The 257,796-nt window shown below is 30.7% G+C and overlaps 1 protein-coding gene across 4 annotated transcripts; it reads right to left on the bottom strand.

Moving 5' to 3' along the window:
• Nucleotides 1-51,505: 51,505 nt before the first annotated feature.
• On the bottom strand, nt 51,506-221,147 carry LOC129959536 (early endosome antigen 1-like). 4 transcript variants are annotated; one of them, XM_056072416.1, is made up of 21 exons: nt 220,782-221,147; nt 173,942-173,999; nt 159,133-159,252; nt 153,293-153,405; nt 151,666-151,772; nt 150,224-150,367; nt 113,697-113,778; nt 112,331-112,396; nt 106,475-106,603; nt 101,237-103,404; nt 94,582-94,819; nt 91,659-91,799; nt 84,365-84,436; nt 79,421-79,533; nt 73,193-73,331; nt 72,727-72,800; nt 72,505-72,662; nt 66,886-67,021; nt 66,631-66,787; nt 53,373-53,518; nt 51,506-51,707 (listed from the first exon to the last, which is right to left on the bottom strand). In XM_056072416.1, exons 2-21 carry the CDS (start codon nt 173,985-173,987, stop codon nt 51,638-51,640), a joined length of 4,419 nt encoding a protein of 1,472 aa, XP_055928391.1. In that variant the 5' UTR covers nt 173,988-173,999; nt 220,782-221,147; the 3' UTR covers nt 51,506-51,637. The 4 variants fall into 4 exon arrangements, 3 of the variants coding, with proteins under 3 accessions (XP_055928391.1, XP_055928390.1, XP_055928392.1); XM_056072415.1 differs by lacking the exon at nt 173,942-173,999; XM_056072417.1 differs by lacking the exons at nt 151,666-151,772; nt 159,133-159,252; nt 173,942-173,999; nt 220,782-221,147.
• Nucleotides 221,148-257,796: the final 36,649 nt, after the last annotated feature.

The following is a 257,796-nucleotide window of genomic DNA, read 5'->3' as shown; positions in this document are numbered from 1 at the left end:
AACTTTATTTAGGTTAAATGAAAAAGTGGATGTTGAAGGAATCCCACTATATAAGAAGAAAGTATTTGTAGAATAAATTATAAGAATGTTACACAAAGAATAAATATTCAATTAAATTTTACTGCATACCATTATCACGCTTACATTCTTTCGAAAATGTCTTTAAAATCACAAACTTTTAGAAGGTGGAGCATGTCTTAACAGTAATATATACAATATTACCAAGAGAGTGATTTCATGAAGTTTGTGACTAAGAGAAGTAGTAAAAACGCACTACATTGAAATAAGCACAGTAATCTCATTAATATAGTCTACTGTAAAGTAAATTGAACTTAATTTGGCAACATTTCAGAGGCAGAATTTGTATTAGTAATAATTTTAAGCCAAGGTTTTTGTTGTTGTTTTTCTCCATAACGTCATTTATGTCATATTATGAAGCAATGTAGAAACCTACAAATATTTAACAATTAAAATATTTTGGCGGACATTGCGAGTAGCCCAACCGACGAAGGTGAATGCTCGGTAAATATCATAATCTAATAGACATTTAGCAGACGATTCCTTTTCAGACATTTTATAACTGCTACTATTTTTATTTCTGTTAAAATATTATTAAAAAGTAAAAGCAAACGATTCTTTCTTTGATAAACATATTTTGTTAATATTATTTCGTAAATTTTTTGTATAATAGCTAATTATCAATTGTAAACCTTCTGGAATCTGGCAATGCTGGTAATATACGCTGTTAGGATGAAAGAATAAACAAGCCGATGGAATTCTAATGCTTGGAGTATTATTTTAGTTTTAAGATGCTCTGCAATCTATAGTTTGAAGCATAAGAAAACGTGTAGTTTTCTAGAAAGCATACAAAAGTGAAAAACATGTGGATTAAAGAAGTAGTCAACATCAATTCTGTTTATAAGATCATATTTGTTTTTTCTTATAAATAATTTTTTTTTCGTATATTTTCATTAGTTAATGTTTAAGATGTTAATTTATTAGCTATCAAAATTTAATTTTTAATTTAAAAAAACACTGCTATTTAATCTTGATTATTTACATTGCTAGAATTTTTCATAAATGTTTAGAAACAGATTTATCGAAATACATTTCGATTATGTAAGGACGGATTTAAATACGTTGCGATCCTCGACAATGTACATAATTCGAATCGTCTTTTGATACAACAACAAATTTAATTTTACATTTCAACACATTTTGAACATGTTAATGATTTCTTTCAGATTCAAAAAATTATTTTATCTTTGCGGATATGCATTTGTTTTTATTTACCTGTTATGATTCCAGACACTCACACTGAAGTTTGAACACAATATTATTGAAGCAGATATTCGGTTCTATAAATATTGAAATAAAGTGAATCTAATGAAGCATTAGGAGTCTGAAGGATAATACTTGATAACGTATTAATATAATTCCAATATTAAGTCATTCATATAATTTGCATTTTTACAAGCTTATTTATTTGACAATCAGGAAAACAAAGCTTTAAAATCGACTTGCTAAAAGCTTCCTTTTAGCCTAGAAGCTTTAGGCAGCTGGCTTGTATAGATGTTGCTTACAATGGTACAACAAGGGTTGGTTGATAATCATTGTTGCATGATTTGGATCATTGTCATGCTGAAAGATGAAGTTTAATCTAATCCTAATTTATCGACACTTTTTTGTAAATTATTCTTTAAAATATCAAGATTTACCAGTGCATCGATAATACCAACAATGGAAACAAATTCTATTTTATTTGGAGCCATACAGCCCCAAACGAGGACAGATCCGCAATCATACGTAACCGTCTTTATTGTGTTCTTAGGATCCAGTTTTTTTCCCGTCTTCTCTCCACATTTTACAATACCCATCACTCCCATTTAGATTAAATTTGCTTTCATCAAAGAAAATAGCACAGTTCCACATTGAAACCAGCTTTGAAATACGTTAATTTGCAAAAGAGACTTCTTTTTACTGTTGACGCAACTAATAAGTGGCTTCCATATTGGAGTCATGAAATTAATGCTGCTCTAAAAGTTTCAGCTGAATGCTTTTTTCCTATAGCTGAGGACATAGATGATGCAAGTTTTTGATCGCTTAACTTTGAAATTTTCTTTATTGAACGTATAATATTCCTCTCTGGACCTATGCTAAACATTTCTTTACGTCCTCTTCCTGGAATATTGGCCACACGTCCAGTTCTACGATACTTCTGAGATATTTTTTGGACACAATCATGGCTTTTTCCGACCAATAAAGCAATTTTTCGAATAGATTTGCCATCTTTCGACCACTTGATGACTAAACAACATAAATATTTATGTTTCCCTCCTAGAATTCATTTCAAGAGTTTTTATGATGAAGAAAATAATCGCATTTGTAAAAAAAAAAAAAAAAAAAAAAATACATTCATATGTTTCGAGTACAACAGTAGAATGCTTTAAAAAAGATTTTCATCAGAAAAAATGGAAATTAACTGACAAATTCTTTAGGTTATATTCAGTTCTGTGACTTCAAATTCTGTGCTTGCCACAAGAAAATTATACAATTAAAATATTCTGAAGACTTCATACTTTTTTTAGCACAATATACTTCGTAATGTATACTTTAACGTTTCTGTAAATATTAAGCTTAAATGATAAATTTTGTATTACATTTTTATACCTTTAAAGAAGAAAGTGATTGGTATATATTCAATTTTGAAACCCAGTGTAAAGGATTTTTTTCCAGTCCTTCTCAATTTGGAGGGAGTTATAAAAGAATAAACATGATTTATCTTTGCTTTAACTTTCTCTAATATTTCTTGTTTCGACAGTGTCATATGCATTAATTCTGTATAATTATATATTGTAAAAGCACGCCGAATGCACAATAATGCATACAAATATATATTGTATACATTAATTCTGCATGCGTTATGCATAATTTTTATAATTATATAATGTAGAAGCATTGCTCACTTTCAAGAAAATTAACTTAAGGAAAGAAAATTTCAAAAAAAAAAAAAACCTTTTCAAATTTCATTATTTCATTTTATAAAGTATTATTTTGTATATGTTTTTATTATCCAATAATAGGCATTTATAAATTACTATAGCAGGTACTGTACTCATTTTTTTCATTACAGGATATTTTTTAAGCATTAAAAAAGATCCAGAAGATTAAGAATTTTGTTAAATTCAAACCAAATTCAAAATATTTAAAAACATGTTCCTCGATAAAATATAACATGATAATATTTTATGATCATGATACGCCAATTTTAGATGAGTTACTGCTGCAATCTGTGTTTCGATATATATACTAAAATATAGAATGAAATATAACCCCCTTTTTTTAAGATTTAGATCGCAGAACAATTAAATTTCAAGAATCTCACAAAAATTAGATTCTAATTCGGACACTATTTTTACGACTAGGAAAAGAAACTGAGAACTGTAACCTTAAACAAAACTAGTTATCGTTGGGCGCCAAAAACTATTCCTGCTAGGGAAAAACAAAACTCTTAAGGAAAGAAGCTTAAATGATTAAAATCTTTTTAATGAAACATTAAAGGACATAACACACAACAAACATCATGCTTAATCTATGACTCCAGAGCACAGACTGAAGCTTTATCGAGCGGCCGCTAGGTGGCAAGCTGGAAAAGTTGTCCGGTTACAGAACATCATTTACAAATATCCTAGAAAATTTTTAACGGGACAAGAATTTGGGACTGTATCTGCACGAATAAGAAGGAAACTTAAAAGGGTAAAAAATGTTACTGATGAAAAGTTAATTTTATGATGTCAATTATGAGTTTTTTAAAAGCTAAATAAAAGCAGAGAACTCGTGCGTGCCCTTCTATTGGATTTGTTTTAACCCCACCACCGTCATTAAACATCTGCCTTCACCTCTGTCCTATAGATCAAAATTTAGTAATACTTTAAATTTTTAATCAGATAGACTAATGTAAAAATTATTACTGCATATAACTAAAATAACTTTAAGAAATTCACAAACAGATCTCTAGAACCGCCGGATTTTGTATGTGTTTGGATAAGAGAGATTCTTTCTAAACTATTTTGATCAGTGATACAGATTGATTGCTACATCCATGATCACTATACAATAGGCGTTTACTGTAAAAAGCATTTTTATGTCATCTTAAAATTAAGAAAAATTAATTATTCACTATTGTCCATTTGATTACATTACTTTTTTCCTTTCGCATTCATTTTATCATATTTCATATGCTATTTTTCTTGATTTTCACAGTTAAAAAACTTAGCTGTTATAGGTGGTACAGAATGGAAACGCGCATATGAAAAGAACAAGTAAATAAAAGTTTGAGGAAAAGTTTTTCTTAGAAATGAAAGACAACTCAAAGAAATAAAAAAAAAAGAATTAAAGATGCATAAATCACATCAATAAAAGAAAAATATTAAAAATCTTATTGTAAATGTGGTGGCAATATGATTTCCAAAAATATCATTGTAAACATCGCTCTATTTTTGTTTGTTCAGCTTCAATTATATTATAATGTAAGAAATAGAGATGTATTTTAAAAATGGTATTTAAATGGCGTTTTAAAAAAGTACTGCTTCCCTTTGAAAGTTTGGTCCAAAATACACATACACCTTAACCAAACTAAATAAAAACGTATCAAATATAACCAAAATACAAAACTGCGTATATAGTATATATATTCAACAAACAAACAAAAAAAGTAACAGAGCTCAGATGGATCCTTCGGATCATTAATGAATCATATCACAACTAAAGCTCAGAAATGGTGTATGTTAAACACAATCTCCTATATAGAAAGGCGTTGATTTTCTTTGAGGCATCTGTAAAGGGTATTAAGTCAATGGGACTTAGTGAATCAATGCTTCGAAAAAAATCAACGTAACCATTTAACTGTTTTATTTTCTTTACTATCTAATAAGATGACACCTCCTATTTTGGTAATATTTTCTTATTTTGATTCAAATGGAAATCGATTGAATACTTGACTTATCTATGTATTCGAAGTCATTTTAATATTGAATTATAATCGTTATGAATGGTTTATTTTTTGCTTACAACTATCAAAATTCGATAAATCGATGCCCGTATGGAATTCGGGCAAAACAGTTAAGCGGTTAAAGATTAATGAAATTAACATCATGATTTAGTTAAAGATGTTTTGAAATTCGATTTTATTGCAGGCTTTTGATTCGTGGGCATCATGAATCTAGGATCATAAGTATATTTGGCCCTGAAACACTTAGCCCAACTCATTTAGTACATTATCTAATGAATTAAAATCATAGATGCAATGGAAACTCCTGTCAATAAATATTGTTCTTTTTTTTAAAAGCAGAATAAAATTTTGAAAAAGTAAATATCAAATCAGCTTTATATCTAAATTCTATTGAAAAATTAACTATAAGAGCTATTTTCGACTATCCTTGTCAAACAACACATCTTTTCATTATATATATATATATATATATATATATATATATATATATATATATATATATATATATATATATATACAAAAGTATTAGAATCAAGTTAATAGGAAAAACAAAATCAAATAAAAATTAAACCAAAAAAATTATTAAAAAATATTAAAAAAGAATCCGGCCTGAAGACTTTTTCAAGGGTCACCCTCAGGCAGGGATTCAAATAAAGGGATTTTTTCTGTGAGGACATACAGACATTAAGTCTAATAATGATTCCTCGTGACCCGAAAATCCCCCGAAATTATGCTCAAGAGATATACCATTTTAACAGAAAGGAAATACAAAATAACAAATTAGAAAAAAACCACAAAGTAAAAATACAATGAAAACAATAACAATAAAAACAAAAACAGCATTAAAATTAAAATTAAAAACAAAAAGGCCAGAACATACCTTCCAACAGTGAATGAAACTTTAAACAATCGATTGTGATTTCCTGTTTTTGAAAGTTAACGGTTAAATTATGTAAACAGAGGTAGGCACCCAGCGCCATCTATTGAGTGATCCAATATGCAAGTAAATTTCTATTTTTATTTAAGCCAAAAGATTAATCCCAAACCATACCTTGTTTAATTAAAAAATTGACATTACAGTAATTTCTAGGAAAATCATTTTTAATTAAATTTTTAAGGAGGATATTTGATGCTTCAATATAAGAATTTTTATTATTGCAAACCCTTTTGATCCTGTTAACTTGTGAGAAAATTAGATTTTTGAAAATTTTAGAGTTTAGATTGGAATGGTAGTTACATAGTTTTGTTATTTTAAAGTTGAAATCATCCCTTTTATCGTATATACCAACTATTGTTTTATCATTAGCAATTTCGATTTTTAAATCCAGAAAGGTAGCCTCAAGTTGATTTATATTTGTATCTTTTAGAAGTTCCTTTTTGGTTTTAGTTTAAATAGATTCTAAAAGATACAAATATAAATCAACTTGAGGCTACCTTTCTGGATTTAAAAATCGAAATTGCTAATGATAAAACAATAGTTGGTATATACGATAAAAGGGATGATTTCAACTTTAAAATAACAAAACTATGTAACTACCATTCCAATCTAAACTCTAAAATTTTCAAAAATCTAATTTTCTCACAAGTTAACAGGATCAAAAGGGTTTGCAATAATAAAAATTCTTATATTGAAGCATCAAATATCCTCCTTAAAAATTTAATTAAAAATGATTTTCCTAGAAATTACTGTAATGTCAATTTTTTAATTAAACAAGGTATGGTTTGGGATTAATCTTTTGGCTTAAATAAAAATAGAAATTTACTTGCATATTGGATCACTCAATAGATGGCGCTGGGTGCCTACCTCTGTTTACATAATTTAACCGTTAACTTTCAAAAACAGGAAATCACAATCGATTGTTTAAAGTTTCATTCACTGTTGGAAGGTATGTTCTGGCCTTTTTGTTTTTAATTTTAATTTTAATGCTGTTTTTGTTTTTATTGTTATTGTTTTCATTGTATTTTTACTTTGTGGTTTTTTTCTAATTTGTTATTTTGTATTTCCTTTCTGTTAAAATGGTATATCTCTTGAGCATAATTTCGGGGGATTTTCGGGTCACGAGGAATCATTATTAGACTTAATGTCTGTATGTCCTCACAGAAAAAATCCCTTTATTTGAATCCCTGCCTGAGGGTGACCCTTGAAAAAGTCTTCAGGCCGGATTCTTTTTTAATATTTTTTAATAATTTTTTTGGTTTAATTTTTATTTGATTTTGTTTTTCCTATTAACTTGATTCTAATACTTTTGTATAAATTCATCTGTGTTTTAGAAGTAGCTGCAATTGCGCTCTCTAAATACTATGAAGTTCCTTTTTGGTTTTAGTTTAAATAGATAATAAATTTTAGTTGCGATTTCGAAACTGTTTTGTTTCGTTTTCATTTTAGTTTCGTTTTCAAACTTTTTCTTACTTTAGATTGGTTACTTATATATATATATATATATATAATGAAATTCGCATCCTGTCGGCTAAATAATATGTAACATTATTTTGGTTGAAGCAAAGTGCAGGTTTGAAGACATAGACGAGACGTTGTATTTTTAATTTCGTTTTATTCTACTATTCCGAGTGGCAGGCATGATTTTTTACTAGAAGCAGAAGTAAAGAAGAAAGAAGACAAAAAAGGCCGAACAAATGATCACTATAATATATAACCTTAAGTAATATAACGAAGCAAAAAGTATCACAAAATGCACTGATATCTAAATTTAGTTTATTCACATATTTTCTGATATAGAAAGTAAAATTAGGTACATGTTTTTGGACGATGATGATAAAAATTATAATGCTAAATAATAACAAGAAATTATATTTATCTAAGAAGGACAAAAATATATATTAAGTAGTATTAAAATGATAAATGATAATAAAAGAAACAGACTCCAAAAATAATGGAAATAAAATTTCTACAAATACAGAAACAAGTATTGAAAGTCATAAAAAATTTAAAATGTCACTTTTTTTGCTTTTAATTTGGAGAACTTGTCGATAAGTTTTTCATAATCTAATTCCTGTACTACCTAATTTTCAATGAATAATAGTGGAAGCTCATTTAAATGCGGCTGACTCATTGTATTTCGTAAATAGTTCTTGACGCGTTTTAAAACCGAAAATGATCTCTCTCCACTAGCGTTGCAAATTGGCATGATGAGGAAGATTCTTAAAATTGTTTTCACATTGGGAAATGTTGCTCATAGGTCATCATCCACATTCAATTTACACATATCAGTTGGGTTTGAAATTTTTTCGTTTTTTTGCATATTTAATAAAATGCTGTACTTCATCTTTGAAATAATGTATTTCAATATCATCACCATATTTTGTAGTTAAGTTCGTTAATGTCAAAGCTTTTTCTTCAAAGTTGCCGTCAAAAAAGATTTGAAAATCATTTAAAACACTGTTATATATAGTGCTCCTTTGAGAAATTTCTGAAATAAGAGTTTCACATATTACATTATGAACATTAATTATGAATGATTGCTTTTCCTCAAAGCAAGCTTCTTCTCCTTTCTTTTCATCAAAGTGGCACTTTCACTTCCTTTTTCTACTTTCTTTCTATTCTGATTAGCTACAATTTCAATTTCTTGGAAGTTTTTCCTAACTTCCAATATGAAATCTGATAAGAAGAGATGAGCCTTTTAGTACATTTGCTTGAATATCTTGCAGATATTTGCTAGCACAACTTATTCTTTGCAAAAGTTTGTTCCAAATTACGGTCAGTAATGCAGTTTCATACTCATCAAATTTCTTTGCAAGTGTTTTAGCCTCTAATTTATACATTGGTTTTTCATTTACATTATTACTTATTTCAATTAAAATATTTTGAATTTGTTTATAATTCCGTTCCAACGCCGCTACTGCATTGACTCTGGCAGACCATCTGGTATCACTTACAGATTTGACGCTTTTCAGATTACTGTCTTGTAGATTTTTTAGCAGAAAATTTCATCGTCTTGTAGACGAAGAAAAAATATAAATATCTTTTGAATGAAACTCATTGTAGCTGTGCAATCTTCTGTTACACAATTTTCTATTCAATTCAAAGTGTGGCTAACATAAGTAGCCTCTTTCAGTCTGGCTTGTAAGCCAGTATATTTCCCTGACATGTTAGATGCATTATCATATGTTTACCCCCTCAGTGTTTTACTTCTATTGAAAAGTTTCTTAAATTTTCTAAAATAATATTTTCTAGATAAGCAGATTCATGACTTTCAATTGGAAGGAATCCAAAAGATCTTTCTTTAATATTTCCTTTTTCGTCGACGAATCTCAAAATAAACGTTAACTGATCAATATGTGTCACATCAAGTGCAGAATCCACGATAATTGAATAGTACAAGGTTTCTTTAACTTCTGTAATTAAATGCTGTTTCACTTCACTTGTTATTAAAGTTAAAAATTCATCACACACAGAATTTGACAAATAATTCACATTTCCTGAACCTGTATTATCGTATCTTTCTAAGTGATACTTTAAAAAATTATAAAATTCAGAAGGATACTGAATGCAGCTCAGAAAATTGCCTTTTCGTTTAGAATCAACATTTTCCCGGTGTCCTCGAAAACATTTGCCAGTTTGTCTTATGATGGAATTATTTTAGAATCGCGAAATAATAAATATTTATAAAATTAGATCTGGAAATGTTTACTGATGACATTTTTAACCTTTCAATTTTTAAGATATAAATATGCATGTAGGTACTCACTTGCTTTTTTGTTGGCATTTCTTTCGTATATTGTAGCCGTCTTTTAACGTTTCCATCTCAAATAACAACATGTTTCATCAAACTTCTTTTGTTTGTAATCCCTGAGTAAAATTTTAATTTAAATACTTTCAGTAATAAATATTTTATATAAATAAATAAAGTTATAAATAATAAAGTAATAAAAGTTTAATTTATTTTCCCAACGAAAACTATTTATTTAAATATTTTCTCCCATCCTTTCCGGAAATCGCAGTTTCACCTTGTTAATTTTTAGTAAAAATGCATATTCAAAATAATTAAATTACTAATATTAGTTTAAATAATACTTATTTTAAATATATTATTAAATTTATTAGTGCTAAAAATAATAATTAAAAATTATTTAATAGACTTATTTATTTATTTAAATATTATTGAGTAACAAATATTTTTCAATAAAACAGTTTTTAAACAAAAACAAAAACAAAATGTTAAAACAAGTTGAAATAACAGAAATATTTCATCTCGTGATGCTGACTAGTAAAGATTAAATTATGAAACAAAATTTTTTTTAAAAAATTACGCAATTTCATAAAGATCCACGGGAAGAACAATATAGAAATATTGAAATTATTACTTTAAAACTTGATTAATCTGTTACATGGTTATCAAAAATCATTCAGCTATCAATTCAAGGAGATTAAAAATAAAATAGAATGTTTAAAATAAACTACCGCTATAATTACCAGAGGAAAACTAATAAAAAGCATTAACGTTTTATTTTGGTGATAAATTTAACACTGAAAAATGTGGAAGTTATAGTTATAAATTTAACAAATGCCAAGCATTTCAAGACTTAAAATGTAAGATAAGCTAATAAAACTTTCTCTTATAAAGTATTAAATGATATAATTGCAAAATACGATATTTTATGCCAATGTAAGTTCTTCATTATCATATTAACAATCTGTTCTGCTCTGGTTATTAAACATATAACAAAAATAGTCGTTTTAAAAGATTCATGGAATTTAACTTATTAAAAAGAGAAAGATTTATTATATATCAAATGTACGATTAATGAAAAAATATATCACCAATTTATACTAAAATCGCAGAAATTGTTTTAATGATTGTGGGGGAAAGAGTAAAATCTTGTTATTTCCAATAGTTAAAATTGTTAGATTATACAAGAAATTATCACGACATATTTATTTGTAGCTGCTTCGATATCCAATTCAAATTGAATTGATATTCATAATTTAAATATTCACCATATTCAAATAGATCAAATGGAGTTTTCTATTTTATCATTAACATTTATTATTGATTTATATTTACAGATCTTTCTTAGAAATAGTAAAAAAATCATGTTTTTATAAGAAAATAATTAATACAACAAATCTGAGTAAAATAATAAGACTACTTGCCTTTTTCAAAGCAGTTTCAGTTTTACTTATTTTTCAATGACTCGCATCGCCTTTGTTCTTATCCTTTTAATTTTTGTTCTTAATCTTTGTTCATAAATCTTTGTTCTTTACTGTCAATGCTTCTGAACATCATTATAAAAGATTTTATTCGTGAAGTGCACACATTTTACTTAGGAGGACGAACACAAAAGAGAGTCAGAACTATATATTTTTATTAACTATATATTTGTATAATTTTATAAATATTATAAAACAATTAATTTAAAATACAAAAACACTTGAAAACGCATCATTACTTGAAATGCTCTTATATTATTCTAGGGATTAAAATAATAATAATTAAAAATATTTTTATAAAAATAATTTTAATATAAAAATATTTTTTATTATTTATAAATTTAAGTACAAACTTACTATTTTCAGTAAGATATGAAAAATTTCTTGTGAAAAATGGGTTGTTTAAACGTTAGATCCTTCCTGTATTTATTTTTCAATATATATTTAGGTTTAAAAAGCCAAAGCATTTTATTAAAAAACAATTAGATCATGAATATGAATTCCCCTATCTTCATTTTTATGCTTGCGTTCTTATGGTTAAGTACTTTTTTAATTCGAAGTTATTTCAAGCTAACATTCCTCTCAAAAAGTGAGTTTTATCCCTTCAGTTGCATGTATTGGTTTTTCTGAACTTCTTCGTATACAATGACGAGTCTGACTAGCGTATGGAATTATTAAATTTTTAATTTTAAATCTGCAATTAAGTGCAAGTATTAATTAATTTAAAATACAAAAACACTTGAAAACGCATCATTACTTGAAATGCTCTTATATTATTCTAGGGATTAAAATAATAATAACTGTCCCAAATATGATCTGTTATCTAATTAGGAAGTTAAGTAAATTCGTATGTCAAGGGATTAATGTGTTATCTTTGACTATGAAATTTAAGAGAAAAGATATCTTATTGTGGACGCATGCTAGAAAATATGCAGTTCCTATTTCTGCTGGCTTCAGATTTTCTCCTTATCTCATTTTTGCTTACGTCCTGAAAATCCGTTATCACACCAATATTTCACTTTTAAGAAACCCTGATTTGATCCATCTACTGTATCAGAGAAGTTGCCAGGAAAAGGGTGTGCTATAAGGTACCGTTGCCAATAAAAATAATGTGACATCTCTGTTAACTTTGCTATTTATTATCCACCTTCATAAAACTGGCGTCTATGGGGAAATGATTCAAGAGGAGAGCTTTGTTTAGTAAGATATATTAATTAATACAGTTAATTAGTACCTCGAAATTTCCCTATTACATCTTACAATTTTTTTTCCTTTTCTTTTCTTTTTTTTTTTTGCTTAATAGATGTTTGTCATGAAAATAGCTGTTGGTAAGCCTCTGATGAAAATTTCAAGAATAATAAAGTTTTGAAAAATGACCCTTCCAAAGTTAAATTAATCGTAAAAACTTCTGACAATATTTCGGAAATCATAATATATTTCTTAAATTTTTTTATTAATTTAAAGAGCACAATTTTTCTACACAACTGAACAAAATAATATTTTAAATTAATCTTTTTTTAACTTTTTAACACAGCTGTGGGATAAGATGTGAATTGTAACATAATAACATTTTTACATGACAGCAAAACTGAGATATTAAAATAACGGAATCCTAAAAGAAACAAGAAATTTTTTCACAAAAAGGCTTTTTTAACTTTTTAATAATTTGTCGGGAAAATGTGTGTTTAATTTATTATGGATTTTCAAAAGTGCATACACTGAATGGTTCAAGGCTTTCAAAAATAAAACGTTAAGCAAAGTGTTCAGGCTGCTTCAAAATTGTTCGGTCATTTGTTACTCTTGTACAAGATATCAAATATAAATTAATATCAATAAAATTCCTTTTTATTGGTTTTAATTCTCGTATGCGAATTATTCAAAGCGAAAAAATTGGGCCAAATTTTGCTCCCCTTTTATATATATATCCACGATTCCGAAGTTTTGGACATCTGTCTATGAACACGAAATGAAAAGGATAACATTTCTTAATACCACATTTGCAGTTTCCATCAAATTTTGAATGAAATCCATTTACAAAAAGGGTTTTTTTTTTTTTTTTTTGTTTATCCGAGTGCAAGTAAAAATGATTACTGATATAGCTCTTAGCGTTAATAATTTAAACTTAGTTTTAGCATCTAAAGTATGGACCAGTATGAACTTTCAAAGCAAATACATCATAATTCTCTGCCAAAACACATGCTGTGTTGTTTGACGTTAGAAAGAATAAAAAGATGAAGATCAGTGTGATGTTGTTCTCATGTACAGTCGTGGGGAGAAAAAGGAACCACCCAGATTTATTTTGCAATAGACCATCCTGTATGAAAACTAAAAGCATCATTTTAAAAGTAGAAATGAATACTAAAATTTGTGCCTAAAATTTTCATAGCAGGTAATTAAAATTGTGCAAACTTTCAATTTTCCTAAGGAAACGTCCTTTTTTGATACCACGAATAGATTTCTCATGGGAAAAAATATCCGAAGTCCAAATTTTATATAATGATTACATCGGGAGATGGTTGGCATTTTCTATTAAGGGATTGTTTCCATATATAAATGTAGATTTCTCTAAACATCTGTAATAATATATTTTGCCATACTTTTAAAACCTCTTCAAAGCTTCAATCTACATGTTAAAATAGTCATTCATGACATAGTGAAAGGTTTTGTAAGAATTGTGCAAATAAATATTCAAGAGAATTGAAAGTTTTATTTAAATTGCCCCTGAGCCTGATTCACCAAAGTTGAAAAGTGTTTTTGTATGAAGAAACAATCTATAATATTAAATAGATTTTTTATTATTCAAAAGAAATGTTAAAATTAATACTTTATCGATTGAGATAGAAAAAAATTAACTGTTTTTCATTCGCTTTGTTCCTACATTTATTTATATTCTGTAAGTGAATATGAGCTTACGAGGAGAAATTCTAGCTTTATTACCACATTTAAAAGTAGCTACTCTGATTAATTTATTATGACAATGGGAAAAAAAGTTTTTACATTTATTTCATATTTTTTTTGGCACTGACAACATTTTAAAATATATTTTTTCTATTACAACAATATAGAAAATGATAATTGTTTCAAATAATGCACGATCAGCAGGTTTTATTTGCCAAATAAAAAGCTGTCGATATTTTGAAATTTGTGAATGCACCCCAAAATGCATTGTTTAAGAGACAATACAGAAAACATGATATAACGGAAAAAAATACTCATCAGAATGAGCTGAAATTTTCCATGTCCCCCATAAAATGGTCTTGCCTTTCGATGCATGCCAAAATTTTAATATATTGAATTTTAAAATTTTTACACTCAAACTTTGTAATTTATTCACATATTAAAAAGTACTTTTTCATGTTAAATATGTATGCAAACTATGTAGAATACCTCATATTTTCTTAACAAAAGGAATTTGTATCAATAACTTGATAAGTTTTTAAGATAAGTAATATAATGAAAGTTCAATTTAATTTTAACATTAGAAAGTCAAAATTTTGTTAGCACATGATTTCAAAACGAATAGACCTAAACTATTGAAATTTGGTTTCTTGGAATAACTTTTGATGTCGTTTGAAAATTTGATGAGAAAAATGGGTGTTGCTACGTATATTGGAGTTTGTTTGTATAGGCGCAATTTTTAATTCAAAAATCTTGAAGAGTACGCTAGCCCTTTTTACGATTGTATGATGAACGATGCCAGACAAAAGTTGAGTGTCTCCCCCTTTTTCCCCCCGCGACTGTATTTCATGAAATTTATAAGTGATAGCCAAATCAGCTTTATTCACTGAGATTGTATGAGTTTTTTTTTTTATCCTTTATTTAAAGGCGATAAATTTATAAAACTGCTGATGGTTTTTCATTATTTCTCATGTGCGAACATCGGGCGGTGAATAGGAATATAGAAGTGGGAATCATATTTCATAATGTATAGTTTATGAGCAGTCTCTCTGTAAACATTATTTAAGAATTGATGAACATCAGCCCATTCAAAATATCGCCTGTTAAAAAAAAAACTAAAGAAAAATAAAGACTAAAAAAATAGTTGTTATTGACATGGAGAACGTTCGAATCTGATTTCTTGTTCTCTTAACAGAAATTGAAATTCCTTCAGAAAAAGAAATCACTGAAATTCAACATGAAGCTAGAGTTCGTTCAAGAAGCCAGAGAGTTTTCATTACTAACATAATCTAATAAATTCGGAAAAGCTTTTAGCGAGATAATTGAAAGATTTCGTAAGAATATTCTAAAAATATATCTTATAAAATTATCATGATTCTTATATCCAAACTTTGTTTACTTAAGTTTGTGTCCTTTTCTTTTAAGGAATTTAAGTGTCAATAATGTAGTGGTATAATATTTTTTCTTGATATTACTAACTGCGGTGTAGTAAAATAATTTTAGTATGCAATAAACATGCTTTAATAAAATTTTTCAAACGAAACTTGTATAAAAAACATTTTAAATAATTTAGTTTCAATGTTAGTTAAAAATATTCAGCAAGTATTGGTGATATTTTATGTTTATATTTTATAGATTACTTACTTACTACTCAACTTAGTTCATTTCATTGTAACATGCAGTTCTATAATCAAGAAATACTATGTTAACGTTGGTCCTTATTTTTCTCTAAAAGCGCTTAAAGAGTGTTGGTAAAATCTTTATTTTTGAAGAAAATTTTGACTACACACTCGGTAATATAGATATTCTGATATAACTGGTGTGAATCTCATATAAGTTCGTTGATGAGCCATCTACTGAAAGGCGAGGGAAATTAGGAGGCTCGAAATTTTCAGTTTTGTATAACTTCTTAACTGTTGAAGTTTATTTAAATTAGGCGAATATTATTTCAATACATGGGCACTTCTGGGCGAAAAGTTTTTTGTATCTGCCACCCCTTTGAAGCATCGTGTCAGTAATTTTACTCCTAGATAAAAAACAAACAAACATTTTAATAATTTTTTGTTTTATTTATTTTAGAAAAGGAATTTATATCGCACTGCTCAACCGGCTGAGACTTGGCTTAAGAACGAAGAGCTGTGGGTTCAAGACACAATTTCTTGGGAGATCCATTCATACATCCAAAGTAAATGGAACTAATATTGCATTTTGGATTGCCGAAAAGATTCTCTTCCCTTTTTCAAAGTACCTAAAGCTCTTAATAGTTCCAGAAATAGTAAAAAAATATACCAACTTCTAAATTCCTACTAGGTAAAGTGGATTTTTAATACAATTAAATTGGTTAATTTCTATACAATTAAACAGCAATGCTTTCTCTTTCTCATCTTCTTTATGGTAGATTGAATTGAGGTTGGAAGGAAAGGAAATGGTCTGCGTCTTCGTTTTGAGTCTTTTTTACATTTTCAGAAGGAATTATAAGTCAGGGCATAATATTTTTTAAAAAGAACTATTTTATTTTGCACCGTCATTTCTGGGAATATATTTTGAAGCAGCTTTTGCTTCATATTTTTAAGATTCTCTATCCGAAAAAAGATTATTTGAAGAAGAATACTGCATTTACATTCCTTGCCCTCATTTGCTTCGAAAAGGGGCTTTCATATAACTAAATTGCGCTCACTTTTTCATAAAACTCATACTAATTTTTAAAAAATAGTATTTTTTGTATAATTAAAGCATTTATGGAGAGAAAAAGAAAAAAAAATATTTTGCTTTAAATTAGTGTTAAAGCATTGTTCTATGAAACGTTATTTCAAAAGTATAATTAAAAGGGACAGTAAGAATTGTAGACAGAATCGGGAATAATTCAGCATCACAGAAAAATATTCTTACAAATATCCTCAAACTTCCGAAATCTGATCCAATCAAATGAAGTGAACAAGATGGGAAAAACTACACAATGTATTGTATAAATTATTATCATATTAATGACTGCTTTACTTGAGTATTATATGCTTTTGTTTAAAGGCAAGTTTTTATTACATTTCACATACTCTTTTTCTGTTTGATATATAACGTTAAAATGAAACGAGGAAATTAGAAAAATGTCATTCTTATGTTTAATTTAAAGAGCTTTAATAATATAAGTCATCTGACAGATAATGTTAGAATCTATTTTAGACTTATAAAGTTTTAAATTTCAATTTACCTTTGCAGTATTATTTTATGTTCCTTGCAAATGCAGAAATGGGTATATGGAGATTAAGAAATTATTTTAAGTAGTAGTATTTTATGAAGTCACAAATATTTAGGCAGTATAAAAATACTTAGATCGATCAAAAGGGAGCAAATTGAAAAAGAATTCAACTTACCACGTGCTTGTGTTAATTCTTAACACGCATTTTTAAAAAAAATTATGTACAAATACATGTTCTTGACGAAAGTAAAAAGTACCATAAAAATACTTTGAATTTCAGTGAAATGAAATGAGATTCCAGCAACTTTTAATCATCTTAATATGCTGATGGCTTGATTCGTCTGTCTTTGTATTTCAACAAATGTAATCATAATTATATTAACTAAAACGTGCACAATAAAGATATTTTAAATACTGTCGTAACACGCATATAAGAATTAACTAAAATTATGATATTTTTTTTAAAAAAAACCCGCCTAAAACATTTCCAAAAATATAAAATTTATATGAAAAGACTGTTTGGAAATAAATAAAGAAAAAAAAAGCTGCGTTTTTCTGAAAAGCTATTCTTTTAAAGTGATGTAAAAATGCTTTTTTGTGCCATAATATGTTCGAAAGTCGTGAGAAAAAAAATAATATTTTTAAATAAAGATGAGCTGAAATTTTAATTTAAATTTCGAAAAATTTTCTTATTACCTCCGAAGAAATAATTCCGTGCTAAATATGGTAGCCCTGTCGAGCATTTTGAATGATATTTTTTATCAAGCACGTCGAACTGTACTGTTACGATTAGTAATTAGCTTATTCAACATTATGAGATCAATTAGGATACGGCCTGAAATATAGGTTTTTCGGAAGTGTAAGAATAATTAATCCTAAATGGCAACCATTTAAGGTGTAAATCATGAAATTTATTAAAAAAATGTAAAATGATTTTAAAACGATGTTATATTTTGAATAAATTCAACTAGACCAAAGTTTTATTTATTAAAAAAAATGTGAGCGAAGAGCTTGCATTATCTGGATTTCCATAAACTTGCTTTCCTTTTATTCATTCCATTACTTTCGTCAATTCACAAAAATGTGCTATTAAAAATTATATCTTAATATGAGATTGCATTCAGGGTTATTTACGTGAAGGTAGCTCTCATAGTAGTGAATAAGATTTAGCTCTAAAGAAAAACAACTTTGGTACATACAGGTTAATTTGAAGCTAAGATTGTGTAATGAATTACGCGGAATTCTTTCTGGAAAAGAATCGAAGCAAGTATTACATTAGCACCAGTGGTTCGATTGAATGAAGCATTTAAGCAGATGTGGATTCGAGACATGTCAGTCGTCGAAATCTGCTGTGGTGGTGGGAGGAGCAGGGCTGATTAAAAAAAAATGGCCTCATTGGAAAATAAATTTGTAACAAATACAAATTCTATTAATTATAGAAAAATCAGAATATTATTAATACTTTTTCTTATACAATAAGTCAGATTCCTATCACCCTACGTTCATTTAGTTACTGAAGAATGTTATACCTTTGTTACTGTAGGCTATGTTATTTAAATATTACAGTAAACTGTTATCATTTGTCAGGTATTATATTACGTTCTTATTATAGTGTTATAGTTTATATGAAAAATAAAAAAAGCGAAGACACTACTGCCGTGAAAGGCAATGCGCGATTAAAAAAAAAGACTCATATAATATCATTATGATTCCTCGACTTTTATATATCATTATGATCAGACTTCATAATATCATTATGATTCCTTGAAATTCGATTTTTCTAGGCTTTGTGTTCTGAACAAAATTACAATTATATTCTGAATCTTAAGTTACGGTGCAATTTAATCTACAAAAGGATCTTGGGTCAGAATAATATTCATTTCATCACAAGCTCCTGTAGGAAGGCTCATGTACACAATAAATGGGATACTTGTGAGGTTATTAAAATAACAAGGTTTTAATGTCTAGAACAAGTTTAGGCTTAAAAATACTTTGTTGAGAGAATCATAAAAATACTCTGTTGAGAGAATCATGAGCTTCCAAGTTTTTTTCTATGAAGGATATAATTGAAAGTGAGTACAAACAATATTTCCGGCTAAACAGCTGGACACAGGCTGCTTTTAAATGAATAAAAACATATGAATCTCTTATTCAAATCTTCTTCTTACAGATGTAAATATTATAGCATGTAAATAGCTTACTTTAGCATAATTTAAATAAGTCAGTTTATTAAAAGAAGGGCCTCATAATGTGTAATGTGCAAAATACTTCAATCTGCTTCTACATTTAAGTCAGATTCCACCTTATTTGCCTGTCAGTTTTATTAATTTTAATACAAGATCAGACAGTGAATGCGCGTATTTTATCGTAAAAGTTGATATTTCTGTTTGGCGATTATCCATTTCTAGCTCAAGATGTATTTGACTTCACGTTTGGGCTGTACCTGCTACAGAATTACCGCTCATGGAATTCGTGACACTTAGTAATTATATCTGTTTGATTGAGTATCATTTGAAAAATTGGTTGATGATAAAAGAGCTTAAGTGTTGCCAATTCGGATCATAATTATATTTATATAATATCAGCTTTTTATTAAAAGCTTACTTTTCAACATCTCTATTAAAATCGCTAACTTTTGCATTCGGATTGGATAATTTAGCTACTTCTGAAATAATTTCTGTCTTAGGCAAATTTACTTCAATTTTTTTATTATCATTATTGTTTCCTTTTGGATTTGATTTCTTTTGTGCACTGTTTTTAATATATTTTTCTTTTCCATATCCCGCGAGATGAATGATTTTCTGACGGCATGTGACTTCTGATAACTGTGATAGTTTTGCAGTATCACTCTATCTTCTTGAATGTTATATAGTTTTGCAATCTGCTGTACTGACCTTTGCAATAATGAATGATACCAGCAGGAGTTAGAAAGGATAAATGACTTCTTTTATTAACGTTGACAAGCGCTAAAACAAATTACATGTACCTTTTCTTTCTTTAGGATGTGATTTTTATTTTAAAGAGCTTTGACGCCTGACCAAATCGTCCGGACTTACTCTAGACACAGACTTTAGACTGACCAGATATCTTACAAATCTTGTTAAAATGTTTTTCTATATTTTTTGTAATAGATTGGTTTTTATTTAAAATTTGAAAGAAAAAAATTCATGATTCTCCTACAAAAGAAAAAGGAGACATTTAGAGGTAGCTAACCAAAGGCTTCGAGGAATCCACATCTCTAGCATTCAGACGCCATTTTATGAGCTGGCATGCAGTTGCTATTTGGTTTCGACACTTACACGTCTTTGTTTGTATTCTTTTATTTTCATAGGTCAAGAGAACTTTAATTATGGACATAAAATGATAGTTTATTATAATAGTTTTCTATAAAAGCAAATGCAATTATTATATAATTATAATAGTTTTCCATAAAAACATTTCCTGCTTACAACTATTCTTGCACAACTAATCATTGCAACTTTTCTTCTCAACGGTTTGCTTGAGAATCATTACAATTATTACAACTCGGGATTGCAATATCGAACCAAAATTTCAATACCGGTATTCGGTATTTTTTAGATCTTAATACCGGGATACCGGTTTTAATACCAGTATTAAAATTTTTAGAAAAAGAAAGAAAACACGGGTGTTTCTTTGTTTAATTTGCCAGTTTTATTAGAGAGTGTAAATATCACAAAAAAATCATTTGTAACCTATAAATTATAACAGTACATAAAGAATCACAATAAAGTAAAGGGACATCTCATTTATTTAAATCACAAAAAAGTGTAAATATCACTAATCAGTCTGTGGTACTATTACAAATTTTTGAAATTTTACCTTAAAAAACATTATGCATCCATTGCACTATCATTAAGCCTGAAAAGTAATTTTATGCAAAAATTACCAGCTGTTGAAAACGCTCTTTCGGCATCTACGCTAGTTAGTGGTACTGTTAGCAATGCGCGATATACTTTTTCCAAAAATTTACCTCTAAATACTTCATCTTGAAATAAATTGATTTCTCATCGGATGGTTTTGGATATAGCTGATTTCTGTATTGTATTTTGGTTCGTTGAAATTTTTTTATTTATCGCTAATTCTAATTTTTGTTCAAGAGAAAATTCCTTTTCACTATCGACATTAGTGCCATCATAATCTTCGATAACTGAACCGAATTTTTCGGAATGTAGGTAGGTTTATGGGTAAAAAAATTTAAGAAAATTTACTATAAACTTAATCGTATTTGAATTGGTTATTTTTTTTTCTTCTTTTTCATTTTCATTTTTAAAATCATTGTAATTATGTAAATATCATAAGACATTTTCTATTTCGGTATGCATTTCGTCTGTGCGATTTCTGAATGTAATATATAATTCTTCAGATAGTGATGTGTGCTGTTCTTTCAGTGACTGCAACATGAAATTTATTATTGCATTAGCTGTTAATAAATTAGAATCTCTCCGACATAATGCCTCAACAGCCAGTTTTATTGGAAGTAGAGCTGATACACTTCTGGATATTAAATCGAATTCGCTATCTGAAAAATTAATTTATAGGTTTAAGTCGATTATTACTTTTTGGATTGGATTTCTCGGTTTCAAAAATCGTTCCATCATTAGGAGTAAACTATTGAAACGTGTTTTAGAATCTAATATTAACATATATTCTGTTTTATTTTCAGTTAATATATATTTTAGTAATATGTCATTTTTTATAGGAGAACGTTTAAATATCTTAACAATTTTTCGAACTTCATAAATTATAGGAAGCAATTTTTGATGGGTTAATATTTCATCCTGATTAGCAATATCTTCTTCAACAATATTATTGTCAATAGCACTCTCACTCTTACTCTCTTCAAAGTTGGAATCCGAAGTTTCTATATCCATAGCATTTGGATTCTTCTGTTCTTTATTTTTTTGGTATAATACATCTATTACTCCTAATTGAATTCCATGAGCATAGCACAATTGCTGATTTGCACCAATCAATTTTCCAACTTTTTTCATAACCCGTTGCTCAATCAGTCGTTGTGGATACAATATCTTCTTTCAGGGTTAATCCATGTTTCTCTAATTTAGATTTAAGCAATTAATTAAGCCATTAATTAGCTAATTAATTTCGCCCATTAGGGAAACATAAACCAAAAACGTATACTATTTTGCTATGCAGGCGATCCCTGAACATATAGTGGAGACAATTTTAAAAATTTCAAGTAAATACCGAAAAAATGGTATTTAAACTTGTGAATACCGGTATTACAAAATTGTACAAATGGCTCAAAATACCGGTATTCGGTATCCCGGTATTGCAATCTCTAATTACAACCTTTTAATTTTTCAATTATTGTTATTGTTGTTTCTTATTACTCTTATCATAGACAAACCCGCTGATGAAGTCAGCGATTTTAAGCCGAGAGAGCTTCTTTAGTTTTCAGTAGCGCCATCTAGGGCCGAGAGTCTTAGCTACTCATGCGTCACATTCGCTTGCACAACCTTTTTTTTACAGGGGGGAGGGGTACATTCACACACCTCACAGATAGAACACAGACGAAGAACAACCATGCCCTAACCGGGTCGGTCAGATCACGGGGAAGACGCTCTACCCTTATGCCAAGACACCGGTTCAATGATCTTTTAGCCAAAATACTTATTATCATCTAAATTAAACTTACACAACAGCTCAAAACCGTTTTTTATTGCTAGTATAGAATAATTTTTAAATTTATAACTATATAATCATTTAATTGTAAGATTTTATAGTACCAAAAAAAAGTGGAAGTGTAATTGCCCTTTTCTGTGTCTACTTTGCCACTGTACTGTGAGAGGCATTAATTTAAAAGAGCTCATAATGTGAAGTTCTGTTTTTTCCCCCTCAATTACAATCCAAAGTATTTTTAATACAACTCCAATGCATCGAACTGCAAAAATCACTCTCACATTTTTAAATTCAACTATATCCCTAAGGTGTTAAAAATTAGAATTATGGCCTTCATCTCTTATTTTCTTATTTTTTTTATTTCGGGGATTAATCGAATTTCGAGCATCTAATTTTAGAAGGAAATTATTTCTTAGTTTGAGTGATAAAATCATTTTCTACTTTATTGTCTGTATGTTCGACTGGTGAAAGTGAGGATTTCTTTTTTGTTACGTGAAAAGAACTTCGATAAGCCTCGCATCTTTATCACTCAGATCTTTAATTGTAAATTATAGCGACTTCCCTTTTCATTTTTAGCTTCTCCAACATCAATTGAAGAGTTCACAGGTAAAGAACTATAATCTTTTCAGAGCCGAAGTTACAATAACAAATATGCTTTCATCGCTTTTATACCCTTACTGTGCCATCATAGATCGCAGGGCGGAAATAAAGCATTTTTTCTGAAACTGACAGTTAAGGGGGGGGGGGTAATAATTTAAAGTCTTGTGTTGTTCCCGGGTCTCAAGGCTATAGAACATCGAAAAATTTCCAAATGGACACTCAAACATTAGTTTTAAATAACTGAAAAATAAACACTAACATGTTAAATGCAATAACCATATTAACTTGTAAGGATTTACAAAAAAATTATTTCATTAAAAAATTACTGTATGTTAAAATTATACATTTTTAAAAAAACTTTTTTCTTTTAAGGGGTCTCAGGGCTTTTAACAATTATCCGTGAAAGCGAAAAACCATACCTTTTCCAACCCATCTAATTCACAAATGAAACAACAGTGAAATTTGAAAATTTAGCAATATAATATCCATCTACAATTACATTATTTCTCATGTTTTCATATAATTTCAAAAAAAAAAAAGTTAAGAAGTCATAAAGGAATGCAAGTCGGATCTTTTTTCAAGATCTTAAAAACCAGTGTTTTACTGCGCGCATGATTCTGAATTTAAAAATTGATCAAAATTTATAAATTTATTGTTAACTTGTAGAAAAATGCTCAGTTTTTACATACTTTTTGTGATTTTTTTTTAATGTTTTTAAAATACAATTATTTGATTTAAAAAAATTGAAATTTTAAAAAAGAAAGAATTAATTAAAATTCCTGTAAAATTTTTTCTGTGAATAATTTGTCAAAAAAATTAATGTGCATGAAATTAATGTGCTTATTTTGTGCATAGAATTTCAGATTAATAGGATAAGCAGTTTTTCAGAAATCTTATTCACAGGCTTCATTTTTTTTTTTGAAAAAAAATGGCGTTAAAGTAAAAAATCGTTTAAAAAAAAGATCGAAAAAAACGAAGCAACGCAAATTGAAAACCTCCAGTAGTATAGGCACTGTCCTTAATTAATTTAAAATGCTCAATTTCTTTTGAAATTTTAAGGTTTTTTTTTTTTTTTTTTTTTTTTTGTCTTTATGTGAATTAAAGAATTCTCTGGCTACATTCCTTTAGACATTCGGGCTTTGGTAAACACAACTTGAATAAAATTAATTGAATGCAGCTGATTCCTAGTCTATGTATCTCGAGATCAAAATATACGGTCTATAGATTTCTAGGATATTTTTCTTCTTACGAAGCAATTCACATGAATTCAATTTTAACTGAGATTTACATTGTACACAATCTAATAGAAAAGAAGTTGACAATATTATAATAAATATTTCATTTATTTTGATTTCCTCATAACACTCAGAACTACAAATATATGTTTCAAAAAGGTGTTAAGAACAAATTAACATCAATCAATCTATAACCTTGAAATTCATAATATCATTCTCAAATGAATGAGAAACATCGTGTGCACTTGGCAACTTTTTAGCAGATGTAATTTTGTTTGACAAAATGTTTTCAAAATCCATTCCACCTCCCGATTTACATTTCTTCAATTTATTATACTGAAATCCTTTTTTGGACTTTCTAGACGATTGTTTTCCTAAAGTAGCATCCATAATTAAAACGATTTCTAAGACAGATGAAATATCATCGAATTGAAAATCGCTAGGTAAATAAACGAATAGATTCAGAAAAGCAAAGTTCGGAGATTAGGTACTCATTAGCAAGTTTATTTTGATATGAAGGAAGTCTCTTCTACTAAAACAATTAAACAAAAGAAGAAAAAATTGTTCAGAAATCACCTGCCAGTTGCTGTCAAAAGTGGGCGTGACAGAGGAAGTTTCTTGTATATTTAAGCGGTATTCTAGAGGTTTTTTTTTTTTTTCGATAACTGTGGAAGTTTTGATAGCATCGTTAAAATTTTTATAACAAAATGTTCAGAAAAGATGGGACTCTAATATTTTTTTTTTTTTTCAAAAACTCGAAAACTTTGGAATTTAAGATCCCTGAGCCCCGTTAATCTACAATAATATTTTTCGAAGTAATTATTCCTTACTACACCCAAATACGTATTGCATTTTATGCATTCTATAGTTCTTGAGTGACATCCTGGTAAACGCCATTTAGAAATACTTTTGTCATTCATAAATCTTGCGCTTTATTCTATCTAGTCGCACTTTCGACGGTTAGTTTATAACAGCTTTGTGCGTCACTGATACATTTTCATTATTTCTGATACACAACAAATTTCCTTTTCTATTCACTGGATTTCTTTCTTTCGTAAAGGCAACTGTTTGGCGATATATCAATAATAAATTTTTTTTTGGATTCTGACATATAGAATCCAGCAGTATAGCATATAGCAAGATTTATGAAATGACGAATACTCGCATTGGTCTTTTTTTTTATTATTTTTTTATTTTCTCGTATGCGAAATAGAGTCATCTCCGAATTTCAGACTTTCCGAAAAACACATTGTTGGCATTATATCTGACTGTGAGCACGATAATTCAAAAACGTTTAAACTTGGTGTATGGAGTTGCGAGCAAATGTGTCGATTTCTGTCAAATTTCGAACGAAATACATTCACGTGAAGTTGTTGGTTCAAATCAGAGGGAACGCGATAACTACAAAACGCAAAGAGCTAGGTAGATATCATTTAATACACAGGTTTTTCATCTCAGCTATGAATACTTGTCGAATTGTAAACGAAATCTTAACTCTCTATCGGTCTGTACTTTTGCATTCATATAAACGCAATGACTTAAATCGATAAAATTTAATACGCTATCTTGTGACTACAAGTGAAATTTTGGTGTTTATCTGCCGGCAACAAGGTGTCCAAAATACGTATTCTTCCAATAAATTCAGTAAAAATGCTAGATTCACACCAAAGATCTCTATTTCGTAACAGTTGTTTCACCACAGCCTTGCAAGATATTCAAGATTTTACCCAAAGTCCACAATTTTATGCGGAGAATATACGTGGTTTTACCCAAGGTTCAAACTTTTATGCGGATGAAGGGGAAAGTTTCGGGGAGACCACTCTTGTCGGTGAATTTGAACAGTAATATGCCAAATATCGGTGACATAAAAATGTTATAGGAATGCAAAAGAGTGCGATGATTTTTCTCTCTTCTTTCCTGCAGCTCACTTCCAATACATGACATTTCGGGAAAAGTTTCATTTTCAAATGCAAATATTTTTATTCTGTACAAACTTGTCCCATTTTACTTCTCTGAATCATTTAATCGGTTCTTGTGCTTTTCCTATTTTCTGTTCCATTACCGTTCATGTTATAGATTCAATTTTTATTGATCATCCGAAGTAATGCAGTTAAAAAACTTTCTAACTATATGTATGTTTGAAAACTTAAAAATGCTTCTAAAATAAATTAGTTACTTAAAATGCATCAAAAGAAAAACAGTGAAAAATTATGGCAAAAAAAAAAAAATGAAAAATCTAAAAATCAATATAAACATTCTATTTGGATTCAGTTTTCCCCTATCATTATGCAATAAGAGCAACCCCCACCCCCCAAAAAAACTCGCCATTTAAAGGAAAAATAGTATAAAATTTAAAGAGGGTCCTTGGGAAATGGGATTATTATAAATACGATTAAGCTGAACTTGGTTTTTTTCTACCCTTCTTTGCTTAATCTATCTCGAGTAACGAAGGAGCGAAACCATCCATCTAAACTCGTTTTTCAGGAGTGATTCAAGTCCGTCTCTTAATCCGTCTCTTAAATTATCAAAATAGACTCTTCAGAAGTGATGTGTTTCTTGCGCCAGCCCCGCATCTCGTCAAATTCCAAGTTTAATTATACACAGATGACATTGTACTAAAAAAAGAGCTTCATGTATAAGACCAATAAAAACATAAGGAGAAATGGTATGGGATTTTTCATTATCTAGTAAATTCAAAATGTGGAAATTCATCAAAAATTTGATGTCACATTTTTTTTTTTTTTTTTTTTTTTTGACGATTGCAGTTTTTTAAATATTTTTTTATATGTGAAAGTAGAAACGGTAAAAATTGTTGATAGATGCAAATGTTATACGGAACGAATATTTATTGTAATATATCTGTAAGAAATAAACATTGGATATAAATTGTTTTCATGATAAGTTTTTGTCTATAATTTTGGTATTCCTATTATACCTGATTGTGTTTCCATTATACCTAAGGACAAATGGATTTTCTACGTTTAACTTAATTTTTTTCTGGGATATTTAAGGAAAAAATATGATTTATTACCTTAGATGAATTTTAAATTTGTATTTGAGAGAGATACGTAATTTGGATCTGCAAAATTATTCAAAATTTGACTAAATGCATATTTGCAATAAACCTAGATTTTTTTTTCAATTAAAGCGAGTTCCTTTGAATTTAATAAACATTGCGTTGTTTCTAGAATTTTCCTATTTAAATAAAAGTCCATCATTTCTGAAATATTTTACAGTGGTATTCTTGTCAGTAATACGAAACTGACAAGATCGAGGTATGTAATTAAACAATTCCAATTTTATGGCAGTTGAAGTTTTTTTCTAGTCAAGTTTGATGAAAGAAAAGTGAATTTTAACAGAAGTAGGATGTGCAAGGCTGTATCCGCAATAAATGAGATGTATTATAGTTAGCAAAACATTCATCATTCTCCCTTAAAAATAGAGAGAAAGGTGAATTTCACTTTGTCATTCGTCGAAACCTTTCATAGATTTTATTTGTTGTTTCTGTGATTGAAACTTCGTAGACTAAATACGAAGACTACGGTCTGCTGTTGTCCCTGAAGATTTCTTAATGCGTATTTTTACACCCATCATAAAATATTTGTAAGAATACGTGAGACATCTTGATATTTTGGTGTATCTATTCTTCAGAGATCAATAACAATTGGCAGTAAAATAATTTCTACTATATATATAGAAATTATCAAAAGCGGATGTAATCTGATTTCAAATATTCATTGACAAATTTGGCAGTCGTCTTTGCATTAATAATTGTTCAAAAGTTAAAGCTTGGGAAGAACCATTCTATAATTTAATAATTTCGTATGTGCATTTATTATAATTTATGACTAAAAAGTAAAAAAAGGCTAAAGCTAAGAATAAAAAATGTGTTGAACGTAGAATTTGTCGCTATAAATCTTATGGAATCGTAAATTTAATTTTTTCAGAAATTTCCTTCCACATTTTACTATTGATATTAAAATATAATTAATCGATTAACTGATAATTCAGTTATGAAAATATTAAGATAGTGTTGGGAAGATGCGTGATTATATAAGTTTTTAAAACATAAGATGTGAGTGGAAAGTCGATTTCTAAATTCCATCTGTACAAACATAAAACAAGTTAACTAAATGCACATACAAATGGATAACCCTTGTCACATTCAGCTGAAAGGTTATTATTAAAATCACTGTATGTACTGCTGAAAGTTTTCCATTGTTTGTAAGAACAGAAGTTGGACCCAAGCAATAAAACCCGATTAATTGAAACAGTAATCTAATTAAGGTATCGCCTAATAACAAATGAGGAACTAAAAGCATTGGTGAACTCCAAGGAACAGCGTTGCAAGGCGTAATTAATGTTTAATGTTATCCGATTTAGTATTATCCAAATCGGACGTTAATGTAACTAAAATAAACTAAGTATTAAATGCTATAAATGATAATTTTTGTATATATCATTGTTTCTAGGTTTCCGTTTTCTTCCTTATATTTTTTTCGAAAACTAATATCATTATAAAAATTATTTTATTAAATTATTATTTTATTAATTATTCTTTTAATAAAATCGCTGATATGAGCCCTCAAATGTCAAAAATACGCTTCCCACAATTTCGACCATTATTGCGTTTTAGCTCTGCTTGGTTGACTGTACTAGCTAAGACTGATATATAATTTACTATACTGGTTCATTTATAGAAACAAACTGATGGCCAAATTGAAATTTTTAGAAAGTGAAAACTCAATTTTGGGACTTTAGCATAAAAGGTTAGCTAATTAAGTGGTTATAATTTTCTGATTTTTGTTTGCTTGTTTATTACATATTTTAATGAATATTTTAACATTTCTATAAGTATTAAACTTAAATGAACATTTTATAATGCAGTTTTAGACGTTTAATGAAGAGCATAAATGTTGTATGCTCAATTTTGAGAGGCAATCTATTGTGTTGGTTAAGAAAATTATTTATTTTATTTTTGGTAAATTATTATACTCTGATAATCTTCTTCATCTATAATTGATAACTATATAGTTTAAAAACTGCCACTTCTGATTTTACAAATTTATTTACGTACCGAATTTTTTAAGTGTTTCGATTTTTTTGGTAGGGGATGATTGGCAAAGACATTTCTTTATTTTTGACAAGGCTAATGTTCGTTTCCAAACACATATACAGTCTATAATGCAGATAAAAATCACTTTTAATTAGTGCATATTAATGATGAGAGTACAATTAATTTAATCTCTTAACATAATAAAACTCTTCACCTACATTACGCAAATATTTCATAATCAAAATATTACGATAATAGCGCGCAGTAACGTATATCCATATATTAAGTAATAAATTCAATTGATTTTTAAGAAAGACTCGAATACCTCACTTACGAATTAAAAGAACAGAGATGACAATGATATTCTACTGAACCATATCCTCCTCAGATCTGAGACAAAAATGAAAGCCTGATATTTTGAAAAAGGTACTGAAATAATTGTTTAGATCATTATGAAGTGGAAAATAAATTTATTCTTTAAAAATATAGGGGCTGGGGAGAGTTGATCACACCAGGAAAGAGACAAAAATCAGAATTTTTTAAGTAAGACTGGTTTAATTAATTCACTGTGAGTTTGAATCGTATAATACATGAATGTCAAAGAAAAAAAAATTAGTATCTTGTGTTATCATTACATTATTTTTTACTTTCATGGAATAACTGAAATCCATTTCTCTATGAACATCCCTTTTGTACAGTGGTCAAGAGACTTAGCATTTCTGCATCTGCTGCGATCCCCAGTAATTTCAGGCAAATTTCTAGCCTCATGTCGTAACTCTATGCTTTCGTCTTCATCACTGGATAAAACGAGAAGGAATTCTTGCACCAAGCTTATTTATTAGGGTGAAGATCAGGAGAGTCGCAGTATCTAGTCTGAATTCAAAATAATCAAGAATGTCTTTCTTTCTTTCACCCTTTTCTATCATATTGTTTCTGTAGGCAAGCCAGGAACTTGATATGCCAAAATCGATCATATGCAGTATAACTTACTCTGTCCATTTGTTAGTGCGATGCTTCATTTTATAGTAGCTAACGCTACGATCGACGCCATTCATTGCCTTACAATGTTTGGGCAATCAATTTCTTAGTAAGTTTGGTCCTTTTTCGACCACCTTGAGCACTTTTGTAATCGGACTTTTTGCATGCTCACTTGACAGTAATAACACATCTTTATCGTTAAACCATTTCAATCGGCATTTTTTTTTGTCCCCTTGTCAATTGGTCTCGTTTCATTACCAAGTCTGACTTCATGTAAATTTAGAAACTTTGTTCTTCATCAGGGTTCCAGTTGCATACAAATTCCCTATTCGGTATATAGTCCAGGCACAATACTGATTTGAAATACTTGTCCATATATATCAATGAGCGTGGTGATAATTAATCGGAGAGCTTTAGCACAAATTTTCCTTCCATTTTGAGGAAACTTGCATCCTCTGGAGATTCTTCTTTAGTCCCCTTACCTTCATAAAATATAAAATCTAGAATCAAATCATACAACGGGCACATAACAAAACTTTTATCCTTACTGGGTTTAATTTTCCTCTTAATACTGCCGCAGGGAAACCTGCCAATGAAAGGGATAATCTGCTAGTCTATTGGCACAATTTTTGGTCTTTTCTGCTTCAAAAAACGTTCACATATTTTTTAACTTTACAAAATTTATCTTGTTCTTTAACTTCCTTTGGCGTATCATTGTCATTCACAACTTTCAAATTGTTGCAAAGTTGAAAAATCGATCTCTATTAATGTTGTCAGCGATGACGGTATTCGTGTGAAATGTTCTCATACCATTTTTATTCTAGCATACTGATAATAGGTCAAAAGATCACTGTATACTATGTAAGTCATAATTCCTCTTGTGATGCATTGAGGCTCTTTCCAGTTTGCGTTACTGATCTAATATTTGTGAAATTTGCCTGTCCTTGAAAAAGTCTTCAAATATTCCAAAAAATATTGTTGATGCGTTTAGTAATTTGATAATCAAAACATCCTATCGCCTGAAAATCAATTGCATGAAGCTTGTTTGTATGCATTTCCCACTGGGATAAAGCAGAAAAATCATATTGTTACGGATTTTCCCACCGCCGGGTGTTCAGTCAGTGCATGACAATTCCATTAATGACGAAGCAGGAGTTGAAACTTTCATAGGTTTTATTTTCACACATATATGGACACGGACATTTCTAAGCTACCACACAAGCACATCACAACACAAAGACGAGAGAGAGTGTGTGTATATGTCGCCGCGTCGGTGTCTCGAATACATCTGGTTAGGGGAACAGAATTTTCCCTTTTCTCCACCGAAGGGAATCAAAACTCTAACACCGGGTTCGTTTAGATGATGGGTGTACGGTGCGAAGAGAACACAATCAGCAGGCCTCAGTAGAAAAACAACGACGTTTATTTACACACGATGAATATAAAGCAGACGAATACACAGACGACAAATATTTACAGCAGAGACGAACACAGGACAGCACACAGTAGCACACTTCAGTAAACAGTAGCCCACAAGTAGTAATCATCTACAGCATACGAAGCGGCTAGACAGAATCGAGCAGGAGAGGGGATCCTCTGAGCTTCGCTCTACGGTCTCTCCAAACGGCTGAACTTCTCGCTTTAGCTGCCGACTCACTACTTCTCACAACTGGCTACGACACAACACGACGCTGCTTCCACAATAGATAACAGAATTCGGCACACAGCAGTTCAGAACTCACTCCACGCAACGCTGGCACGCCTCTGTTGCTTCGCTATCCTCTCGAAGACTCATTACTTGTTTGCGACTCCGACTACAATTCACGTCGACGATTCTCGACGACACCTCATAGCTTGAGAGTGCCGGCCTTTTATAGTTCCCGGGAGACGGGGCTAGAAGCTTCTAGACCAATCAGGCTTATCTCGGTTAATAATGGACGGATCTACAAAATTCTCGAAGTTTCTAGCATTATCCATTTTGCCGCTAAATTCGTTGCGAAGTCGCCAAATGGTAGCCAAGTTTGTCGCCAAGCTTTGGGATTACTGTCAGCATCCAATACAGATGACTGTAAATCAGTCTTTCTTATGATGACACTATTCGTGCTGAAAGCAAAATTACTCGTTTGTAACAATATGCTTGATCTTAATCATCTTCTTCATCATCATTGTTATTGCTTCTATTATCGCGTTATCATTCTGCTACAATGAACTCAGATCAGAATCATCAAGATCCAACAACTCTAAAATTTCCTCTGGAGTCCAATATTTGGCTGAAAAAAATTAATAATTAAATTTTTAAAAATTAAGAGGAAAAATGTGAAAAATATAGAGCAAACACTTTAACTAAATATTTTAATTCAAGAAATGCTTCTCTTAACCGTTCAATCCTAAACTAAAAAACTAAACTAAAACAGAATTAAAAAGGATTTGCATGGTCATCGAATTCCATTGTATCACAAGTGATACAAAACGTTTCACAAGTTATTATACTTTAATATTTCAGAGAAAATTTCTATTTTTACTACAATTAAATAACTTGTGCATAAGCAAAGAAAACGTATAGTTTAAAATTAATTCAATTTTTATAAATCTGTAAGGAAAAAAATAATTCGATAGGGTCAGACATCGTGATTTAATTAAAAAATGCTACTGAAATCGCAATCGTGGAGCCTTCTGTTGACTCGAAAAAGAAAATAAACGAGATATTTCTATTTATACCGCATGTGATACAACCGATTTCATTAGTATTTTAGCCATCCAGACATTTTTAAAATCTATGAAACTTTTGTATCATATGTGATACAAGAGAAACGAAGAGGTTATAATACAGATAAAAAATTTTAGTTTACTCATCACAGGATTAGAAATCAGATATGTGACTTCAGAATAGAAACAATAATCGACAATATTATGCATGTGCAACTTATTAAAATATCTGAGGATCTAATTCCATTAACACGTTAAGAAACTGCTTGCAATCCAAAATCAAAATTTACAATAATACGGAGATACATTTACTTAAGAAGGATTTAAAAAATTTATTCATTCACTGAATAAGAAATTAAAAAAATAATGTTCTCCTTTAAATATTAATATATGGGATTCCGCAGCGAATTAATAAAAGTGAAAGATTTTACACTTATTCTAAGTTGTGACGATTAAGTGGCTTGCACATCATATTCAATGTCAACTTATACAGATTAGGCAATAAAGGCAGCCGAAGACCATTGAAAATGAAGTAAAGCTGCTAGAGAAAGAAACACTAATAGGCAAATACACCATTATCAGGTTCTGAGATGACGTCAGAACTTGATAGTCATCAAGGGGCTTAAGTATAGCAAAGATTTGAGGCCTCATAACATAAAGACGGGTTCAAATGGACGAGTCACTGCATGAGATTCTTCAGTTGAGATATCGGACACTTTTCGGCAAGAAACCTTGACATCGTCGGTGAAAGCACTGGGCTGGGGACATCGTCTTTATTAATCACGTGAGTGGGTTACTTCGACTGGAGGAAGCTGGTCCCTATTCGCACGAATCGATGCCCACCCCAGAAGAGGGTCAATTCAGGATCTGACCGCTATGAGGACTTGGCACGTTGGTTTGCTTTCATTCGGAAGAACCTATTTGATGAATGAATCTATGAATGAAGATTCTCTTCATTCATGGGATCACATTGGGTGTTCGCTTCACAGGGGATGACCAGATCTTCACAAATAAAGGAGGTGGGAGCTGGAGATTGATCAGCGACAACTTGATTCTCCATTGCTTCTCCCGCTCCATCCTTTTTCCTTCTTCGACGAAGTCCTTCAATCAAATCAATCAAAACAGAGCAAATTGTAGAAATGGCTCTCTCCATTTTTTCTTCTTCTAGGTTTGCATTTGAAATTGGATGATTTTGCTATTTCTTTTTTCTTTATGCCAACTTTCCTCTTTTTGATTGGAGTGTTTCAATTTTTACTCGCTTTGGAAAGATATCTGTAACTTTGTAAAGGAAATTTTTTTCCTTCTTGCCTCCTATGGACGCAACATAATAAGCTAACAATTTCTTGGATAGGAGGGATCCGAATGTCCTGCAAGATAGGGATGGTCTCACACCATCCATGAATAAGTCACCTTTCATAAAAAAACGTTCTCATACACGACTGTCGGAAAGGGGTATTCACATGTGCATTCCCTGTCTCAGACTAAACAAAGCAATAATTTTTGCCATTTTAATTTACGCAGAACATGGCCTCAGAAATACTCTCATAGGTGAGGAATGGTTGATAATTTATCAAACAATCTTTTAGAAATGAGAGAATGAGTTCTGTTCCCGATAGTTTTTATATTGGTTCAAAATTAAAGAAAAGTCTAATTAAAACTCTTTTAAAAAAAGATGCGTAAAAATTAATTCTTATTAAATGAGCAGTTGCAGCTTTTTTTTAATTATAAAATTATCAATTATAGATAATCAACACAAAAGGCATATTTTCAACATTTTAAAAAATAATTATTTTATAATATCTGTACCATATGGATAATATACGGAAGTTTATGAACTGAGACATGGAGGTGGGTGTGTGAGCTGCGAGTTGTGACAGAGAGTAATGTGTGGAAATGTATTTACAACGAATTGTCATGGTGAGCAATGTGTGAGCTTTCAATACTGTGGATGATGACATGTCTGGTCTGTGGGGAGAAATTTGGCCTTGCTTGGTGGTCTGTAATCAACAAGAATATTGTTTTTAATGCAAACGGAGTGAAAATTATCTGGTGTCCGAGCGGATAATGTGTATAGAGTAAGAGCTCTGTTGTATCACAGTGAGTAGTGTTTTCTGTGAAAGCTGTTTGTTATCGGAATGGGTAGTATGTGGAGTGAAAATTGAGTTGTCTGAGTCCTATTGTATAATTTGTAAATCATGTTGCAAATGGTGACAACGGGTAATTCGTGGAGAGTTAAAAGAGGAATAGTTTGTGAAATATCAAAGCTGTAAGCGAAATTAATGTGTGGTGAAGAAATTGGCAGCTCTTGTTGGCGTATTGCAACCAAAAGAAATTTTCTTTCGATTGTTTGGTATGTGCGATGAAAAGTGGTGGTGGGAGTGGTGGTGGGAGGATATTAAATGTATGGTATGTGGAGTGAAAAGTGGGGGTCGTGACAGTGAGTAGTGATATAAGAAAATAAGGGTGATTTGACAGGTGGTCGTTTGTAGCGTTTGGAGTGAACTTTAATATTTATTGGCTCTTGGCAATCGTTATTATTTTCGCTTTAGTTTGTGAAAAGTTTGTTAAAGACAGCATGTTTACTATATTCCATCATATTCCTCTATTTTCACGAAACAAACTGTTTTTCAGGATGTATTTTACCAATAGATTTTTTTTTATTTTATTACGCACGTATATTTGCATATCCGAACAATTTCGATCAATTTAGTTTTTCCTATCTAGAGAGATTTTGGCGAGCTAAAAAATAGAATTCCACGAGCTTTCATTCTCGCAATTCAGAATTCTGCACATGGAGGATTGGGTGGTAGTGTGACGAATCAAATGTGGAACTCTTTTCAAAACTGACATTAAGTTACCTCAATATGGCTAAATAAACCAGAATAAAGGATTCAGTTTTTATCTATCTTGATTAATGGTATTAGAATTTAAAGGAATTTGGACTTGACTTGTAGACATTAGCTCACTCAAAGGATTGGGCACCTAAGGACTAATCATCATAAAATAATGTTGGCAACCATGTAATCTTATGTTTTATTTAGTAATAGAAATCAGCAACTCAATTTTTAGTAAAATAAAATAATCTAGAACTTTTTTTTTATGCCAACTATTTTTATAAATTTATAAAATATCATCAGAGTCTTGTTTTCCCTTTTTCAGCGTGCTTCTCATTGTTACATTTTAACTTGATTGTGTCGAAAATTTCGGTTTCTTTATCAGAAACGATATGTTTTATTTCAGCTTAATGGGTGTTTTATATTGTTGCAATGCACAAGATATTTCATAGATATTCATGAAAAAATCCTTATTAGTCCCTTAAATGCTCTCTTTATGCCGTTAATCAAAAATCAATGAAAACATCATCCGGGAAAAAAATGAACCTCTTCCTCCATCTTTCCCTTTTTGTGATGTGATTCATTTATGACTTTCTCACTTAAATCCGACCTTTTTTTTTTAAATCAAAATTTTTACTTTTTTGCGTACCAAGACTGCTTTCTCACGAAACAATAATTATTTATCTCAATTATAAAAAAAAAACTGCATGCATTTACCAGGGTTGACGCTTTGAGTTTAAACCGCTATGTATTGAAAAGTGCTGTCGAGAGGCCATTGGAATTTAAATTTTATCACTTAATAAGCATTCGAAAATTTAACAGGATAGGTAATATATTCTCAATTTTCAGCTCAAGAATTTATGCATAAAGCAGAATGTCATGATTAGGAAAATACTTCGTGAATTTGGTAATTCCGAACTATATTAAATGTCAAGCCCGTCTGAAGCAAAATGAATATGGATTTTATTTTAGGCAATCGAATTTACATTTAACGGTTCAGAAAATCAGAAGCACTAAAGATGATTTTGACGTATATTTCAAAACCCATCGATTATTCTAGTAAAATTTCTGCCTCTCTTCTTTCCATCCTGCTATTACCGTTCAGAACATTATTTTAGCTCATGTTGGGGCTCCCTCAACTGTGGGGCCCGGTGCATAGTATCCGTCGCCTTCCCCAGATGGCCGGCCCTGAATCTTAATATTGTGAATATAATTATTTAACCCATTTGCATCACAGCTCTGCATAAGCTATTAACGTTGCTTATCTGAAATCTTCGGTTGAAATCCGGCTCATCCGAGCATACATTACTGCGCAATGAGAATATCGTTTTTCTCTGTTCTTGATTTTACTTCTAATTTACGAATTTGGATATGGCGAAAGATTTTATACAAATATTCCATAAGTAAGCTTAAATAGTTCGAATTAATATATAGATCTTTTAACCCCCGCAATCCTTTTATACTGCTCGTAAAACTCTCAAATGTTTTCAGGGGCATGAGAATACTATGAGAGCTTACTATTCCATGGCTAGTGGTAATTGAATCATCCTGTATAGATTATTTCGCTTACGGATGCAAATGGGTTACGATCTTTTGATGAAATACTTTTAAATGCGTTTCACCTCTCAAGATATAATGGGATATGCTAGAATGCGTAGTATAGATAGATTGATTATTCCTCCTAGGAAGTATACCATAATTATCTATCTTTTAAGAATATTATTCAATTCTAAAGACATTTTTCTATGAATTGCATAAAATAAAAAAATAAAAAATTATTAGTTGCATCTATTTAAAGATCCTTGCAAACCTGCCTTTTGTTAGTTAATTAAATTTAAAAATTAAATGTCTTAATAGTTTAGATTCAAGATTCAAAACATATCAGGTTATAGCAACTTCTCTTTAGAATTGAAGAGAATATGATGATAGAAAACTAATTATATTAAGTAATATAATTAGTAGAAAATAGAATAGAAATATAATTAATAAGTGCATTAAAAGAAAAGCTAATTATATTAAATAAAAGAAATTCATTTACACCCCTTTTTCATTTTCCGTTTACGATGACTGATTAATTCAGTTGGTCAGTCAATTAATATTCTTATAAATTTTAGAAAGCATTATTTCATCACCATGGGGTGTAGTGAGAAATTGCTGCATAAATTAAGCACTTTTAAGCACCTTAGCAATAATAATAATAATTAAGCACTTTTGTACATGTATGCATACATAAACTGCGTATTTTCTAAGCATAGGATATTTTCTGTTTAATAATAATGCATAGTATTTATATAAAAAAAAATTAATTGATTTTAAATGTGCAATCTTTAAATTTTAATATTTAATTTTGCATTTGCACAAAGTCTTCTATTTCAAAATAAATTATGTCTTTTTGTTTTGATGAAAACAAAAAGGTCATAAAATTATAAAGCTATCAATACCAAAAAATTAAGACAACTTTTATAAAATTAACAATAAAGATATGGGACCTTAAAATAACAAACTACCAGTTTATTTAGATGTCAGAAAATGTCATTGATGTAGAAGCAGAGCATGACAAAGTTTATATTTGGTTTTTATACATGCAAAAACGAAAAATATTCGCTATAGCTGGGATGGAAAGTATAAATCTCCTTCTGCATATTTAGAAATTTTAATTACAGTCTTATATATCTAAGGACTAAGCATTCCGGCATCATAATGACTTATGACGGGTAAAACTGCCATAAAATTGACGATAGAACAGAGCCCTATTTTAAATGTGTTTTTAGATCACTTTTTAATACTAAAGAATAGAAGAGTTCATAAATGGCCAAGCTATAAAAAAATTGTCTTATCTCTTCCTATTTTTAAAATTTAGTACAGAAATTTTTTTTAACGTTTAGTATTCCAAAAATTTAATAAAAACTTTCTTTTTAACTTATATATAAAAATGTGATGATATATTTTGTGAAGAAATGAAAATGTTTTATCAACTTCTAGTTTCCATAAATAACGGAAATATATTCGAGAAGTTAAAAAAAACAACAGTTCTTTAGTTAGAAGTAAAATGAAAATAAAAAATGCTAATTGAATCATTTTTTAAAGTATCTTTTTGAAACCAACGCAAGACGCATTGTTTCAAAATTTGACAAAACTCATCAAATGAAGAGTCATATTCAATGAACTGCTTTAAAAACTTAAATTGAAGCAAAGAAAGCCCCTTTTATTAAGAACGATAAAATAATGTGACTCAACGATTTGAAGCAATGATATTGTTTTGAATTTCATTATAACAAAAGTCATTGTTACAAATTATGTCCAAAAATAATTTTTCAAAAATTACTAAAACTAAAGGAGGGATGCATTCATTCAAACAAAATAGTTATAATTGAAAATGTATTTTTTTAACCTTTAAAATGGTGTAAAAATAATTTTAGAGAAATGATACTTTGATGTTGCGATGTAAACAAGTTAAAAATTTGTTTTTATTTTTTTAATTAAAATTTTCAAATACCTGTTTTTAGTGGATTTCTAACACCCAAGAAGTAACTTTCCAAATTTCATGCACCAGTCATTTATGCTGCACAATGCTCTGTCAATCAGGACAAACCGTTATATGTAAAGAGATATTTCATTGGGGAAAAATTCCATAAGAAATATAAAAAGGAAAAAAAAAAAGGAGAAATCGTTATAAAATAATAGAATCTAAATCCTAAAGAATAAAAATTTTGAAAAACTTTTTATTTCTTTAAAAATTTTAAGTACCGAACTAGCATTTTTTTTTCTTAGTAAAGACTGAAATTTGGCATGAGTGGTGCAACAAATAATAAATTTCAAATGGATGGGTCATTTAAAAAGTGCACTGTGAAAGAAATCACTATCACTGGAAACTTACGCCTTCAAATAAAAATTTCATCACACTCGATTTTGGCGATCGAGTAACATAATCGCAATCACAATTTAGTATAGTCCCTCTAATAAATCATTCAAGGGATTACTCCAAAACAGCATATTAATAAGAATGATGGTTGAGTGTGTAACGTACTACAGAGGCTTCACTGCAAGTGTTTTTACAGTAATTTCTATCAGATTCACATAAAACACATAACACAACACATAAAAAGTTATTTATCAAGCATAACTTAGCAACATCGAAAACACTAAACATTTTGTTAGTGTTTGAGAAACTAAAAAAAATCCGAGCCTGTTTCGAGTTGCAACATATATGGTACAGTACGTTCTTTCTACTGTCCTTTCTGGATAATTAAAAAAAAAGACTCATTAATCGAGCGTTATCTTAATATGTGTTGGAACCCTTCGATCTATTTCATCTTAGATTCCATGTCCGAATTCTTCCGTTTACTTGGTATTCTTTCTTGACACATCTGATAAACAAGCCCTTGCGAATATGCTTTCGAATGATATCAATCACCGTGTGGGGAAACAAAATGCTGTCTTTGCACTTCCTGAGAAAAGTAAGCACTTTTTAAGGACCTTATTTAAAAATGAAGCAGTTTTAAGGTGCTAAAAATGGTTTTCAAATTTAATTACTTTTTAAGCACTTTTCATGATACAACACTAAGAAAATGGCACATAATAACACAATTAACTTTCATGCATAATTACGCAAAAAATTAATTAATTAACACTGTTTAATTACTAGAAAAATGTCGAGTGGACGCGGTTAATAGTAATGCAGACGCAGTTTTTCTTTTTCCTTTTCATTAACGCTGTTTAAAAATTTTGAATTCTGAATGATCTTATTCTTAAATAAGATTTGAGATAATTTTTCGAAGTAAACTGAGAAATTCTTTCTTTCCTTTTCAGAAATATTAACTCAAAGTTGAGAAAAGAGAAACCTTCATAACATGTTTAACCTTTATAATAATTCATTTAAATACATTATTGGTTTGATTTGAAACGCTCTCCGTGGATGCTTTAGTATGACAACTTTTTAACAGTATTAAAACTAAACTTGTTTCATGTTTATGTAGTTGGAATTTTATCTTCTTGGTGTGCTAATTTTGAAATTTTATGTATTTGTGTATTCTCGATGATAACTCTATTTAAATATTTCAAGAACTTAGTTAATCGGTATGGACCATTGTTATGGACCGAAATTAAACTTCATTTTGGTCCATTCCAGTAGCAAATGAATTTGAGAAATCAAGATATCATATGTAACGAGTTATAAATTAAAATCGAAAGAAAAAAAGTTCTATTTTTTCTTTACTGCTATTAAAATAAAAAATTCTACTTTTTTGTACACAAATAAGTGTTTTTAAAAAATATTATAGACATTCATATTATGCAAAACGGCAAAAATAAATATTTTTGTTTTTTTACTTGTCTCAAATATTACTTTTAAATTATATATAGCATTTAATGTTTACTGTGTGTTGTATAACTGAATTGCGAATAAATAAACCGCCGTATTCTGGCAGAATTTTTTTTAAATTTGAAAATATCGTAACAATACAGATGGCCCCGTGATTTAAGATTAATGATTAACCATAAATAAGGAATATGTTCTTGCACATGAAATGGCGTTTCGTCTTCAAGTATCAAACCTGTTCCTTTTCCGTTCATCCCGAAACATCCAATCTTGTAAGGTTGCAATAGGTATTGTTACGAAATTTCCGGGTTCGTTTGGATAGTGGGAGTTATATGGTGTGGAGAACGCTCAATCAGCAGGCGGCAGTAGAAAATAAAACAACGACGTTTATTTACACGAAGACACACAGGACAGCACAAAGACGACAACTATATACAGCACAAAAAACGATTATCTTCAGCCGAGGCGTGCAGCATACAACCAGACTCTACTGCAGACAGTAGCGCACAGCTTAGTTCAGCACTAGCTTCACTCCGTCGCTGCTCCGCTTTTCTCTGGAAGGCCAGTTCTATACCGTCGATTCCGACTACTCTGCCCTAGCAGCTGCGGCCGCTCCTTTTATAGGTCCCAGGAGGCGGGGCTAGAAGCCTCTCAACCAATCAGGAACGTTCGAGGCGTATCTCGGTTCCTACTGGACGGTTCGGGAAAATTCTCGATGTTTCGGATATAATCTATTTTGGCGCCAAACTCGCCAAGTCGCCAAATGGTCGCCAAGTTTGTCGCCAAGCTCTGGAACCTCCGACGCGACACCGGACTCCGTCCAGTACAGATGACTGTAAAACATTCTTTCCGATGGTGGAATCAATTATGCTGGGAAGCAACATTACAGATTCGTAACAGTATGTTAAAGCTTTGACGTAGCCAAAGCCTTTGATAAAATTTGGCACGAAGGGCTCTTATTCAAGTGCATGCGACTTGGAGTTTTGGCGCAATTTGTCAAAATTTTACGCTCGTACCTACTTTCTCGTAATTTTCGGGTATGAGTGAACGATGTAATTTCATCCCCCAGGCCAATCTTGAGCGGTTGTGCGCAAGGGAGTTTACTTTCTCCAACTCTTTTTAACATCTATGTTAATGATCTACCCAGAGCTAGTAATTGTCATTTAGCAATTTTTGCAGACGATACCGCCATTCTCACACAGCATAGGGATCCACATACAATCATAGCAAACTTACAACATTACATGACCGTTTTACAGTGCTCGCTCATCGGCTGGAAAATAAAAGTCAACCCAAATAAATGCGCGTGCCTCCTTTTTTTCCAAAAAAATGGTAATGCCTGACTTAGCCCCAATCCAAATTTTCGGCCAACCCGTCCCCTTCGTAAATGAATATAAATACTTAAGGTTAGTTTTAGACGCAAAATTAAGTTTTAATAGTCATATTAAAGCAGCCCTTTCCAAAGCTACTAAAATGAGTATTAAACTCAACAGCTTAATTGCTCCATGGAGTAAGCTATCGATTAGGCTCAAGCTTCTGCTCTACAAAGCTATTTTAAGACCAATTCTGATGTACGGCTCCCAAATATGGGGGGCGACTTCAGCCACTAACATCAAGAGGTTGCAAGTTTTTCAAAACAGACAACTGAGGAAAATAGTTAACGCACCCTGGTATGTCAGAGGAAAAATAATACACAACGACCTCAAAATTGAACCTGTTTCAGAATTTATTAAAAGAACGTCAATCAAGTTCTTTGAAAAATTACCCCAGATTCGCAACGAGTTATTGAAATTACCAGCGTATGATCCAACATTACCCAGCTCTAGGAAAAGACCTAGAGCTGCAATTGATAATGTATACATAAATTTCCCAGCCGTTAAAAAGCTGAGAACATCCTAACTCTGTTGCCAATCTGGTGGCTTAAAATTCTTAGTGTTTAGGGCTTAGATAGCTACGATGTGCTACACGCGAGAATAATCTTCTGAAATTTTTTATTCAGCCCAATTAAAGTCAGTCCCCATAGAAAAGGGCACGTGCAACGTAAATCCATTAAAATTTTCTCTTTACCCCATCAATAATCTTTACATTATTTTAAATAAATTAATTGTATCACCTTTTAAATATATAAAAATTAATTACCAAATTTCATGACGTTAGAGCTTTACTGCGCTCGTCTAAACCAGTTTCAATTAATTTTAACTTTCCTTAAACTAACAAATTAAAGTATCTATTCCAAATTATGACCTGGAGGTGCTCGTAACCACTTTGTCACATCGCGGAACTCCGAAACATTGCCGTTGCCGTTTACACCCCTTGAGGTCCAAGGTTTTCCTTCCGAGGGCGCTATGTCCCCCTCTGGGTTTGTTTATATTGGGTGAGTTTTGTTGTGTACATTGTGATGTCTAGTTGCGTTACTTTGTCTTTTGTGCGCTTTCCTGTAAATATGTGTCTGAAATAAAATGTGAAAAATCTACTAGTTGCCTCCAGTTGAACTGTTAGCAAAATTATTAGGCAAAGATGATCAACTAAAGAAAGAGATTTTAAAATTGTGCAAAGCGCAAGATCTGACTAACGAAGTGGAACGGCAACAAGAAGACAGGGATCAAATGATAACTTGGAAAATGCGAGTTGAGAAACTTTTGCGAAAAAATGAAAGCGAAGCTATCAATGATAGAAATATTAACAGAAACCCTCATTCAAACTTCTGTGATTACAAATACCTCACTTTGATGGAGACATTCTGAAATTGAATGACTTTGATTCTCAATTTGATACAGCCATACATAAAAATCCAAGTCTTAGCGATGTGGAAAAATTAAATTATTTGAAATCTTATTTAGTTAACGATACTGAAATGGCTGTTCGTGGCTCAACTTTAACAGCAGAAAATGATGATGTTGCGATAAATATTCTAAAAGAAAGATTCGGTAGAACTGAGATAATTATTGATGCTCCCAATTATTAAATTTAAATCCTGTACGAAAAGCAAACGATGTTAAGCCGTTACGCAGATTATACTCTATAATGTGACACGCACATATGCGGTTTAGAAAATAATGGTGTTAGTCCAAACAAAGAATAAACAAGTCTGCAGGGTAGAGTGCTTTGATGAAAGAGAAATGCCGAAACGTTATAGTTATAGAATGTTATAGTTCTTTACAACACCCAATATTGTTAAAATCTATCCCTAGGAAATTATCCTTGGGATTTTCCCGTAAAATGTACTCGAAAAGAGAAAATACTATTTCGGATTTATTAGAATTCTTAAAAATCGAAATCGCGAGCGAAATGAACATTTAATCAAAGAATTTGGCACAGATGCACACCTAGAACAGAATGAGCACATAAATACGGAAAATTCAATAAGAATCAATTTGAGTTATATAACTGAAATAACCAAACAAACGCGAATGCTCCACATGCATGTAATCGATGTGAAAAAATATTTATTTTGTGTAAATCCGACCCCGATTCTTCAACTTGCTCTTTGCCGGTTCAGGAAAGAAAGACACATTTAAGAAGAAACGGGATATGTTTCTTGTGCCTCAGGAAAGCAGAACATGTTTACAAAAATGGCACCTGAAAACGGACATGTGGTAAATGTCGCCGTAGGCATTCAGAACTAACCAGCGACGCGTTAATCCCCTCTGAACCCGCAGGAGGTGAAAAGCCGGAAGTAGAGAGGGAAGAAAACGTAACTTGTTCGAACATAAATATCAATGAGGATGAGGTACTTTTAAAGACTTGTTCGGTTTTATTAAAGTTGAGAGAAAAAGGAAAAATGGTAAATATTCTGCTAGACAACGCTTTTCAGCGATGCTTTTTGAAAAAGGAAATAGCTGACGCTTTAAAATGGCTTATAATGAGAAAAGAAAAACTGTTAGTTTATACATTTGGTTTAAGGGACCCGATAGAAAAAACATATGAAGTTGTAAAGTTGACTCTTTGCAATCTTCGTGACCCTGAAATTGAAGCCTTACTTTGCGATGTTATTTCTAGTTCTTTTAAAGTATCGTCTAATAAACTAGAAAAAATGCTAGTAAGAAAAATATACAACTTTCAAATGCATGCGAGTCTTTCGGAAATGAATTTTCTTTCTTAACTGGAGCGCAATATTTTTGGGAAATTCATTCAGCAAAAGGGAAAATTTAACTAAAACATTATTTGTAATGGATACAATTTTTGGTAAAGTTGTGCAAGGAAGAATCTCACCAGTATACTTAAATAGAATGCTACTCAGCGTTAAATGAAAATTTAAAAATGTTTTGGGAATTGGATTCGATGGAAATGATAGATAGGGAAAATATTTCTGATTGCGACAAGGATTTAATTGCGCGCTTTGGAAACAACTTAAAATTCAAAAATGGGAGATATGAAACTAAGCTATTTTGGGATAAAAATCCTGACGAATTACATAATAACTTTGAGATAGCTAAGCGCAGATTTGAAAATTTATGTATGAGAATGAAAGAAAATAATTGGCTTTTGAATGAATATAAGAATATTATTGCAGATCAATTAAATCTGAATGTTTTTGAGGAATGCTTTCCAAAAATGAAGAAAACGCATATTATATGCCTCATTCCGCAGTAGTAAGAATCGACAAAGAAACGATGAAAGTTTGAATGGGTTTTGACGCTTCTTCGAAAGGTAAAGGTTGTAAATCTTTAAATGATTGTCTTACACCTGGTCCGCCTTTGAATCCTAGAATCCTTGATCTACTATTGAGATTTCGTGAATTTGAGTATGCATTTTGTAGTGATATACAAGGAGCATTTTTAACAATTGGAATAGCTAAGGAGGATAGGGATTATGTGAGTTTTTTCTGGTTCCCAGATGACCAAGATTCGAAGTCTCATAAAATTCTGAGAATGACACGCGTACCATTCAGTGTAACAACTAGTTCATATTAAAAGACAAGAGCAACAAATCTAATTCATGGTCTAATTCTCGAGATAATGAAGATAGAATGCCATCAGATCCTTTTGATGAGGCCCATGAAACTTCTAGAGAAAAATCTGGAAAGGATAGGAATGATCGATATGAAAGACAAGATAAAGAAATGTGGGAAAAGGATAGACCTCTACGGCCAGATAGCCGGGATTGAAAAGCAAGTAGAGAATCCACTAAAGATGACAATCACACTATAGACAGAACTGAAATTAGTTCTCAACCAGAACGTGATAGAAAAGGACTTAATTCTAGAGAAGAAAAGAAAGAAAAGTCTGGTACCCTGGATTGGAGAGAGACTCCATATAATGTAGAATTTAAAAGACGTGAATGGTATCATCACTCACCACCTAAAACTCCAAAGCAGTTTGAAAGTGTCAGGCCCCCCAAAAAAAAAATCTCACACCTCTGAGGCGATCTAATGCTGCTGTTACCTGGTCTTCTACACTAATGCTGCTGTTACCTGGTCTTCTACACCTGACAAAAAGTTGGAATCTGTTAAAGAAGAAGCTTCCAGTAAAAAGACTGAATTGGATTCTAGTGTGAAAAAAGAAAAGATGCAAAAGAAGAAAAGAATTAAACAAAAAAGAGTGAAAGTGCTGCTAAAGATATTGAAAAGACACCTGAAAAATATGAACAGACACTCTTTACTAAATGATTTTGGTTTTCAAATTCTTCAGAGGTTCCTAAAAAGGACAACATTTCTGTAATAGATGATAAAGACAAACAACGTAGTGAAAAGGAAAAACATGAACATTCCACACGAAGTGAACAGAATAGAGAACGCAGGCGGGATGGAAGAGAAAGGGGTGTCAATTCACGATCTAAAGGAGGAAGCTCCTTTGTTAATAATACTGACCAACCTGCTGTTCTAAGTGGAGGCAGTGCACATTATGAAAGTTCTAGAGGTCGTGGTAGTGGCAATAGATCTGGAGCATACGAACGTGTACCTTCTAATGTACAGTCTGGTGCTGCTGTTTCTAGTGGTGTTGGTGCTTATCGTGGTAAAAGAGAATATAGACGATCTAAAATTGAAAGAGGGCCACGATTTGATCGGAAAAAAATAAAAAGGGATAAAAGTTGTTGAAAAAGAGATAACGTTAAAGTTGATAAAAAAGATAAGCATAGAGATGATACATCTTGTTCTGAAATTGATGTAGGTAAGCTGGGTTATTTGAGACAAAAAGGTGGAGTGAAGTATATGTGAAACTTGCCGTTCGAAAAACTTTAGATAATACCACTTTGTCTCGAGAAGAATTAGAAACTTTAATTATTGAAATTGGTGCGCTTGGTTCTCGTCCTTTTACATATGTGTTTTCTGATTTTCAGGAACCTGGGCCTCTTACTCCAGCTCATTTGTTATTGGGAAGAAGAGTTAATAGTTTACCTCCTGCCAGGCTTACTATTGACACTAATAGGAAAATGGTAATTAAAAAGTTTAATTATCGTGAAAAGTTAACAAATCATTTTTGGTAAAAATGGCTTAAAGAATATCTTTTATGTTAAGATCTACTCATTATGTGAAACCAACAGGCAAAGTTAGAGAATTTAAAGGTGATGATAGTGTATTAATTAATGATGATAAACTTTCTAGGCATTTTTGGAAATTAGGAAAAGTAGCAGCCGTATTTTCTGGCAGAGATGGTAAAGTTAGATCTTGTCAAGTTAAAATGAATGCACCTGTTATTTAAAGGCCTGTTCAATTGTTATACAACCTCGAAATTGATGAATGAATAATTTGAGTAGTATTATTAATTTCATTATTTGTTTTAGGAACCTATATTGAGATTTGGAATTTAAATGCAAATGCAAGATATTTATCCTAAGCTTGTAGTTAATTTTATTATGATAAGTTGGTGAGTATGTAAACTATTGTTATTAAATACTGAATTTATGTCTGTCTTATATAAATATTGCATTTACGCCTGATGTATTAAATATAAAATGTTAAAAATATTTAAACATTTGAATATTTAGTTAAACTGAAACTTTCATAACATTGCAACATAAATATTGATTTAAATGATGTGAATTTATAGAAATTTTAATTTATGTTAAAATTAGATACGTGAGAAAATAAGAAATGTTGCAATGTGGAAACCTTTTGAATATTTAATTTGAATGAACCCCTTGGTCATTCGGGGGTTGAGTTTGTTAAAACTTTATTTACACCCCTTGAGGTCCAAGGTTTTACGCCCGAGGGCGCTGTGTTCCCATCTGGGTTTGTTTATATTGGGCTAGTTTTGTTGTGATGTCTAGTTGTGTTGCTTTGTCTTTTGTGCGCTTTCCTGTAAATATGCTAGCTGTGTCTGAAATAAAATGTGAAAAATCCACTAGTTGCTTCCAGTTCCTTTCTGACAGGTAAGAGCTTTCGAATTATTCTATTGGCTAATTGAATTGAACCTGAACTCGAATTGAAGTCTAATCAAGGTTCATGGATTACAAATTATTTAAAATTCATTAATAGACGAATATAATTTGTATATTGCCAATCTATATCTACTAACGCAGGCTGAACAAAAAGTCAGTCATCGGTGACATATAATGTGTCAGAAAATATTCTGTCAAATCTCTTTCGATTATTCATAAAACGACTTTTTCCTCATAAATGTATATAAATTTTTAAAAATTATCACATGGGTCCCTATTTAAACAAAAGTATACCAAAAAGCATAGCCGTATCCTAAACTCAATCCATTTGTATATTTTCTTATAAAGAAAGTTAAATTTAAAAGAAAAGAGAACAAATGAACATTAATGAAACAAATTGTAATGCTAAAGAATGACAAAATATTGCATTTTAGAAGAGACATAAATGTATATATTAAGCAGCATTAAAATGATACTTTTGAGATGGTAATGGAAGAAATAAAAACAAAAACGGAAGAAAAATTTTATAAATATAAAAACAAGTATTGGAACATATTAAATATCACTTCTCTTATTGCCTTTAAATGGAAGAACTTGCCTATAATTTTTTTTATAATAGAATTCCTGTACTACGTCAAAAACTAAGAGTGGCAGTTCATTTAAGTGGCAGTTCATTCTTACTACCGTTCCAGGCGCGTTTTAAAACAGATTACAAATAAGTATAAATTTCCGTCAGATTTTAATCTGGATGGAGACAGAATTTTTTACTGATTTAGAAAAATATTGCGACACTATTCTTATTAATTTAAGAGATTATTAAAAACTGAAATATCCGAATTGTACGACGATGGCACCTTTGAAGAAAATCCAAATCACCCTAATACTAACAACTCTGATTCTGGAGAAAAAGAAAAATCGAAACCTTAACACAAAGAATCAACGATTGATACAAATGATTCTACTCAAAATTTATGCCAGTTATTGGATAAATAAAAATTCTTTTTACGCCTTTAGTTTAAAAGGTATTGTTAATTTATCACTTCTTGAATAATTTTTATATCTTAGAAATTTTTCGAATATCATTATTTTAGAAACTATTTATTGATCTGATTTTTCTTTGGTGCTTATTTTTCTCTACGTATCATTTGATTCTTTTCATTCATTCATTTTCAATTTTTCATTTTCTTATTTTTTCTTCAAGAAATTTCTTTGTGAACATAGTTGCAAACAATCTTTCTTGAAAATTGTCAAATAGTTTTTGAGGCCTTACTAGGCATCCTTGGACAAGACGATCGCTTCCAATGCGAGAACAAAAAACAGCCAGCGATGCTAGTTTGAGAAAAATGGAAAATGGTAAATCATTTTCTGGTAACGTAATTTTATTAGATAATACACGAATTTCCTGGGAATAGCATAAAGAAAAAGAATGATAGTTTCTTAACATATGAAGCAGAGTTATATGCTATTTTTGAAATTTATGAAGACATTATTTGGATTGAAAAATTATCATTCGAACTGAAATGTAAGCAATATAGAAATGATGCTCCAACTTAAAATTCAGCTAGTCTTTCCGTAGAGTAAATGCACTAGGTCTTCAAATACATGTAGGCATATGAATTCACGTCTTCATTTTGAGAAAGATTTGTTATCAGACAATGTACTGAAAATAGAATATGTTCAAAAAGAAATGTTAATTGTAGTTGTAGATTCTTTTTTCAAAAGCTGTCAATGAAGCAAAGTTAAAATGTTCTATGTGAAATATTTCACTAATTTTTTTTAAATTTTTATTTGTTTATGTGTTTTATTAGAGTTATTTCAAAAATATATCACTCACAGGAGGGATGAATCAAACAAATTATCTTTCTGGAACGTGTTTGCGTAGATGAATACCTTTATGATTAAGCTTCCATCCCCGAGCTCTCGAAGATGTAGTATATAATACTCATAATGTTATATGATCTTCTATTATTCCATTTATGTAATAAATCTAAATGGCCCAGATCTTATAGAAAAATATCAATAATTTTTAAGGGAAGATTAACTAAAAAGGCTGCATCTTAAATTTTGGAAAGTTCTCATATTAATATTCTAATTCATGCTTGATCCGTTTTCCGAAATTTCAATGAAAAAATTGAAAACTGTCAACAAGACAAACTTTATTAACAAGCTGACATTTATTTAATATATATTTTTAGTAGACTGACTTTATTCAAGCGAAGTTTCTCGCAAATAGAATTATTATTATTATTTTTAATCTTAAATGGTTAAATAATGTTCATCTCAAAGAATAGTTGTGTTTTAAATTTCGTTTTTGCACAACTTTTAATTAACTAATTTGCGACCATTTTGAGAATTTCCATTTCTTTTATGTTATCGATTGCAATAAATCCATGAACAAACGAATTGTTTAAAAAGTACTTAATAAAAATTACTATAATATAAAATTATTTGAAAAAAGTGTTATGGAATTTGAAATTCAATTGATTTTTTAAAAAAAATCTACAACTGGAAATAAATACAGTCACGGTATGTCTCAAGGCACTTTAATCACAATAAATATATAAAAAAAATTTTAACAAACAAGAGGTCAAGAAAAAAAGCCATAATGCTTTAAATAATTTGCAAATATACATTCAATACAAGAATATGTTTAAATATACTAAACAGAAATCTCTGGCTCCTTCAAAACACTAGCTTTGAAACTGTAACGCACCACCATGGAAGAAGATCTGAAAATATTACAATTTCCAACATTAAAACAAGCACATATCTTTACATTTTAAGTTTAAAAAAAATTAGATTACGTAATAAATCCTTCCATTTTAAGAATATCTTTCGCTTAAAGACCAAGATGTTATAGAGGTCCTAAAAGACTAATAAATTATTGAAAAATAATAAAAGATTACAGAAGGCAAAACCACTTAAGAATTTCCCCAGCATTTAAAATCAATCTAGTTGAGTTAAGCGTAAAGATTACGAAAATAAGAAATGCTGAGTATTTTAGTCAGCTTTACTAAATTTAAACTTTTTGTTTAGATGCAATGCATCACCATATTTTCATTTCTCTGGTTGCTAATTTACTGAAGCCTTATTTTTATTTATTCTTTGTTGTGATGCATTCACTAGAAAAACAAAAAGTACTGTTTGTCCTCGGATTAGAAAACCCTCCGCGCTTTTGCGCATATCAGGATCCGTTTATTTAGTCAAAATAGAGGAGACTAGAAAGATGAAAGGGGGAGATGTTTACATTTAGCAATAGGACGAACTCAGATTATCGTAGAATTGGAAGTGTAATAACCGTTCACCTTTCTGCGCACCACCCTTTACTGAAGAACAGTCGTCGAAAAGTGCTCATTTCGCGATCTTAAAATGAACAGTGCATAATTATTCATGGCTAAATACTATAAGATATTCTAAGTCAATATTAGTAAAACCTCATAAAAGGCAATTCGATATCAATAAAAAAAGATGCCTTTACTGAAATTCTCTTAGCCTACTTTCTTTAAAAATTGAAGAGCATGAATCATTTATGTGCAACAAACCACCTGTCGTCGGCCATCTGGTTTGGCAGGAAAAATGATTGTATTTAATTTGAACTAAATCTGATGAAGAATTTGGTAGCATATTAATGGCTTCATCGTCCTTTTAAACATCAAACTGTGATAAACATTTTAGGTTATATCTGCTTATCTGCCTCAAAGTAATAAATCTGCGGTTTTATTCCCACGCCCCGAGAGTTATGAATAAATCATGAAACGGCAAATTAATAAGCCCATGCTTTACTGTATTTGAAGATGAAGATTCAAAAGTATATACGGAAATAAAAAGTTTTTGCAAAAAGCAATTGGAACAACTAGATAATGGAGTATTAAACACTTTCAAGACATTTTAGAACAGCATTGTTATTTTTATAGCACAGATACATAAATACTTTTAATTCACTTTCATAAAATTTTATATCTAAATATAAACACAGATAATTGTAAAGGATCTGTATTAACCAATACAAAATAAAATTTTATATCTAAATATAAACATACATAATTGAAAAGGATTTCTACTAACCGACACAAAGTAAAAATTAGTTAAGCACTTGCACTGGATAAAGACATGACACGCTCATCGAAATGCTTTTGCCACAAAATCTCCAACGACGTGTTCGCAGGCAATTATCACAGAAGTAAAAATGTCGTTCACGACCCATCGACCGAAACTTTTTGCCAGAGCACAATTTACAGGAACAGTCTTGGGTCGAAAAATTAATTCATTTTGAAAATATAACTCTTTTTCCGATTTCTATAAGATATTGGATACTTTGTGTGACCTCTTTACAATGGACTGTTTTGGCCAGTGCAAATGCAAATATTAAATTAATATTTATCATTTTTATATACCTTGATTTATTATCGAAGTGAAACTTGTACAGCCCAGGCAAAGATAAATGTATAACTCCATCCATTTCACAAGAGCTTTGATGTAACACAGTTTGTTTCGGATTACAGTGGGTTGTATCTTCGTAAATAAGGGAAATAGGAATGGCCTAAAAGAAGAAAGCCAAACTCTTATTAAAAATACAGGACACTTGAAAAAGATATTACAATCGACATCATTGGGACAAATAAAGAAAAAAAAATTATAAAATATACAAAAATTTATATTTTTAATTAACACTACAGTTATAATTTTGCAAAATGGACAAGATTTCGATAAATATTTAAAGATGACAGTACTAAGATAAATTACTTATTCATTTCTATCAGTAGATTAATAATTTACAAATAACCATGTGTTTCGTACTGAATTTTGATCACATAATAATTAACAAGAATTTAAAATGCATTTTGTTGATTTATATGCTTAATTTTCCTACATGAAGTTTAACATGAAGGATTTGAAACCTTGATAATTCATACTATCAAAGTTTTAGTAATTATATAACTTCTAATGTGCACTGTGTATGAAAAGGCCTAAATTTTTAGAATCGTGCAATAAGTTCTTAAATACTTGTATGCAATGAAGCAAATAAATATTTAAGGAATTTTTACCCTTTGCACTCGGAAAAGTAATTCGATGCATAATTATTCAGCTAATACAAAGTATTGCTGCGAAAAATGAATATATATATATATATATATATATATATATATATATATATATATATATATATATATATATATATATAATTGTTTTAAGTTGAATTTTCCCGTTTAATTCATTTGCATCTTCTTACAACTCCGTAGGTATTTTTAACAATCAAAATTAAATAAATAAATAAATCTTTAAAATGATGCACTATCTTGCATGGTGGGTGAGAGTCACCATCCGAGTGCAAAGAGTTAATATATATGGTATCCATTCTAATAGTGTCTACTAATTTCTACTCCTTTACAGATAAGCATATACGTCCAGGTGGTAAAGTGCTCTAAATAATGTAAAGAATTAAATTTTACGTTTTTTGACTCCGTAAATGCATTGCTCAAAAAAGTATGAAATCTAAATTTTTATTCAATTACCTAATCCTATTAGTCATATTTAGTAAAATGTCCATAACACTTTAACAGTCTAAACATAACAAATAAGTTTTACTGTCTTTAGCGACACAAACTGATTGAGTTTTGAAGCTTTGAATTTTATTATTTTAGGCCAATCAATAGATGCCTCAAGGTTATGTAATTTATTAGGTAAGAAATATACTATTATTGTAAATTAAATTAAATTATTCAATAATTAAAACTTATTTTTTATAAAATCCTTCTACATAATGCTTTTTAAGTAGTTAAATGTAAGGGTAATCATTCACTTTAGTAGCTACAAAACATTCAGCACATTTTTATGTTCTTTATATATCAACATTTAAACAATTTTATATTTTTTTGTGAACTTTTTTCATATTTTCAATTAATTTCTTGATATTTGTGGCAATTAATACTTTCAATGTTCCCAAAAATAAAAGTGCATTTAATATCTAAATTAAACATGGTTAACATTTTGAAATTAATACAACTAATTTGATAGTTAAACCAGATGGTCACTGGATAGTTCATAACATGTAAATCATATTAAAAGACAAATATTTTATAAATTACTGTAAGTTCAATTTATACTAACCTTGACATATAAACTTTCAAGGGAGTGATATGCTGATTGCAGTTGCAAAATGAGTAAGGCGTGGTACTGTTTTTTTATTTGCGTAGGGTATGTACTACTTAGAACTGATATGTTATTGGGATGAAATGGGCATCTACCATCGCAATGTTGTTTCATGTTTTCTAATGTGTTCTTAATTGTCACAAGTTTCTTACCAAAAATCGTACTAAAGAGATTTCTCATTCATTAGACCGACCACCAAGATTTTTTCCAGTATCTACTGATTTAATAAAATTTGCAGCCATGTTACCTTGTGTCATTACATGAGACAAAAACAGACATAATAGGAAGCTATACAAATACTAACAATAGCGTATTGGTTATTGCGAAGAGGTATTTTAAACTATTCAAGATAAGCTGTTTTATATTATTTATTGCTCTAAGGTATACCATGTTTCTGCGAACTCTTAGATCCCTTCTCTAATATGTAGCAAACATTTAAATATTAAAAGTAGGAATAAATAATGTTAAAGGAATGCTTGAAAAGTTCTATTAAAAGCTCCTGTAACTAATGAAATATCTTATTTCATATTGTGCTGTAAACATATGCATTGCATTTAAGACAAACAATAAGTAGTTATCGTGACAAATAACCAACGATCGTAATCTATTTATTGCTATAATTAGCAAATTAAAAACTTTACAAAAATGATTTTCTTTAAGAATTGAAATTTCACAAAGAATTCTTATGATTTATTTAATTTCTTAAAAACCTTACATAAAATCCAACATGCATAAATTAATATGCACAAATTCAGCATGAACATATAGAGTGCCCAGCGAAAGGCACCCTGATTTCAAAATTAAAAATCTCGGAAACTAAGATCAATAAAGGAATGAAATGAATGAATGTTCAATTTGAAAGCTGTAAGAATTTAATACAAAAGTTTGGAAATTAATTAAAAAATTGCACACATAATTAAAAATTGTACGCTGCAGAAAGCTTTTTTAAATGAAAACAATCATTAAATCACAATAAAACAACAAATCCTGCAGCAATTTTTAGAATTTAAAATTTGTTTAAAATGTTCTCTGCGCACCCTATTTGGTGGCACAAACGAACAGCGAAATTTCTCATTACTCTCTGAAATGTTTCAATGGAAATGAATGCACATGCCGCACAGATCGACTTTTCAAGCTTGCCCAGTGACATGGGATTGCTCCGATAGACAGAGTCTTTCCATGCACCATACAAAAAGTAGTCACATGGAGTATGATCGGGCGAGTAAGGAAGCCAACCCAGGCTTGCTTACTCCCAGCCTGTCCAAATTACTCCAAGAAGCGAAACACCTGTTCGTTGCGATAATGGCATGAACCATTCTGTGCGAGGTCGCTCCTCCAACGCTTGCTCATGGTGACAAATCGTTGAACACTTGCCCTCACTAGAGATCGTGTCACGCATGTCCAATAATGCCTTTCCAGGGTGCATAGTGAGAAATTGTTGCAAAAATTAAGTACTTTTAAGCACCTTAGCCAAAAAAATTAAGCACCTTTGTATAAGTATGCATACATAAACCGGCGTATTTTCTAAGCATATGATACTTTCTGTTTTATAATAATACGCAGTTTTTATTGAATTTTTTTTAAAATTAATTTTAAATGTGTATTTTTTAAATTTTAATATTTATTTCTGTATGTGCGCAATATTTGTACAACATCTAAATTGTGCAACTAATGTCTTTTTGGTTTCTGACAAAAACAAAAAAGATTATAAATATAAAAAAATTATTTATACCAAGAAATTAAATCTACTTTTATAAGATTAACAATAAAAATCTGTGTTTTTTTCTCAACATTTCTTAAAATTAATAAACTACCAGTTTATTTAGATGGATACATCTGTTCTGAAAATGTCAATATTGATGTAAAAGCATAGCATAACCAAATAGTTTATATTTGATTTTTATATATATAACAACAAATAAGATTCGAAACAGCTGGGATGGAAAGTGTAAATTTCCTCCTGTAATAACTTGATATATTTAGAAATATTAGTTGCAGTTTTATACAGATAAGAACTAAGCATTTGAGAATGGTTACCATAAAAAAACTGACAAAATTGCCATGAAATTGACGATAGTATAATACCATGCCTTACATGAATTTCTTAAATCATTTTTAATATAAAAGAATAACAGTGTCCAGAAATGACCAGACAATAAAAAAAATTATTTTATCACTTCTTATTTCTGAAGTTTAATAAAGATTTTTTCCGAACGTTTTTATATACTGATAATTTAATAAAAACTTGCTTTTTAACTGATATATATATATTAAAAAAAATTCTTACTTCAGCTTTAAAAAATTGCAGAAAAACGTGATTATATATTTTATGAAGAAATGGAAATGCTTTAACAACTTCTAGTTTCCATAAATAATGGAAACGAATTCGTGAAGTTAAAAAAGATTCAGTTCTGTAGTTAGAAGCAAACAGAAAATGAAAAATGTGAGCATTTTTAAAAGTACTTTTTAAAGCCAGCACGAGACAATGTACCGCATTGCTTTAAAGTTTAAAAGAATTCATCAGATGAAGAATTTTATTCAATGAATTGCTTTAAAGTTTTTTTAAGCTTAAATAAATAATAATAAAAAAAGGCATTTCATATGCTTTGCGGCTGTGGTGAAAACACGTTAAAATTCTTTTTTTTTAATTAAACTTCGAATTAAAATTTTGAAAAATCCGCATTTAGTCGGCCTTAGATATCTCAAAATAACAAATTTCATTTTCCTTTCAAAGATTTATGTTGCGCATTGTTGTGTAAATCAGGACGAACCTTTATTTGAAAAGAAAAATTTTATTAGGAACAAAATTTCTATAGAGCCATAAAAAGAAAAAAAAAAGCAATAATCTTTAAAGAATAATAGAATCCCGACCTTGAAAAAAAGTTTTGAATATAAAATTGAACAATGTTATTCAATGAACTGCTACTAACACATGAAATGAAAGCAAAGAAAGCTCTTTTATCTTTTATCACGATTTTAACAGCGGTAAAATAACGAGACTCAATGAATTTAGGAAGCAATGACCTTGTTTTGAATTTCATTATAATAAAAATTATTGTTGTGAATTATGTCCAAAATTAATTTTTCAAAAATTACTAAAATAAATGGAAGGGAAAATTGCATTCATCAAAATAGGTATAGTAGAAAAGCTATTTTTTAATCTTTTAAAATCATGTAAAAATAAATGCTTTGTTGTTACGGGACAAAGCGTTAAAATTCTATTATTATTTTTTTAATTACACTTCTAAAATTTTGCAATAGCCGTTCTCAGTGGGCCTGTAATACCGAAGAATAACTTTTTAAATTTCATTTTCCTAACTTAAATGGTTTATGTTGCGCCTTGTTCTCTCTTTTTCCTTTGTAAAAACTAAAATTTGGCGAGATTGGTCCAACAAAGAATAATTTTCAAATGGATGGGATCATTTAAAAAGCACACCATGAATGAAATCACGATCATTGAAAACTTACGGCTTCAAGTTAAAATGTTATCACAACTAGATCATGCTAAATTGACTAACATAACTACACAATTTCAATATAGTAATAGGGGGAAAAGGAGAGTTCTGGCACAGTTTGACCTCAGTTGACCCCGGCTGAAATGGTGATAACGAAACCCCTTCTCTGCAACTCACCCCCCCCTCCCCTCCCCAACCCCTTCGAAGACAGGTAAGGCTTATCTTTCTTTTAGGACTTTGAAGATTTTTGGAGAGTTTTTTTTTTTTTTTTTTGAAACTTAGAATTTTTTCAGAATAAAATAACTACTAATTAATTTTTGTTACTTCTCGAATTTAAATTCTGCTTTTCAGGAATACCTTTAGATTTCATTCATTGAATGAAAATCTTTGATTAATTCTCATGAAAGCTGTTTTATTGATTATATAAGGCATTATTTTCCTTTATTTTTTATTTATTTTAATGCTGTGATAAAATTTGAATTTAATAGAATTGAATATAAGTATTATTCAATATAATAGAAATTTTAAATAATAAAATTTCATTATTTTTTTTTCTTAATCTGTTTTAAAGAAAATGTTAATATTTTATCCATTTGATATACATAATATATATTTCAAAATATATTAGCTTTAATTAATTTTTCTAATCTGATTCAATTGACTCGTCATGTTGAATATAAATTTTCCAATGACAAAGGTGATGATGAAATATTCCTTCAATAAAATATAGAAGTGATCTTTTAAGAAATTCTTTTAATGGTTAAGCATTTCTTAGATATTGAAATTCAACCCGAAATATTAATTTTCTAATGATTTAGAAACATTCTAAATTGAATTTTTTTAAAGCTTAAAACTGTCCAAATCATTTTATCAAATAAATCTTAAAAGCGATACCTCTCACATTTTAATTTCTTAAATGAAGATTAATGTGCTTATAGATATATAAGTGTACCTTCAATCATAGAAGTATATTCTAGATGTAATGCTTATATTAACCAAAACTCATAGAGACTATCTTTCGAAATGTTATGATAAAAGAGTTGTATTTTATCTCGTGCACATAGTTCTCTGCGTCACTGAATATTTTATCGTAAAAATTTAGTGAATCTTCGACAGTACACACTTTTAACCTAGATAATTCAATTTTATAAGGATTTTTTTTTTCCTGACTTCAAATTCTTACAGCAGTATGAAAAGATTTCTAGAAATAGAGTTAGCGTTTCATATATTTAAATTCCATTTTTTTTTTCCATTTAAGATCGTGAATATTTTTAATGTGTTTTTTTTTTAAATATTATAACTGAATTAATTTTTTTCCACTTCTATGAAAAATTTGCCTAGATAAATCCTCATAAAAGCTATTTTTTTTTTTTTCAAATCAGTTTTATAAGGAATTTTTCTTTCAATTTATCAGCTTTGATTGAATTTTAAGTCCTGATTCAAATTTACTCTTTGCATTGAACATAATTTTTCCAATGAAAAGGCGTTGAGTGAGTATTTCTTCAATGAAATAAAAGACTTATCATGAAAAGAAATATCTTAAATGTGAATAAGTTTTCCTTAGATAATGACAGTAAACTCGAATTCTTAATTTTCTATCGATTTCAGTATGAACACAACACGAAATTAATTTAAACTTCACCGCTGCAAGTGAAGAAAAAATTTAGTTAGAGAAATAGATTTCATTTTAGCGATTTTTCAAGAATTAGTTTTTTAATGAGGATTTATTCTTCTAATTTGTTAGCTTTGACTAATTTTTCTTGCAAGTTTGAAATTCTCTCTATTGCATTAACATAATCTTTCAGTAACAAAACTGATGCCAGCGTAAATCGTCAATAAAATATAAAAGTAATTATATTATAACTTCTTGCGTATGAATAAGTGTTTTCTTGCATAATGAAATTTGTTGAAATTAAAATAAGAATTTCATCCTTTTATTACTTACAAGCATAACAAAACTGTGCACTATTTTTAAAGTTCAAAGCTGTTGGTGAAAAATTCTTTCGACTTAGAGAAACAGACTTCACTCTTTCGTTACAAGATTGCGTTATTATCTTAATCTTTAAAAATTTTAAACATTTCTAGCGGAAATGCTAAAAGTTAAATATATTACTAATCGAGTTTTAATTCCTTAAAATAGATCAATGCGCTAACAGATATATCAATTTATCTTCAGTAATAGCAACCATCAAACCATTTATTTTATATTCAATGCATATTTTGTCCACGCACTTGCACTGGAAGCAGATTACTTACAATTTTTGCAAAAATTAACAATAAAAGGATTGTATTTTAATCCGTGTCCGCGTTTACTGGAGTACTTCTTTGCCGATTATTTTATCTTCAAAAAGTTAATCTTTATGCCAAAGAAGTCAAAATGTCTTATCGAACACTGATCTTGGTGATTACGAAGTCGCTGACCATAGTATTAGATTACAACAACTTAGAATTAGGTTGGAAAGACAAAATTTATAAAATATTACTCGTGGTGAAATATATCAAAATAAACGAATTAGAAATTTAATATATTTTATGTTTAATTTCATTTAGTTTTAGTTTATTAGTTTTCTTACTTAGTTTTATTAGTTTCTAGATATTTGTTTCAGCATTAAAAAAAAATGATTATTTCCGATTTTTTTTCTTTTCTTTCTTTCTTTCTTTCTTTTTCTTTTTTAATTTTTGATATCTAATCCGAGAAATAAAAGTCTATTGCTCGGAGATTTTTTCTTCTTATTTTTAACAGGAATCTGTTTTTCCCAGTAATCTGTAATGTCCCAGTTTTCCTATTCTGTAAAATTTCGTTCTAGAAAAGTAAGATCAATCTGAAAAGAGATTCTTCCTGCTTCAAAGAAAAATCGGAGGAGAAAGAATTTGTTATTAATTTTCGATGCTTAATTCTCTTCCGAAAAATCGATCAGTATCATTTTGATGTATAACGAAATTTACCAACTTTATCTCAGTATATTCTCATCCATACACTTCTAAATCTTTCAATTGCTTTCACAAAATTTCATTAATTTCCGCTAATATTAATGATCATTCACCTAAATATAACCGCACAAACCAAAAATTAGAGATTTTTTTAAGTCTTTGATTATTTAATTTCGTTTTAAGTTGAAATATTCAAATATATCATTCTACTCTTAATGCTTCAGTAATTTTTTTTTCGTTAAGTTCATCTTTCAAAGGTATAGCCTATTTGGAAAGAATGTATGCGTATTTTTCCAAATAATTATGTGTGATTACCAAAAACTTAGTGTTTTCTTTTCCATTCGTCGGTTTTGTAGAAAATATACGAATGCAATTATTTGACACAAACAATATTAACTTTTTCTATAAAACCGATTAAATATTCAGGAATTTCTGAAATTATAGAAATTGTTTCCACATTCATTTTCCATTAAGGTTAAAAGGATGATAAAGCAAGTTTCTTGCATTTATATAAAGTAATAAATGCATAAACACTAACTAATTTTTCATGATGAAAAACGTATAGCAGAGTGAATATATATATATATTTTCTATTACAAACTTTTCAAGATAGATAATTTACATATATATGTATATATTATCTATCGCTAAACATAGTCGTATTTATAAGAAACAACTTTTATTTACTGACCAGGGCATTGAATCCTAGACAATACACATCTAGGATGTATTTGCTAACATATTCAAAATAATATTATTAAAAAGAAATGAATCATTTGTTTAACATCTGCACATTTTTCTGAATAAGGTCTGTTACCAAAAATTTAATTCAATAAATAGAATGGCAAAGTTTCCTTAAAGATTATGTTTGTTTCCTAGTTCATGACTCAATTTGTCTGTTTTTATATTGTAGACATATCAAAAGACATCTTTGATAAGATCTTTCTTTTGAAGGATAGAAATTTCGCCAATAAGGTTGACAAAACCATAGATATGTCGGCGAATTCAATTTCCCAAGGAATATGAGGAGCATTTCGACATTCGAATAAAACTTTTTTGAAAGAAATCACCAAACATAAGTGATTTTTTTTTTTCATATATTGAATGTGCTGGGGTCCTTGTTTCTCTTTCGTTAAGTTGGCATCTATACATTAGTAAGATGTCGGGATTTCAACGCATTATTCATGTGAAAGAATGCATGATAAAAATTATCATGATGACTAGTAATATATGTATATTCCATTTTGATGAAAATAAACGGTGAAACACTAAAGTGAACAAGTAATCACCGGAAAGAGTTGTAACATGCATTTTATTTTTTTTTAATCTTTTCTATCATATTTGATGCAAATTTTAAGCTGTCTGTCTAAGTCTTCATGGCTGAGGGGTTGTAATTGTTAGTTTTTAACATTCAATGATGAGAACTTTTAATGTTCGAAACCAAAAGATACAGATATTTTGAAAAAAGTATGTATGGATATTAAGAAGTTCTTTGACTTATGAATATAACTTATGAATTTTCAGCTTATGAAAAGAATTAATATCCTCATCATATATACGAAAGAGTGAAGTCTGTTTCTCTAAGTCGAAAGAATTTTTCACCAACAGCCTTGAACTTTAAAAATAGTGCACAGTTTTGTTATGCTTGTAAGTAATAAAAGGATGAAATTCTTATTTTAATTTCAACAAATTTCATTATGCAAGAAAACACTTATTCATACGCAAAAAGTTATAATATAATTACTTTTATATTTTATTGACGATTTACGCTGGCACCAGTTTTGTTACTGAAAGATTATGTTAATACAATAGAGAGAATTTCAAACTTGCAAGAAAAATTAGTCAAAGCTAACAAATTAGAAGAATAAATCCTCATAAAAAAACTAATTCTTGAAAAATCGCTAAGATGAAATCTATTTCTCTAACTAAATTTTTTTTTTCACTTGCAGCGGTGAAGTTTAAATTAATTTCGTGTTGTGTTCATACTGAAATCGATAGAAAATTAAGAATTCGAGTTTACTGTCATTATCTAAGGAAAACTTATTCACATTTAAGATATTTCTTTTCATGATAAGTCTTTTATTTCATTGAAGAAATACTCACTCAACGCCTTTTCATTGGAAAAATTATGTTCAATGCAAAGAGTAAATTTGAATCAGGACTTAAAATTCAATCAAAGCTGATAAATTGAAAGAAAAATTCCTTATAAAACTGATTTGAAATAAAAAAAAAAAGCTTTTATGAGGATTTATCTAGGCAAACTTTTCATAGAAGTGGAAAAAAATTAATTCAGTTATAATATTTAAAAAAAAAACACATTAAAAATATTCACGATCTTAAATGGAAAAAAAAAAAAAAATGGAATTTAAATATATGAAACGCTAACTCTATTTCTAGAAATCTTTTCATACTGCTGTAAGAATTCGCAGTCAGGAGAAAAAAATCCTTATGAAATTGAATTATCTAGGTTAAACGTGTGTACTGTCGAAGATTCACTAAATTTTTACGATAAAATATTCAGTGACGCAGAGAACTATGTGCACGAGATAAAATACAACTCTTTTATCATAACATTTCGAAAGATAGTCTCTATGAGTTTTGGTTAATATAAGCATTACATCTAGAATATACTTCTATGATTGAAGGTACACTTATATATCTATAAGCACATTAATCTTCATTTAAGAAATTAAAATGTGAGAGGTATCGCTTTTAAGATTTATTTGATAAAATGATTTGGACAGTTTTAAGCTTTAAAAAAATTCAATTTAGAATGTTTCTAAATCATTAGAAAATTAATATTTCGGGTTGAATTTCAATATCTAAGAAATGCTTAACCATTAAAAGAATTTCTTAAAAGATCACTTCTATATTTTATTGAAGGAATATTTCATCATCACCTTTGTCATTGGAAAATTTATATTCAACATGACGAGTCAATTGAATCAGATTAGAAAAATTAATTAAAGCTAATATATTTTGAAATATATATTATGTATATCAAATGGATAAAATATTAACATTTTCTTTAAAACAGATTAAGAAAAAAAAATAATGAAATTTTATTATTTAAAATTTCTATTATATTGAATAATACTTATATTCAATCCTATTAAATTCAAATTTCATCACAGCATTAAAATAAATAAAAAATAAAGGAAAATAATGCCTTATATAATCAATAAAACAGCTTTCATGAGAATTAATCAAAGATTTTCATTCAATGAATGAAATCTAAAGGTATTCCTGAAAAGCAGAATTTAAATTCGAGAAGTAACAAAAATTAATTAGTAGTTATTTTATTCTGAAAAAATTCTAAGTTTCAAAAAAAAAAAAAAAAAAAAAAAAACACTCCAAAAATCTTCAAAGTCCTAAAAGAAAGATAAGCCTTATCTGTTTTCGAAGGGGTTGGGGAGGGGGGGGGGGTGAGTTGCAGAGAAGGGGTTTCGCTATCACCATTTCAGCCGGGGTCAACTGAGGTCAAACTGTGCCAGAACTCTCCTTTTCCCCCTACTTATAGTACAATAAAATCAGTCTAATAAGTCGTTCAAGGGATTGCTCCAAAACAACTTATTAAAAAGAATGATGATCGAATGTGTAATGTACTAACGAGGCTTCACTGCAAGTGTTTCTATAGCAGCTTCTACCATGTTCGATATATCTCTAGCGCACCAACTTTATCCTGCTGTACTTTTGTTTTTCTTTTGACTGCTCCAATCTATGCATTCTTCTTTAACAACACTTAAAATGTTAAGCATACAATTACTAGACATAACTTAAATAAAGTTCTTCAACATCTAATACAGTACAAAACTTTTTATTTTCGAACATGTTTCAAGCTTCAATAAGTACACACTTCGTAGTGCCTCTTAAGAATAACTATTCCGATATTTCAATAAACAGCAATGCACATTCTTGAAGAAAGTGGAAGCAGTAAAAAAGTCTCATGAAAATTATCTTAATATGTGTTGGCACCACTAAATCTATTTCACCCGACATTCCTTGTCCGAATTCTTCTCTTGTTTTGATACATCTGATAAATAAGCCTTTACGACTGTGCTTTCAAATCACCGTATTCAATGTGAGGGGAAACAAAATGAATAAAATGCCATCTTTGTACTTCTCGAGAAAATTAAACACTTTTTAAGGACAATTAAAACTAAACACTTTTTTCAAAATTAAGCACATATGAGGTGTTTAAAAGTCGTTTTCAAATTTAAGCATTTTTCATGACTCTACGCACCCAGCTCTCGTACACACCGCAATCCAAACATTAACCTTGGGAGAATGTAGTGGTTTTATCTGTAACAAATGAGGGTTTTTGTCCCTCCAATTTTATTTATTCATAAAACCATTTAGGCTAAAATGTGCTTCATCAATAAACCAGATGCAGCAAACATTGAATCCATTATGAGCATCGTGTTCGCAAACTCCTCCTTTTGTTGCACAACTCGAAAGGATATGGGTTGGTGAGCTTCAATTTTGAATGGAAAATTGCGAAGGTTGTTTCGTATTGTTGGAATGCTTTAAACCAGATTTTGCTGCAATTCAAACTTCTGCAATTTCCTACGATGTTCTTGGACAATTCTAGAAATCGTGACAGCATTTCCATGTAAAATTAATGTTTGCCAAATTCTTCCAAGATTCTCCACCAGATTATCAATCAGGCTGCCCCGTCCCTGGGAACTTTTTGAAAAGCTTGTTTATAGTTTATGCGTGCTGTTAATAGGAATTTCACACCTGTCGGCAACTTTTATAACTAATTTCCAAACTTTTATAACTAATTTCCATTCGATCTTAGTTTCCGAAATTTTTAATTTTGAAATCAGGGTGCTCTTTGGTGGACACTCTGTAGGTTACAAGAGCTCTACTGAATGAATAATTTTATAAAAATTTCGAAGCGTGAATAGTATTCGATATTAAAGTAAAAATATAGTTCTTTTTTAAATGCATGAATTGAAAAAAAAATAGCAAAAGGTAGATTCAAAATGTCTGTTGAAAATGCAATCAAATACATGAAATCTCTATTGCTATCACATTTTCATTTCTGAAGAAATCAACATTATGCAAAATTTCAAAAGGGAAAAGAAAGTAATGAAAATCATTAAATATTTACTTCAGAAGGTGGTTCAAGATTCCAAGCAATTGAAGTAGAATTGATTTCATTGAAAATAGGTAAAATAGCTTCTTCGTTAGCTTTAATTAGAAGACTACCACTTATGTCATTCTCAACAACTTCCATGTGACAGGGCAGAGATGGATCATTCAAAGAGCTATAAAATAGCATCCAGATATTCGACTCAATATGTGATAGATTTAATAAGAAAAGTTTTCTTGCTAAAAGTACCAAACAGAAAAAAATATAAATTACCGTTTTATCGGAACTTCTTGAATTTCATGATTGAAATGTAATTCAGGAGCGCTTGTGAAGTGCGTTCTTTGCTTGAGGTTAGTTACTTGCCTAGCAGGAAGAGAAATGATGCTATCGGCAATACTTGGATGCATTTCTAGAAAAATACACAAAATGAGACTATTTTTTAAGTTTCAACTTCAGGGCAAATTGTATTGATGCCACATGCTTCCGGGTATAATTTTTGGAACTTTCTTTAAAGCTAAACTATTGGGTACCAGTTAATATACAGATCGGCGAATCCCGCAAAAAAAAAAAAAAAAAAAAAAAATGTCGGTACATTTTTATTTGCTGGGTGCAGGCGATGAATCACTAAATATTGCCAAATATAGCCCTTTTAATTTCTATAATTTCTAAGTTTTCCTCATTTAACACTAGAACATCCGGTATTTCGATTACCCTTAAACGTCCGCCGGTTTCATTTCGACACCGCGATATAAAATATATAAAATATTTGTAATAACTAAATAAGTGCAGGACTAAGTAAGGATAAGTTCAGTAGGGTTTAGTTTTAAGACTTTTTAATATTATTTTCTGTAATTATCATATAGTATGATCTTTTATATCATAAAAAAACTGTAACAAATGAAATTACTTCTCCAGATTCTTCGCAGTCACATTCATGCTATCTTATGCCTTCATCGGAATCAAAATTAGAACAAGACAGCTCACCACCATCCGATTCATTCCCAGAAAGCTCTCGCAACAAATTAGCAATTTCAGCCCGGCTTAAGACCTTTTCTGCGAGCCATCGTTGCAGGGTGTTTGCTCTGCACAAAGTTCGAAAATGGAACAATTTTTTTTTTCTTTTTTAATGAGCAGATAAACAAAACGAAACACTTAGACACAACAATTGTAGAATAATTGATTCATTTCTGCTGTGAACCCAATAATACTGCATTCAAGGTCAAACAAATGTGCGATTGTACTTTGGGAAGTTTGTTTTAATTAGTGAACTATCGTTTGCTGAACGACAGCTATTTATAATCATTAATTGCCTTGGTTCAAATATAATTGGTTGCCTCAAATATAATTTGAAAATTGCCACCTTTTCCTATAAAAAATAGGACTACTGACTTTGACCTGGAACATTTTCAAAACCATAACTTTAATAAAATAAATATCTACATTCTAGAAGACAATGTTAACGAATTAAGCAAAAGATTAGATCTGGAAAACATTTATATTTGTAATCTTAAAACTTTATTTCCTTATGGTCTCAATAGTAAATTAAATGGGGAAGGTTACGCAGATTTAAACAATAATTGCATTTACTACAAATTTAACATATTTAAAAATTTTCTAAAAGAAGATAACTATTCTAAAAGATTTAAAAGAGGTAAAAAAAAAAAAAAAGGTGGCAATTTTCAAATTATATCTGAGGAATTTCAAAATTACTGTAATCTGGAACAAATAGTGAAAACATTCACAAAATTAGGAAATACATTTTTGGTCTTAGAAATAATAAAATTAAATGGTTATTAAATAATAAATTCGGGGATTTAGAGTTTAAAAATTCGTACACAAAATGTATTATTATAGATCTAATAAAATGTGAGCCTAACATTGGAAAAAACGATTTACTTTTTAATAATAAAAATAATGTCTACAAAGAATTCTGTGTGATTAAATTCTTGGATATTTACTTCGAATATCTAAAATTACCCAGAATTATACATAATAATAATATATATTCTCCTCTATCAGATAAAACAACTGTTTCAATAGCGTTTAGTTATACTTCAACTTTAAAGAAAAAAATTTGCAATTATAATTACTATAGCAAAAATTTAGATAAAATAAATATAACAGATTGTTACTTTAAGAATTTTACATTATTATTTTATTATATTTTACTTAAGAAATTACAAAGAAAACTTTAAAGATTTTATAGATGTAGATAAAAGTCATATTATTACAGGTAATTTAAAAATTATTGAATCCAACTCTTTAAGAGATTTAATGGAAAGAGGAACTAAATTTAGATTAAGAGAAAAAATAAACCATAGTAAAATTTTCGTTTCTATTGGTAAAGATTTGGATATTTTTATTGCTAAATTATCTAGAAAATACCATTGACCCTCGGAAGATTTCGAAGAATGGAAAGTGAGAATTTTAAAGGAAATTAAAATAAAAATGAATGCTGATACTGACAGATCTAAAGAACGTGGGATTTATTTTAGCAAAACATTAAAAAACGAAATAAAAAATTTAAAAGAAAAATTTGCTGTTAAAGTAACAGATAAATCAGCAAATAATTTCTGTTTAATTTGTAAATATTATTATAAAGAACTTTTAATTAATGAATATAACTCTAACGCAACTTATATGTTAAAGAACACCGGGAAAAAGGAATTAGATACAAAAATGCTTGCCTTCTAAAAAAAAAAAAATTATGACTTGCTCTCTAAATTATCCTTATTTATTCCTAACAGTTAAATTTCATAAAAATCCATTAAAATTCAGATTCGTGACTTGTAGAACTGGCAGTTATAATTACTATTCGGGTAAACATGTCTTTAAATACTTAAAAATTATCCTGGACAAAATAAGAGATGAAGACAATTTTATAATTTCTAGTAACAAAGAAGTACTGAATTTTCTTAAAAATAACAACATTAATAAACTTAATACTTATGATTTCGAAAATTTATACAGCAATCTACCTCATGAAAAATTAATAAAGGTCTGTACTTTTATATATGATGAATATTTAAATGAAAATGTTATTCCTAAAAATAACTGGCTAGAGTTATGTAATTTTAATATTACTGAAAATTACGTTTTTAATGGTATTAATTTTTGTAAACAAGTTAGTGGCATTCCAATGAGAACAGCTTTCCCAAGTGCTTTAGCTAATATTTTCCTACATTACTATGAGAAAAAAATAATTAAATATAACTTAATAAACGGGCGGAGGTACATTGATAACCTACTTTTGATAAACTTCGACAATACTAATATTGTCACTAATTGCTATCCAAAAGATTTAATTCTAACATAAACAAATAAAAATCAACTTGAGGCTACCTTTCTGGATTTAAAAATTGAAATTGCTAATGATAAAACAGTAGCTGACATCTACGATAAAAGAGAGGAATTCAAATTTAAAATAACAAAACTTTGTAATTATCATTCCAATCTAAACTCTAAAATTTTCAAAAATCTAATTTTCTCACAAGTTAATAGGATCAAAAGGGTTAGCAATAATAAAAATTCCTATATTGAAGCATCAAATAACCTCATTAAAAATTTAATTAAAAATGAATTTCCTAGAAATTACTGTAATGTCAACTTTTTGATTAAACAAGGTATGGTTTGGGATTAATCCTTTACCTAAAATAAAAATAGAACTTTCCTTGCATATTAGATCACTCAATAGATGGCGTTGGGACCCTACAATTGTTTTTTACCTTAAATACGTTAGCATTGTGGTCTTAAAATGCGGGAATCACAATCGATAGCTTAAAAATTTCTTTGCCTGTTGCTGGTATGAGCTTTCCTTTTTTGTTTTGCATTACTGGTTTGAGTGTTATTATATGGTTTTTTGTTTTTATTGTTATTTTTGTTATTGCATTTTTACTAATTAGTGGATATTTTCTTCTAATTTGTTTTTTGTATTTTCCTTTCTGTTAAAATGGTATATCTCTTGGACCTAATTTCAGGGGATTTTCGGGTCACGAGGAATCACTATTAGACTGTCTTGTCTGCATTCCTTCACAGAAAAAAATTCCTTTTTCTTTAAATCCCTGCCTGAGGGTGACCCTTGAAAAAGTCTTAAGGCCGGATTCTTTTTTTATTTGGTTTAATTTTTATTTGGTTTTATTTGATTTTCCTATTAACTTGATTTTAATACTTTTGTCTCAATTCATCTGTGTTTTCGAAGTAGCTGCATTTGCGCTCTCTAAATACTATGAAGTTTTTCTTGTTCCTTTTTTGGTTTTAGTTTGAATAAGAAATAATTTTTAGTTACGATTTCGAAACTATTTCGTTTAGTTTTCAAAATATTTGTTTCTTCAGATTGGTTACTATATATATATATATATATATATATATATATATATATATATATATATATATATATATTCTTTCAATTTTTTCATATTTGATAGAAGAAAAATCAAACCTGATTAGTTAAGTTAAAGATTATACTTACAAATTCCATGACAGAATTATGTACAATAAAACAAAAGTAAAAGAAGTTATTTCAAGTCGGTGAAGTTCAGGGTAAAACAAGAACAGTTACAAAATTAATTGTTGTGAAAATGCAGAGAAAATTAAAATTTAATTTGTATTAGGAGAGCTAACAGTTGAAAAGTCTTTGCAAAACATTTAAGGTGAGAAAACAATAAATTTTATTTTTTAAAAATTAATATTATGGGAAAAAACGAAATTTCACCATGCAATAAAAAGAGATGAAGATACCAAAATATAAAGAGAAACATGCATCAATTTCAATATTATGATAAATTATTTCAGAATAAAATAAAAGGGGAAAAAATGGGTCTGGTAATAAGTGGAATAACAGAAACATGACTTCTATTGGGATTAGTGCTAATTCACCATGGAGTTCTATACTGCGTATTGATGATTTCTACATAGCTAAAATTCTGTCCTTTTCAATTAATTTTGAACAGCTTAATTATTAGTTAATTCACAATTACTGCAAGACTTTTGAATGGATGAGAATTTCTAATAAATTTTATAAAGAATTTCAAATAATTTTATCACTTTTGTTAAATAATTTTTCAATTATATTTGCTACACCTATGCACGAATTTAGATAACTGCGAATGAGCATTTAAAAATTCATTGAAAACAGTAATTTGAAGGGGGAAAAAAAGCAGATATAGGTATAAAAATACTATTACTACATCTTAAAATCTTCTTTTCTGGTTTTATTTCCAGAAAAAAGATCGGTGGCTTAATCTATAATGTTCGTTTGACAATCAAATCGTGCAGATAATAAGCGTAGAAAGATTAGAACGTTGATGGATTTAAATATTACGTGAATGTAAAAATAAGTAAATAATTAAACTTATAAGGTAAAATATATGGGTGTGTTACAGTTCTACAATCTATATAAACGTGTCATTCGTTATAGTTTCAATCACTTTTTAAAAATTTTTCCTAAAAAAATACCAAATTCATAAATTTTAGTTTATTTTAAAATGGCAATAAATAAATAAATAATAATAATAATCCATACGCGACGAGCAACTTTTGATACAATTCATTTCATGTCACTATCATTAATTAACACAAACCCATGTTAAAAGTGTTCAACATCTAACAGTTTCACAAAAACTTCCATAAATCTATCCAGCAGATAATTTATTTCTTAGAAATAAAAATTATGATAAAACACACAGTTAAAACAACGATACAAATCTATCGGCAAAATCGCTTTGCTTTTAATGTTGTTTTTCTTATTTTTTATAAAAACAACAAAACAAAATGTTATGATCACATTTTCTAAAATAATTCTATCCAAGTAATATGAGCAAACTGCTGCATACCTATTAATACATAAAAAGGAAAATCACATTACTTTTAAATGTGTGAATCTGAAGAACTTACCTGAACTAAAGCTACTACTTCTGTTAAAATTAAATGAAATATCATCAACAGCTTCATCGTCACTGTCATCAAAATACTGCACATTACTATCTCTTCTGACATCTGTCTTTATTTCCATATGCTGCATATAACACTCATTGCAAACACGTATCTGCTTCCTAAAAAATACTTTTAATAAAATTGTTATCAAAAAATATACTTTTAAAGGAAATAAATACATACCTGCTAGATGGAGTCAGCAGCCAGTTATTTGCACAAGAATGGCAAAATATTCTGCCGCAATGACGACAATGGTGCTAAAAGGAATAAGAAAAGAATAAATAACATTGATACTAATAAAAATATTAGAAAAAAAACACACCTTTCAGAGAAATAATATTTCAAGAAAATAATTTAAAAGATAATTAAATTTTGGGGAACTGTTTTGTTTCCAACAAATAGCAAATGAAATAGAAACCCATAAGGTTGAAATAAAACTTGTCTCTGAATGTTCCAACAACCATGATATTTATCCAACTAATTTAACTATTTTTCTGAGATGGTAATAATAATTAGTTCTTTGCACAACTGCCATGAACTTAAAACATCAAAAGATAAATTATTAAAAAAAATCTGAAGTTAGATATTATAATTTATTAATTTTATAATAAATATTATTTTTTTAGAAATTCATGATGAATAAACATACTTTTCGAAGCAAAAAAGAAAACTGGCTTCTACAACCCAAGCACTTTGAAACTTCACGATCATCGATCCAACGATCATTGATCTGAATTTTATGTAAATATCTCAGTCGGTCATTTGTTTTCCAAAGTATATCTTTCTCTCTGAAAAGAAGTATACTAATAATTATCGGAAAAAAATGAAAAACAAGAGGAAACATGTTATAAAATCTCATTTACAGGCCATTTTGTTTTTTTAAATGCATTATATTTTAATACGAATCAATAATTAATTTAGTGAATTCATACAAACAATTTTTTTTAAAAAATAATGTTATAAGAACACATCATGAACAGTTTATAAATAAGACAATATTTTCTCATTTCATGCAACATGGCAATTGCATGAAATATAAATGAATTTGACATTTAAATGGAATAAGCAACAAAGCTTTTATAGTACGAAATAATTCTCATCATGTATAGCTGACAACAGAAATTTTTATAAAAAGACAAAATAAAAATAATCAATCTAATAAATACATTTAAATTTTAATCTTTTAGGTAAATGACATATTTTTATCTTCTGATAAAATTTTTCATAGACATCTGAAAGCGGATAAAAATTTACTGATATATTAGATTCAGTTGCTTTCAATGAGATCATAACATATAATAGAATAAAAGGTTTTCAAAAATTAGAATGCAATTCAAGTTGAAACTTAATTTCCATTATTTTTAGCTGATTTTTATAAAAATAAATAATTAAATTACTTCACAAGTTAAATTACTTCAAGTTGTTTATAATGGGATTAAACTAGAAAGAGGAGGGGGAAAAATACAAGTAACATGTATGTGCATGTGATAAATATTCTTTCTTTTTTTTCCTTCGCTCAGTTTAGTGTTCAGTCAATTATAACCGTTTCAGGTTTCCTCTCTTTATTATGACTATCTCAAATCAAAACGCTGGTTCGAACAGCACTGAAAGATGTGTAAAAACGCTAAATTAGGAATTACTATCAGCACTACATTTCATTAAATGGAGAACTTCCCTTTCTATAAGATATTCGATAGATAACATCAATATCTATTTTTTCTCCCTATGTCTTGTTATTAGATCGTTTCAATTTCCAGTTTTAACGATGGTCGTGGAAGGATTTGGAATTTATACCTCATATCCTGCACTTTTTGAAAGTATTTTAAAGATAAATTAATAATAACCCGATTCTATCATGGGATACTGATTCACGATTTATTAATGAAGTTAAAAATTTCAGTACCACTGGATTTTGCACATAATATGTGTAATACATAAAAAAATAATATTAATTACTGTAAAAATAATAATAAATAAAATTAATTATTGCTGATTAAAAGTTTTTTAACTGACACATTCATTTATTAATTCGTTTATTAGATTACTGCAACGTTTTGGTATTGCACAAGGACAATTAGGAGTGCAGTTTTTGAAACTAAAGTCCATGAAACGAAAATAAAGGTAAAAAAGCAATAACGGAAGTTATAGAACACAAGTTTATAGATTTTTCACATTCGATTCCCTTACCATATTATACAAAAATTAACCACAGTTTTAGTAAATTTGATTCTTAGAGATGCTTATTTGATACTAATGCAGATAATTTTCTTATTCATAATGAAAGCAAAATGAGATGCTATTTATAAGAATCAAAATTTTAATTTAAAAAACTGGCTTAAAGTAATTATTTAAGCCAAGACATCAAAATAGTAAAACCATTCAATAACTTAAAAATTTCAATCGATCAAAGTTTTAATTTTTCAGAATCTATGTTTTCTACTTAATAAAAAATTAACTAAGGAATTCCGCTTAACGAAACCAAGAGCATGATACAGCATAAATACTACTATATAACTTAAAAACAACATTACAGACCAAATGAAAGACAATCATATCAAAAGATATTCATTTTTATTTAGGCCAAAAATTTAATGGAAATCTAAAAATTTCATCCAAATGAAAGGAAAAGACTGGAAATTTCACAGCCTTTACTCTTCATTATTATATGAACAATATTTAAATCTCTAAACCCAGAGTCACGCTAAACCTATTTGACGCATCGTGCAATTATCTATTGAGGGCCTTTACACAGTGGCAGTATTAGAGGAAAATGGCTTATGGTCAATACTTGAAATGAATTTTTATTGGCAAAAATATAATATGAAAATTAAATAATTTACGCGTTATCATTAATTTTCTTTAAATGTGTAAATATTTTGTTCTTTGTCAAAACCTACATTAAAATACATTCAGCGAAGAATTATATATATTTTTATATTATAAAACATGGCATATAAAGAGATGCAAAATAATATATTATACACATCTAATACCAAATATAGTGCTTAACACTATCATCTTATAACTAGAAAACTAATTAATAGGCATATGCAATATGCTAAATATTTAAAGAGTATAGCTAAACAAGTATGTAAAAATGTAGATAAATAAATAATATTTTAATTATTTTTTAACATTGAACCATATTAACTAATTAACTCTATTTTTATGCAAACAGTTTTCCATTACGTAATGAAAGAAAATACCAAGCCTATTATAAACAAATAAACTGAAACAATTTTAAAGAATATAATTTTAACATTTGGGAGGAATTCAATAATAGCAATTAAATTTTTGCGGATTGTTCATGTCGCACTGATTTTTATCAATTAATACTTTGGCATAAATAATGTTTTTATCAAATTCATTCATAATGAAATCTATATCTATTTTTTGTAAAATATCAATTTCAATAGACTTGCCTATCTCTCTTGACCCAAAATAGATCTCGAGTAATTTTTAATTATTTTCAGTTTTGAAAATGGTCTCCGTGCACTATCTATCGAGGCTGGAAATGTTAATAAAATGAATAAACCAATGTAAATGTTAGAAAAGAATAGTTTTGTTAACAACGATACAGCTTAGAGTTTCAAATAACAATACTACATTTCCTCCAAAATTAAAGAGAAAAAAAAAAAAAACTTCCAGATTTCTTAAAATTCCATACAATTTAAGTTACTTTTATTTCTATTGGTTAATGCTTCTTTCCATTTTTAGAATAAATTCAGCTGATTTTGTTAAGAATATTTATCGGAAGAAACAGTCTAACAAAAATTTAAAACCTTCTGAATGAGAAAATAAGCGATTTTACCTTTTATTTCAAGACGATATCGCAACTTATTCAAAATAATAATAATAAAAAAAAATAATATTAAATTAAAAAAAATTAAAGTTCAAAAATTAAAGTTCTTTGGTCTATATAGCCTAGACTTCGCTTTCATAAGAAAATTGTTTTTGATTATTCGTCTTTTGTTTCCTTTGATTTTGACTTTCAAAACTAGTATCAGCATTTAAAGAGGACGCTATTTCTTTACTCTCCGTGAGCATATCATTGAAATCTTTATCACTTTTATACTATTTCAGAAAGCCACTGAATTCATTTAATCTTTCAGAAGTCTGAGAAATATTAAAATTTTTAGATTGAAGAATATTACTAGCAGAATTTACTTTGTTAAGTATAATTGTACCAAAAAGCTACCTTACATATAAAAGTACATTTTAGATCTCCCCTCCTTAAAAATGGGCATCAAAATCCTCTACGAATTGAAATTTTAACAGGGTTATCGCATCTGTCCGACTCGATCACCTCGCATCTAACAATATTCTATATTATATTATAAAAGATAAATATTGCGCAAATTATTAAAATTTCAAAATCCAATAGTAAATACAAAATGAAGAATAAGTAATTTTCAACCGTATCTACCTTCATATATGCATCGGTATCGCATGCTTTCATGTTTAAGAGATGTTTGAACAAGACAAGAATATTTTTTTTAGACAAGTGGCAAGACAGACTGCTTGTTCTAATGAGAACTACATTTCACTATCACTATTGATATAAGGAAAAGTTAAATATTTTTGACAACGCTGCCGTCGTGCGCCATACGACCTTATAAGTATTGACGGTGCAGGCCAGTCTACCCTTCACATGCTACTTTTATAACACTTGGATGTTCTAGCTTTCTTAGTCCATTGACAAACACAAGCCCAGTTTTAGAATCGAAGTTGTTCTCACGCCATTTAACTTCAGCCGTCCCTTCATCTTATAATAATAATAATAATAAAGGTTTCGAAACTTCAAACAATTTTGTATTGCATAAATAAGAATAAATATATGTACCATTATAAAAGCATTTTTTATTAAAAATTAATACAAGCTAAATGGAATATTTATAATCAAAGAATAAAACCTTTTAAACTTATTTAATAATAATCGTAAATGAATTTTTATAAATAAAATATAAATGTTGATATAATATGAATGTTCCATATATTGCTATAATTAGTTTTTAATAATACATGAATATATTATTAAATTAAGATTTATTACTGATATTAAGATTTATTATTGATGCAGAATTAATCCGACGAATCAGCCTGGTTTGTTGCAACCTGTTTTAATATATTAGGCTTTATTTTCATTTATTTCAGTCGTAGTCGCAACCATGTCCTATATCCATTTTTAATTACTAGCATATCTGAAAATTCAATTTTGCAAAGATATGATGCGTTGAAGGATATTATTTAATCGCTTTGTTGGAAATATGCTTATGTTCATTACTTTTTAAAACTCATTCATGAAATTTCTGTCAAACGAAATATCTAAAAGTTGATCCCTTTCTTGAATTGAAATATTATCCAGCACTGTGTTCAAATAGGAAACGAATCTCTAATTCAGTTCTCATTTGCAAAAGCAGTCATCCAAGAGCCGTAACTAACAGATACTGAGTGTTGGTGCGGCCATAAGCGCCGATTTAAGGATAGGTTACAAAAAAAAAACAAAAAACGATAAAATAAAGATTAAAAATAAAATGTTAAAAGAGGTGCCGTTTTATATTCATGTAAGTATTTTATGTAAAAATTATATTACCAAAAATAAGTTACATTTATCATACATGAACCATAGTTTGCAAAACCCTGCCTTGATATCTACGCTCATTTTCTAAACAAGTGAATTTTAAATTCAAAATTTCCGTTGTTTCCTTGCCTCTAAAATAAATAAAATTTCTTTGCGGGTAAGGGAAAAATTAAGTATTTAACGATGTGGCAACAAATTTAATCAATTTAGCAGTAAAATTCAAAGGAAGGCAAGGTACTAAAATCCAAGGGTAAAAGACAAGCATGCATTATGTTGAGGGAGGAGTCATCTATGCACGGCCACATCATGCATGTATGATTTGCAATTAGCACAACCAAGTCTAGGTAAAGAATTTTATGTCTACTTAATCGCTGTAAAAAAGGAATTTAAGTAAAATGAAAGTATGTAATATGTAAATTATGTAACAAGATTTGCTATTCATTCGGCTATAAAATGCATAGTTAAAAAAGCTACTTAACAGGCACCAAATTAAACAAAAATTTATGTCGTAAGTTTACCATAAACCTTGCGAGCGTCGCCATTTAAACATGTTACATAATTTTTATTTTTAAAAATGGGGGAAAAAGTGCGTTTGATTCTGAATCTTCCCCCCTTCAGTTGGTCGTCCCTTCTTATAACTGAGTCCGTTTACATTTAAAAAACTAATCACTTTTAAAATTTGTCTTTTGTGATGCAATGAAAAAAACTAAAATTTTATGCAATAAAATTGAAATAAAAACAGACAGTCAAAGATGTAACTAAGTGATGCTGTCAAATGATTTTGTGAAACCCTGCAAATGCACACAATTACGCCTTCTGAAATTCAAGACATATTTCACAAATAGACAAAGAACGGCTCGAATATACAAACAGAAAAGACTCTAACCAATAAAAATGAGATCAAAATTTAAATACTACAGAAGGTTATTACAGTTGAGAAAAAATATCTTGATTTTGAAATAATTTAAAGTCAAACTTTCATTCTTTACAACTGAATAAGTATGAATAGAGTAATTACACAGAGATTAAAGAAACTGGATTATGAAGAAGATTTATCAAAGTTTTCCAAACTAGAAACATTTTATTATTAATTATTCTGGTTTTCGTTCTATAATTCAAAAAGGAAATTCTTAAAATCTTATCAGCAGTCCATATAAGAAACCATGACTTGATAACACGATATCAACAGTTTTAAAAAAGTTATTAAATAGCAAACTACAGTAAAAATAGCAAATATCAGCAAGAAGATAAATATATGGAAACACCAGAATATTGGTATTCTGATACCATACATACTTTAAAAGCTTGATTATTTTTTTCTGTAATTCTTTAATATCATTTCGTAAATGCAGTATTTCATCTTCAAGCATTTCTTTATTCTTCATATTAGACATTTTAATTTCTTCAAGCTGAAAAATTTAACAATATTTCATTGATCGTTTAAAATATCATGTGTAGAGCTCAAATTAATTTTAATTTTTAAAGCACAAAAAATTCTTCATAAAATTGTTTTCTTTTTAAAAAAAGTTTAAAGCAGTTAACTTATAAAACTTAATTAATTTCCAAATTTTTATCTTAATTTAGCCTATATTAACTTCATTCTAAAATATTCTCTTATTTCCTGATCCCATTCCACTTTTTCTATTTAATTAATTCAACTGAAGCTTTGTAAGAATGCTTAAATCGGCGGTTCCCACACTCCGAGTGAAGAGATAAAAAATTGTCGAGCTAAGACATTCTTTTAAAAGATCCCTATAATTCCCTTACCAAAATCGATACATGTAAAGAAATCCTTATCAGAATCTCACAGTATATAAACACTGGGAAAAATAATTTCTCTCTTTATTAGCTTTTCCTCATTTTCGCTCTTGTTTTGTTCTGTGCTGATGTGCTCGTTGCTTCTGCTTATCCATAAATCAGACCTCCCAGGAGGGAACAAAAATACGTTAAAAATTCAAAGTATCTTCTCTGTCTTCAAAGTGTCTCCACGATTCTGCTTAAAAAATAATGTTTACATATATATACGCAAACATATTTTTTAGCAGTTGCATGGACGAATAGAAGAAACTTTTGAAAATTTTAAACTTCAATTTATTCCACTAAGGGAGGCATTTTATGTACACTAAGCGATTGTAAAAGTGATGTCCGACTACATCGCGACACAAGAGCAGAAGAAGCAAAAAGAGACCGAAATTTTTTCCTCTGTGATTTTATAATGACATTTTGATAGGGATTTCTTTGACATGTGTAATCTTAGGAAAGAGAAATTTATGAATCTTTAAAATTATATGGTAAACTTCAAGGATTTTTATCCCTTCACTTGGAGCATGAGAACCTGCAGAATGAACAGTTTTATAGACCACGTGTAGCATTAATTAAATAAAAAAAATGAAATTGGATCCGGAAATAAGAGACCATTTTAGAATGAAGTTAATATGAGCTAAATTAAGATAAAAATTAGGAAATTAATTAATATTTAAATTAGATTAAGAGATACCATTACATATTATATATATATCATGGAATTTTTATACAATATATAACAAGAATGTCAAAAATACAATACAAAAGATTTCCTGTAGTAATTCTTAGAAATGGTTGGCTGTGCAGTAGGGTGGAACGAAAATTGCATTTTTTTTTTTTAAAAAGATTTTTAGTTTGGCAATAGTAGTGAAAAATTGTGTTTTAGGTTCAAAACGAATAAAACATTTTTTTGGTTGCAATACTATAACATCTCGACGTTCCGCAAAAAGCTTACATTTTGTAAAAAAATTGAAAAATTATAAACTTTAATAAAATATTTTTATGAATATTTCGTACATATAATATTATAAAAGATGGTTTTAAATACATATGTAAGAAATACAACTGGAAAAAAGTATAATTGCAAAATACAGTAAAAAATATTTTTAATGACAAATTTTGTATTTTACTTTTGTAGCCTTAATGATTACAAATGTTAAAGATCAAAAAGTTTGTTTCTACATTATTGCCACATTAAACTGTTTTTTTAAATTAAATTTTGACATATTCACACGTGAGTCAGTTTTTGCTCTTATGTATCCTCCCCTTGTGATTGAACCACAGATATTTTGAGCAAATTCGGTCGCCAGTTTCACAACTCTTTCCATTGTTTGCGTGTGACAAGGAAGCTGGGGAATGACCGAATCCACTATACTATTTGGTTCAGCTTCAGATGCGTTCCGTTTTAACAAGGGAGTGGGATGGATTCAGTTACGTCATTTTCAAGCCATGAGATCATGCCGATGTAATTCTTTGCCTCGAATTTATCTTTGGAATTTTAAACTTCCTGACTCTGTCACTACTTTCTGTTCTTGCTTTCAAAACACGTCGTAAACCGTCTCTGAATTTCACGTTAATCACTTAGCACGGACAAAAGGATATTCTCTGGAGTAGCAAAGTACCCATTTCTTTGAATAACCAGGTCTATAATGCTCTTGAGATGGTCAGAGAGATAGCATAAATATGAGATAAGGTTAGATAGATGTTCGGACCCATATGTACATGAATGTTTAAACATAATATTGAACCGTACAGGCACCGGGTAGTTTTATCTCTTCTTGTATATTTTGAAGGATCTGGTTGGTTTGTCTCTTCTAGTAAAGAACACTTTTGTTCATCAGCGTTGTCATTGTCGCCAGTATTCTGACACACAGTAGTATCCCTTCTAGATTAAACTTAACTATTTTCTGTTAAGTTTAATCTAATCTTCTTTACTTTTTCTTGCTTCTTTCTTCCTCAAAGCGCTTGTGGTAGTTATATTAATATTACCTATAACCATTATCCTGTTAGAGCGTTGTTCGTTTAGAAACTCTTGCTCCACAGCTGGTATTTTTTTTCTCTTATACAAGTACAAGTATTAAAGTTTACATACGTACTGGCAATAATATCAAATAAACATTTAGCTTCTTCCTTAAATTTTTTGAGTTGGAATCAAACTTATCCTACCCATTTCTGCTTTTAGGCTTTAATTAATTCCTGTATTTAGCATGATAAACTTTAATCATTTGTAAAATTCTCTTTCTAGAAGCAACATGAATAAAAGATCTTGACTATATTCCTTCTATTTTGGGAACTAAAAAACATACTCTGAAGCAATTTTAAGGTTATGTCTTACGTATGTCCTTTATAACAGATTCGTAAATAGGCAGTTCAAACAAATCGCTAAATTTTCCAAAAATAGGACATATCGACATTTATCTTGTCTTCACTAATTTAGATCGAGCCATTTTTACTCACAACAAAGCACACAGACCAAGAAATCAGTTACAGAATAGACGGAGCGGAGAAGCCAACTCAACTGAGTTCTTCAAAGTTACTGACCTGACACCAGCTCTGTCCTTGTCCCCGGACGCAGACAAATCTCCACCTCCCCTCAATAATATTCGTTCCGGCGATGACTCAGTGCTATACCAATGCAATAGTAAAAATATTGTTACGGATCACCGGGTTCGCTTGTAGTGGGTGTATGGTGTGAAAATACAATCAGCAGGCCTCAATGGAAAACAACAACGATGTTTATTTACACGAAGAACACGAGTATACAGACGAAACAAATACAAAGACGACAACTATACACAGCCGAGACGAACACACAGGACAGCTAACATCAGCCCACAAGTAGTAATCATCTACAGCATACGAAGCGGCTAGACAGAATCCAGCAGAAGAGGGGATGATCGGAGCTTCACTCTGCGGTCTCTCCAGACGGCTGAAACACTCCGCCGTGTCTGCGATTTAACTGCACACTGGTTACTCCACACACGACACGATACTGCTTCAACAGTAGACAACGGGACTCGGGACACAACTTGAACTCCACACTACGCTGGCACGCGCCGTTGCTTCGCTATCCTCTCAAATACTCGTTACTTGTCTATGACTCCGACTCCGACACTCGCAACTTGAGACTGCCTTCCTTTTATAGTTATCGGGAGGCAGGCCGAGAATCTTCTAGGCCAATCAGGCGTACCTCAGTTCCAAATGGACGGATCGTTAAAATTCTCAAAGTTTCCAGCATTATTTATTTAGTCGCCAAATGGTCACCAAGTTTGTCGCCAAGCCACTGGCTCGACACCCGAGCAGCATTCAATAAAGATGATTGTAAATCAGTCCTTCCGGTGATAGAACTAACCGTGCTGGGAAGCAACTTTACAGGCTTGTAACACTATTTTTATATTTCTATTCATATTACAACGCTTATTTAAAGCTTTTTATTTCATAATACAGACACGTAAAAATCTTTGAAAAAGCTCCAAAAAGTGTGTTTTTATGAAACTTGAACATCCTTGCGGCACTTCATGATGTACTCCAATATTTTTCATATTTATGATTTGTTTTATCTACACCAAAAAGAAACTTTTCCGCGCTATTACAAATTAAAAATAAAAAGTTGATTTTTTCGTTCCACCCTACTGTGCAGTCAACCATTTCCGATAAGGATATTTTACACTTTCATTTCAAAATGCTCTTAGAAGTTGTTTAATTAAAAGAAAATATCAAACACCATTAAAAACTAATATTGATTTCAAATATTCGATAAAAGATCTGACTAAACAGCATGCAATACAGCGTTACAGAACTAGTGACTATATTTCTCATCTTGTAAAAGAAAATGTTTACCAATTAAACGACAAATTAGAGTTTCATGTTCAACATATTTACAACCTGCAAACAAGGAACATCATCAAGCGGCGAGAGGAGATTCCAGTTAAGAAACATATCTCTGAAAATACAGAATGATCATAAACAGTAACCATTGATGTATATGTATAATGGAACTGAAGTATGTTCACCTTTTATAGTGTAAGAATTTGACCCATAATTTTGCATATGATATTTAAATCCATCATACATTTTTTAATACCCAGGGGAAAAGCAAAGGAAAATGGTAGGAGTTTCTTTGTTTCATGGAGCAGTAATTTTTATTTCCTTCAGTCCTGACTTTCTTCAAATGCACATACACATTAACAATATGAAAATTATTTCATCGTTTCGTTTTTCAATGGCCTAATGTAGAATTAATTATAAACCGTATATAACGTTCTTAGAATTGTTTATTTGGTTCTTTAAAGTTCTTTGAATTTTTCAGCAATAACTGCATATCAATATTCTGCATGCCTACTGATCAACTCATTACCAATAATGAAAAAAATTAACAGAGAAAATAGAAAATAAAAAATATTAAGTGATGAACATGAATTAATAATAATTTATTACTTGTCGGATATTAGAAGACAAAGCAAAGCATTCTTCTTCACGAGCAGCGAGGGCAAGCTGAATATCTTGAAGCTATAATTGTTAATGTATTTTTATATTATTAAATACAACGAATGAACTATTAGCTAAATATGACAAATCAATGCAAAATCCTCCCTTAAAAGTTGACCAATACAGCTGATTGTCAAAAAATTTACAATTCATTTTCCACAGTTAAATACATGGTGAAATAAATATATATTCACAAATGTTGCACTTTAATTAACAGACACGTGAATAGTATATAGTTTTAACTAACCATGAAAAGACTATGAGCAAAAGTCAGCATATCAAATTAAAAAATAACAATAACAGCTGAATACTTTTAGAAAATGCTTGGAATTCTCTAATTCCAAGTACGTATTAAATAAATTTTGTAAGCATTCATAAAATAAGTGATTTTTTTTTTTTTTTCATTTGAAGAGAAGAAATAAATCCGAAAATATTTTCCATAAAGAGATGGAATTAGTTTATTTTAAATTATGTACAAATTAAGAGTCAAAGAAAGAACATTTTGCTTAATGCAAATTTCATTAAATTTTACAATGTGAATGTAAATCATTAATTAGAGGAACACAAAATTTATTGAAGATCGATAGAAGAATGAATCAAGTGTTACGTAAATTTTGTAAGTTGTAAAAATCTGTCAGAGAAATTTCAAGATTTAATTTCAAGTATTACTGAAAGATGGCACCGTACTCTGTAGTCGCAGTATGGACTGAAAAAAAAAGTTATTAATGTCCTTGGCAAGCAATCATTGCAATCACATCACAATCGATTCAAGATTAACACTTTTTTGTAACACTGAGATGATACGAAGAATAAAATTTCCCGTCACCCTATTTAATGTATCGATAGAAATTGGCGCAAATCTTCATGGATTAACTCTTGAATCTCATCTAATGTTGCAAGATTGTTGTGAAAAACAGTATCCCTCTCTGTTCCCCACAAGTAGTAGTTGCAAGGGACAAGATAGTGAGCACAGGTCAAACCATGTTAGTTTCAAAGTAAATGATTCTATTATTTGACTAATTCCACGTAAATGACTCTGTTTACAAAGTATTCCTTAATAAAAGCAAAATACATTAGATTACGTTGTGGTCAGGCCCATTTTGCATAAAGTACTGCCTGTTCAGTAGCATAAAAAGGTTCAATTACAACTAGAGAATACTTACATTTTTCTTCCCCTTCATCACAATTGATTTTAAAAAGAGGCATATTTGCACACATTTTCTATATCGGGAATCTGTACCCTTCTCGTTTCTATAGCTCGCTACGCTTCTGTATTTGACCAATCTTAAAATGCTTGCAACATGGCAGCAATAGGTGTGGCCTTATGAGATAAGTGACCGGAAATTCTGTTCTTTAGAAATTTTAATGTGTGCTTGTAGAAATCTTTGTTCTCTTTCGACTTTCTTTTAAACAGAAGAATGTCTTTTTCACTACACGACATATTCAAAAAAACAGGGCAGGCATTTAGCAGAATGCTACGTAAAATGTATAGAACTTCTTCAAAACAAAATGAGGTATATCTTTATTTTTAGATTATTAAATTGAGGATTATTTCTTGTCTTTAAATTCGTTTGCGGAATTATGAGGTCTTTTTCTTTTTTATATAACATTAGTTTTACAAAAGTGCAAAATAAATAAATAAAAAATAAAAAATGCGCATCATTTATCTAGGTCTCACAATAGACGAGGTTTAGTGCATAAAATGGATACTTTTCCTTCCGCTATACTGCAAGCCTCATTTACCATAAAAAAATCTGAATGGTTCTCTCACCAAGACCACGAAAAGGTTATTTATTTGTAATATAAAACATATACCTATTTATTTATTTGCTTAAAGAAAGGCACAGAAAATTCTAACAACTCATTGAATTGGACAAGTTCTTCCCTTTCTCTCTCTAACACTAACATCCAGAAGGCGTCCATACTGTCTTATGTGTAAAAGGATTCACTTACCATCAGACAAACAGTTAAACTGGTAATTCGACAATTCAAATGGCAGTCGATTGATGTAATTCAATAATGCGTTCAGATTGCAATATTTGCGAAAAAGGGGTTCAAAGCAGACGGTCCCTAATGGCCAGAGCCGGACTTCTCTATGAAGGGGTCCGGGTGCAAGAAACCATTTGGGACTCTAAATTATTTTGTAAAGAAAAAAAAATGCAAACATGAACACATATTACTATTTTTGTTTATTTAATGCGTGATTTATTTTTGCTATTAACTGCTATAAATTATTTCAGGAAAATTACAATTTTTGCAATTTTTTTTTCGATGCTTGGTATAGAAAGTGCGTTTAAGCGTTATGCGCACATGCTTGACCGAATAGAATTCTTTATTAATTTTAATTTGCTAAAAGACCATTCAGCACTTATTACAGTAACTGACAATGTAAAGAAAAGTTTTAACACAGTTAATACAGTTAGAAATAATTCATTATAATTGTTAATTAGTATGAATTGCAATTTGGGTCACGTCTTATTAACACACTCCTCTCATTCAAAATCAAATCCCGTAGTAAAACAAGGATTTGGTTTAGGTTTTCATCTACATCGATGTTATAAAACGTAACAAAGTTTTTGAACATTTTTCTAATTCATGTTTTTCTAAACTTTTTATATCAGAGATTGATTTGAGATCAGAGATTTAAATTTATCTTCTATCAGTACAATAACAGTATCAGTTACTGAGTTAAAAAATAACATATAAATTCCTCAACCTGGTTTTCTTCATTTTCTGCTGTTTCCAGATATAATTTCCCTTTTCGAATTCGTTTTTAAAGAAAATGTTCTGAAAGATTCAAATTACATGCAATCACTTTTGCTTCGTCTAAAAATGAGTTAAATTTTGTTCTTAAATTTTAGATTTTAATTTTATTCACTAAATTAAAAGCCAAGTCGCGAACAACTGTTTTACTTGAAATAGTTTATTCATAGTGCTTCTTTTGGTCGATATGGTAAACTATACTATTAAACATAAAACAACTGCCAGTTCTTGTATTGAATCCAATATAATTTTAGCTTCGGATATCGCTATATTATTCTATATCAATATATTCTTCTACAGCCTTGCAAGTTTATTCAAATTGTATATTCACTGCTTTAACCGAACAATTTTGGCTACCCAAAGATTATCGCATAATGGTTTAAAAGTAATGTTTAAATGCTTTTGTAGAATTTCTCATCTTTTTGTAGATGAAGAAAATAAGCAATATAAACGTTGCAATATCAAATAAATAAATAAATAAATTAAAATATATACTGTTGGAAGCAGCATCACAAATTAATAAATTAAAAGAGTGTGATAGGCAAGACACATAAATTGCATGAGGGTTTAGTGCAATTTCTCTATATTTCCCTTTCATGCAGCTACCGTTGACGTATGCTTGTCCACTACAATCTATAATACTTAAATTACGCTCACTTAATATTTTCAATACAGCTTTTGCTAATTCTTTTCCAGTCACATCGGTTAATTTAATAAACCCTATAGATGATTCATTTATATTTAATATTTTCTCTTCAAAATTTACATACCTAATAAAGACTGAAGTTTGTTTTTTATGGGAAATACCAGAAGAAGAATTCATTTGGATAGTATCCAAATACGTATTGCTTTACGTGATTGCTTTTAAAAAATGTCCATTATTACGCGTTCCTATTATTTCATGGTTTCCTCGAAGTGGAAGATTATTACATGCTAAAAATAGAATCACATCTACAATTCTTTGAAATAACAATTTAAGTCGTTCCGTTTCCTTATTTATATTAACTTGATTTGCTTTACCAATAGTCGAACATAAATTTAGTCGTTTTAATAATCCTTTCCAAGCAATAAGCGAATTACTATGACAACTAGAGCGTTCATGATCTTGGATTACATTTGACAGCTTTCTCCAGTTATTATAGCCACCTATAAATCATGTAGATTTTTCATTTCTTCTGGAAAATAATGTACAGCAAAAACAAAATACCGAGTCTTGCGTTTTTGAATAAATCAATCAGCTGTGAAGCTGCATTTCACCATTTAACATTTTTTTTAAGTAGTAAGTTGTGGAAAATGATATACCCACAGCATTCTTAGAAAAACTCTTTTGTTTTTTAAACTTATTTAAACATTTTAAACTTATCAGTTATAATGCTTGGTCATAAACCTGAATCACTTATATGCACTTGATGACATTTGTTGTTGTCATTTTCGTCGTTATTTTCTGATTCAATAATATTTGTATAAACACATGGTTCTTTTCAAAGAGTTTCACTTTTTTCTACACTTTCATAGCAGGATTGTGCGGAAATTTCTTCGCCAGTTGAAGCTTGAATTATAATTTCTGAAGTCATAGCAATTTCATTTCCAGAATTATTTCGTAGACAAGAAAACATCTACTCATAACGCTTTGAAATTTAGCTTTTCTTCTTTTCAATTTTCTGTTAATTTTCTTTTTGAAACCGAATTTTAACACCCAGTGGAAAACTTCCTTGGCATGGACATGATTAGATTTAACAATGTTAAACATTTTATAGTATGAATTATCAAAGTAATATATACAATTTAATCTAGTAGGTGAGATAAATGATCGTACTTTCCGTTTATCATGTTTCACACGCACTAAACTGTAATATATCTCTAAACTTCGTATATTTCAAAACCCATCGATTTTTCCAGTAAAATTTCTGCCTCTCTTCTTTCCATCCTGCTATAACCGTTCAGAACATTATTTTAGTTCTTGTTCATGTTGGGGCTCCTTCAGGTGTGGGGTTCGGTCCATTCGACGCACTCCCCAGATGGCCGGCCCTGCTAATGGCTGAAACGTGTAACTTCACTAATTTGAGAGGTTTTAATTCTAAATCATCGGCAATTCGAATTTTTTTCTCTTTACCCTTGAATTTTTTGTCTATAAAATGTTAAAATATCATCTGGGAGACGAATTCATTTTGTTTCTTTTAAAATCAAGCCTACAAATTATAATTTTTGAATTATTTTCATTACTGTATTTTATGCCCATAGTGAATGAGAATAAATCACTTTCAAAGGCCCTTAACTCTCTCGTGTACTTGATTGTTATTTAGTGTATCCAATAAAATAACACAAACATTTGTGAATTTAAAAAAAATTAAATTTATTATAATTACTTTAAAATAAAATTATGAAGCTTTTATCCACAAATATTATTTAAGTATTTTTTATAATTCACCTAATCATTATGCGCGATTTAATAAAAGAAATAAAATAAAGGAATCACTACATGCTCGCTTTGGTTTAAAATTAGTAGTTTTCTTTTGCTGCGTTTTTTTGTAGTTCTTTTTTTTTTTTTACTTCAAATTTTTGGATAAATCGAGATTTTGTGGCAACTCTGATTTAGTCAATTCCACTCTTTTCCTTATTTTGCTTTTTTTTTCAGTATTTGCTTACAAAAATATGATCTGTTTTAATAGATCTATATAGACATTAAATACCTTTGGATGAAAATAAATAAAGAAAACAAACCTTTTCAAGTGTCAGATGAGAAGTTCAATTTTGTTTGTTTGTTTGAATGCTATAGACATAATGATGAATGAAAATTCAATTTGAGTTGAATTTCGAAGATAATCCTTTTTGCCCTCTATAGCAACTTTGATAGTCTCTTTTCTACAAAATTCATTTAAATATTGTTTTGAATTAAATCTGGAAAATATTTATTTTAATAAAAATTACTCATGTCTCTTTCAAGTAATGGAATTTTCAATATGAACTTTCTTTATAAATGAAATTTTCATTCACTTATTTACAAAGTAATGTTTTGAAATTGTATACACATTTTTATTCTCTATGCATATTCACAATTTAAATTTTTTTTCAAGATATGCTTATGAAATGATCTAATAGAATTAATTTTAAGATTTCATAATTAATATAAAAATAATTAATTAATAAAAAAATAAAGAATAATTAAAATTTTTTTAAATTCTCTTTATTTGTTCATTATAAATGTGCTTTTAAGAAGTATTTTTTAAAATTAAATTTATTTTACTTTCTGCATTGAAAGCTCGTAATCGAAAATTGTTCCAAATTGGGGGCCTGCTCTCCAAATGCCCGCCTTGCAAGAAAACTAAGAAGGGAATTTTAGTCAGCCTGTTTGTGGGCAGGTGGACACTATAATTCGAAAACTCAATAAACTATTAAATGTATGGAGTCAAGTTCTATCAAAATTGTAGATCTGTGTCAATTTTTTGTTCCAGTTTCAGGAAAATCATCTCCCTGTAAGATAACTGAGAATGGATTTTGGATATTACAGTGACCTACAAATAGAATGTGACCAACAGACTGTCAATTCTCTGATGAATCTGGCATAAAATTTGATACAAATCAACAACTCTGAGAATAAAACCATAAACATAACTTCATTTATCTGTCGCTGTTGATTTGTATCATGGATGGACACACATGCACATGGATGGCACACGAAATGCACATGGATGGCCACACGAAAAACACTTTCCATCGAGAAGTTTCGTTCAAAACTTCATTTTCAAACATTAAAAAAAAAAAAAATTGTTACAATTTTATTGCTATGATCAAATGCAAAATTTTCTTTGTCCAGTTCCTCTGGTCAATAAAAGAACAAATTTACGAACATTTTTCTTTTTAAATTTTATTTACTGAGACCTAAAACATGAAGATTCAACAAGATCGAATTTTTTCTAGAATATAATACTTTGGTATCGCATAGTTCTTTTATGAGACAGTAAAATAAAGTTATCCTGAGCTCACATTCTGCACCATCTATTAATGGCGTCCAGGACATGTAACACCACTAACAGATGGTGGACAGATAAAACTACTAACACTGGCGGAAGGTTTAACACAGATATACAATATATCCAATCGGCTAAAAGCCCGCCATAGATAGCAAATTAATCCAAAATTGCAACACAACTTTCAGCAGTGATCGTTTTTTGCAAAAAATTCCTCAGGATACTCTTTCAAGGGATTCATCTGCGATTGCCACATATAGCGAGCGATACCTCTCGTGAACATTTGTCACTAAATTTGAAACATCCGCATGAGACTTTTATGTGTTTCAGAATTTTTATACAATTAGTTTCATTCTTCTATCGATCTCTCACTGTTGCTGACTTATTTACTTTTAAAATGGAGATGTACTTTGTGAAACACTCAATAAATTTAACAGGGAATCAAACAACTATAAAAGTATTTGTTATAGCAAAAGAAAATACACATGACGCAACTTTCATCTAGAAATTACCTGCTCCCACTGATGTTCTTTTTCGCCTTCTCTCTCTACTTCAATTTCAGCTAAAGTTTCTTCAAGAGTTAGTATAAGCTGTTCCTGATCACTAACTTTCTGTTTCATTTCTTTCAATCCTTCATTATTATCATTATATTCCTATAAAACAACACATAGTTCAAAAAAATTTGTAAAAATCAAACTTAAATAATATTAATCTATAAACACACACACACACACACACACACACACACACACACACACACACACACACACACACACACACACACACACACACACACACACACACACACACACACACACACACACACACACACACACACACACACACAGCGTAGCGAAATATAAAAAAAAACATTCTTTTCTTGCAATTGTGTTCATGATATTAAGCTTTCCGATATTTTAGAAATGAGGAAATGTTGATGATTTATATTGTATATAATTGTAATGCCGACCTAGTTGCAGAAGAAAACTAACATCGTTTTCCAAGTTTCCAATATCCTTCTAGAAAATGTATTTACAGAACAGAATAGCTACTGCAAATTACAGGATTCTTATTTTAACGGGGAGGACAAGGTTTTACACAAGTAAAGCAGAAACTGATATTTTGGCTTATTTATTTTTCAGCTCAATTTTTTGCAAGTGAACGAACAATCAGGTGAGAACTCATCATTCCAAAAACGATAATGCAAAGAATGTATCAACATGATTAATGGATTTATATAGTAGTATTTGTGGATATCCTGGGCAGCCACAATCAAATTCTGATCAATGTCTAAGATTTCACAATTGGGTTCCAATTCATTTCTCAGAAATACACTATCTACCAATAAATATTTGGAAATACATCCAAATGAGGATATCTGCTGTCCTGATCTACATCACGCATTCTGTACTTAAATATCTTGCTGGAAACAACATTTGCATTAGTCGCATGGAAGATGTCGCGAAATTCAGAGCTGTCTAAATTCGAGAAAGGCGTAGTTGTTGGATATCATAGAAATAGCCAATTCTTAAGGGACATATCTAGTGAGTTAAATATTCCAAAATCGATAGTGGCTTTTGTGATTAAGAAGTGGAAGGTGAGTGGTGATTGTCAGAATGTGCTCCGATCCGGCAGATTCAAGAAACTAAGAGATAGAAATCGACGAGTGTTGTACAAAGAAATTCGGAAAAATCGCAACAAACCGATAGCACACATACTCCATGAGTTCCAACAAGCATCCGAAACCGTTGTTTCTATAAAATCCATTTACAAGGAAGCACATTCCCTAGATTTCCATGGTCATGCTGCCGTTCATAAGCCTTTGATTACAAAATCCAGCTGTCAATAAGCTGCTCGGTTGAGGAGGTGCAAGGCACGTCGAAACTGTACCGCAGATGAGTGGAAAGAGGTTCTCTGTAGTGATGAATCAAAATGTAATCTCTGCCAGTCGGAATGCAGTCTGGGTTTGGTGTACGCCTTTTGACAGATTGCACTGCAAGACTACAGTTAAATTTGATGGAAGTGTAATTATGGTTTGGGGATATTTCTCGTGGCTGGACTGAGACCCTTGATCCCAATTCATGGTAAGCTGAACGCCGACTCCTAATCGACTATTCTAGACAATAATGTGCTTCCTACGCTGTAACAATTTTACCGGTTGTATCATTGTTAATTCCAGGATGACAATACAACTTGTCATGTTGTGAGGTCCAGCATGGATTGGTATGATGAAAATGGGGTGAACTGAGTCCAGACTTGAATCCTATAGGAAACCTTTGGGACGAGTTGGATAGCCGAATTAAGAGGTGCGACAACCGTCCTAAGAACTTGCTTGTTTTCGCCACGCCGAGTGGAAGAAAATACCACTTCCAACTGCCCATCATCCAAACACTTGTGGAAAGCATGCCTCGGAGAATTAAGATTGTTATTGCCTCAGGTGAAGGTTCAACCAACTATTGAATATGAATAAATTATGTTTATCTCATTTATTATGGGTGCCCAATAACTTATTGGTAAATAGTGTATAAATCTAGTCAGACGAAAGTCGCTTTAATCAAGATGAAAGCATTAACTGTCAAAATGATAACTTTTCAAGTGGGAAAAATTCAATCTTTGTATGAGGAGCTCACCATTAGTTAATTTTCTACAAATTGTGGTGTGGCGCTTTTAGAAGCTTTTTGATTGGTCATATTTTGTTCACCAGTATACTGGATAGTGACCCATATATATTCAGTTAATTTTGAATGATGCTATGTCTGAACTATTTCACCTTTGACGGTAATTCTACAGATGTATTGTAGTTGCAAATAGATAGTGCTCCTCACTATACATCAGCTGTAAATCTACAGTTGGATGCCGAATTCGATGATAGATAGGCTTATAAGGACCGGTTGAATTTTCTCCTATATCACCAGACTTGATTATTGTTGACTTTAATTTATGAAAATTTACTGATTTTTTTTTCAGATAACAAAATATTATTCAAATTATATAAAGGAAAAAACACAATAATTGCATTTTACACAAATATATTTCTCCTTAATATACATAAAAATATATTCTCAACTGTAAATAAATACATATTGCTATAAAAAATTATTTTTGTTCGTTTCTTCCGTGAGAATCTAAATTATTGTACCGGTGTCATTTTGTTTTGTATCGTATCGTTTTGTATAGCGTCAACTGCATGACCAAATGATATTAGCTGACAATCAAGTTTGAGCTTATGTCGATCAATTGAGCATTTAAATCTCAATTTTGAAAATACTTTTTTCTGATAGGTAAAAGGATATAGAATAGAATGATACTGGTAATGATACAAATATGAGCAACGAGATAAATAAAAGTGAAACGATATTTGCCAATTTATATTAATACATAATTGCTAATTTATACTGGCGCTCATATTAATGACAGAAAAAGGGGAAAAATTACTTTTATAGCTCTTTCATATTTCAAGATTTCAGAATTTAACTGGAATTGCAATGCTATAATTTCTTGTTCCTTAGCTGCTTCAGTTAGCTGCAACTCCTGCGTTTTCCGATTTAAATTTTCTAAGATCACTGTATTTTTCATCTGTAATTCTTGACATCTTAACTGCAAACACTTTTTTTCTTCATCTAGTTCAATAACAAGCTTTTCCAAATCGTCCGATTTCATAGAAGGACCAGAACTAAAAGAAATTTATTCATTTTAAATCATATAAACTTAGTCAATAAGAGCTATAATAATAATAAAGAGTACAGACAATTACATAGTAAAATCTTTTATCACTCATTTAACATGCTAGAATTCTCCTTCAACACCTTTTTTCAAAGAAACTGCCTTACACATATTGTAACGTTTCCGCTTTTCCCACATATGATTAATGACATTCAGACCAGATGTAACGTCTCCCGTTTCCCCACACAAACGGATTCTTTTCACTAGAAGCGACATTGTGTCTGGTCAATTGCTACTATATCCAGGTGTGACAAAACATATGTGTATCCTGTCGTTTCAAATAGTTCCATCATGTCTTCAACGGAAATGAACGTCAAAGCATCCAGATGCTAAAATTTTTCCCCCTTATGAAGAGATTCCTCAATTCATCAAGAAACGATCAATCATCAGCAACCGTTGTCATTAAGTGTCAAACCAAGGTGCACTTCAGTCGGCGTTAGCTGCGAATTGATTGTAATTGACATATGCCCAAGAGGCGGTCGGCCACCAAGATGGTTTATTAATAGACTTTTTCTAGGTCGAGTGCAGACCATTAAGGAAGCGTTGTTGGGTGAAAGGGAATTCTTCACCAATAAGAAAACTGGAGGCGGATATCTGCTGTTTTAGTGTGTGATTGTGTGCAGAGAAAAGAGAAAGGCTTCGAATTAGAATTCGGAGATAATTCGGGTACGGAAAAGTTGTTCCTGATTCTTTGAGAAGCTCCGTGTGATTCGGGCTTCTATGTTAGGGTCTGCCCGATAAAGGTCGGTGGATTTCTGGAGCGGTCCTGGAGTATCCATTAAGAGTTAACAGCCTGTTAGCGTTTTTTGGTGACTTATTCTCCTATTTGATCGAGGAACTATTTCTTGATTAAACTGTTACTTGATTTTTTGTAAATAATATTAATCTAGATGAGAACAAGTTGTTCGTTGTAAATATATAGGGCTGTAAATAATAGAATTATTTTGTTCGCTAATCTCTTATTTGGTCGGTCTTGTCTAAGATATTACATACTGAATATTTTCCGTTTTATATATTTAAATTGCACACCACATTATATACTGGATTTGAAAAATAAATCAATTAATCTTTTATGGACAATTATATTAAATTCTTGTGTAGTTTTTGTTTAAAATTCATATTTTGGTAATTTTTTGTGTTGGATTAACGATCATAGTTTTAACTATGACATTTATCATTCCAATGAAAATCAAGAAAATATTTTATATATCTTAACATTGCACAAACTTACTTCTTTGTAAAAGACAATTTACAGTAAGCAATGAAATGACATCTTTAAAACACAAAATACCTATTATCTAATATAGATATTGAAATTGATGAGAAACTCTACGGAAAAAACAATAAAAATGGGTGATGCAACGATTTTACATTGTAATTACATATGACAATTTTCGCTATTCGATTCATTACATGATAGTATATTTAGTATTATACTTTTAATATTATTAAAACAGCAATATTTCTTTTTTGAAAAAATAAAAATTTTGAATCTTACTACTAGGTAAAAATAGAAGTGAAATATCAAACGAATTTTATTTGATGAAAAACAATGTCCCAGCAATGCTTGCTATCAAATGTGTTTACTTGCAAGATTTAGTTTATTATAGAATTTACAACTTTTTTACAGAGCTTTAAATCAGAATTAAGCCATTCCAGATTAAAATAAAGTCAATTTACTCAAATTCAGATAAAGAATTCGGACACGAATTTTATTCTATAGAGATAAACAAACTTTTTTTTCTGAATTTCGAAAAAAGGATGACACTTATGTTATGGTTTGAAGCTAAAATTTTTATGGTTAATTCTTTTATGCAAGTTCAACTCTCATTTGTGAAAGGCGAAAAGAAAAGAAAAAGATTTTAATGGCATTTTCAGAAAAATGTCCTTTAAAATATTAAATTTTTACAAAAAAAAAAAAAAAAGTCAAAGCTACAACAGTGGATGCATATTAAAGGATCTAAATAAATTTAAGGAATATTATCTTCCAAAGAGCTGGAAAATTTAATAATGCATGGGAGAGATATTGTTATACTGCATCAAACATAAACAATCAAATAATAACTTGATACAGTTTTCAAACATTTGCCATTCTTTATCATGATATACATGGTGTCTGTTCTAATTATGGCACAATAGATAATTTCGAAATCGTTAGAGATAAGCATTGGGAAAATATTCTGAATGATGTAAAGAATCATATTTCATTTTAACTGAATCATTAAATGTACTGATGAAAAAATCACAGGTCTAAATTTTTCTTCACCGTCCATCGAAAAGTTTATTAAAAAGAAAAGAAAGTTTATTAAAAAAGTTATCAGTCATATTTCGTGAAATATTCTTCCCACACTTACATTATATATATATATATAAAAAAAAAAAAAAAAAAAATTCAACATTTCTGAAACTAAAACTGGCAGAGTAGATAAACTTTGGACATCACTATTTAAGATGATATTAGACAATTTTAAAGGTTTCCTCGAGGAAAATCCGCCGACTAATTCATAGAGCTTCCTCCAGGTGACCTTTAATAGGTCTAAACTAAAATGTAAACCTTTTGTTTAAAATGTAAGTGTATCAATAATATTTTACTAAATATGAATATTAGAAACGGGTAACTGTATAAATTGTTAGATACTGAAATTTTTTTAGATGTTTAATGCTAAATTTTGTAATTTGACCACTTAACTTATTTAGAGCATTTTTCCAAAGGCCCTCTCTCTAACGGAGTAGAAATCACTGTGGTGAAAGCTTATAAGCCAGTTAATAGCTACGCTGCACGAGCAATTGCTTTTGTATTGTGGTCATGTTACTCGGCTGTGAACCACAAAGTCCCAGGTTGTATCCTCACGCATTTAAATTCACCACATCACCCATCGTGCCGCAATTAGAATGAATTAAACAGAATTAAAGCAAATTGGCAATCTAGCTAAAATGCAAGAAAAATGTAAAAAAATCAAAATATCCCGGTACAGTATATCGAAGCAAATTGAACAATCCAAGGTTAAAAACAATAAGAAGGCATTCAAAAATTTATATTTAGTTATACTTCATAGAAATAGTAACGAAGAAATACTGATCTCACAAAGCAGAAAATTATTTCACTTTTTTAGGAAATTCAGTTGGAAACATTGAAATATTTTGCTCATCCAGATTAATTACAAGAGGTTTAATCAAAAAATATTTTAAGATACCATTTTCGGATACCATTCTAAACACTCATTATGGCTGCGCCGCTTATCAATTAATCATGATGCGTCAATATACACAGACAAAACCATTATCAATATGAATCGTGGATATATCAATTTTGAAAAAATACAAGATCCCAGAGTTGTTTTAAAAGGCAATGCACTAGTTCTACTTACTTATTTAACCTTTATGAACTACATGTATGTGCCTTTTCTAATTCCTTTGTCGTTAGGTGCGGGAAAACATTTAGCTGCTTAATTAGCTTATCAATAGAGCAAGGGATTAAAAGAATAAGATAACAACCATTGTTTTTTTTATCTGAGATTTTCCACTAATTCCGTAAATATAAGAAGAATGTATTCTGTTAATTTTTCGGTGAGCCTTTTTTCCCCCTCTGTCAGTAATTTTGAATGATACGAAACTTTCTATTATTTTCATATATTGTCCATAAAAAAATCCCTTATATCTAATGTCATGCAGATTTTTAGAGGAATATTTGATAGATTCATTTTCTAGATTAATGCCCTGTTTTAGGCTACAGAATTGTTGGGTTCAAATTCCTAATTTCAAACTAACAGATAAATTTAAAGAATGACCACAACACTTTAACTACAACCAGACTCCTAAATGATGAAAATATTCAGTCTCTAAAAAAAAAAAAAAAAAAAAAAAAAAAACATATGTCAGGCCTGCATGTACAGTAGGGTGGAACGAAAATGGCCGCTAAATTTTTTTTAAAGATTTTAGTTTGGTAATAGGGCAGAAAAGTTGCCTTTTAGGTTAAAAAAAATTAATTAAAATTTTTGTTGCAATATTACATCATCTTGAGGTGTTGCAAAGAGCTTAAGTTCGTAAAAATAATGAAAAATTATAAACTTTGATGAAATATTTTTTATGAATTTTTCATACATATAATTTTAAAATTATTAATAACAAAATATAATAATAATAATAAATATTTTTAAATTTCAAGTTTTGTGTTTCTTGCTTCTTTATCCATAACAATTACAAATGTTACAGCTGCAAAATATTTGTTTCTACTGGAACGACTTTTATTTTGTATTAAATTGTGGCATATTCGCAGGTGAATCAATTTTTGCTCTTATGTATCCTTCTCTTGTGATTGAACCAATTGATATAGTGAGCCGATTCGGTCACCACTTTCTATGCTTGTGTGTGACAAGGAAGCCGTGGAAAGTTGATAACTGGGTCCATTATACTATTTGATTCAACTTCAGATGTCTTCCGTATGAAGTCTTTGAGAAAGTCACTGGAAGCATGTTTTAACATGGTGGGTTCAGTTACATTTCTAATTTTCATCCTATCTATTACATTGGTTTTGCCTTCTGTGATTACACCCTAGTCCAGTAAAGCAGCACTACATATAGCTGCAGTAACTCTATCTGATATTCCGATACGGTCAGCAATGGAAGCTAAAGATGGCAATTATTACGCATTCGCATGCTTTTCTCTTCTTTCAGTTTTGAAGGGCCTAATAGTTTTATCTCTTCTTGTATATTTGAAAGATCCGGTTGGTTTGCCTTTTTTTGTAAAGAAAATTGTTGTCTTATCTTCATTAATTTAGATTGCGCCATTTTTATTCACAACAAAGTACATAAATAACAAATCAGTTACACAACAGACGGAGCGGAAACACCAACTAAATTAAACTGGGCAATGCCACTGATCTGACACCATTTCAGAGCTTGTCGCCACACTGAAACAAATCTCCGCCTCAATAACACCCGCTCCGTCGATGAATTAGACTCCTGGATGCCAAGCCAATGCAATAGTGAAACTGTTTTTATATTTTTATTCATTTTATAACGCCTATTTAAATCTTTTTATTTCATAATCGAGACAAGCAAATATCTTTGAAAAAGTTCCAAAAAGTATGTTTTTATGAAACTTTAACATCCTTGCGGCACCTCAAGATGTTATTTTTTTTCCATATTTTTAATTTATCTTATTTACAATAAAAGGCAATTTTTCGGCGCTATTACAGATTAAAAATCAAAAGTTGATTATTTCGTAAAAAAACTTTAAATTGTAGCAAAAATTTCAAATTTAAGAAGCTTTAACATGCTTGCGGCACCTCAAGACGTACTCAAACATTTTTCATATTTATAATTCATTTTATCTACACCAAAAGGCAACTTTTCCGCACTTTTACAAATTAAAAATCAAAAGTTGATTTTTTTTCGTTCCGTCCTAATGTACAGTCAATTTACAAATAAAAATGACAAAGTAAAAAACGAATTAACATGCTTTTTTAAAAATATCATTTATGCAGTAAAAAATCGTCTATCAATATATCATTAGTATTCAATATATACTGAACATATATGTATAATTTGTCCTGCTATGAAGATGGCATTTAAAAACAAGAAAACATTAACTCGTTTTCTTTCAATTTGGTCCTTCCAGGAGTTTTTCAGCGGTATTTGATACATTCTGCTCTTGAATCTTCTGATTGAACAGACAAGGTAGCCATTAGACTATTAGAGGACTGATTGGTGGGGGAGCTATGAATTCCATTTTCTGCATTCCAGCCAAGATATATTTCACTAAACCATAAGGCTGTTGATATTTTCACTCTTCCCTATATTCAAATATTCCATTAGATCTAAATAGACCTGAAACAAAGCTACTTTTGAAGCTCTATTTTAACTTTTCCACTTAAGTTACTGGAACTAAATAATAAACTCACTGGCAGTAAGATAAGATTTTGCAACAAAAATAAAATGTTAATTTTGTGAAGTTGCAATAAATTATTTAATTTTTTGATTATTAAAAAATAAGAGTAAATATATGGATATATCTCAAAGAAACTGAATAATTTTCAACTGATCAATTATGAAAACAAAAGTATTTTATTATATTGTATTGTATTCAGAGAATGCATTATTGGCAATAAAGCAGATATTTTTCAATTAATAACTAATAATTAAAGTGAATATCATTAAAAAGTATCATCATACTCTGTGTGCTTTATTAAAAAAAAAAAAAAACTGCAGAAAACTTCTTATTGTAAGAGATAGTTTTTAAAAAGTGTTAAATGTTTTGAAGGCATCTAAATTACAAAAATATGTCATACTTTTTATTATAAAAGCACAGCATTTCTACTACAAGTTAAAAAATATCAATTTGTATGTATATAGACACAAAATCAAACCTTTTATTTTCAGTAGAACAACTGTTCCCATTGACTTTCATCTGAATTGACATTCCTTCTGAATCAGAGTTTTCCATTACGCATTTATCACTTCCTCCAAGTGATTCAATAGATCTAAAATAAGAACTTTCTCGAACATTTTCAATGGTTTTGGAGTTGTAAATGTCATCAAGTTCCTCTGACAATGGACCAAAATCAACATTATGATGTTCTTCATATTCAAGAGGAACCTTACTAACATTTAAGTCGACAAGTTTAGGAGAAACCAACTCATCGGTTTTTAAATATTGTAAAGAAAGCCTAAATCCTTTTGAAGTTATACTGGAATTATACGGAATATAAGAACAACTATCCGAAATAAAGCTCCCAATTTCTGATGATGATGAATTATCAATATCACTATTAAAATCTATGTTCATTTTTCCGTTTGCAGCTTTATTTGAACTATCCATATATTCTTTTTTAGCACTCAAGATCTCTGATAAGTTATTCGTTTTAGAAGTTTCAATGTGAGAATTTTCAATGTCTTTGCACCAAGATTCTAGTCTATAATCAAGTTCTTTCCTTTTCTTAGAGCTATTTTTCACGTTGGTGCAAAGCATTTGGCACTGTTCTTCTATCAATTGAAGGCGATTCTTTTTTTGATATTTCGATTCAATATCACTATTACTTATTGAAACTTCATTATCTGATACATTTTCAGGTTCGTCATTGTCATGTGCATTGTTATCTACAACATAGCATTCATCCTTTATACATTTATCCTTAATGAAACAATTATCTTCACTTTTATCATCAACAAACCCACTTTCTTCTCCTCCGTCATCAATAAAACCACTTTCTCCTCCTCTGTCATCGATAAAACCACTTTCTTCGCTGGTCTGCTTATTCACAAATATTCGCATAAATTCTCTCCTTAAATCTTGCCATTCTGCTTCCGACTTGAAATTTTTCACCCTTGCAAGATTACAGTTTTCTTGAGTCACCTCCAACTGCTGTTTTAATTCGTTTAAAAATCTACGTTTCTCTCGGAGATCATATTTAACAATATTTTCAACATACTGCAATTTTTGGTGCTGTTTCTTCGTAACTTCCAAAAGATTGTGCGCTTTTTCTAACTGCTTAGTCATACTCTTCATGTGCAACTCTTGATCAAGAATTCTTTCTATTAAGTAATCATTTAACTTACGTGATGAATCCACCAATAATTGCAAATTTTTAGCTTGTGTACTTAGAATGCAAAGATTGGCTGAAGATGTTTTAAAAATCTGGAAAGTTTCCAAGTAATAATTTGGCATATTATTATTAAACTGAATATCTAAATTAATATCGTTTTCAGAGATCTCATTAATATCAGAAGTCTGGTTAACTATTTCAGAACTGATTTTAAACTCTATTTTGCTTTCGGCCTGGGGTTTTAATAAGCCAAAGGATTGTAATTTGTCTTTCAAAATACAAAGTTGCTCATAAAGACTTTTGTTCTCTTTCACACATAAATTAACTTGTTCAAAAAGAGAATGAATTAATTTATCTTGCTTTAAAGCAGAGGATTTCATGCAAAATGCATATTTTTCAAAATTTTGCTTTTCAATTTTACACTCCACTGACTTTTTGAATTCTACAAGAAGAATTTTTTCCAGATATTGCCTAATAATTTGTAACCGCGTAACATAAGAAACAACAACAGGATCGGTTACTGAATTCATACCACTCTTTAACCTATTTAAAAGAACTTTCATTTCCAAAACTAAATCCTGAATCAAGTCTACAATTTCAGGATCAAAAGCAGTACTTTCTCTTTGCAGAAGGCAATCCATTTTCTTCAGAAGGAATAAATCTGAACAATCAATATTGTTTAAAAAACTTGAACCACATCCCTTGATTGTTATTAATGATTCATGGGAAAATAAAGGAGAATTGGGAGATTTTTTTAAGGTAGAAAAGGTTTGAACATCTTTACCACTGTCGTCTTCAGAGTAATCAGTCTTTAAACAGCAACTACACTTGTCACCAGATTTAGATTTGAAATTAAGTTCAGTATCCACATTATTAATATATTCTTCAGCATTTTCAACACACTTTTTTTCGTCACAATAATTACTGCCCAACACTTTAGAATCGGAATCCATGCTCTTTTCAACTATGGAGATTTCAGCAATTTTTGAAGTCTGCAAAAAAAAAAAAAAAAAAAAATCACATAAAATTTATTTCGCTTTCCATTATACAAGGTGCTGCTGAATTCAACCTACAAATTCAGAGACGTGATAGTAGGCACCTAGAAGATGAATCATCATACAACATAGGTAGTAAACGTTTCAAGCAACGTTTAGTAGGAGAAAATCGCAAAATATAGGGTGATTAACATTTGTTGGATACTGTAAAAAATTAATAAAAAAATAAATGATGCTTCCACAATGATTTTTTTAAGTGAAAGCACATTTTTAAAAGAATTTTTTCATGTAAGTAACATGACGATTTGATGATTCAGGAGGTCACAAATTCCTAAAAACGAAAAAGTAGTTTGGAACTCTTATCTGCAACAATATTAAAACTTGAAGAAAAATGAAAGCATGAAAATAAGGGGAATTTTATACTCTTTAATTTGATATTAGCATGTAGTGTGAAAACTGAGGAGTTTTTAAGATATTCACGAAAAACAAAAATGGGCCGCAGAAAATATTGCGGCAACATCGGTACCGAGTTTACAGAGAATGTTGCCGTATTCGAAAAATAAATTCAGAGAGATGATTAGTAGGTATTAAGGAGATTTAAAATTATCATAAAAAATAGAGTCGCAGGAGAAATTTATTTGATGATAATCGCAAAAACAGACATCGAGAAATCAATGAGCCTAACGAAGAAAATGACCCTATAAATGCGAGGAATGGAAAAATGGTAGTCGAGAAAAAGAAGCCTTCTTGTATGTAAATTTTCCATACATTCGAGGAAAATAAAAGCAACGAGCAAATATTCATTAATGAGCACTGAAGAATTGATGGTCGTTAAACTTCCTTCACAAACAACATGTCAGATTTAACGAATGCAACTAAAAAGTGGTGTGCACCATCATGTATTAACCAAATGTTCTGGCGTAGAATGTCGGTATTCCCTGAAGTATATCCGAAGGGACGTGCTACAAGAAAACAAGGCATTTTGCGCTACTGAGGTGTTCGCGCAGAAGATATGGTCCCAATAGATGATCTCCGAGAATCCCTTCCTACTGTCAATATTAAACTTGTGTTGTATGTTCGGTGAGATATTGATGTGGGGATTTTCGAAGGGCCAAATATGCGCGTTGTGTGTTGCAGACGCCTTCTCTCGTAAAGCAGGTTTCATATGAGAATAAAACTCTCGTAGAAAAATGTGCATCTTCCTGTGTGACATCAAGCCTCCGGTGTGCGAACTCCATCAGACATGAGTAATCATCGCATAGGAGTTGGACTTTCTGCAAGTGGAAGGGGTGCATGTTTTCATCAGGCAAAACCTCGACGTTTCGTGACGAATAATCAGTTCAGCTACAACTGATTGTGTGCTTGTTGATGGGGTGTCAGCAAAGTGATTCAAAACTGTGTTTTCTGTGTCAGGTGTGCACACACTGTGTTTTTGCCCTGTATTTGGCCTTGAAGGAGCCTGTCTTTCACAGCCATTGATCGATTGTAAATTGGGGTATGGTGCGGACATCGCCTCCTCGGATATTGCTCTTGGTACATTCTTTGTACTAGGCGTCCAATGACATCCATTCGGACGTACGTTATTAGCATATTCGTCATTCGTGAAATCTAACATGCTGTTTGCGAATGAAGTTTAACGACCATAAATTCTGCAATGCTCATTAATGAATACTTGCTCACTGCTTTTATTTTCCTCGAACGCAGGGTAAATTTACATACGAGAAGGCTTCTTCTGTTCAATTACTTTGTTCCGGATCCTCGCATTCATAGAGCTATTCTCTTCGTCAGGTTCATTGATTTCTCGATGTCTGTTTTTGCGATTTTCACCGATAAATTTCACCTGTGATTCTATGTTTTATGGTAATTTTAAATCTCCTTAATGCCAGGTATCATCTCTCTGAATTTATCTTTCGAATTTGGCAACACCCACTGCAATTATCAGTACCGATGTCGCAGCGATGCTTTCAGTATCCTAAAAATTCCTCAGTTTTCATACAACATGCTTATGTCAAATTAAAGAGTATAAAATTCCTTACATTTTCACGCTCTTATTTTTCTTCGAGTTTAATATTTTTGAAGATATGGGTTTGAAACTACTTTTTCGTTTTCAGAAATTTGCGACCCCCTGGATCATCAAATATCGTCATGCTACTTACATGAAAAAATTCTTTTAAGAATGTGCTTTCACTTAAAAAATCATTGTGGAAAAATCATTTATTTTTTCATTAATTTTTCACAGTATCCAATAATTGTTAATCATTCTATATTTTTGCAATTTTCTCCTACTAAACATCGTTTGAAACCCCTATGTTGTATGATGATTCTTTATCCTCTTGGTGCCTACTATCACGTCTCTGAATTTGTCGGTTGAATTCGGCAACGCCCTGTATACATGATTTATGAAATCCTTTTTTGCCCTAAAATTAACTGGTTAATGACAGCATTTAACCCGTTTCAAATTTTAAAAAAGTACAAGTTAAAATTAAAAGTCTTAATATACATCATACACTATCTTAAATAACAAATTTTGCAAACAATAAGGTGGAATGCAACGAAACAAAATTTTCAATAAAATATGTTTTTAATAGAAATATATAAATATTTTTATTTTGTTAAAAAATCCCGACAATTTATATTTAAAAAATACAAATACACAAGATGTATTAAATGAGGGTGTTTCAATTAATTTATATTTCAATTTGCATAATAAATATTAATTTCAAAATGGAGACAAGAAACATTTTAAATGAAAGAAGGTTTCTATTTTTCGTTCTACTTTAAACACTTTATGATTTCAAAAATGATATGACTTGATGTCTATAAATTATTTTTTAACAATTATTATTATTAAACAAGTTTTAATTGAAAAAAAAAAATACCGATTTGTTTTAGCAAGAAAAAAGGCTGCATGCAGCAGATGCCATAAATTGCTTTTCACGCTAAAAAAATATTTTATCACCTAAAATAGATATTAATTTCAGATTTTTAAGAAATATTACAACATAAAATATTTCAAAGAATCAACATTCTCAGATCCTATTCTTAAAATAATTAAGATGTAATTTACCATATCCAAAGCTTCTTCTACATGAACAGCATCACAAATTTCTTGTTCTAAAGTTTTACACTTCTTCTGTAAATAAAGGACATCTGCTTCTAATTCTGAATTAGCAACGACAAGGTGCTGTGTCTCATTCTAAGAATATTTATTATAGTAAAATTAGGAATTAGAAAAAAATGGTGTATGCTATGGATTACAAATATTAAAGCAAAATATTTACAAAACAATGTCTGTATATTAAAAATCTACATAGTTAAATAATTTTGAATACATCTTAGAATGCATTAGAAAAATACAGTCAAACGCTACAAAAACAATTTGTTACACAGTGTAGCTACAGAAATTGTGGAAAAAATTTCTCTGACCATTCTCTGATTAACATTTCCCCGACTTCCGGCAATTAATTATATTAGTTTCCTGGCCTCCTCCTTATAAGAATAATTGTATATGTGCACTATACATTATTATAAACCCATTTAAAAGTCATTTTATATGAAAAAATATCTTTTTAAGAAATTTAATTTTTTTTTTAATTACAGAATAAATTTTCTTAAAAAAACTATTATAACAGTATACTACACTTCTTAGACAGAAAAAATATGGAAATTTTCAATAAATACTTTGCTTTTAAAATTGCATAAGAATTCTCAGAAACATTAAAACTACTCTTAGCAACACAAATTATATTAACAGTAAAGTAAAGTCAACCATCTAACTCTCCGACCCCCCCCCCCGAAGGCACACGGATAAAACCATAAAACTGAATGACCGGACCGCCGCAACAGCAACATTGGCGGGAACTGTGGTTGAGTCCTAAGGGCCGCCACCGGCCACGGTACAACCCTCCCCGAAGGAAGAACGTCCCGTCATCGATGGGAGGAGCCAGATCCCCCACCTATTAGTGTACCCTCCAGGGTGGCGAGATAAAACCACCATGCCGGAAGCATCTCATCCTCATTTCGAGGTACCCCCCCGGGGGATATATTAACAGTAAAAGTGATTGTGATTTTTTTCTCAACATTTTAAAGCAGTATTCAATCACTAATTAGTGCTCTGTGCATAAGTACTAGAATTACATACTGCAATATAAAAAGAAAAAAACCCAGTATGATTATATGAACTTAACAAGACATATTTTAGCAAGAATTTAAACCAAAGGAATTTCAAAAATTTTATTTCAAATCTTTTTTTCACAGATCATAAGAAATTATTCGCTCTAATCAAAAATTTACGCTTCTATAAATGAATAAAAGTTCTTTAATTCCATTTATTGTTGCAAATAATGCTAGATGAAAAATACTTTATTTATAGATAAAAACTCAATCAATAAATAAATACTTGCCTATTAGAATTAAAATGCAAAAGATTAAAAATAATAATAAATTATTAATTTCAAAATGAAATATTAATTATTAGAATACTAATAAAAAATATTTGGTTTAAAACAACCAATCCTGTTTTAAGTGATTAAAAAGCCTTAAAAGCTTCTTTTTGCAAAAGTTTCAGACTTAAAATTTCTTCCTTAACTCTTAAACACTCTTTTTAAGCTGCCCCAAGAATTAAAAAAAAAAATAAAAGTTTTTAATTTTTTGAACTGATACTCTGCTTCCTTAATTAGAGCAGTCCCCCCCCACTTTTTTCTCTTCAAATTTTTCCTTAATTAATTTTCTTCCTTCCGCTTTTTCACTTTATTTCTTTATATTTAGTTCGTCAATTTTTCACACTGAAAAAAAATCCAATTGTTTTGACACTTCAAAATTATTTATTCTACTATTTCCTTGAAAGCTGCCATAAACAATTTTTCTTGCAATGAATGTCTGTTTTTTCATATTTTCTCATACACAATCTTTATTAATCGAAAAACCTCTCTGAACATTGCTGTTAGCATGAAAAAGTATTATGAACATTTTTATCAAATATATGGCATGACTGCAAAGTTTTGAGTGGAGAAGAGTCGAATCAAGATTTATTCACTTTCTCTGTTCTTTGAAAAATGAAAACCGATCTTTCAGAACGTTTCATTACAGTTGCTGTTAGCAACTTTCATCAGCTTATCACTCTTTTTGTGGTAATGAAACTTCAAAAACTCGCCATACTCTTGAAAGAAAGCTGTCCCGTATTGTTGCTATGATCGTTTAGGCGACATTAGGCTTCAGATGTAGAGAAATGATAGAGTGAAATCGTCGATCGTGAGCCAACTTGAAACGAAATGCTTTCGTCGGCAATTTGCCCCGATTATTAGTTATTTTTACGAATTTCCCTGATTTTTCCATATCGATAAAAATTCCTGACTTTTCCCTGATAACCCGGTTCTAACGTAATCCTGTTTAAGAATCCTATGAAATAATAATAATAATAAAAAAAAAACCTGTTTAGTGGGTCAGTAATTACAACAACGAATTATTACAATTTTATTATTACATTGCATACTTGAAAAGTTATTCAGTAAATTTAAATTAATTTATAAAATAAATGAAGACAATTTAAAATTTTCGGCTTAAGGTAAAGAGTGTTGAAGGCTAAAACAATCCACTATTTTCTAAAAAAAGCTGAACATTGAAGGAAATGAAACATTTTGAAAAATTGTATATCAAAGAAATATTAAATACATGCATTTTCTACAGCTTTTGTATACATAAACATTTGGAACTTAACTTACGAAACCCTAAACTATAAGAGAATTTCCACTCTTATTGAAAAACCAAAATCAAGGAATTTTTCCAGGACCTTCAACAGAAAATTCAAGGGCCATAAGATTACATACATATATTAGGCATGAAAATGCAAGTAACAATAAATCAAAATTTTTTGTCATTAATATTCAAAACTACCATTACTTTCTTCATTAAAACTTTTAATTGCTTCAGACAGGAGTATTAAAACCCTTTTATATTCACTTTGCAGCAAATACATTAAAATGAAAAAAAAAATATATATTTTTTAAATAAGCCAGTTAGTTTTATATATACAGAATGTTGCCGAATTAGATCGACAAATTCAGAGGGGTGGGATTCAGAGGGATAATAAGCATCAGGAGGATAAAAAAATCACCATACAACATGGGGTCTCAAATGACGTTTAATTGGTGAAAATCGCAAAAATGTAGATGGAGAACTGTTGGAAACTGTAAAAAATTAATAAAAAAAAAAAAGAAATGATGTTTCAACTAAGAATTTTTTTAAGTGAAAACACATTCTTAAAATATTTTTTTTCATGTGGGTAACAGGCCGATTTGATGATCCAGGGGGCCATAAATTACTAAAAACAAAAAAGTAGTTTAATATTAAATATTAAATCTAGTAAAATATTAAATCTTGAAGTAAAATAAAAGCATGAAAATGTAAGGAATTTTATACTCTTTAATTTGACATAAGCATGTTATATGAAAACTGATGAGTTTTTAAGATACTGAAGAAAAATGGGACATAGAAAACATCGCTGCAACACCGGTACCGATAATTACAGTGGGTGTTGCCAAATTCCAAAGAAATTCAGAGAGATGATACTTGGCATTAAGAAGATTTAAAATTACCATAAAACATAGAATCAGAAGTGAAAGTTATTCGGTGAAAATCGCAAAAACAGACATCAAAAAATCAATGAGCCTGGCGAAGAGAATGGCTCTATGAATGTGAGGATCAGGAACAAATTAGTTGAACAGAAGAAACCTTCTCGTATGTAAATTGTCCATGCGTTCAAAGAAAATAAAAGCAGCTAGTAATTATTACTGAAAACGAAAAAGTAGTTTAGAACCCATATTTGCAAAAATATTAAAACTTGAAGAAAAATAAAAGCTTGAAAATGTAAGGAATTTCATACTCTTTAATTTGATATAAGCATGTAGTGTGAAAACTGAGGATTTTTTAAGATATTCAAGAAAAACAAAAATGGGCCGCAGAAAACATCGCCGAGTTTACAGAGAATGTTGCCGTATTCGAAAGATAAATTCAGAGAGATGATAAGTAAGTATTAAGGAGACTTAAATTTATCATAAAACATAGGGTCGCAGAAGAAATTTATTTGATGAAAATTTCAAAAACAGACATCGAGAAATCAATGAGCCTAACGAAGAAAATGGCTCTATAAATGCGAGGAATAGAAACGTGGTAGTTGAGAAAAAGAAGCCTTCTTGTATGTAAATTTCCCATGCATTTGAGGAAAATAAAAGCAGCGAGCAGGTATTCATTAATGAGCATTACAGAATTGACGGTCGTTAAACGTCATTCGCAAACAACAAGTCAGATTTTACGAATGCAATTAAAATATGCTGATACTCCATCATGCAATAACCAAATGTTTTGGCATACAATTGTCGGTGTTTCCTGCAATAAATCCGGATGAACGTGATGCAGGGAAACAGGGTACTTTGTGCCGCTGAGGCGTTCGGGCAGAAGATACGGTCCCAAGAGATGACCCTGCCCAGTTGTTAACATTAAACTTGTGTTCTACGTTCGATGAGATAGTGTTGTGTGGATTTTCGAATGACTAAATATGCGCATTGTGCGTGTTGAATACGCCTTCCCTCGCAAATCAGGCTTCATCTGAGAATAAAACTCTAGCAAAAAAGTGTGCATCTTCCTGCGTGGCATCAAGCATCCAAGGTGCAAACTCCACCCGTATTCCGATTTTCTCTGAAAAACGTTAACTTCGACCCTATGTTGTATGGTAATTTTTCATCTCAATGCCTATCATCCCCGCTCTGCATTTTATTTTTAGAATTTAACAATACCCACTGCAAACGCTGTTTTCTGGTGCTCATTTTAGTTTTTCTTGAATATCTTAAAAAATCTTCAGTGTTCAATCTAAATATTTATATCAAATTAAAGAGTATAAAATACCTAAATTTTCAAGCTTTTATTTTACTTCATGATTTAATATTTTTGCATATAAGGGTTCTAAACTATTTTTTCGTTTTTATTAATTTACGGCCTCCTGAATCATCAAATCGGCATGTTACCTACATGAAAAAAACTTTTAAGAATGTGCTTTCACTTAAAAAAAAATTCATAGTTGAAACATCATTTATTTTTTCATTAAATTTTTACAGTTTCCAACAGTTCTCCGACTCCCTATATTTTTGCGATTTTTACCTACTAAACGTCGTTTGGGATCCTATGTTGTATGGTGATTCTTTATCCTCCTGATGCCTATAATCACCCCTCTGAATTTGTTGATCGAATTCGGCAACACCCTGTATATGCTATACTCAAGCCGATAAAAAAGAAATTCAAAGGAAGTTTCATAACCGAAATTAACCAAACTTAACGGACAAGAAATGTGATATTCAAGTAATTTACTCAATCGTTGAAAATGGAATTTCTTAAAAATACTTCTTAATAATGTAATTTTACTTTAATTTAATACTTTTTTCTAATAATAAATTTTTTCATATCATTTATAAGAAAAAAAGTTTAGTATAATTACAGGGAAATTGGCAATCAATATTTCTGTGTAATGAAATATTTTGAAAAGTTGGTGACTTGTGAATAAAAAATCAGCAAAAATCTGTGTGACCTTACAATAGAAATTATTTTAGAATGTTTCACAGTACAATTTTATTTGATAGGTATTATGAACAAAATTTAAAACAATGACTAAATATTCAGATAGAATTGTCTCATAGCCATACTCTTTAAAAAACGAGATTAAGTGATGTACACTAAATAAAAAAATTATACTTAATCTTCAATTAATTATACTTAATATGCTTCAGACATATTCATCCATAAATGACAGAAGCAATGAATTATAAATAATAAAGAGTTACCATCAGTATGACATGGTATTTATTCTAAGCAAAATGATAACAGTGCATTCATTCAATAGTATCACTAAACGTTTTTAAATTAAAGGCAAACATACATTCATATTTTCAGAATTTTCTCCTCCAGTTGAAGCATCACCAGTATACAACTCATTAACAGTAAGCTAAAATAAAATACAAAAGTTGATTTAGTAAGTTAGAATGTTACAGCAAATAATTTCCAAATCAGCATTTTAGAATTTAATAAATCTTATTTTCCAATATTACAGTTGGAAATGTAAAATGGAATAATTTGAACAATTTCATACATACAAGTAGCAAAAAATAATGAAATACAATTGGGGTTTGCTGCAAAAAGGATGTAACTCCAACTTAGGGGGATTTGGAGTTACATGTACTATCATGTGGTAAATAAAAACTTATTCGTTTGGTACCAGAAAGATGAAGCTCCAATCGTTAGTTCACGCGTTACTCAAGCGATAGAGCTGTCTGTCTCCTTAGTTTGATATAATATAGAGGTAGCTCCTGGAGCATCCGCCATTTCCCCCCATTGATCCTGCCTTTAGAAACATTAAAACGCACACAAGGAAAGTATAAAGAGTTTTTCTAGAGTGTGAGTAAACTGGTTATCATAGAGAAGACAAATGAAAAGTTTGTTGTTACTAAAGTTACCCAAGGAATGATTTTCACCTTCGTTGCCCTATTAAAAAGTTTCTTCCTGAAAACACCTTACATCATTTCTAATGACAGCAAAAGTATTTTGTAACGAAATATAGAGTGTTTGCTTATGAAAAATCCCAAATTAATACAGAAAAGATATTAAGTAGAGAGAGTTTTCGACTGCTCTATAACAAGCCAGTAAGAATATTCAACATCCAAAACATTAATCCGTTAATGTTAAACAAGATTCAACCATCTTACTCCCAATCCCTTCCATGCAAAATGTCCAAGTGCAAAATGTAAGGATGTAATGGAACTGGCTCGCAAATACGTCCCAAAAATGATATGTAGTTCTAAGAATAGCATATAACCCGACGACAAAGCAGATGAGCCCGAAGTTACTGAGGGGGAGTGTGATGAGTAATGGGAATATAATTTTTTATTTTTAAAGCCAAGTTGTATGTATATTTTTTTAGTTTACTTTAAATAAAATAATATTATAGTAAAATGCATTTTTATTTTGAAATATTTTTTATAGAGGTAGACAGATTATCTATTTGGTTGCAAAAAAGAGATAGCTCCAACATTCCAACCCTTGCCACGCCATCTAGAAAATATATTTTTGAGTGACAATACTGTCATATGAAGGAACAATTAAGAAGAATGATCAAAAGGAAAATCGTCACACAATTTGGAATTTAGAATTTTCAAACTATTTTCCGGCATTCAGCAAAACTTGAATAATTGGAGCTACCTCCTTTTTACAGCAAACACTTCAATTATTATTTGTAAAATATTACAAACCTCGGAAGAAAAGTCTTTGATGTTAGAAAGATTCATAGTCATGAAAGGCAAAATTTGACATTCTGATGGCAGGAAAATTTTTCTAGAAAAATATAAAGCGTTATTACAAAGAGTTCCCATTCAAATCATAGAAAAATTAACAAACTTATCCCGAAACAACATAAGAAAATTTTAAAGTATTTTAAGGTTCTTTTTAATGTCTGAACAATTACATATATAACATTTCTGTCATAAAAAACAGTATGCTATGACAGAAAAGTTCATACTGTTTCGGGAGGATGCATATACTGTGTTCCTTAACAGTAGCCGCCAGTCAATTAAAATTCATTTACGCTTTATTTGATGACTTCGTATGTTAAGATCTGGTTAGCACTCCTCTTCTCTAAGAACAGGAATTCAATAAAAATTATATTCATCTGAATTATTCTAATGCAACATTATGATAGATAAACAGTACTAAAATTTCTTTATTATTGTAAATAATTATGCAAACCATTTCAATGGGATCGATTCATCTGGCTCTTCGTCAAGTTGAATTTGGACAACAAAATTTTAAAAGATATCAAGCAATTTTAAAGAAATTATGCGTTGCTCATTAAGAAAACTTTAACAATAAAATCATACAAGCAATAGTAAGAATTCAATAAGATTGTATTGCTCCAATTATAACAAGCAAATTGTGTTCATATAAATATATTTAAGGATTTCAATTCGTAGTCGGGTAATTTGAAAATTTTTAAATGAAGAAAACTCCTGGCTTATGAATAATGTAAAAACTTAGTAGACTGCACTTCAGAAACATACTTATTTAGAAAATTGTGCAAAACTGAAATGCAAGGATTTATATAATCCCTACTATTTGAAATTAGAGCACCAAACATTTTGTGTCAAACACAAGTGTGTCAAAGAGCTTTCATGAAAAGAGTAACAACAAGTCCAAAATAGCTCTAATTTGTGCTAATTTTTTATTCGTTCCTAACATTTCCTCATCAATTTAAAAATACAAAAATAATCTAAATTATTAAAATGCCAAATTATATTTCTCCTACTTAAGTTTCGCTCGAAAAATTCGATTAAAATGTCTAGTCTTTGTCTAAAACTATCCCTTCCCCTTCCCTGAGAAAAAAAAAAACCAAATCAAATGTCCAAATCGTAAAGCAAGCATGCATTTGTTAAGTGGATATAAGAATTCTTTATTTATAACGCACATTTCTAAAGCAAAAAAAAAAAAAAAAAAAAAAAAAAAAGGAATTAAAGTTATAAAACATTAAAAAAAATGCAGAAAATAAAATTTCTTTCTTTAACTGAAAAATTTACAAAAAGCGTTGGCATTTTAAAATCATATTCGAAAAGCATTATCTTTCAAAAATTGACAATTGAAGTAGTAAGAGTTGTGGAGCTGTTACTGATATGAATAACAAGAAATGTAAATTAAACTAAGCTAAATAGTAAAAATAATGCATTTAGAATTATATATGAACAAAAACATTAAAAATATTTGATCTTTCTCTCTCTCTCTCTCTTTTTTTTTTCCATTGCTGTACTTCAGGGAAAGCGTCTCACGTTTCATTGGCCTAATATTTATCAACTAGCATTGAGATAATGAGCTGTAATCTAAGGGCAAATTTTATTTTTATTCAATCAATATTCAAAGCTTAATATTACTTCATTCACAATAGATTATTAAATCTTTATCCTTTCAATCTTCGAATATTCTGCAAACAAGTATAAATAAATATGTTCTTTAATATATTATAATTATTCTAGATACAGTATATTTTGATAACACATTCATGAACATGAATTTGCACCATTACTTTCACAGTGAAGCAAAATAATACGAATGCTATAATATTCAAATGTATAAGTTATTTATGCATCCATTTTTATATAGTCCTTTTATATAGTATAGTATAAATCAGATTTCGATTATCCCATTGTTATCCATCGTAAATAAAACCGCAAAGTATTGTTTCAAAAGTCTAAAACTTAAAAATTTCTAGAAGCAACATTGATTTTTGTAATTAAATTTAAAAAGAACACCAAATACCCAGCTTTAGATGCAAAATGTCAGCTTATGTAATCCAGTTATCTCGCAATTATACGCATCGAAAGTTAAGGATACCTAATATTAAAATTGATTTCTCTCTCTCTCTCTCTCTCTTTCCTTCCTTCTAATATTATTACAAGATGCCGTTATTATGTTGCTCATTTCCCGAAAGCTTAAAACAACCACTGAGACGATGAAGGAAAGCATGGTAGCTGAAAGGTTTCGCTCCGAGCAGTAGTACCAATTTGACGAATCCTTGGAAGCATGCTAAATTGAGGAAGGATAACTATAATGAAATTGATGGCTTCTTTTTCATAAAAATAAAATACTCGGAGAGAGTAATGGACCTTAGTGCAGGCGGAATGAGGTTCTGCAACTACCTCAGATCTCTGTTTTTAATAAACATATGGGACCCAAAAAGACCTTTGAACGAATTAAGTATTCATTTTTCTGGGAAGGTCTGAGGACGGATATTAAAAGAACACCAATTACATCAGCGTCGAGACCAGAATTGCCAGTTCAAGTAGCTAATGTGGATCTCAATGGTCCAAAAGACCCATCGAGTTCGAAGGGACATAAGTATATTTTATGTCTATTAGATCAACACACTAAATAGGGCGAGGCTATACCGTTTATTAGTCTTAATACTAAAGCAACCAGCAAGACATTATTATTTCTCTAGGACGGATATACCCAACATTATAGTGTCAGAAGAAAATGGAACAAATTTCAATGCTGTATGAACTAAGGAATTTGGAAAAAAAATTGGGAGTACTCTAAGATTTTCTACCCCAACATATCTACAATCTAATAAGTTGGTTAACGTTTCAACAGGACTTTGAAGCGCATGCCTCATAATGTTGTCAGAGAAGACGGTAGAGGGTGGCATTTGCAAATTCCATATGTGTTATGGGCATATTTCCATTTCAGTATAGAGTATACACAACTTCAAGGCTCCTTTTCCATATCAAAATCTTCTTGGACTGAAAAATATAATAACTTGCAGTTGGACACTATTCCCATGCCTACATTCTTGGAAAAACTCAAAAAAGCTGCAGAGCAGGCTAAACTCGTTTCAAAAGTGTAGTGAGAAACTGCTACAAAAATTTTAAGCACTTTAGCCAAAAAAATTAAGCACCTTTGTACATGTACACATATGTAAACCTGCGTATTTTCTAAGCATATGATATTTTCTACTTTATAATAATGAATAATTTTTATTGAAATTTTTAAAATTAATTTTAAAGTTGTATTTTTTAAAAATTTTAATATTTATTTCTTTATTTGCATAATATCTTCTATTGTAAAACAAATTGTGTGTGTGTGTGTGTGTTTGACAAAACATTGAAGATTATAAATATAAAAAATTATCTGAACCAAAAAATTACATCTACTTTTATAAGGTTAACAAGAAAAATCTGATTTTTTTTCAAAATTATTAAACTACCAGTTTATTTAGATGGATACATCAGTTTTGAAAATGTCAACACTGAAGTAGAAGCATAACATGATCAGACAGTTTGTATTTAATTTTTATATATGTAACAACAAAAGTGGTTAGACATAACTGGGATGAAAAGTGTAAATTTCTTCCAGTACTAACTTGCTATATTTAGAAATTTTAGTTGCATTCTTATGAAGATAAGAACTAAGCATTCAGAAATGGGTAAGCTGGCAAAACTATCATTGTTATAAATTGTGTTCAAAACTAATTTTTCAAAAATTAGTAAAAAAAAAAAAAAAAAAAAAAAAAAAAATGCATTCATTCAAACAAAATTATTATCATTGAAAAGCTATTTTTTAAGTCCTTTAAACAGCATTAAAATAATTTTTGTGCGAAAATATGTCTTGATGTTAAGGTGAAAACATGTTACAATTCTGTTTTTATTTCTTAATTAAAATTTTGAAAAATTCTCGTTTAGTCGCCCTCTAATATCCCAAAACTAACTTTCCAAATTTCATGTTCCTAATTTCAATGATGTTGCGCATTGCTCTGTCAATCAGGACAAACCCTTATATGTAAAGAGAGATTTCATTGGGAGCAAAATTTCTATAAGAGTTATAAAAAGAAGGGAAAAAAAGCAATAATCTTTAAAGAATGATAGAATCCGGATCTATAAATGTAAAAGTTTTGTATATAAAACTGGATAAAATTATTCAATGAACTACTTGAAAATCATAATTAAGTTTAAATGAAAGCAAAGAAAGCATTTTTTCTTTTATCACGATTTGACAGCGGTAAAATAACGGGATTGTGGAACTTGTGCTCAGTCGCATTTGCGCAAACTCATTAAAAAGTGTCTTTTGCGCTTATATTGTAAGTTTACTGGGATTTAATTACCTTTGGCAGGAAAACTTGGCGTGCATCTAGAGGGGCTATAGAGAATGCACATTTCTCATATTGATAAAAGAATTATTGATGATTGAGAGTCCTTTTCCTTGAAATATTCACTTTTTTTTCTCTCAAGATAAAACTGATAAGTTATCTCTAAGAATGCTAGGAAACTTTTTTGAAAGTTTGTTTTAGATTAGATGCTCGGTGTGTTTGATTTTTTTTTTTCTCTCTGTTATTTGGATCTGATTTTAAATATGAATGCTAAATAGGTTTTCATTTTTAAGTTCATATCAGCATATAAAATCTGAACTCAAGCTTGATATTTTATGAACTGTAGCATTTCCTTTTTTATTCGTTTGTTCCTCAAGATATAAAAGCATACAGCTTTAATTTTTCTATTGTTTGGTGTCTTTTTATATTAATAATTATCCTTTTGCTTTAGTTTTTTCTAATTTCAGTTAATGATAATGATTATAACTGCTTTCTGAGAGCTACGACAGACCTCTTCAAATTCAGGAAATAATTTTAATTCCAATTTAAGCCCTTTTTGGAGGAACTCCCTTCTCCCCTCCCCCCAAAAAAGAATAACTAACCTTATCTTTAAAGTATTTGAAAAAAATTACACTGTAATAAGAACTAAACTGTGGTCAATAAAATTTACTCTGAAAGGATGTAACATGTTTTGTTGCTTAATTTCAAGCGGTTTAAATTCTATCTTTGGCATATTTATTAACTTTCATTACATATTTTTTAAACAATAGAATGGCATTCTATTAATTAAAGTGCTTAAAAATTGGTTCCAAATTAACAGTTTCAACACCTATACAGAATTATATTAACTTAATAATACTTGGGCATATGTGATTGAGTTCATGTGACATAAGGACTGACTTTTTGAGCTAGTCAGCAAAGATTTATCAAATATCCACAGATAAAGTTAATTCATTTCTTAGTTCAGATAAAAAAATCAATAAAAATTAACTAAATCTATCGTTACCGTATATATCGTATACTTTTGTAGAAAATGAGACCAACTAAAGAACTTCTAAAAACGGCAGTATGTAATATATGAACAGAAAACTGCGAGTGATGGTGAATTTCTTGCACGAAGAATTGTTTTCACTTTTCCAAACATGAACGTATTTTAAATTAATGTTTCTATCTTGATCAAAGCAACATTCGTCTTCCAAACAGCATTTTTCAGAAAAAAAAGTTTTGATTTTGTGTAAGAAAGAGCCTATTTGTTTGATTTTAGAAGCCGAGCTTACTTACTAAAGTTGAAATATTCTCTACACTGTATATCCTTTATCCCTAATCTAGCAAAAGGGTAACCTAAAAAATATAGACAAATGTCAATTTTTTTCATCACATATATGACACTTCATTCTCACCATTTATCTCCGGTTGAAGTAAGGATCCTACAATTTTTAATCACTAAATAACAAAGCCTATTAAAATATTGGGAACTGAAAACGACATTGTATTCTTCTAGAACTAGGGAAGCATTACGATTGCATACAAAATAATATATAATATCATTCTTTTAGAAACTGCACAAGTTCGATTAGTTCGATCAAAAAAAAAATCTTTTCTTGTTGGGAATTTCAATAAGTCTCTGAGATGCTTTAAATGTTCAGTTCCTCAAGTTTCTCTTCCTTTATTTATAAAGATGATAGTGCAGCTGCCGAACAATGAAAGTGAACAACGTTATGCGTGATTATCAATTTTTTTTTGAAGCCATAATGATTGGATGATGTACGAGTTGCATTCCGAAATAAATGCTTCCTTCCACATTTGTGGGCAGTCCTTCGAAATTTAAAACTAAGCATACCTCTGCAAATTTTCTAGATAGAAATGTGAAATTTTGTACGTATAGATGAAAATAAGAGAAAAATTATTCTAATTCACACTTGAAATTATAATGGATATATACAAATTTAATTTTTGCAATTTTCGTACAATTGCTTACCTTATTTAATGAAATTTTGTAATTCGAAGTATATCTAGATGCAATATTAAAAAAACTTGTTCCTAAGTGCAACCCTTTAATGCTTTTTAGAAGAGGAAAAAAAGTGACTCAGGAAACCATGCTTACATAGCTGTAAAATTAGTTTTATCTTAAGTCTAATATTTAAATATTTACTATTGTAATTTCAATTTTGATTACGATAAAGGCCCAATCTATATGAATCTATACTTTTGGCAAGAAATTTAGGGTGAAAAAAGTAAAAGGACAAATAAAATATAAAGTAATATATTTTATTTCTAGCTTTCTTTCGTGCATAGATTTAAGACAAATTCAAAACTAATAATAAATCATTGGCAGCGCTTTTAAGAAATAGACAGAAATTTGCTACTACATTCCCTGCGAATAAGATCATGATACTATATCTGAGAACAAAGCGTTTTAATGTAATACGTATAGATGTGGCATTTACATGTCGATTGCTGGCTCATTGGATTACGTATAGTTAAATCTGACAGTAAGCTAGAAAATGCGGTAATATATTTCAGATTTGAAGGAATTTCAGTAATTATCAACATTTTCTTATTGAAAATATGTTTCCCCCCCCCCCCTGAGAATTAACCAGCAGTTATTTTTTAAATTATTAATATGATTCCTATCTTATTTTAGACAAAGCGCTTAACATTTTAGAAAAAAAAAAAAAAAAATGCAATTTATTTGAACACTATTAACGCAAAAAATACATTAGCTCATTTCAAGTATCATCTTGGGGAATATATATACATACAAGCATACATACATATTGAAAGAACTAAACATTATTGATATCCATTTAAATTTGAATTTAAAGCACTTCCTATGTGTTTTTTTTCATTTTGTTAAATAAAGTTAAACCGAGATAAGAAATAAAAAGATTAAATCCTCATAAAACTAAAAATTATACTTCACATCAAAATTTATATTATATTTAAGTATTATGCACATCAAAATTATAATTTTTATATATGTCTTTTGCGAGGGAAAATTATAAACGTGTTCCTTTATAATAAATTTTTCAAACAAATTTCTCACATTTTATTTATTACTTTCAACACTCGTCTGAAACGCGGTAAGGATCATCAGCATTTTTTCCACGGAAGCTAATTTCGTTATCAGAGACATGGAGTATCATTCTTACTCCGACAGTGATTGATTACCGTATGGCGTAATTGTAAAATCGCCAAATCTTACATGCAAAGATAAAGGTTATGATGTGGTAAACTTTTTTAAAGCTTCAGCGCAAAAGACACTTTTTAATGAGTTAGGATAAATGCGACTGAGCGCAAGTTCCACACAACGAAAATAACGTGATTAAATGAATAAAAGAAGTAATGATATTGTTGTGGGTTTCATTATAATAAAAAGAATTGCTATAAATTATTTTATAAGCTAATTTTTGAAAAACTACTAAAACTGAAGGGGGGGGGGATGCATTCATTCAAACAAAACTGGTATAACAGAAAAGGGCTTTTTTTTTTAACTTTTAAAATGATGTAAAAATATTTTTTTCTGCGATGATGCTTTGATGTTACGGTGACAAAGCGTCCATATTCTCTTCTAATTTCTTTCAATTAATTTTTTTACATTTTAAAATATCCATTATGAGTGGGTCTCTAATGCCCAAGAATATCTTTCTAAATTTCATGTTCTTAATTTCAACGGTCTGTGTTGCACATTGCTGTCTCAATCAGGTCAAACCTTTATATGTAAAGGGATATTTCATAGGAGTGGGGATTCTATAATAATTATAAAAAAAAAAGGAAAATCATAATAAAATTATAGTAACTAAACACTGAAGAATGAAAGTTTTTAAAAACTTTATTTTCATTTCGTCAAAATTTTTAAGTACCAGAACTAGCAGCGTCCCCCCCCCTCCCAAGTAAAAACTAAAATTTGTCGATATTGGTCAAACAAATAATAATTTTCAAATGAATGGATTTCAAAAGTACAGCGTGAAAGAAATCACGATCATTGAAAATTTATAGCTTCAAGTTGAAATCTCATCCTACTAGATTTTACAAGACGGACTAACATAACTACAAGCCGTAATTAATTCCATTTCAGTATAGTACATTAAAATCAATCTAATAAGTCGTTCATATTGCTCCAAAACAACAGGATAGGAGGATTGCTCCAAAACAACATATTAAAGAGAATGTGTAACATACTAAAGATGCTTCGCTGCAAGTATTTTTACACCAGCTTCTACCATGTTCGATATATCTCTTTGCCGAACGAAATTCATCCTGCTGTATTTTTGTTGTTTGATCGGACCAATCTGCGCGTTCTTCTTTCATAACACATAAAAAGGGTAAACATACACTTACTAGGCATAACTTAAAAAAATACTTCAACATTTCAAAATTAAAACATTTTTTTAGTGTTTCAGAAATTTTTAAAAAACTTTTTTCCGAACGTTTTTTGAGCCGCAACAAATATGGCACAGTACATATTTCGTATTGCCCCTTTCGGATAACTATACTGGTATTTCAATAAACAGCAATGCACACAAGAAAGAGGCAGTGGGAAACAAAGTCACATGAGTGTTATCTTACTATGTACTGGTATCCCTGGATTCCTTGTCCGAATTCTCCCCTTTTCTTGGTTTTCTTTTTTGATACATATGATAAATAAGCTTTTACGACTACGCATTTAAATTATCGTATTCAACGTGTGGGGAAACTAAATGAATAAAATGCTGTCTTTACACTTTTCGAGAAAAGTAAACACTTTTCAAGGACCCTTTTTCAAAATTGAGCACTTTTAAGGTGCTTAAAAATGGTTTTCAAATTTAAGCACATTTTATGACACTACGCACTCTGTGCAGAAAGAGAAACTAGCATTCTATCATAATTTAAGGTCGTCTAACAAAATTTTTAAAGTAGGAGATTAGGTAATAGTATTGATACCAGATTCATCTGTCAAACTTTTTACCAGATGACAGGGTTATGCAACAATTGTTGAAAACGGAATCCTCATTCATTTTTGGTAAAAATGGCTGATGTTTCAACGAAACATTTTCATCAGAATAAATTAAGGCATTATATTGTTAGTGCTAATTCTGTAAATGTTATTTTTGAATAGGAAAAAAGAGTTTAGGAATGTTGAAACTTTACCAACCGCTATAAAAGTCTACATTTTTCAAAATTCTTGATAATTTTAAAAGTTAATCATTTGGATAATTTTCAACTAAAAACAATTCGAAATCTAATTGTGAAATTCAAACTTTTCACAAGGCCTATGCAGACAGCTCAGGTTTGGCACCCATTAAAAAAAGCTTTTATCTGGTGCGGTTCGGAAAAACCTTCATGGTTACAGCGTACCCATTGTTTATAGAAAGGAAGTAGAGGGTCAGATTCAGGAATTAATAGATTTAAAGTTAACAGAGCCCTCTGAGAAGGCAATTGCTCATCCGACAGTTTGAGTAGCCAAACAAGATTCTACGGTAAGGATGTATTGATTTTCGAGCATTAATGCTTCATAGATAAGATAGGTACGAAGATACCTGTCTTATCTATGAAGGACATCCAGGAATTGTTTTTTATTGTCGGATCTGATAACTGGTTAACCAGTTTGGACCTTTTAAAAGGTTATTGGCAAATCAAAATGGATGAGGAGAGCAAACCTTTAACCGCGTTTACTACTCATAATGCAATATATCATAGGAAAATTATACCTTTTGGTCTTGCAGGGGCGTCAGGTACTTTTCAACGCGAAATGAATAGTGTACTCAATTCCCATTCTGAATACACTCAAGCCTACAAGGATGACGCGGTAATTTTTTCTAACATTTTTGAGGAGCATTTGACTTACTTGAGGTAAATTTTGACAGAATTAGACAAACTGGGACTTAAGGCTTTACAAATATACTTTTGCAACCAATAAAATTAAATACTTGGGACATATAATAGGTGGGAGGAAACACGGACCAAAGGTCTTGACTTCACGAAGATTAGACAGACTCACTACAATGAAGGAGGTTAGATCAATGCAGGCTTAACGGACTTTTATAAAACATGAATTCCAAATTATGCCGAGATTTCAAAACCATTTTCTGATTTAACTGAGAAAAATAAACCAAACGTTGTCTCTAGGGAACAAGTGGTGCAAGCTTCATTTGACAAACTGAAGGAACGTTTATGTGAAGTAATTGATTTAGCCATTCCTAATGTCAATATACCTTTTCAAGTGCATTGTGGTACATTAGATTATGGAGTAGGAAGTTGCCTAACTCAACAAGATTCTAAAGAAAACTATAAGCCTATTGCTTTTGCCAGTCAAAAAAGTTAAACTCCACTCAGTGGAATTGGACTGGTATTAAAAAAGAAGCATGGGCAGCGTTATTTGTGTTGAACAAATTTGATAAATGGATCTATGGCGCCAGACTCGAAATTATTTCAGTTCAAAATCCCTCGAAATATATGTACCAAACTACACCAAAAAGTCCTAAATTAACCCGTTAGGCTCTGGCATTACAAAGATAGAATCATTCTATTACACATAGGTCAAGTGTGCAGCTGTGTTATGAAGATTAGATTGAGAATTATATCAATTGTTTTTTCTATTGTTAATGTTTTGTACGAATATTGGAGAAAAGTGTCAGCGAAAGTTTTCTCGTGTGTTGGTACCTCTTATATCTAAACATTCAATTATTTTCTGAGTAATGAGACAAACACAGTCACTGAACTTGTTTTGCAATTTAATGAACAGTATTTAAGTGCTGAACTTGCTGTTTTTTTATATTACTATACTATATATATATTTCTTCATTGTTTTTCATTTAATGTGTACAAAGTGTCTCCAGTAATTACGAAATTAAGCATTCGTATTATGCATTTTGAGCCTGCTATGTCATAATGTAAGGTATTATATAGTATTTACCATTGTTCCATTCCATTCAATTCATGTGTTGTGGTAAAATCAGCCACAAGTGGGTAATTTTACTCTTAGGCGGGGCGTGTAAGGTGGTGCTATTATGTATTCTCTCAAAAGCTTGGCGAAGAAAAATTAGACACATACAAGGAGGAAAGAGAGGGGAGATGGAGGAGAGAGGCAGAAAAGGATACGATTTTTTGCGTACTTATATGCAAGTGTGTTGTGTTCCCTTAATCAAAAGTATCAATAAATAATCTTGGGACAAACTGCAAGTCTTCTTTGTCCCCGATCGCCATTCACAAATTTACTAATCTATATATGGTATAAAATTAAGTCTCCTGAAAGCGTTTGTATGTTGGAACCATAAAAAGTCGAGAAATAGTTAACGGATATTGGAGATATTTATACCATTTTGCAGAGCATTTATCGGGGAAGGTTTTAGTACATTAAAGTCATATCAAAATAAAAATAAAAAGTAGTTTTATAATTGCGATTTTAATTATTCCGCGCATGCGCGAAAACCTCAAACTGCAAATAGCAAGAACTGTGGTATGCATAGGTGATACATTTCTTTGTTTACATCTGTTTGTTAGTGTATCAGGTCAAAACGGTTGAACGGAATTGGATGAAATTAAGCACAGAGATAGATTAGAGTCTGGAATAGGACATATGCTACTAATTATTCCGGTTAATTTTTTATTAATTAAAAACTAACTTTCCCGCCAAAAATCTTTTCATTTCCTCACCGCCAAATGAGTAAGGCTTCAGTTTTTTTTCCCCACGCTAACGAAGATAGGCCTAACATTTTTTCGACCTCTTATTTCAAACGATTCTGTTTATTTTCTTAGTGTTTGATGCATTTAAAATCAAACATTGTTAATTAATCGATCCTTCGGATTCATTTTGAAGTACTTTTAAATTAAAATAAAACAGAATAAAGGAAATTAAAAATTTCCAATCTGCATTGCGTTACCCCAATTGGCGTAAAACATTTACGCATTTGCGTTACGCCAATTGGCGTTGAAAATTCACTCATGCGCAGTTTGTTCTTATTGTTAACAACTGTACTTTCACTTTAACTAAAAGTTTAAAAATTACGTGTATTATACTGTTATAGCTATCTCAATCGATAAATAAAATAGACTTGAATTTAAAAAAATACAGACTTGATTTGAACCTTCTGATAGCCCAACTCCGCAAGGACCGCAATATAGCTCTGGCTGTAGCTTCTTAACGCTGCAACTTTGCTTAACGGTGGCCGGATGGTACATTGCGTTTTCAAATTGTCGCTTAATCTTGCAAGCAAAGATACCCCAAACCCCAACATGCAACATCACCAAAAACAACGACTGGGGAGTCCTTTTGCAGCAGTACAAGTTAATATTATGGGACGAGTGCACAATGTCGCATAAGCATGCATTAGAGACTTTAAACCGCAGCCTGCCGGACATCCGCGGCAACCAGGCGGTGATGGGCGGCATTGTCGTTTTGCTCACGATGACCTGTTAGCCATTTTAGTGAGCACTTGAGGACTATCAAACCCCGTCCAGCTGTGGGATAAATACAAGGACGCTTTATCAGAAGATATCGTGCATAGGCTAGATGGCACTCACAATGACCTAATCATTAACGGAGCTTAGGTATTGATTGAGGCGCAAGATGCCTAGGCCCGTTCTCATACATATACATCAAAATTTTCACGCGAATTAAGTCGCGGGTAATAGCTAGTATGTTATAAGTAACAGAACAAGTATTATAGCTATAGAGGAGAAAAAGTATCTTAAATCTTTAAAGTATTGTTTCAACACAAAACGAATTTTGTTTTATAAAATGAAAAATTCAAAACATAATACAAGCAATTATTTGATGTTAAAACATTTTTAGTACAAAGTTTAAAGTATTAAAATAAACATAAATGACGAATAAAAATAAAGAGGGATTTTAAGAGAAATATTTTAAATATGAGAGCAACTCATTTCCAAGAGTAGTTTCTTCAATAAGCGTTCTACAATGCGATGCAATAAGGAACATTTAACTCTTTGCACTCCAAAAAGTAATTCGATGCACAATTATTTACCTAATAAAAGGACATGTTTATTGCTTAAAAAATAAAAATAAAAAATTGTTTTAAGTCCGAAAAAATTATTTTACATTTTCTTATCACTATAGGTATTTTAACAATGGAAATTAAAAATAAGCATATAAGTAAATAAACGACACAGAAGGAGTGCAAATAGTTAATGAATAATTGATAAATCAGATGTTTTACTATATGACACAGATTGGAAATTTAATGTTGAATGCTTAAAAGTTTTATTTTACCGTCAGAAAAAAAGGATGGCTAGTGATGGAGAAAAATAAATATCAGAATAGTTTTTTGAAATATACTGTAATTTGTAAGCATTTCTTGTGAAATATTTTTCGTCCAGCGGCGATAACAAATACAGAAATAATAACCATAACATGGAAATGTTAATAAATATCAACCAAATAACCAAACAATACCGTTTGTCATAAAAATACTTTTAAATTTTATTAATGTTATCTCAAATTACATTAGTTACAATTATCTCACATATTATTCCATTCTTAATTAAAACAGTTATCTCTGTCATTACACCATTTCTAAAATATTCGTATTCGTAAGGCTTACAATTGTAGTAATAAAAGCCTTTTAGAACGATTTCCATCATTAGATGTTACTGATCGCACCTCGGCTAAAGCGATTTACTTTCTGTGGTCTTTCAGTCGCAAACCCACTCCAGACGAACTGAAATTATCGGATTAGGGGAGACCGGGGCAGGTTGACACCATTTTTTTTTCCCGAATTTTTCTAATTTTTTTGGTAATGATTAAATAGCTGATATGTATACCAAAACATTCTTACATCCTTTAGCTAGTATAAAACGGAATTAATAACAGCTTGGTTAAAAAATAAGCGAGCAATATCGAGTTGAATGAGCTAACTCCATCGGTGTCAACGTGCCCCGGGGCCGGGATATATTGATACCATACGTGGGGCAAGTTGGCATTATATATTCGCATTTTTCCTTCTCATACTGTAGGTATTCATCTAAAAAGAAATTATATATATATATATATATATATATATATATATATATATATATATATATATATATATATATATATATATATATATATATATATATATATTAACTAGGAACTTTTACGGAATTAAAATTTAAATAATTAAATTTAACTAAAAATTGCACATTTTTTTTTTGGGGGGGGGGGAGGATTTAGGAACATTTAACCAAGGTACAACCAACTCAGATGAACTTAACATTGCAAAAATGTTTTTGTCTTTTTGTCGCTCCAATATTTTCTTTAGTTTTCTTTCTCTGCTTTTAGTCTTTGGCCACTTTCCTGTTTAGGATCTTTCTTTCTTCATTTTTATTGTGCAGGCAGGACATTAGTTTTGATTTTCACAACTGCTTTAATTTTTTTTTTTATCTTAACGGCTTGTTTTTCTGCCTGAAGTGTGTCTTTCACTGGGGTATCTCTCAAAATAGTAGCCTGCCTCTTCCTTCGCCCTTTTCTTGTTCCTTGTCTTGTGCCAGCCTTTGGTAATGGCCATAGTTCTTCCAACGATGAAACAGTATCTGGGATCAAAACTTCGGGATCTGGGGATGATAAAACTTGCAATAGTTGAGTGTCATTTCTTTCATGCTCTGCTTCGGAAATTTTATCGGAATCAGTAGGCATCAGATTAGAACAAATGCAACCTAAAGCTGAGGAATCACTCTGGGATATATTAGATGTGGCTTGAGGACGGTCTGTAACGTAACTGGGAAGAAATTCTGAGTCTGGAAATATGTCTGAATTTCAGTGGACTTATTCCAGTAGCAGCAAAGGCGGCTGTTATATTGCTCTCGGCGGTAGCCAGAGGGACAGCAGTCGCTATGATACCTGGAATATCGTAAATCTTCATTGTTTTTCCAGAATTGTTTCTATGCCATGAATCACATGTACTGTTCACGTATTTCTTTAGCGGGCCATACACACTGCGATCCAGATATTGCAGCTTGGTGCGATCCAGCTGTAGTGAGGTTGAAAACTGCACACTGTGATCCAGCTGCAATGACGTTGAGAACTCAGCACCACAACTCCGTTCGCTTTCAAATAATTGAGTGCTGAAATCGAAAGATGAGAGTCATGATTGTTCAGTAGTAGTAGTGCAGGTCTTTCCTTTGTCGACTTCGTGTACAGGACGAAATGTTCAGCAAAATGCATAAAATGCTCTTCCTTTATCCATCCTGATGGATTGCAACATCTAGTGCTGCCTGTAAGTGCCCAATTGAAGGAGGGATCTCTGAAATTCACATGTGGAAAAACGAAGAGAGGAGGAATCTTATTTCTTATAACAGATACAGCACAACCAACGTGACAAGAGTGAGTTCCTCTTTTTGCAGATGTCATTTTGCCAATCTGTTTAAATCCCCTTCGAGCTACCACTCGGTCGGGTTTTTGAACAGTTGAGATCCCTGTCTCATCCATATTTCATATATCCGCAGGTCCTGCTTGTTGATTTTCTTCCGATGAACCAGGCACTTTCCGTTTTAATGAAATAGAAAACTGGTACGCAAATTTCCGTACTTCTTTCGAACTAAGACCAAAATAATCATCTGACGACCGTTTAGCATATTCTGCGAGATATGCTTCCACCTGAACGCTGAAAATTTTTCGTGTTGGCAGATAGCTAAAAAGTCAAAGGATAATCACCCCCTGCTTTTGAAGCTTTTGGGCAGTAGCATTTTAGGGAACGCAAAGGTATCCCATACTTTTCAGCAGCCTTTGAATATGACGATTCTTTATGCAATATCGCTTTTACTGCTTCCACAATAACGACCTGGGGGGTCGAAGCTCGGTTTGTAGTTCTCTTTCTGTTTCTAACCATGGCTCTGGAAAAAATATTAGACAAATAAATCATCGGCATAATTAAAAGCGCAAGGCCAACTTGCCCCGCCTGGCTTGGTGTCAACATGCCCCATCACGCCATTTTGAATTTGATTCCATTTTTGATTAGGAAATACTAAATTAATTAAGATGCTTTCTCACAAATACGTTCGTGAATATCAAAATACTAAATGCAACATGCAAGAATTTTCATTACTAATATTGTACATTTTAGAAGAAAATCAAGTGAGTAGTAATACTTACTTTTCAAAGAAAAAAAAATTTTTGACCTCTAGTGTCTGTAGATCCAAATGAAACTGACTGAAAACTTCTGTCAGTATTCTTCTGAGCGTATGAAGCATACTTTTTGTTTACTCTGTTCCTGTTTCTACTGCCATCTAGTGTTTTTTACCTGCGTTATTAGCAAAGTGCCTACTTGCCCCGGGTGCCAATTAGCCCCGGTCTCCCCTACTGTTAAATGTATATTCTGCCTGTCTTAATTTATTAGACCTACATATGGTGACCTTAGTAAGCGTTCAGTTTTTCATCTCAGTTTTCCGAATTCTAAAGATTCTGGGCCCAACGAGAATAATAATTTTAATAAAGATAAAAAACTTCACTCTTCGGCAGCAATAAACCAGAAATGCATTTCTGTTTTTTTTTTTTTTTTTTTTGCAGTTTCCATTCAGAAATTACTAAATTTCATTATTTTATAGCGGTCTTGGATACGATGATTAAACTTTGGATTCTAATCTTGTTCTTATAATCCGTTTAACAATGATGCTTAAAATAGCAGAAGAGGTAGATTGATTTGAATTTTTTGAAACGGCTAAAAAAATTGCTTTCGGTTGTTGAATTGGACGATAAAAAGATTTAGAAGCTTTTTGGCGAAATCTTGCTTTAACAAAATTTCATCGAATTATTCGAAAATTTAAGGATGCAATTTATAGCTCACCAGCTAAAATGCAGCAAATTTTACCTGTAGATTATGATTTGCAAGCTTTATTTAAAATTGCCAATGGCGTTTTCTAAATTTCAAATGAAGATTTGGCTATGTTTACTTATTTTTAACAATGAAATTTAACTAAAATTGAAAAACGACTTTCCAAACCAGAAGTTCAGCGTATATTCCTTTCGCGGAAAAGAAAGTGTGGTTCGAAATTTTAACAAATAGAAGTATTGCTGGTGTAGTTTTAAGTATAGAAATAAGACAAAGGGACGCGAACATATGACTGGGACAGTCTTCCGTTTCGGCGTTGATAGTAAAGAAGAGCCCGATAAGCACTTTATTTGATTACCGATCTGAAATTATTTGGTTGACATATGCTTTGCAGTTGGTAATAGGTTTTATTATTTAACCCTTTCTAGCGCAGTGGGAAGTATGCTTCCTACCAAATTTATCAATCTTTGTATGAAATTATGTAGGTTGGCATAAGTTCTGACAATTTTTTTTAGAAAGACAGAAACTTAGATGCTTGTGTTCTTTATCTCAGACAAAATAATGTATCTTGATTTGTTACTTAATTATTAATTAACCAAATTAATTAATTAATCAAATTAAATTTATCTAATAAGCTAAATGAAAACCTTTTCTTATTCTAATTTCAAACCTAAAAGTATTTTAACGTAATATGGCTAGAAAAAAAATGGCCCTTTAAAGGGTTAAAGAGTAACAAAATTTTTCCTTCAAAATGTGCATTGTATGCAGCAAACGGCAAAACCTATAAAATTAACACTTCAACACTAAATTAAACACCAAGAATTAAGCTTAAGATCAAATTAATAAGAAATTAAGCTTAAGAAGATTAAAGCGAAAATTTCAGTGGCCTTTCATTTTTATATGAATTTTAAAACCTATAATAGGATCAGACATTATTCAGCATTACAACTGGTGGTTGGATATAAAGCAACAGAAACTACATTGAGACAACACAATCCAATAATTTTAGTTTTTCTGCAGAATAATTTTAATATATGTGTGTGTGTGTGTGTGTGTGTGGTGTCGAGAGCATCATCCTGCTGGCGCCGCTTGTGTCATCACTCAACAGCCAAAACGAAGCCATTTCATTCCCGCCAGTATTCAGTTATGTAAAAGTGTTCGTCGATGTAAAACGGCCCAGCCGTCCGTCATTAAATTCATTTGTTATTATTTAGTGTGCGATTCTTGTAATATGACCCATCTCTAAGTATTAATCTCAAGCGGGCTTTACCCTAGGGCCCGTGAGAGATATTTGATTTGATATATTACCCGGTTAGTAAAGGCCTGTTTTTCAAGCTAGAGTTAACACGTCTCTACATGTGGAGGCCCGGTCCCGGATGCACTGACCGCGGCAATAGATAATAGTAATTTCCGGTAAGAATCCGGAAATTACACCATTAGTTCTTCCGTTCGGCAATGGCCGACAAATTTTTCAAGACAATCTTCGGTTCGGCAGTGGCCGGCGAATTGTGAAGTTCCTGCAGAAAACGGATGTAATTGAAGAAGAACAGGTAGGAGAATTTTCTATATCATTTTGAATAAAGAATCTTGCAAGCATTTATTTTAAGATTTGTATACTTGAGAATGACTTTTTCGAGAAAAAGAAACTGTTTGAATGTGTGTATCTTAGGAATTTTTGTTTTGAAGAAATATTAGCATTTGTTATTACAAAAATAGGCAAATTCAAAATGTTTAAAAACACAAAAAAGAAAGATTTAATTATTGTCGCTGAAGCAATAGGTGAGGTAGTTCCGGAAAAAACAAATATTGTGCAGCATAAACAAATTATAGAAAATAGCCAAGCGGCTAAAGATGATTTGGAATTTGTTAAAATTATCATCTCAACTGTAGAGGAACACGAAAAAATAGAGGCAAAGGAACGCCGTGAAGAGGCAGAACAAGCGCGTTTCTCCACTTTTGGTTTTCAGTTTCACAAGTCTGATGTTTCCATCTGGAGATGTGAAGACTTCGATGACTTTGCCCAAAGGTCAGTCCATTCTTTTCATATTGTCATTAAATATCAGCTGTCCCAAACATTCAAAGCGAAAGTGTTTTCTTAGATCTTGTCGTAATCTTTGGCGATAAGCAAATCCTTTATTTAGATATTTACTACCCAGGAGATCTAGATCAGGTATTTCAACCTCTCTGGCTTCTTGCAAGAACATATTGAGAGTAAGAGGTTCTAGGTCACTTGAATCATCACTTACATAAGTTAGAGGTCGTCCATGGATGACACTTTCACAGTCACATAAGACAATTCTTCAATTATTTTCACATGACAATTCACAATTCTTCAAAATTTAGATATGTTTGTTCTAGAACTATACGTAGGAATCGTTTGTCAATACCGATTAAACGTTCCCAAAAGCCACCCCACCAGGGTGCAAACGAAGGAATGAACTTCCAGTCAATTTTATTCATAATACTGTATTTGATTACTGTCTCCCAGTTAATCTTTTTGATGAGGTTATTCGCTCCAACTAAGTTTGTACCATTGTCTGAATAGACGGTAGTTGGTCTACCTCGATGAGCCACGTATCTGCGGAATGACTGCAGGAAACTTTCTGTTGATAATGAAATGATCAGTTCTAGATGCACAGCTCTAAATACTGCACAAGTATAAATAACAATCCAGGACTTCTGATTTCACTTTAGATAGAGTGGTCCAGCAAAATCGACTAATATAATTTCAAACACAGAAGCCACTCTAAGCCGGTCGACGGTAAATATTTTGAGTTTCTGAAGCCGCTTATCTTGTGACCCTGCGAAAGATTCTCGCTGAGCTATATTATTAAGGAAATTTTAGATCAATTTCAATCTTCCACAGTTATGCTTCCGAATTTTTTTAAGACCCTTTTCACTCTACAACTATCTACAAATCGGGTAAGAGATGAAAATATCATAAATTTTATCTTTCTTTTTCCGTTTAGGTGACACTAACGGCTGTTTTCCTTTTTTTCCGTGTTGATAATTTCTTCGTCGGGGAAAATATTGTATTTAGGCCAACATTCAGGAGAGTTTTTAACCAAGGAGGTCCTAACCAACAATAAGACTTGGCCAAATTTTCGAAATTATAACTTTGAGAAGGTAGATCAGCTGGATTCAATTGCCCGGATATATGATTCCAATCATCTGGATCACTCAAAAGACGAATTTCTTTTACACGATTGAAAACAAAAGTAGACCAGTTTCTATTCTTTTTTATCCAATAAAGACCATTACTGGAATCAGACCAATATCGTAGCAATTTTCTCTATTCCTTAACTTTCTTTTATGTAATGGCACAGTCTTGCACTTATATTGCATGCTAAAAGCTCTAGTCTAGACACCGACAGATATTTGAGAGGAGAGACCCTTGTTATACCCTGTATCAACTGGCAATCGGTCGAATTGCTACCTTCACTCCTCAAGAATGTGTAAGCAGCATACGCCTTCTCGGAATCAAAAGATGTGCAGTGTTATATTGCTGCCCCTTTCTTTGTTTAGACATCTAGGAATAGAAATGTCATTTAAAAATTTGAGTTGCTCATTCCACATTGCAAAATTTTGGCCACTCAAGATGAAAAATTGGCATCCCAGGATAATTTTAACTTCCAGCATTCTTTTAGCAGCAATTTTGGTATCAATATTTCGGGACAGGTAAATCCAATGCGATCAAAAATTTTGTGAATAGTCGATAAAATAATCCGCTTAATTACTGGTTGATCGTCTGTATTGGAATCTAAATTTCTCAAATCAATAGACAGAGTCAGTATTAATTTCCCATTTTAAGCCCACAACATCGACGGTGTTTGTTTCTGTTTGGTCAGATTCATTTTCTTCAAAGGAGGTATGCTCCCACCCTCGTAAGTTGAAATTTGCAGGTTTAAGAATCTCGTGCGATTCATGAATAAATTTCGATAATTCCTCTTCATTTTCAACACCATCAACACAGTTGTCCACATAAAAATCCTTCAAAGGGTTTTTAACCGTTTCATTGTAATCAGGGGGAGCATTATTCAAATGATATTCATGAGTTGCTCCCAGTAAGAAAGAGCTGGAGGTTATTCCGAAACCTTCCTTCGGTGCTGAAAAATTTTAAAGTTTTCTTTCTGCCCATCCTGCTATCACAAAAAATTTAAATAAGGCCTATCATATTCATGGAATTCTATCTGTAAGAATGCCTTTTCGTTGTTGGCAGTAATTCCATATTTTCCTATCCTAAACCTGTTTAAAACGGAGAGAATAAGTTCAACCAAATTGGGCCCCTTCTATAAGCAATCATTTATTGATGGCGAACTTTTAGCTCGGGCAGATCCATCGAAGGCGGACCTGGTCTTCGTTGTGGAGTTTTCTTTGATAATAGGGCGATGAGGTAAGTAGTGCTCAGGTTCTGAAATATCTAACTTCTCAATAATACCCTGATCCAACTAGTCCTTAAAAATGTTTTCGCATTCCTCTATTTTTCCTAATTTCTTCAGAGATTTGATGGAATTTACAAGTCTTTTTTCAGAAATGTTTTTGCAGTTTGTCAAGCGTGGATGTCCTTCCAAACAAGGTAATCGTACTTGACAAGGTAATCCCTTCTTCATTTCTGGTTACAGTTCGAAAAAAAAAAAAAATGCTCTTTTGCTAATTGTTCCAATTCTTCCCTAGTTTTCTTTTCACTTGGGTCACAAATTCCAAGTGTGTCTAATCGCCATAAATCTGAGGTGATTGTATTATTAACGTGACAGGATAAAACAGTAGACGTACTGTCATTCTTTTCTATCTCATTTGTCTTTCCCATCAGCGTCTAGCCTAATTTAGTTCTTACACAGACTACTCCTGAACTAAGTTGCTTTATCTCTCATGTGAGCAATTTACCTGCGACATCATCCGCAATTAATAAATGAACCTCCAATGGAGAAGAGTGATACAATAATTGGTCATCATAAGCATGCACTACATCAGTTAAAAATATTTTATTAGATTTAAGTTCTCTCGCATAGGGCGACAATTTCACTCTAGAAATATTGGAACACATTTTTTCCTGATCTAACACCTCAAAATTACAATGGTAACTATTATCTACATTACTTAAGCGTACCAGATACTTTTTATGGTTTTCCGCTTTTTCAATACCGCTAAATAAATAATGTAAAATGGATTCCTCACTGATAACTTCACAATTCCTTCCTTCTGCGACGTATTTTGATATGTCGGATCTTAGAGACCCTGTATCATAGAGACACCGAATTAATTTAGTTCCACTGTTCCCACGAATTTGAACTACTAATGTTTGTAAATAAACTTGACGTAAGGACATTTTATTAGTTAAAGAGCTGTTTTTTCTTTCGAATTTTTTTTCATTATTTTTATTGCCGCACATTCATCATTCCCATTACACATGATAGGTAAATTTTTAACATTGTATTTAGAACAATTAATTGTTTGTTTACAGAAACGAGCAATATGTCTGGGTTTAGAATTTAAGCATCGAAAACAAATTCCGCGATTAAAAAAAATTCCATCTTTTTTTCGTATGTTAAACCACGACCTTCGTAATACAAGGCCTCACAATTCCCAACGCGTTCAGCCCGTGACGTCATGAGGTTGGATGAATTTTCTAGAAAATTCTAAAGGCAACTGGTGTAAAAGAGTGCTTTTAGTCACGGTAGATGTTGGCGTAGCGAAGTGCGGGTAATGTGTTATTGGTTTTATTTAAAAGTTTTCTGATCTTTTTTTCATATTAATTTTAATTTATTGTAATAAAGATGCCTAGTGCGTGCTGTGTTCCTAATTGTAAAAGTAATTACACGAAAAATAGCCCCAATGTTTCAGTATTTTCGTTTCCAAGCGATGAAAACACTACAAGAGCATGGATCTCTGCAATAAAGCCGGACAATTTCGTGCCAACTAAATATAGTAAGGTAAGTTTGATTCTTTTTTTGTACAGTTTTTAGTTAATTAATTTCTTTGAACTGTGAAACATTTAAAATTATGTATAACTTCCATTTATCTTATGTCATTTTGCTTTCTCTACATTTAGTTGCTTATGCTTCCAATTACTTTGGTATTGTTTGCTTGAGCTAAATAAAAAATTTCTTTTTTATTGTTACTTCTCATAGTTTTTTTAAAAATTTGTTCTTAATATTTAAAATGTTTTGTTTCTGTATCTTTTTAATTATACTTCATATATATTTTTTAAAATTTGACTTTGCCCTAATATTTGTTTCATATATGTAGGTCTGTGCTAAACATTTTCCAGAAAATCAGTGTTTAACAGTTAGAGAAGCGTTTAATACCAGTACAGGAGAACTTATTCAAGTACCAATGGAGTGTAAAAGGTAAGTTTTTTAGAAATATGTAATAATTATCACCAAAATCTTACAAAGTACTTAAGTGATTTATTGTTATTATGCTCTTATAAAAAAAGTTTAAAATCATCTAATGAATAATAAATCTTAAGTTTTAATTATATATATCATGACTATAGATTGTAGAAAAATTAAATTTATATTTTGTTCTAAAATATTATATAAAAAAGTTAGATATAGTTGTAAAACAATATGAATTGCATGCTCATATAGGTTTAGAAAATGTAGCTTTTATTTGTTTATCTATAAATCATCAGCATATATAAAACAATTAATATTTATTATTTTTAAATATAATTAGTTATACACAATCTTTAATTATAAATGAATGCAACTTTTACAAAATATCTTAAACTTTTTAAAAAAAGAAATGAAAAGTTACTGTTTTTAAATCAATTTTTCATGCCTTGTAAAATCAATTGATTAATTCATGTAGAATATTGTATTACTTGAATGGTAGTATAAATAATTATTTTAAATATTCCAACACAATATTGAACTATTTATTTTGGATGAATGAATGTTTCTGTTGATTTTAAATTTCATTATTTAATAGTATGATTTTATTTAATACTGTCCAACATACATTAGCTTTCAGTTTATGTATTATAAAATTACTAATTTTTTTTTATCTAATGAATTCCACTTTTTTTTTCTAGGCTTGTACCTGGTGCTGTACCTTCAATTTTCCCTAATTTACCCTCATATTTTTCCTCGGACTCAAAATCAAGAAGAGAAACTCCAATGGATAGGGCAACACGTAAGGATATGTAAAACTTAAAAGCAGCTTTAAATAGCAGTCTCCAGGACATAGCAAAAAAAGAGGAGTTAGAAAAAATCAACACTTTTTCTGATTAATTTTAAAATTTAAAAACTTTGAATCAAATATATGGAGTGTAATTCAAAAAGCAAACGAAATAATTTTTATTTGTCTAGACAATTCTCAAGCTCCTAAGGTAAGTCATTCTTTATTAATTTCTTCCAAATTAGAAGCCCATGCATATGTTGCAGATCATGAGGTTAGAAGTTTAGGCAATTTTTCTTTTCCATTAGTCATAAGTAAATCAGGTACAATTATAGAAATTCTAGATCATTTAGAAAATTTTATGTATGAGTCAAAAGAGAAAATTGAAGTAAAAGATACAGTCCTGTTAATATGCGACTTATTAAAGGCCCTTTCGGAAAATTCTGAAGTTAGCTCGCAAGCAAGTAATTTTTTGATGGAGGAAGTTTCTTTTCTTGGAAATAATAAATATGCACGCAGATATTCATCTGATATAATGATATTTTCATCTTTACTGTATACTATAGCACCATTTGCATATAAATTCCTAAGACAAAGTGGATATTTGGTTCTGCCTCATCCAAATACTATAAATCATCTGTGTTTAAAGTATAGTGTAAGCCCACAATTAGAACAGCTAGATTCATATTTTTTGTTGTACATAAAACAGAAATTTAAATATTTGCAGGAGAAAGATAAAATTGTGACTTTATTGCTAGATGAAGTTCACATAAAAGAATATTTTGAGTATAAAGGTGGTTGTGTAACGGGCATGTCGTGTGATTCTGAAGCTTCTGCTTCTAGTGCCCAAGTTTTTATGGTCAAAAGCATTGCATCCCAGTATAAAGATGTTGTTCATGTTCTGCCAGTGCATTCCATATCAGGGGAAATTTTGCATGAATTTATTAAGAAAATCATTATTGGATTGGAAGGTATTGGGTTTACAGTTATTGGTATTATTACTGACAATAATTCAGTTAATAGGAAAGCTGTTGGACTTTTTATTGATCCGCCAGAATTATCTTATTGTTATTTTCATCCAGTTAATAAACAAAGACCACTGTTCTATGTTGTAGACCCTGTTCATTTGTTCAAGTGTATGAGAAACAACTGGTTAAATCAAAAAAATGATGGCAAATGTTTCTTCTATCCTAATTTTGATTTGGTTCCTGAGGTAAAAGATATAGCTAACTTTAAAACAGCTCGATTTTCAACTATAAGAGATTTGTACAACTTAGAATCGGATAGCTTAGTTAAAATGGTTTTAAATTAAGTCTTAAAGCACTTGCTCTATCAAACATGGAAAGGCAAAACGTTCAGTTGGTTTTGAGTATTTTTAATGAACATGTTGCAGAAGCTCTTGTTGAATTAGGAGAAAGGAAAAATTTAATCTATTCTAAGGATACGTCTGAGTTTTTAAAAATCATTATTACATGGTGGCAAATTGTTAATGTTAAAACACTGAATAAAGGTAAACGCTTAAACAATAGGTATCAGGAGCCATTCACTTTTGATAAAAAGGACATTAAGATGTTATTTTTAGAGAAATTTTTAAAATGGCTTGATAATTGGGAAGACATGAAATTTAATACTGGGACATTTACAAAAGGAACAAGGACTGCTTTAGTTTTAACTACCAAAGCTATAATAGAAATTTCATCTTATTGTAAAGATAATTTTAAAATGAGTTATATTCTTCCTGGCCAGCTTCAAACAGATGATTTGGAAAGTAGGTTTGGCTGTTATCGCAGATTAGCAGGTTCATACAACATTTCAGCCTTTTCAGCATTTTCAATACAACATTTCAGCCCAGCAACTCTTTGAATGTGAAAAAAAATTAAGAATTCAGTCTTTGTTGAAACTGTCTGTTCCCAGCAAATCTTTCGGCGCCTTTAAAATTAAAAATTTTGAAACAGATGATATCTTTCCGGATTATGATCCAAGCTCTTCAATTGCTTTCATCGACCTTAAAGTAGAACCAACAGACATTTTGAATTTGCAAGAAAGCCTTCCTGTTTTAATGTATCTTGCAGGATATTGTATTTTTTTTGTTTTAAAAAAATCTAAGTGTACTGCCTGCAAATATTTACATCAATTAGATGAAGAGATAGAATTGTCGCCAGAACATGAATATTTAAAAAATTTGGATAGGGGTAAACTTTCTTTCCCACAAGAACATATTTTAAATGCAGTGCTCTATAATTTTACAGTATTTAAAAAAATATGCGATGAATACGAGTCTGAATTCCTAAAACTTCGCGATCAAAGAAAAATAGTTTCTTGCCTTACATATTCTATTCTAGAAGAAAATGAATTCTGCAACAGTGGAGCATGTGATGAAGATGATCAGTTTAATTCCATTATCTGGAAAGTTGTTTGGTGCTCCACAAATATATTTTTAAATAATTATGTTAAGAAAAAAAAATGATAGTTTAGCTAAAGCTTTAGTTCAGAAAAAAACCTAGCTGTAAAGAAAGCAGAAAAATGAAAGGGAAAAAAAATTAAAAATTACTAACTTGAAAAAGAGAAGGGATGATAAAAATATTTAATGTTAAACTTTCAAGCATAACAAGTAATATCAGTTTAAATTGTTAATTGACTTTTATCACAATTGTTTCTTTTAATATTTTTATTAACTTTTATTTATAAATTTGTATTTTAACTTTATTTAATATTATAATTATTTTCATTTGTCTGTGTGAAATTTATAATAAAGTTGGGAAACAAAATGTATTTTGTTATTGTCTCTCTGAAAATAAAATGTTATGATTCAAATAGTGCGTGATATTTTTGTTTGTGTTTTCTTTTACTGTTTCTGCAGATTGAACTGAAATTAATTATAAATGCATTGAAATGTTAAATCAGATATAATAAAAGCTAGTTTATTAAATTGTATGAATTACTAATATATTAAATGAAAACAATTCTTAATGTGAAAAAACAAGGTGTGAAAGTAATTCTTTTTTATCAACAGAATTAGTTGGTGTAAAATTTAAATCTGATATTAACTACATTAATATTTTATTTGAAAGTTCATAAGTAATTTGAGAAGTAAACAATTATATGTTAATTTATAAAATACATGTATTACCTGTCACTACAAGAAAAAAATCATCAAATGCTTTAAAAAGTCTTAATGATTAATTTAATTTCAAGCTTTAAAAAATATTTTCAAGGAAAAAATAAAACGATTTTACAGCTTTTAATGAAATAAAAAACTCCATTAAAACAAGAAAACTAACAATACCTCAATCTATAAATTTACATCTTCGAAAGTTTGAATGTTATTAAATGGTCAATACGCTATAGAGGACTTTTAAGATTTTCTATCATGCCGTTTCTTTTATTCACACGGGAAAAATAAATCATCTTGAATTTTATGCAAGATTAATGGCTTAATATTAGGAATAGTAAGTTATTTTTAAGTGAATTTAAAATATACCTAAACATCAAGGAAGAAAGCAGGATTCTGCTCACCGCAGGCAATCATCCTACTCGTGTGACGTCACAAACTAGTTGTGAGGTATTGTATTACGGAGGTCGTGGTTAAACCCTTCGCAAACCTACAATCTTGAGTCATATGCGATTTATCGCAAAAAGCGCATTCCTTTTGTTTTGAATCAACCGGATACGAAAATTTCTTCTCGAATTTTTAAATAAATCAAAACCAGATGGCCTACTTGCTTTTTCACAAATATGATGATTCAGCGTTTTTTTTATATTTTTCTAAATCGAAAGAAGAACGAAAGAATAATCAATTTTTATTCCGATTCGATTTCCTTTTTAAGGAAATTTAAAGAGATGAGTCACTCCCTGAAATTTCTGCTGCAATTAATTCAGTTTCATTGCGTTCGTAAACTCTCAATAAATCGCTTGGTAAACCAGACTCTACAAGAGGATACATGAAAAGTTATCTTCAGCAACTCCTAATAATTTTAATGCTCTTAGTTGCCCTTCTAAAGTATCCTACAGTTAAACTAAAGAATACTTTTGACCTTGAGGATTCGCGTTATTTATGATAACTGAAAGAAGCTCTCTAATGTAAACTTCGATCAGAAAATCATCTCTTCCGAAGCGCTGGTTTAAACACTTGACAGCTTCCTCATAATTTTTTCCTGTTGGCGGGAAAGATTCTACTAATTGCCTTGCTGGCGAACACTTTTGTGCTGATTGCAACAAATACTGAAATTAGTCATCATCTACAATATCTTCATCTTCATGGATCTTTTTTTAAAGTGCCCCCACCATTGGAGCCATTCTTTAATGTTTCCACTAAATTATTTTAATTCCATCTCTGGAAGTCTAAATATACTTTCATTGCAGTAACATCTGGTTTAGGTTTTTCTAAAGCGTCTAATGTTCTCTGTAGTTTCGTTTTCGTTTCTAAAAATCTATTTTCATAAGTTGTAATTGCTTCATATTCCAGATTAAAATTTTCTTGTATGTACGTTGCATTGCTTTGCAAAATAGCTAAAATCTTTGTATTTAAATCCTTTAATTCTATATATTTTTGTTCTAAAAGAACTATCTGTGCCGCCAAGATATCTGTGTCCTCTACTTTCTGTTCCAAAATTTCGGAACCTTTATATAATGCTCTCATAAAATTACTCCTCGTAGGAGTTCTTAACTTTTTAATGCTTTCCATATCCACTTCTAATAATTCCTAAATTATAATTCTAAATACCTCGAAATCTATATCTATCTACGTAAATTCTATACATATAAATCCGGGCAGGGATACCAGATTTTGGGAATTCTAGATCCCAAATTCAAATATATCGAAATGTAAGAGAAAATTCGCTCTTAGCTGTCATTCCAGGAACTTCTAAATCAGAAGAATCGAGATATTCCAATATGAATTAGATCACATAAACATCGAAATCATTAATCCAAACATTCTCTTTTTTGTCATCTTTTTTATTTGCTGGACGAGGACACAGGCACAGATAATTATAAACAAATATTTAAATATTTCATTTTACGTGCACGAATTTTTTATATAGCATACAACCATCTTTTGTTCCGTTGCTACACATTTTATCAACCAGAACTGAAACTGAACCGAAACTGAAACTTACATCTGTTACTGCGGGATCATGGGACTTTTTCGTAACGTCACCATTGTGCTTGCGCAAAAGGATTACATGATATTACGGTTAAGCCAGGTAATGAGTATAGAAGCTAGTGAAGAGAGGGTGAGGGAGAGAAGATTCATATTTTCACTACGTTTTTTATTTGATACCGGACTCGGCAGAAAATGTTTCGCTTTTTTCTTTTGATTGCACTGAAGAATTCCGATCTCGAGTGAAATGTAAAGTAATATGATGCTTTTTATTGCATTTTGCACAAGAATTCTTTGATTTGCAAGAACTCATTTTATGTTTTCTCAGGCAATTAAAGCAAAAATCGTTATTTTCACAAATTGAATTTTTTCATTAACAAATAATTTCTTATAAGAATACATATAAAGAGAATGACCCTCATTATACAGAATGCATTTCGAACTTTTCACATCGGATAAAAAGGTTTTTGATATATTTTTCATATTATAATTTTCATTATAAGGGACAACACTCTTTGACAGGAATTTCCCCCGGGATGACAAATATAAATCAATTTCCTTTCTCAACGTAATTGGATTAAACCAGGTATCTACTTGTTTTGTATTTATATGTGAAGAGATTACCCTATCCCATTTTTGAAATAGTTTTCAGAAATTATGAGCTAATTTAATGTTTTGAAATCTGACACATTCCTTAATTTTAACTAATATTCCCAGCTAGCGGTTAAACGGGAAGCGAACTGATCATAGGTCTCATTTTACTGATACACATTCTGAAATTCTCTAGACAGGATTGAGCTGTTGGGGGAAATTCTCTCAGCATATTTTTTTTAAAAATTTTCTCATATTTATTTAGATCATCATCATCTATGTATGGGATTATATTAGACGATCTTTCATCTAGTACGTTAAGACGAATCTCAGATTTATATTTCTCTGATGCATTCTTTACAATAAATGCTCGCTCTAAAGATTTAAAAAAAAAAGGGGGGGGGGGTTTGCTTGATACTTTAATTGTTAGAGTTCTAATATTTTTTACTAATCAGTCTAAGGAATCATTTGGTGATTGATGATGATCAATGATTGTGCGTTATTTTCTTTTGCCCCGGCACGAATTCGCGCTATTTCAAGTACAGTTTTTACTCTTTCTAACTTTAACTTCTCAAATTCTAATTCATTTCATCTTTTGCCTTGCGCTCTTCAGCAATTAAGTTTGCAAATCCTCTTACAGTTTCAAGGTCAGTTTTAAATTTATCACTTTTTTAATCATGTCAGTTCTAGTACTGTCATTTCATCACTTATATTCAAACCAAGTTCTCTGGTAATAAGCCTTAAATTTTTCTTTCTACAAGTCTTAAACATTTTGAAATGAGATATAGTCAATAAAGGAAACAAAAAAATCCTACTTCTTATGGAGAATTTGTATCCACGAGAAATATCAGTAACTCGAGAATCGAAACTGTTTCACTCCGTACGAGTGAACCACATGTCATCGATGCTCATAAAAATAACTCAAACTCATTAAATAAAGGGCCATATAGCGGACTGTAATTCACTTTTAATTCATGTGGAATTAAAAGTGAATTACACTTTTAATTCCACAAATTAATTCACACTCACTAATTTGACGTGAGCCGATGTTACACACATCTCTACGCGGCTGCTCGACGCTCAATACACTGTTTTAACAACAAACTCTTTTGTCCTACAGATGGCGAGACGGTAGTATGCACAGATACAATTCAAATCCTACATAGATTTTTATGCTCTATAACTTTTCTTTACATGAATTTAAGGATGGGATGAGAGGTTTTCAAATATTCTGGGAAGGGCTCTCCTGAACCCATTTTACTTTACCTTTCCAATCTAGAATCAAAACTCACCCCACTGGTCAATGACCTATGCTCAGATTCCCCATGGCCTGTGGTGCAGCAGATCACGCCATATTTGCTGCCGCAAAAACACAAAAATCCGTTGATGCACCAGAGGACTTAGAGTGCTACGGCTCTACCTGAGAAATGTAAACGCGTGGATATCAAAAGTTAGCAATTTGACGGACGACAGAATACTCTTCATGGGAAACAGCGTCACTTGTAAGATTCCGACCTACCTCAGGTCTCCATGTATGATCTAGGGCAAGCCAAGTCGCAGAACAGAAATCAAAACTAGTTATTCAGGAAAAGTATAATAGCACCCTATTCAGACGTGTAGCACCATATTCAGACCCAATATATTTCTAAAGCTCAGAGATTAACTCTTGAAAAGCTACAAGCATCAAATGGGAATTTCAGTACATGGAGTCGCAATCCTGGTGTAGACTACCGAAAAGAACATGGGTAATCCCTCCTCACATAGTTCCCAAAAAAGATGACCACATGGAGTTCAGGCGTTTGAATGCTCAAGCTATATGCTATATATTTTAGATTCCTTATGTGAATGAGTTTACTTAAAATTTTTTTAATAAAAAGATATTTTCAAAATTCCTTTTCATAAATGTACACTACTAGTCAAAAGTATTGCAAGTTTGAGAAATTTCACATTTTTTCAAGAATAAGCCCAACAAAAGCAATATTTTTTTGTCATTTAAAGTGATATTTTCTAGTATAAATGTGGTGGACTTGTTTCGAATTATTGTGCCATCCAATGTGAAGCAATCTTCTGCAACTATTATTTCCGACCGGTAGTTTATAATAAAATCTCTCCAAATGCGAAGGATTGCGTTCCGTTTGCTGCGCTGTCGAAGAACGTTCGCTGTACATTTCTTTTTAATTTCTTTTCATTTTTTTTTAAATGTGTGAATTAACTCGTGAGAAGTTCCAGGCTGTTGTTTTAATGCACCAAGAAAACATTTCTATTGTTAGGATTGCTCATCGGTACGATCGCGGTGAGTCGATTGTTTCACGTCTCATAAAGAGATTCAAAACCGAAGGAACCGTAGATAAAAAGCCTAGAAGTGGTCGTCCGAGGTTATCTTCTAAACGAGCTGATGCTACACTGACACGATTATGCTGTAAAAACAGATTTGGAAGTTCTGCTACACTTGGAAGAGAATGGAATATGTCCACGTCTGCCATTGCTAGTCCCAGAACAATTCGCAGGGGGCTCTGTCAAGCTGGTTACAAGGCACAAGTAGTTAGAAAAAATCCAGTAATACTGAAAACAATGCGGAAAAAACGATTGGAGTGGGCCACGGTTCACAAAAATTGGAGTATTTCGGAATGGAGGCAAGTTATATTCAGGAACAAAAGTCGCTTTTCTTTATTGTCTAACAAGTCTGGCTACGTTTGGTGTAAAGCAAAGGAGAGCTTGAGACCAGAATGCCTGGTTTGTACATTAAAACACCCAGAAAACGTAATTGTGTGGAGGTGCAGGTCATATCAATAAATTGGACAACTTCGTTTTGTAGAGAGGAATCATGAATGGTGACAAATATGTTGGTGTGCTGAAGGATCAATTGCTTCGTAGTGCTCGTGAAGGCAAGAAAGGCTCCCAAGGCAGAAATGGATATTTCAGCAAGATTTAGCACCCTACCATACAGCGAAAAAGATATGACAAACTTTACAATCAATATTAAATTTCATTTCAGTTCAGTTCTGACCTCTATATCGACACATTCGTTATTTGAGGTTAAGGCAGCATTTGCAAAATATGGTATTAATGTTCTCGCATGGCAGGAAACTCGCCAGATTTAAAAACCATAGAGAATTTATGGAATATAACGGGAAAGAAAACAACTGAGAATCATCACAGAACAAAACGAGAACTTCAGGGAACAGTAATTAAAGTTTAACACCATGAATTACCGAAAGAAATATTGTAAAACCTTGTGAATTCCATGCCTAACAGAGTGGCTGCTGTGATCGAAGCCAGAGGAGGTCCACCCAAATATTAAATGCTTTTCAGTTAACTTGAACTCTTTTATTATCTTTTCTGATCAAAAGAAGTTGAAATTGTTTTTCACTTCATTTTATTCCCGGGAACCATAATGGATTCCGATACTGATAACCTGTACATTTTTTTGTTTGTATTTCATTCTTTTTGAAATTAAATAATTTTTTTGTTCAATAATTTAATTATATCTTGCTTTTAGACTAATTTAACATATTGCATAAAAAATGAGCTTAAATGAAAAAATATTACTTTTAGGGGGCTTATTATTGAAAGAACGTGAAATTTCTCAAACGTGCAATACTTTTGACCAGTAGTATATATAGTACCGCATATGCATTTCAGCATTTTACGTACCAGACCATTGATGATTTGGAATACTGATCGTATATTTGGATGGTGTTCTTGGTATATCTACAGATGAGACTGAATATTTGAAGCAATAAAAAAAAAAAAAAAAAATCCCAGATTTCAAAAGTCCTATCTCTTAATTATTGAGGAAATAATGGAATTTTTTTAGCCAGCCGTTTGTAAACTTTTTAAAATATTTAATTTCTGACAAAAATATCCAACTACTACCTTAGAGAGTTAAAATATAACAGAATATCAGCAATCTAAAGCTACATAAATATGGAAAACTTGAGCAACAAAGTAATTTTTCATCATATAGCTATGAAACTTTAAAGCAAGGCTATTTGCAACGATTGCATTGGAATGTCAACTCAGGAGAAAGATGATGCATATGAAAATATCATGTCTATGACATTATAGGTGATGCGAGAATGCAAAAAATGCGCAGAGTCAGCACGCACAGTGCAAGACAAATTATAAATGAGGAGGAAATCCGCACTTTCAGGCATTTCGCTGCAAATGAAGATGATACTATACATTTAAAACGGCTAAAAGAAACCATCAGAATGCCTTTAAATATGGTAGAATGATCGGAAAGCTGAGGAAAGGTGTAGTTGGCAGAATGTTGGCGATGAGTTTGGAGTTGATAAAAATGTTGTTTCACACGGGTGGAAAACGTTCCATAGAACAAGTACATCTGTAGAAAAGGTTGATGGTGAACGAGCATGGAAAACAACGGCAACAGATGATTTATATATAGTTGTGATGGCCAAAACAAGCTAAAAACCAGACAGTGGATAACATTGATCAACACCTGCGTACGGCAAACGCACAACAGGTATCTCGATGTATAGAGGCCAGAATATTGCATAAAAATTATCTTTGTGCCCTGTGTCCGGAACGCTGCATACCACAGAGCATCAAACCATTGGCGAGGCCTTTTACAATGGTGTAACGAACACAAAAACTAGACATTTCTTCAATGGAGTCATGTCTTCTTTATCAACGCGAATCATTTTAATCTCAAAAACGATTTTTGGCGTCAGCTGATATGGAGATAGATAGGGACACATTTTCCTTCCAACAACATCGAGGAAAGAAATTATGAAGACGGTCCTAACGAGCTTGTGAGAGAAGCCATAATGCTGCATGGAAGAATGGAGCCAAGTTATTCTCCCCCATATGTGTCTGTTCCAAGACTAATTCGACTTTCTGACAATGGATGATAAAGTACGACTGCACATATTTCTTGCTGGGCAAGAGTTTCTGAAAATAGAATGTATCTATCGAATAAATTGCCCAGCATTCTCTTCTGATTTAAATCCTATTGAATATACAAATATTGCTTTGGTGAGACGTATGGTGGCATGATTGCTTTTCAAAATTTCAAAAACAGTTTTGTTACATCCATTCTACAAGTGTATTCATCACTAGACATGTAAACATTTTCGGTATTCGGCTAACGGGGGAATCCATGAGGCCGGTTCTCCGAATCCATTAGGGCAATTACAGAGAAAAATAATTTTTCTTTCTTTTAAGTCGTAAAAATAAGAATTATTTAATCGAATTAACTGAATTAATTAAATTTATTTATTTGACAATGGCAGATTTAGGAATCCGTGTTGGATAATGTGGAAAGGCTATTTTTCTTCTTTTTTTAACTTTAATATCACATTTTGACTCACTTTTATATCAATATTGTTACGAATCTGTGATGCGGCTTCCCAGCATAGTTGGTTCCATAGGAGGTCTCAGAGCTTGGCGACGAATTTGGCGACTTTGGCGCCAAAATAGATTATACCCGAAACATCGAGAATTTTCCCGATCCGTCCATTAGGAACCGAGATACGCCTCGAACGTTCCTGATTGGTTGAGTCTTCTAGCCCCGCCTCCTGAGACCTATAAAAGGAGCAGCCTGCAGCTGCTGGAGTCGTCGTGAATTGAGTAGTCGTAATCGGGATCGACGGTGAAGAGTAGTCGGAAGCGACGGTGTAGAGTAGTCGGAATCGACGGTGAAGAACTGGTCTTCCAGGGATTAGCAGAGCAGCGACGGAGTCAAGCTAGTGCTGAACTAAGCTGTGCGCTACTGTCTGCAGTAGAGTCTTGTATGCTTCACGTCTCGACTGAAGATAATCGTCTTCTATGCTGTATATAGTTGTCGTCTTTGTGCTGTCCTGTGTTTCTTCGTGTAAATAAACGTCGTTGTTTCTTTTTCTACTGCCGCCTGCTGATTGAGCGTTCTCCACACCATATAACTCCCACTATCCAAACGAACAACCCCGGAAATTTCGTAACAATATCATCTAGACTGGAATCGAACACAAGCTTTTCTAACTTTATGACCGTTAGCAAGTTCTAACGAACTGAGAAACGTAAATAAATCTTTATGTTATTTAATGTAGAAAAAACAAAAGATTATTAAAACCTCTAACCCGAAACATGCTAGCATGATAGTATTTTAGGGTTGATTGCATTAATTGTTGCATTCTGTGCATCTCAATTCATACATCATTCAATTTACAGAAAAAATAGTAGTCTAAAATCATTATTGTGTTAAAAAAACAACCAATTTTTCGAAACCTGTTAAAGCATTAATTAGTAATAAGTTGAAAAATTTAATATTTAATTTCGCTTAGACGTACAAATGCTATTCAAATATTTACAATGCTATTCACGGCATTTAATTACTCAGTTTAGACATTTGAGTTAAAATTTTCTGGCATTAAAATTAAAACTTGGCAATGCAGCACACACTTTAAAACATAATGGCAATATTTAGAAAAAAATAATATATATCAAAATTTAGAAAGAAGGGGTTTTTTTTCCCCTCCATTTACTTGAAAATAATTCACTCAAATAATATCATCTGAAATTGAACAATAGAATATATCTTTTTGAAACGTTATGATATAACAGTTAAAAATATACAAATTAATTTCATACCTAGCAAAAGAAGGCCAAGATACATCAAGTTCTGAACTTAGAGGATTCAGATCAAAGTTTATCTCATTTAAGTCATACAGATATGAAATAAAAGCAGTCCAAAGTTTAGGTTGAAGAGGAAGACTTTGTTCAAAATAAAAGTTTCTGTGAAAAGAAAGCAAATACAATAAGATTTTTACATGCACTAAAATTTGTTTATTTTGTATGTATTGGTATGTATGATATTATAATAAAAAGGACTTATCTAAAGTATATAAGTTCATCTTCATTTATTTGATTACTTAACTATGATGACAACAAATGGCAAGCAATGTATTTTATCAAAAGTTTTAGTGAAGCCTTAAGAACTTTTATATTAGCATTGAAATATTATGCATTCATACATTATGTCATCCAAATATTGAATTGTACATATTATACAAATTTCTCTGTAATACATACATATTTTTATATTAAAGCAGTATATTTAAAATGCAATTACATTTTAAGAAACATCCTAAGATTTCAAGAGCAAGAATACTCAGCTCAAACAACTGAAATTCTCAAATATTAAAGGTTTCTTTTCTTTTTTTCTTTCGACTTAAAGTTCAATGGAAGAAAATTCAATTTTTATAAAAGCCTTATACTTAATTTTAAAATTAAATGAATATAATTTTGTTTATCTGTCAATTCCAGATAAATCTCATTATTACTTACAAAAAATAAATGCATTCAAGTCCAGAGACTGCATGGCCATTTTACACAAATTTATAATTTTAAGAGAAAAAAAATCACCAAAAAAAAAAAAGAAGAAGAAGAAAGAAAGAAGAAGAAGAAACAAAATTAGCAAACAAAATAAATCATGAAAAACTTCGTCTGTAATTTGTATTCAGAAAGAATGTAATACATTTTAATGATACCTTTTTTGTCCTGTAATTTTAAAACAGCCGTAATTATCTTCTATATGAAATTGAATAACAGAAATACGAATTAAAATCTAATTAGTTAACAGGAAACTTAGATATATTTAAAATTAAATACACATTACTCTCCTTAAACTTATCTTTATTACAGGAAAAAAAATTATTATTTAACAAACCCCAAATTTTAATACAAGAATCTATATCTATTAGTTAAAAAATAATTTTACAAATATTCTGAGCATTCCAACAATGTGCACTAATAATTGTTGCTGCCAACTGATAAATTTCAAAAACTATCTAATAAAAATACCAAAGTGAATGTTAATCAAATAATGAAATGTTGCAAAACAATAAACTTTCTAAATTATTAATATGAAAAAAATTCAAGATATCTGTAATGCAATATAACTAACACTGTAGGAAAATTGGCATATGAATTCCTAGATAATAAAAGTTATTTTGTTTATAAAAGATTGTTTCATCTATCATTAAAGTATAATTACACAAGTCTTTTAATATATTACATAATACAAATGTTACCTTGTGGTTTTTTCATCAAAGAAACATATTTGCAAAGTATCAGCAAGGCATTTGTGAATCAAGCAATACCTAATTAAAGCACGACCTCTTCCCACAGATGATTTCAACTAAGAAATGAAGAGATTAGTTTTTTCTGTAATATACTGCTTTGGAACCCAATACATAAAAAATGATCAGTTAATTATATAACTAATGTACATACACAGTCGTCATGCTAATCATAGCACAAAGACTGATTTTTGCACTACTAGAGTTGAGAATATACTTCCAATTTAAAAAAATGCTTTAAATGATAAAAAAATATATTTTGTTATATGAGTCAATAAATCACTACTGGAAAAAAATATAAAATTTAAATTTTTATATAATCCTCCAATCCTATGAGTTATATTTAGCAAAACACTTTGACACATTCACATTTTAAGTAAATCTATTTTTCCCAAACTAGAACTGACTCAATTATGAAGGTTTTAATTTTATTATTTTAGACCAATCAATGGTCTCTCCAACGGAATTGAGTCAATTAATTGAAGGATCTTCACTGAGGCATCATTGAAATGACCTAAAATAATAATATTGTTACAAACTTGTAATTTTGCTTCCCAGTACGACTAGTGTCATCGTAAGAAAGACAGGATGTACGATCTGTCCTGTGCGTGCTGAGCGTCAATGAACTCAGAGCTTGGCGACTAACTTGGCGACCATTTGGCGATGAATTTGGCGGCAAAATGGATCATACTGGTAAGTTCGAGAAGTTTCACGATCCATCCAGTAGGAACCGAGATACACCCAGAGACGTCCCGATTGGTCTGAAGATTCTAGTTCCGCCTCCCGGAACTATAAAAGACGGGCACTCTGAAGCTGCAAGGAAGAAGATGGGGCGATTCACCATACCATCGCAGTCCAGGGCACATTTGCAGCCAAGACTCCATGCTGCTAGGAAGGAGATAGCCTGGCTACACCAGGCGGATGCTCCATAATCGCCAAATCCCGCTGCGAGGAAGAAGGGGTGGTGTAAGTGAAGCCGTGTGAGAAGTAGCGAGTCGGCAGCTAAAGCGAGGAGGTCAGCCGTTGGAGAGACGGTAGAATGAAGCTCCCAGGAACCCCTCTCCTGCTGGATTCTGTCTATCCGCTTCGTGTGCTACTGTGTTCGTCTCTGCTGTACATAGTTGTCGTCTTTGTGCTGTCCTGTCTTCGTGTAAATAAACGTCGTTGTTTTTTTCTACTGCCGCCTGCTGATTGAGCGTTCTCCGCACCATATCACTTCCACTATCCAAACGAACCCGGAAATTTCGTAACAATATTTAAAGCTTCATAACTTTATCTGAAGTGTAGAGATCTTTTGTTTAATAAATGAATATGTCAAAAATATTTTGCAGAATATAACTAATAAGACAGGAGGATTGTGTGAAAATTTAGAATTCGTAATTATTTCGGAATTTAATTTATTGATTCAAATAACATAAAAAATAATTCTTTTAGTCATTTACAGTATTTTTCCAATTTACAGTATTTTTCCAATTTAAAGTATATGTCTATTTCTAATTGCAAAAAAATTAGCAACTAGGCAACAATTATACTTGAATACTCATTATATAACCACATTAAGAGTCAAATAATTTCTTACCTCAGAATTAGACTTCACATACTTTATACCTTCATGAAATCTTTTTGATACACAAAAACAAGCACAGATATAATCCCAGTAAGTTTTTTTGGGAACAAATACATCAGATTTTCCTATAAAACAGACATAGAAGTAACATTATTGAACCTTAAATATATTGAACTGAGAATATTCTAAAATATAAATATGTATAAAAGTGAAAAAGAACTTTAATAAAAAATCATGGTCAAATCAATAAAAATGGCACATTTGTTAGCAAGATTTTTCAAAATAAGCAAAAGTTCAGAATCAAAGATTACCCTTATTTTTAAATTAGACTAATTTTCAAATAAGAAGCAGCAATAGAATATAATAAAGTGCTAAGTGCTATATCTATAAAATTTTGAATTAAAAGAAAAAGAAGTATAATTCCTCTCTTTAAAGATTTTTAGTCATAAATACTGATTAAATTTACCAATAAACTGACCTAAAACACAGAAATAATATATTTCAGTTATGATTAAATAATAAAAATAATAATTTTGACAAGTATAATTGTTTATTGATAACCATGAGCTTTCAGGTATTAAAACATTTCAATATTTGAAAGATTGCTAATTGTAAAAATGCAATGTTTCTCTTAAATCCTTAAATGTGTGCTACAAAGATATAATCATAACCATCAATTGAAAAAACTCATTGATGGTGAAGAGAAAAAAGAACAATGAACCACTAAGAGTTATCCTGACATCATTTAATGTACATTTATGCAAAAGGTGACTTTTGAAAGCAAAAATGATCCTCCAAAAGTCTATATGACGAAAAAAAAATCTTAAAGTATCGTTTACACTTTGAAATATAATAACATTTCCAACTGAAATACATATTTTTCATATCATAAATAAAACTAATAAGGTAAAATTAAGCTGCATAAGTTTTAAATAAATTACCAATGTTATATTGGAAGGCATTATTTTTTTACATATTAACAGTGAGAATTCATCCGCATATCGAATCAAGCAAGCCTTATACCTGTCTATAGTAAGTGGCGGAAGTCTTGTTGCTTTAATGAGACTAGTTTAGTTTTAAAAGCCATTGTTAATAATGTCAAGGATTTAATATTCAAGTTTGATTAGTCAAGGCTAGACAAATATTTATTGAACTGAAAATTTATGAGAAAAATTATATTTTGTTGTAGGTAAAACAGAGTCTTTTACATTTTGTCAAAATCGGTTAGACGCTTGAGTCAATTTAAATGAGGAAAAATGTAAGAATCCTTTATGAACAAAAATGTAATTACCTCATTCAAGAATTGTAATCTCAGATTCTTGAATGAGGTAAAATATCTATATAAGAAATTTTATTACAAAGTTAATCATATGATCAGATAATTATTAATTTGTTTTTTGGATTTTTTAATTATATCACTGAATAATATTAGATTAAGGAACAGATTATTTTTAATATGATACGAATATATATTCATATATGAATTTATAAGATAATAAGGGAGATTATTTTTAATAAGATAAGAACAGATTTCATTAAAATTATCTGTTAAAGGAAAGTAAAATTGCTAAGTATCAAATTTTTCATTTCCGAGGATATTGAACACATGATTAATGATTGTTTGAAAAATTAAAAAACAGAGATGTAAATATTTCTACAATGAGCAATAATTGATATCATTGCTCAGAATTTTAAAGAATGTGCAAGTATGGCTTTCAGTTCAGTTCAATTAATTTAGTGCCTTTTTACTTTCAGAAAGTTGTTAGCAAAAACATTTACATGCGCTAAGTTAGATTTTTGATATCAAAAACAATAAAAGTATTCACAATGCAGTAATCAATCATAGTACATAATAATTAAAGTTGTCACTTGAAAATATAACATCTGTACAAATTTTGTAGATGCTTCAAAAGTAGCATTTGGGTAACAAAATATTCAACTTTCAAAATTAATTGTATCAGTCTTATACAGCTTTATTCATCTTCAGAATTTAGTTTATTAAAGCTTTATGACAACCATATACAAATAAATAAAGTGATGAATATTTGGATTCATGAATGTTGTTTTCTTTAAAAGACATAAGACAGACTTGACATTTGTGATATTCTAAACAAATTATCTCAATTAAAATTCCATAAAATAGAGATGTGTACCAAAATTTGTTTTAAAGAAAACTTCAGTAAATCTTAAACTCATACAAAAAAAAAATATGTTGTATCTTCATAGAAGTTTTATGTTTATTATCCTTCATGATTTTTTTTTCTTTCTATATTATTAATTATTTCTCAAGACTTTCCAAGTTTTCTATACTACTGCTCTTTAATGGTGTGCAAATCTCTTATCGCATATGGTGCAGCAACAGATCTGACAATATAATCTTCCTATTTTCAATTCAAAATAAAGTCAATCGAATATGATATTACACTTCTTAATACATGTATGTCTGTAAATTAAACACCATGAATATATTTGTTTTTAAGTCAGCAATGTGCATCACTAGAGTCGACATATTTTCTGTCTCATACCCCGCCCTCTCCTCAAAGTGAGATTTTTTTGTCAGGTCTCTGCTTTTGAATGTTAAATTACATAAAACTAATTTTATAAGCCAATTTTTCTTGTGTTATAACATGGACATAGTGCTAATCAGAAACAACCCTTCTTTTCTTACCAGAAGATAACTAGAAAATATGTATTTCTTCAAAAAAGTGAAAGATTTTTTTTTTAATTAAACAGTATAGGATTAGTTAGCTTTGGTGAAATCACTTCCTTAAATATAATGGAGCTAACATTTAATGACACTGCAAGAATCATAAAAAAAAATCATTCACTGAAGTTTTCACAAATTTGAAAGGCGAAATTGAGAAATAAACATGAAACAACAACAGAAAAGCAAAATATAACAGAATCAAATTTTTTCTAGCATATTTATTTCGCCACTATATGCAGAAAGAGGGGAAACCGATATCTTTGCCATCACAGTTAAATGCATGTCTTTAACTGCAACGCCAAATAATGTACCCTATGAATTTCAGATTTTGTTAAAATAGTAAAGGATTTAAAACAAGCTTCTTGCTGAAATTTAATATCACACTTTTTACGGTATTTCTAAAGACTGTTTAATTTCACATACAGAAAATGAAGGGAGTTCATAAATAAATATCTAAATTTCGTAGGGCTATTTAAAGAAAACAGAACAACTTTCTACTTCATCGGAAATAAAAAATGACAGTTTAAAGTTAATTCAATTTATTAATAAGTGTTCAAAGTGAACCCTCCGAAAACAGATAGATATATCGATTCAGTACGATAATTCCTTCTACACTTTTTTCTTCATGTCTGGTGTGAAGCTTTGAAAGGGTGGTGATTGTCGGTGGTATTTTAATGGCTGTTGAATCGATGCCAAGTCAATGACCCCACCCCCGACGACAGCAAACTTGGTGATGAATTTGGCAAAAAGAAAAAGGCTTTCGAAACTGCTTGAATTTTGGCGATATCTCGATTAGTAGTGAAGACACAATATCTTTCTAGAAGCTTCTTTGCCTTGTCATATGAACTATAAAAACCCGAGAGGCAGAGCTAAAGACACTAGTCGAAACAACTGTTCTCCAGCGAGTTTTCTCCAACATTTAGTTTACTAGTTTGCTGCTTGTGCATTGTTGATCTCTGTAAGTGATGTTTTGAGTACGTTTCTTCTGCGTTTTGCTCCTTGTGTTTCGTGTAGAATAAGGTATCGTTATCCGTTATTGAACTTTTTTTTACCTCACAACCAACGAAGGATTTTTCAGTAATATCAGGAATTGCACCATCTGATGGAGTATCTTATGATGGTTTCGGAAGTTCCGTGATGAAGGCCATTTACAAAGAAAATTGTTCCGGTAGCCCACGCGTAAATGAAGAGAATGTTGAACGTATTCGATACATTTTAATTAAGAATCCGAGAAAATCAACTCGATGTGCCAGCCAGAAACTGCAAATGCCTAATGATACATCACGGACAGTGTCGCGGAGGAGATAAGCATTCAAACCATATCAGCTGCAGCTACTCCAAGAGTAGACTGAAAATGATAAAGAAGTAAGGAAACAATTCTTTGAGTTCATAATTCATGAGCTCGATAAAGACGAATCTATCATGTCCAAGCAGATTGGATTTTATAATGAAAAAATATTTCACATAAATAGTAAAGTCAATCGCCAAAATGCTCGCATCTGGGGAGCATTTAATCCACATGCCACCATAGAAAAGCGCGATTAACCAAAGATGAATATGTTTTTGAGTAATACAGAAAGACAAATATTTCGGCCCATTCTTTTTCCTTGAGAAAACAGTTAATGGAATTATTTGTTTAGACATAAGGTGTACCATTGGCACTTAGTTGTTCGTGTCTTTTCTAATGAAAATTTGCCGTACCGGTGGATTGGTGGCAGAGAGATCTTTCTGTTGGTGAATAGCTTCCTCGCAGATCTGACATGATTCCGTGCGAGTTTTTTTCTGTGACTACATCAAGCAGCAGGCGTTAGTTCAATTGACGTAGGCGAATTCCAGAGTCGTTTATCTGTTGTATTGCAAAGCGTCACACTATAAAATGCGGGGGGAAATGTGGAATGAGTTATCATACCACTTTGATATTTTTCTTATTTCTGGAAGGGATCACATTGAACACAAACAAATGCATTGAATTAAAATTTTCAACAATTATTTTGGATTTCCAATGAACAATAAAGTTATATTTCTTTTTGTTTTGCTTTAATAGCCCTGCAAATTTGCCATATTCATTTACAACTCGGTATTCATTTATAGAGAAATACTTTTAAAATTAGACTATAAAATGAATAAAGACGTCCCCGCCCCCACTTATACAATCAAAAACATTTTGAATATTACTGAAGAATAATTTTTTTTCTGATCCATTTCATTTTACTACTCATAAAAAGTTGAAAATACGGCCTTTGCTCCCTTCCTATAATGTGAATCTTAGCTCATTAATGCTTCAAGTCAGTTTTACAGATAAAAGGAATGAATTAAAAGAAAATAAATGTCGAATCATGGTAATAAAATTATATTTCAAAGTGAAGTTTCTATAGGCTTTTATAGTTAATGCAAATAATTTAAGTATCACAGATATTTAACCATTTTACTTAATTTAAAATTTTAATTAAATTAGGCATCAATACGCTCTCGATTATCCGCTGTTGTTAATCCAAAATTTCAGTGAAAAAATTCTCAAATAAGAAACAGATGTTCAATATTTAAAAAAAACTGCATTACCCATTGTTTTGTTTAAAAAAAATGGTAGCACAATTGTAATTTTTAAAAAAAATCCACTGTTCATAAGGTCATAATTTCACGTTTATGTCCCGTACTGTAAATGAATTTTCAAAAGCCTTTTCGAGTAGATTTATCCGTTCAAATTTCGCATCCATTATGTCTGTCCCATCCACTTAAAAAGGATACCAAGGATAAGCAGTTTACAACGCTTAAACATTATTAAAAAATATTGTGATTTTAGTTTCCAATAAATCATCATATGAATATGAACAGAATACAAATGAAATTTAAATGTAGCGATATAGAAACAGGGAATGTCGCCAAATTTTTCTAAAATGTAAAATTTTCACTAGAAAATTAAAAACTCAGATTTTTTTTTGAACCAATATAAAAGTGATAAATCTTTTCATATAAAAAACCATGAATCTGTATATTATACAGAAATTTCCCAAAAACAGTCCACCTGCAGCTATAGTAATATTTTCCAAGTAATGCTCCAACACATTAATTTTCTAAAATATACACAGCTAAAGTTATTGTTTGTAGAAATCAAAAAGACATATCTATAACAAAGACTTCAATTTACCTTTTACTCTGAGTTGCAAAACAGTTTCTATCTGTTTTTCTAAGCAATGAAGTGCTGTACAGTCATCACTGACGGGAGTTTTTTCTAATGAAAAATCTCTCTTTAACTCTTCAATGCACCCTAAAAAATAAATTGAAAATAAGTCATTAGGCAAATCATGCACACGTGTAAATTCAAACTATTCTTAGATAAAATGAAAGAGGAAAGAATATGTGCTTAGAAAATGATATGCATGGGTAAAATTAACTTTTGCTTGAATGGTAAACCAATACATAAGAATGTAGGCTCAGATTCATCGACATCTCTTCAATTGTAGAGGATATTTCTTTGCAATGAAAAATATGGTTTTATTTTCTTATAATTAGCGCTTTGTTCTCTATTCATTCAACGCCGGAAGATAATAAAAACACAATCACTCTAACAAATAAACATAATGCATTTTTATACTTGCATACATACAACTTGGTAACAATAGAACAAAGCTTGAACTATCAAACATTTTTCTATTCTCCTTTAGTTTAAAAATGCACACTATTTTTTCTATTTTAAAATACTCCCCCGCTATTTAAGCATTGCCTCCTTTAAGAACTATCCCTATATGATCTTCACGAGAGGTGACTAAATGACTCTTCTTTTTTTGCAGCTGCATTTCAGCACAAAATAACGAAAGTAAAAATGATCAGAAAGCCAATTTAAAAACATAAAAAATCTTAAAATTTATCATAATTGATTTTATTTTGATCAAATGTGAGTATATTTTTGTAGCACTTTAGAGCGGGGCCCCACTGGAAGTAATTATTCATATCGGCTAAAGACGGCCCTAAAAAAAACCGGGGTACTCTACCGTCTTATTTTTTCATATACTTAGACAATATAGCACTTTCTTTTCTGTTTTCCATATAAGTCTGAATAATCTAAACGCATCATGGGGATAAGGGTGAGGACGGAAACAGTAAACTCTCCGAAGTCATGGCAAGTCCACAAGAATATGTTCCCTCCTTCTTGCGTGTATAACTCAATATATATAGTTTTGTGTTCGTAATATTAGTGTTGCACTCACCGAACATGAGTTTCCTTTCAACCAATTTGGTCAATGCCTCGAAAATCTTGCTCACCAAACATATGATTCGTAGCATTTTCGAGTTATCGCGTTCATCTACAAACTGAAATACCTCGTTGACTCGAAAACTTAATACATATCATTTTTCATGATAAAATGATTCATTCATCGAGCTCTTAGCATTTTTGAGTTAGTATGGACTCAAAATGGATAGACGGACAAACTTTCCTTAAAAGAATCTTGTCCCAAATTTGACAGAAATCTCAAAAATGCATCCCCCCTCCCCTCCTTTATAGACAGATATAATTCCAAAAGTACGATTTTTCACATTCTTGGAGGTCTAAAAACCAAAAATTTCAAAATTTTGAAATGAACTTTTTTTTTATGCTTACTATACATTCTCTTCGCACATTTTGTATATAAGATTAAAAAAAAAAATGCTGATCTGAATAAATTTTTTAAAAGATCCAACTGTGAAAAGAAATATTATTTGAAGTTCATTTGGCAAAATCTTGCAGAATTGAAGAAAATCGCATTTACTCAAAATTCAATATGAACGCTCTAAAAGTAAACTTTAAAGAAAATCAGTACAGTGAATCAAAAACTGCTCTTGTATTCACATCTTATTTTTGTGTGTTTAAACAAAGTTTAACAGCATGCACTTTAAATTTTATTTTGTTCGTTTTACATCAGCAGGAAATATACTTCAGGAAATATATGACTTTTCAGCTTCTATGTCACTAAAAATTAAAAGTGAAGAGAATTTTCATTTGATTTTTTTTTTAATGCTGCGGTTACAAGGTCAATCAAAATTATCACATTCCATGTATGACTTTTTTCTATTAAAAAATATTTACATGAGCAGAAAGAAAAATATTTTGATAAAGCAAAGAACCATGCCTCACAACAGGGCCAAGTGTTTATACCTCGAATTTAGAGAAACATGCGATTCAGCTTCACAGAGATATATAAACTCTATATAGAGCAATATTATAATAAATAATTATTATTACATCATAAAAAATACTCTCATGTTTTTCACTGTTGCTAGTGTATTAGTGTAGTTTTTGCATTTGTATAATTTTCTCTTCATTAGTAATTCTTTAAGATTGTAATAAGCAAAGCCATATTTATTTTTTGTGTGGTTTTTAATAAAGGCGACGTTTTTATGCCTATTCTAGTGTTCAGTATACATAATGGTTACAGGTACAGGGCATCAGGCGTTCCATCCACGAACAATGAGTTATATGTAGACTGCACACGATATTTATAGCTTAATAAAGAATAAAATCACATCATTAACCACAGGCATGTAACCACTTCAACATACCAGAAGGCACAGTAAAATAAACTAGCATCTCACTAATAAACAAATTCAACAACTACATAAGACCCAAAGTTTTTAATTAAAACCATATAACGTTATAGAAACTTCACTCTTAAATGCTTTGAACGTCTTGAGTGAGATTCATCGCCTCCACATAACAGCTGAAAACTTATACAAAAAATTCCATGTTTGGCATTTATGAAAGAATAAAGATTCCGTAATAGAAAGTATCAACAACCTTGATTACTTTAGACCATCATAGCTACAGAAACATTATAACATTAAAAAAAAATGCAGAAAATAGTGATTATGATCAAAGATTGACAGTGACACAGAATTCGCAGTCTGCATCTTCAACCCCCCCCCCCCAAAAAAAAAACTTTATATATAACAATATGCAATCATATTATTTATTAGAGACAGTGTATATTATTTTTAGAGACAATGCATATTATTTATTAGAGACAATTCAGAGAGGTCTGTTAGTATGGAACATGACTCAATGCAGTGAAATGCAATTTTCAAGATACGGCAGTCTGTTTTGAATGACGAGATAAGGTGGCTTTAATGTACTTTTTTTAACCTACTTTTACTGCATGTCTGAAAGATGAATTGATGGTTGGAGAATAAGGGTGAGTATTAAGATATTTCACCAAGGCAATAACATAATTTTTCAATAATTTTAGGCAATTCCAATTTTTCTATGGATTTCAAACCTATTAAAATTCAATCCATAATCCTGCACAGCCTTGGTTGGTAGCAGGACATATTATAAATCAGGAAAGGAAGTGTCAACAACAAAGCAAACATAAAAAAAAAAATAAACATGAAGGGACAAAACATCATTAATGAACTCTGTAAGAGTAATGGTATTTATTTCGAGCAAGTGGAGTAGAGTGCAGGTACTGATAATGATGCATGTTCATACTATAATGTTACAAGTAACATATCAGTCCCATTCCTGGATATTTTCTGTACAATAATCATTATTTACTTCATGACATATCAATTGGTGTCGGTTTTAGAAGTAAAAATTAATTCTGAATCTTAGGTGAAGGACACAAGATCAGTTCCCTCTCTGCAATACAGATGAGAACCACCGCAAATGGGTGCTATGGTGAACTCTCGGAAGGCAGACTCACAGAATAGGCTGTACTGATTAGCGCACTCTATGTAAGAACTAAAAAAAAAAAAAAAAAAAAAAAAGACCAGAACGAGAGAAGTTGTGATTGAGTGATGTGAGGATGAGTGGTGTTATGTGGTAAGACGATATGTGTGTGATGTGTTTCGTGGAATATGGCCTCAGAAAACTGTTAACAAACGGTCCATTTAATGCTGAAATAACTTTATCTTTTATATATGTGTATCTGTGATGTGTGCAATTAATTTATTAATTATAATACACATAATTACTTATTAATTGCACACATCACAATTATTATTAATTATTACGTATTGCACTAAAAGATTGTTGACTATTATTTGCTCTTAAGAGACGTCACAACCTAATAAATGGTGGCAGCCCTCGGATTCCATAAATTATAAAAAAAGAAAAGAAAAAAATATTAAAAGACCCACGTATGGATTATCTTCAAAGATGTGTTTCGGCTAAATGGGTGGGTACCAAAAATTTTAGTACTGAGGCAAAACCAAAACAAAATAACATCGTGTGCTTCATATTCTTGTTCTTAAAAAAAAAAAAAAAAAAAAAAAAAGGATATGTCAATTCCAAACAAAAATTACAATTAATTTTCAAATTATGCAAAAGAAATAATTTTGAAGCACTGGTTGTTATTTCAAATTGAATAAAATATTATTAATTTAGGTAAAAGTGATATAAATAGTAGATTGATTGAATTTTGTTTTGTTAAAAATTTCGAAGTACTTATTTTCTGTTTGTACACCAGTACACATTTTTGGAAGGTCACTTTGAAGTTATTTTATAAACTAACACGCCAGTGTTGTTAGAAATTTACTACTTCTGAAATAGAATTGTACGTCAGTGCAAATACACCGGCGGAAAATAAAATCCCAACACCAAGAAAGACTTGTGGTAGATAAACAAAATTTGGTAGGCGTGTTTATACATCTGAAAGATGACATCGAATCAAATTTCGCGCTTAATGCATAAATGTGACGCTAGTAGCGACACTCAGAATTTGCAAATCAGGTTTACTTTAAATGTGTACTGTAAAGTACGTGAGTGTTATTTATTTATTTATTAATTGAAATTTGACGTATTGAGTTAATGTTAGCCAAGAATGCCTTTAAAAAGGCGAAGAAGCCATTATCAACAGCTCACCGAGTTTGAACGAGGCCGTGTAATAGGACTACGAGAATGTGGATTTTCTTTCCGCGATATTGCAGAAAGACTTGGCCGGAATGTATCCACTGTGTATGATTGTTGGAAGCAGTGGTCAAGGGATGATACTACCTCAAGAAGACTGGGCGGCCACGTGACACTGCTGAGAGGGAAGACCGCCGTATTCGGCGTACAGCTGTGGCGCATCGTACTGCGTCTGCGACAGAAATGCGAGCTGCAGTTGGTACCACAGTGACGCAAGGAACTGTTTGAAATCGGTTACTTCAAGGACAGCTCTGAGCTAGGCGCCCTGTACAGTAAATTCCACTGACAGTTCTATTGCCATTGTCGTTTGCGTCGTCAGTGGTGCCAAGCCAGAGCTCACTGCAGGACGGAGTGGAGATCTGTTGTGTTTTCTGATGAAAGCAGGTTCTGTCTTGGTGCCAGTGATGGCCGTGTGTTGGTCAGAAGACCAGCGGAACGCCTGCAACCAAACTGTCTGCGGTCCAGACACATTGGACTTACACCTGGAGTCATGATTTGGGGAGTAATTTCTTATGACAGCAGGGGCAATCTCGTGGTTAACCCAAACACACTGACTGCAAATTCGTACGCCAGTCTTGTAATTCAACTTATAGTGCTGCCATTCTCGGCCAGCATTCAAGTGGGAGTTGTCCAACAGGAAAGATAACGCTCGCTCTCATATCGCTGTCGTAACGCAACGTTCTCTACAGAGTGTCGACATGTTACGTTTCCTGCGAGATCACCAGATCTGTCTCCAATTGAGCACGTATAGGATATCATTCGACGACAAGTCCAGCATCATCCACAGCTAGCACTGATCTTCCCAGTATTGACAGAACTACAAGCATTGAATTCCATACCACTAAGTGACATTCGGCACCTATATGACACAATGCATGCACGTTTGCAGACTTGCATTCAAAATTCCGGAGGATACACCGGCTATTAATGTAACAGCATTTCACATTTTAAATGCATTTTCTTGAACTTAAATTAACCTGCGATCTTGAAAATTTGATCAATTAAACATGTTAACAAAACAAACGCAATGTCCAAATTTCATTACTCTACAATAATTTTTTCTTGGTATTGAATTTTTTTTTCCGCCAGTGTACAATAACAAAATAAATCATAATATACATAATTTAAGTACGTCAGTGCTTTGTTAAAGTTATTTCGTATTTCAATTAATATAAATTAGGTTAATTGAAAGATCACTTTCAGATTTATATATACGTACGCCAGTACTTTATAAATGCTATGCTTTATAAATAGTATTGAATTGTAAATTTAGAAATATATATTTGAGTACGCCAAAACCATTTGAAAATTAAAGTAATTTTAAAACAGATGTAGATGTACACCAGTGCTTTGTGCAACGGGTTTATGGTTTATGAGGTTTAATGGCACAAGAGCCAATCTTAGCTAAACTGCGCCATACATATGGTTAAAAATAAATCATATCCAGCAACAAGAGTAGTATTTAAAAATTAAAACACAAGTTCAATGAAACTATAAATATAAGAAAATTCCTCAAATATGAAAATAAGATACAACTGATAAAAAATTACAAAGTTAATAAAAAGAGCGCAATTGAAAAAAGGATTAAGTTTATCCAAGATAAATATTTATCATATACACGTAAAAAAGCGAATATCTTTTAAAAAATTAAAAAGTTTTGGGTGGTGTTTTTCACCCACCAAGTCCTGCATAGTTAGAGACGATGACTGGAAAAATAACTCACGATGTGATTTAAAATCTGGACATTCAATAAGAATGTGTTTTACAGTAAAATCAGTACAACATGTAGGACACATGGGTTTTCTCTCTCCACAAATGAGATGTTTATGAGTAAAACGTGTATGTCTTATACGGAGGCGGGTCAATTTAACATCCAACCCCCGTATAGGGAGTACAGGCCATAATCCAGTATTTTGTAAAGATTAAAAGCTTATCAAGGTATATAACTTGCAATTTTGCTTAGGATTTATTTTTCTTTGTACATTCATAATTATATTATTTTATATGTATGAATCATTTAACAGAAGCAGTAATTTTTTTATCGTTGATGAAAAAAAAAAAAAAAAAATGTGTTTCTACATCGATGTATTGGTGAAAAGAGCTATGCTTTTTTCTCCATCTTTTTGTAATTGTTGTCTGCTTAAATTTATTGCAATTCTAAAGAGATCATTGGACGCCAGTCAAATGAATAATCTCTTCCATCACCGGAAATTAATGTTCTAAGTTTCTTTTTTTTTTTTTTTAATTTTTTGCATAAGGTATAAGTTAAAGAATAGTATAAGGCTTATTGATTGCTATTTTATAATTATTTTACTTTTTGTGAATTACTGTACTTACATATAATGGCTTTCTGGGGAAGATTAAGAAAAACTGAACTTATGAGTTTAGGTCAAGATTTAGATTTAGAAGTTAACGTTAAATTAAAAGTTGTAACTATTAGGAAAATGATAATGGAGATGGAGGATTACGATGAAGAGTACGTTAAAACCCTTGCGGAAACTTAGGTGAAGAAAAGAGAAATTGAAGAAAGGCAGAAAGAGCAAAAAATTAAAGAACGGGAACTTGAACGGAAGCGCGAATATGAATTAGAGTTAGAAAAACAAAAATCGGAGAGTTAGCGAGAAGCAAGGCAATTTGAACTGCAAAAGCAAGAAAAGGAAGCCGAAATCGAATTGCAATATCAAAGAATGTTAATTGAACTAGAAAAGTTAAAATTAAGTCATTTTAATAATCCAGTCGATGTAAGGGATGCTAGTAATCAAAAATATCACCCAGAATTGCAGAAAATAGTTCCAAAATTTATCCCTAAGGAAGACGAGATAAGTTTTTATCTTGTCATTTTTGTGCGTCAAGCTAAAAAATTTAAAATAGAGAAAAGAGAGTGGGTTTCTCATCATTTGTGTCTTCTTCCACCAGACATTGTTCAACTCATTTCTAGAGAGCCTGAAGAAAAGTTTGAGGATTACGAACACGTAAAAGATTTATTGCTGAGAAGATTTAAACTAAGTCCTGAAGCATTTCGAAGTTTGTTCAGCACCAGAAAGCATTTCAAAATTCGTGGAGAGACTTTGCATTCGAACTGACAAATTTCTTCGAAGAATGGATTTCAGGTCTTGAAACTACTGACTTCCAAAAGTTAAAAGAACTTATAATCACTAATCAAATGAATAAACGTATTTCTTACGAGGTTCAAGAGCATTTTGTAGACGTTTGGGGAAAATTGATGTATCCGGTAGAATTAGCTGACATTCTGGACAAGTATGAAAATGTTAGAAGATATAAAAAGGGAAATTTCGGAGGAAATCAAGAAAAGAGAATACCTACACCTGGAGATTTTCATGAGAAGAAGCGGAAATTCAGTGTCAACTCCAGACCTGAAGAAAAGCCCATAAGTCAAGACTTCTCTCGGGGTAGAAGTAATGAAGTTTTTGATAAACGCAAGACATTGCAATGTTATGAATGCGGTTCAATTAATCATTTGAGACCTCAGTGCGCAAAATTGAAGAATATTAAGAATACAGCAAATATAAACAGACTTGTTGAAGTTTCTGAAGATGAATTTTTAGCTCCTTTTACGACCGTAGCTGAGGTAAATGGCCATCAAATGCTTGTTTTGCGTGATACAGGTGCCAGTATTGATGTGATCTGTAGAAAGAATGTTGATTTGCCAATGTATACTGGTGAAAGTATTTGGGCCCAACAACCTCTTGATGAAGGTCCTGTGTTCTTACCATTCGCCGAAGTAAAAATAATTCTCAAAAGTGGATAAATAAAAACAAAGGCTGCTGTTGTTCGCAGTGAACTTGATAAAGGACGCTATATTATGGGGAATCGTACGGGCTCCTTGCTTACGGATTCTCAACTAAAAGAAGTATCAATGCCATGTTCGATAAATGCTGTTCAAACTAAATCTCAAACTTAAAAAATTCAGAATGAAAAGAACAACGACACTAATCAGGATGTAGAAGAGGTAAAACTAGCTCCAGGTGATGCATCTGTAGGTGAAGAAATTCTGTAGGAAGAAGGTAATTCTGAACCTAAAGCAGAAGATGAAGATTTTCAACTTCCTTCTTTTAATGAAGATGATGGTGAACTGTCTCTTCTTAAGGTAAACATCGATGAGCTTGCGAAATGCCAAGCTGAAGATCTCGATTTAAATCCTCTGTTTGAACATGCAAATTCTAGTAATGAAAATGATGAGATAAATAAAAAAATTATTGTTGTTAATAAATTGCTATGAAGAAATATCAAGACCATGTTGGAGATTTTCAAAAACTAATAGTGATCCCAAAAGAATTTAGAGTGAGAATCATGTCCTTAGGCCATGAAAATACTTTTCGACACCCTGGAGTAACAAAAACTAAAGACAGACATTTCTTCTGGTCTAAGTGTTATAAAGATGTTGAAGAATATGAGAGATCCTGTGATAGTTGTCAAAGGGTTGGCAAGCCAAATGAAAAAAAGAAGGCTCCATTGAAACTTGTACCAATTATCTAAGAAGTTTTTTCAAAGTTAAAACTTAGATACTGTTCTTTTAATCCCAAATGGGAAGAGATTCATTATAACTTCCATCTGCTTAGCTTCAAAATACCCAGATGCGATTCCTGTTACTAATCTAACCTCTCTTTCAGTAACCGATGCGTTACTTAATATTTTCAGTAGAACTGCTTTCCCAGTGGAAATACAATGTGACCAAGGAACATTATTTGTGAGCAATCTGACTTCAACGTTTTTTGAAAGTTTCGGAATAAAGGTTTGCCACAGCTCTGTTCATCACCCACAATCAAACCCGGTCGAGAGATTTCATCAAACAATTAAACGCATTTTGCGAGTTGTGTGCATTGAAGCGGGAACTGATTGGGAGAGGCATCTGCCATCTGCTCTTTTTGCTCTTAGAACCGTTATCCATGAAAGCACGGGATTCTCTTCATCAGAATTGGTGTTTGGGAAACAGCTAAGAACTTTCGAGATGTTGCTCTATGAAAAATGGACTCAAGCAGAAATTGAATCCAGCCCAATCATCGAGCATGTGTTTAACTTGATAAATCGTTTGAAGCGACGTCAGGAACTAGCTACGGAGAAGAGGTGGTAATGCAGCTAAAGCGAAAGAAATGGTATGACAAAAATGCCATCAAACGCGAATTCTGGTAGGTGATCTTGTTCTAGTAATAGCTACTTCTAGACCAAACAAACTTTCAATTCAATGGCTAGGACCAGGTACCATTGCAAAGAAGATTTCCGAGACAAATTATGTCGTAAAATTGCCGGGGAAGATAGAAAAATCTCAAATATACTACATCAACATGCTAAAGACTTATTATTATAAAAGAAGTGAATATGTAAATTTGTTATCACTTAAATCCGGAAAAAATGATGTAGATAGCGATGCTGACTTTCCTCATAATGACTCAAGTCCAAATGTATATAATTTCAAGGATATTGTCAGTGACAGCAATCTTGAAGCAAGACTTAACAGCAGAGAAATTGATCAATTGCAACAATTACTTAATAGGTAAACTAAGAACTTTTCCAACATACCTGGGAAAACCAACGCAATTGAGCACGATATCGAACTAAGCAGTGAAGAACACATGATATGTCGGCCTTACCGAGCTTCTCAACGTCAGACGGAGATATTTAAATCAGAAATACAACGAATATTGGACTTGCAAATTCTTGAAGTCCGTGAATCTGACTACATGAGTCCTACGATTTTGGTGGAGGCTCCTGGAAGACATCCCAGACCCTGTATTGACTATCGACGGTTAAATCCCTCGCACTATGTACTATCCTCTTCCATATTTGGAAGACAGAGTAGAGACTGTAACAGCTGCAACGTATATAACGGTGCTGGATCTTTCAAAAGGGTATTGGCAGATACCATTAACGCCAGGGGCGCATAGCAACTTTTGTAACAAGTTTCGGATCATACCGCCCGCTAAGACTTCCTTTCGGCCTTAAGAATGCTCCCTACTTTTTTAGCAAGCTGATGGCCGAGGTGTTAAAAGGATGCGAGGAATATGCAGTCCCCTACTTGGATGACATTGCTATTTACTCCGATTCTTGGGATTCTCATCTAAAACTTTAAAAACCGTCTTAAACAGAATCGAAGCCGCTAACTTGACTCTGAAGTCCTCCAAATGTAAATTTTCCAAACATCACGTTCTTTCAGACCAATGTTGTTGTTGGGTTTAATGGCTCTTTCAGACCAAAGTACAGGCTGTCGTAGACTTCATAACACCCAAAACGAAAACTGATATACGAGCTTAATTGGGATTATCAGGGTACAATAGTAGGTATATACCCAACTATTCAGTTATAGCAGCACCATTGACTGATGCCATTAAAAATAAAGTGAAAAAAGGAGAAATTATATGGACCCAAAAATGTGAGGAATTATTTCAATCGTTAAAAGAGAAACTCGTCAGCAAACCAGTACTTTACTCACCAGCTTTTAACCGTGAATTTGTCTTCCTAACGGATGCTTCATATACCGAAGTTGGAGCAGTATTGACGCAAATAGATAAGAGGGAAGAACATCCAGTTCTTTACCTTAGCAAAAAATTCACCGATGGTGAAACACGATACGGAACCACTGAGAAAGAATGTGTTAATATCATTTTCGCTGTTAAAAAAATTGCATTATTATTTAGATGGGAAAAAAATTAAAATTTAAACAGATCATAACCCTCTAGTCTGGTTACAAAAGAACTGTAGTTCCAACCAACGACTAATGCGATGGGCATTAGCCCTCCAATCACTTAATTTTGAGATAAATCATAGAGCAGGCAAAGACAATAAAAATTCAGATTGCTTAAGCCGTTTAACAACTGTGTAGGTAAACTATAATATATATATATATATATATATATATATATATATATATATATATATATAACCAATCTAAAGTAAGAAAAAGTTTGAAAACGAAACTAAAATGAAAACGAAACAAAACAGTTTCGAAATCGCAAATAAAATTTATTACCTATTTAAACTAAAACCAAAAAGGAACTTCATAATCCTTATTTATTCCCAACAGTTAAATTTCATAAAAATCCATTAAAATTCAGATTCGTGACTTGTAGAACTGGCAGTTATAATTACTATTCGGGTAAACATGTCTTTAAATACTTAAAAATTATCCTGGACAAAATAAGAGATGAAGACAATTTTATAATTTCTAGTAACAAAGAAGTACTGAATTTTCTTAAAAATAACAACATTAATAAACTTAATACTTATGATTTCGAAAATTTATACACCAATCTACCTCATGAAAAATTAATAAAGGTCTGTACTTTTATATATGATGAATATTTAAATGAAAATGTTATTCCTAAAAATAACTGGCTAGAGTTATGTAATTTTAATATTACTGAAAATTACGTGTTTAATGGTATTAATTTTTATAAACAAGTCAAGGGCATTCCAATGGGGACAGCTTTCTCAAGTGCTTTAGCTAATATTTTCCTGCATTACTATGAGAAAAAAATAATTAAATATAATTTAATAAACGGGTGGAGATATATTGATGACCTACTTTTGATTAACTTCGACAATACTAATATTATTACTAATTGCTATCCAAAAGATTTAATTCTAAAAGATACAAATAAAAATCAACTTGAGGCTACCTTTCTGGATTTAAAAATCGAAATTGCTAATGATAAAACAATAGTTGGTATATACGATAAAAGGGATGATTTCAACTTTAAAATAAAAAAACTATGTAACTACCATTCCAATCTAAACTCTAAAATTTTCAAAAATCTAATTTTCTCACAAGTTAACAGGATCAAAAGGGTTTGCAATAATAAAAATTCTTATATTGAAGCATCAAATATCCTCCTTAAAAATTTAATTAAAAATGATTTTCCTAGAAATTACTGTAATGTCAATTTTTTAATTAAACAAGGTATGGTTTGGGATTAATCTTTTGGCTTAAATAAAAATAGAACTTTACTTGCATATTGGATCACTCAATAGATGGCGCTGGGTGCCTACCTCTGTTTACATAATTTACCGTTAACTTTTTTTAAAACAGGAAATCACAAACGATTGTTTAAAGTTTCCTTCACTGTTGGATGGTATGTTCTGGCCTTTTCGTTTTTAATTTTAATTTTAATTTTAATGCTGTTTTTGTTTTTATTGTTATTGTTTTCATTGTATTTTTACTTTGTGGTTATTTTTTTTTTCTAATTTGTTATTTTGTATTTCCTTTCTGTTAAAATGGTATATCTCTTGAGCATAATTTCAGGGGATTTTCGGGTCACGAGGAATCATTATTAGACTTATGTCTGTATGTCCTCACAGAAAAAATCCCTTTATTTGAATGCCTGCCTGAGGGTGACCCTTGAAAAAGTCTTCAGGCCGGATTCTTTTTTAATATTTTTTTAATAATTTTTTTGGTTTAATTTTTTTTGATTTTTGTTTTTCCTATTAACTTGATTCTAATACTTTAGTATATATATATATATATATATATATATATATATATATATATATATATATATATATATATATATATTATGTGTGTGTAAGTATTTTAGTATATGATTTTGTGTATTTTCTTATATTGTTTTTGCCTCGGGTTTTTTTTTTTTTTTTTTTTTTTTTTTTTTTTGTAGTTGGTACTTACGCCACTTAACAATTTAGTGCATTTCCCTTATAGTATTTCCTTGCAGCAAAATTTGAACTTTTAAAATTGACTGTATTTACTGAAGAACTTACAAACTTTCCTTACAATATTTCCTTACAGCGAATTTTTAACTTTCTTTGAACTTTTAAAATTGAATGCATTTACGGAAGAACTTTTCTTGCAAAAAAGACTTTATAGAGGGAGGAGTCTGTACTGACTAGCGCCCTCTATGTACGAACTCAAAAAGGCCAGAACGAGAGAAGTTGTGATAGAGTGACGTGAGGAAGAGTGGTTTTATGTGGTAAGACGACGTGTATGTGATGTGTTTCGTGGAATATGGCCTTAGCAAACTGTTAACAAACGGCCCATTTAATGCTGAACTAACTTTATATCTTTTAGATATGTGTATCTGTGATGTGTGCAGTTAATTACTTATTAAAACCTATTGCACTAAAAGGTTATTGACTATTATTTGCTCTTAAGAGACATCACAAGGCCTTCAAATGTATAGTTCTGTCCATCGCAAACACCTTGCAATAATTTTTTAGAATATCTGAATACGTTTGTTTAGCTATGCTCTGCCAGTTTCTTTATGTTATTAGAACAATGAATCGATTGTCTTGGAGCATCATATGGTGTGGATAACTTTCTAACACTGTTTAAAACACTGCGCAAAGTCTAGATATAATATTGAAGACGAAGTGAAATGACCGGTAAAACTGTTACTTGCCTTTTTCCAGGTTTTTACTCATCTGTCTACTCATAAAATCATGTAAATAATATTTGCATGACATGACTTTACCTTTAATATTACAATGCTCTTCAGACTTTTTCAAATGGTTACTGGCTGAATACTCCATACGAATATTTAAAAAACACTCTCCTAATATTTTTCAAAGAGTGAACAAATAAAAATGCTGGATTAAGCAACAAATAAATAAATATGTTTATGTTGATCATCTAAGGTTATGTATTCAGCAAACTAAATATTGAAAGGATCACCTTCTCTTACTGAAAATATAATTACTTAACAGAGTATTAACATACGTACCTATTATATATCATTTACTTTTTTTAGGTAATAAAAAATTGAAGTGCAAAAAATTCAAGAAATCAACATACTTTTTTCAATTCTTATTTAAATTGTTTTTAAATAATACGAAACAATTTAGCGTTTTACTTAGGATCGAATGTAAAACATGAATTTAGATATTAATGATTAAAAGCAATTTTTAGATACATATTTTAAAAATTGATGGTTGAGAAAAACAATACCATAGAGTAATTATAAAATGTCCCCCACACGCACCCTGTGAGGATCTTGTTAGGAAATATCAGCTATTCAAGATTTTGCTAGAACTGTACTATGTCAAAATGTTTACCAATTAAACCAGATATTTAAATTCTAATTATTCACGTGGAATAAAAAAGGAATACCTTGAATATCCAACAGAGTTTTACTTGTTATCGAGAAAGATGACATGATTTTCTTGCACTGCAATAAAAGAAACTGTTGACATTATCTGAAAAAATGTAATGCATATGCAAAAATACCTTTTAAGTAAATACAGCTTAAGGTGCAAGAGGATTTATCAACAAACATAAAATGAGAAGGGAGAAAGATAAAATAAAATAATTTGTAACAGAAAGACAAAAAAAAAACTTTTATAATAATAACAATCAAAGATGAAGTGTTTTAAGTGAAACACATTTAACATAGGTAATGAAATTTAAAACAAAACATTCACACACAAAAAAAAAAAAACCAGCAGGTGTTTTCTAACCTAAGTTTGAGGCTGAATCCGCAGATACTGTAATATATTTCATATCTTACAATAATAATAAATGAGCATAAAACCTCAAAAAAATGTTTATGAAGTAATTATTCTACTGGAATTTTTTTTCCCAAAATTCTAAAATATTAAAATGTAAATGAAATGTTCGGCTTTTCTAAAACCCAGCCGATACTAATGTTACTAATTATTTTATAATAGGCATTGAAGTTTTATAACAGCAAATTTAAATTAGTATCTGTTTTTTCTTCTAAATTCCTTCGATATTTAGGAAAAAGAGAAAAACACCACCTTTTCTCCCTAGTAGTCGAAGTTCACGTTATAATAAAGGTGAAATATAAGATAGTCATACTTCGGACCCTTACTAAAGAGATTTAGTCAATAAAACTTTAGCTATAATTTTCCCTAAATTTAAAATCTTCGGTCACTAGCATAATATGCTAGGGCCGCCGAAATAAAAATTCATTCCATAAGCCTGAATAGCCAAAAAGGAAGAAAGAATAAGCAATGGTTGCTTTTCAATTACCACGTTGTTAACATTCTTTTTCTTCAGTTGTTTTAAAATTATGAAGAATAAATTTCAATTTATGACTAACGATACTGTTTACTTGTTTTATAACTTTAATGATTTAATCATTTTATATAAATTTCAACGTAGCCAAATCATAAAATGATTAATAAATTTATTCCATAAAAATCAATTTGAAGTGTTTGCATTTACATTCAGCAAAAAATTTGCAATCGAATCATTTTTTTTTTTATTGAACATTTATAAATCCCCGTGCATCACAAAGTATCACTTGAAAATGAAAAATTTGAATTTGCAAAAAATGGTTGAATGAAACAGTCACATTCCCCATGTAATTAAAAAAAAATCCAAATAACATCACAAGGCGTGGTCGGACTTTTTTTTATAAATATTTTTATCGATATGCTTAAGCATGCTTAATTCGTTTTCAATTAACATTAATCATACAATAAATATTAATAACATACACAGGTGGTTATAAAAATAATGGAAACACCTTAGATTTATAAAGAATCCTCTACTAGTATGGTGTAGGACCACCTTTGGCATGTAATACAGCTTGGATTCGCCTAGGAATCGATTCCTAGAGGAATATGGTACCATTCTTCCTGGAGATATTATGCAAGTTCTGGGAGAGATTCCGGTGGAGGACATCGATTCCATAGTGAACGCTCTAAAATAGACCATAACGGTTCAATTATATTGAGATCGGATAATTGTGCGGTCCAAGGCAGATGTTTAACTTCAACCACGTGTTCATCAAACCATGTTTGGATAAGTATCGCTGTATGGATAGGTACATTATCATCCTGGAAAATTCCATCTCTTGCAGGAAACAAAGTTTGCATCATAGGATGGACCTGGTCATCTAAAATTTCTGTATACTTCTCCCCAGTGATCCTTCTTTTCAGGGTTACCATTGATTCAGCAGGAAACCACGACATGGCTGCCCATATCATGAAATATCCACCTCCACGCTTGACAATTGGATGGAGACAATCAAGATCATATGCTTGAGCAGGTGTCTTCCAAACGTGCACCAGTCCTGTTGTAGGGAACAGTATGAAACACCATTCGTCAGACCATATTACTTTCTTCCACTTGTCAATCGATCAGGTTTTGTGAATGTGACACCACTGTAGACGACGTTTACCCTTAACATCTGCGATAAGTTGAGAATTGCTGCTCTGCCATAAATGTTCTGTTTATGAAGGTGCCTTCTAACTGTAATCACTGACACTGGAGATGGGGATTGAGCTCTGCGGTCACTTTTTGCTGCAGTTGTTCGCTTTTTAAACATTACAATTCTCTTCAATACTCGTCGGTCTCTTTCACTGGGCTTCTCTTTCCGCCCACTATTTTGCCTTGCCGAACTTGTCTGTGTGTATGCAGTCATGACTTTAGACATCGAACCTCTAGAAATGCCTAAAAGTCGGTCACACTTGCTTCAGCTAGACGGGCCTCTTTGAAAATCTGAGAGGTCCGACATTTTACGATTTTGAAAAAATCCAAGAATTACAGAACTTCAATAAAGCTAACACATACTACCAGAATATATACATTGCTATTTATTAAAAACACTGGTGGCTATTATTATATTTTAATGCTTACGAAGTGCATTCAAAAATGTCACTTTTATTCACAAGTGTTTCCATCATTTTGATGACCACCTATATTTACCTTCATATATTTTAGAATTGCTGCTTTTGAATTTGTTATATAATTGCTTAAAAATATATTTTAAAACTTGTTACTAAAGAAAATATTTTAAAATTGTTAACATCGTTAAGCAATTTCTTTATTTGCATACGTCAACTTCCGCTTATAAACATCAAGTAAAGATTCTTTTACCACAAAACTTGTATTTCAAATATTAACTTTTTAGATGAAACAATTATTTCATACTATCACTACATCCAAAATGACGTTTCAATTTATGAAAGGTGCATCCAGGAAGGTAAAGACAATGGCTATTAAATTTCTCCAAGTAACTTTCATATTATTTCGAAAGTAATTTCAATTTGTAATTGATTCTTAACTTTCTTATTTTTGATTCTTTCCAATAAAAATACGATTGTTCCTATCATAAAATTATCATTATCTGCCAAAACCCCTTCCTATAGGACCAGATTAATATTATCTGGTAAAACTAATTATTAGAATAAGATTTTAGTTAGTGAATAATAAAATATTTAATTTTTTTTAGTTTATACTCTGTTAAATATTTAAAATGAACAAAATGTTTCTGATGTATATTTTCTGAAGTATATTTATTTATTTTGATCTGAAATTACATGCTTATTTTTTATTAATATATCCATAAAATGATCAACCCCTCCCCAAAAAAATATTTTTTTAAAAAGCCTACCATCAGAAAAGTACGCTATTATTCTTTTATGACAGTACTAAATTCTGAATTATTTAATAAATAACAACTGAAACGTCAAAATATTTTAACAACTGTTTTAAATTGTAACGTTAGCAATTAATCATTAATACATTTAATATCTAACAATTCGAGCAACATAAATTGTGAGTTTCCCCTATTAAATATAACTGAGAATCTTGAAGTCACATATACTAATTAAAAATAAATGTGTTAATTTTATAAAGTATAAAAATAATTCCTTCACATATTAAGTATCAATCGCGTTTTGCAAAAATAGTAAAACTGTTTTCTATAAAATTATTTTAAAATTTGATTTAAAAAGACAGAATACAGTATTGTCCTTGACATTCATATGAGTACTTATAAAGAATTGATTTTTTATATGCAGTATTATCCGAATTATAACATACTCCGCTTTTCATTCATTGTTATAAAAATTAAAGTACAATTTTCGATTGCCAATCGACAAGAACTTATATAAATAAATAGAAAAAAAATTATGTACAAAACATGTTTTTATGAAAAACAAAATAAAATTACGCAAATACTCTATTTTATAATAATAATGCAAAATCCAAATTATTTAAATAATAAACACGCCCATGTCTACACACTAGAAAATAGTCTAACACTGACATAATTTTAGTTTAATGAACAACTAAAATCAAAATGCTTCAACTCAAAAAATACCGATAATAAAAAGAAATAAACCGCATTACTTACGTAGATGTCAGGGATGATGATGTGTTATTTTATATAATACCCATGTAAAAAAGGAATATTAACATTAATTTTAAGTTCAGAAAGAGCTCAGGAATCCAAAACATTCGAGAGATTTAATTGGTGTGCAACAGGAAACTGCAGACCAGAGCAGAAAACGGCCCATCGTTTATTCCAAAAGAAGAAATGCAGACACTGTCACTGTTCGAGACTCATAAAACGACTTTGCTGCTTTCTCGGGGGCCCCGTTTATGCCCGGATTGCTAAAATACAAATTATTTTTAACCTCTTCCCAAAAATAATGGGGAAGGATATAACAGAAAGTCAGGAATTTTTGACATATCATTTAAGATGACATAAATAAGATCTTCGAGGGAAAAAAAATCTTGACTTAAAATTTGTCCGAAGCATACGCTAAAGTTGAAGAACAATCATGGGTGAATATCATAGCCACACCTTTCGTGCTGTGAAAATGGCAAATCTTTTCAGTAACGTTTTACTTTTTCGGCTGGAGTCATTTTATTTTCATCATTATTTATTTTATTACAGTAGGACAAGTTTGTCAAGGCTCTGGCTTTTTAAGATTGTCCGTGATTACAACAGCTACGAAAATTAGAAGAAAGAAAGAAAAAGTATACAAGCAAATTAAAAAATATGAAGAAAAAATCTTGGAATGATGTTTAAAAATAAAAATGTAATTTGATTTTAATTTAAAAAGATCGAGTATATTCTGATCATCGTATATGAATATTGAAAGTACCATTTTAAAGCTAGTAACGAAAAGATAATTAGTATACTAGTGTCGTGTTTAGTAACTAGTGTACTAAAAGACGATGAGTGCAAAATATTTGTAGGGGACTAAAACATATTTAAAATTGTACAATCCTCCAAACTTCCTATGGAAACGACCTGGTTGGATGTCACGAATAGATTCCGCTGGGAAAAATTATCTCGAGTGCACAGTTTGATTAATACATCCTGATAACATTGGGCAATATTTAATACTTTCTGATGAGGTTTTTCCCCCCCCATATTTAGATGTACAAGGTTTACATATTCTCTGAGCGTCGGTGTAGTTTTTTTTAAATTTTTATTTTTATGATACTTTAAAAACCATTTTTAAAGTTTTAAACTGCATATTAAATTCGGTTTCTATTACATTCATGATAAAATATTAACAATAAATTTCTGGAAGAAATTCTTTCCGTCAAAAGAATATTCAACAATATTGAAAATTGTGCTTAAGTTGCATTTGATCCTGAACTGCCAATACGCTGAAAGCATCAAAATGGAAAGTTTTCTTATAAGCAAAAGAAATAAAACTGAGTATATTTTTTATTATTTAACACTTTCACGGCCGTGTCACTCATATTCGGGTAACAGCAAAACTTCTCATCAGAGTAGAAATTGATGCGAGTAGAAGACGTCTATGTTTAGTTTATATTTGTTCAGAGCCGACCTTCTCTATGAAGGGTCCCAGATGCAAAAAGACATTTGGGGCCCTAATATTTTGTGAAGTAAAAAAAGAAAAAATACAAACACAAACACATATTATAAATGCATGTTTATTTAATGCGAGATTTTGCTTTTGCCAATACATCAATTACTTCAGAAAAAGTACAATTTTTTGCAATTTCTTTTTCGATGCTTAATATAGCAAGTGCATTTAAGCATTCTGAACACATGATTGACCGAAGATAATTCTTTATTAATTTTAATTTACTGAAAGAGGGCTCAGCACGTGGTATAGTAACCGGCAACGTAAAGAAAAGTTTTAACACAGTTAATACATCTAGAAATAACTCATTATAATTATTATTTAGTATGTATTGCAATATGTCTTGTGCGTTGTTTACATCTCTTTTATTCAAAATTAAATCCCTAAGCAAACAAATTTCCTGGATTAGATTTTCATCTACATTCTTGTTATAAAACTTTACGAAGTATTCGGAACATTTCTCTAATTCATGTTTTTCTAAAAATTTTATATCAGTGCCTAATTTGAAATCAAGTATACTTTTAATCTATCTTCTATTTGTACAATAACAGTATAACATAAATTCCTCTACCGGGTTTTTTTATAACTTCTTCTTCTGCTAATTCGGAATATAATCTTTTTCTGTTTCGAATTCTTCTTACAGGAAAATGTTCAAATTACGTACTAGCACTTTTGCTTCGTCTAAAAATGTGTTAAATTTTGTTCTTAAATTTTGGATTTCAGTCTTAATTTTATTGACTAAATGGAAAGCCGAGTCAAGAACAATTGTTTTTGTTTGAAATAGTTTATTGATAGTGTTAATTTTGGACAATATTGCAAAGCATACCATTAAACATAAAATAAATGGCATTTCTTGTATTGCATCTAATAAACTTTTAGATTCGGATACCGCTGTATTATCATTATCTACATCATTCTAAGGCATTACAAGTTTGTTCAAACTGTGTATATACAGCTTTAACCGAATCTATTTTGGCTTCCCAACGAGTGTCACATAATGGTTTACGAGTAATGTTTAAATGCTTTTGTAGAATTTCCCTACTTTTTGTAGATGCATAAAATAAGCAATGTAAGAGTTTCAATATCCCCCAAAAATTTTTACAATATATACTGCTGGAAGCGGCTTCGCAAATTAATAAATTAAAAGAGTGTGATAGGCAAGGCACATAAATTGCATGCGGGTTTAGAAAAAGTATTCTAGACTGTACACCTTTATATTTCCCTTTCATGTTGCTACCGTTGTCGTATGCTTGCCCTCTATAATTCTTACTATCTAAATCAAGTTCAGTTAATCTTTCCTTTAGAGTTTTTGCTACTCCTTCACCAGTCAGATCAGTTACTTCAATAAACCTTATAAATGACTCATTTATAGTTAAACTTTTCTCTTCAAAATTTATATATCTAATAATGATTGAAGTTTCTTAATTATGGAAATATCAGAAATACAATCCATTTTGATACTATAGTACATTGCTTCTTTTATATCGTGTATAATTTTGTTAAGGACTTCATTTCCTAAAGCACAAATAATTTGTTCTTGTGACCTATGAATAATGATGCACAATTCTATTTTTAGTATTTATTATTTTGTTTATATGATCCATTAGTATAGGATCGTATTTACTTAATAATTCGATTAAACTTAAAAATTTTCCATCATTAGACTTACCTATTATTTCGTGAGTTCCTCGAAGTGGAAGATTATTGCATGCTAAAAATAGAATCACTTCTACAATTCTTTGAAATAGTAATTTGAGTCGTGCCGTTTCCTTACTTATATTAACTTCATTTGTTTTATCAATAGTCGAACATAAATTTAGTCGTTTTAATAATCCTTTCCAAGTAATAAGCGAATTACTATGACAACAAGAGCGTTCGTGATCTTGGATGACATTTGACAGCATTCTCCAGTTATTATAGCCACCTATAAATCGTGTAGTTTGGCCATTTCCTCTTCTTTTGGAAAACAGTATACAACAAAAACAAAATACGGAATCTTGCGTATTTGAATAAATTAACCAGCTGCGAAGTTGAGTTTCACCATTTGGCATTTTTTTTAAAAGTAGTATGTAGGGGAAAATTATCTACATTCATCATTTTTAGCAAAAACTCCTTTCTGTTGCACAAGTCCGATTTTAACACAAAACATTCTAAATTTAACAGTTATAATACTTGGCCATAAACCAGGATCATTTATATTCTCTTGATCATATTTGTTATTGTCATTTTCGTCAGTATCTTCTGATTCGGTCACATTTGTATAAACTCACGATTTTTGAACAAATTTCACCGTTTAAACATTTTTATTGCTAGACTGTGTACTTTGCGCTGAACTTTCTTCTCTAATTGAAGTTTGAATTGTAATTTCTGAAGTTGAAGCAATTTTTTTGCCAGAATTACTTCGTAGCCAAGAAAACAGATCTACTTGCGACTTCTTGAAGTTTAGCTTTTCTTCTTTTTGATTTTTTGATAATTTTCTTTTTGACATCCAGATGGATATTTCCTTGGCGTGGACATGTTATATCTAATAGTATTAAACAGTTTATAGAATGAATTATCAAATTATTATATACTATACTATACGCTATTACCTAGCAGCTGAGGTAAGTGAGTGTAAATCTATTTATCTTATATTAACAATATTTTTCACACTTGCACAAGACTATAGTATATACTATGAACTTCGAATATATCCAATTCCGCCGATTGCTACATTTAAACTTCTTCCTTAATTCTTTTCATTCTGGTCAAGGCCGTGAAAGCAGTAATGCAATGTGCATTGCTAGGAGTTGATCGTTTAATTTATCTTCGTTTTACCTTTTGTTTGAGCAACTTAATATAAACAAACAAGATAGATGCACGCATAAAAATATTACATAACATGCAGAAAAAAGTATATAGCTGATGATTTACAAGTTGCGCCGCTCTGTCTTAACATGTCTGAAGGGGATTTCTTTATTCATAAATCAACTCACCCCCCCCCCCGTATAGATATCACTGCGATCATTGCCTAATAACGGCGTCAGTCGAAGCTCAGTCAGCCACGCGGAAACAAACTTGTATACTTTCAGTACGTGTAAACGCTATTATTGTCCAGAACGTCATTTTAATTCTTAATAACGGTGGGGGCCCCCTCATTTGTTTATATTTCCTTGTTTTAACACATTGTTCAGCATGTGAATCGCGTGTGATTCACACCTATTAATTAGATATTCCATTTTCTACTACATTTAAGAGATAGCAAAGAAGTAAGCATATTATTAGATAGTGGTTCGAATCACAGGCATGATCAATGGCAGCGAGCGTGATAAAAGAAATATTAATTTTAGTGTTAAAATTAATATCTTACTGATGGATGGAGAGAAAAAAAAATCAGATTTTTATTCTTTTTGCTTTTTAGTCTTGCATTTTGTTATCAGCATATACAATTTTTATCACTCATAAATAGACATAAAATGACACACTATTTTATTTTACGAGTACATAATAAAAAGTAACGTATTTTATTCACTGATAAATATAAATCAGTTTTCTTGCATGCTTTACCGGCTAGTAAGTGTTCTATACGAATGCTTTTGATTGCGAAGGGATTCATTATATGGTGACATGCATACAAAATATACAGTGGCTCCCAAAATTGAGTATACACTATACTCTTTCTTCTTTAATTATGTTCTTTCTGATCTTAACATTCTTATTTATGGCTAATATTTATAAGAAAGACAAAATATACATTAACAAAAGTATTAGGCTAAAAAACAAAACGGAGGAATCAATAATATTTTTATTACAGTAATTTTTATGTCAAAGTTGCAAATTCCAAAGTCACAAAATTAAGTATACACCTTATAAAATATACGACTTGACTACCATTATTTATTTATTTTCAAATGAATAAGTAAAATAGTTTTGTTACTTTAATTGGCAGTCAGTGATTTCCAAGCTAAAACAAATGTTTTGGTTATCATAATGAGCTCCAGAAATGAAACAAATGTTGAAATTCGGAAACTTGTTACTCGATTGTCTGAAGATGGTAGATATCTACGAGAAACTGCAAGGGAAATTCAACGCAGTCACGGATGCGTTCAAAAAATTATCCAGAAGTATAAAATGTATGGACAAATTGCTAATAAACTTGGAAGAGGAAGAAAAGAAATCCTCAGTGAAACGACCAAGAGAAGAGTTATTCGAGAGTAACAAACAATTCTAAGGCGAGTGCTACAAAAATTGCTACATCTACTTCAAGAACAATTGGAAAGTGTGTTTCTGCAAAAACAATTCGAAGAGTAATCCGAAAAGCAAATTATAATTGTCGCGTATCCAGAACAAAACCATTCATTTCCAAAGTAAATCTAGAGAAAAGAATTTCATTTGCTAAAAGTCATATTTCAAAGCCCCCTGATTTCTGGAATCAAGTAATATTCAGTGACGAAAGTAAATTTAATATTTTTGGTAGTGATAATCGATGTTATGTTTGGAGACAATCCAATTCTGAACTTCCTAAAAATACCTATCCTTCTGTCAAGCATGAAGGTAGTTCACATCTTGTATGGGGCTGTATGTCTGCAAAAGGAGTGGAGAATTTAGTTTTCATTGATGGAATGATGGACAAAATTAAATATTTGGATATGTTGAAGAACAATTTAAAACACAGTGCCCAGAATTTGGGTTTAAGGTCAAGTTTTCTGTTCCAACAAAATAATGACCCAAAACATACAGCTAAAATAGTTAAGTTATGGTTGTTGTATAATTGTAAAATGCAATTGCACACCCCTCCTCAATCTCCAGATCTCAATGTGATTGAAAATTGGAGGGCAAAATTAGGAAAATCAGTTCAAAAATATGATTTTAGGGGCAAGGAACACTTAAAAAGAGTATTACAAGAAGAATGGTCGAAAATATCCGGCGAAACAACTCAAAATCTTGTCAACTCAATGACACACCGTTTACAAGCTGTTCTAAATGCAAATGGATATGCAACAAAATATTAATTTATCTTTTTCTCTTTTTGTTGACAGATTTTGCTAGATGTATACTCAATTTTGTGACTTTGGAATTTGCAACTTTGACATAAAAATTACTTTAATAAAAATATTATTGATTCCTCCGTTTTGTTTTTTAGCCTAATACTTTTGTTAATGTATATTTTGTCGTTCTTATAAATATTAGCCATAAATAGGAATGATAAGATGAAAAAGAATAAAATTAAAGAAGAAAGAGTATAGTGAATACTCAATTTTGGGAGCCATTGTATGTTTGCAGCTGATGTGGAACACAAATCACAGAACATCATTTTAAATGTACATTTATTTATTCTGCATATTTATAATTTCCATTATAGTTGCACTTTTTTAAGCTATTAGTCATCCTATATTTTGCTGCTTCTGATATGAATAGAAATTCGAAAACAAATATAATTATAAGAATAATTATTCTATTAATATAATTATGGGAGTAATTATTCTATAGGATGTCTAGGATAGACGTAACCAGTTTAATAATCGGAAATTTATACTAGAATGTATAACTTTTGTGTAACGTCTGTAATTTTTGAATTCGCTCTTAAAAGCTTAAAATTATTTTTAAAAGGATAAATAGATTAACACTTAAATGTGTTTAAACAGAATTACTTGTCAAATTACGATTGTTCATATAATTGAAATCAAATAAAAAATAACTGAAAATAGCTTGTAAAAAATCATTTATATTCACCTATCTTTTTTGCAAATATCAATTATTTATTTTAATTTGCCTTAAAAATAAATTTCATTCAAAATTTTGTGTAATTTTTTATTATAAATTACGCTTGCTTATCAAGAAAAAAAAATTTTTTTAATTTATTTTTCAAGAAATTTATTCATTTTGACATTCGAGTAAATTAAAATTTATTGTTTTAAAATTTTATTTCTTCCGCTTCTACTTTTCATTTAAAAATTAAGTAAAACTGCGTAATTTTATACTTTCAAAAATCGTAGTAAATGAAAATATCAATCAATATTTCGTTAAAATTATTAAAAATTCCTCGTTTTCGTATGTGTAGGGAAAAGACATATTTTGAATCCAAAATATTAAAACTAAATATGATATCTAATCATGTTTTGATATTTGATTTAATAATGTTTTTTCCCATATTATGTTATGTGCGACATAAAACTTAATTAAATGCCTAAACAATTTTATGATATTTTTCCATTTAAACGAATTCTTTGAAATTCTTAATTTTTACGTTTATGGGGTTTGTTAATGACGTTACACTCATACAGACTGTCTCTTACAGCAATATGAATAATGAAATGAGCAGAAACAGTTAAAGAGTTACTATTTTTACAAAATTTAAGAAAATAAGAACTGCTTTATTACCAAAATGTTCAATAAATGCATCATAAAAATATTTTTTGTTGTGTCTTTATTCTAAATTTGTACTTATTATTTTGAAGGCAAGAATTTTTTTCTTCCAGAAGTTTTCAAATCGTTTGAAATTTTACACTTCTAGAGGCCCAGGAAATTTTCAATCCATTTCAATTACACTCATTTCCATAAATTAAGGATAATTCAGAGTCAAGCGGAAATCGAACTCTAAAATACATATATCACCCGTAAAATGACTACACACATCTTCAAAAATCATATGCAAATTGCAGGAAGCCACCAGAGGACATCGATAGTACGTCACAATGACGAGAGTGTAAGAGAGTGATGTATAAGGAATACAGGCAAAGAAGTAAAATTGTTCGCAAGCGCTTTATAAATCTTTCAGTGCAATAACCACATAGTTATGATACAAAGGACACAATTGGATGATTTTTTACGTGGTAGAATTATCGGCCGTCTGGAACGTGGGCGTACCCAGCTGGAAGTAACTGAGGAACTTGGAATCGCCCAGAAAGTCATCTCCAGGCTTTGGCAATGATTCAAAGATGATGGTAATGAGAGTAGACGTTACAGCTCAGGTCGCCCCCGAGTTACAACGCCGAATGAGGACCGGTATTTGACAGTTACTGCCGAAAGAAACAGACGGAGCACAGCATCAGACATATCTCGTCAGCTCTCTTCAACCACTGGTACAACAGTTTCAAGGCAGACCGTGTACAAACGTTTAGGGCAGATTGGTCTATATGCTCGTAGACCTGTCAGATGTGTTCCACTTACTGCAAATCATTGTCGCCTGCGGTAAGCCTGGAGTAGAGAGCATGCATTGTGGACATCGCAATAGGCTTGTGTGATATTTTCTGACGAGTCCAGGTTTAGCTTGCAGTCTGATTCTCGTCGGACTTTCATATGGAGAGCGCTAGGAACCCGTCACCACCAAGAGAACATCATTAAATGACATCATTACGGTGGAGCAGGATTGCTAGTTTGGGGAGGAATTATTCTGGGTTCTAGAACAGACCTATATGTTCAAATCGAAACTATGACTGGCGAATCTATCGGGACGTCATTCTGGAACAACATGTACGTTTATTTCGGGGTGCCATGGGAGCAGAATTCGTGTTCATGGATGACAACGCCCGTCCTCACCGTGCAAATATCGTAAACGAATGCCTTCGATCGGAGGATATCACCCGTATGGACTGACCAGCATTCTCACCGGACTTGAATCCAGTAGATCATCTGTGGGACATGATTGGCCTACGAGCTGCAGCCCGTCAACCACGTCCTACATGTCTATCGGAACTTCGGAGAGCATTGCTTGATGAGTGGTGTAATATTCCCCAAGATCAGATCGATAATTTGATACTCAGCATGCCTAGGCGTTGTACGGACTGTATTGCATCGTCTGGGAGACATACTATGTATTAACCATCATACCAACCATGTTTTTTTTCTTTTTTTTTTTTTTTTTGCAGTTTGTTCCAGGGAGCAAAAAATCACAATTTTTATTAATGGTATCAAACATATAGCATCTTTTTTGCTCTTTAACTTTTGATTAATAAATAGGCTTTACAAATAAGTCACATTTGTTTTGCTTCTGACTCTTTCTTATCCTGAACTTGCATTATCCTTAATTTATGGACATGAATGTATTTTGATTTATTTGTTTTTTATTTAATTCCTGAGAAGAATATTGCAAATCAATTAAAGGTTCTAGTTTTCTTCCATCATTACATTCTACTGAAAGGAGCATTTCTTGAAAATCTTGCGTAATATTTGTAATCAGAGTTGTCTTTCATAGCGCAAGAGCAAAATCTGTCTATATTGAGACAGAGAAATTTTCTTAAAATAACTGGTAAAATAAACTTTTGAAGAAAAATTAATGAATGAATAATATTGTAGTTATAATCAATTTAAAAATCTTCAATTTTACAAGTTATCTTTTAGTAACGATACTTACGAAAAACAGTTCGTAAAATTATAAGAATGGAATACATTATTTTGTAATGCAGGTTATTTAAATAGGTTTCAACTGCACATATTTTACTAATAAAAGATATTGATTTAATAACAATACTATGGTATTATTGTGGAATCTCTCTATTGCATCACTTTTCAGTGCATTATTCTCGTTATTAATGAGGACAGAATTTATATATTTTTGTCTTGAGACATATCAAACTATTTAAGAAAACATTTCTACTAATAATAAAGATGAATGCGTGCGTGTGTGGTGGAGTTGGCGCTGTACAGGCCAGACCGTTTGACCTACATCTATCAAATTTGGTGCATTTGGCTGAAAATAGGAATCGATTTTTTCAGAGGGGACGGGCATAAACTTAGTGATGCGTATTAATAATCTCACAGAACAAAATATTGTTTCTGAGTAAATTTAAAAGCTTTCATATTTTTTCCCTTCAAAAGAATGTTTTGTTTCTGATAGCACTAAAACTCTTCATGTATACTAATTTCCCAGATAAAGGAATAAGAAATATCTTACACTGCAATCTTACCGTCAAGATCGAATCGAATATGTGTACATAAAGCCATCTAAAAACAGTAGAATTCAACTACAAAGAGATGACGCAATGAAACGTTCAATTTAATTATCCGTCTCGTTTTGAAGCAATACTAACTAAAGATTATTTTGGAATGGTTAATATTTGCTTAATGGCCCAAGAACCAGATATAGCTATGCTGCGCCAAACATTTGGAAGGAAATGAAAGGGAGAAAAATCACAGTAAACGTTTAACGGCATTATCATTTTCTCATGAGCAGATGTACATAATACTATCTTAAAATGTCTGAAAATTTACCCAAGGGAAAGGGTTCTGTTTCAGTTTTTGTTTCAGAGTTGCCGAGTCCGGACGGATAAAGCTGGCAAAGGGTTGGGGTTGCTTTGGGCATTGAAAGGTGTTTCTTCTATTGTATCATATGGGTCATAAGCTATATTTCCTTCAATTTCAAGTGAATCAATTTCTTTATTAATCATTGAAGAAAAGAAGCACTCAATTAATACGGCTTCTGGATTTAAGTTTACAGGTAGGGAATCAACAAAATTATTGGGAATATTTGAAGTTGTAGTGTTAACAGTTGAGAAGAAAAATGAGACACATCAATTTCTATTAAACCAGAAATTGATATCTATCTCCTGTAGGTTGTCGAAAATTTAGATTGTATGAGCTCGTGTCTTTCATTTTTGTTCAGAGTCTTTGGAACAAAGAGAATTTTTGGTTAGTTTTTCTTTCTTGTCATTGTAATTAAAACCAGTAAGTTCATGTGAATCATTTGAAATGGTTATTGTTAAAATAGTAGAATCTACTTGATAAATATCACCATTATCTTGAATTAAATTCTTAGAGTTTGTAACAAATAAAGATAATTATGAAAAAATTTTAGGAATAGAATTGGTAGGAATATTCAACGGATTCCACTGCGTAAAAATAAGTTACCACTTTTTTTTTTTTTTTGCCACAGCAGAGACTTAATTAATATCGAGTAAAGACAAGTGGGATTTAATTAATTTTTTTTTAATTCTGAGAAAAAATACCCCCTCTCTCTTTTTTTAAAACTTTTGTGGTTAGAATTTCTTTTCCGAATTTCCACGCAGGAAATAATCGAAAATGTGAAATGTATACCCTTTACAATTTACGCACTTCTCATTCAAAGTACATTGGGCGCCATAATGATCCATTTCAGTACAGCGGACACAAATTGATGCTTGCGACAGGCAACTTTACAATGTCTGAAGCGCTAGCACAGGTAATACCTAGGATTTGGTATATATTCTCTGACTGGGCAAAGAATATATCCATCTTTTACAAACGGTGGTAATTTGGATGAGTTCAAAGTTAAAATTAGATGTTTGGTGTTCAGGATTTAACCACCTTTCCGCATAATTATACGTCAGAAGTAGTTTACTCCCTGTCCGCGGAAATCCTCAGTTATCTGCTCAATGGAATCATTCAGCAATTCTCCAATAGAAATTACTCTTTTTGAAGAATTCAAACTGCTATTGGACAGATATCAGAGAACAATTTAAACTTGGATAAATTTGTCCCTGTCCTTGTGTTTCAATTTCAATGTGTAGATCTCTGAAGCGAAGTATCTTTAATAGATTTCTTCTCACCTACACAACTGCTTAACGCACGCCATCTCCACAAGAAATGGAGAAATCGAATGAAAGGTTTATATATATATATATATATATATATATATATATATATATATATATATATATATATATATATATATATATATATATATATATATATATATATATATATATATATATATATATATATAGTTTTAAATTCGTTTCATTACATAAAATGTTGGAAACTAAGGTAGAGGTGTTTTAAAATAATGCCCACTGAAGGAAGAACAATTTTGAAAGTGTTTCAAGTCTGATGGTACCACCCACTACATAGTCCAAAAAGGAAAGACGGCCATCGGTTCTAGGCATTCTTAGGCTCGGTGATGCAAGCCAGAAGCTCACAGTCATCCCCGGGGGCACAGACAACCTTTAACGTTATAAGTCCAAGGGCACCCACCTAAGCAGTCAGGTGGCTAGCTACGAACCAAATCCATATACTGGGGACTACCTTATAAAGGATTACAACATACAGCCAACGCGAGGGATTTTTGCCCATGAGATGCTAAATGCGAAGACAGCTTCTTATGGAGACATAGGCGTACCTATATATAACGGCGCTCAGGGCAAATATCAAAGCATCACAATCCTTACATTACCTTCCCACACACCTCCAAAAGGAAAATGTTATACTGTGTAGAAACTGAAATTAAGCTTAAGTAATTATATGTAAAACATTTTTGAACTAGTATGCCTCATTTAACTATTTATAAAAAACTAAGTAATACAGCAGTTACAAAAGCAATTATGAACAAAAATACTGCTACATCGTATAAAAGCATTTGAAACTATATTTTAAAGCGTAATGACAGACAAATGGAAATAATGCATATTATATGCAATTATTTCAGAGAGGGCCCCAGAAATTATCAACGCCAGGGGCCCTCAACAAGCTTTTTCCGACGCTGACCAATAGATTGCATATTAATTTTAAATATTTCTAATATATCACAATTTTCCCTAAATATATATTCAAATTTCTTAATTAAATCTTTTTAAATGGTTTATACCATTAATATATGAAATATTTTCCGAAAAAATGATTGTAAAATTTCATTAAAATCGTTCAAAATGATTTAAAAAATTTTTGTTAAATATTTTTATGATATATTATTATGTTTTTAAATGAAATAGCTACCGTATTTAATGTTTATTATTTATTCTATCCATTAATACAAAAAGAAATGTGTCGTGCCTGTCTGTTCATTGCCGCATTACAGGCCAAACTGTTAGAATTAAAGTAATCAAATTTCAGACAAATATACTCTGGAGGATGGGAACATGCACCTGAAGCAATTTTACGACACTTGAATTAATTTTAATTAATCAAAAATGGAGCGAAATTTCGATGATTAGAGATAACTTGTGAAAATATTATCTCGCTTAAAGTTAGTTACCAAATACTTTATCCTAGATCTTAAAATTCAATATTTTTACAGCAAGTTAAAATTTAAACTCGTTTTTTCAATGATATATTTAGTCTGCAATTCCCTATCTCATCCCCAATTTTAACAATTTTTTTAAAAAATTCTACATATAATTTGTAACAATAGTTTCATCTGTTAAAATTTAAACAGTCCTTTTTTTTTTTAGTCTAAAATCCCCACCCTTTCTGTTAATTGTATCTCAGATAAATCAATTTAAATCAATAATTTTATTTTAACCTTGAAAGAATGAAAGCAATAGGAAGGTAGCCAGTAATTTTATGTCTTTTGAATAATAGATTCCCTCTCATATTAAGTATAAAGTAAGTTTTATTTCTGGATTAGATTTTCAAGTCATATGTATTAAATGTACATAAATTATTTAAGATTTTTCATAACTTTTAAAGCTACAGATATTTTTAATAATGCCTGTTCAGCATCTGACATATAATAACTAACCAAGCAATGCATATACAAGTACATAATCTCATTTAATTCGAGAACAGATATAAATTGCTTAAATTCAAAATATTTCCATTCATTCCAGTTTAGTGCCGAATTCTTAGTTTTATTTGTTTAAATGCAGAATATTAACTCATTGTCTTGGTTTAATTTCGACGCAAATTTATCTATTATTAACCCTTTGCACTCTGAAAAGTAGATGCATAACTATGCACTTAATACAAAAACTTGTTTATTGTTCCAAAAAATAAATTAACGTATAATTGTTTTAAGTTGAATTTCCCCGAAAAATGAATCTATGTCTTTTTACCATTCTGTAGGCATTTTTAACAATCAAAATTGAAAAATAAATAAATAAAGCTTCAAAATGTCTTGAATGGTGCCTGAGAGGAGTCATCAGAGTGCTAAGGGTTAAATGACGTATTAATCTTTTATTTTTTAAGTTGAATTAATTTTTTATAAAGTAACATTTTTAACATTATTTCCCTATATTTTTATCGTGATATCAAACACTGAATTATTTTCTCCAATTAAACTTGATGCAAAATAGTGAATGAAATTTTTGACTGCGCATCTCGAAAGCTGTTTTGAAGGATTCGTTTTCAAATGCAGGGAGGGAGGATGTCAATGTTTTTTTTTGTTTTTTTTTTTTCTCTCATACGAATTTACAATGAAATAAATTCATTCCAGCTTAAAATGTAGCAAATACATCCAATAAATAGCTCTCTCTGTCCACGCCTCCTCTCTAACACGAAAGTTTTTTTACTTATCATTTCTACACCTGACATTTTTATTGCTAATGAAATTTATTGATGGTTCAGCTTAATTTATACCAATCTATTTGGCATTTGAAAACACTAATCAGTTTTTGGTATTGATAAGAATGTTTTGTGAACAGAAATATGATTTATTTGTCTTAAGTCAAATTTCAAATACTACTCAATGATTCGCTTATATTATGGAGAAATATTTGCCTCTTATTAATAAAATAAATGTTTTTCCAACGTTCATGACTCGTTTGTCTATGTCAGAAATGATGTCCAAGTAGGGAACTTAAATAGTAGCTTGAATCTGAGAATTAATATAGATAGTTAAATAAATAGAACTATTGAATGAGCTCATTTTTAAGAAGGTCTATTTCAATTCTAGGAAATAAGGGTTAAAAGAAATACTTTTTATAAAATTTAAATAATTTATTCCTCAATTTTGCGCCCCCTGGTAATGACGCCCAGGGCACTTGTCTTGCTTGCCCCACCCTAGTTACGGTGAGCTCCCACGCTTTCCATCAAGGAATGAAAGAATCAAACGAAAAACACAAAGCATAACGGGAGGGTAAACTGGAAGGAAATACAAATCGAGATTGGGACACACGTTCTCACCTATAAAAGGTAAATCCCTGAGGAGAAAACTATTTTGGGACAGCACTTGTCAAGAGACCAGGAGACACCTGACTAGACCACACCACCCCAGACGAATGACACTTAACCTCTTTGAATTTAACATGTACCAGATCTGTTTATGCGTCGGGTCTAGAGCGGATTGGGTTTCGAACATAGAACCCTGAAGCCAAGACCTTAACACTAATCAATCGCAACTCAGCGCTACGCTACGAAATCTATACTAAAGGAATTAATGTTTTGTTATTTAAGAATTTCAAAAAAATATTCACTACGTTTCAGAGGCTTGGAATAACTGTAGCAAGCTATCCAAATTCTGATAAAATATTAAGCTTTCAACAATGCCCTATGCCAGCGTTTCTCAACCTTTCAGTATTTGCGGCCCAATTTTCAATCATAATTTTCATCGCGCCCCCCGCTTACAATAAAATGTATACAACATGTAAAATGTATACATAATGTACATTGAGTATTTTGGATTCTGTTTTTAAATTATTTTTAACTAACTGCCAAAACAAGAGTAAAAGCGTGCCAACGTTGGCGAGAAACCACATTTAAATATTACATTTGAAATGAAAGCCAAACAGGGAGATAACGTTAAAAGAATATGAAAGTAAAAAAAAGCGTTAATGAAAGTTAACCTAGACGGGATAAGCTAAATTTAGAAACTGGGAATGCATTTTTTCGAATAATAAAAGAAATAAAACAGAAGCATGACTAAACAAAAGTGAAAGAAATAAGCAATGTTTGTGGAAAGGAATCCACACGACCTATGCCGTCTCGAGCATGCACGGAGCAAATATTTTCTCATAGGAAGAAGGAAAATGTTCGATAACGCAAGTTTCAATTCCAGCCAGTCTCATTCGAGTCGATCCTTTTATCGCTATCGAATCTATAGTGAATGTGTATGTTATACATGTTTTCGTGTTAATTGCAATTCACCATATTAAATATTCACGGCAATAGATTTATGCAGACTCATGGATAAATTTTTAAGCGGAAGTAAGCAAGCATTAGACGATAGTCAAGCATCAACAAATACACAGACGAGCGTGGTTCCGAAAATAAAATCAAGAAAATGTTCTCAAGAATATTTAAATTTTAGGTTTACCAGTGCTGAAGCAAATGAAGAAGAAATGCCCCTGTGTATCATTTGCTCAAAAATGTTGGCCGCAGACAGCATTAAACCTAATAAACTTAAACGAAATTTGGAAACGCTTCATAGTGAGTACGTCAACATACCCAGAGAATTTTTCGAATTAAAATTAAAATCATGTAAAAAGCAAAAATCATTTTTAAAGAAACTTTGTGAATAAAAAAGCTTTAATTGCATCTTACAAAATTCATATAAAATAGCCAGATGTAAAAAACCTCACACCATTGGTGAAGAGCTTATTTTGCCAGCAGTAATTGAGATTGTAGAAACTATGTTTGGAGATAATTTTTCAAAACAATTGCAGTCCATACTTCTTTCAAATGATACTGTTTCTCGTCGAATTGGCGATATAGCCGAAGATGTACAGTGTCAGCTTTTCTCGAAGTTGCGTGACTCAGAGAAGCTTCGGCTTCGAAAGCAATGAGTCCTGGTCTGAATATTGTGTTAACTACGGTTGTAACCGTAGTAAATTATATAAAAATGAAACCCCTGAAATCGAGAATCTTTTCCGCACTTTGTAAAGACATGGGTTTCAATACATTCAACATTACTATTTTATTGCGAGGCAAGATGGTCATCAAGTGGGAAATTTTTGCAACGTGTTTATGAATAAAGAGAAGAAATCGGCAATTTCCTATCAGAAGAAAACAGACCGGAGGCCGAGAATTTTCGTAATGGTTTATTTGTGATGAAATTGAGGTGCTTGGTCGACATATTCGAGACATTAAATAACTTGAATCTTCAACTCCAAGGAGCAAATATACATACAGTGGGTAAAAAAAGTTTCCGTACGGAAGACTAAAATAAAAATGAACTAGCATAATTTCTAATCTTTGCTTTTTTACAAACTACTTATATATTATTAATATGAATCTTTAAAAGGGAGTTTCATAATAAATTTCTCTTTTTTACAAAACTCAGCAAATCGTTTGCAATTTTTAAGATAAATGACGAAGTATCACGCAAAAAAAGTTTCCTTACGCAATATGCAAATTCCTCCTGACGTGCTCTACAACTAATCCACAGTAAATATTCGAAGTTTGATAGTTTGTCAGAGTGAATAATACGACATAACAACAGTTGTTTAATTCCAATGTTTCGCTGATCGTCTTAAAATGGAAATTCAGAAATCCATTCGAGAGTTAATGATTCGGTTGCGAAAAAATAGATTATTTATGAAAAAAAAATCAATGAAATGACTCACAAACCAAAGTCTACAGTGCAGTATATTATTGAAAGATACCGTGATGTGTAAACATTCGAGGATAGAGATCGATCCGGAAGAACTCCGAAGTTAAATCGCTTCCATAAAAGAAATATCATGTGTAAGGTGCAAGATAATCCCTCGGATTAGTGCACCTCAACTTGTAACTGATTTAACGGTTGATTACAACATTAAATTCGCATCTTAAATTGCAAGAAATGTCATTTTAAAAAAAAGGTTATAATGGATGTGGAGCCCGTAAGAAGCCTGTTATAAGTCTCTGCTACAGAAAAAGCGTCGCGAGTTTACAAAGAAGCATATAAGCAAGCCTCTATCTTTTTGGGAATCGGTCCTTTTTAGTGATGAATCAAAATTTAATATCCTTGGGACGAGTTATGATCTGGAGGGAATCAAAACAGAATATGTTACTTAAGAATTTATGTGGAACTGTGAAGCATGGTGATGGTTGGAATATAGTATGGGGGTGTATAAATGCTGCTGGTGTCAGATATTTATGTTTTATAAATGGAAATATGTATAGGTGCATACATCTTGACATTCTAAAACAAAACGTTTTAACCAATGCAGATAAACTGTCCCTTGGAATAGACTTTACTTTTCAACAGGACAACGATCTTAAGCACACCTCCAAGATTTGTCAAGAGTAATATCTCTATAATGTTAAAAAACAGCTTTATAGCCCTCCCCAGTCACCTGATTTGATCCTTATAGGACAATTATTGGAAGAAATCGGTCGTGAACTAAAAAAATATGACACAAAGAACAAGGTTAAACTCAAAAGGGTCATTCAAGACATTTGGAGTCGTATTTCTCCAGAAACAACAAAAAAACTGATGGGGATTATGCCACAACATTTGAGAGAAGTGAAAAAGGTCAAAGGAAGGCCTACCGATCATTAAAGGCAAGTTGGTCAGCATGAAAAAGGTTTTCCATGTACTATATAAATACCGTACGGAAACTTTTGTTCCTTATTAGTGGCATTTTTTTATTATTTCAATTTAATTATTTAATTTTCGTAATAGTTTTTCCTTTATAATATTCATAAATAATAAATGACATTGTGTTAAACCAATTTTAAAATTTTCATTTTTATAACAAAATATTTTGTGCCAAAAATAAAACTTTTAACAGTCATAGCTGCGTACGGAAACTTTTTTTACCCACTTTATGTTGGATACGAGTGATAAAGTTAATGCTTTTTGTAGAAAATTGGAATTGTGGCGCAGAAATGTAAAGCAAAAAACCTAACAATGTTTGCAAATGTGGATGATTGTACTAAAACTTACAATGCTGAAGAAGAACATGTAAAAGTTGTTTTGTAACCATTGAAAATCTTTTAGCGATGCTGCTAAAGAATTTTAAAAATTATTTTCTTGCTGACGACAAACTGATAGCAAGTTACGAGTGGGTTAGGGACCCATTCCATAAGACTTCCGAAGGACTCTCAATTGATGAGGAAGATAAATTCATAGACTTCACGAAAAGTGACGAAACTAAAAGACAATTTAGTAATAAATCACTATTTGAATTTTGGGCAGGAGTAAGGATGATTTTTCTGCACTAAAAACAAGGCCATTTCACATTCTATTACCATTTCCAACATCCAACTTTTGTAAAACTGGATTTTCTGCTGTGGCTTCTTTGAAGACAAAATATAGAAAAAGAACTGAGAGTGGCTATTTCTAATACTAAGCCTTCCTTTAAAAAACTTTGCTTTGCAAGACAGTCCTAAGAAAGTCACTAATAATTATTAAATTTGTTTTTAATTTAGTATGTTTTGATTAAGTAAGTTTTGATTTAGTAAGTTGTTTTACTTTAATAAGTTATTAAATATGTCGAAATATATTTTGTTTTCTATGTGTATGTGTGCTTTCCTTTCAGTTAGTTAATCAATTTTTAAAAATAATATTTTCTCTTGGATATTCTCGCACCCCCCCCCCCTCCAGTGTGCTCGCGCCCCCCTAGGGGGGCGCGCCCCACATGTTGAGAATCGCTGCCCTATACGATACTGATGCAGTTTTGATGAATTCTACACTTTGGAAATCACCTTAATGAGGAATAAATGAAGTGGTTATATATTTGTCTGGAAGATGAATTCTTATATTTCTTTCAGTCTGGGTTAAGATTACTAAAATGAAAGATCAAAACATTAGCAACGCAATATTTTTGAAGAGATAAGAACAAAACTGAAATGTGTAATGCATTGTTCTTATAGGAAGGGAATACTAATTCTTAACTCTAAAGTTTTACATCTATAAAAAAAAAACTTTAAATGTGGAAAGTTATATCTGAAACATCTACTGTCTTCCATAATAAGAATTAAAAAGGAATGAAATTCTGAGGAACGAACGCCCATCGACGAACTTGAACAATATTTTCAGCCTTCGCAGGTTCAAATTCAATTAAAATTTCTCTAATTAATAAGGTTGTTCACAAGGCGACACGGATAAAACATTAAACAATCATATATATATTTCGAATCTAGGTTCTAGGGATCATGATCGGATAAAATATGCAAAAAATTTTCAGAAATCATTGAATTTTTTTTCTCCCAACTATTGCAATAGATAGTTTTCCTGTCAGAGATCAAACAATAAGTCCAGTTGATTTATTTAAAAAAAAAATGTGACTTCGAACGTGCCGTGGTACGTAAAGTAACATCATAACTACGATTTGATGGTTTGCAATTCCTTGGTGAATAATTTAAAGCCGAAACAAACATTAAAAAAGGCGCAAAAATTATTTTTCAAGATGAAATTTATGTAACTTTTAAATTTCACAGAGGATTCGTGAATGTTTCAAAACTGAGTTGAAAAGTGCTATAGTTAGGAAAAAATAGTAACTAAGAATCTGCAGAGGCTCATCTAAGATGACATATACTAACCTAGAATCAAATTCGGAATGGAACAAGAACTTTCTCTTTAGCATTCTCTAGGGCAAAAAATTGAGGAATGCTAAAGTAAAATTTCACAAATTTCAACCCAGAAATACCTAGCAACTTATTGTGGTGGTATTTAGTTCAAGCATAAAAAAATATAGAATAATTTAAAACAGTATAAAGGATGTCAGATAATTAAATTTATATAATTTCCTAAACAAATTCTTATATCATAATACGGTAAAACATTTAACCCTATAACTGCCAATGCAATTTGCAATTAAATTATGCACAGTTATTTCCCTGATTCTATATAATGTCATTGTTATTGTCAACTTTCAAAAACAAGCCTCTTGTTATTCTAAGACAAGAGTATGTCCCATGTACGAATTGCAATATCAGACCAAAAGTTCAATACCGTATTCGGTATTTTTTAGATCTTAATACTGGGATACCGGTTTTAATACCGGTAGTAGAAATTTTAGAAAAAGAAAGAAAACACAATTGTTTCTTTGTTTTATTTGCCAGTTTTATTAGAGAATGTAAATATCACAAAAAATAATTTGTAACTTATAAATTATAACAGTATATAAAGAATCACAAAAAAGTAATGGAACATCTTATTTATTTAAATCACAAAAAAAGTGTAAATATCACTATTCAGTCTGTGGCACTATTACAGATTTTTAAATTGTGATCTTAAAAAACATAATGCATCAGTTGTACTGTTATTAAGCCTAAAAAGTAATTTTGTGCAAAAATTACCAGCTGTCGAAAACGCTCTTTCGGCATCAACGCTAGTTGGTGGTACTGTTAGCAATGCGCGATATACTTTTTCCAAGTATTTACCTCTAAATCCCTCATCTTCAAATAAATTGATTTCTCGACGGATGGTTTTGGCTATAGCTGATTTCTGTATTGTATTTTTGTTTTTTGAATTTTTTTTATTTATCGCTAATTATAATTTTTGTTCAAGAGACAATTCCTTTTCACTATCGACATTAGTGTCATCATAACCTTCGATAACTGTACCGAATTCTTCTGAATGTGGATAGGTTTGTGGGTAAAAAATTTTAAAAACATTTACTATAAACTTGATCAGATTTGAATTGGTTAGTCTATTTTCTTCTTTTTCATTTTCATTTTTAAAATCATTATAATTATGTAAATACCATAAAACATTTTCTATTTCGGTATGCTTTTCTTCTGTGTGATTTTTCAATGTAATATATAATTCTTCGGATAGTGATGTGTGCTGTTCTTTCAGTGACTGCAACATGAAATTTATTGTTGCATTAGCTGTTAATAAATTAGAATCTCTCCGACATAATGCCTCAACAGCCAGTTTTATTAGAAGTAGAGCTGATACAGTTCTGGATATTAAGTCGAATTCACTATCTGAAAAATTAATTTGCAGATTTAAGTCTATTATTGCTTTTGGAATTGGATTTCTCAGTCTCAAAAATCGTTCCATCATCAGGAGTAAACTGTTCCAACGAGTTTTAGAATCTAATATTAACATATATTCTGTTTTATTTTCAGTTAATATATATTTTTGTAATATGGCATTTTTTGTAGAAGAACGTTTAAATATCTTAACAATTTTTCGAACTTTATGAATTATAGGAAGCAATTCTTGATTGGTTCATATTTCATCCTCATTAGCAATATCTTCTTCAACAATTACATTATCATTATCTTCATTGTCAATATCATTCTCACTGTCTTCGAAGTCCGAATCCGAAGTTTCTATATCCACAGTATTTGGATTCTTCTGATCTATATTTTTATGGTATAATACATCTATTACTCCTAATTGAATTCCATGAGCATAGCACAATTGCTGATTTGCACCAATCAACTTTCCAACATTTTTCATAACGGTTGCTCCATCAGTCGTTATGAATACAATTTCTTCTATCAGGGATAAACCATGTTTCTCGAATTTATATTTAACACTTCCACACATTTTTCGGCTGGCATACTTCCCGAGACATGTGTAAATCCTATATTCCAATTTTTTTTTTTATTTTTATGAATGAATATTTATATTTAAATAGCGTCTATTTCTTACACTTGTCCATTCATCAAATGTAAGATTAAAATTTTTCGCCATTTACTTTTAATTGTATTTGCTCGTGTTTCAAAGAATTGTGAACACCGTTACTGCAATTTATAATCGTTCTTCTTATAGTGCTAATCGATGTTGGTAGATTTTTAAAACCTCTGGCTGATAGTTATTTTCTTAATTCAGTAGAAGTGCAAAACACTCGAAATGGCAAACTATCTAATGCTGTCATTTTACTTATAATTTCACCCAAATTAACTTTTTTTTTTCTTTTCAAAATAATCTAAAATTCCTGATGGCTTGGACTTAGAAACTATGCTTAAATTTGTATCTTCATCGCAATTAGATTCTTTTCTCTTCAACAAATTTGCACCATGTTTCGTTTTTAAATGTGTATGGAGTTCGCTTGTACTTCCTCCGTTCACTTTAATAATTCTTGTACATTTTTACATTGTGCCACCATATTCTTTTCATCATATAAATAATGAAACCAATCCGAAGTATTATCAACAGATTTTTTATGTTCTTTAAAGTTATTCTTATTTATTATTATGGGTTATTATTTATGAGTATATATATAATAAATCTGAAAAATATTTTGAACCCTAAAGTATGATATTCACTGAGATGATTTATGAATAAAGAAATCCCCTTCAGACATGTTAAGACAGAGCGGCGCAACTTGTAAATCATCAACTATATACTTTTTTCTGCATGTTATGTAATATTTTTAAGCGTGCATCTATCTTGTTTGTTTATACTAAGTTGCTCAAACAAAAGGTAAAATGAAGATAAATTAAACGATCAACTCCTAGCAATGCACATTGCATTACTGCTTCCACGGCCATGACCAGAATGAAAAGAATTAAGGAAGAAGTTTAAATGTAGCAATCGGCGGAATTGGATATATTCGAAGTTCACAGTATATACTATAGTCTTGTGCAAGAGAGCAAAATATTGTTAATATAAGGTAAATACATTCATGTCCAAAATTAAGGTCACAACCATAAAATCTGAGAAAAGTGAAAAACTATTAACTGTGTTGATACGAAATTTGGCACAGAGGTACACTACAATGGAAGAAAGAACATAGACACATAACAACATGGAAAAGATTTTAATTGGGAATTAAGAAACAGTTTATATCAAAAAGTGTTACATTATGAATCAGAGATAAAGCATTTATCTCGGGAAAAGCCTGTCTAATATGGAGTGTGAGAACTGTGCACTGCTATACACGCTTCACAATGAGTTTTCATACTGTTTATGAGGGTGTCAATAAATGCTTGGGGCAACAAAGCCCATTCTTCCAAAAGCGGGGCTTTTAACTCTTGGAGGGTATTAGGAGGGGGGTTACGCTGCGCAATGGCTCTTCCGAGACCATCCCAAACATGTTCAATAGGATTATGATCCGGAGACCTCGAGCGCCAGTCCATACGTCGAATATCCTCTTCCTCAGGAAAATCATCAACGATCTGGGTTCAGTGTGGACGCGCGTTATCGTCCATAAATATGAAGTCTCGGCTAAAAGCAATCCGGAAAAACCTCACATAGGCTTCTAGGATCTCATCTCTATAGGGATGTGCATTGACACTACCCGAATCGAAGACGTGCAGTGGTGTACGACTGCCCAACATTATGCCACCCAAGATAAGAATTCCTCTGCCATCAAATCTGTCGATTTCTTTTACGTAGGAGGGATGATAGCAAGCTCCTAGCTCTTTCCAGATGTAGATTCGACGAGTGTCACTCTGTGTGGTAAATCTCGACTTATCACTGAAAAGAACATGCCCCCATTCTTGTTGTGTCCAAGACTGCTGTGTTAGGCAACACAAGTAATGGTCTTTCTGTTGGATGCAGTCAAAGGGGCGCACTCAACTGGTCGCCGTTCATAAAGGGCCCTCTCTGCTAGACGCCTGTATACTGTTTGTCTGGAAATTCTTATTCCAGACGCAGCAGCAAGGTCAAGAGCAAGTTGAGAAGCCGTTGACAGCTTATATCGTCGCACGCTTAATGCCAAATAGCGATCCTGTGCAGGCATCTTTGTTCAGTGACGGCCTTGGCCGGCCTTCCTGGTTACAGTACCATTGTTTGGAATTAATTCCACAACCTGGATACCACTTTCGATGCCACTTATAATCATCGAGCCACCTCCGCTTGAGACTGCCCAGCTTCAAGCCTGCCAACGGCTCTCCATCTCAAAGAATCCTCTAAACGATTATGAGAACTCATTCTCACTGGAAACATGTTAAATATTTCGTTTTAGTTCAATATTCACAAAATTGCAGACAAAAGTCCCAGATGCCTAAACGGTCTAATTTCATTAGTTCCTCAAAAACTAATGCTAAACAACATTTTTTCCCACAAGAAAGGTTAATATCGTGTTGCCAGTCCTTCACAATGTATAAAATATAATTTGTTTAAATTTTACTGGTAGCCATTTAGAAATACTTTGAAAAACATTTTTGTGACCTTAATTTTGGACATCAGTGTAGATTTACAATCACTTACCTCACCTACTAGGTAATAGCTTATAGTATAGTATATAATAATTTGAGAATTCATTCTATAAACTGCCTAATACTGTTAGATATAACCTGTCCACACCAAGAAAATATCCCTCTGGATGTCGAAAAAGAAAATTATCAGAAAATCAAAAAGAAGAAAAGCTAAACTTCAAGAAGTCGCAAGTATATCTGTTTTCTTGGCTGCGAAGTAATTCTGGCAAAGAAGTTAATTCAATTTCAGAAATTACAATTCAAACTTCAATTAGAGAAGAAAGTTCCGCGCAAAGTACACAGTCTAGCAATAAAAATGTTTAAACGGTGAAATATGTTGAAAAATGGTGTGTTTATACAAATTTGTCCGAATCAGAAGATACTGACGAAAATGACAATAGCAAATATGATCAAGAGAGTATAAATGATCCTGGTTTATGGCCAAGTATTATAACTGTTAAATTTAGAATGTTTTGTGTTAAAATCGGACCTGTGCAACAGAAAGGAGTTTTTGCAAAAAATGATGAAGGTAGATAATTTTCCCCTACATACTACTTTTTAAAAAATGCCAAATGGTGAAACTCAACTTCGCAGCTGGTTAATTTATTCAAATACGCAAGATTCCGTATTTTGTTTTTGTTGTATACAGTTTTCCAAAAGAAGAGGAAATGACCAAACTACACGATTTATAGGTGGCTATAATAACTGGAGAAAGCTATCAAATGTCATCCAAGATCATGAACGCTCTAGTTGTCATAGTAATTCGCTTATTGCTTGGAAAGGATAATTAAAACGATTAGATTTATGTTCGACTATTAATAAAACAAATGAAGTTAATATAAGTAAGGAAACGGCACGACTCAAATTACTATTTCAAAGAATTGTAGAAGTGATTCTATTTTTAGCATGTAATAATCTTCCACTTCGAGGAACTCACGAAATAATAGGTAAGTCTAATGATGGAAATTTTTTAAGTTTAATGGAATTATTAAGTAAATACGGGGGATATTTCAACGCTTACATTGTTTATTTTCTGCATTTACAAAAAGAATTATCTTCGGTCAAGCATTTGTTCAGAATGCTTAAATGCACTTGCTATATTAAGCATCGAAAAAGAAATTGCAAAAAATTGTACTTTTTCTGAAGTAATTGATGTATTAGCAAATGCAAAATCTAGCATTAAATAAACATGCATTTATAATATGTGTTCGTGTTTGTATTTTTTTCTTTTTTTGCTTAACAAAAAATTAGGGCCCCAAATGGCTTTTTGCATCCGGGACCCTTCATAGAGAAGGTCGGCTCTGAACAAATATAAACTAAACATAGACGTCTTCTACTCGCATCAATTTCTACTCTGATGAGAAGTTTTGCTGTTACCCGAATATGAGTGACACGGCCGTGAAAGTGTTAAATAATAAAAAATATACTAATTTTTATTTCTTTTGCTTATAACAAAACTTTCCATTTTGATGCTTTCAGCGTATTGGCAGTTCAGTATCAGATGCAATTTAAGCAAAATTTTCAATATTGTTGAATATTCTTTTGACGGAAAGAATCAAATTTCTTCCAGAAATTTTATTGTTAATATTTTATCATCTATGTAATAGAAACTGATTTTAACATGCAGTTTAAAACTTTAGAAATGGTTTTTAAAGTATCATAAAAATTAAAAAAAAAATTCTATTCCGATGCTCAGAGAATGTGTAAACCTTGTACATCTAAATATGGAAACAACCCCTTAAAAGGAAGTATCAAATATCGCCTGATGTTATCAGGATATATTAATCAAACAGTGCACTCTAGATAATTTTTCCAAGCGGAATCTATTCGTGACATCCAACCAGGTCGTTTCCATAGGAAGTTTGGAGGATTGTACAATTTTAAATATGTTTTAGTCCCCTACAAATATTTTGCACTCATCGTCTTTTAGTACACTAGTTACTAAACACGACACTAGTATACTAATTATCTTTTCGTTACTAGCTTTAAAATGGTACTTTCAATATTCATATACGATGATCGGAATATACTCGATCTTTTTAAATTAAAATCAAATTACATTTTTATTTTTAAACATCATTCCAAGATTTTTTCTTCATATTTTTTAATTTGCTTGTATACTTTTTCTTTCTTTCTTCTAATTTTCGTAGCTGTTGTAATCACGGACAATCTTAAAAAGCCAGAGCCTTGACAAACTTGTCCTACTGTAATAAAATAAATAATGATGAAAATAAAATGACTCCAGCCGAAAAAGTAAAACGTTACTGAAAAGATTTGCCATTTTCACAGCAAGAAAGGTGTGGCATTGACATTCGCCCATGATTGTTCTTCAACTTTAGCGTATTCTTCGGACAAATTTTAAGTCAAGATTTTTCCTTCCCTCGAAGATCTTATTTATGTCTTCTTAAATGATATGTCAAAAATTCCTGACTTTCTGTTGTATCCTTCCCCATTATTTTTGGAAAGAGGTTAAAAATAATTTGTATTTTAGCAATCCGGGCATAAACGGGGCCCCCGAGAAAGCAGCAAAGTCGTTTTATGAGTCTCGAACAGTGACAGTGTCTGCATTTCTTCTTTTGGAATAAACGATGGGCCGTTTTCTGCTCTGGTCTGCAGTTTCCTGTTGCACACCAGTTAGATCTCTCGCATTTTATGGATTCCTGAGCTCTTTCTGAACTTAAAATTAATGTTAACATTCCTTTTTTTACATGGGTATTATATAAAATAATACATCATCATCCCTGACATCTACGTAAGTAATGCAGTTTATTTCTTTTTATTATCGGTATTTTTTGAGTTGAAACTAGGGATTGCAATACCGGTATACCGGGATTCCGAATATCGGTATTTTAAGCCATTTGTACAATTTTGTAATAACAGTATTCACAAGTTTAAATACCGGTTTTTCGGTATTTACTAAAAATTTTTTAAATTGTCTCCACTATACGTTCAGAGACCGCGAACATAGAAAAATAGTATACGTCTTTATTTTTATGTCTCCTTCACGGGCGAAATTAATTAGCTAATTAATGGTTTAATTAATTGCTTAAATCTAAATAAGCGAAATATGGATTATCCCCGAAAGAAGATATTGTATCCATAATGACTGATGGAGCAACTGTTATGAAAGATGTTGGAAAGTTGATTGGTGCAAATCAGCAATTGTGCTATGCACATGGAATTCCATTAGGAGTAATAGATGTATTATACCAAAAAAAATAAAGAACAGAAGAATCCAAATACTGTGGATATAGAAACTAGGGATTCCAACTTTGAAGAGAGTAAGAGTGAGAGTGATATTGACAATGAAGATAATGAAAATGTAATTGTTGAAGAAGATATTGCTAAAGAGGATGAAATATTAATCATCAAAAATTGTTTCCTATAATTTATAAAGTTCGAAAAATTGTTAAGATATTTAAACGTTTCCCTATAAAAAATGATATATTACTAAAATATATACTAACTGAAAATAAAACAGAATATATGTTAATATTAGATTATAAAACACGTTGGAACAGTTTACTCCTAATGATGGAACGATTTTTGAAACTGAGAAATCCAATCCAGAAAGCAATAATCGACTTTTACATAATTATAATGATTTTAAAAATGAAAATGAAAAAGAAGAAAAGAAAATAACCAATTCAAATCTGATTAAGTTTAAAGTAAATTTTCTTAATTTTTTTACTCACAAACCTACCCACATTCAGAAGAATTCGGTTCAGTTATCGAAGATTATGATGACACTAATGTCGATAGCGAAAAGGAATTCTCTTGAACAAAAAATTTCAACGAACCAAAATACAATATAGAAATCAGCTATATCCAAAACCATCGGACGAGGAATCGATTTATTTGAAGATGAGGGATTTAGAAGTAAATACTTGGAAAAAGTATATCACGCATTGCTAACAGTATCACCAACTAGCGCAGATGCCGAAAGAGCGTTCTCAACAGCTGGTAATTTTTACACAAAATTACCTTTCAGGCTTAATAACAGTACAATTGATGCATTATGTTTTTTAAGATTACATTTCAAAAATTTGTAATAATACCACAGACTGAATAGTGATATTTACACTTTTTTTTCTGATTTAAATAAATAAGATGTTCCTTTACTTTTTTGTGATTCTTTATATACTGTTATAATTTATAAGTTGCAAATTATTTTTGTGATATTTACACTCTCTAATAAATCTGGCAAATAAAATTTAAAAAAACACCTGTGTTTTCTTTCTTTTTCTAAAACCGGTATCCCGGTATTTAGATCTAAAAAATACCGAATACCGGTATTGAAATTTTGCTCCGATATTGCAATCCCTAATTGAAACCTTTTGATTTCAGTTGTTCATTAAGCTAAAATTATGTCAGTGTTAGACTATTTTGTAGTGTGCAGACATGAGCGTGTTTATTATTTAAAAAATTTGGATTTTGTATTATTATTACAAAATAAACTATTTGCGTAATTTTCTTTTGTGTTTCATAAAAACATGTTTTGTACATAATTTATTTTTTTCTTCTATTTATTTATATAAGTTCTTGTCGATTGGCAATCGAAAATTGTACTTTAATTTTTATAACAATGAATGAAAAGCGGAGTATGTTATAATTCGGACAATACTGCTTATAAAAAAACAAATCTTTATAAGTACTCATATGAATGTCAAGTACGATACTGTATTCTGTCTTTTTAAATCAAATGTTAAAATAATTTCATAGAAAACAGTTTCACTATTCTTGCAAAACGTGATTGATACTTAATATATGAAGGAATTATTCTTATATTTAATAAAACCACATTTGTTTTTAATTAGTATATGTGACTTCAAGATTCTCAGCTATATTAAATAGGAGAAACTCACAATTTATTTTGTTCGATTCTATTGTGTGTGTGTGTGTGTGTGTGTGTGTGTGTGTGTGTGTGTGTGTGTGTGTGTGTGTGTGTGTGTGTGTGTGTGTGTGTGTGTGTGTGTGTGTGTGTGTGTGTGTGTGTGTGTGTGTGTGTGTGTGTGTGTGATGATATTTTAAAATTTAATTTACACATATTTAATTTCTGAATTTTTAGCTCAATTTAGCCCATATTAACTTCATTCTAGAACATTCTCTTATTTCCTGATACCATTCCACTTTTTCTATCTAATTAATTCAACAGAAGCTTTGTAAAATTGTTGAATCGGCTAAAAGCCTAAACCTTCCCACACTCCGAGTAAAGGGACAAAATACCGCTGACTTGACAAATTCTTTTAAAAAATCCATGTGTTCCCCTTGCTTTTCGATTGACATGCGATGGAAATCTCTATTAAAACATCACAGTATATAAGACCAGGGATAAATGGTTTATAAGCTTTTCCCTCATTCCCTTCTGCGTCGTTCTGTGTTGTGTGTGTGCTCGTCGCTCCTGCTTGTACATAATGCGTGCTTCTCCGGGATGAAATAAAACGACATAAAAAAATCGAAAGTCTCTTCGCTATCAAAGGAACTGCCAGTTGATTAAAAAAAATTTATGCTTACACACTCACACGCACATATACGTGTAAGTATTTTTTTTTTTTTTTTGAAGCAGAAGGCAGTTCCGAAGACAGTGAAAAGACTTTTTACATTTTTAAATTAATTTTTATATCCCGAGAAAGCATAATTATTTACAAGAAGGCGCGGACATGGCACGTCCATGGATTACAATTTTTCCCCCACTGTAAGACGTGGAAGTGCGTCGGGGCCCTTCGACACACAGCCACACCCTACAGTGGTGTTCAAGCAAGAAACTAAACTTTAAAATCCTATTAAAAGTGATACCTAAGTTTCCCTTACCTTTACATTAGTATAAAAATTCATTTTGAACAAGTGTATTTTAAAATATAAAAGAAATAAAGTGATATTTGTGAAAATATTAGATAAACTTAAATATTCAACAACACCAAAAATAATAATATTAAAATGTGCAATATAAAAATGATTTTCTGCAGAAACTCAGTCGATTTATTGTCTCTCAGTCTGTAAGATTGTCACTATTTGATGAGGAATGTCTCTAAAGAATACTTGCACACAGTGTCCTTTAATAGTAGAAGGCTCACCAAAATCATCGAATTGGATGTAACATAATGGAATAATAAATTAAACTTATATAATAATAAAATATCAACATAGTTTTGATTTTTGTATGTAACACTTGGATATGAAAATAATTAATACGAGATTCAACATACTCTTATTATTTTGAAATAATATCTCAAACAACTGGCATAATCTTACTCAAACAAATGGCATAAAAATGTGTAGTTTTAAAAGAAAAACTTTAATCCACTAATTAGCCAATTAGTGGTGAATAGTTCAACCTTGTCCAGCAATTTCTAGTAGTGGGTGAAACTTAATGACCCAAAATTAGGACATCAAGAAGGGGGGCATAATTCTTATTCTCTTTCTACTCTCATCCAGGAGTATTTGTTTCCAAAGTGGCGAACAACATATTTGAGATAAAAACAGAAAGAGATAAAAATTAATTGTGAGGTTGATCCTTTACTCACATCTCAATAAGACTGCTGTATTTGAATTTATGTTGTGATGGTGCCTTTCAATCATCATCATCATCATGAAGAAAAGAAAAAAGCTAACTCTTATGAGTGGAGACTTATGACATAAACCCCAACCTAATTGGGGTTTATGTGGAAGAAACATGGCAAATAAGTTTTTTTTAATTATTATTCACGACTTAATTTTAATTTTTCTGGTGGGTAATATGTTCTTAATTTTGATAATGGACAATATCGGTAGCTTTGTTTTAGTTATTTCATAATTTACATCTGAAATTTTAGTTACTATTTCATATGAACCTGAAAATACTGCAGATAATTTTCTACGATTTGGATAATTAAATTCCTCATACATTACAATGTCACCAGGTTTGAATGGGGAATCTATAAATCTAGCATTATATCTTATTTTATTTTTATCATAATATTTTATTGCATTATCTTTAGCAAATTTTCTGGCTTTTTCTACTGGAAGATAGAATTGATTTTGAGTTAAGGGAGGAGAATAAGGTAAAGTGCCAACAAACAAATATGTAAGAGGAAATTTTGTAATTGAATGGGGTGTTAAATTACATTCATTGATTACTCATTCTAAAAGTCTAGTCCAAGGTATTTTAGTAAGAGAAGAATTGACCTTACATTTTAATTTATTGATTGGTTAACTCTTTCACATTTCCTATTAGTTTGTGGATGACGTGAAGATGTTAACAGATGCTTTACAATGTAATTTCTGAGGAAATGTTTGAATTCAGATGAGGTAAAAGCACTATTACTATCAGTTAATAATTTGGAAGGTACCTGAATTTGAAAAACTTAATATATTAATATAAGTTTCAGAATTTTCATTTTTGGGAGGAAAGGCCCAAACATATCTAGTCGCATGATCAATTAATATATGAAGAAATTTTTTTAGTTGAATTGTAATAATTAAATCCACCAACAGTATTGACAGAAAGACATTCAAAAGGGCGATCTGTTGGGGGGGGGGCACAGCCTGTAAAAGGCCAAATCTTTTGTGCTTTTTATTTTTATTTAAGACAAACATCACAATGTTTAACAAAAAGTGTAATATCTTGAGTAATATGGGGCCAATAATATTGAGGAGTAATTAAATTTATCATTTTTTGAGTGCCTGGATGCCCGAATTGTTCATGAGCATTTTGCAAAACTTTTATCCTAAGAGAAAAAGGTACAACTATTTTAAACAAATTTTTCTTTTTAACTACAAGTACATCATTAATATTTTTATATTTAGTATTATTTAAGTTGCCTAAATTTTGATAGTGTTTTATCTCATCTAATTCCAATGAATACACAGAATGTTGGAGATATTGAGCAGTAGGATGCCTTGATAACATATCAGCTTCAACATTAGATGTTCCCTTTAAATATTTAACTTCATAATCAAACATGCTAAGTTTTAAAAACCAACAAAATAATTTTTCCCTTCAATTTTTAAGCCAAACAAGAGCAGCATGATCAGTATGAATTATGAATTCCTTCCCATGTAAATAGTAATCAAATTTATCAAGAACATCTACTATTGCTAGACATTCCAACACAGTTATAAATTTTTTTTTTTTTTTTCATACGGGCGTAAAGTTTTTGAATGATAGGATACAGGATATAATTTACCAGAACAGTCAGGCTGTTTTAGAATAACTCCAATGGCTACCTGAGATGCATCACAAAAAATCATGGAGAGATAAATTAGGGTTATATAGTTGTAACACTGGTTTAGTTATGAATTTATTTTTTAATATTTCAAAAGCTTTTTGACAGTCTTCTGTCCACTGCCATGGTGTATCTTTTTTAAAAAGATTAATTAAGGATTCTCTAATTTTAGCATAAGAATCAATGAACTTATTATAAACATTTACAAAGCTAAGAAAACCTTGAAGTTGTTTAACATTTTTTAGAGGTTGTAATTCTTTAATACTTTCAATATTATGATTATCAGGAGAAATGCATCCTTCTTTGAATTCATACCCAAAGAAATTAATTTTATCTTGAGCAAACACATTTAGAAAATTTTAATTTAATGATTTCTTTTTCACACATTTGAAAATTCTGTTTTAAATTATCATAGTGTTCCTCTAATGAGTTAGAGAAAACTACTATGTCATCAAAATAGTAACATGCAAAATTTGAAAATTTATGTTTATTTAAAATTCTACGAATAGTTCTATTAAATACTGTAGGTGCATTTTTAAAGCCAAAAAAAGGTAGGACTTGAAATGCATATAAACCTTCAGTAGTTACAAATGCCAATTTATGTTTATCGTGTTCATGCAAGGGTATGTGCCAACATCCAGATGAAAGATCCAAAGTTGAAAAAAGTTTAGCAGTACTTAATTTATCTAATAAAGTACTAATTCTAGGTAGAGGCTCTGCCTCAGATTTGCAAATGGAATTAATTTTACGATAATCAATACAAAGTCGACTTCTTCTATTTTCATCTGTTTTATATGCTAATGTTACAGGGGAGGAATAGTTACTAGTAGATTCTTTTATTAAACCTGCATCTAACAAATTTTTAATTTGCTTATTTATTTAAATTTCATCCGTAGCAGAGGTTCTATAAGCCCTTTGTGAAACTGGTAAATCAGTTGTTAAATTTATTCTAGGGGGTTCCATTCTTATTATACCAACATCATATTTATTTTTTGCAAACACATGAGAATATTCTGACACCAGAGATAACACAGGTTCAGATAGTTTGTTTACAGTCAGATGTGGAAAAATTTCCTCTGAGGTATTCACTACCTTGACCTTATTATCACCAGTGTTATGATTTTCAACAATATGTAAAGACGTATAATTATTATTGGTATGCAAGTTGGTAATAATTTTTCCATTTTGAAATATTTTATTTTTATCACAATCTATAATTAATTTATATAAACTACAATCTGGATATATGGTCTACAATCTTGATATATGGTAAAGGATTGTCCATAATATATAATTTGATTTTCTTATTTATTTGGCCAATTTTTAAATACATGTCACAAATGTGGGTTAATTGCAACGTTACATGAGCTTGTTTGACTCCAATACGGTTTACATTTTTTTCTTGTCAAGTTCAGTTTTTTCACAATATCTGCAGATATAATTGAAAGAGTGGATTCTGTGTCAATAACAATATTTACATTGGTATAAGGTTTATAAAGATTGTCCAAGTTAAATAGACTTGGTAAAGTTGAGATGTGTCCGGACACTAATAATTGTAACTACACTGGCGCAGAAGCCTCATTAGAAGAATTTGGTCTTATTTTAGAATTTTGAAAACAGCCGAGAGGGACTTCTGTGCACGGGGGAGTCAAATTAGCTGTTATTGAAACATTTATTACAAATTGGGATAGATAAAAAGGACATACCTGTGTCCAATGATAAACATTTGGAATACCAATTTGAGTACAAATTCTACATGGAGAAGATGGTAATCTTTGTTGGAAATGCAAATTATGACTATAGTTATTGAAATTACTTAGACGTGGCCTTATTGAATTTTGATAATTTTGTCTAAAATGATTTTGAACTCGAGATACAAATGAATTTTGAAATCTATAAAAGATGGGTGCCTTGTATAAAGGATGGGTGCCTTGCTCGGATTCGGGTTTCATTACACCTGTCTGAGTTTGATTCTGAAGATTCTTCCATTTTTAATAGTTCAGTTGTTATTGTAAGCCATTCTGTACGGGTACAAGGAGCTTTTATGCTTACCAATTGTTTTAGTTGAATTGGGAGTCCATCAGTAAGATCTTCTAAAACAAGTTGTGGATTAAGGCCTAACTGTCTGCCATAATTTAATTTTTGATGAAAATAATCAACTAATTTAGCATTTTTTTGATCAAATTTCAGTAGTGAAAAGTCAGAAAAATTAACAATATTGGGTTGAATAAACTGGTCGGTTAATACACAACATAACTCATCAAAATTGTCAATATTTAAGCAACTATTTAGATAATGAGTTAAAGCTGACCCTTTAAGAAATTTAGCAATATTTTGAATTTTCCACAAGTTAGTCTTGTTATTCTCTCGGCAAATTTTGTTGAAATATCCCAAACATAAATCCATTTGCATCCCATTTTCGGGATCAAAAGGGATTATGGAGGATGTTTCTTGGGCTATTCGATCATTTTCTTCTTTATCAATGTTATTTTCTGAACTTTGAGGGTTACACATATTTGATCTTGGTCAAATATGTCTAACATCTTAAACCGATCTTAACAACATTAAAATTATTTCAAATAAAAAACATTATAAATTCATGCATAAAATTTTAAAAAATAGATTTGATAAAAGACTAAAAATTTAATATTTTAAATAATACTATAAAAATATAATTTGCAATAATTCTAAAATTTAAAAATCAAAAGAAAAGAAAAACACACAATATAAATCTTGATTTTCAGCCATTGAGTCGGGAAACACTAAACAATTTTTTGATGAATCATCACTTTTTTAATTAATCACAAAAAGGCAATCTTGAGCACTGGAGACATTAGAGAATAAAGCAGGTGACGGAAAGTTATTTTTATATTGAGATGATAATATAACACACAAGTGATATTTTCGGAATCTGGTTGATTCAATTTGGCACAAAATAGGAGCAGCAACTTCTTGAAGATATAAGGAGCACGCACATGAGAATATGGAGCACAAACACGAGGGTATCTATTGAACAACAAAGCCGGTCACAGGTTACGGAATGTACCATCTGCGATGCGGTAACATGACGGAATGCAGGGGATATTGCATCGGTTGGCATGGAACGTCGTGACAGCATGGCCGGCTGGCCTCGGCGAAAGGCTAGCGGGCGAGCCAGTATGGAACATCTTTGGAGCACGGCAAGTTGCGGAGGCGTCAATGTAGCGTCTCACCCGCGATTTTAATTTTTCATTCTTTTGAAAATTTTGCATAGGTAACTATCCTTGTCGACATTTTAATATGTAAGCATTAAATTTTTGAATCAGAAGGCAAATTCGACAAGCAGTGAAGAGACTTTGAATTTTTCAAGCTCGCATTTATTGTATCCCGGATCGCATAATTTATTTACAAGAAGGCGCGGACAAGCACGTCCGCTCTCTGTGCGGCACAAAAGCAGAAGTGGGGAAGAACGAGAAATAAATTTTCCTTCGTCTTATATAACATGAGATATCGATAGTATAAGATATTGATAGATAACATGAGATATTGATACAAAGTCTCTTCACTGCTTGTTGAACCTGCATTCTGCTTCAAACAAAAAATGTTACATATTATTTAGTCGACAAGGATAGTTTTATGTAAAAAAATTTCAATTCGATGTTGCATTGCGTATCCGCAATTTGCCGTGCTCCAAAGATGTTCCATGCTGGCTCGCCCGCTTGCCTTTCGCCGAGGCGCTCATCGATACTCCTGCTGTAACCTATGGCCTCATCTGACATTCCAGCTCTCCGACGTGTTTGTGCTCCATTCCCTCTTGTGTTTATGCTCCTTAATTTCAAAAAGTTCCAACTCATAGTGTGCCACGATTCATCAAATAGTTATGTGTTTATGCTCCTTAATTTCAAGAAGTTCCAACTCATAGTGTGCCACGATTCATCAAATAGTTATGTGTTTATGCTCCTTAATTTCAAGAAGTTCCAACTCATAGTGTGCCACGATTCATCAAATAGTTATGTGTTTATGCTCCTTAATTTCAAGAAGTTCCAACCTGTGCCATGATTCATCAAAAAGTTATTAGTGTTAAAAAAAAGCCTCCATCAACTGACTCAACGGATGAAATTCAAAATTTATATTCTGTACTTTTGATTTGATGTTGAACTGCAATTTTCTATTATAATATAATTGCAAATAATCTTTTTATATTATTATTCAAAATATCATGAGTTTTAATTTAAAATATTGAGTTTTAAATTTTTTCGAATCTATTATTTAAAAATCATGCATGCAGACCTTGTGAACGAAAAAGTAACAGGCCAAGATTCTTATATACTTAATAATTAATGGTACATGATAATTAGACTAAGGTAGTGAATACCACAGGGAAAATTTTTGCACCTCTGACAGTTATTGAGCTGCCCTCTATTATCAATGTGTCCAAATACTTGTTTTTACTAAATACAAATGTTTTTTTTTTCTTTAATTACCAAATATTTTTTTATATATTACTTAATCATATGAGTATTTTGAGTCTTGCATTTGTTGCATTCATTCATAAATGTTTTGACTGAAATCTTTGAATTTTGCAATTATTACTATCATTTCCAAATGCTTTATTTGAAATACATGAATCTTGCATTTATTTACATTTCCAAAAGTTTTATATGAAACCATTTAATTTTACAAGTATTATTTTCATTAGATATTTTTGAATCTTATATTTATGGTTTCAGTTCCAAGTGTTTAATACAAAATATTTCAATTCTGCAAATATTATTTTCATATCCAAGTTTTTTTACCTGAAGTGTTGAAATTTGTGTTTTTATTTACAGCTAAAATACTTTATTTAAAATCATAAATCATACTGTTATTTCATTTGGGTGTAATCATAGCAATATTGATATTATATTTAATAATTTTATACTTTATTTCTAAATTAATAATTTTGTTGAATCAGAATTCCTAGCATTTAAGAATAATATAGGCAAATATACCATAGACTGTTTTCATTAACTCTTTCTAGGGCCGTGGGAAGTATGCTTCCCACCAAATTTATCAATCTTTGTATGAAATTATGTAGGTTCTCATAAGTTCTGACAAATTTTTTTAGTAAGTCAGAAACTTAGATGCCTCAGTTCTTTATCTCAGACAAAATGATGTGTCTTGATTTTTTACTTAATTATTAATTAACCAAATTAATTAATTAATCAAATTAAATTTATCTAATAAGCAAAATTAATCCCTTTTCTTATTCTAATTTCAAGCCTAAAAATATTTTAACATAATATGACTAGAAAAAAATGGCCCTTTAAAGGGTTAAATTAAACTCAATAGCTGAGTTTCTACAGAAAAATGGTCAAAATAACTTTGTGAAATATACTGTTTAACTTATTAATATTTTGTTATTACTGTTGATTATTAAGGTTTTTATATACTCTTTTCACAAATATATGTCTTTTTATGCTTCTAATATAAAATAATGAATGGGATTTCTGATTAATGTTTGTATAATGTGAAGGTAACGGAAACTGAGGTGTCACTTTCAATATACTTTTAAATTAACCTTACTCAGACACCACTGTAAGGTATGGTTGTGTGTCAAAGGGCCCTGACGTACTTCCATGCCTTGCGATGGGGGGAAAATTGTAATCATATTTTAAACTCTTAATTTAAACCAAATTAATTTCCAAAGTTTTATCTTAATTTAGCCCATAGTAATTTCATTCTCTTATTTCTTGATCCAATTCCACTTTTGGTTTAATTAATTCCTTAGTAAATATAATGCGCCTTCTTGTAAATAATCATGCTTTCACGAAATGGATATTAAAATTAATTTTAAAATATAACATACATCTTCAATGGCTTCGAAAATGCCTTCCACTTTCCAGAATAATGTTACATATAAGTCTATATGGCTATTAATGGATTACAAAATGTTTTCTTTTTATGGGCAGTTTTGTAAATCATTTATAATTCATGATGGAACAAAAAATCAGGAATCTTGTTTTGAAATTTGAGCTTATTTAAAAAACAATATTTTAAAGATAATTTTTACTATTAAGTAGAAAAATATTTTTAAAACTTTTCATACCAAATGCTTCCTTGTACAAAAAAAAAAAAAAAAAAAAAAAGATGAATGAATAAACAGATTATCTTTAAAAGAATAATACTACGAAATTCTGTCACTGTTACTCAAATAATAACTTTCTGAGGTGACATATATTAGCTTTGAAAAAGAAAATTTTAAACTTTGAAGACCAGCAGCTGAGAAGAAGCCAAAATGAAACATATGAAAATGACTGCAACAATATAATGCAATTGTCACAAGCATTACATGTAACACAGTATTATAAATAATTATGTGCTTATCCTTTAGATGGGACCTATTATCTGTAAAATTGTAAAAAGTTTCTGTAAATTTTAATATAATACCAATACACCACTATGATATGAATAGTAAAAATTAGTGAATGATAAAGTAATGAAATTTTCCAAACTATAAATTTCATAATAATTTAAGTCAATGTTATAAAGAAGGAAAATCATCCTTCCAATCAGAAAAAGATATTGTATTTTGAAATAGGGGAAAATGCATTATGGAACTTACTTTTAAATAAAATAATTGTGTTAAAGTTTATGTACTATCCAATTCATATCATAAATATCTAACAAGATTTTATTTTTTCATGTTTCTATTTAACTTTTTTTGTGTTCATGAAGATGGAATTATTTTATTGAGGTTCGATTTATTTCTTGATATGAAATAAATTAAATGATTAGAATGATAATATGATTAGAATTCTGAAATTTTGTAGTCATCTATTATCAGTAAATAAAGAATGTTTTACTATATACACAATTTAATTATCACCGTGATAAATTTTAATTTAATATTGATTCTGTATGAGAGCACCATCTATTTGCATTTTCTAATAATTATAATAAAAATTCTGAAATATATTAAGATTAAAAAGCAAACAAATAATTATTAATTAAAACAAATTTCTATTAAAAAATCTACTTTTTAATACAAAAATAAAACTTGTCTTTGATTTTTTTTTTTATAAATCCTTATATTTTTAATTTTTGCTTATTGATTAGACATCTAATGAACTATTCCTTAATAATATTTTTAGTTTCATCGTATAATCATTTATATAACCATTTATCCCTATAAGTCAATACAGGATTATTTTTTTTTTATCCAATATATCCTACTTCTAATGTTCAATCGTCCAACTTTGAGAGCAGTCATGCTAAGTTCTGCCTATATAATTTTAAAATGAACTATTAATGCTTTATGTAACAAAGTATATGACAACTAAATGTGCTTTACATACATTAATCAAACTGAGTTTTCTTAGATGAGGTTTAATGAAAATAATTGCAATATTTTTTGCATTTTTATCGTAATTAAAATAGTCTTCCATATATTTTCCTTCCTTCACATCCGATAACAAAAAGAGAACTGACGAAAATTAATGGTATGAAATGAATTAAATAAACAGGCATGATGCAAACTAAGCTATAAATCAGAAACAAAACTGAAAAAATATATTTTACTGCACACACATCAAAAAAAAAAAAAAAAAAAAACAGGTGATAAATCAGAATTAATTTATAAATTTTAAATTGGCATATTATCAAATATGATGCAAAAAAACTATTCCAAATGAAAATATTACTTGACAACTATGACATTAGACTTTGGTCTTTTAGAGGAGAGAAACTAATTACTTTTCAAATTAATGCTGAATTGATTTGTTTTATAACATAAAATCACTAAATGACTAATGTATCATAAGTCTGTCTCTTTGGGGGGGAAGAGTGGGGGGTGGGGGTATTTAGTTATATCTTAATATTTAAATTAATCAGAGAATGAGAATGAGTATATTTGAATTGATGAATTAAATATGACTAATGTATCATAAGTCTGTCTCTTTGGGGGGAAGAGTAAGGAGTGGGGGTATTTAGTTATATCTTAATATTTAAATTAATCAGAGAATGAGTATATTTGAATTGATGAATTAAATATAAATGTGCAATTATACATATCAATAATTGTGGAAGTATTGATTTTCGTTAGTCTTCTAATGTACCATTAATTCTAAAACTTTCGTTATATTAACCTAGATTCAAAATAAACATTTTCTTTCTTTTTTCTTTTTTTCTCATGCAATAAACGGTTATATTAATAATAATAAAAGTCAAAAATAAAAAGACAGGATATAATGCCTATAAAAGTATACATTTTCTTATCAAAAATTTTTCCATAAAATACTGAATTTTTTTATGTAACAATCCATTCCAACTATCAAATTTATTAATTAATTAATTAATGAAAGTACTGAAATAATGCAATTACCTAATATAGCAATTGCATTATCACTTAATTATTATTAATATATTATAAATTATTAATAATTACTAATATATTAATAATAGCTATATTAAAATAAATAAAGGATAATCTCATCATTTTAATACAAATACAAACAGTGCTAGGAACTTTTTTTTTTTTGAAGGAGAGAATGCAATTATTGATTTTGATGATTTCTTATTCAAAATTTCAAAAAAATAATAATAATAATAATACCAATGAATAACACACCTGAAAGATTACGTCTTTTATGTAAATAATGAATATACTACAACAAATTTTCACATTATACAGTACAGTGGTTCATTGGGCACAATTCAACTAACCAGAGATAGTTGGAAATGCAGCATGTCTTCATAATGAACCATATTGAATAATCTCAGACTAAATGCTACGAGAAACCGTATTACCAGTAAACAAAACAAACAACAAAAAACAACAAAATCAACAAAATCAATGTTTTATATATCTTAATAAAGATAATTTATCATCTTTCATTTCTCAGGTTATACATTTATACATCAAAATGTTTCAGCAGAAAATATTTATAAAAATATCATATTCACTAGAAATCCTTTCTATGATAATAGAATGTAATTAAAATAGATATCTTAACATATTAAAAATAATGTATATGTAATATGGATTTCAATAGATTGAAAAAAGTTCCATAAAATTCACTAATTAATTTTGAATTTCTATAAATATATTTGAAATTATTAATCCCCATTCAAAATTTTTACAACTATAATTTTTCAAAAATCCACTTTTGGTTTTTTTAAAAAAATTTCAGAAGATAAAAACACATATCAATTACTATGGTATATAAAATGAAGGAAATGTTTATTATTTTTTGAGTGTGTGTGCAACTGATTTAGTGGCTTTAACTAACTAAGCACAATTTAAATGATTCCACATAGAAGTTCAGAACCAAAAGAGAGATAAATAAAATCTAATCTGCAAGTAAAAATGTATAAGTATTTATATAGAATCAATAAAATATGTATAGATTCTTTTACATTGAATTATCACCACATATCCAACATAAATGTATATAATATTAAATTGGATAGGAATAAAGTGATTAGTTAAAAACAATTAAGTCTGAATGGTAATGAAGTACAGAAAAGTTATTATAAGGAATATTTACTTACTTGAATAATGATTATTGGAACATTTTGGTGGCCAAAAATAAAATAAACTCGTTAGTGAAGAAAAAGCATACAGCATCCACACATTGGGCTCCAAATTAATTTTCAGATTAAATGAAAATTAATTATAAAATTATCTAAGATCTCACATGATTTCCAGTATTTCGCAACGAATTTGTCAGCATAATTCCATTTTATCACAATTATACTGAATATGAGATCTTTAGAGAGCATCCAAAAGTCGCAGCGTTTAAACGCACCTTCAAGAATGGGTTAATTGTTTACAGTTTACGAATATCAGAAGAAACTCTATACACACTCTTTGTTTTGCTTTCCTGTTATCCGAACCCGTGCATCAACAAACGAAAAGGAAACCTGTTCCACTCGTCACATGACTTCAGACTCGTTTTGCTGAACACAGAACAAAAAAGTTAAGTAAATAGTTATAAATCGTAGAAATAATTAAAGGAAAAAAATTCGAGGGATGGAAATTAGTTTGAATTTCAAGGCTTTCGTTTGCTTAAACATGACTGTCCGCATTTATTCTGTACATTGTGTCTCACCAGAGCTTGGTTAGCTACGAAACTGATTAAAATACCCATCCATGGATTCATGGATTAAAGAGCAATAAAAAGCAATGGATAGGAAGATAAGTATCCATTCAAAGCTAGAAAAAGGAGCACGCTCTTGTTTTGAGCAATGAAAGTTTAAAAAAATATTTTATAACGGAGTAACATTAATCTTTTTTCTTTTTTTTTTCAATTTCGCATTTTTATTTTTTATCTGTTGGATACCAAATGTTAACAAAATTCAAGAACTGGATTCTCATTCAAAATAGAGGCAATGCTTCAAAAGCTCATCCTTTCTCTTTTCCGTAATAGTTTAGAGCATCGTTAGACGGCAGTTCTCCATTTTGTATAAATTACTAAAATATATGTTAAAGAAACCTTCTTTACTTTCATTGTTTTATCTGAAATTCGAATCTAAAGAATATGGCATTGGTTCGAAATATATATTCATTGGTCCTTCATCGAACAACAAGAACATCTCTCATAGGGGACAAAAAAACATTTCTGAATCCAGTCTGTCACTAAACGACAACTAGGACATGTCGAGAATAAACAAGAAAGAAATATTTTCCTGGATAACATAGAAGTTTCAATTAAAAAAAAGCACTTTGTTCTTTAAATATAAGGTTTAAGATAATCATAAATAATGTCTTTATTCTAATTTGCATGATATAAATAGTCTCAAAAATTATTGATTGAAACAGGAAAATTTTTACTAAACGAAAAAACCAACTTTTAATTTTTAATTTGTAATGCAGCGGGAAAGTTGCCTCTTGTTGTAGATAAGACAAATTAAAAATATGAAAAATATTGGAGTACGTCTTGAGGTGCCGCAAGGATGTTAAAGTTTCATAAAATTGAAATTTTTGCTACATTTTTAAAATGTTTTAAGAAATAATCTTTTGATTTTTAATTTGTAATACCGTCGAAAATTTGCCTTTTAGTGTAGATAAGATAAATTAAAAATATAAAAATATTGGAATACATCTTGAGGTGACGCGAGGACGTTAACGGTTCATAAAAGGACACTTTTTGGAGCATTTTCAAAGATTTTTGCGTGTCTTGATTATGAAATAAAAAAAAATTAATAGGCGTTATAATATGAATATAAATAGAAAAACAGTTGAACTATTGCTTTGGCATATATGTGGTGACAAGCTCAGAGCTGGTGTTAAGTCTGCAGTTTAGCCGAGTTTTATTGAGTTGGCATCTCCGCTCCGTCTATTGTGTAACTGATTTGTTAGTTTGTGTGCTTTGTTGTGAGTAAGACTTTGCGTGGCTCAGACTAAATTAGGGAAGACAAGAAAAATGTCGAAATGCCCTATTTTTGGGAAATTTAGTGATTTGCTTCAAGTTTAACTGACTACTTACGAATCTGTTATGAAGTGCTACTATTATATTAGACATAACCTCAGAATTGCTTCTGAAAGGGATCCTTCTGTAAGTAAAATACATAACACTTTAGTTCACAAAATAGAAAAAATATGGTCAAGGGCTTCTGTTCCCATTGTTTCTAGCAAAAGAATTTTAAAAGTGATAAAAGCTTATCATACTAAATACAGGAATTTATTAAAGTCTAAAAGCAGAAAAGGGTCTGGTCAGTTTGATTCCAACCACATAAAATTTAGAAAAGAAGCTAAACGTTTATTTGATATTGCTGCCTGTAAGTGTGTAAACTTTAATACTTGTACTTGTATAAATGAAAAAAAGTTCCAAGAAAAAAAGAACAAGACTTTTTAAATGATCAACGCTCTAACAGGAAAACGGTTATAGGTAATACTGTAAAAGCTACCACAAGCGCTTTGAGAAGCAAGAAACAGTAAAGAACTATAGAGAAAGGTTAAGTTTAATCAAGAAAGGACAAAAAATACTAGTATGTCAGAAACAGTTACTGACGACAATGACAGCGCTGAAAAAAAAAACAGTGTTCTTTACTGGAAGAAACAAAATAACCAGATCCTTCAAATATATCTTAAAACTCTGGTTAACTACATAGTGAAAATGTATGTGCTAGTATGGTTTATAATATTAACACCTTCATGTACTTATGGTTTCAAACATCCTTTTAAACTTGTCTCATATTCACGATATCTCTCTGATGATCTCAAGAACGTTGTATACCTGATTATTCAAAGAAATGATTAAACTGCTGCTCCAGAAAATATACATTAGTTAAGGTGACCATTCGTACTGATTTTACCAGTATAGTACTGGTTTTCAGGGCATAAGTCCTGGTTAGTCATTAAACAAAACCAGTACACGAAAAGTACTGGTTTTAGATTAGAAAACATTAAAACAAAAAAGTAATAAAATAAAAATAATAAAATTAGAACTGATAACCCTGATAATTCCATGTGATATCGTCAGGTGTCGCATGAGTAGGACCACCACGACGTCATACAAGTCAGTGGAAGTCTAAAGTACTAACTACTGTGATGTACCTACCTTATTATTATCATGGCGGCAAAACGACGAAAGTGCGTATTTAATGATGATTTCAAATTAAAATATACATTTATTAAAGAAAGTAATAATATTGATCCTAGTGAAGTATATTGAAGTATACGACCAAGTATCAATTTAGTTTTGTAACCTAAAGCTTTCAGATTACTGGTAAGATAATTGTTAACGCCGTAGCCAAATATCTAATTTGGTTTTGAACGTTTCTCTTAAAGTGGAAAATTTCCTCATTTTCTGCACTATGTAAGGACAAAAATAATCGTATACAAATTTCACCTTCTTGGTATTTTTTTTTCTTTTTAGTGATTGAACATTTTCTTATGGAGACTTTATTATCGATATTTTATATATTGTTTTTTCCAAGTCGGGACATATTTGCACAAATATGTGCAATGAAATAAAATTTTCTGGACTGACAAATGCCCTTTGAATTTAAATTAACAATTTAATACTGATATTGAACACTTTTTCTTTATAGATTTGCTCTGAAGGCTTATTTTTAATGCTTTTGTTATTATATATTTCAGTCAACGATGGCGATTATATTCAAGCAGTTTTGGACCGAAACTATGCAGAAAACATTTCAAGAGTATTGTATCCTAATGATAACGTAAGTTTTTGTGGATTTTACTTGACAAATTTTATGCAATTCTGAATTGTGTTAAATAGTCACAGAAAACGAGTTAAAATCCTTGCTGAGCTTTAAAATACTTTTTATAACTTCGTTGAGTTTGTGTTTACAATATAAATTTTATTGGCACTCTGTTTAGTTTATATATTCACAGGGTGTGTAACGTCATTAAAAGTCATAAAAAAACTGCTTATTTTTTATGATCCTTATATAATTGGTCTTAAAAGTGCTTATTTTTTACAAAGGTGCTTATTTTTCTTTTTGAAGATAAAATAAAATTTTCGCGCTGTTAGATTTGCCCTAGTATAGGAATAAATTTTCTTTTTGTTTCATCTTTCAATGAAAAGTGCTGGCCATAAAGGGATGCCAGTTGCCGATTCATTTACTTTAACGAGTTCAAAGGTTGAAAAAAGTGTCTTCTTTGGTAGTATGTAGTATGTATGTATGCCCAAAGGGAGAAAAAAAAATCTCTTTCGGTTACTTAACTTTTTTTAAAATCTCATTTGCTTGCATTAGTAAGCTAAAAAAAAAGTTCATTTTCGGGGGATAATTTTATGCTTTGGCCGGAAATACCTATGCAAAGTTAGTTTAGCTGTGACTTAACTTCATCGTTCTACTTTTGTCCCTTGGTTACTTATTTGCAGAATATTTATTATATTTTAACATTTTTATCAATAATTTATTTAAATATTTTCTGCATGTAATTTGTATGCAGAAGTTGTATTTTTTTTACAGTATGCCGAAAAAAATGTGCACTTAATTCACTGTGGATATACAAAAGTGAATACACTGAATGGTTGAAGGCTTCCAAAGATAAATATAAAATGAAATGTTCATGGTGCTCTAAAGAATTTGACATTTCTAATGTGGGGAAAGCAACTTAAACCTCGGGCACGTGTAGTATGTCCGCTCAGCTGCGAAATTAGCGGCGGTGCCTGAACTGTTGCGTCGATTCATCTTGCTTGTCTCTCCCTTGGATTTTCGTATAATTTTAATTCTTTAATAACTTGAGTCTTTTAGCACAGCTAACTATCCTGTCGACTATTTAAATGTAAATGTATTTTATTAGTTGCTTGGCCGAATAGAAGACACTTAGAAATTTTAACTTCGATTTATTTCACTACAGGATGTATTTTATGTACAAGAAGTGATGATAAAAATATCCGTTTACATCGCAACACAAGAGCTAAAGAGACCGAAATTTTTCCCTACAGTGGTTTTACTATGTGATTTCGATGGGGATTTCTTTGACATGTATAGGCTTGGGAAAGTGAAATTTATTTATCTTTAAATGAATCTCGTAAGCTTTTAGGATTTTTATCCCTTCACTAGGAACGGGAGGAAATGAAGTGAGCAGTTGCGAATAGAGCGCGTGTAGAATTAAATAAAGGGGAATTGGATCAGGAAATAAGATTCTATTTTAGAATGAAGTTAGTCTCATTAGTTAATGAGATCATTGCGCACGCACACACGCAGACAGATTTCTTTGACATGTCCTTTCGCTTGCGGCGTGAGAAGCAAAAAAAAAAAAAAAAAGGCAATTTTTAGAAAGCATGTTAGCAATAATTAAATTTTAAAAAAGTTGGATTTTTTTCAAAAATAAGAGAAAATTTTAGAATGAAGTAACATGGATTAATTTAGGGGAAAAAATAGGAAATAAATTAAACTAAGCAATGTCATTGCATATATATATTAGTCGTTAATTCTACTCTTTTCCCATCAGATTTAAAGGTAAAAGTATTCGAATAAAACTAAGATTAAATTATAAAGTTAAAGTTATAAGTTAAGCAAAGATAAAGTTATTTGAAAAAGAATAAAAGCAAGATTGCTCTGCTAATTTATAAATGTATTTTTATGAAAGGACTTTTTGGTAAATTTTATTGATAAATAATTAAGAATATCAGCATCGACATCCCATTCAAATTATCATTCAGCAATATATTATAATTGCTGCCAATGGCATAAAGAAAAGACAGAATTGGATTCGTCAGTTTCTTAACGGAAAAATAAATCTCTTAAAAAAGGAAATTGTTGAAATTGAATTAATGCTATTGGACTTGTTCAACAAGTTGATTAAACCAGAAACTTTTCACTGCTAAAAAATATAATGAGGTGCGAAAAATTATTAAAGGGGAAATTGAACAGTTGAAAGAGTTAGATAGTGAAATTTCTAAAAGAAAACGGGGAAAAAAAATTTTATAGTTTATAAAACTTCACGGTTTTTTTCTTTTTTTTAAATACCAGATTTGTTTACTTTCTCTTAACCTGTTTTTCTATTAAGAAATTGAAATGTTAGTAACATGACAATTTAATATTTTTCTTCTTAATACCGACTGTAATATAAAGTATCTCGGAGGTGAATTGTAAGTGCTTAATTAATGCTTTCTAATTAACTGTTCTTGAGAGACTTGCAGAAAAACATTTTAAGTAGCTCAACTTTAATGTCCATGAAAAATATGCAGTAGTTACTTGTGGCATTCTCTGCTTCTATTTTTTAGAACTGAATAGTACATATGTTTGATCATCTTAATGAATTTCATCGTAACTTAGTTTCATAATCAAAACTACTATGCTAATGTTGGTCCTTAATTTTTGTCGGAGTTTTTTCATTTCATTTCAACAAGTGTGTAAACTTTAATACTTGTACTTGTATAAATGAAAAAAAGTTCCAAGAAAAAAGAACAAGACTTTTTAAATGATCAACGCTCTAACAGGAAAACGGTTATAGGTAATACTGTAAAAGCTACCACAAGCGCTTTGAGAAGCAAGAAACAGTAAAGAACTATAGAGAAAGGTTAAGTTTAATCAAGAAAGGACAAAAAATACTAGTATGTCAGAAACAGTTACTGACGACAATGACAGCGCTGAAAAAAAAAACAGTGTTCTTTACTGGAAGAAACAAAATAACCAGATCCTTCAAATATATCTTAAAACTCTGGTTAACTACATAGTGAAAATGTATGTGCTAGTATGGTTTATAATATTAACACCTTCATGTACTTATGGTTTCAAACATCCTTTTAAACTTGTCTCATATTCACGATATCTCTCTGATGATCTCAAGAACGTTGTATACCTGATTATTCAAAGCAATGATTAAACTGCTGCTCCAGAAAATATACATTAGTTAAGGTGACCATTCGTACTGATTTTACCAGTATAGTACTGGTTTTCAGGGCATAAGTCCTGGTTAGTCATTAAACAAAACCAGTACACGAAAAGTACTGGTTTTAGATTAGAAAACATTAAAACAAAAAAAGTAATAAAATAAAAATAATAAAATTAGAACTGATAACCCTGATAATTCCATGTGATATCGTCAGGTGTCGCATGAGTAGGACCACCACGACGTCATACAAGTCAGTGGAAGTCTAAAGTACTAACTACTGTGATGTACCTACCTTATTATTATCATGGCGGCAAAACGACGAAAGTGCGTATTTAATGATGATTTCAAATTAAAATATACATTTATTAAAGAAAGTAATAATATTGATCCTAGTGAAGTATATTGTTAAAAATGTAGAAGTACGTTTACTATTGCAAATAGTGGAAAAAGCGACATTGAAAACCACATAAAAACAGTTAAACGCAAACGAGCAGTGTCAGCAGCAATTGCAAGTTCGAGTATGACATCATATTTTAAGAAAAAAGAATTTGAAACTGCCGAGAAGAAAATAGCTGCAGCTGAAGGTTTGTGGGCATATCATACAGTTATGCATAATCAATCTTTTCAATCAATGGACTGTACCTGTAAACTTATTAAGGCATGTTTCGATGCTAAATTCACATGCTCTAGGACCAAATGCGAAGCTATAATCTCCGATGTACTTGTCCCTTATGCAAATCAAATATTGGCTCAAGATTAAGAAACGTAAGTTTTATATCAGTGTACTCAGACGCCTCAAATCAGAAAGAAATTAAACTTATTCCTTTACTTGTCAGATATTTTTCATACAAGAATGGAATACAGGTAAAAATTATTGAAGTAAAGGATTTTCCAGGAGAAACGTCTGACATAGTTACCGAATATATTGTAGAGGTCTTAAAAAAACATAATTTAGGAAGCAAGATATTAGAGTTTTGTGCCGACAACACCAACACTAACTTTGGAGGCATGCGAAGAGCCAGGAAAAATAATATTTTTACCAAGCTAAAAGCAACTTTGGACGGACGGGAGCTTGTGGGAATTGGCGCATATTTTAAACAATTCTATACAAACCGCGGCGGATTGCCTTCCAATTGATATACAAACTTTAATTACCAAGATTTACTCTTACTTTTACATTTATACTGTGCGCGTCAGTGAATTAAAAGAATTTTGTAATTTTGTAGACATAGAATATAAAAAACTTTTGGGTTACAGTGCTACGCAGTGGTTAGCGTTACGACCAGCTATTGAGCGCGTGTTGGAAATATTTCCTGCATTAAAATCGTATTTTGCGTCTAATGAAAAAACTCCGACAATTATTAAAAATTATTTGGAGAATCCTGAGACTGAATCTTGGCTTTTCTTTCTCCATAATGTGTCGTCAATGTTTCATAACACGGTTTTAAAGATAGAAGGACAGGATATTTCTATGTTGGAAACAAATATCATTTATAAGGATCTTAAAACCAAAATTGCTCACAGGATAGCAAGTGTGTTTCTGCCCCTGCAAGTTCGACAAAATTTAAAAAGGCTAGAAGAAGACGGCTTAGTTAAATCGAATATTTTCAAAGAAAAAGTGGTGGAATTTTACAGCACATGTTTTCAGTATCTGGAAGAATGGGAAGGCCATTTTGAGGGAATCGAGGTTTAATTGGATTACATTAAACATGAAACCTACGCATCAAAGGGTTCAGGTATGCGGTGACTATTTAATTCAACATTATCCGGAAATAAATTTAATTGAAGATGAGCTCTTTGATGAAATCTGTTTCATTCAGCGCTAAACCACAGATGAGAAACTTGGGCATTGGAAACAAAATTCTGTTTCGGTATCAGATAGGTGGATTGAAATTTTTAAAGCCTTTAAAGAAAATGATGTGCCCAATAATATTGACAAATTGGTAGAGTATTGCCTCTGTATGCCAGGAACTAATGCACCGACCGAACGGGTTTTTTCTTTATTAAACAACATCTGGACTAGCGAGAAAACCCAATTGAAAGTGGAAACTTTGAAATCCTTGTTGATTGTCAAAAATAATTTAAATGCAATCTGTATGGAATTCTATGAAAATATACAGGAAAACAAAAATTTGTTAAAAGCAATTCATTCCTCAGAAAAATATAAATAAACAAACTAAATTAAATAACTCCTTATGTTTTATTAGGTTATTATATTAGGCTTATCATGTTATGTTATGTTTATTATGTTTTATTTTTATATTGTAAAATCATATTTTAGTTTTCACATTTCTTGTGTTTAAATAAACGCAACATTTTTTGATATCTAAAAGTTTTTTATTTACTTAGGTATACAGGTTGGCCGTTGGGTGAATTTTTGATAAAAATTTATAAAATTTGGGCATGGCTGGTCAAAATTCATGTTGTCCTGGTTTCAGGTTTAAAAAAATGGTCACCTTACATTAATGTGATATTCAGGAATTTGATGCTAGACGGAACTGTACTGATTTATATGGACGACATTATTATACCATCCAAAACCAAGGAAGAAAGGCTAAAAAAGTTACAACGTGTTTTACAGGTTGCACCAGAGTACGGTTTGGAGTTTAATTTTAAGAAGTGTCAGTTTTTAAAACCACAAATAGAATTTTCAGGCTATAGAATCCAAAACAGAACTATATAGCCCTCTGTATCTAAAACGGTAGCCGTACAAAAATTTCCACAACCACAAACTGTTAAACAAGTACAAAGTTTTTTAGGCCTTACTAGTTATTTCAGGAAATTTGTACCCCACTATTCAAAAATCGCAAAACCGCTTAGTGATCTACTAAGAAAAAACATTGCATTTAAGTTTGAATCTGAACAAAAGGAAGCTTTTCAAAAACTTAAAGATATTTTATCTCAGGAGCCAATTTTGCATCTCTATCAACAGGGATCAGTTTTAGAACTCCATAGAGATGCTAGCAGTCAGGGATTCGGAGAAGTGCTGCTGCAACAGGGAACCGACAATAAGTTTTATCCTATTCATTATTTTAGTCGAAAAACATCTCCACAACAAGAAAAATATAGTAGCTATGAGTTAGAAGTTTTGGCTGCAATCGAAGCGTTGAAAAAATTTAGAGATTATTTACTGGGTTTTAAGTTTAAAATTGTGACTGATTGTTCCGCTTTTCAACAAACTATGAGTAAAAGAGATCTTACACCAAAAGTTGCCAGATGCGCTTCACAGTTAGAGGAATTTGATTACTAAATTGTTCACAGATCAGGAAAACAAATGGCACACGTAGATTCTCTTAGTCGAAACGCAGTACTTGTTACTCGTTCATATAGTGAAGTGACCACTAAAATAGCCAATGCTCAAAATCAGGATGAATTCCTTAAGAAATTAAAAGCTTTGATAGATAACCAAGAAGACGGTGAACACAATGTGAGAAATGGAGTTTTATACAAATACGATAATGGTAAAGAATTGCTCATAGTCCCAGAAGCCTTACAAAGAGAAATTATTCGAGAAATTCACAATAAAGGACATTACGCTGTGGCTAAGACGGAAGAAATTTTAAAGCAAGAATTTTACATACCAAAGTTGAGGTCGAAAATAGAAAGTGTGGTCGCCAATTGCGTGGAGTGTATTCCTTAACCCCATCCCAAAATAAAATTTGCCTTTAAGTACATATCACATCGATTTCATTGGCCCTATGCCTTCTACAAATAAGAACTATCAACATATTTTTTCAATAGTCGACGCTTTTACAAAATTTGTCTGGTTGTATCCGGTTAAATCAACATCTACTCAGGATGCAATAACTAAACTTAAGCTTCAACAATCTACTTTTGGAAATCCGACGAGAATAATAACAGACAGAGGTTCAGCTTTTACCTCAAAAGAATTTGAAACATTCTGTCAGGATGAAAATATTGAACATTTCAAAATTAGCGCTGGAATTCCTCGCGGAAATAGGCAAATTGAAATGATGCATAAAATTGTAATACCCATTTTATCAAAACTCTCGATAACAGACCCTACCAAATGGCATAAACATGTTGCATTACTGCAGAAAATAATCAACAGTACTGTTTCAAGGAGTACAAAGTTTACCCCGTTTGAGCTTTTAACTGGAGTAAAATTAAAAGATACAACTGATTTACATTTAAAGGAAATATTGGAAGAAGAATACACAAAAACAATGATGGAAGATCGAAATAATATGAGAGAAGAAGCAAGGGAAAACATTTTGAAGATGCAAGAAGAGAGAATCGCAAAAGTTTCAACAAACGAAGAAAAGTGGCACGCATCTACAAACTTGGTGAATTAGTGACCATAAAACGGACTCAGCTTGGAACTGGACTCAAACTAAGACCAAAGTTTCATGGACCGTATCGGATTTTCAAGGTTAAACCTAAGGATCGCTATAACATGGAAAAAGTTGGATGTCACGACGGACCAAATGCAATTTCCACAGCAGCTGATTTCATGAAAGCATGGTCTTCAGACTAAAAAAAATATGTTTATTGGTTTATAAAGATACTGTTTTCTTCTTCTTCTTCTTTTTTTTTCCCTTTTTTTTTTTTTTTTTTAATTCTTTCAGATTTTTCTACTTTGATTTAACTTTCAAGGACGAAAGAGACGTCAGGATCGCCGAATGTAGTGACGAGCGCCATCTGCTGGCCAACAGGTGTTGATGCTTGTTAGACAGAGCACAGATGAGACGGGTCTGAATGAAAGTAAAGACGTGTGAGATAAGACGGATTTCTGAATGAAAGACGCGACGTAGGTCTGGAGAGAGCTGTGAGACGATGAATACAGCTGACGAAACGACGAATATTGCCATGCAATGACTGCAATATTAACATGTGAATAAATCCTGCGACGTATTCGACGAAATCTGTTTAATGTTCATTTCTTTATATTAATGTAATTGTCCGTCCTAAATGTAATTAAATGTGCGTGATTATAAAATAGTAGTGATTCCTGAGTCCTACATATATAATACATCTATTTTTAAATTTCTAATATTGCCTATATCATCTGTTAATTTTAAAAGTTATTTCATAAAAATTCAAAACAGAAAAAATGTATAATTCTTATTAAAAAATATTTTCTTTACTATATAATTTCATATTGCTTAATGTGAGCAATAAACAAAGAATTACTAAAAAAATAATGAATAAAACGCAACTTCTTATTTTAACATATTTTTAACACCCCTCCCCCCCTTTTCTATGCATTGGTTAAAAATTGTGTGAAACACTAAATTATATAATTTCTATTATATGTTTCTTCAATGACAATATTTTACAAGCACAAATTAATAAGTTACTTCAAATTTCAAATATTTTCTTGATCTATGTTTAGTAAGATTTGGTTTTGTGGCAAAAGAATCAATTTAATCTATGATAAACTCTGAATATTTCATAAAAACTCCATACACAAAAATGCAACACTTCTTTCAATTGTACGAAATTCCTTATATTATAAATGTTAGTATTAGCTACTGTCCAAGCACAAATTAATAATTTATTTCAAATCTCTAATATTTTCCTGATTTATGATTAGTTTAGTTTGGTTATGTGGCACAAGAATCAAATTTGATACATGATTAACTCTGAATATTTCACAAATATGTTTCGCAGAAATTCTATACACAAAAATGCAACATTTCTTTCACTTATACGAAATTTATTTATTTATTAATAACTTACAAAGTTACTTCATATTGCAGAAATTTATACTTCATTATAAATGTTAGTGTAAGCTAATATTCAATAAACAACAATTTACAAGTACAAATTAATAATTTACTGCAAATTTCTAACATTTTCTTGATCTATGGTTAGTAGGTTTGGTTTTCTGGCACAAGAACCAAATTTGATACATGATTAGTTTTGAATATTTCACAAAAATGCAACACTTCTTTCACTTATATGAAATTTCTGATTTTATCGATTATTAACTTACAAAGTCACTCCATGTTATAAAAATTTTATACATCATCATAAATGTCAGTGTTAGCTAATGTCTAATAGACAACATTTTACAAACACAAATTAATAATTTACTTCAAATTTCTAATATTTCTTTGATTTATGATTATTTTGGTTTGGTTTAATGGCACAAGAACCAAATTGGATCTACAATTAACTCTGAATATTTCACAAAAATTCCATACCCAAAAATGTAGCACTACTTTCAATTATACAAAATTTCTTTAGACGGAAAAAAAAAACCTATCAATTTTTCCCTTTTTTATTTTTTGGAGATAGGAAAAACAACTATGCAAAACAATTTATTTATAAAGACCTTCATCAAATAATATTTTACGAATACAAAGTGAAGTAATTAGATCATTACTTATTATTATTTCAAATTTTTGACTGAATTTTCTGTATAGGCTTGTCCATCTAAGCAGCATGCTGAAACTTTGACTTATTACTTTCAAAAATAAATAATATTGTCACAAAGTCATTTATAAACAAAATTCATTTAAACTTTATTTACAATATTTTTAATACTTGAAGAGTTTGCAATTTCTAAAAATCCACACACATTTATATATATATATATATATGTGTGTGTGTGTGTGTGTAATGATATTTTAAACTCTTAATTTAATCCAAATTAATTTCCAAGATTTTATCTTAATTTAGCCCATATTAACTTCATTCTAAAAATATTCACTTATTTCGTGGTCCAATTCCACTTTCGGTTTAATTAATTACTCTGTAAAACTAATGCGCCATCAGTATTGTTCGTTCACCAGAAGTTGGCCCTTGGCTCCGCCCTCGTCACGTGGGATCAGACGATACTATTTCGATGATTTCGGAAGGAGAAAGTGACAAATGTCAAGAAAGGTTGCCAACTGGCGATCGTTAGCTTTTATCCTTTTTTATATTATCATTTCAGTGAGACAATTGACGAATTACATGAGTTATTGACTAACATTCAACATACCACACAAAATGTACATCTTTTAAGAGATTTTAGCCTTAATTTGTTGTCTTTTTCTAGCTGAAAACAATGCTGAATAAAATCTTTGTTTTCAGCTGATCAAAATAAATAAATAAATTCTAGCCATAAGGATATTTATTTTATATTAGCTTGGCATATGCTGTCTGTAATGTAAATAGCAATAACACTAACCACTTCTTTTAAAATTGGAAAATATTTTAAAAATTTTTTCATTACTGCATACCAAATTATCAAAGAAAATTTCTAAAAAGAGATAGACATCAATTTTATCAATGCTACTATATTTTATAAAACAGTTTATTATTTCATGTTTAATCTGTGCACTATTAAAAATAGATAGTTCTAATTTTAAAATAATATACAATACTTAGTATAGTCAACACTGAAATTTTGTTGCTGAAGTTGACATTTCCATTTATAAAATTTATTAAAAGTTGCAAAAAATATAAATTTGGTTTAAAATATATTTTTCTTAAATTTGATAAATAAGTTACAGTTATTTTTTGGAATGAGACATAATTCAGAATCTAGTTATAATGAAGAATCCTGATTTAAATTATTTCATGAATAAAAATAGTATTTAAAAAAATTGCATTACCTTTGTAATATTAGAACTTGTATTTATTAGAACTTACTAATAAATAAAACATCAACTAAGCATTTATTCATACTGCTTGAACTGATTAAATTTTATTCAAATGTTTCTAATTAAAAATAACCAAGACATTCTTAACAAAGGAAATGAAAACTGTAGGAATTAGAATTAATGTCCATCGTCATAACTATCATCAGTGTCATCATCATTAAAATTGCTCTCGGTATCAGAATCCGAATTGATGTTGAAAGAAATGTTTTCCACGACTTCTTCGACAATGCCGTCAGTTTCCCAATACTTTTTTTCAATGTGTTCTATATGTTGGCAATGTTTTTCCCATCTCAGATGTCCAATATTTATCATGGCTTCGGAAGCAAGACTTTCAAGACGTTGAAAACTCATGTCGGCAGTCGCATTTCTCTCTCGCACGTAACGTTTAACATCCGCCCAAATTAATTCTATTGGGTTTAAGTCACATTGGTATGGGGGAAGTCTCAAAACATCATGACCTTGTTCTTTTAGAATTTCGTCAATGAAAAACCTGCAATGTGGAGGTATTTCCATAGAGTTCCTCTTTTCCAAGGAAAATTTATTCTTTCCTTCACCACGTGAAGCAACCGAGATAAAGGCGGAATTTTGTTGTTTGCATAAAACTCATTCACAATATTTCGAAGAACACACAGATCAAAATTGTCCAATATTGCATTTCGAGTCTCGGGACGCTTTCGATGTTTCCCCGGCTTAGAAAATTGTCCATTTGTAGAAATATCTTCATTTTTAATTCGCTTAATTGTTCTAAGTGAAATACCAGTCGCTGAAGCAGCACGTTTTTGGACTTGGGAAAGGGGAAACAAAAGTGTTCCAGCTCTAGCCTCATCTTCACAAAATTTAGTAACGTTATTTATTATATTTCTCTTCGCTCTTTTAAAGACATTTTGCAGTTGTTTGCTTTGAAAAAAGCAGTTTTGAAATTAAATATATATTATTTATTAATAATTAGCTAGAAGAACGAAAAGTACGACAGCAGACGATAAAACAAAGTAAGTGATAAAGCGTAAACATTCGCCTTTTGGCGCCCATTTAGGGTCGTCTCATTAACAAGAGTGGGGGAGTTTACACGTCTTCCCCGCGCTGAAATGAACTCTACCTCCAAGAAGGCGGTCCGAAGTGCCTTCTCCTGGTGAACATAGAATACTACGTCTCAAATGAAAGTGATCCCTTCGGTGCCCTTGAAAAGGTGTCAAAGGTCACCACGTGTATTGAATTGACACGTGGCCGGAAATCCTATGTTATATAAGACTAGTGATCATTTGTTTCGGCCCTTTTCGCTCTTCTTTACTTCTGCTTTTGTGCCGTGCTGCACCTTCTTGTAAATAAAATGCTTTCCTGATGGATTAAAATTAATTTTAAAAAGATAAAATGTATCTTCAATGTCTTCAAACCTGCATTCTGCTTCAACCAAAATAATATTACATATTATTTAGCCACACACACACACACACACACACACACACACACACACACACACACACACACACACACACACACACACACACACACACACACACACACACACACACACACACACACACACACACACACACACACATACATATATATATTAGGTTCACTTTCGCTTTCTGATCAGATTTGATGACCCTAGAAAACAATTATAATAATGATTGAGCTTTCATTTCTTTTAAAATATTTGTTGACAATTGGAGATTTGTAATTAACGAGAAACAGTTTTACAGAGCTTCATAAGCATGATGATGTTCTGATATTGGACTGTGGATATTGGTTTTCGTTCTGATATTGGACTGTGTAGACAAATTTCATAATAACGTTTAGGATAATAGAGAAAATTAAAAAGAACTCAAACTAATGGGAGTAAAATGTATGTTACTATTTTATGAAATGTGAAATAATTAAAAACTATTCATATAAGAGTATTAAAAAAATACCTACATAATCTCAAGTTTTAAAGAATTTTTTTCAATGTTTACAATAAATATATTTTGCTAAGCTTTCTTTAGCCTCATGTCAAAATAAAAATAACTACACAAATGTTATTGCATAATAAAAACATAAGAAAGTAATTTAATACTTTTTAAAACTTCTTTCATTAAAAATTGTTGTTAACAAAAAGAAAGGAATTGTAAATGAAATGGAAAAATATCTGCAATAATTTAGGAACGTGGGTCAGAAAAAGATAACAAAAATAATAGAGGGTGCGTAGTGATAAACTGATGCAAAAATTAGGTACTTTTAAGCACTTTTTAAGCATCTTAGTCCCAAAAATTAAGCACTTTTGTATAAGTATACATACGTAAACTGCGTATTTTCTAAGCATAGTATTTTTTTTTATAATAATGCCTAATTTTTACTGAAATTTTTAAAAATTAATTTTAAATGCTTATTTCTTAAATTTTAATATTTATTTCTGTATTTGCACATCTTCTATAGTAAAATTATACTTTTTTGGATTTGACAAAAGTATAGAAATGATCATAAAAAAAATTATTAATACAAAAAAATGTCAATTTTATAAGATTAACAATAAAGATCTGTGAGTTTTTTCACCATTTCTTAAAATAAAAGTAAAATATCAGATAGATACATCATTTCTAAAAATGCCGATTAAGAAGCTCAGCATGACCACAAATTTTGTATTTGAATTTTATATAAGCAAAAACAATTAAGATCCAACATGGCTGTTGTGGAATGAGTATTAAGTAATCATTTTAAGTAGTACTCATTCTATTAAGTAATTTTATTTGCAATCTTATAAAGCTAAAAATTAAAGCATTCCTATGGCTATCACCATACAACTGGCAAAATGCCATGAAACTGGTAATAGAACAATGCCATGTTCTAAAAAAGTTTTTAAAATAATTTTTAATAGAAAATAATAGCAGCGTTCACAAATGATCAGACTAAAAAGAAATTGCCTTATCGCCTCTTATTTTTAAAAGGGAAGTAAAAGTCTTTTTTGAATGTTTAATGTTCCTAAAATTCAATGAAAACTTGCTTTTTAATCTATAAGCAAAAATTTTTACTTAAAACAATTGCAGAAGAAATGATATATATAGTTTCCAAAGAAATGCTTTGACAAGTCCTAGTTTTCATAAATAACTAAAATAAAAAAAATCAGCACTGTAGCATCGCAGTAAAACGGAAATAAATCAGTCTCCTCAAAACTTTCTCGTATATTGCCAGGAAATGCCTTGTATGGCATTGGAGAGTAGGCGAGAATGAAATATTTTTATCGTGTGATCGTTGTCAAATGTTTTGGGATTCATCTCTGGCGTGCGGTTGAAAGTGGGTTCTGGACGCATTCTTCTTAATTGATTAAAACAAAAATTTGACTCAAAAGTACACTTAGATTCACAGAATGACACACCAAATTTGCTATATTTTTGAGTTTTCGCGTTTACATAAAGTACAGATGGACATGTGGCGAAGTTGGATTTCGCTCAACATTTGATAGTTATTTATACAATAGATACTAAATTAAGTATCTAGCTCTCTTCGTTTTGTAGTTATCATGCTAACTTATATTCGAACAGTCAGACAGACAAACAGATTTCCTCTAAATGAATGTTGTTAAAAATTTGATCGGAATCTACAAGTTTGGTGTGAAGACCGTATACCCAATTACATCCATCTAGCTCAAAGTGCTTTTGTGTTATCTTTCTCATAGACGGACAAAGAGGTCTGAAACGTGGAGATTCATTACAATCTCAAATTTTTTGAGGATTGCAGTCTTTTCTCTAAATTTTGTCTAGGAGAAAGCCAAAATGCAAATGGAAGCATTCATTCTTGAAGCATATCGCATTGCTTCAAAATTTAACAAAATTATCAATTGAAGAATTTTATTAAATAAACAAGCTTTACAATTTTTTTTAAAGTTAAATAAAAGCGAAGAAAGCATTTCTTTTACTCTTTTACTACAATTTTAACAGCTTTAGAATAATGTGATTCAATGATTCAAAGAAGCACTATCACTTTGAATTTCATTATAATAAAAATATTTGTTATAAACTGTGTCCAAAACTAATTTCTCAGAAATTATTTTTAAAAAATTACTTTCAACAAAACAAATTTTTTTAAATTCAAAAGCTATTCTTTTTTAGCCTTAAAACAGCGTTAATATAATTTTTATGCGATAATATGCTTTGATGTTATGTTGAAAACACATTAAAATTTTATTTTTTAATTAAACTTCGAATTAAAAGTCTGAGAATTCCGTTCTTAGTGTGCCTCTAATCCCCGAAAAATAACTTCCCAAATTTCATTCTCCTAACTTCAATGGCTTAATGCTGGGCGTTGCTCAGGACAAGACTTTATATTATTTAGAGTTTTTATTGGGAAAACATTTCTATAAGAATTATAAAAAGAAAAAAAATCATTATAAAATGATAAAACCTAAATCCTGAAAAAAAAAAAAAAACCTAAAAACTTTTTTAAAAATATTTAAGTACCAGATACAGCAGTTCCTTTTTTCTTAGTGAAAACAAATTTGGCAAGATAATATAATAAAATAATATATAATAATAATAATATAATAAATAAAAATGTTCAAATAGATGGGGGCATTCAAAAAATACCGCGGAAGATATCACGATCATTGAAAATTAAAGGCTTCAAGTTAAAATTTTATCAAACTAGATTTTAAGCAGTTGACTAACCTAATTACATACCGCAATTAATAACAATTCAATATAGTACAGTTGAATACCTGTAGTAAGTCGTTCAAGCGAAGTATGGCATACTACGCATTTCGCACCGCCCCTTCCAGATAACTATTCCACTATTTTAATAAATGGCAATGCACATTGTCGAAGAAAAACGGGGGAAAAAAAAAAAAAAACGAAAGAAAGGAGGAGGGAAGAAAGGAAGGGGAAGGGAAGCGTTAAGCGTTATCTTAATATGTGCTAGAATCCCTGGAATACTTCTTAGAATTCTTCCCCTTTGTTCGTTTTCTTTTTTGATACATCCGGTAAACAAGCTTTTATAAACATGATTTCGAATTATTATATTTAACTTATGGGGAAACAAAACAAAAAGCTTTCTTCACTTCGAGAAAATTAAGCACTTTTTAAGGATCTTTTCTGAAAATTAAGCACTTTTTAAGGACCGTTGCTGAAAATTAAGCACTTTTAAGGTGCTTAAAAATGGTTTTCAAATTTAAGTACTTTTTAAGTACTTTTCATGATGCTATGCACCCTGTTTTTGAACAGATGTGACGAACCCAGAAAACATATTTCTTAATTAGAATAATGATCGAGCTTTAACTTCTTTTAAAAGTACAAATAAAATATTTATTGAAATTGAAGATATATAATTAATGAGCAAAAGTCTTATGAAACTTCATAAGCATTATAATGTTTTCAATCTGATAATGGACTGTGTAGGCAAATTTTATAATAATGTTTAGGAGAATAGAGAAAAATAAAAATAACTTAAACTAATGGGATTAAAATTATGTTACTATTTTATGAAAGGTGAAAAATTATAAACTATTTATATAAGAGTATTCAAATATAACTACATAACTACATAATTGCAAGTTTAAAAGATTTTTTTTAAAGTTTACAATAAATATATTCTGCTATTTTTTTTTTTTTTTTAGCCTCATGTCAAAATAAAAAGAATAACACAAATATTATTGCAAAACCAAAACATAAGAACGTAATTTAATACTTTTTAAAACTTCTTTCACTAGAAATTGTTGTTAACAAAAAGAAAGGAATTATAAATGAAATGGAAAAATATCTGCAATAATTTAAGAACACCCCAAAAAAACGCCAAGTAATAAAATCACTTGAAAAGAATACGAACAAGAAAAGAAATGACGATAGCTCAATTAACAAAGTAAAGTTTCAACATTTAATGAAATAGAGTGAGTAACAGTGGATCGCTAACTTAAATATTTATTAGGCTTTATGGTCGCTTACAACTAAGGCTAGTAATATCACGTGCAACTCTCCATGCTTCAGGTAATCAACAAGTTCGAACGGCTTTAAAAAAATAATTTTTTTATTCACTATTTACAAATATATATAATAAATAATTTACACATATTTATTATTATATATTTGTAAATAATAAATTGCTATCATTTATCATTAAACAATAAATTGATATCATTTTGTATCGCTTGCTATCATTTGAAGTTTATCGAAATAACAGCACACGTTGCTTGTTGAATCCCAAAATACAATACACGCCAGGTATTGTATTTTGGAATTCGAACAGTCGCCAATATATTTTCATGGGAAATTCCTAAAATATATTGGCATAGCGCTGCCTAGGACAAGCTACTTTCCAGACATCGAGGCGACTTTTCACAAAGTCGCCGCGGGAGTTCGCCCCGATGAAAAAGCGTCCTTCAGAGGCGATCGAAAAAAAATATGGTCAGAATCAGACGTCGCACCAATGCAAAGGCGACGTTGGCGAAATACGAGTGAGTTTTAGCCGACTGTTGCGAGCATTGGCTAATCATTTGGCAACCATTCTTGCTGCTTTGGATAAAATCCCGGTATTTTTTTCTGGAACACCCGATATTATTATCAATAGCTATATTCTTCGCACAAATAACAGGAAGTGCAAGAATCCGTTTGATAAAATAGTATATAAAAATTTTAAAAATAAAAAGAGCTGTTAAAATTGTTTTCTGAAAATGAATGAAAATTAGAATGAAAGTACTGAAATTCTGAACAAACTATTTTATACTAAAATATCATGGTTGTTGTCAAGAAATGGAAAACTTGAGATTAAAGAGTTCTTTAGATTGCAATATATTCTGCACTCAAATGCCCTTCTAGTTGTCAAGAAATTATTATTTATTGTCTTGTGTTATTTTCCATATACCTAGGAATTCTTGTTTTTGGTGCTGTCAGAATAAGTATTAGTTTACTTTAAAATTACGCATATTTAAGTCCTTTTCTGTTTCCTCGTGTAAGATGTACACAAAGAGAAGGTTAAAAACTTCTACCTTGAGATTTCCGGTGCCTGTCGATCTGTGAACACGATAACTCAGAAGTGCAACAAATACACTGTGTTTTTATTATTTACAATTAAATGGTTCATATTATAAGGGCAGATGGATCTGCGGTTATAATTTGATGTGAATGTGACGGTTATAATTTTTATGTGAATGTGACGATGCTGCATGTAGAGATAAAGTGGGAGGAGGTAGAGGAAACGAAACAGACTTGTCTTAGGTAATCGCGCGGAACCACATGATATACACTATAGGCAATCGATTGTCATTTCATCCACGTCAGTGTCATGTTTGCTTCTAAAGAGCGGTTATTCTTTCGTTACTCGTTTTTTAATCGTAAAATGTTTTGAATTTGTCCTCGATGAATGAAAACAGTGAATGAAGAACGCTCATGTCATCGACTAGTCTACAGAATTGACGCAAGCGTTTTCGCGAGGAATGGAAATCTTTGAATGATTATACGCAATCTGGTCAGTCATCACAGAATCTTTGGTGAAAGAAGTTCGCTGGATACTCAGTGTAAACAATGACGCATATTCAAGAACATCAGTTAGAAGATGAGCGTGAGTTTCGGTTCATTCATGTAGTAATTAGTAGTAGGAGAAGTAGCATTATAGTGAAAAAAGTTCACTTTGAGTGTCACACAATCTCACAGACAATCAAAAGGTGCATCGTATGGGTTTGTCTATACAGCATCTTCCCCGATAATGCGCCGAAGAAAATTTCTTGGGCAGAGTTGTTGTGGCAGGTGATGAATCTTGGAACCATCACTACCAACCAAAAAGTAAACGACAAAGCTAACAAGGGAAATATTCAAGCTCCTCACTGGCCCAGAAGCTCAAATTGATGCAGAGTAGGGCAAAATCAAGCTGATTTGTTTTCAATCAGGAAGGGTCACTTTTTATCGAGTTTCTGGACCATCGCCAAATAATCAAAGCTGGTCAGTATTGCCTTTCCCTAGGCCGTTTTGGATGCAAAAATTAAGGCCTATTGTACTCTGCAATGGTTTATTTCCATGATAATGCATGGCTACATGCAACTATTCGCATATTGAACAAGTTGACAAAATTTCAGTGTTGAAACACGCATGGTATAGTTCTGATCTTCTACAAATTTTGTCCTCTGAAAAAGATGTTAAAAGGTCGCCGATCATACTAGGACACCGTTCGAAATTGATTTCAGTCTCAACCAAACAATTTATACTAAAATGTTATTCACTTCTTGATGAAGAGAGAAAAATTATTCTGCAATTTTGGGGATTAATCATAAATTATGCCATTTCATTCTGTGATTCCTGTTTCGTTTTCGTTTGATCCACTCTTAAAAAAATGCCAATCAGTATTATTTGGAATTCATTTTAATAAATCAGTTTTTCTAGAATTCTCTTTCTCAACATTTATAATTATTTTTTAATTTACTTTTGAAAAAAGAAAACTAAAAACAAACTAAAAATTTGTAAAGAGTGGATTTTTCCTTTAGTTCATGCAGAGCTAATACATCCCAAATTTATAATTCAAAGAAATACATAAGAGATAAAGTCCAAGGGGGAAAATACTGTTAACACATAATGTTTGAGTTTATTTTTGTCAACTCTTTTTGTCTTCTCTTCACTGATAAGGTCTTCGCTTTTTAATATTTCTTATTCAAAAGTTCGATTCCCGAGGATCTTCAGCTTTCAAACCCACTAAAAGATTAGATTCCACCGTTAAGTTTTGGAGATAGCTAAAAAACAAACCGATCAAATTTACCTATCTTTTGAACGGCAGATATGAATCAAAATTTGAACCGAATCCGCTTTGGATAGGAAGACGATAATTTAGATGAATGAAATTTTTGATACTTGATTTCTTCAAAATGCACCACATTTGGAAAGTAGACGAGGAAAGTCGTGTGCAGACAATGAAGATGTCGTCGCTTGTAAATTAAATTTATAAATTTTTTACCCTTCTTATTTCCTTATATTAATTATGGTTCCTAAATTTCAATACCACAAATTTTTATCTTTTCAAATTCAAATTTTTCATTTTTCTGATGCTGTCTTATCATGAAGTAATTCATTTCAAGATGTTTATTTGTGTTGAAACAGCATTTCATCTTAAATGTTTTGCTTTAAGATGCATTCTTTCGATAGAAGTTAAGATTGCAATCATTTCGATTCTCTTTATTACCTTTGAATAAGATATTTCCTTGTGATAAATAAGAAGTTAACTGAAATTCTGAAGACCCCGTTTCTAGATCTTTTGTTATTTATTTAAAGTTTATATCTTCATTAAACTTTAATTCGCAATTCTGTTAGTTTCATTTCTTACAAAATGTCATTTGATGCATCTTTTAAGAAATGTATTCTGCTTCCTCAACAAATGACTTTTCCTTAGTTTTGTGATATTTAAAGGAAATAATTCATAACTTTCAACGAAATGAGCTTTTCACTTCATTTTACTTTCGTATGACACATAGAGTAATTATAACAAGTCGCAAGAATTTGAGATATGAGTGTCAGATATCTTCAGATTTCTTTTTCATCACAACAACAATGGTGAGAGAAAAGTCGGTCTAGAACTTTTAATTTCTAATAGAACGATTCATTCGAATTCATTGGTTCTTCCCTACTCCCTTGAACTTCCTATTACAATAGTGTTAAAATATATCCTATCGTTAGAACTCAAAACTAAAATCGTAAAACATTTTCATTTCGGAATTATCTTTATTAGTTAAATAATTTATACCTTGTGTCCTCAAATGAATAATTTTTCAAAGTTCTTCATCCATTTGAAAACTTTATTATTGTACAAATCAAAGCAGCAATAAAATATTTCTAGTTTTTTCAAAGAGCCTTTAATGTAAATTGTGCTTTTTATTTTGAAGTTTCACTGAACAATAGTTGCATTCAAAGTGTCATATAGTGTTTGTTTATAAAAATTATTTATTTAATTTGAATTATTATGTAAAATTTTTAGAATTGTTAATTATACCATACTATTTTATTTATTCGAATTATTTTTTGTTAATTTATTATTATGTATCATTCATTAAAACTGCGAAAAAATCTTTACTGCCATTTTTGGAGTAAAAATTGTTCTTTTCTGTTGCTGAGTTGGTTCTGTTCCGACTTAGACTTAATTTTTTTTAATTCAAATTAGTACATCAATCAAATTTTTATTGTTATCCCATCAGTTTGAAATTAGTTAAGTTCCGCTCTAACTGTGGATCAAGTTCAGAACTAATGACGCAATGACGTTATAAAAGAAAAAAAGAAACTGAACAGCAGACAACCAGATTTACACTTTAGTTGACAGAAGAATATTAATAAAACTTAAGGAATCCATGAGATAATTTAGAAGAAAAAACTTGGTAAAAAATTCATAAATCCCAAGTGATGATATATTTACTTATTTCTATTTGTACAGTAAATAAGTCACCCAAATTACTCAAGTCAAATTTTGTACATTTATGCATATTCGATGACAATACCTCATTTTTTAATATTTACTGAATTGAATCAGTTTAATTAAATTTTGTGTCTTTATGAGTATCGCTATTTTTCAGTGACTTGCAGGGTAAACAGATTACAAAAATAGTTAACATTTATAATAATGAATTATAAATAAAGGAATAAAAAATAGAAAATAATTAAATTAAAAATCTACTTTTTAATAAATTGTTAAAAGTGAGTTTTTTTTCATTATTTCTGTTTTCATGGCTAATATCTCGATAACAAAATGTATTTCTTTTTAAAAGAACGAAATTTGTTATTATTTTATTCATATATATTTTATTCAACTCTCAAATTTAATTCAGTCAAAATTTGGTTTTATGTACTTAGTTTTCTGAAATGAGATAACTTGTATTTTGATTAAATATTATGAACTTCTAACTTGCAAAATTAATCTTACATATAATTAAATTCAAATTTCTCTTGAAAAGGAATATTATTTGTATTGTTTTGATATTTAGAATGTTTTTTGTTGAATATATATATATTATTGATCAAGCTACTTTCTATAATATAAAGAGTGTCCATAAATAAATAGACCCGATTGTAAAGTTATCTATAGATGAAAATATTGTTCAAAAAGTTAGGAAATGTTGTGAAGGACAAAATAAAAGGATGGAAATTTATTTGAGGGAATAAAAAGATTATCTCAAAATTCTCTACTAAAGGTCAGTTTTATAATGAATTACATATTTATTACTGATTCTTTATTTAAACTCCACCCCTTTTTTATCCATAGGTCATTCTAACACTATAACTAAAATTCATTAAATTACACAATATCTAAAGTGAACTGTAAACTTTTATTGAAACACTTACATGCCTGACGCAATTGCCATCGAACACACTCGAGGTCATTGATCAGAGAATGAAACCTACAAATAAACAATCATTTGGACAGTTAACACGAGAAAAACAAAATATTCAAGCGGTGAAATTTATCTTCGAATACACAAGCACAAGATTTCTTAACGAGAGGATTGTTTGATAACTGCACTCGATCCAAAACTTGTTCGATAACTAATCTTCCGACGAAAGATTTAAATGAAGTAGCAAAAATCCAAATTTTTGTCACGCAATGTCTAACAACTGTTAGAAAACCTAGAAACTTTCACTAGCATTTTGTTTTCAGTATGCTCACTATTATTAATCAGAATGTCGTTTCATTTACCAGATCGAACTTGTTAGTTAAATTGGTTTAACAAAACGATAATGCCGCAGTAATTGCTTTATAGAAATACCGGACTTTGGAGAGGATGAGAAGAGGTCAATTGACTGTCAAAATTTTTCTATTGATGGTAGCAAAATGCAAAATACAGGTTCGTTTAATGTTCGTTCTGGGAAAGGACAAAAAAAAAATGTCTTCTGCAGAAGCAATAGAGAAGATTATTCTTCAGGTGGAAGAAGACAAAGCTTCCAACAGACAGGCTAGTAACAGTGTCCATCGTGTGTCAGAAGAATTGTATAGACCCTTTTGAGAAGATCATGCGAATACACTCCGGTATTATCCGTATGAAACTTATACAGAGGTTGCTTCCACATGATTTTGAGACTCGACACGGGCTCTCACTTCCTTTTCTTGTTGGTTTCGAGGTTAAGTCAGAATGTCCTTGGAATATCCTCTGGACAGACGATGAGTTCTTTCATTGGGAAGATTCTGTGAATACTCACAACTGCTGAATTTGGGAATCAGAAAATCCACTTCAATCTTACAGGTTCCATTGCAGTCACCAAAAGTAAAAGTGTGATGTGGGTTTACTGCGTTTATTTTCGGCCTGTACTTCTACGAGCTAGACCTTAATAACTTGCTTGATCACAAGGCAGCGATATACATCGTCGATGCAGAATAAAATTATTTCGGACCTGCAAGCATGCCAATGCCTTTAACACATAATTTCTATGCAAGATAGAGCTCCTCAATGCATTAGCCTTTGTGTTAAAATCACTTCATAGAAGAATGTGTCATCAGCTGCTATTTTTTTTATCTATGGCCTCTTTGATTCCCAAACCTTAATCCCTAAGACTTTTGACTTTGGGAGAGGGGTATTTGAAACCTTTGGTAATTCGTGATAATCCAAGAACTTTGCCTTATCTTAAAGACAGCATTTTATACCATGTTCTTAGCATTTCTCAGAACATATTGAAGTCTTAAGATTCCAGATGGTAGTTGAAACTGGTGGCCGTCATGTTTTGTCGTTGTAATAAAATTTGTAAATTATCGTAAATGTATGCTGAATATGCAGTTCCTTAAATAAATCCATTCTGGTTGAAACTATTTGGATGAATTTTTTTAAAACAAATTTCCGTGCCTTTATTACACCAAATTTCATAACTTTCTGAATAATAGCTTCGTCTGTAGACATCATTAAAATAGGGGAGTTTAATTATGGTATATATGAAATATCCATCATATAAATCTCCTGCAATTTGTCCTTTTTTATGCACAAGAATACTTCATTTCTCCAGGTCGGTTAATCAAAAATGAAAGTTATATACATTACACTGTAATTGCACAGTTTAATAGTTTTTTTTCCAACTAATTTTATATTTATTATTCCATATTTGTCTATCATTCATTATTACTCAGCAATAACAATCTTTAAGATATATTAATATTGTAGTATTCATATTTTAAGGCTTTATTCTATCGTTATTCTGCATAAGTCATACATCTGACCTCCGACCCTCCACGTAAGCACGCGGAAAATTACCGGATGACCGGACCGCCGCAACAGCAACACTGACGGGAACTGCGGCTGAGTCCTAAGGGCCATCACCTAACACGGTACAACCTCCCCGAAGAAAGTACGTCCCGTCATCAATGGGAGGAGTCAGATCCCCCACCTATTTGTGCACCTTCCAGGGTGGCGAGATACAACCAACATGCCGGAAGCGTTTCATCCTCATTTCGAGGTGCCCCCGGGGATTCATTATTCTACGTAAGTCAGCCATCTAACTCTCCGACCCGCCGCGAAGGCACACGGATTTAAACCATAAAACTGAATGACCGGACCGCCGCAACAGCAACATTGGCGGGAACTGTGGTTGAGTCCTAAGGGCCGTCACCGGCCACGGTACAACCCTCCCCGAAGGAAGTTGTCCCGTCATCGATGGGAGGAGTCAGATCCCCACCTATTAGTGTACCTCTCCAGGGTGGCGAGATCCAACCATCATGCCGGAAGCATCTCATTCTCATTTCGAGGTGCCCCCCGGGGGGTGTTATTCTACGTAAAGTAATTTTTTGCATATTAAAATATAAATGGGGATTTTGTATGTTGTGAAGCCATATTGGCAGTAATGATTGTATAAAAGTGCATGCAATTGAGTTTAAATTGTTAAAAAATTGATAGTTCAATTAGTTCTGCAATATCTATGATATACATAAATATCACCGGTATAACCGGTGTTAGTTTGTTCCTAATAGTTAATAAATTAAAAACGAATTGCTCTCGAAAGAAATATTAATTTTAGGAAGAAGAACTTTTATAAAGGCGATTTTAATGAAACTTCGAGTTACTCATTCGGAAAAAAACTCTAATGATTTAAAAAGTGATCCACGAGCTCTATACAAATTTCTGATAATACTTATTAAATAACATTAAGAAAATAATTTTTTTGTGAAATTGAATGTCCGCTTAGTTATTTTGAAAGACTTTTTAACATTATTATTAAGACTTCAATTAGAATAAAATTAAATGCTGCACCTAAAAATTAATATTTATTAAACTGAAACTGCTAATAAAATTTGATTTATAGCAACAGAAGTACCTCTTTTGTAATATTCATAAAAATCACGATTTTTCTTTAATTTCCTTTCGATAAATTATATATATTTTTCTCTACGTGGTTTTTTTTTTTTTCAGATTGTTATGTAAGTCTTAGGACTACTTTTCTACTACAGGACTTCAAAATATAGTTGGAGAAAATACTGTTAAGTCCAACAAAGCACAGTTTGGAATTGTAGGATCCAAAATTATTGTTATCATTGCAACATTTCCTCAATTTTTTCCAACCATCCAAGAAAACAGAGTATGTCGTCCGCAAGCATGTCGTTTGCATACCTACTAGTAGTAAAGGGACTGAGGTGTCGGATAGCAAGCACCCTTCATTCGCGATATGAGCTTTTTGAATAGTTTACTAATACATGTGTATGAAATTGTGCTAAAGCAAGTGGTGTTGCGTAGCAATGCTGACGAATTGTCATTTTCTAATTGCATAATGTGTTCTATATCATGTCGTGTAGACACAAGGCAATGTTTCTATAGGTGAGGTCTTCTGTCAAATCTTTCTTAATGCAGTCATTTGATGAGAGAATTATTTCGTGTTCCCCTGTACACCATGTTTATTCAATCTTATTCTATGGGTTTCTGGCTCTGAGGTTATTTAAAATCCAAGTTGTCTGCAAATCCATCTGAAAGAAGTCGCTGCATGTGAGGTTGAATAAATTCCTCTCGACATGATATTTGTCACATTGATGTCTATCATCTCTTTGTTTCACAAACTCAACATGTTTGATTTATCTAATTAAAATGTTTGACTTTTTCCATGCTTCTCTGATCATATTTGTATATTTTCCACATTTTAAAATTTGTATCTTTTTGTGTAATATACAATGTTCTGACCCCAAACATTGCTTTTAATTGCTCAAATCATTTACTGTTAGTTTCAGTATCTCAAGACTACCATTTCTCAACGATTGTACTTTGCTAAGGGATGAGATGAGTGCATTTCTGGAATTCTTCAACCTTGATTTCTGCTTCATTAGATACTTTTTCGTTCAGTTTTTTTACCACTTGTATGTGATTGCGTGTCGTTTCTAACCGTACTATTTTATTTGAAATCAAAATTCATATGGATTGTTAATATGGTCAGTTCAAAAGGCAAAAGGAGTGGTTGAAAAATATTTTATATATCATTAACAATAGGGATAATTTCAAAAACACATTTAATCACAAAATGCTATAAAAGATTGAATAACAAAAAAAAAAGTATTTTAGCATAAAAAATTATTATTATTATGTAAAAAAGCGAATTACCAAATTTAAAGAACAGAAATCTTCCATTTATTCATCATAATTTAATATTTAGGTCCCTTTGAGAAAATAAAAATTACTTTAAAATATTTTATTATGAATTATAAAATTTTCCGACAATATTGCTAGCTATCCGCAATTTTTACACCTCCCAAGCCAGCGGATAATCCCTGTTCACCTTATTGTTAAATGTAAACATCTTCCATCTTTCCTCTCACCCCTATTTTGACTAAATATCCACTTCCTGAAGCATGCGAAAAAGTGCGGAGGGTTTTCGAATCCGAGAATGAACAGTAGGAATGCATAGAAATGGATGTTGCCATTTGAATCCGTCAAAATGTTGCTACTGTGACCGTAATCGTGGAATCTCGAATTTTGTTCATCTTATTCTCAAGCTTACGCTTCAAAATGTCTACACTTCCAATTTCATTTGCTTTCGTCAATTGTTGCCTTTCGCTAATTGGCTTGTGAATTGGCAAAGTTATTTAGTTCTTTAGTTTAATTTAGTTAGACTGGCATTCTATTTATGACCACCTTGTACACGGGCTATTAGTTAGTGTTGCCTCGACTTTTCAGTAAAGTATTCATTAATATATCTCAATCCAAAATGAATCTTAATTACTTTTTCTCAATAGCCACATAGAATATATGTCGCATTTCAAAGAAAATAAAGTTACTGTTATAGAACCGAATTTTTTCTAGTCTAGCCGATTTTGCTTTATTCAGAAATATTCTATTGACTCTTGGTTGCTTTCTTATTGTTTTTAAAAACAACTAACATTACTAACTAACATAATATTAAAGCACCTTGCTTGCTATTGCTTTCCACGGGTTTGTTAAGACGAAAAAGCTTTTAGCACAATAATGCAAAATCTTATTTTTACAAACGAGCCGCATTATTGACAATGAAGAACATTTTCTACGTTTTGACACATGTATTTCACTTGACTTGTTCCATTTCTGAAAAGATAATAGATTTTTCAATAATTTCCGAAATTTTCCAAACCTAAAACCTAACCCAAATCTAAAAACTTGGAACCTAACATTTCCAAATTTTCTTCATTATTCTCGATGAAAATATACTATTTTAATATTTTCAGAACTTATTAATTAATTTATTTATTTAAATTGTGGCTGTACAAGAAGGGCACCTCCTGGTAGTGAATTTGAAAAAAAAAGTATATGAAAGATTCCATGATATTTGTAATAATAAATTTTAAATTAAAGTCTCAAAAAAAAAAAGAATTGAAAAAAGAAAAAAAAAATCTTGTTTTAAAATTTTTTTTATTTGAGAAATTTTTATTCCAACTGTATTTCCTTCCTTTGAAGTTTTCAAAAAGCCAAGAACTGACGCAAACATATAAAAGACGCATTTTTGCGAAACAAGGAAGGAGCTATTTCCAGTTACTGCTTTCATTCTCAGAAGTCTTCGAATGTTTATTTTTCAGGAGCTTAATTAATAAATGTTAAATAATTAGTGCTTCGAAATCAAACCTAATTTCAATATTTCGGAGTAATTTATGAACAAATCTTTTAAACAAAATTATTCGCCTTTACAAATCCTTTCGGAATATCATCACACCTTCAATAAGTTCTACTTCTCAGAAAAACAAAATGAAACTATCAGATTTGTATTTGTTTCACAAATTTTATTGCATTTAGACTGTTTCTTTAGTAGAATATCTGAGCGTCAGCGAATTGCACATTGATTCCCGTTTCCAAATCGATCAATGTGCGCATTTCAAATGTCCATGTTGTTGGATGGGAACAACATCAGCATTCACTTGAATTACTGGTTTATTAAAACAGCAACAATATTTCGTCTCATTCAAATTTTCTTTCTTCGAAGTATTACACGCTGCGATGATTTCGTTCGACGTAATTATAAATCGGATTCTAGCTATTGAAAATCTCGATTATATTCTGGCTGAACAAATGTATTGTCTATAATTTTCCCTCCCTGTAAACCTCCGAAATTGTGTCACAAGAACTAACTGCATGAAGGAACCGAAATTAAAATTTTTGCAATCACTCAAAACATTCAAATTCTGGCAATCTTCAGAGATGAAAATACAAGTATTGACGGAAATTTTGCCTTTTCTGCGCATGAGAATATGACTCGAAATAATAGCAAAAGGTAAAACAGAAAGAACACTATCTTTGCCAATGACAACCTGTTTTGTACTCTTATTATATGTTTCTACTGAAATACGGACAGTGTGTACATCAACATTTTCTGTTACTATATGCATATAATAAACAAATAGCTAGCAGACTGAAAAATGAATCACTCGTTATTGGCAGGATTGCTTGAAAGACTCCTGTGAATCAACGATATTTAGAAAATATTACTTTTTTTTCTTTTGGAGTGCGCTTCATCCGGCACCCTTCCAATTTAACAGCTTAATTGCTGCACGAATCATTAATAAAAAGAACTGTTACTTCATCGCTATAAGGGCTCTTGATGTAAGATGTATACAAGTGTCGTCAACACGACTGGTGATCCCTTACTTTGGATATACTATTGGGTGAATGAGTACGCCTCCATATGAAGAGCAAAATGCAGGTTGTCAATGATACCAATCAATAGTTCTGGAACTCATCAAACTTTTTTGTCTTTCTAATAACGCCTCTACTCTTTAAACAAGTCTTGCTGCGAGCTCGAATAGATCCTCACTGGCAAATTCTTGTAAATTGTCAAATGAATGAACATTATACTCTATTATACTCTAGAACATTATACTCTAGAAAAACTGTGTTGTACTAAATATTACTACACTGATTGAGAAAGATATTGTCTTAACTATATCACCTCATTTTAGCTTGAGAAAGTTAAATTCAGTTATGATTCTTTGCAAAAACTTCTACAGATATATCTTCGTAGCCGTTCACATCATCTTATGCAACTAAGTCACCAGTGAGGACAGATCACTTATATATCAATAAAACCGAGTAATGCCACACTATTTCTTTGAATTTCGTGTCGTATATTTCACTAAGTTGTAAATTCTTCTAAATTCAACATGTTCATTGTCACTAATTAGGAGAATTTTGTTGAATTTCTTTTATTTGCCTCATAAATACGCTGGGCACAGGTCAGAAAACCACCTATTAAGAAAGCTACTGTAGAAACCACTCCTTTGTATAACGCCTCCAACACTTTTAAGGTTTTTCAGTAGCATTTCATCACCATGTAGGGCAAAACTGCGCCTGTTCATGTTTAAACGGCAAATTGTAAAGAAGACATCCCTCATAATTTACGAATTACTAGTTGTTCTTTTAAAGTACACTAATATCTTGGAAGATAATTAAAAAGACTTGGTATAAAGGAAATGTCCTGTTTCAAGAAACATTTGAAGTATTTTTCTACCACTTGTTCGAATGAGTTATAATGAGATCTAACACTTGCTTGAGTGAGGTATAATGAGTTATAACTTTTGCTTAAATGAGATTAATGTTTCAAAGTACTGTAGAAAGGGTTGAGATGTCTTTTCTTATTGATTGAACAGTCGAAAAACTGTTCTTCCATCTTCGTTGCGAACTGAGTTTTTTCCCCCGTACTATCAATAACGATAGATTAACGTCAAAACTGCAACGGATAGTAGTCGTCTGCGTTTGAAATATCCATTTTGTCTACTGTTATTACTGCAAATTGCTCTTAGACCATAAGCGTGTCCTGAAAGCTTGGGAAGGATTGATTCTTCAGGCTATGCAATTTCCCATAACTCAGAAATTCCACTGTTCTTCATTAAAATGCCAATCAATCCAAGGTACAATGTAAGAGATCTGACAATCGAAAATCTCCCAACTGCCGAGGCCAAAATATTATTCTGTAATACGGTAGCAGTATATGTCTTCGAGCAAGACGATAATGATATTATACAGCAAAGGCAGACAAATTATTTTATTCTACTTTATTAATAGAGAAAGAATTTTTAATGATAACAGTATTTTCAAATAAAAAAAAGTATGTTGAGGTGTAATTATGTTTTCTTTTTACATTTACCATGGATATAAATTCTTAATATAACTCTTTAAAGCATAATGATATATTTCCTGAACCATTTATATGAAAGTACACTATCTACCAATACGTAATTGGACACCTGTGATAAAGGAGGAAAACACAATTTATTTATATTCAATAGTTGGTAGAGCTTCCACCTAAGGCAATTAAAGCCTCTGGGACATACTTTCCACAAGTGTGTGGATGATTGACAGTGGTATTTCCTTTCACTGGCTTGGAGAAGACATGCAAGTTCTAAAACGATTGCTGCACCCCTTACTTTGGCGATCCAACTAGTTCCCGGAGGTTTTCTGTAGGAGTTAAATCTGGATTCTGGGCAGGGCAATCCAGTCTGTTCACCCCATTTCATCATACCAATCCATGGGGGACCTCGCAACATGATAAGTGGTGTTGTCAACCTGGAAATAACACTGATACAATCGTTAAAATTGCTACAGCGTAGGAAGCACATATTTGTCCAGAGTAATGGAGTCGGAGTCGACATGGAGCTTTTCATGAATTGGAATCAAGGATCCTATCGATACCACAAGAAACATCCCCATACCATAGTTCCACCTCCCCCAAACTTTACTGTAGGCACAATGCATTCTGGCAAAAGGCGTTCTTCATGCATACTCCAAACTCAGACTCTGCCATCCGACTGGTAGAGATTGAACCTTGAATTCATTACTCCAGAGAACCTGCTTCCACTTATATACAGTCCAATTTCGACGTTCCTTGCACCACCTGAACCGAGCAAAGAGGTTGGATTTTGTAATCAAAGGCTTTTGGGCGGTAGTACGACCATGGAAACGAAGAAAGCATGCTTCCTTTCAGATGATATTAATCGAAACAACAGTCCCCAATGTTTGTTGGAACACCTGGAGGATGTGGGTCATCGGTTTGGTGCGTTTAGTTTATTTTATAAACAAAATATGGTTTGACTTTTCCAAATTTTTAAGGAGGTGAGTAGGGGGAGGGGAGTTTACCATTCACAGGTAGGAACTTTTCGGTTCTCATAAGAATTTCTTTTAATTAAAATTTTTTTTCCTCCCATTTTGATTGATTGCAATGGACTAATAAGCTGTGGTAAGAGTTGTGGAGAAGAACAGCAGGAGAGGCAAAAAGAGAAATTGTTAATGCTTTTGGCAAAAGATTGGAGCAGCTACGACTCCGAAAATTATATTCCAAAGGAAGATATTGAAAAGGAGCCGTAATCTTACTCGTCTTCATATCAAATAACACGAGCTGGCTTCTACAGTATCTCGCATCTGTTTTTGGACACTGAAATTTTTGAAAGTTACTTTTAAAAACCGTCATCTAAATATTAAAGGATTTATTTCAAAATGTTATCATATTAACTTTCATTTGTCTATAATAAAACCTACATATTAATATAGAAATGAATACTTTTTGAAAAAAAACTCATTGACCGCTAAAACCAATCTCGTATAAGTGATTTCACAACATTCAAGAAATTTAAATAATAATATGCAAATAATTAAACATTTTGTTACTTTGTTGGGTATCCTTTTACTGAAATTACACTTTTAATAGGTTTTGTGTGTGTGTGTGTAAGAATGTTCAGTTTTTTTCTATTCCTTTGTTAATACTGCTTGGAAGTGTTATTTCAAAGAAATGTCGCATTTTTTGTTCTTTTCTCCAGCTCATGCAATGTTGTTTCAATCGGATTTAAATCTGGAGAATGCGATGAAATCTCGATAACTTTGGGACAGTTAGTTATACAGCAGCCATGGCGAAAATTGGGGCTGCATGTTTGAGATCATTACCTTGATACAACTCGAATGTGTTTTTAATTCCAAGCTTTTGATCAAATATTTTCAACTTTTGTTTCAGGATATTTATACACAAATTAAATTTCCAGTAGCAGAAACGACAAAATATTCCCAACTGTTATGTCTCCATCTCCATGTTTGACAATAAGCAATAGATTTTTTGAATTAAATCTTCTTTGGGTATTCTTCACACAATTATTAACTCACCAAGCACAAATATATTAAATTTTGATTCATCCACAAATATGATGCTTTGTCTACAATGGATTTTACAAAATCTGGTTTTAACTTCCTTGTTCTTTTAATAACGCAAAATTTTCTTTTGGCAACTCTAATGTTGTATCCTTATGATCCGATAACTCGTCTAAGGATTTAGGATTTACTTTTATTAGATTTATTTTTATTGTAAATCTTTTTTCTTATTCTGTTGTAAGTTTCACTGCACTGAGTCTTGGATTTTTTTTTTTTTTTTTTTTTTGGATATGTGTGATAAATCTTTGATTTCTAGGAATTAATTTTTGAGGAATTCTTGATTTCAATGCATTTTTAACAGTTCCCCCTAGTTTTCATCGTTTTATAATAGCAAACATAGATGAATGACTTTAACAAGTTTTCTTATAGTTCTTATGCTTTTACCATTTTTAAAATGTTCTACGCTTAAATTCCGAATAGAATTTGTTGTAAAGTTTAGTGTTCTGGCCATATTCACTTCAAACACAGGAAAATTTAGTAGTAGCAATTTCCTAATACGACATGCATTTCCATTTATAATAAAAATAAATAATAAAAAATATCGTCAGCCAAAAAAATTTAGTAAAGATTTACTTATGTGATTTTTTTTTTTAAATTTACGCGGTAAATTAATTTTTTTCCAAAAAAAATAAATAAAGGATATTGAATTTTTTTGTAGGTTTTGTAGTACTAGACAAAAGAAATGAAATGAAAAAAAATTTGAAATGCATACTTTAATATTTAGATGATATTTTTTTTTCAAAAGTTTATACACACATTTCGTTACTTAAGATTTCTCCTATTTTGATATATATTATAATATGTTTTAATAACAAAGTATAATTCAAAATATTTGAATTTTTTTCTAAAAGTAACAAAATAATTTTATTTTTAACATTCACCATCAGTAGACATTTTCTTATATAAGAAATATATATGTATGATATATAAGAAATAATGATATTTGACAAATGCGTCAGATTTTAGAAAATACTATATTATATGTGCTGAAATTTACTGGAGAAAGTCGACCTTTGCTAGAATTCCGTCATTCATAGCAACGTGTAAATAAATGAATCGATGAGAATGAATAACTGCTAAATACATTCAGTTTCA

This window comes from Argiope bruennichi, chromosome X1, assembly GCF_947563725.1.
Source record: "Argiope bruennichi chromosome X1, qqArgBrue1.1, whole genome shotgun sequence".
NCBI classification, from domain to species: Eukaryota; Metazoa; Arthropoda; class Arachnida; order Araneae; family Araneidae; genus Argiope; species Argiope bruennichi.
The sequence above is the reverse complement of the archived record's forward strand: the minus strand, read 5'-3'. Positions and strand labels throughout refer to the sequence as shown.

Excerpts from the sequence above, each read along its gene's own strand:
- LOC129959536 (XM_056072415.1), bottom strand. The coding sequence starts at position 220,857 with ATGCTGTATGCTTTTTCTTCACTAACGAGTTTATTTTATTTTTGGCCA. Across the intron at positions 159,253-220,781 it reads TTCCAATAATCATTATTCAA|GGTGCATTGAAGAGTTAAAG; the intron begins GTAAGTAAATAT and ends TTTATTTTTTAG. Across the intron at positions 150,368-151,665 it reads TTTGATGAAAAAACCACAAG|AAACTTTTATTTTGAACAAA; the intron begins GTAACATTTGTA and ends TTCTTTTCACAG.